Consider the following 283,106-nt stretch of genomic DNA (forward strand, 5'->3'; position numbering starts at 1 on the left):
CTCAGAACAAAATGCAAAACACTCCTTTCCTTCTGAGGAGTTGGCGTGTGCCCATGTGCATGCACACACACACTCTCAACTCTGTTCCCTTCCGCATAGATAGTCCATATAGTCTCTCCACCCTGTGGGAACAGCAGAGTTAATGGTCTGTTTGCAGAGGACTAGCAACTACCAATTCCTTTTAATTACTTGTTAGTTCCTGTGAGTCTTATTCATGCAGAGTAGCATGTTACTCCACACATGGTCCCTATGGAGTAAGGTGCTATTCAGAATTCAAGGAATATGGTCCTGTATTAGACGCTAAGATACGATGAAGGACATATTAAAAGTTCCTAAAATAGATAAGCAGAGAGCACTTCTGGAAACACTAGTGTAATTATCCATGTTATAGTATTTCCTCTTCTTTCAGATGCGATTTGCTGAGCAGTGAAATAGTTAGTTCTGTGGACCTTCGTGGGATCATCACAGGCTTCTGAGTTAAGATCCATTGAAATGACCAGGGCTGTTTACATCGCTGGGCTCTAGTACCAGGTGTTCTGCAAACTAAGGCAGACTTCTCTGCATTGGTCGATCTTGCTTCATATATGGAAGGTTTCCTACACTACCATATCAGCAAGAGACTTTTTAAAAAGAAAGTTGAGAATTTGGAGAACAATAGAAAGCTTTGTCTGGACTAGGCCACTCCTAGTGTGGCGGGGGGAGGGGGAGAAGGGGGGAGGAGCTGCTTCACTTTGAGAAACAGTGTCTTAGATGGTGATTATGGACTATTGAAACTCATTTGAAAAAGGTCTGACCAGAGCTAAACTCCTTTAGTGTAATAAGCAGGCCCAGCCTCTTGACTCTGTGAAATGCCTTCCTGTTGTTAATGTAAGCCCTTCATCTCGTGACAAGTAAATAGTTTTCTAAGGCTTTGGCAATGTCTTTTACGGTCTTTGCTGAGTGAGAAGTAAGTAACCATGAAAAGAGTCTTCTTCCCCTGTTCGTGTGCTCAGTGGAGTAGTTTTATTGTATCTTTATTTATAGGGAGCTCACTTTTGGAGGTTAAAAGGGAGTTTAAATCATAGTTTGCTAAGCTATTTTGGAGGTGGCTGTTATCTGTGTCTCTACAGATTTAGTCTCATGACCCAAGTCTGTCTGTTGAAGAAGACCAGTTTGCTTATTTCTGGTTCTGTGTGTACTGAACTAATGTACATCCCTCTGATATTGGCTTTGAGGGCTTCCCAGGAGAGCTTTTGATGAATTATGAGTCGTCTGAGATGCAATTTGAAATTGTTTGTATGAATGTTGTGTCGTTAAGCGGGGATAAAATTAAATCTTTCAAAGCTGGATTTTGATGGACAACACTGTTTCTACAGAGGTTGTGAAGGGAGTCAGATCCAAGATTGTAATCTAATGTACTGCTGATGCCATTGAGCCAGAGCCTGTGTTGGCATGCACTAATGAAACTCCACGGGCTTGACTTTAGTCACCTCATTTCTCATTCCTAAATGTTTCTCCTGCTCTGTACCCCCGGTGGGAAAGATCTAGGCTGCTGTGACTCTTTGGGAACCTCTCTTCTTGAATTCAGTCTGGAATGTCTATTTCAACACACTTAACATCCTTGTAATTTAAATCTACTCTTTATCAGTCTCTCACATCACATATTCTGAAGTTTGCCCCTCTTATTTCTTGTACTTTCTACACTGAATTATCCTGCACTCAGTCACGATATCTTGCACGTAGTCAAATTGTGGGGAAAACAGATGCAGCTAGGCTTCCAAGAGAGTGGATGAAATGGGATGCTGCTCACTGTAGATTGTGCAGCTGTTCCAAATATTATCTCGCAGCATTGATCTGTACAACCATCAATCTCCTTAAGCTTGGCTTACCCTCACTGGGACTTGAGTATATTCATGGGCTCTGGGGCTTGGCTCCTTCTTGCTTGGGGGAGAAAAAGATAGGTGTTATCTTCCAAATGCCACTCATTTATGGCACTGACAGTAACTTGTGCAGATCCATAAACTTCCCTCTCTTTTCTTACATGAGGAATAACTTGCTTGTCATATGAGTTAACATTGTTCCCAGATTAATGGGGCAGCTTGTGCTTCTCAGAGCTATTGTTCTAGGCTTGCTGCTCAGCTAGACTCCTCCCCATTGATTTGCATTGTTGAGGTTTTCTTTGCAGCCACAACATCTAGTGTCTGAATTTTTAAAAAAATGAAAGCTGAGATTCTGGAGAACAAGATGGCTGCCATATTCCAGACACAGTACTGCCATGTACCAGTGTAATCCAAGCCTTTCCTGCATCTTTCTCTGGCTCAGTGGCTCTCAATCTGAGGTACGTCGGGCTCTTCTGGGGGGAACATAAGCTCCTCTAGATATTAGTCTAGTTTTACAACCGTCTACATGAAAAGCACTAACAAAGTCAGTACAAGCTAAAGTTTCATATAATGACTTTTTAATACTGTTCTATGTACTATACGCTGAAATGTAAGTGCAATACTTATATTCCAATTGATTTATTTTACAATTATATGGTAAAAATGAGGATGTCATAAATTGTTCAGTAATAGTGTGCTGCAACACTTTTGTATTTGTGTTAGGGATATAAATGGTTCACTGGTTAACCAGTTACCCCGTAAGCATTTGCCTTACCAGTATGCATACTGGGGTAAACAGTTAACTGGCACCCAACCAGCCTGGAGCAGCCTGCTGCTGCGGCTCAGTGTGGCAGGCCCTGCCTAGCCCAGTCGAAGCAGCCACCCACCCGTGGTACGTTGCAGCGCGCAGGCCTGGCCTTCGGGCAAGGTGAGCAAGGCGGTTGTCTTGGGCCCTGTGCCTTCAGGGCCCCTTGCTGCTCCGAGCCCCAGGGCCGGCAGCTTCCTTGCAGCAGCAGCTGGGGCTGTGTTCATTTCTTTCCTGGGCTGTGGATGAGCTGAGCAAGCATGTCACTGATCCCAGCCAAAGTGGGGACTGAAACCAACAGCGTCACTACCCACTGGCACCATGGACACTTCCGGCCCAGACAGCATGCTGCTCCAGCTCTGCCTGCCCGGGCTGCTGGGGCTGGTGGCAGGAGCTTGGCAAGCCCTGCAGCGTGGCGGCAGAGGGGCTGTTCAGTGCTGTGTCAGGGTGAGCAGGATGGGATGCTCCTCAGGGCCAACTACTCTGACTGGGTGTTCACAGCGGTGTCCACCAACCTCAGCTTCATCACCCCATACCTGTAAGTGGCTGCTTCCCCCAGGGGGGGGTTGAATGTAGCGGGGGGATGAGCAGCTGGCTCTAGTCCCATACCCGCTGCGAGGGCAGTGAGCCAGACATCCTGAATAGACACCGGATGAAATTTTTCTTAAATCTAGAGGTGCTGTGGAATAAATCCAGTGAGCAACTTGTGCTGCCCAGGCTGGACTCTGTAACCCCTCAAATAGGTTTGACTTAAACTAGATCATCCACTGGCTAGGCCCTGTTGTCAGCCTGTCGCCTTGGGCCTCACAAACTCTTTGGCCACGCCTGGTGGCAGGCGTGGCCAGACCTGGGCAGCACAGTACAGAGTCCAAGTGGGCCTACCACTGCACACTGCTGGCAGGAGGCTGCTCCAGTGGCCCCTGTGGCCTACCACAGCGGGCCAGTTAACCAGTTAAACATATACTTTAACCAACTAACATTTTTAATGGGATTCGACATCCCTAATTTGTATCTGATTTTGTAAGCAAGTGATTTTTAGGTGAGGTGAAGGTTGTGGGTACACAAATCAGACTCTTGAAAGGGGTGCAGAAGTCTGGAAAAGTTGAGAGCCATTTCTCTAGTTTCGTCTTGTGCAAAATTAAATTGAGACAACCCAGTTTGCCTTCTTAATTTCAGTTCCTGAGGGATCTCTCTGAATTTGTCTTTTGGAATGTCAGAGGTTTCTCTAACTCATATTATCCCACAAGGATAAAAATGTAAAAGAAAATTACATGTCCCTGCCCTTCGTACATCATTTACTTTCATTCTGTAAGAAGAGGTCTAGTTGTTCTCATTGGTGAGAATGTTCTATTTAAATACATTCTCATCTGGTCTAATCCAGGTAGATTTACCATCATATGTTTAATTTACTACCCTAATTGTATATAAATAATGACATCTTTCTGGAGACAGTCTCATGAAAATAAGAAGCAGATTGACACATCCACCCCACACAGAGCTCTCTTCTCCCATTCTCCTGCTAGCAGCATTCAACAACTGCACTCTGCCTATCAATTTTAGGAACTTTTAATGTGTCCTTAAACATTGTATCTTAGTGCCTAATACAGGACCAAGTTTTCTTGGAATTCTGAATAGCACCTTAATCCACAGGAACCATGTGTGGAGTAACATGCATAAATAAGACTTACAGGAGTTAAACAATAATTAAAAGGAATTGGTAGTTGCTAGTCTGCAAACACACCACTAACTCTGCTGTTCCCACAGGGTAGAGAGAATATATAGAATATCTACTGCATCTTGTGAGTGTCAGTAACTAGAGTGGGGGAACAAAGCTGAGTTTGTGTGTATGCTGACTCCTCCGGAGAAGGAATGGTATGTCTTGCATTGTGTTCTGGGAGCCTGATATATAGCATATTATAGGCATTGAGAGGGAGGTTTTTTTCAATTATTTCAATGGGCTTTGGACCAGGTGTAACAGAGGAGATACATGGGCTCATCCTGATCTTAAGTGGTAGAGTGTTCCATAAAGGTCATAGAATTTAAGGCCAGAAGGGATCACCAGATCCTCTCGACTGACCTGTATATCCCAGATCAGCTGCGAGATGCACTTTGGTGCCATCTGCTACGGTGTCCTTGGGGATCTAAGTATCCTTGGAGGGTTGTATAGATGGCAAAATACATTTCTGGTCCCCATTAGTCTTTGAGTGCCTTTTTTTAGTGATAGTGGTAGGAATGTAGACGTGTTAGTCTGGTGCAGCTGAAACAAAAAACAGGACTGTGTAGCACTTTAAAGACTAGCAAGATGGTCACTATTTGATCTGAGGTAGTGGGTCTGGCCCACGAAAGCTCATCACCTATTAAACCATCTTGTTAGTCTTTAAAGTGCTACACAGTCCTGTTTTGTTTTTTTTTAGTGATGGCTGAAATACGTATCCAAGGCTGAACACTAGTTTGATGACAGGGGGGGGGGGGGGGGGGGGGGGGGGGGGGGGGGGGATGCCTCTGTCAGTTTTTTTGAATATTTCCCTTTCCCCATAACTCTTATACCCATCTAGTCTGGGTCTACCTTGAGACAGCTGCCTTTATTCATGTGCTTCTTTCTTTTAGACATTGGAGCAGCCATTGATTATTATCATCATGTATATGACTGAAGCTGTCAAAGCCCCAATTAAGATGAGATCCCCCTGGCACTGGGTGTGGTCCAAATACAAGCAAAGGTCCCTGCCCTGAGGAACTAACACTGCAGTTTAAGTCAGGATGCAACAAGTGGCTGTAACAAACAAATACAAAGGAGAGGGCAGGGGCAGGAGAATGAGGGCAGCAGAGGTCAGATCACATGGAATATGCATAGCTTGATTATGATTCAATTAAAGGCTTTGCTTAAAAAATTGAAACATTTATTTTAAGCCTTTAAATCATTTAAGATAAAACTCCACATACAGATTGCATTATCTTTAATGTGAAAGATTATGGGCAAGTTCACTGAACTTGACCCAGGGTAAATTATGCCCAGGGTAAATTATGGTTTACTGTGTTGGAGGGGGTTTTACTCCTGTGGGGTGGGTTGCATCTACACTCAGGATTCCTCCATATTCTCCCTCTGCCGCTCTTGTAACTCCCCGCACCATCAGTGCTAGTGACAATGAAAGCCCTAATGTAGACAGAGTGTAGACAAGTTATCTGCAACATCCCCCTACCCTGCTCAGAGCACCCATACAAAAAAACATTGTCTGAACCTGACAGCAATATCAGCACTCCAACTATCACTGGCATGGATGGAGCTGCCCGGCTGGGAGAATTCCATAATGATATTGACACTGCCTGCTTTCCAGCATGGGCAGCTTTAGAATCTAAAGGGGTATGGAATCAGTCTATTCCCTGGGCCCACCCACTTTCTACTCAGTGCCACCCACTTTTTTGGATCTCTGATGGCCTTTTTCAAGCTCTTCAGCAAAGGGGCAGTTGTAGCTATTTAAACTGCAGCAGCTTCACCCACAGCTAACTTTATTCTACTAGGAACTTCATTCAAATTAGGGAACATGCTGGGTTAAATAGAGCTCCCAAGCTATTTCATGGAGCAGTACATTTTATAATGTGCATTTCCATCCATTTCCTGTTGCATTAAGTTATAAAACTGTCAAAGTTTAAGAAAGCAATTTAAAAACTACCGTCAATATAAAAACAAAACCTGTTTAATGTTTAAGAGTGGAGGGAAAATTCTGAGATTACATTAGCCTGAAAGCAGTAGGCCCCAGCTGTCACCCTAAGATCTGACCCTCCCCACAATTACAGTCTGCTGCTTCTCAAGTAGTTCTGCTGATGCAGCTCAACTCTAACTTCAACGTGCTGTTCAAAGGCCCCTCACCATCTGCACTGGATGCTGCATCTCAAATCTGCTCTGCAGCACTTACTTCTATTCCAGCCTCCCCCCACCTTTGCTAATACACCCCTGTGCAGACTCACTGCACCTTGCTGCATTTTCACTTATGCGCCTTGGTCCTTTCTTGCAGCACACAATGCTATTCCCTTCCTGGACCTGCTGAACAGTTCTATAAATATACCTCGGTCTGACCTTTTAAAACCAGAGCACTGGGCCCTCACACCATTTGGTTTCTGCACCTGAATTCTTACCTACATCACTTCTTGCCATTCCAGTCCTGCTGACTCATGCATTGATAACACGCTCCAATCCGACCTGAAAGACTGTCTGTCAGTCCTGGCACAGCCATATAGCTCTAGCGAGCCCCTCGTCAGACAAGTATTTTGCACAATGTTTTAGTCCAAATGCAAGGGTTAAATGAGTTGCAGAATTCATCTGAGTTGCTATCTTCCTGTTGGTGACAGCGGGTTGGGAGTAGTCAGCAGTAACACAGTACGATGTTATAACATATTCTAGTCTGCAGCTGTATATATAAGTAATTTAGTTGGAGTCTGGGATATAGGCCGTGAACAAAGGTGCAGGAGGTTCTAGGTCAGCGATGGGCAACCTAGAATTGTCGGTTGTCCACGATAGTGGCCCTCCTTCACCTCAATGGGCTGCAGCAGCCTGCATCCCATTGTAATTCCACCTGCAGCCCTGCAATCTCCTGTCTGCCCCCCTTCCCACACACTTCTCATGCACTGGGACACTGGAGCCCTACTCTTACTGGCTCCTTCCCCTCCCTCCCAGCACTTTTAGAGCGCCACAAATTGCCTGATTTGAGCTCCATTCCCACTCCTCCACCGCCCTCTCAGAGCTGGAACACCACAAATCTGCTGATTCACAGCATTCCAGCTATGGGAGGGAGGGTGAGGAGACGGACAGAGTGAGAATCAGGCGATTCGCAACTCTTCTGAAAGTGCTGGGGGGGGGGGGGGGGGGAGCGTAGGAAGTGTAGGGTTCCAGTACCCCATTGTGCCAGAGGCACATGGGAGAAGGGGGCAGCTAGGATGTCTGTGGGCTGCAGGTGGAGCCCCAGTGGGCTGCATGCAGCCCATGAGCCACAAGTTGCCCACCACTGTTCTAAGTGCTGGTAACAGACGCTGCTTTTTATTCTTTAAAATTCCTTGGGAGCATCTCTTGTGTACCATAGAAGTTAGGCCTTGTTAAGAAAATCCATGCAAGTGTTTTACTGGTATTCAGCACACCTCACCCCTCTGCTGCTGCTCTCATGCTCTTCCATTCATTCAACTCTTAGGTAGCTTTGTCAAAGCCCCCATCTACTCATTTGGCTTAATATTTCTGTCCTCAAATCTTATAGTGCCAGCAAAATATCTCAGTCCTTGTCTAGTCCTGCTTCTCCATATCCATCTACTATTGCACTTTAGTCCTTTCCTGTGGTCATATTCCTTGCCATTTTCTTGTCTTAACCAATATTTTTTCTATCTGTGTGTGGAATAAATTTTGTCATATGCCCTGAGACATGTACGCATGTGCACCACCAAAAGAAACACAGGTTGCCGGCTGTGGGTGCTCTGTTAATCAGCTGGGTGGCACCTGAATCTCTCCTAAGCAGCCACTCAAGCGCTCAGCTTATAGGAAAGACTAGTCTTGACCCTCCCCCCCCCACAACTCCTCTCCCAATGCACCTCAAGTCTTACTAGTACAATCCCTTCTATTCTTGCCCTGGAATAGCCTACGCAGTTAGGGTTGCCAGATGGTTTCAACAAAAATACTGGACACACTTGACATTACATCACAATCTACATTGCAACTTATTTAGAAAATACCGGACATTTATATTTTCTCATTTATATTTTCTCAATTTGTTTCCTGAACAGAAAGCTCAAATACTGGACTGTCCAGTTCACAACTGGACACCTGGCAACCCTATACGTAGTACAGGCAGTCCCCGGGTTACGTACAAGATAGGGACTGTAGGTTTGTTCTTAAGTTGAATCTGTATGTAAGTCGGAACTGGCGTCCAGATTCAGCCGCTGCTGAAACTGACCGCCAGTTCTGACTTACATACAGATTCAACTTAAGAACCCCAAGCGTCCCCAAGTCAGCTGCTGCTGAAACTGATCAGCGGCTGATTCCAGGAAGCCCGGGACAGAGCAACTGTGCCTCGGGCTTCCTGTAGTCAGCGCTGGTCAGTTTCAGCAGAGGAAGACTTGGGGACGCCTGGGGCAGAGCAGATGGGGTGCTGCTGGGTTGCTCCAGTAGCGTGGCTCGTCGGCACTACTGGACCAACCCAGCAGCACCCTATTTGCTCTGCCCCAGGCATCCTGATTCAGCCGCTGCTGAAACTGACCAGCAGCGGCTGAATCAGGACGCCTGGGGCAGAGCAGATGGGGTGCTGCTGGGTTGGTCCAGTAGTGCCCAGAACGGCACTGTGGGACCAACCGGCAGCGCCCCAGCTGCTCTGCCCCAGGGTCCACAACAAAAGCCTGGTCTGCTGGGGGGGGGCTACACTAGCTGCGCCCCCCCCAGCAGACCAGGGACACGGGGAGCAAAGCCGCAGTGGCGGGGTGCCGCACCTCTGAGGCTTTGCTCTGGCGCGGGACCCGCCGCCGCTGCGGCTTTGCTCCCGGTGTCCCTGGTCTGCTGGAGACGGTCCCCAGCAGACCAGGGACACCGCGAGCAAAGCCGCAGCCGCGGCGGGGTCCCGCGCTTCTGAGGCTTTGCCATGGCAAAGCCTCAGAAGCGCGGGACCCCGCCGCGGCTGCGGCTTTGCTCCTGGTGCCCCTGGACTGCTGGGGACCGTCTCCAGCAGACCAGGGGCACCGCGAGCAAACCCGCTGCGGCTGCGGCTTTGCTCCCGGTGCCCCTGGTCTGCTGGAGACGGTCCCAAGCAGACCAGGGGCACTGGGAGCAGCTTTTCTCACCCCGGAGGTCGAGGTGGCGGACCGCTGCCTGCGAGCTCCGGGGCGAGAAAGCCCCGTTCATAAGTGCGGATCCGACATAAGTCGGATCCGCGTAAGTCGGGGACTGCCTGTACTGCCATTGCAATTCAGCATCTTCCATTCCTGGGCCCCTATATAGTAGTTCTGCCAAGCCACTTTAGTAGTCTGCTTCTCTAACTTCTGTGATCATAAACCTGAAATTCATGCTCAACTCTTCCAAAACTTCAGAGGGGTAGGCGAGTTAGTCTGTAACCGGAAAAACTTAAAAAACAAAGAATAGTCTAGGAGCACATGATGCCATCTACATGTTTTGTCAGTCTTTAAGGTGCTGCTAGACTACTGGTTGTTTTTTTAAAGCTTTTTCAGCTCTTCCAGGCATTCTTCAATTCTAGCATGCAGCTTCTCCTGGTATTCCTGTCCTACAGCTATCCTCCACCCTTCGCAGAAGACCTCCAGGTTCCCTATTGCAGTAGGAGGAGGTATTTTGGTTGATTTTTGTGATTACAGGGTATGGCTGCCAAGTAAATAAAGTGAAGCAGGAGAGAAAGATTGCATTTGAGTACGTATTGGTTTGTGAAATGTTACTGTGACATCTGTTTGTGGGAATATATTTGTGTGTATTTATATGAGGGCTTTTTGTATGTTTATGGTTAAGAGTAAATATTTGTAACTATCATGAAAATCCATAGCCTGAGCAGGACTTCATGTCACTGCTCTGAATGGTGTGGTGCGTTGGAGCTTTGTTGCAGCAAGAATAGGACTTAGATCCTCTGACTCCAAAAAGCACAGTCTACTACTAGAGTCTTTTTTAGCATCTGTACATGTATGGTTAGTAGAGCTCATATATGCGTTTATTTGTGTACTTGTATTTGGGTTTGTACATATGCTTGTACATACGCTTGTACATTAGGTGAGTGTTAAAAATCTTAGCAGTTACACGTTTACACGCTGCAGGATCTACAGTATAAAACTTATTTATACTGCAGAGTCTGCAGTGCAGCTGGCTCCCTGGGAGCAGGGCTGGCAGCCAGTGCGTGCTGGGAGCCCTCTCCCAGCTGCCGGCTCTGCTTCCAGGGAGCCGGTTGCACTGTGGGCTCTGTTGTATAAGCTTTATATTGCAGAGGCCGCAGTGCAGGGCAGCAGCCAGCTCCTCAGGAGTGGGACTGGGAGTTGGCGTGTAACCGTTACGATACGCAATAAGCTCATGCTTATTGGTTAACCGCTGAACCAGTTACACTGCTATATCCCTATTGTACATATGTATTTATTTGCATTTTTGGGTTAATGATTGTGTAGCTTTGTATGTATTTTGGATTTGTTATGAAAGACAGCCAGTGCAGGGACCAGGATACAGGGAGTCTGTTTCTTCATTACACTGTGTGTTGTGCAGTCATGTACACCAGGACAAGTGCACAGAGTCTGTAAAATGGTGCCATTATATTTGGCAGCTGATTTTCACTGGGGCAAATGACTCCGGTTTCAGAACCATGCAGAATCACTTCTAGGGAGCCTGGAGTCAGCCTCAGGCCCAGCTACGTTATTCACTTCCAAATTGCTGGACTTTGCCGTGCCTTAGTTTCCCTTATGTGCTCAATGGGCCTGATAATGCTGCTTACCCATCCCTGCTGAGCCCTCTGCAAAAGCCAGAACTAAATCATCTTTGTGTGGTCTGTTGGTGTAGATGTGCATATTTATTTGAGTGTGCAGGTCAGTTGTGTTTGTAATAGGGAGCTACAGTATTGTGTGTGCGCTTTTGTCTCTTTGTGTTGACGGTGTGTTTGTGTGTAGAGGAGACTCAGAAACCTAGGCACAGCGGGAAAAACATGATGTTGCCCCTTTAAATCTCGAAGGGCGGGCCGGAGCATCGCAGGATGACATCAGTGGGTTTGGCCCTGAGACTCAATGGAAACTCAATGAGAGAAGCGCTCAGTACACAGAGACTGAAGGGGCAGGCGAGAGGGAGGGAGGCAGCAGGCAGAGCAGAGAGACAAGGAGGGAGCTCAGGGCTTGGAGCTGGGTACAGCCGTGAACACCCTGTCCCAATCCTCCTTCATCCTTCCCATCCCAGCCACCTTCCTCCCTGACAGCCACCGGAGCAGCAGCCGGACACAGACCCCTTCCAGACAGGGTAAATATTGCAAGCATCTGCATTCATCTTGGGGTGCAAATCCGGGGGGAAAGGCATCCCCTCTGGCTCTTTGTTTTTGCTGAGAGAGGAGGAGGCTGGGGGAGGGGAGGGAGAGAGACAGGGCTGGGGGAATGTGACAAGCAAATAAGACAAACTGGAAGAAAGGAAGACAAAAGCTTTTTTGCAGAGACAAAGCGAGGGAGGTCACCCAGCAGAGCCCCCCCTGCTCCCCATTTTTGTAAGGACGTTTTAGGGGTTCTTGTCTACCCCTTTCAGAGCTGTGAGGGTTTTTTTTTTTTTTTTTTTGCTCTCAGCATTTTGAGGTGGCTCTAATTTTTTGTATTTTATTGGATTTTGTTTGTAGGGGGGTTAGATCTTAATATCTTACTAAACTGTTGTATTTGGGGAAGGGGCAATGAAATCTGCTCATTTCTGCTTCTCTTAATAACATCTCTCCATAATTTTAAAACATTTTGCCCTGAGTAACTGATACCCCTTTTTGCTCTCTGGGTGTTGTTTATTTTAGGGGTGGCCATAAACCAGAAAGGCAGCCCTGGCATTATATATTTATAAAGTGTTATGTCTGACAAACAGGGTGTGTGTTTGAGGTGTGTGTGTGTGTGTGTGTGTGTGTGGTGGGGGGGGAGATGGTGTTGAGAATCAGCTGGGAAAATCAGTATTTCCTTTTGTGCATTGAAAAGATTGGTGCGGGAGGGAGGAAAGAGGAACTGTTTATCTGGAATTGTTTCACCTTCTAAAATGAGTATAGCTAGCAATGGATAGAAAATATAACTTCGGTGCCATTTGTAATTGGCTCGTGCTTTTTAAAAAAAATATATCCTGTTAGAATCTGACTTAATTTAGTATTTTGCTTGTGGAGGACCATGGGGTGACATGGAATTTTTCTGCCTTGCTTATTTCCTTCTCTCTTTATTATTTTATTTTAATGCCTGTATTTGTTCTTTCTTCTTCCTGTAACTGTGAAAGGGGGGCAGAGGCCAGAGGGACCTGAATTTATATTTGACATGTTGTATGCAAAGAAAGTATTTTTTTCCTCCTTTAAATTCTATATTCTTTCTGTCTCTCTCTTTAGCCTCCCCCCTTCCCTTTTAATAAAAAGCTATGTAAAGCTTTTATGGTCTGTGTACTAGGCAGCTCTCCCCCCCCTTCACTTTCCCCTTAATGCCAGATTCAGCCTAGCAGCCTCCATTATGTAGCTGGTCAACTCTCACTGTGTATTTAATATTTTCTGGCCTGTGGTATCCCCTGGGTACGTTCTGATCTCCTAGCTATTCAGGTGGGCCAGTGTAGTATCATTTGTATCTGTTTTATTTGTAAATGTGCTTCCTGGTATAGTCTGCCCTGACATGTAAAGGGGGGAGGGGGGAGGTCAATAGCTTGTGTGTGCGTATCATGTGTTTACATAATGTCCTGTGTGTGTGGACATGTGTATTTACATAATATAAAATAGGATTGGAGCCTATCTGTGTGTGTGCAACACTGACAGAAATATAGTATTTCTAGGGTTGTGTAGTATACAGTAGGTGTATGTGTGTAATGAGGATATTAATATATTCTACACATTCACTCATGCAGAGTGCATACTTCAAGATTTCATGGGGATGGGGTTGTGAATCCCTTAAGGAGGACTAATTGGTTGTCCTGTGGTCCCTGAGAATACTGCTTTGACTGGAGAGCACGGGGCAGGGTGGGGGCAACAGGGTCCTTTTTATGACCGATCTGGAGGCCAGACCCTGAAGGAAATGGAAGTGGAAACTGTAGGGGGGTGGTGGTGGTGATGAGCTGGTAAATCTTCTAATCCTTGGAGCAGTTCCAGGGGGTGAGTGTATGTTTTGGCCCTTGGCATGAGTTCATCCTGCTACCGTCTGTGTATCCATCTGCAGTGTACCCTCTATGCAAGGCTCTGTTTCCAGTGCTGCAGTTGGAAGGGGTGGATTTACAGGAAGGAATATCCATCATTCTCCTTTCCCTACATCACCCTTAAGCCCCCCTGGGTGCTTCCACTCTCCTTTTTAGAGACCACTGAGCCTGTTCCTAAGTTAGCCAGCTGGCTGTTGTGCAATTATATGGGATAGTCTCTACACTTTGCCCTTGCCTGTCCCAGGAAGTGGCGGGGCCAGAACTGGGCCTGGGCATGAGCCACTAGCACTAACTCTGTAGCATGCTGAGCTACTGGTGTCTGAGCCTCAGAGTATAACCTGCTCCTACCTAGTAGTGTGGAGCACTACCTAGCTGCTAAGACCTGGGGCCCAGCCTCTACAGTGTTCATAGGCCCTTCTGAGCAGGACTTGCAACAGAACCTGAGCAGAGTACTAATCTTTAGGGCACCATGCCTGGACAAATTCCGTCTCAACCAATACCGAGTATCATTAATGCAGCTTGTGCCTAGAGCTGCAGGCCTTTGCTCCTATACTGGAGCAGGGGGGTGAGTGAGTCAGGTGTACATACATGTGTCTGTAGTCTCAGAATAGCAGGCAGCGGATAAAACAGAGGCTGGTGCTGTGCCCTTATGCAGGCACACCTGCTTCCCAGGTCTGTTCCCAAGGTTGTGCCTATTCCTCGTTCTGCAGAAGTTTTCAGTAGCAAGAGGGCTTTGTAGCTTCTAAGCATAAAGAAGCCCAGATACGTGGGTAAATATCAGGCAAGGGGATTCCACCTCTTGGTGTTTGTCTGGCTTCTAGTGACTGCAGCTCTGCTTTCAGAGTTTGTGATGCCCCCGAATGCCTTGGTGGGATTATTTTTCTGTGTGTCTATGCAGCCCATCCATTCCTCTTTTCTGTAATCCCATCTCCCGGGTGGGAGAAATAGCTCTGGGTTGGGGTTTATGGTGCCCCCAGAACTTTTGTTACTAGCATTATTTTTGTCTCCCCAGACAAGGAGACATTCCGCTTTCCAAGATAACTTCCCATGCACTGCGCCCCAGCAAGGGAAAGTTTCTCTTCCTGTGTTCTGAACATCTGACTCATTTGCTGCTTTTCCAAGGTGCCCATCCCCAGTACACCCCGAGTCTGTGTTCTGTACACTAATAATATGGCATTACATCAACTTAACTGTACAGCAGAATCCTCTAAAAGGAGCCACGTTCTCTCCTCCCCTCCTTTAGACAGAGCCACATTACTTGAACAGGGGGAAGCTCGAGGTGGTGGCCATCCAGGGTGACATTGCCGGGGAGCCTCCAGAACTCCATTTGGCGAAGGCCTGCGCAAAGAGATGGGTCCTGCAGTGCACCCTAAAGGTGGTAAGGCTCAGGCTGGGTCTCTGGTGAGAATGTGGGCCTTCCACCCAGAGCCAAGTATATGAGGAAAGTGCCTAGGCTGAGTCTGGTGTCCTGCTGAGCATTTATAGGGGTTGCAGGTAAGACCTAGACCATGCCAAGATGGGGGGAGGGCAAGGGGAGCAGTCAAGGACACCTGTGGCGTACTGTAGTGCAGCTAGAGGAACCCAGTAGGGCAGTGGAGGCTGCAATCTGTTGTAGAAATATAGTGAATAGGAGAGTAGAAATCAATCTATGTATTAATGGACCGCTTCCTTTTTTTAATCCTCTTTCTCCAGCCCCCTGTGCAGTGTGGAAATGGAACAACTTGCTAGTAACAGAGGGTTGGGCTCTTGGAGCCATAAGTTCCAAAGTACACCTGCCACAGGCGTGCTGGTCCCATTCCTTGCTCAGCTTGGACTCCTTGCTATGGGATTTGTACCTAGCCAGCTTGGTCTCTGATGCTGAAGACGAGAACTCTCCCAGGTTCAGGTTACTGTAGGCTGCCATGTGTGAGGCTGGTCCTGGTGCTAATTCTGCTCCTCTGGGGCATCTCTCCACATCATATAACCCTCCAGTGTATCCCCCCCCCCCTTCATCTCTCTGAAGAAATGGCAGAGCAGGGTTTCACTCTGGTTCTTCCACATAACTGCAGATCATAAAGTGAATGGGTTTGGGTCTTGTCCCTGCAGCATTCCTGGCTCTGCTGGATTTGGATGGCCAGTGGGCTGGGGCAAGAAATGAATCCCAGTTGTCCTACGTGGCAGTTCAGGAGACTAAACCCTAGGACGCCAAGCCTGACTCCCTGCAGAACTTGCAGCCCTGGGGAAAGGGACCGGCTAGTAAACTCCAAGTCTTTTGTGCAATGTTGTGTGGGGTACTGATTAAGTTCCTGTTTCTGTTCTGACTCTGCATTTCCTTTGCTTCCTCCTTCAGTGCGACTGAACCATGGAGCTCCGAGTTGGGAACAAATATCGGCTGGGCCGAAAGATTGGCAGTGGTTCCTTTGGAGACATTTACCTGGGTGAGTCTCTTGCTGTTGGCCCTCCTAACCATTGGGATGTATCTTCTAAACTCTGTGATGCTTCTTTCCTGCTAGTGGGGCAAAGCTAGCTTGTGAGGGGAACTATTCGGAGGGCAATCCTTAGTGATTGTGCTGCTCATGTTGGCTGCATCTCTGGCCTTCCCTGCTGCTGGGGGTTGTCTTAAGTGAGAATACAGAAGTGAGCCAAGAGCCAGCTCAGGCCAGGGCGTGGTGGTAGGAACTGGGTCTCTGACCAAGCTGGTTATGAAGTGGTCTGTATAGATTGTTTTGGTCAGACCCCACTCTTCCTTCCTCCCCCCCCTTGCAAACGTGTGTGTGTGTGAGAGGGACAGAACCTGTGCAGGTTATTGGTTGTGAGAGTGGTGGTTCAATGAAGGATGGCCTGTTACCCCAGGACAGAGAGACTGACCTATTAAAAATCTCTCGTGGAGGTTTGTTGGCTCCATATTGAATCGAAAGTTACTTATAAACCTGATAGCCAGCTGGCGTGTCTGAACTCAGAGCTGTTCAGTGTTGTAGGCAAGGCTTCCAAGCATTGGTATGAATGCCCCCTGTTCTTTGCTCAGGAATGAAGGCAGGAAGGAGTACCAAAAAGCAAGAGACCACCCTCTAATACTGGCATATGTCCTGTACATCTCTTTCCAAAACTTGTGTGCTGCCTCCGGTCCATTTCCATTTTTAATGGCCCAAACGTTAGGACTTTGGAGGTCTATTCTGCAGTCTAATAGAGCCCCTCTGATAAGAAATAGGTTCTTGAGAACTGCCCTAATGTACCCTCTATTTCTAGTTACAAACCCTCAAGAGACCACCCTGAACAATTCCCCTCCCTCTTGATGTTCACACCCTTCAGAGACTTGTAGGTAATGATCATAAGCTCCCTTGATTGTCAGGTGATAACTGTTTAACCCCAGCTTTCCTCATATCAGTCCATTGAGCTACTTGCTGCTGCTGCTGCTGCTGCTCTTCTGTGAATTCCCTCCATTTTGTTGAGCTGCCCAGGCCGGTGTTCTAGATGTGGTGGAGCAAAGGGCTCTCCTCGGTGCTCTGTAATGTGATGCCTCTGCAGAGAGGGCTTCCTTGGCTTCCCCACCACTACCCTATCACATTTCAAGCTCCTTTCTGACTTGGTGTCAGCTATCACCACAGAATCTCTCTCCGCTTTACTGAATATTGCTTTTGGATTCTTTTTCCAAGATTAATCTTTTTCTTTCCATGTTTCTAGTCACTTATGTTCCTTTTATGATTTCTCTTTCCTCATGTGTTTGCAATAATCTGGTGTTGGTCATCTTCCTTTCCAAGTGCAAACTAATGGTTCTTATCGTTACAAGAGGCTGATTTAGTCTTTAAGGTGCTACTAGACTATTTGTTATTTTTTAAGTTTGTCCTGTGAATGTCTCACATGGCTATTTACTGCCTTTGCCCAGGTCACTAATAAAGATGATGGGGTAAAAGCAGAGTGAGGTTCCTTACCGTATCCCCCTAGACACTTCCTCCACTTCAATATATGGTTGTTTATGGTCCTGTAGATAGTTGCCAACTTAGGTGATTGTGTTTGTAACCAAGTGAAGCGGGGAACAAGGGTCAGTAATAACTTGCTAAGTACATTACACAATTTAAACCTTCCTTTTGAGATAGGAAAATATCTCCTGCTTGGTAATGAGACTGATCTTTCACTCCTTAGGAGTTTGTGTAGTCACCTGTACCTGTGTAAAGTGGGTGTAAAACACTCTTGAATTGTTGCACACTCTCTTTGCAAGGTGTAAGTGACTAACATAAGAACAGCCATACTAGGTCAGACTTATGGTCCATCTAGCCCAGTATCCTGCCTTCTGACAGTGACCAGCGCCAGATGCTTCTGAGAGAATAAATAGAACAGGGCAATTACTGAGTGACCCTATCCCAGCTTCTGTCAGTTGGGGCTTAAGGACATCCAGAGCATGGGTTTGCATCTTTGACCATCTTGGCTATTAGCCATTGATGGACTGATCCTCTGTTAACTTATCTAATTCTTTTGAGTCCAGGTTATACTTTAGGCTTCACAGTATTCCTGCAACAAATGCCACTGGCTGACTGTGCATCGTGTGAAGTACCACCTTTTGTTTTAAACCTGCAGCATATTCATTTTATTGGGTGCCTCTTGTGTTATGAAGGGGTAAATAACTCTTACTTTCTTTACACCATTCATGACTTTATAGACCTCTATAGTATTCCTCCCCCCGTGGGTATGTCTTTTGCAAGCTGAACAGTCTCAATCTTTTTTAATCTCTCCACGTATGGAAACTGTTCCATACCCCTAATCATTTCTGTATCCCTTCTATGAATCTTTTCTATTTCTAGTATTTTTTTTCCTGAGATGAGTGGACCAGAACTGCATGTAGTATTCAAGGTATGAGAGTACCATGAATTGAAATATTGGCATTATGATACTTTCTCTTTTACCATCTATCCCTTTCCTGAAGGTTCCTAACATTTTGTGTGTGTGTCTTTGTTTTTTGTTTTGTTTGCTGCTGCTACACAATGAGCAGATGTGGATAATTTGCTGAAAACAATGACTCTTAAGATCTCTGTCCTGAGTGGTAACAGTAGGCAAAGGATGAGGCAGTGGTGGCTGTGATGCCCTGCCTTACTAGGGGTGATGGGAAATGTATAATTTGGTAAACACGTAGCAGACACAAATGTTGTCTGTTACATGATTAACCACTGGGGCTCTGCATTGAAAAGAGTTTGGGAGCTGTTGCGCAGTCAGTCCGGCTCAGTCCTGGCTCACGCCGGGTCCTGGCAGCTACCCTTGCTGCAGCTCTGCATTTAAAGTAGCCTCCAAAATACTTTAAATGCAGAGTCTCAGTGGGGGTAGCACTCAGCATGAGCTGGGACTGAGCCAATGTGCCTGCGCACCAGCTCCCAAAGTACTTCAAATGCAGAGTTGGGGAGGAGGGGCGGTTGTGTAGCCAGTAGTGTTAACTGATAAGCATCCGCTTATCAGGTGATTGTTCAGCTGGTTACACCATTACATCCCTAGTCTTGATATGCAAAAGGTGTATGGTTTTTAAATATTTTCACTCAGTCAAGTTACCTTAATCTGAAGCTGTGCTAGCTGGCTATATTTGAAGCTTAGGTGATTTCACACACCTCCCCCCGCCCCCCTTCCCCAGTTGGGGTCAGATATTGTAGTGTGGGTAGAGGAAGCTTACAGTCCTGTTACCCAGCCCTCCTTCCCTCCCCTCCCCCTATTGAACAAATCTCTCTGTTCAAGGATCTGTCAGTGCTGCACTAGATACGCCTAATTTTTCTCTTGTGGCCTGGGGATACAGAGGGAATGAAGTGAAGCAAATTAACTTGGTCCCAGCGTGAGATGAGGAACGTGGGTTTGTACAGCTAAACTCCTGACCCTCTTCCCTTTACCTGACCACTCCTGCAGCAGTAAGTTTTCTTCTGAGCTATAGGTGCTGTGAGAAATACACTTTGTGGATCATTTTTGGAAGAGGAGGGAATATTACTCTTTCCCCCCCCCCCACCCTACCCCACTTACATATGTTTAAAATTGAGTGATTTTTTTTTTTTTTTTTTTGAATGGTCCCTTCCCCCATCTTAAGGACATAGGGAACAGCACCATATTGACTGGAGATGACCCAATGGTCCAGTGTGTCTTAATTATTTTCCACAATTTTGTAATTCAATAACTGTAAAACCATTTGTGCCGAATGTGCCTTTGCTTTATAATGGGCTTGGTGAGGAAGTGGTTTTGATTGGCTGAGTCAGAGAGGTGAGCTGCCTTAGTAGAACTGCGGGGGGAAGGGTGCCAAGGGCTGGAGTATGGGAGCTATCACAAGTCAGCAGTGAGATGCCGTGTCAGACTAGGGTGGTGAAGGGACTAGATTGCTTCCGAGACAAACCATAGAAAGGAGTATGAGCTGGGCTGACTGGCAAGTAAAGCATGCTGGTGGTGTGATTGGCCACTTCCTGGTTGTATGTCCCTCCCTCACATGGAGGGGAGGGAGTTCCCTTTGTTTCCTGGCCTATTAACTCTCTTGCCCTAGCTGACTTCTCCCATCTGTTCAGTGGCTATTCTTTCTTCCCTCATTAAGCTGGCAAGAGAAAAGGTAGTAGAAGGGGGAGAATGTTGGGAGAAGGAAGAACATGGCTAATAAACACAGTCTCTAGTGTGCATTGTGTGTTTAGTTTTTCTCATCTGTTACTTCTGTAAAAGGACACTTGGAGAATGCCTTCATGTTCTGCAGATGATTTTTCCCCCCCTTTCCTGCCCTGCTTAAAAAGTTCAAGACATATAAATTCTGAATTCAGAATTCATATGGGGGGCTGACTAGTGTTGGATGTTATGTAGGATTGTGGATAATTCCTAAATCTCTCTGGCTGAAGCTAGAAAGCTACATAGCATTTGTGTCTGGAACAGTTTTCTGAGACACTGAGATTGTAAGAGCAACGAATCTTAGAGGTGGTCCCTGTCAGCAACTTCCACAAATCTGTTAGGCTACATCTACACTACAAGGTTTTTGTGCCAAAAAAGCTGTTTTTGCACCAAAAGTGGCAGAGCGTCCACCCCTCAAGTGCATTTTTGTTCAAGTAAATCAGCAGAACAGAGGGCTTTTGCCAGTAGAGTTAATTTCTTTCCCCACGAAGAATAACTTTTTGCACTACAGCTTTCTTGTGCAAGAGTGTCCGTGCAGTGTGGATGCTCTCTTGCACGAAAGCACATTGCTTTTGCGATGTGCTTTGAGGTCTGGACACGCTTTTGCGCAAGATGTTTTTGAGGAAGATCTCTTACGCAAAAGGCTTCTTGCACAAAAAACCCTTCAGTATAGATGAAGCTTTAGTTAGATAGTAAAAGAGGATTGTGTGGTTAATGCATGCATCAGAGGGCCAGGAACTCCTGAATTCTTCCCTTGGGCCTGTCACTGACTCCCTCTCTAGTGGTGGGCTAGTCATGTGGCCTCTCCTTGTCTGGGTCTCTGAAAGGGATATGCACCTACTTACGATATTTGTCTACCTGGCAAATCCAGGTTTTGCAGAATCTAAACTTAAAAATAAAATAAAAGTACGGTTCTGTGTCTTGTGCTTGTGAAAATAATTTTCCACATGTGAACTAGCACATTGGCATCATCCTAACTCTGCAGAAGCCTGAAACAGTGACTCAGAGAACTCATCAGACTAAGGATGTTAAGGGGTGGGTAATGGGCTAATTGTGTAGTCAATTACATGATTAGTCAATAAGGCACTCTGTCCCAGCTCATGCTGGGTCCAGCAGCTACTCCTGCTGCAACTCTGCAGTTTAAATATAGTAGGAGCTGGGTGCAGAGGAAGCCCTGCTCCTATTACATTTCAACTGTAGAGCCTCAGTGAAGGTAGGTCCCAGACCCAGCTCAAGCCAGGACTGAGCAAGCCCAGCTCAGTCCTGGTGCGTGCTGGGTCTGGGAGCTACCCATGCTGTGGCTCTGCTACATTTAAAAGCCTGGTAGCTTAGTACATTTAAAATATAGTGGGGGTAGGTCCTGGACCTGGCTTGAGTCAGGCTTGCTCTGGGTCCAGCAGCCCCTGTCTCCGGGAGGAGGGCTGGAGACCCCTCTCTCTGCAGTGGCCTGGGCTGGCTGCAAACACAGGCTGCCCTGGCAGCAGCCCCTGTCCACAGAGGGTTCCAGCTCCTTTCTGGGACACTCCTTCTCTCTTCCTCCCTCACCCCCCTCCCTCCCACGGACAGGGACTGCTCTACAAGATGCGAAGCAGCCTTTCCTTGTGATGAGCCTGGGCCTGCCGTGAGTAGAGGCTGCTTCATGGCAGCCTCCTCTGCCCTCCCCCCCCCCTCTCCCGTCCCCTGCACTGCTGCCTCTGATAGGGACTGGCTTTTAAATTGGCTTCCTCCCCCCCCCCCCCAGAATTGGCTCGTGTTCCCCCCCCTATTTTTGGCTGCCTCACGTACAGAGGTAGCGGGGGGGGGGGGGCGAGGGGGAATGCTAGTAGTTAACTCAACTACCAAATAAGCCTAGGCTTATCGGGTAGTCAACTACTAAACTAGTTGCTTATATCCCTATCTCAGACCCCATTAACCTTGTTTGGGTTGGACTTGAAAGCCTAATGATGGCACGTTTAAGTTTTAGCATTAATTTTCATGGTGCTGGTGGGTGGAGTTGGGAGGGAACTGGGAGTTGCTTCAGGGAATAAAATGAAGAAGAATGAAAGGAAGTGAAGGAGAGAGAAAAACTGGAAATAGCTGTGGGTGTTTTCCCATTAGGTAGTAAGAATCTACCACTGACTGAATAAACAATAAAAACTAGTAGTACTGTGGCCTCTTAGAACCTAAGAATATATATATATAGTGTCATGAACTTTCATGGGCAACACCTAAGCTTAGGTCTGCACTGCGAAGTTAAGTTAGAAATTAGGACATCACTGAGGGGTGTGCAAAATCCACACTTTCAGCAATACAGCTGAACTCACCTAGCCCCAGGTGTAGACAGTGCTAGGTTGATGGGAGTATTTTCCTGTTGACCTACCTACTGCCTCTTGGGGAGGTGGAGCATCTACCCTTATGAGATGACTCCGTCCAGCAGTGTAGGTTATATCTTTACTGAAACACTGCAGAGGTACTGCTGCAGTGTTTTAAATGTAGACAAACCCTTAGTAACTCTGAAAGGGCTCTACAAGCCACCTCCCCTCTGATATTAGTAGGAGGGGTTCTGTTGTGGAGTGAAGGGAGTATGTGCTCCTAAACTTAGACGTGGCCCACAGACCACAATTTAAAGAGGGAATTTGTTTGTGTCCAAAAATGACTTTGCCAATGAATCTCGAGAAGGCCTCTCTTCCAAGCCTCTAACCCCAGTTACTGAGTAAAAAATATTTCTTAATTTCATCCTGTTGATCCTATTTGTTACTCCCTCAGAGTGCAGTAAATAATTCCTTGCTCTCCTTACTGTTTACAGCCTTCATATTTTTGCAGGCTGTTATGTCTCATGCTTCCTCCCCACCCTGCTTAGTTTTTACTTAGACAAGAGATAGAATATAGCCCTTTTTAATAGATCTGTCCCTCCAGGCTTCTAATAACATTTGTGTGTCTCACAAATTCCTACCAACTTGTCTGTCACGGGCCTGGTACTGTAGTATCTCTGTGAGGCCTCAGCTGCCTCAAACTGATCAGTATTCGCAAAGTCCCAGGCCTTCCTCACAAGGAAATGGACTCTGTAGACATCTGCTTTATCTTGTGGACCTACAATGGGAGAGGAAATCAAGTGGTGCTTTTTTCCCCTCTTTTGACCATTTTTCTCCTCCTTAGTCCCAGTTCTGGATGAGGGGTGGAAGCAGTTGGTGAATAGCGAGAAGGTGCTTTTTTTGGTGTCCCTTCACTAGGTACTCTGTACGCCTGGATTAGAAGGCAGGAATTAATCTTATCTAGTCTTGGTAGGTAAGGTTGTTTTTTGTGTGGGGGGGTCCCCCCCCCCCCCCCCCCCGGGCCAACCTTGATCCACTGTCTCATCCCAATCTCTTTGGCTCTGTCTGCACCATAGTTCAAAATAAGATAAGATACACAATTTGTGGAGCTCAAATTGCGTATCTTATTTCGATCTTATTTTGAAATACCACTATTCCAAAACATTCCTTACTCGTGGAATGAGATTTACAGGGACGTCGGAATAGTGAGCCTGAAATAACAGGTTTGCTGTGAAAATGCAGGATACTGTGGTGTCCTGAAATAGCGTTGCAGTGTAGATGTAGCCTTTTATATCTATAACTTTTAGTTGGCTAAGTAAATCCCCCCACCCCACCCATCCCTTTCCATCCTACCCCATCTTCTGGTTAGTACCTGTGCAACTGTCAGTTTGTGTGATGCTTAGTAGTTCCTAATTCCAGTATGTGCATGGGTTGGGTTTGGAGAAAGGTATGGAATATCATTCTTGTGAGCAATGCACAGTTCTTGCCACTTAAAGGATGGTGTAAAACAAATAGAACCCTTCTCCCCCTTCACCCTGCCATTAATATGTGGAAGGGGTAGAGTGTCCTTCCTCCTCTCTCCTTCTGTCATCCTCCCACAGCCAGCAGAAAATCCATCTTGGCTGATGGCCCTGTGTACTTCGCAGCATGATTACTATATTCTGGGGCAGCTAGTTTTGGTTTAGACATGTAGAATCCTTTTAATCTACTATATATTTGAGACCGTCTGTTTGTCCAAGAACTCCTACTAAACCGTAAGAGCTTGGACCTTTTGGTATGTAGTTTCCTCTTAACATAACCAAACCCTGACCTTGCTTTAAGTTGTGCCAGGACAATGGGATGTGCCTGGAATGGGATTGCTTCTCATAAAACCATACAGAAAAGCGACAGTCACCAAGCAGGTGAAATGGGCTGGTTGGAGGTGTCTCCCCAGACACTCTTTAGGGAGGGTGAAAGCTCCTCCCTCCCCACCCTCATTTTATGTGGGGACGTTGCTGGCTGTTCCCTTCATCAGGGTGAGAGAGGAATGTTCACAGTTTGCTGTATTCCGCGCTCTGGCTGGGGTGTGCAGGGGGGCATATGAGCCTGGACCTGCCCCTGCTGAGGAACCTGCATCCCTCCCCTGGGTGTGCCTCCTGCAGTGGCCATGGAGCGGTGCTTCTCACTTGGCCTCAATCTGCTGCAGCGAGAAAGGGCTGGTCCCTTCTCCCTAGGGCAGCTTGCATACTGAACCCCTCACCCCCAGCCCCACTCCAGATCAATGATTTAAATGAAGCAGGTACATTTTCATTTTATTTTCCCCAAAAAACAAAAATTGAGTTGAGAACCCCAGCAACGCCAGGTAAATCTTTTAGATAATTCCAGAAATATAGAAATACATTCAGTAAAGGATTCCCTGTGCAGTTTATTCTTCTGTTGCATTCCATTTACTTCTACTTACTTATGAAAGTCTTTGGCATATCCAAAATTGGAGTGATGACCCACAGTGACACTGTAGAGTGTGTTTTGTCATCTGGGCTGTTGGGCAATTTGGAATTATTGTACAGGTTGTACCTCCCTTAGCCAGGACTCTGTGGTCCAGCAACATCCATGGCCTGGCAGGACCACAGGTGGTCCTGGGCCACAGAGTGCAGGTATAAGGAACCGCAGGGGAGGAGGGGCGTGACTCAGCCAGAAGCCCTGTGCTGAGGGAGGGGAGCGCAGCAGGGAGTCCTGGCCCCTGCTGCCAGGTGGTAGTGGGGAGCGGCAGTTGCTGCAGAGTCCCAGCAGACACAGAGCTCCAGCCTGGGGAGCTATGGCTGAGCAGGCAGCAGCAGCGCTTGGCTGGAGTCCTAACTGGGGGCAGCATGGCCCATGTTGGGAGGGACCTTCCCTCGTTCGGCAAATCCCCTTGTTTGGGACCAGTCAGATCCCAAGGGTGCCGGATGAAGGAGGTACAACTTGTACCTCCATTATTGGGATGTTTAACTATTTCACTATGTTTTAACCATGTTGACCTCCATGTTGTCACTGAAGACTTAACTTGCTGATCTAGTGAGGTAATTTGCACTTCCCAGAAACTTCTGTTTCAGGCTGTGTTCCGAGTCTGCACTGGCTTCTGTTTATTTTGCTACCTCAAGATTTTCTTTGCAAACGTAAGAGTTAGAAACTGCATCTATGATTTTAAAATGAAATGTGTGGTGCACGATTCTGCGTCAAAGGGTAGATTCCAGGGCAAATTCTGCAGTGGAGGCAGCATGGGATTTGCATAACACTCATCGGAGGTGTCTCACTTAATTCCAGGCATGACTAATCTTCATTTTGCGCATCTCTTCCCCACCCCCCACTTTTCCTGTACAGGTGCCAATATTGCCACTGGAGAAGAAGTCGCCATTAAATTGGAATGTGTCAAAACCAAGCATCCCCAACTCCACATAGAGAGCAAGTTCTACAAGATGATGCAGGGTGGAGGTGAGATCAGTGTGGTTGCCATCCCCAGTGAGAGCAAAGTAGCAATTTTTCCAGGGCATTTTGGGGAGGAAGGGGAGAAATGACTGCTGGGTTACCTAAGTGTCAAATATGCCCTTCTCAGCAAGGGATACTGTTGGTGGTAGGGGATCACTGTGGATGACTCTCTCTACCTCTGACGCTTGGGATCGGTCTCTCTTTCTGCAGTGGGTATTCCCTCCATTAAGTGGTGTGGAGCAGAGGGTGACTATAATGTGATGGTGATGGAACTCCTGGGACCCAGCCTGGAAGATCTCTTCAATTTCTGCTCCCGCAAGTTCAGTCTCAAGACTGTTTTGCTCCTGGCAGACCAGATGGTGAGTTTCTTCTAAAGATGTCTGCACTCCAGCTCCATCCCATACCTTCCTGTTGGCTTTTCCTAACCACTCAAGTGGCTTCCAGGGTGTTTACTCTTGAAGAGGCTGGGGAACAAGGCCACACACTCATAGGAGCTGTCGCGCTGACTCAAACCCAAGGTCCATTTAGCCAAGTATTCTGCCTCTCAGGGTGGCTAGCACCAGAAGTCCTGGAGGAAGGTAAAAGACTCTCAAATAGGCAGATGTGGGACAATCTGTGCCCTTTCCCCCACGCAGTTAAGTCTCATGGTGGTCTTGAATAGCTAGATGCTTAATATCCCTCCCAGGGGCGATAATGGTGGCTTCGCAGCTGAGGAAGAGGGGAGTGGTGGTGGGAATGGATGTTTCATGTTCATCTGCTTCTCTGCTCCCATGAGTTGGCAAAAAGAGTCCTCTCTTGGGCTGTGACTCTTATTGTAGAGCACCAGGATGCTAGCAGTTCAAGCCTACTCCGATGGCTGATGCTTGCCAGGCCATCTGGCCATGCCCTCTTTTTTAAGGGTAAAGGTTGTAACTCATCCCACCATAACAAGCTTCCTTCCCACTTCTGCATTCACCCTCCTCCTCCTCCAGATCAGCCGTATAGAGTATATTCATTCCAAGAACTTCATCCACCGAGATGTGAAGCCAGACAACTTTCTTATGGGGCTTGGCAAGAAGGGCAACCTAGTGTACATCATCGACTTTGGCCTGGCCAAGAAGTACCGAGACGCCCGGACCCACCAGCACATCCCCTATCGGGAAAACAAGAACCTGACCGGCACTGCTCGTTATGCCTCCATCAACACCCACTTGGGAATTGGTGAGCCTGCTTTGCCTTCGTCTGTGGGGATTCTGCGTGTCTGTCCATGTGTACCATCTGGTGTAGAGTGCAATATATTGGGAGGGGCAGCAGCTGCCATAGTGAAGGTTGCATACTAGTTTCTTTCCTGCTTCCTAGATTTCAGCTGCTTTGTAACACTTGAGGCAATGGTGTCCAATGGCTAGAGCACTGGATTGGGAGTTAAAGACCTGGGTCCTGTTCCCAGTTGTGCCACTGACCTGCTCGGTTATCATGGGCAAGTCGGTTCCTCTCTCTTTGCCTCTGTTCCCTCCCTCACTCCCCCTACTTTTCGATTGTCTTTTCTTTTTGTTTTGTAAGTTTCTGGGGGCAGGAACTGTCTCTGCTATGTGTTTATGCAGTGCCTAGCAAGCAGGGCCCTGATCTCATTTGGAGCTGCGAGGCAATATTGTAGCAAACAATACTACCATTAGTAATTCTGAAATGTATGCTTTTTCCAGATGAAATTCATATAAGTAGATACAAGTGGAGGCAGCATTAGGCATGTACGTGCAATGTAAACCTTACACTTTTTGGCTTCTGAGCACGTAATCTTTAAGTTGTAATTACCATGGGTTTTACTGTGTATGAGGATTTGTCCCAGGTGACTGGCCACTTTGGAATGATGGGTCCAGCCCTGCCTGTGATACCTAGCTCACTTCCTCAGGGAAGAAAATAAGCAGAACTGGAGAGCTGAACTGAGAGGAGGAGGATTCCATGCAGCTGGGCTGGGAACCTAGCTACCGATAGGCTGATGAGAACCATTGCTCAGCCCCAGGAAGGACAGCTTTGGAGTGCCTTCTCCATGGAGAAGGATGTGACTTGAGGGGCTGAAAGCAGACTTCATGTTTACAAAGGCTAAGTAATTAACTGGACCCCAGGAAGGAGACTCTGAGGGTGGAGTGCATGCAGGGCCATGCCATGCCATGCCACGAGAGAGCAGGCTCCGGGGAGGTCATCCCATCTCAGGAGTATCTGTTGTAGCATCTCAAATCCCTCCACCAGGATCAGGGCCCCACTGTGCCGTCCCAACACATACACGAGAAGAGGAGGAATCTCTGCCTTGGGGCATCCAGACTTTGTGACTGTGTGAGGATTGGCTTTCACAGGGCTTCAGAAATGCACCTGGCATCTATTAACTGGAAAGCTTACCGGCCAGCCAGAGGGAGATGAAATAAGAGATGGCTGAGGATGTGGGGCTTCACCAGTAAGACCAGTGTTCCATACTCTGGTGACAAGCCCAGCTCCTTCTGCTACCTCAGTTGGAGAAAGGTGCTGGAATTTTCTACCTGGATACTGTACCGTAGCTACTTTGTTGGAGGTCAGTGGACTTCCTACAGGTTTTGAGTCTGTAGCTGGCTAATAAGATACCTAATGCAGTTAAAGCTCTTTCTCCTTCCCTCAGAACCTCCTGATGTATTTTGCTAGTGATGGGGGAGAGGTCCTCTGCCTCTTCCTTCCAGGCCTCTGATTGCTGTCACTAGTGGGGAAGCAGATCTGCTAACCATCCATCTTCTTTCACGGGGTCCCTCTCTTTGATGCAAACTCCTTCTTTCCCTGTCCTCATAACTTTGTCAAGCAATAGCAAAGCAAAACCAATGTGATTGGCAGTTTCACGGCTGCCCATGGAGTTCTGAATGTCTGCAGTAGAAATGATCAGACTCTTGGCACAGCTGTGAGCAATAGGAGCTATCTGTCTGTGGGTTTGGGAAGGCAGTACCATATGCTGTCAGCTACATTTGATTCACATTTGGAAGACTTTTCTCCATATTGATAAGGACTAAGAATTTAAATCCTACAGAGGCTTGGGTCCTACCCTCACAGTCATCCAGGAAAGCTTTCCACTCTTTGCTGACACTGATGACTTTCTAGAAATCGTAAGGTTTGGGCCTATTCTGTAGAGGGGGGCGGGGGGGAAGCTGATTCTGATTGTCTTCATCTTTAATAACATGTAGCTGCAGCCTATGAAGACTGCATCAAAACAAGGCACACTGCATAGTTGGGAGTTGGAGGATCTCTCCTGTGCTCTGCTCTGTATTAAAAATGTACAGTCTGGAAGAATCCGATGGACCTTATTTTTATTACTCCTACTCATGCATATATATCAGTTGAATTTGGTGTGTGTCACCTACTTGCAGGGTTTGCATTTTGGGGATGCTCTGTCAGACATGAGTGAGGTTCCAATGTCTGGTTTTTCATGTTTAATTATCCACCATGGTCTTAAATCTCTAGCTTTTGATCTGGAGTCTAGCTTGCCTAGTGCAATGAATGTTTAGATACTATTTGTTCTTCAAAGGGCCAAATGCATATGCTGTGCACTTGTAACTCTCATACAGCACTTAGAACAAAAATTTGAAGCTGAAAACCTTAATCCTTGCAACATCTCCTAGAATCACTGTCCATTTTACAAGTGCCATCACAGAGCGGTTAAGTGACCTGACCAAGGATAATCAAAACTCTGCAATCCCTGGCTCCCAGAGTTGTGCACAGGCCATAAGACCTCTCCACTGAGCAACTGACCAGTGTGAGTTAACAGTTGTTGCCAGGGTACATGAAAACCTGCACTCTAAATTTTGACTCTTTCAGTTACTAAATACTAGTCTTAACCTCACATTCATGTAGTTGAAAGGCAAGGTGTGGAAAAAGTGAATAAGGAAAAGTTATTTACTTATTCCCACAATATAAGAACTAGGGGTCACCAAATTAATTTAATAGGCAGCAGGTTTAAAACAAACAAAAGGAAGTTTTTCTTCACTCAGCACACAGTCAACCAGTGGAACTTCTTGCCAGAGGAAGTGGTGAAGGCTAGAACTTTAACAGGGTTCAAAAAAGAAAGCTAGATAGATTCATGGAGGTTAGGTCCATCAATGGCTATTAATTAGGATGGGTAGGAATGGTATCCTTAGCCCCTGTTTGTCTGGAGGAGGGTGACGGGGGAGGGATCATGTGAGGATTACCTGTTGTGATCCCTCCCTCTGGGGCATCTGGCATTGGCTACTATTGGCAGACAGGATACTGGGCTAGCTGGACCTTGGTCTGACCCAGTATGACCATTCCAGTGTTTAAGGCAGTGGCCACCAACCAGTAAATTGGGATGATCTGGTAGATCTTGGAGCCTCTGACAGGTGATCCTGACTGGTTTGGCCAAGAGGCTATTAAGTGCCGGCACTTCAGCTGCCCCTTCCCCCACTGCTGCGCATCTTCTGTCCTTTGCCTTGGAGCTGCCCCACCCTGGGAGCCTCCTGCTTTCAGTACAGAGCAGGGAAGGGAGAGATGGGGTACTTATGTCAGGGTGCCCCCTCCTCCAGTATTCTCTCTCCACAGAGCAGAGAGGAGGCACAACTGGGCTTGGAATGGAGGGAGTTTGGTGGCTGCTTCTGAGAGTGGTGCAGGGCCAGGGCAGGAGTGAGCATGACTTAGCCCCATTGCACAACCAACCAAGAGCCACTCTGTGTCCTCCAGCTAGAGCCAGCTCCGATCCCCTGCCCCAGTCATGAACTCCCTCCTGCAGCCCAAGCCCCTGCCCCAGGCTCAGCTCAGAGCCCCTCTTGCACTCCAGATCCCTTAGTCCAAGACCAGCGCCTGTGCCCCACCCCTCTGCCCCTGCCTGGTGAAAGGGAGGGAGAATAGCAGTGGGAGGGAGGACAGAGTGAGCAGGGGCTGGGCAATGGAGAAGGGGCATGGGTATTTGGGTCTGAGGTAGATCTTGGATTGCACTTACATTCAGAAAGTGATCTTGTGCTTAAAAGGGTTGGAGACTACTGGTTTAAGGGGAGGAACCACTGAGGGGAATAGCAGTCAAATGAGAGCCTTTATTTCACAGTGCAAGCTAAGGGCTGTACATTCCAGTGTCTGGAAGGGAGTGCATTTTTTTTCTTCGTCGAGACTAAGGGAAAACGTGGGTGGGGAGATCTGGGAGGTTTTCTGCAGTTACCAGAGTAGTCATTTGCCTGCGCAGCCCCTTGGTTCATGCATTCCAATCAATTTTCACATGCTCTGGGGATGAGACTCCCCTGTGCCAGTCAGAGCGTGTAAAGTCTGAAATAGACACCCAGGGGTGCTCAAGAGGCAGACACAGAAGGGGCCTAACATATTTTGTCTGAAGAGAGAGTATGGGAAGCATGAGGGCAACAACTATCCTTCCCACCCTAAATGTCTTTTTATAAACGACATCAAAATGGGCCCCCTCTTTCTGCTGGTCCTGCCTCCAGCACTGCTTCCAGTTACACAGGCTATAAAAAACCCTCGTCTTCCTGGGCTGTGCAACTTTGGGAGTTCACAGTCTTATATGAATATGTAACTGGAAGAACACACATTGGCGGGGAATCAGCGGGTTGGGGAGAATCTGGCTGCCTTCCCAAGGATTTATCCCAGTCACAAATGCTTGGAAATAGCTTGGGTTTTGGAAGGGTAAGGTGGGCAGCAGTGTGCTGGGAATCCGGGAGCTTCTGCGGTTGCAGAGAAGCAGATTCAGATGCAAGTCCTAAATAGCCCCACTCTGTGCAGGCATCTGGTGCCTATGCAGCTTGTCTCCCCACTCTCATTTCCTGACCCAGGCCTTTTGTCTAGGCACCATCTGGGAGGGGAGGAGGAGTGATGAAGGGTCTGTGTCTGTGAGGGGGCGGGAATTGGCATGGAAGTAGGATACTAATCATAGAAATGGGAAAAGAATACTTCATTGTAAGGTACAGATTGGCTTTGGGGCTTTTCAGAGACATGGGGAAGAGATTATTTTATAGCGAGGAGGATCAGTTGGTTGGAGGATAGGGATGTGCTAGTATACACGATTAAACAGTTAACAGATGAGCCTGCGCACGCGCACACACCCGCCCTGCTGCTTCTGTGTCAGAGGCAGCAGCAGTGGGTGGGGGAGGAGGGAAGGCGGGAGCTGGTACCTGCTGGGAAACTGCTTTTAAGCCAGCTACCCATGCGCACCATCTCCTGTGGAACCTCACTCTTCCCCCTCCCCCTTCGTGTGTAAACATGTAACTATTGTAATTTTCAGCAGTTAAATGTTTACAAAACCCCCACATTTTAGCATCCTTATTGGAGGATGTGTGGATGCTGTTCCAAATGTCAAAGGGAAGACTGAGGAGCTGAAGATGAGTAAAACACAGAGGAAGTATGTTGTAATCGGCTAAACACAGGATTGGGAACTCCTGAGTTACAATCCCAGCTCTGACACACTGATTCACTCTGCAACAATGAATTTAAATCCTTTTCTTCCCCCTATTTCCTGCCTGTAAAATAGAGATGTGATTATTTTTTCCCCTACCTCTCAGGTATGTTAGGCTAAAGTGACTATTGTAAATGCTAAAAATGTGTATGCTAAGAAATGAGTGTACGTGGCCTCAGTTCTTAAGAAGAATGTGACTATTGCTAGGGAGTGAAGATCTTATGGTCTCAGATTGATACATCAATCATTTGTATATATCACTCTTATATTTTATTCTTTAAATATATATTCCCAGGCAGAAACTATTAAAATGGAGTTCACACTGAGAATACTTGTGTGTTTAGGGTCTCGTACGTTATAAGGCTGTTTTGATTACGGGATAATTACGAGTTAAAAACCCAGTAAGTTCACAGTTAAGTTACACTTGATAGAAATCAAGTAAAGTTACTGAAATGCAGTCAGGGCACTCAAACAGCTTTTCGAGCACTGCCTTGTTGGACTCTTCAAACCTTCTCCTGGGTTTAAAACTCACTGAGATATTGTGTCTAGGCTGTGTTTAAAGACATACTGATATAAATGGATTTTTAAGGGTTCCTTCCCTAGTGTTTTTTCGTAATTAGAAAAGGTGTCCTTCTGCTCTCTGGTGACACCATGGAAAAAAAAAATCCTGCTGTGATGATTAAGGTGGTTTTAGCTTGTATTGATCCAAATTAAACTGATTATTAAAGACAAATCCGACTCTCTTTTCATATTCCCCTGCCTCCTCCCCTGATGGTGTCACTTCAGGGCAGGGCGAGAGAGAGAGCATTTTATAATAGATACTACAGGTTTGCATGCTGCCTTGCTTCTGTAGGCCTAGCTCACTGCACTCAGTTGGGAGCTTCTTGCTACTTTCTCCCATCCTCCTCCTATTTCAGGCACTCCCTGTATTCCCTTGCTCCTTCCTCTTATGCTATGGCTTTGTGCCACATTATCTGCCCCCATGCCAGGGGCTCTGAACCCACATTTATCCCTTTCTCATTACTATTAAGTACTTCATGATGTCAACATTTTAAACTGCATGGGCATAACTGAGTTGGTGGAAGGACAATTTACAGAGGTGGTTGAAGCTGCCGGCTCCTCCAACCATATACCAGGGGCTCCATGTGTCCTTCATTTCTCCCTTTTTGTTCTCCCCACCAAAGCCAATAAGATTGTCTAGTGATGCTCAGCACATTTCCTGAAATTTTGGACTTGAATGCTGCATCTGATCAAAAGTAAAAGGCCATTGAGCTGAGCCTAGGTATCACTTTCATGACCAGTTTTAAAGCAAAAACAGGTCAAGCACTCGAAAGTTGAGATCTTCCAGAATTAAGATTATTCGTGGAACTTAAATTCAGTTCCTGGTGTGTCTTCATTATAATTAGGACCCTATCAAATTCGTGGCTGTAAGGTTTCCTTGTCACCCTGTGGCTTTATTTACACCACCACCAGGGCCCCCACCATGTGAGTCCCGAGGTTCATCCCGCGCTGTGTCCTTACAATATTAGTCTCTTTCCTCAGTTTCAATTTGGGGTTAGTTCACCCTGCCTTGGAAGTAGACTGGCAACGCCACTTTGGGTGGTGGGGAAAGGTGGGTGCGGGCCCGCCCTCCCTCACGGACCCCAGGTCAGGGCCCTAAGGACGCAGACCTGGCTTGGTCCGGTCTGGCTGGCGGGGCTTCCTGCTGAAACACACCAGCCCGCATGCAATCTGCGAATGCCCTGCCCTGGGCTGCTTCCTCTCCCCTTACCTAACTCACTGGCCTCTCGTGCCGTGCCTGTCTCTCCGCCCCTGTCTGTTCTCTGACTACCTTTTCAAATCACCCTCGTTCGGGTTTGGCTTCCTGCCTCTTCCCCAGCTCATGTCTCCCTTTCCCATCCTCCACCAGACCCTGCCTTCTTCCTTCCAGTCCCACTCTCTCCACCCGCTTATGATCCTCCCCGGGGCCCTGCCCCGTACCACTGTTTGGTAGCGCAGGGGTGCGCTGCACCCACGCTCACCCCGGCTCTCGGCACCCTTCCTCCCCTACAGAGTTGCTACAGGCGATTTTAAAGCGTGGGGATGTAGCGTCCTGTCATGCCCAGGCATCCTCCCTCCCAGCTGTTTGGCGGCGTTCGAGCACGCTGTGCATGTGCTCGCCCCGGCTTATTGCGACCCATACAAGGCCGGCGCGGGGGGTGGGGGGGTTGTTAGTGTGGGGTCAGGACATAGCGCCCTGTCACAGTGGCCATGAAAAATGCATTGAGGACAATGAAATCTGCTCCCTTCCCTCCATTAAATTTGGATTTTTGTGTGCTTTTTACGCTGTATAGACTTCATGGAGAAGACCAATATTTTTGAAATTGGGGGCTCAAAAGGGAGTTGGAGGGAAGTCGTCGACGCTATTTTAAGTGGTCGCTGTTGGTCAGGTGCCCAGCTCTGAAGGCAGTGCCAGACAGCAGCAGCACAGAAGGGAGGCAGTACTATAGACAGAACTTTTGCCCTGCTGCTTCAGAGCTGGGCTGGTAGAGAGGGGCGGCAGCTGACTGAAGGCACAGCTCTGTAGGCAGCAGTGCAGAAGGGACGCAGTACTGCAACCTGCCTACAATAACCTTGTGACCCCCTCCCAAACTCCTTTTTAGGTCAGGACCCCACAACACTGAAATTTCAGATTTTAAATATCTGAAATCATGAAGATTATTATTATTATTATTATTTTAAATCCAATGACCGTGAAATTGACTAAAATGGACTGTAAATTTGGGTAAGGCTCTTAATTATACTACAGTCTCTCTACTTGTATCATCACATACTCATTGTTCCTGAGGATCTCCCCCATCTCATTCAGTGCACAGGATAGAACTGATCTGAGGAGGAATCAATGAAGAGGGAATACAATAACAAATGTGGAAATGGCAGAGATGCGTTGTGACCCTTTGTTTGTTTGTTTGTTTGTTTGTTTTTGGCTTTCACGAAGAAGGTTGGTAGTGACTGGACGTCTAACATAGCAAATGCCAGTGGGAATGGGGTAGGTTCAGAAGTTAAAATAGGAAAAGAGCAAGTTAAAAATTGCATAGACAAGTTAAATGTCTTCGAGTCACCAGGGCCTGATGAAATGCATCCTAGACTGCTCAAGGAGCTGGCTGAGGAGATATCTGAGCCTTTAGGTATTATGTTTGAAAAGTCATGGAAGACAGGAGGGATTCCAGAAGACTGGAAGGGTACATCTACACAGCAGGGCTAAACTTGAAATAAGCTACACAACTTGAGCTATGCTCTTCCTCCGACTTCCCTTAATCCTCGTAAAATGAGGGTTACAGGAGTCAAAGTAAGACAACCTCCAGCTCGCCATTATTTTGACATGTCAAAATAACTGCTTGTGTGTAGATGCACACTTTACTTCCAAATAATGTCAATTATTCTGAAATAACTGTGCTGTGTAGATGTACTCAAAATGGCCAAATATAGTATCTGTCTATAAAAAGGGGAATAAGGATAGCTCAGGGAATTACACCTTAGCTTTTTTACCAGAAAAGATAATGAAACAAATAATTAAGGTATTCGTATACAAATATCTGGAAGATAAGGTGGGGATAAGTAACAGCCAGCATGAATTTGTCAAAAGCAAGTCCTGTCAAACCAACCTGCTAGCTTTCTCTGACAGGATAACAAGCTTTGTGGATAAGGGGGATTGGTAGCTGTGGTATATCTATACTTCAGTAAGGCATTTGATAGTCTTGTGTGACTTTCTCATTAACAAACTTTTTAGGGTGGGGGGCCGCTGACCCACAGAAAAATTAGTTGGGGGGCCCACAGATAAGCAAGGGGGGGGAACCCTCTACAGACATGGCCCCCACCTGAGAAGCAGGAAAAAGGAGACATTCACCTCCCTCCCCTCTCATAAGAGGAGAGACGGGGGATGCAGAGACTCAGGGCTTCCCCTCTCCCCCTCCGGGCCAGATTAACATTTCTGGGGGCCTGGGGCTAGTAGATTTTTGTGGTGGAGGGGAGGGGCCCTAGGTTCTAGGGTAGGACCAAAAATGAGAAGTTCAGTGTATGGGAAGAGGCTGCCAGAGAACAAGGTGGAGGGTCTGGGTGGGAGAGGGATTGTGAAAGGGGGCAGGGGTTTGAAATGCCTATCTGGCACAGCTCCTTGGGGGGGCACATGTGGCTCTTCACTGCCTTGCAGTTACTGGCCCCCTCACTATTCCCATTGGCCATGATTCCCGGCCTGTGGGAGTGATGGGAATTGAGCCTGCAAGCGAGTGCAGGGACAGAGCAGCCATTCCCCCTGGCTGGAAATGAGTGGGGGAGGAACTGCAACCTGCAGAGCTGCTTCCTTCCCCTTGCCTGGCAGAACCTGGCTGGATGTAGCCCATGGCTTGCCTTGATCCAGCCTGCAAGACTCAGGGCTCCCTCCTCACACAGCAGTGGGGAGCTGGCATTGGTGCTGCAGCCACACGGGAGCATGGCTGAAGCACCAGTGCCAGCTCCCTGTTGCAGAGAGCTGGAGCCCCGAGTCGCATGGGCTGTTTTAAGGCAAGATGCTGTAGGTTCCATGTCTCTTAACTGGTGCAATTATTGTAACCCCATCTAAGTTGTAATAAGGTGGGTGCATAACATGTTGGCTAACTGTTCTCAGAGTAGTTATCAATGGCTCGTAGTCATGCTGAAACGACATAACAAGTAGGGTTCTGCAGGGATCAGTTCTGGGGCCAGTTCTGTTCACTGTCTTCATCAACTATTTTAGATGCTGGCATAGAGAGCACACTTATAAAGTGTGCAGAAGATACCAAGCTGGGAGGGCTTGCAAGTGTATTGGAGGATAAGATTATAATTCAAAATGGTCTTGACAAATTGGAGAAATGGTCTGAGAGAAATAGGATGAAATTCAGCAAGGATAAATGCAAAGTTCTCCACTTAGGAAGGAACTATCTCTTTCACACATACAGAATGGGAAATGACTAGGAAGGAGTACTGCAGAAAGGGATCTTGGGGACATAGTGGAACAAGCGAACGTCATTCTGGGATGTATTAACAGGAGTGTTTGTAAGCAAGACACGAGAAGAAATGCTTCCGCTCTACTCTGCACTGCTTAGGCCTCAATTGGAGTATTGTGTCCAGTTCTGGGCACCACACTTCAGGAAGGATGTGGACAAAATGGAAAAAGTCCAGAGAAAAGCAACAAATGATTAAAGGTTTACAAAATATGACCTATGAGGAAGCATTGAAAAAATTGGATTTGTTTAGAAAAGAGAAGACTGAGCAGGGACATGAACAGCTTTCAAGAACCTAAAAAGGTGTTACAAGGAGGAGGGAGACAAATTATTCTCCTTAAGCTCTGAGGATAGGACAAGAAGCAATGGGCTTATTTCACAGCAAGAGAGGGTTAGGTTGGACATAAGGAAAAATATTTCCTAACTGTCAGGGTGGTTAAACACTGGAATAAATTGTTCACCCTGCTCTTTTAAATCTCTGATGGAAATTCCACAGCTTCCCTAGTAAAACACCTGTCAGGAATTGTCTAGATTAGGGATATTGGAGTTAATCGATTAACTGTTTAACTGATAAGCTTATGCTTTGCTGCAGCAGGGCAGCATACCTGCTTCCATGGAAGCTTTGCTGTGAGCTCTGTAGTATACAGCTAAGTTGTATGCTGCAGAGCCCACGCACGTGTAAATGCTAAGATTTTTAGTGGATGCAGTTACCATTTGTAACCCCCTTAATATAGATGGTACTTGGTCCTGCCATGAGTCCAGGGGTCTGGACTTGATGACCTCTCGTGGTTCCTTCCAGTTCTGTGATTCTATGAATGCAGTGAAGGAGGCTTGGTCAATAGTTCACCTGCTTAATTGGTTGCTGATATTGGAAAGTGGGGTAATTTCAGGAAGAGAGTGGATGGAATCAAGGGTTACACAGTTGAATGCTACCTTGGGAAAATTACACAGTTTCTGTGAGATACTGGATAAGTCATTGTTAAACCTACTTTTTCACAGGTGACCGCAAATTGCGTGTTCCTCATTTTTTGAACACCCAACCCAAGAGAGCTGAGGACTGATTTCACTTGTAGCCACTCCTCCAAATCAATGGCAGCTACGTTTCGAACATGCGAAGTACTCTGAAAAAGTTTTGGCCTTAATTCTTTCTCTGCCTCAGTCTCCCACTAAAAATAGACATCATAATAATACCATATCTCACAGGAATATTTTGAAGATAAATATATGAATGTTTAAGAAATACTTGGGTACTGTTGGAAACAGTGTGCCATACAATAAATACCCATACCGAAATTATGCATGCATCTGACAAAGTAGGTCTTTGCCCACGACAGCTTATTCCCAAACACTTTGATTAGTCTATAAGGTGCCACAGGACTCCTCGCCGCGTTTGCAGATTCAGACTAACACGGCTACCCTTTTGATACTCGATAAGGAAATTAGTAACTTTATAAGGTTTGGGTGGTGGACATTTAAAAAAATTGATACTGAATTAGAACGGGGCCCTGTGCAAAATGTAGTATGTGATCAAGTAATTAAAGATGGTCTCATGATGCATATTCAGAGTGCCAAATTAAATTTGTATAGGCAACCTTCATTCTGAGAGCTTGAATTTGCAACCTTATTGATCTTTTACTTTGGATCTCTTTAACATGGTGTGTTTCTTTTTTTTTTCTTTTTTTAACAAACTGGGAAACTAGGAATTCCATCAAATGGAATTGTATTGACTCCCAGCCTTTGGCTCATCTGCAAGGTTTAGATCCACAACACAAAACTCTACCAATTGAACTGAGAGCAAATGTTAGCAGTAGTAGATTCTTATCCACTGTGCGGGTCACCCACCTGTGGGGGATGAGACATTTTGCCAGTGAGTTTCACAGCTACTTCCTGGCAGCAGATAGGCAAATGTAGAGTCTGAGGATTCTAGGTTTCTGTTTCACGTTCGAAGGGGGAGTGTATTTCAGGTGTGTTAGACTCTCCTGCTGCTAGCATGACTCTGTTCCCCATGTCCCTCTCCACCTGTCCCTCCTTCCCTCACATCTCCATGTTCTAGTTGGCCTTTACCATATCTTCCTCATTGCTCCTGGCGTTGGCGGCCAAGTGTTGAGAGCCTAGGAGAGATGGTCTCTCCATGTTCAGTTCCTGTGCCTGATGCTGCAGTAGTCCCCAGCTGCCAAGAGGAGCCATTGAAGGGAAAGTCCTGCACAGCCCCATGAGCCCAGAGATAGAAGCATGCTGAGTGCATAGAATCTTTGGAGAATGTAGCTGCCAAACTTTACCAGGTCTCTACTGATCATGTATAAAGTGCAGATACTCGGAGGCTTAAATCTTGGGGAAACGTGGACACATTGTCCAAGGGGATGGCAAGAAGCACATCCTTGACACCAGAGTGAACCCTCCCTCCATCACCAAATGTCAAGTTCCTTCTCTGAATTACGGAGGTTTTAGAGTCTCAAAAAAAGTGCTTGGAAGATTTTCCCCCCCCCCCCATTTTTTAAAGTATAAAAATGTGGTGTTTTGATTTAAGCTCCTTCTCTGTAATGACTGAACCATTTTCAGGTAAACCTTCCAGAAAAATTAGGTCTGAGGCTGGTGGCCAATTGGTTGTGTATTAGAAGTGCAAAAAAGGGAGTCTCTCCTGTTTCCTCTTGCTTGCTCCTGACCCCCAGGACCAATTAAGCAACTCCAGTCACGACTCATTCCCTGCCCATGTGTAATTCTGTCCTCCTTCTCCTTCAGAACAAAGTCGCCGTGATGACCTGGAGAGCTTGGGCTACGTGCTCATGTACTTCAATTTGGGTTCGCTGCCCTGGCAGGGCCTCAAGGCTGCCACCAAGCGCCAAAAGTATGAGCGTATCAGTGAGAAGAAGATGTCAACACCCATTGAGGTGCTCTGCAAAGGGTACCCTTGTAAGTGCCGTATGCTCCTAATGAGTACCTTCATAATACACACAAGCATGTACACTCCGTCTCCCCTGCTGGAGTTATACTCCGGGGTGGGCAATAATGTTTTGACGGGGCCACTTCAGAAATCTGGCTGCATCAGAATGGGCGGGGCCTCAAGCAAAAGGGGCAGGGCCAGGATACCTCTTTGTTTCCTCACCCACAGACCGTGATTGGTCTGTGGTGGGGGAGTGCTTTCCCACCCCCGGAGGTTCCTCCTATGCACCCATGCCCCTGGTGGTGGGAGGAGACGTTGTGCGCTTCCCCCTTCTGCCCTCAGGCTAACCAGGGCTTGGGGGTTGGGGAGTGTGCAAAGTTTCCCATCCTGCCAGGAGTGCATGGTGCTTCTATGTGCTGCGCTCTCCTTGCAGGGCGGAGGAAACTTTGTGTGCTCCCCCCACTCCTAGGTCCTGATTGGCCTGGGGGTGGGGGAGCAGTAGGGCCTCTGTGGGCCGGATCAACCTGCTTGGTGGGCTGGATCTGGCCCATGGAGGCCCTTTTGCCCACCCCTGCGCTACAGAGTCTGACCCCAGATTCCAGTGAGAGGAACCTGGCGCATTACTAATAATCGTGATTAGAAGAGCTGAGAGGACCTTGGCACTGCAGTCCTGGCACAGAAGGGGAGCCCTTAAAAGTCCCTAGGGAGCTGCTTTTGGGTTGTCTTGGTATTTTTGAGATGGCCCAGTTTAGCGGCAAGGTGTAACGAGAAGAAGGTTCAGAGCTCATGCTGCTGAGGTGTCTGGTTCTGTGGAGGGTACTAATGCCAGTGTGCAGCCTGTGCTGCTGTGGCCACTTTCTCCTCAGGCAGGACCCTGCTTACCAAATCTCCATTCTGCCTGGTTTGCTAATGGTATGTCCTCCCCTCTGGGATCTCATGCTTGAAAAGCAGCAGAAGAGGTGAGGCAAGCAAGGATTTTTCCCCAGATGAATTGGGTAGCTGTCCTCCATGCCCAAAGCAGAGCAGTCTTTAGCTAAGAAGGCGCCTGTTGTGCATCTCTGCAGTGATGCATCTCTGGCCTGAAGCACTTTTATGGTGGGGTGATGGGGACTAGTCCTGTGGCTATATCTGAGGCTTGCTACAGGGAGAGTGGAATGGGGGTGTCTTATCAGGGCAGAGTTGTGTTTAATGATCAGTCATTGACTCTGCCTCTCTTCAGCTGAGTTCTCCACATACCTCAATTTCTGCCGCTCGCTGCGGTTTGATGACAAACCTGACTACTCGTACCTGCGGCAGCTCTTTCGAAACCTCTTCCACCGCCAGGGCTTCTCCTACGACTACGTCTTCGACTGGAACATGCTGAAATTTGTGAGTAGTGCAGGCCTTTGTGAGGGGTATGGTGCTCTCGGGATAGGGCAGGGAGCAGAAACTGAGAGCACATCAGGTGCTGGTCCCTAGTGAGCCGAAAGAGGGACAGACAGGGCTGCTCTTAAGATGTATGGGGCCCTACGCAGTACTATTAAACTGGTTCCCTACGCCCCATGGCAGCTGGGGGGAGAGGTGATGATTTTTTTAGAGATGTGACTTGTTAATCTTCAGCAACACACTAATGAAATATTTTTAAAACACATTTTAAACTAAGGTCCTATAGAATAACACAATGAATTAAAATTGATATTGTATACCTGGAGTTGGCAAATGTCTGTTAAATGGCTGTGTTGCCACTTGAATGGCCCTTTCGCAGGTTCTGCTAATAGGTCAGGCAGGCTTTTTCCATTTTAAGTTAACTAGCACCTCTCTGGAGGAAGCAGAGCCAGAGAACAGCGAATAGGAAGAGGCAGGTGGGTGGACATTAAGATCCAGTGGTGCCCCAAATTTCCAGGTGCCCTACACTGCTGCGAATATGGGAGAGGACAGTTCTGGGGACAGACATATGTGGCATGAGTAGCCGAAGGAGCACTCAGTGCCTTTAATTGGGAATCACTGGTGCTGTCCTCTACAGCATTGGTCTGACTCTCTCCCATTGCAGCCTTGTATGTTCTTCAGGGCAGGGACTGTGGCTTGGTCTATTTGGCAGGTACCTAGCAGCGACAAGGTGCTACTGCAGTCTAAACAATAATGCATGCTTTCCCCTCTCTCGCCTCCTCCAGAAGGAGACTGAAGCCTCCTCCTCATGGGATGGAAGGTTCTAGAGCGATGGAATCTCCTGTTTCTGTGACTAGTCCCTGAGCAAGGCTTGTTTCTTGGCATGGGGGGGGAGGCGCACAGGGGTTTTTGGCTCGTACTGTTTGGCTGCCAATTGACAGCTAAGCATGTTGGGGTTGGGGACGGTGTCTGCCTTTCAGGGAGCTGCCCGAAACCCTGAGGACATGGATCGGGAGCGGCGAGAGCACGAGCGAGAAGAGAGAATGGGGCAGCTCCGGGGTTCTGCCACGCGGGCGCTGCCACCTGGACCCCCAGCTGGAGCCACAGCCAACCGCCTTCGCAATGTCACTGAGCCCATGGCCTCCACGCCCACTTCCCGAATCCAACAGTCCGGTAAGTGGGACAGGGGCGCTGAGGCGCATGTAAAACTGGGGTGTCTTGGGAGTGACTGGAATCCGAAGGTGCTCAATGTTTCTCTCACTTTCTGCTGCTTTCCCTCGGACAGGAAACACGTCCCCCAGGGCAATCTCACGGGTGGACAGGGAGCGGAAGGTCAGCATGAGGTTACACAGGGGAGCTCCTGCCAACGTCTCGTCCTCCGACCTCACAGGGCGGCAAGAGGTGTCACGGATTTCAGCATCACAGGTGAGTCCCTGCCTGTTGCACGTGGCTGAGTCCTGTCCTGTAGGCCCCTGTAATGCTAAAGTGGCCACAAGAGCTGCTGACTGAACTGTGGAGCTGCCGTTAAGGAGCGTTGTCCTGTTCCCACAAGAATGGCCCTCTTATGCAAGAACCCTGCCCTGCCCTATGCCTGTCCCAGGGCCTAGTATTTCGTGAAATCTTCCTAGCCTAGCTTTCAGGATTCCCTTGCAGCAAGAGTCCTTCAGGCTGGCTCCCTGGTAATGAGGGTTTGGGGGGGGGGGAGGTGAAGGGGACCAACAGACCCATAGAGAGAGAGAAGAATGTATAGAGTGCTTTGTTTTGTCTGCTGCTTTCTCCTCCACCCTCTCTCTGGCTCTGCCCACTCTCACTCTCTCTTGCTCTTTGCCAGACAAGTGTGCCATTTGATCACCTTGGGAAGTGAGAAGAAGCAGCCCCTGGACCAGTGTTTGCTTAGGTGAGTGCTCTCCCTGGTGCCCCTGGTCTTTTCAGGGAGACTGGTGCCAGCTGTCAGCCTGGGTTCACTTCCCTCTCTCGTCACACAGAGATGCCTTTTGGTCTTGGAATGGGATGCGTGAGCTTCTTTGGCTGGGGGTGGAGAGGAGCATGGTGGTGCTTCTGTGGGGGAAAACTATCTATGTGAGTTCTCAGCAGCAGCGCCTGGTGCTGCAGGGGAGGCGGAAGAGTGTTTGGAAGTTCATTCCACTGCTCCTGAGTGACGGGGATGCTGTAGAAGGCAATTCCTTTTTCTGAGGGAGGGGGATGTCGGTCTGGAAAGCCATTCTGTTGCTTGTCAGTTCATGTTCACCTTCCAGTTGGTGTGATAGTGCTGAGGTCAGGGGAGCTGACAGGCTTGCTGGGTCCCTGGGAATGCTGGTGGTGAGGGAGCTCCATTCTTGTGAAAGGGACAGGGCCTTGGGCAGACAGGGCCTTGGGCCCTCAGTGCTTCCTGGGGTGCATGGTGCCACCCAGAGCATGCTACACTAGTGCCCCCTTCTTCCACATCCCGGGCAGCCTTGAGAGCCGCTTGGAGCGTGCTGTGTAGCACTCCACTGAAGATTTAAAGAGCTTGGGCTCCGGCCACCGCTGCTCATGTGGTAGGGAGGCCAGGAACTCCAGGGCAACTGCTCTCTTTGCCCTCCCCTGTCAGTGGGCCTAGCTGAGGAGGAAGTTTTGGGTTTGAGTGGGGATGCGGGAGTACACACTGGAAGAGGAAAGGTGTGTTTGTAGACTTCTTGTTTCCAGTGCATTAATCTTTAAATGGAAATAGTTGCTAACCAGGATAGTTCTCAGTCCAGAGAGAAGCCCTCAGGAGATAGGAAAAAATAAATGGCAAATTTGGGGTACCAAGCTCATATTGTCATGGGAGCCCTCCTTTTTCTAACACACTCTTCCCCTCTTTTTCTTTTAGTGTCTTCACTGTATTTTTCTTTTAAAAAACAAACAGAAAAACCCCACAAACAACAACAAAAACTTTAAAAAAACCTTTTTTTGTTTTTGTTTTTGTTTTGCCAACACTGTGGAGGTGAGCTGCACCCTGTGCTGGCATGAAATGTTTCTGAGCTCGCCACCTGTGTTCTCCAACACGAGCATCTCCGAGAAGCCAACGACGTGGGAGCCCAACAGAAATGCCTCCGCTGCCTTCGTGCGGTGCTCCCCTCTTCCCCCCCCAGCTCCACCCCTGCCCACCATCTTCCCAGCTGGCTGTACCCTGCCCTCCCTTGACTCTGCTCTTTTTTGTTTTATTTTTGAAACAACTTCCTGTCCTTTTTTTTTTTTTTTTTAATTTTGGTTTATTTTTCAGATCAAGCGGTTTATAATACAATTTAATTCACTTTTTTTTTTAAATTGAGGGGGAGTTGCACTTGTTTTGCGGGAATCTCCTGAGCAGGTAGAAAAATCTCTGATTCTAGCCATGACTGGTGGTAGAAATTGGATGTACAAGCATTACAAGGAATGGATTGCAAGCCGTGCAAGGAGTCACAGAGAAGGCCTGCCATGTATTCAAGGCATCCTTTTATCCCAGTGACACCTCTGCACCATGTGGAGAGTAAGCAGAAGCATCAGGCATGTATAAATAAGACTAAAGGTCCTGGCATGCCAAGGGTTTCTTTCCAGAGGAGGCGAGTGGCTGAGTGGAGGAGGTGAAAGTGAAGCTGAAGGACAGGGAGATTGTAACCACTTCCATGCAGGGAGTGGGATCTTTTTCATCAGGCTGCACGTGATATTAGGTTTTCTATCTCTCTCTCTCTCTCTTTTGTTTTTTAATCATGTTTTAATTACTGAGGGGAGAAAATGGGAACCGTGAAGAAAGGGGTGTGCAGAAACATAGAGGGTGGCTTTCCTCTTTCAGGTCCCCACCCCAAATAAGATCTGACATCCCAGTGTGTTTATGCACAATCCTGGAGAGCTCCCTTCCTCCCCCCACTTTAGTTGTTTTAAATGTATTTTAGGAATACTCAAGACACCCCATGATTCTTGGGTTTTAAAATGCGATAATCACCGCTGCGACATGGCCTCTAGCTGGCGCACTGACACTGTAGTGTGGAGCTGGTGGGGGTAGGGGTTGGGGGGGATTCGGTTTTGGTTTTATTCCTTTCTATTTAACACTGGTTTTTTTCCCTAATTTATTTACCCCTCTTACTCTTTTTTTTAATTAAAGAGCAAAACTTTTTATTACTTTGTAATTTAAAAAAACTGAAAAAAAACCTGAAGAACTTTGGGGGTGGGAAGGGATTTTGTACTTTTTTCCTGTGTAAATATTGGACTTTTTTGAGCTTTATCGTGGTTGTTAATTTGAAGTAATAAAGTAGAAAATGATAAAGTGATGCAAGTATCTGTCCTTTCTTCTCTCCTCCCCATGCTGTTCTGGTGATCTGATATATAAGCAGGAAGTGTCATCTTGCTGCTGGTTATGTTCCCAAGTTCCAGGAACAAGTTTGATTAGAATTACTAGGGAGGAAAAGCACATGGTCAGGGCACCTAAAAATAAAGCTGATCTGGTCTTTTGGAGTCATGGTGCAGTCAGCACTGGGGCATTGGTGTGGGGAGGATGGTATGAAATATGATTCGGGGGTCTTTTGATGCTTGGAAGAAGTTGGGGGGGGGGGTTGTTTTTTTAAATATATTTTATATTTATATATAGACAGACAGACACAGACTCACTCACTCCAGGAAAGAATGACTGAGGTTTCCATCTTGTGAATTTCTGTACACATTGTTGTCCCTTACAGCAAACATGATTTGTCTCTGAGGTTGTGATCCATCATAATAAAATCCCTCTGTCAGTTTTGCCCTCCAGCCTCAAAAATGTTGTCATGAATATAACTATACGGGAAAGGGAAAAATACATGTTGTAGTTTCAAGCAACTGAGATCAGATTTGTACCTGGTCAGGCTTAACTGCTGTTGAGAGCGATTCTTCCATATCTGCGTCTGGCTCTTGGGGTGCTCTCACTGTCTCGCCTACATGGTAGTTCATTTTAATATTGAAATATTTCTAATTACAGACTCCTGCAGTTATACCAGTCTAAATAAACAACCAGATGAGAGTTCAGTTTCCTGCTAGTCTCAGCTTTTTAAAGTTGATTTAAAAAAAAAAAAAAGTAAAAAGTAAGCCCTGGGAATAAATGACTGTCAATGCATGAATCCTTCCAACTCCATCTGTTAGCTGTGTGAAGATGGCTGCACTTTCAACTCAGAGCATATAACTTGGGCCATGTGGTAGCTTACTGCCACAGAAAGTGTGCATAGCAGCCATGGAGTGTTAGCACTTGTCCCCCCCATAACAGGAAACTGTCATGTGTGGGGTGTTTTTGGTACCTCTGTAGCTCCCCTCCCTGCGCTTTCCAAGGTAATAAGAGTGAAACTTGACTCTTTCCTTCTAGCTTCTGTTTCCTGTGGAAGGCACACTGGTAACTTAGCACCAAACTGCTGCCTTTCTGCAAGTTCAGGTTATGTGGGGATGATAACTTGCGTGACTCAGTAAAGTCCCCTGATTTATGGATGAAAAGCACTAGTCCTGGGGCACAGCAACACTCCCTAGGGATGGATCAAAATCTGTTTATACTTTATCACTTGGCCTTGGATGGAGGATTCTTTTTTTTTTTTTGTTTGTTTGTTTTTTTTTTTTCTTTTCCCCCCACTGTTCTCCTATAACTTAGTCTTTCAGGTTTGCCTACTCCCATCTGCTCATGGAAGGAATTAATCTGATGAAAATGGAACTTTCTCATTCAGAGGTTGCAGTTCTTAATGTAACTTAAGCTTAGAGCAGTATAATGAATGCTAGGAAACTTCAGATTAATTCAATTAAAATTACCTAGATGTCCGTAGTATTTACCCACTGTACAAAAGAATTGAGTCTGTGACAGCAGGGGGCTGAGGACCAGCTGTCAGAGACCTGCTGCGGCACTGAATAGCATAGCAATTTGCAATTTAAAATAAAAAATAAACACAGCCACCGTATTTGCTTAGGGATTGATCATCCTTGTTAGAGAAATAGGTTAGAAATGGGCTTGTTTGCTTTCACTAGCAATAAAGCAGAGCTAATCAGCTTTGGCTTTTGCTCTGGAGTTTGATGAAAAGGAACAGCTGGGCTGGGTTTGGTTCTGTGGCTCCCTGTTAGTGGAACTCGCAGAAAGTATGAAAGGTGAAGTGCAAAGGAGAAAAACGTTCCTCTTACTGTTTCTGTAAAAATGTAGAAGTCCATTGTGGAGTTATTGTATCCCTCTCTTTGCTCAAAGTACCTTGATTGGATCTTTGGAGGAGTGTAATAGTGGTTTGGCCCAAGACTGGTCTCCGGAATAGTGCTGCCACTCTCTTCCTACATGAGGGAGAAGTGGAGGCTGAGTCTTTGGTTGCAATGCAAGAGAGCATGGCTCTTGATGCAGCTGCCTCGCAATCTCTCTCCTCCAGTAGTATCCCAATGTTCTCCAACAAACAGGAAGACCTGCTATTTCTAACTAAAAATTCCCTGCACATGTGAAATTGGGGTGGGTGAGGAGGGGGGGAGTGGTGTGACAGCCTTGATGCATAATAAAGGAGGCATAAAGGCTAAAAATAATTAAAGAGGCTGGGGAAAGTCTAAGATGAAGAGTCAGGCAGATTGTCTTCCATTTGTGTAACATTTATTAAATATACAGAGAATACCACATGAGGCCAAACCAGTGATCTTTCTGGTCCATTGGCCTGTCTCTGACAATGGCAATGCAGACTGCTTCAGAGGAAAACCTATGTCCAGTCTCAACACACCTAAGGCTAAGTCTACAGTAGGGGGCAATACCAAAATACAGGATGCAATTCCAACTATGTGAATAGCAGAGCTGGAGTCAACGTAACCTTAGTTTGAGTTACTGAAGCATCCCCACTGGTGGGTTACCAGGGTCTGCTAAATCAACCCCCGGCAGGTCAATCCTTGCAGTGGTAAGTGTAGACAATGCCTAAGTGGGCAGTGTAATATTGCTGACGTGGAGGAGGTAAGTTTCTTCCTGTTACACTGATGAGCAGATGTTATGCCATGGAATGGGTAGATTAATAGCCTTTGTCATCGCTATCCTGACTTGTGTCATTGCCAATGTAAAGAAACAACTAACCTTTGTTAGAATCTTACCAAGCTCTTTGCTTCAGTAATTTCATGTGGAGATAAGTTCCACAGGCTACTAAAGAGTTCCATGAAGCAATTCTATTACTTGATTGTATGTGTAAGGAGCATATGAAGATAATTATACACACATGCCACTTGTAGCCTTTCTATAAAGTTACATCATTTGTGTGTAAGTGTCATATCCCACATAGTGAGCGCAGTAAATAAATGTATTATTGTGGAAGTAAACTTTATCAATGGGGTGGGGCAGGAAAAGGGAGAATGTGCTAAGAGCTTGGGTATGAGGCACTGGAAATGCAATCTGGAGAATACTAAAACACTTTAGACACTTCCTGGACGTTAAAACACATACATCTCAAAAGAATGTCATCTTAGGTGATGCTAGATTCAGTTGTACATGCTATAACCACTGCTGATTTCAGATCATAGATCTAAATAATCCCTTCCCAAAATTTGTAGGCCTGGCAATTTGTGATCTGCTTGTTCCCTCTGCCTTTGATGCTGTAATGTTTGGGAGACTGCTGCATTCTTTCTCATGGCTGAGTTATTCTTAAATATTCCTTTCACCAACCAGAGAAGGAATGTACATGTACATAGGTGTGTGCATTGTCTTATTACAGATCAGCTAGTTATATGGGCATGGAATGGGAGGAATTATTTGGTTAGTGGGGAATCTATTGTCTCATGAGAAACAGCTGGTTTTTTATGTATAAAAATTGTGATGTGATGAGTTTCAGAGTATCTCAAAATATGTTGTGTCAAAAGGAGAGAAATGAATAGAAATGGACAAGAGACTAAACATCTTTTCAGCAAGTGGTGAATGGTAGGTATATCTGGACAAGTTCAGATAAAATGGCTCTAGTGGTATTTCATGTTATAGTTCTGGGAAGGGTATACTATTCTTTTAAGAAGCGCCTGTTTGCAGCTCAATGGATAATGAAGGGTGCCTCTTAAAATAGGAAGGAGTGTTTGCTTTTGCAAGGAGAGTGGTACCAAGGTGTAGTCGAATAATAGTTGGGCTGATTGTGGAGAGAGACTTATTGGGGTAGCTTCATTTTATAGTGAAACAGCTGGTGCCATCTGGATGCAGGGTGCCACAGGGTGATGCTATCCTTCTTAAACAGTATCTGTGGTCATCTGAGGAGGCACTTCCTCTTTATAGATAAAACATACACAAATTGGGCTGGTACTTCATAAAATATAGACCCAAGAAGGGTTTGGTGTCTTGTTTTGTTATAAGAAATCCAGGTTCTGTTTAGGCTGGGTGATTTAACTTGACAGAAGTAGTGCAATGATCTCTCAAGAGTTAGAGAGTTAAAACAGCTCTGATGAGAGGCGGGGATTCTTACTCTCACTGCTTGGAATTCTTGGCATTTTGTATAAGCATGCATCTAAATTAATTCAGTATTTATTATCTGGACTGTGGTAGTTCAGAGGGCTAGATTATTGCAGGGCCCCATTGTTCTAGGCACTGTGTAAACATAGCAAATGAATAGGCCCCTGCCTGAAAGAGCTCAGACTATGTGGCAACACATAAAAGGGATGTGGCAAATAAGCAGGCAGTGGGGTGGGTGGGATGGAGGCTCAATGGACACCAGTAATACTGATGTAATGTGTTGCTCTTACCTATAGCTTTTCCTATTTAAATCTTGAGGCATTTAACTGGGCAGGGTAGTATCACAAGCTCTATTTTACAGATGGGGAAAACTGAGGTACAGAGTGGCTAAGTGACTTGGTGCCTGAGTCAGGAACAGAACCTAGGTCTCCTAAACCTAGTCCAGTGCTCTGCCTAGGGGGGTTTAACACAGACTTTTTGCACGGATAGTTTAATGGCATCAGCCACTGGGTAGCAGGAACCAAAGAAAGCCAAAGCAGGGCAAATTGATTCTCAGTTCTAATGTTTCCTCTCTCTGACCACTATACAGCTGGACATGCCAAGGCTGAGGAAGGCCTCTTCCCCTTTACAGGCAGAGCATTACATAGTGAGCGCAGTAACACTTTTAAAAACTAATTTAATAGTAGCTAGTGTGAGGAAAGGAAGCTGTGAAAGGCTCAACCCCCTCTGGAATGTAGTGAGGGACCTATGGTACATCTGGGGGAGCCTACAGGTGCTCCACATAGGTGCTGGGAGTGCTACAGTAGTGTCCATTATATCCTGGCTTCACAGGTTTGTTCAATGCACTGTACAACATGTTCCCCTGCCTCAGGCTGGGTTTTTCTCCTAACTCATGATTTTCTTAAATGTGTCCCAATGCACTTCTCTGCTCACTCTCCACATCATTGTGAACTTTGTACAAAATATGCCTTGTTGAGGTATCATCTGAAGACTAAAACTTGCTGTGCAACACTATGGTGAAATGTATGTAGCAGCCCTCTATGTAATGTTACAGTCACAAACATGCTTCTGTCATGATTTCAGTTTACTAGACAAGTCCCAGGAAGAGGTAAAGCTGCTTCTCAAAGACAAATTACAAGCTGGATGCCTCTAGCCAGCTGTCATCAAAGCTGGTGTGCTATCATCGATCAAACGAACAGTGGTTGGTAAGGAAGGGGGCAGTACCAAACAGTTCTGCATCTTAGCAAACAGCAGCATGGAGTATTCTTCACCACCTGACTCTTGGCCTCTGTCCTCACAGCCGGGATGAACACTTATCGAGGAGTAAGCCTCTGAAAAATGCATTTCAGAGGGGTAGCTGTGTTAGAGTGTAACTTTTAAAAATGAGCAGTCCTGTGGTACCTTAGGGTACGTCTAAACTACATGGCTCCGTCGACGGAGCCATGTAGATTTGTTTTTTTGGCAAAGGCAAATGAAGCCGCTATTTAAATGATCGCAGCTTCATTTAAATTTACATGGCTGCCGCGCTGAGCCGACAAACAGCTGATCAGCTGTTTGTCGGCTCAGCGCGGCAGCCATGTAAATTTAAATGAAGCCGTGATCATTTAAAACGTGGCTTCATTTGCCTTTGCCTATCTGTCTAATCTACATGGCTCCATCGATGGAGCCATGTAGTCAAGACATAGCCTTAGAGACTAACAAAAAGTAGACAGTATCATGAGCATTCCTGCCTAAAACCCACTATGCCAGAAATTTAAAAAATGAGAAGTTAAGCACCCCCCATTTGTGTCTCCCTAGCCATCTTTCCTTTACACAAGATGAAGTGGACTATGTGAGCTGAGTTGGTCAGTAGTGTTGCTTGTAGCTGGTTGTAAAATTTTTACTTTGGAAAAAAATCTAGTTAAGGGTTAGTACTTTTTAGAGGTTAGACCTCCCTCGTCTGGCAGCCTGGGGACCTAACTGGTCTGCCTGAGAGATTTTGATAGACCTGAGAGGTCATTTCTTCCTCCCCCAGTAATATTCTTCCTTCCCCTCTCCTCCCCTCCCCATCAGAGCCTAGCTGCCAGTGTCCTCTGCTGGCCCTTCAATGCAGAGGGCTCCAGGCCCCATCGTAGCAGCCCGCCATCCGCCAGCCCTGCTCCTGGGCACCCAGTCCCAGTGCCACTGTCTCCCAGTACCACCTGGCAGGTGTGCCACTAGGCAGCAGCCCAGCTGTTGGACTCCAGCTGTGTTGCTGGGTGGCAGACCAGCGAGGAGAGAAGTGGAGAGGGATAGTTCAGTGGTTTGAGCATTGGCCTGCTCAACCCAGGGCTGAGTACTCAGTCCTTGAGGAGGCCATTTAGGGATCTGGGGCAAATCTGTCAGGGATGGTACTTAGTCCTGCTGTGAAGGCAGAGGACTGGACTCAATGACCTTTCAAAGTCCCTTCAAGTTCTAGGAGATAAGTATCTCCATTCATTTAGTCATTTAGCCCTGCCAGACAGCTCCACTGCAGCACAGCAGCAGGGCTCCTAGGTTCCTGGTTATACTGCCAGCTGGTTACCCTGCAAAACTCCAGCCCCTGTCACCTGCCAGTCCCACTAGGCACTTGTGCTGCTGAGCTCCAGCTGGCCAGTGTCGCCACCAAGTGGCAGCTCTACTGCTAGGCTCCCAGTTTTGCCACCATAGGGTAGCCCCACTCATGGTCTCCAGCCCTACTGCAAGGCTCCTAGCCACCAGCCCTGCCCTGGGAGACTCTGGTCCTGGACCAACCAGTTGCTGGACCACAGCAACTCAATCCCGGTGGAGAGAGATTCAACCTGTACTATGTTTTTTTTAAAAGCACTAGCTAGTGTTCAGCTTAACTCTCTTTCTTTTGTAGTCATTGCTGACTTTAAGATTCTACATTTATACTCACTGAAGTGTATTTTTCTACAAAAATAGTCTTTAAAAATTATTCCAGTGTGTAAGGGAGCAGGCTGTTTTATAGCGCCCCGCTGCGGGGCGCCAGACCGATATAGCTGGAATCTAGAGGGCTAAATTACTAACTAACCCAGTAGTGGGAATGTATTGCAATAAACCTGTGGCTGGCAGAGAGGCTGCTGGACTGGGGCTGTGACGGGGAGCGCCTAGAGGGCGGCACAACTTGGTGAGCTTCCCCCGGGGGGCAGAGCGGGGATGCCTCAGCCCCGCATGGGTGCGGCTTGCACCCTGGAGTAAATACACTGGGTTCCCTGATTCGTCCTGTGAGCCCCGCCCCCGCCTCCGTTAGGCAGCCAGGCGGGGCACGAGCCCTGTTAAAAGACCTTGGCTGGGCATTCGCAGCCTCACACCGCCTCTGCTGCTGAGTGCTTCGGAGCTGGGGGGAGGGTCACGGGGGAAGGGGAGCACTGCCCCTTTAAGAGCCCCTGGAAGGCGGGGGAAGTAAAGAGGCGCTGCCCTTTTAAGAGCGCGTTGGTGATGTCATCCTTTCGCTCCTCCCTCCTCCCCGGGGCGGGGCCTCGCGCGCTCTCTGCGCCTGCGCAGCGTTGCCTCCCCGAGGCCCGGCTCCTAGCTTCCCCGGGCCGCGGCACAGATACAGACGCCGGCTCGGGCCCGGCCCCAGGAGCGGCTGGGCACCCAGGGAGCCGCCGGGGGGCGCGCGGCCGCGGCATGGGCTCGTGAGGGCCCCTCCCCCGAGCGAGCGGGACAGAGCGGCCCCGGGGGGAGCGCCCGGCCCGGCCGCACGGTGAGACGGGGCGGGACGCGGGCTAGCACTGGGCAGTAGCGCGGGGGGGCCCCGGCGCGGGCTGGTGCAGAGTGGTGCTGGCTGGCCCGGCACCGTGCTGCGGGGCACGGGACAGACAGAGCCCTGGCTGGCGGGGCGCTGATCGGCACGGTGCGGAGTGTGGCACAACGTGATGCTGGCTAGTGAGCTGCGGGCTGGTACAACGTGGTGCTGCTCGCTACAGCGCAGCGCTGCCGGGTGCTGCTGGATGCTACTGGTTGGCATGATGGGCTGGATGGCATGGTACAGGGCAGTCCATGTGGAGTGGTGCTGGGAGGCATGCTCGGGTGTTGGAAACTAGAGTGCACGCTGTAGTGCTGGGATGTACAGAGTGGTACTGGTTGGCATGGTGCTGAGTGGCAAAATGTGATGCTTGGATACTAAAGGTGCTGGTTGGCACAGTGTGTGGTACTGGGTTGATCCTAGCTGGTAGTGATTGACTCATGGGGTGACCTGGCGTGGTGCTGAGTGACACTGAATTATATAGCATGGTGTTGTGTGGTGCAGCTTGGTTCTGAATTGCACTGCATAATGTATAATGGCACAGGGTTCTGTGGCATAACAATGCGGAATGGCCTGTGACATGCCATGTAAACTGTATTAAAAGCATACATCTGACTAATATGATGAGATGTAGATCTAGAAGGCATGTATTTAGAACAAAAGGGGGTTGTGCATATATAGCTTGTTTAATGTACACTGTATATGGTGAATGGTGCTTGTGGCATATGGTGGTAATAAATGCTGTAGACAGCACATACACGGTGAGTTCTGATAGTAGGCACCAAGAGGAACAGTAGTATGAACCTATAGTACTTCTATTGCCTTTAACTTAGCCTATCTAGTGGAGCACTACTGTTCTCTTAGGACTTCAGTTGCTAGGTAAAATGAAATCCAGTCCTGGCAGATACAAAGTGGTGAACGTTAGAATGAATAATTGGAAAATTTATACCACACTGGGTTCTGATTAACTGTAACTCCAGAAAAAGATCTGAACGCTGCAGAGAGCTTCCTTTAAAAACCTTTAGTGCATGTGCTGCATAACAGGTGTTTGTATGGAGCTGGGATAACTAAGGAAAACTATTGAAAATGTAGTGCTGGTATAAATCCATACACATGATCATATGGAATACTTAAAAAAAAAAAAAAAAAAAAAAAGACATAGCAAAAATGGAGGGGACTTGGTGTGTGTGGAGCTGGTTGGAAAAATCAAAATGTTCTGTGGAGATAGGTCAGCTGGCAGAGAATTTGGTGAAACTGAACTGTCTGGCTACCCTGCAACTTGCCTAGCAATCTGGAGAGCTTGGGCTTCCAGGGCCTGTGGCATTGGAGCTACCCATCAGGTGTATTGGTACAGAACCTCTGCTTCATTCCCTTTTGCAGAGAATATTGAGACTTTTGGTTTTGTTTCCTAATGAGAATAAAACCAATTTTCAATCAGCCCTCTGTGAAATGGAATTACTTTTCTCTGCACAGTTCTATTGGGGTGGTTTTAGTAAAGTGCTTTTTCTAGTTATATTAGTCTTAAACTAATAGCCTTTTGAGTCCTATGGTTGGGAATCTATTTTTTTCATGTGGCCTTATTTAAAGTAGGTTATATTCACACTAATAGATATTGAGAGAGGACCCTTTCTTTATCTGCCTGCTCCAAAGAAGAGATGTCTGTTTCTATTCCCAGCAGTTCAGAGGAAGTCGAAAAGCTCTTGCTAATGACAGAAATAGCTTGTAGAATAAATTTTATTTTGGATTTTTATTTAGCACCAGCTTAGTTTAGGACCCAGCTGTGTTTGTGCAGCACCTAGCACATAGCAAAAGAGAGTCCCTGTGCTGAAGAGAATACAGTCTGAATAAACAAGACTGGTGAGAGTGAGTATCCCCATTTTATAGACGAGGCGCTAAACTACAGGAAGTTTAAAGGCTTGTCTACAATATGACCTCTAATTTTTCCATCCATGTGCAGAATAAACTTTATTATGTGCACTGAGATGTGCACATGTGCACCATCAGTAGAAACACATGCTGCTGGCTGTGGGTGCTCTGTTGTTCATCATTTGGATGGCATTTGAATCTCTCCCGAGTGGTTGCCCAAGCTCTCAACTTACAGGGACCACTGCTTGTCTGTACAACCAGTGAATGGCTAGATGTGTTGTGAGTCTCCCTCATGCTAGCTTGCCTTTTTTTGACTGTCCATATGGACCCTGCTGCAACACTAAAAATTCTCTAGTGCACTTTGATCATCTCCAATTTCCATAAGCAGCTTGTGAAAATATTTTTTGGCTGAGGCTTCCTGCTCTGTGCTCACCCACAGCGGCAGCTCTTGTCCCGCAGGATTGGGTTTAGCTCCCCTTTCTGGCCCAAGGGCGCGCTCAAACTTGTGAGTAGTGAAAGCCAAACAGTGTCACTTGACATTAGAGATGTAAGAGTGTAACTAGTTAAATAGTTAACGGATAAGCCTGCGCTTATTGTTTTCCATTCTGGTTAAACTCTTTGCTGGCGTGTGCCAACTCCCGGCTGCCAGTTCACACTGTGGGCTGTGCAGTATAAAGCTTATACTGCAGAGCCCACAGTGCAGCTGGCTCCCTGGGAGTGGGGGCAGCTGTTGGAGTGGGTGTGCCTGGGGTGCCCCACTCCTGGGGAGCCGGCTACACAGTGGGCTGTGCAGTATAAGCCTTATACTGCATAGCCTGCAGTGTGTGATAACTGTATAACTGCTAAGGGTGTAAAATTCCGTTTAATCAGTTAACTGGCTAAATGTTACATTTAACAGGTTAACTTGTTTCATCCGGCTCCTGGCCAAATGTAGGGGGGAAGGGGCGCTGCCAGTTAACTGGTAATCAAGAGTGATGTTTGCCGGGTAACCAGTTAACTATTTACCCATTCATGTACCTATTTACTGCTAGTATTTTAATGGTTACATGGTTATTTTTTAAACCATGTTTTGCATCCCTACTTGACATGCAGCCTTTGTGCAGACAGGACCCTCCCCTCACAGTGTCTCCACCCACCTGCCACCTTCCTGGTCCTAGTGTCATTGGATGTGGGGCATCAGATTTCCTTTCTTCCCCTGGGACTCTTGCTCTGTCCTTGCAAACCTCATCCCAATCCTCAACCAGGGGACTCAACCCTCTGCTCCATGGCAACTCCCAATTTCTTCTCTTTGGAACCCCTCCAGGCTTGATATTTTAATAGGTTTCTCCTGCTCACCTGCTGTGACTCCCTGGACACCACAGTTCCTCTTCCACTTGGTCTGCTCCAGACACTGCACCTGAGCCTCCCTGCTTGGCAAAGCCTTCTGCAAATGGTTCTCTTGAAACATCTAACTTCCTGGGCAGTGCTGCTGAGAGCCAGGAGCCTGCATGCCCTGTTGGGACTGTGGCAGGGCCTTCCTTTCCCACTGCCCCCTTCCTGGCTCTGGCATCACCAGATGTGGGGGCTTGTCTGTCAGAGCTGAGTGGCTAAAAAAATGACAAGGTAGAGCTAGATAGGGGAGGACTGAGCTTCCCTGTAGCCTTAGCCACCTTTTGCCTGTGCAAGTTTCAAAGTGGAGTAGAGCAAAGCATGCTCCTGAGCTTTTAGTGTGCAGCAGCAGGGTCCACACAGACCGTGCACAGCAGACTAGTGAGAGAGATTTATATCTCAGCTTGTCACATGCTAATTCTTCAAGTTATAGAGAAACTACATGACTTGCCTGGATCACACAGGAAGTCTGTAGCAGAACAGAGGTAAACTCAGGTATACTGGGCTGTGCCTTAATCCACAGTGCTATTCTTGTAATGGTAATATTGAAGTCAGGTAAGACCAGCGTTCTCACTTGTCAGTCATGCAGGAGTTTACTGTGGCTGCTTCTCAGATGCCTTTCAAATCACTGAAAGTAGACTGAGCACTGGAGAATGTTCTGCAAGGAACAATCAGGTGTGTGTGTATGGGAGTAAAATATGGCCTACTGACAATACACCTTTTACTACTGCCTGTGATCTTTTTTTTTTTAAAGGGATCTATATCCTTTAAATTAGGACATTTAACTACTGAGTGTGAAGCTGCTGGGATGAGAAATAAGAGGTCTTGCTCTTCTCCTGAAGAAAGTGGGCTGTTCTCTCCAGGTGAGTGGGGAGCAGCTGCCATTAGTGCAAGAGTGTTAAGTATCTAAGGGATCTTGTTCGTGACTGACTGTGAGCAGGAGACTGACTGGTGGATTGGTGCAGTGGCAACAGTGATGCAAGCGCTGTACCCATCTGTGGTGTTGAAGTGGGATCACTCCAATGAAGCTCTCAGTTTACAGGTCAATCTATTTCTCCATCCTCACCTGTGGTCATGAATTTTGGGTAATGACTGAAAGGGCAAGATGACAGGTACAAATGGTGGAAGTGAGTTTTCTCCACAGGATGGTGGAGTTTCTCTCAGGGTGAAGGGCATGGCTTTTTGGGAAGGCTTTGGAGTACAGCCACTACTCCTCTGGATTGAAAGGAGCCAGGTGAGGTGGTTCTGGCACCTCAGGAGGCTTTCTTTAAACCTAGTAGGGATGTCTGTGGTTAACTGGCTAACCAGTAAGCATCACCCTTAACCAGGTGATGCTTACTGGTTATGGTTAATTGGTGGTCCAGCTCAGCTGAACTGCCCCTCACTTGATGCAAGCAGGGTGGAGGAGGACTGCTCCAGCCCAACCAGGCCTGCTGCACCACAGGCTGGGGGCACTCCAGCCCAGCCTGGCTGGAGTAGCCCCTGCCTGTGGTGGGCCTGCTTGCCAGAGAAGCCCACAGCATAGTGGGCCCACCTGGACTAGAGCAGCTCCCTGCTCAGACCACAAACTGGGGCACTCCAGCCTGGCCGGAGCAGCCCCCACTTGCAGCTCCAGCTCAGCTGGACCCCCCTCCCCACCCCTGGATCTTGTTTAAGCAATTAAATGTAATATTTAACCAGTTAACTGATTAAATGCTATTTTACATCCTTAATAGCTGCAGACTTGCAGGGCTCTAGTAATTGCTGCTGTGCTGTAGAAGAGGGGTGGCCAAACTTACTGACTCTGAGTCTCGCACAACAATTTTCAGACATTCAAAAGCCAGTGATCATCTGAGATCTCAGGGCTTCAGCTCTGTGAAAGAGCCCTAAGCCCTGGCAGGTGCCGAGCCCTACTCCTGATGAAGCTCCAAGTCCTGGCAGAAGCTCCTCTCTGGCCACCTCGCTGCAAGGCAAAGTCCCCCCCCCCCCCCCCCCCCCCATATCTGGTAGGTGGAGACTGGAGGAGATATTTGAGGGTGTTTTGTGAGCCACAATAATGATAAAAGAATTGCATGTGGCTTGCAAGCTGCAGTTTGGCCACCCCTGCTATAAAAACTTCCTTATGCATATGAACACCACTGACTGCTCTTGTGCTGAAGCTTCTGTGTGTAATTGTACATGGAGGTTTAGAAATAAAAGCCTCTTTACTTTTTGAGGGCTGTAGTAACTGCACCCTGACATCAGCCCCTTGAAGATCTGGATGTTCTAGAAGTAGTGTTCTACTGTCTTTCCAGCCTGTCTGTTTTACCCTTTCTGTTGCCTTTAGATGCTATCATTTTATCTCTCTTTCTCCTCTTGTGATCCTTTGGTCTCTGCTCTTCTGTGCTGGAAGAGCAGCTTTCTGACATACTTGTGACTCGGTTAAAGTAGTCTGAATCTGATTATAGTCATAAAATAATGTAAACAAAATATTTAACTAAAATAGTCATAAAACTCGACAGCAGCTGTGACCAAACCCCAGCGCTTAGTAAAGCTTTTCTGGTTATAGTCTAAAAATTAAGAGGGAGACGTTGAGGCAGGCATCTAGGTGCTGCATGTTCTGTACCCTGAAAGTCATTGTGGCAGAACTTGCTTACGCAGTGTTTAAGAGGACTTCTGACTAGTGAGCAGTGTTTTCCGAACACCCCTCTATACATGCTGACTTCCCTTCTAGCTGGGGTGTTTCACCCTGCCCCACCCCACCCCCGCTCCCAGCCTGCCTCTTTCTATTCTTTCTTTCCAGTGTGCACCATCTGCCCCCTCCCCACATGTGTCCTGCACGCTACAAAACAGCTTTTCACTGTGGGCAGGAGGCACTGGGAGGGGGAGGAGTTAATCAGCAGGGTCATGGATGGGCGAGAAGTTCAGGAGGGTTGGGGGAACTTGGCTGCTGGTAGGTGCTGATACGTTAGTATCAGTTGGAATGAGGATTGAGAAGATCTACTCTATATATAGGTCTCTTGCTAGTTAAAAAACAGGGTGCTTTTGTTTGTGGTGGTTTTTTGTTCTAGTGCAAGTGGAGTGGCTGAGTAGGCAACCGAGCAACCTGTATCCAGGGACGACGTTTTATGCAGACAAGTCCCTGAGAACCTTGCTGCAGCTGGGCATGACAATGCCTTTATAACCCCTGAGGTGCATAATTTACCGGAAACTTGAAAGGGGGAATAAATAACATTCTGCCTGCAGCATCCAAAGTTCTTTACACCACACAATAGATGGTATTGAATTTTTATCTTCCCACCTATCCTCCCATTCAAGGCAGTCACTGATCAGTGACAGCAGCAATATTTGAGGGATCAGGAGTGTCTTATATAAGACACAGAAGCTAGTTTTCCCACCAGTGAGGCCTCAGAGTACTGGGCCCATTTCTACATGTTACACTTTAGGATAGATGTGAGCAAATTGTAGAGAATGCAGAGGAGAGCAACAAAAATTGAGGTTTAGAAAACCTTACTTACTGGGAAAGATTTAAAAAAGACACATTTAGTCTTGAAAAGAAGACTGGGGGGGGGACCTGTTAAATCAGTGGTTCCCAAACTTTTTGGCATCATGCCCCCTTTTTAAGAACCCCCTTCCCCCCAAAAAAACCAGCAAAACTTGTTGAGGGGGAGAAGGGAAAGGAACTGACCGGGGACAAGAAACAAAAATAGCAGCAAAACTTAGAGGAGGGGGAGATTGACGGGGGGGGGGGGGGGGGGGTTGCCTCGTGCCCCCCTCCCTGCAATTTCTTCACTCTCCCCAGTTTGGGAACCCATGTGATAAATCTTCAACTATGTTAAGGGATATTATAAGGAAGACAGGGATCAGTTGTTCTTCATGTCGACAGAAGGTATTACTAGAAACGATTGGCTTAATATTCGGCAATCTAGTGTGAATACAATTAAATCTTTTTATTTAAAATAGTTTTTTTAATTGTTTAAATGGTAATACTTTTTAAAACAGAAGAAACGTGATTAAAGTGACTAAAATGAGGAGGGAGGGAATGAGAGCTATTAGTTTTAAAAAATTTGAAAGATAGGCTGAATGTAGGAGAAGGTCTTATTTACAAGAGATGTAGGCAGGTAGGAACTTAAATCACAGTTGCTTTTACTTAGGTATATATGAAAATTTTCCCATTGGGACTCGAAATAATCAGTTTTAATTCACTGACTACAGTTAATCCCTATATTCTTTTAACAAATCATTTAGTTGTCAATGTGGAATGTTTTGATAAGAGAAGTTTGCATATTCAAAACATGAAAGGTGGTTTCCTTTAATAAAAATAAACAAATTACATAACATAGAAGATTACCTTCCTAATGCTGGTTGGCATAAATCATGAGCGAAAGTTACCTAGTAAATAAGCAATATGTATCATTCACCATTTTCTAACATACTTAAGAATCTAAAAATATTACGCTATATAATTACTCCAACGTCTAATGTCAGTATCTTCTAGGTAGCAAGAAGGTCTAGCATCTCTTGTGCAAAAGCTGTAGATAACTCTTACATTGATGTGTTTTAATTGTATCCACTAATGACCATGCATCCCGACAATAAGGGAGAATTAGGTTAAATGTTAGGAAAATCTTTTCAACTATAAGGATAGTAAGTACTGGAAGAGATTATCAAGGGAAGCTATGGAATCTTCATCGTTGGAGGATTTTAGAGCCAGGTTAGGCAAATGCCTGTTAGGAATGGTCTAGGGTTTACTTGGTCTTGCCGCCTCATTTGTGGAAGAGGAGAGGGGAAGGTAGAGTAGAAAGGGACCCTGAGAGGTCCTCTATGATCAGCCAGCTGTATAACAGGGGGTGACCAAGAGCAGAAAGTGATTGTCATTGTCTTGCATTCCTGCCTCCTCGCTAAAGAGACTCTTCTTTCTCCTCCGGATGTTGTCCCCAGCTTGATTTGGTGGAAAAAGGCAATCTCTACAGTTTAGAAACAAATGAGTAACTGCAGTGTAGTGCATAGAGAGTGGTAGTAAAGCCTTGAGAATGGGTCTACCTACATCCTAACGACTGATGCTTCCCCATTCTACTCATAGGATTTTAAAAACATGAATTTAGCACTATTAGAAACTGCTGAATTGATTGCTCAAGAGTCTACGGTAGCTGTTGTCAGTTTATCTGCAGTTCAGGTACAGGCAGTCCCCGGGTTACGTACAAGATAGGGACTGAAGGTTTGTTCTTAAGTTGAATCTGTATGTAAGTCGGAACTGGCGTCAGCCGCTGCTGAAACTGATCAGTTTCAACCGTGGCTGAATCTGGACGCCAGTTCTGACTTACATACAGATTCAACTTAAGAAACCCAGGCGTCCCCAAGTCAGCTGCTGCTGAAACTGACCAGCGGCTGATTCCAGGAAGCCTGGGGCAGAGCAACTGTGCATCGGGCTTCCTGTAGTCAGCCGCTGGTCAGTTTCAGCAGCGGCTGACTTGGGGATGCCTGGGGCAGAGCAGCTGGGGTGCTGCTGGGTTGCTCCAGTAGCGTGGCTCCTCGGCGCTACTGGAGCAACCCGGCAGCACCCCAGCTGCTCTGCCCCAGGCATCCTGATTCAGCTGCTGCTGAAACTGACCAGCAGCGGCTGAATCAGGACGCCTGGGGCAGAGCAGCTGGGTTGCTGCCGGGTTGGTCTGGAGCGGCGCTGTGGGACCAACCCGGCAGCCCCCACTGCTCTACCCCAGGGGTAGGCAAGAAAAGCCTGGTCAGCTGGGGGGGGGCACTAGCTGCACCCCCCCCCCCCCCAGCAGACCAGGGAGACGGGGAACAAAGCCGCGGAGCACGCCCGCAGGGGGACAGCTCAAGCGCGCCCGGGCTGTCCCACTGCGGGCATGCTCCAAGGCTTTGCTCCCCGTCTCCCTGCAGACCAGGGAGACGGGGAGCAGCTTTTCTTGCCCCGGAGGACGGGGGTGGTGGACCGCGGCGCATCTGGGCGTCCCGCCGCTCCCGCCCTCCGGGGCGAGAAAAGCCCCGTTCGTAACTGCGGATCCGACATAAGTCGGATCCGCGTAACTCGGGGACTACCTGTACAGTGCTGGCAGCAGCAATGTAAGCTGTGTCCTTGTTGCCTCTAGATGAACCATCTCGTATAACAGATGAGGCAGGTGTTTCTGGCTCCATGGCTCATCAATTCTTTGTTGTCTCTGTGTGTCTTTGTCAACAAGAGTATCAGTTAATGTTAATTGTGATTGTTGTTTAGGCTGTTGTGGCCACCTCCCCTGTTAGAGTGGATTGAGCCTCCCAGCTAGTTTTTTCTCACTGTCAAATGGCAGTAACTTTTATATAGCATTTGAGGCAGAAATTTTCAAATTTGGCTGCCTAAAGTTAGTTGCTTAAATTCCTGTTTAGGTGCACAAGTCAAAGGAGTTACTCGGATAGCCATGTCTGAAAATATTGGGCTTAATATCTGCCACCCTCATCCCCTGTCCCAGCATAAAGTTGCTGTGGCTAGCAAATGCAGTATTATTGCGCAGGTGGGGACCGCAGGATTGCTTCAAGATCTATCGCTATATGCCTTAGTGTCGATCAGCTTGACAAACAATACCTTTTACTTTTTCACAGATCTTCACCCTCTCTAGCCTGCTGTGCTGTTGCTGGTAGAAAAGATTAAACTGATTCCAGCCCCTTGGACAGTGCAAGTAGTCCTGGGAAAGTGGGGGTGGGTCTAAGAGACTTTTGTTGAATGTTTGCCTGAGGTGGGCCCATTGATACTGTCTTTTTCTGTTATCCTTGTTGAGATCTGAGAATAGCTTCCACCTTCAAGCCAATTCTGCTTTTTCAACACCTGAACTTAAGTATTTAAAGGATGTCATCTTAACTAAAGCAATGGCTGATTTTAGCTAGTTTAAAAAAAAGTGTGACATGAACACATTTAGTTTTGTAGTATGTAAAGGGAAAGAACTCTCCCTCCAAGAGCTCATGGAGTCCTGATTCTGCTATTGGAAATTTGTCGTTCATGATACAATTTGATCTTTTACGATGTTCTTGATCTAGTGAGGGAGAGACAGAGGATGGGGGAACAGGACTGAAGAAATAGGTGGGACCCAGTATTCTTGGGAATTACTGAGGCCATGTACTGAGCTCCGTTTTTTCCTTTTCTTGGCATACATGACGACAAATGTTATTACCGATTGTAACAAGAACAAGCATTTGAAGTGGTTGCTCTTGAGGGCTTTTAAGACATTTGACTTTATTTGTAGGCATGTTTCTAGGACATAAGAACGGCCGCACTGGGTCAGACCAAAGGTCCATCTAGTCCAGTATCCTGTCTACCGACAGTGGCCAACACCAGTTGCCCCAGAGGGTGGACCGAAGACAATGATCAAGCGATTTGTCTCCTGCCATCTCTCTCCAGCCTCTGACAAACAGAGGCCAAGGACACCATTTTATCTCCTGGCTAATAGCCTTTTATGGACCTAACCTCCATGAAATTATCTAGCTTCTCTTTAAACTCTATTATAGTCCTAGCCTTCACAGCCTCCTCTGGCAAGGGGTTCCACAGGTTGACTACACGCTGTGTGAAGAAGAACTTTATTTTATTAGTTTTAAACCTGCTCCCCATTAATTTCATTTGGTGTCCTCTAGTTCTTCTATTTAGGGAACTAATAAATAACTTTTCTTTATCGGCCCTCTCAATACCACTCATGATTTTATAGACTTCTATCATATCCCCCTCAGTCTCCTCTTTTCTAAACTGAAAAGTCCCAGTTGCTTTTACCTCTCCTCATATGGGACCCGTTCCAACCCCCTAATCATTTTAGTTGCCCTTTTCTGAACCCTTCCAAGGCCAAAATATCTTTTTTGAGGCAAGGAGACCACATCTGTACACAGTATTCAAGATGCGGGCGTACCATAGTTCTATACAGGGGCAGTAAGATATTCTGTCTTATTTTCTATCCCTTTCCTAATAATTCATCACTGTAGTATGCATATCATCACTGTAGTATTTTAGCACCTTTGCATCAGGGAATCTCATGCCACAGGAATCAGAAGGGGTGGTCTTCCCCCTCCTCTCCTCCATGTACATCACTTCACATTAGACTAAGTGCATAATGAGGTGTCCAGTTTGTTCTGAGGCATTAGAAGCTGTTTGATAAAATGATGGCTTGATCTTGTATGGGAGATCTTGGGTACTAATTGGAGTAAATGCCTGTTTTAATATGAATATATTGCTGCCTTGTGCATCTTAATATGTAGCTGTCACTAGCTGAACAGTTTTCCTTTTGACTTCACACTGGCCTGTTTAAATGCTATTGACAAATTATAGTCAACCCTCTTAGACCTTTCATCTTTTCTCAAAAAAGAATGGGAGCTATGTGGAAAGGGGTATGTTATTAAGTGAAAGAGAATCTGGGTTAAGTTCCTGTCAGATATTTTCTTTGAGAATTTGGAAAATTGAAGGGAAACCTCCTGTTGTGTTTTGTAAATGCTCATTTCAAACACTATTTTTTAATTGTCTTCTCACCTGCTATCATGGAACCTCTGATTTGATGGACAAGGCTGGAGTGTATATGTGGGTTGGGGCTGGCTGCGATGTGAGAACTGGACATGCCCTGCCACACACATGCTTTTATCCAATTTTAAAAGAGGGACTGGAAGGTTGGGGGGGGGGGGGGGAACGACTCCTCCTCCTCTCTCGATTCCTGTCTTTTTCCAAAAAAGACTGGTTGTGGGATGCTCGCCTGTTATTATGTGGGTCAGTCTACTGAAAAAACAGGGCAGGGAAAGGGACAATAGAAATTAATAGAGCAGAAAAAACTCTGGGAGGATGAAACTGCGGCTTCGGGTAAAAGGGATTTATTGCCAATCCTGAATTGAGGGGGAATAGGGAGCTCTCTTTCAGGATGACTGTGTGTATTTGGTTAGTAAGGAGTGGGGAGTAAGTAATAGCAGAAAGGGTAATTGACGTGTGACCAATAGGAAGGGCAAAAGAGGAGGCATGTGGTGTGTTAGGTGGAGGGAGACAGGATTTGCTTGTTCTGAGTTTAAGATTAATTGAAATCAGGAAATTGTGTCACTCTGTACACAATTTAATCTTCCACAATGTACTCTGTTTATGTGCATAGCCAAGGGATCATCCCCTGAATGTGCACTTAGTAGGAATAATCCCACTACCTGAAGTCAGGCTCTCACCATTACAGAAAAAATGTTCATGTTCCAGCTTGATTTTTCTGACTTTTGTTTAACTGCGTGTACTGATAGCTGTTTAGAAAGGAAATGATGAATGGACAGAATCTCATGAGTATTCAGATTGTTATCCCTCTACAGGACTGAACAATGAGAAGCCGCATTTGGACATGTATTTGTTATGCAGCTAGTTGATGTGCAGTCTAGTGGTATCTGATAGGAGCCACAGAATTCTAACATGTTGATACAAGTTATGTAGTTAAGTACATATGCCTGGTGGAGGTCAGTGTGTGCGAATGTTCAGGCACATGTGAATTCCAAAGTATGTGAACTAGGTGATTGGCCTGAGGTTAGGATGACTTTTATTTGTTGTGAGTCGTGAATCCGTGAGTGAGTTACATGGGTCATCCCAATCATACTTTTGTACCACATGATGAGGAAGTCTTCATATGCCACTTTTAACTGACATTAAGACCTTCTAAAACATTATTGAGACTGTCTTGTTTCTCTCCACTTGTAAAGGCAGGTGCCTTTGTTGTGAGTCCAACTATACAGGTTGCAGAGGGAGAAACAGTGAAATTAGTAATAAGTTTAAAACTCTTGATTTCCTTGATGGTTGCTACCTAGCTAATTCTGGGCTTGTCGACATGGCAAGTTACTGTGCCACAAGCCTGGGGGATGGTAGGTTGAGACTGGTTATACAATGGCATTTAGCTGATCAGCAGTTGCCAGCAGCCAACATCACCAATGTGTGGTGATAGGACACTAGCGGTGAACAGCTCTCCATTACTACAGAGAATTCTTTCCCAGGTTTCTGGCTGGTGGGTTTTGCCCATGTGCTCAGTGTTCAACTGCTCTCTATATTTGGGGCTAGAAAGGAATTTTCCCCTGGGTCGATTTGACAGAGAACCTGAGATCTGGTGAGGTTTTTTTGGTTTTGCTTTCCTCAGCAGAATGGGGTATGCGTTAGGGATGTAAGAGAGTACTTGACTACTTGATAAGCTTGCACTTATCGCAGGGGTGGGCAATAATTTTCGACAGGGGGCCACTCCAAGATTTTGGAAAATGGTTGAGGGCTGCACTCTTCAGGATATTAATGGTGGAATTCCTAGGTCTGGGATGGAGGCTAAGTGCAGAATAAGGATGTTAAGGACTAGTTGACTATCCGATAAGCAAATGCATATCAGTCAAATCAAGTTGATTCCGCGTGGCCTCGCCCCCCTTTGCTGCCTCTATTAGATAGAGGCAGCAGAGGGTGGGGGGGGAGGGTACTTCAAAGCGGCAATGCCGCACGGAGCTCATATCTGGGCTCTCTGTGGCACTGCCCCTTGGAATTTTGAGGCAGCATTTCAATCGACTACTTGACTAGTAAATTAGTCATTAGTTAACATGCTTCGTGCAGAAGGGAGCTTGGGATAAGGGATTGGGGTGCAGGAAGGAGAATGGGGTCTGGGAGGGAGTTTGGATGAAGGAGGCAGTTGTGATCTAGGTCAGGGGACAGGGATGCAGGATTTTGGGATGTGATTTGGGGCAGGAGATTGGGGTGCCAGATCTGGGAGGGGTTATGAGTGCAGGAGGGGGCAGAGGGTTTAGGTATGTGAAGGGGGGGCAGAGGGTTAAGGAAGAAAGGGAGGGGCTGGGGTGCCAGAAGCAGGCTTTGGCTGGGAGGCACTTGCCAGCAGAAACCTGAGGCAGACTGCTGCAGGCTGCTCCACATGGCTCCAGTCCAGGCATGAGAGGGAGGGGTACGGGGTTGAGGAGGAAGGGAGAAGGCTTCCTACACTGCCCTTGCACCCAGCAAAAATTCTCAGCTCCTGTTTGCCAGAAACTGAGAGATTGGCTAAGGGGAGCTAAGAGATTTTGCTGGGGGGAGGGGGGGGCGGGAACAGCATGAGAAGTCTCTCCTCCCTCTCCAGCTATCCAGAATGGAGAACAGCTGGGTTTTTAGAGTGTGAGGTGTTCTAAGGGTTCCAGCCAGGTGCCTGTGGGCCAGTTCCAGTGGCAGGGCCAGACTCTGTTCTCTGGCGGCCTCTTGCCCACCCCTGGCTTGTTGAGTACTCAGCTACTGTTCTCGCATTTCTTCCTCCCTGCTCTGTAAGGGCTCAGAGTGAGCCAGCTGGTCTGGGGCTAGCTCAACCGTGGCTCTGCTCTCTGCCCGTTCCATGCACTGGGCTGACCCTGCTCCTCCAGGTGCCCTGCTTGCACCCAGCAGGCAAGGAAGGGGCTGGGGCTGCTCAGTGCTGGGCCAGAAGCCGAGGACCAAAGCCTGGGTGGGCGGAGCGTAGCAGCCGGGTGGGCGGAGCGTAGCAACCAGGCGAGCTCAGCGCTCCAAGGCTGGGCTCGGGGAGATGCCGGCTTGCCTCACTGGCCAGACTGGTGGTGCTCTGCATGCGGGTCTCCCGTGGCGAGCCAGGCCAATGCTTTCGCCGGCGCTGCGCAGAGCCCTGGGCTGGGCAGGCAGGTGCAGTGCCTCAGGCTGGGCTGAGTACTCAGGGAGTCTGGCTATGCCCTGCAGGCACCTGGGAGGAGGCTCTGACAACTCAGCCGGTGTTGGCTGGGCTCGCTGTTCAGCTGGAGCGAGCCCAGGCTGAGCACTGCACACCAGCCTGCTGGGCTTGGGGGCAGGGACTGGAGCTCACTCGTTGCCAGGGCTTCGTCCCCAGCGGACAGGTGCTGTGTGGCTGGGCTTGGGTGTGTGCAGTTGAGCGGGGCTCCTGTGGGTGCGGGCAGCACTCTGGTTGTGGCCCAGCCTCCACTGTCATCCTGCCTTGGCCCTGCAATTCCTGGCCGGGCTTTGCCCACCCCTACCCAGCCTGTGTGGTGCATGGGTGCTGCTGCTTGGCTCTTATTACATTTAAACTGCAGAGCTGTAGTGGGGGGTAGTTCCCAGAGGCTTCCAACCCTTTCGACTGTCAACTGTAGGATTAGCTGATTTACTTGGTTCTTAACATCCCTAGCATGGATCACTTGCAGGTTTAAATTATAGTGGAAGTGACAGATTTTCTGTAACATGAAGTCATCTACATAATAATTTGAGGACTTCAGTAACTCAGCCAGAGGTTACAGTCTAGTTAGGGTGACCAAACAGCAAGTGTGAAAACTTGGAATGGGGTGGTAAGCAGTGTTCCCTCTAATTTTTTTAGGGTCATGTGTGGAATGACTTAGGTGCATCAATATGGAACAAGTCATTCTGCACGTGGACAGGTTGTTTTGGGAGTGAGGGGTCTAAATGGGGGCTCTGGACTGGGCCAGGTAGTTGGAGTGAGGGCTTTGGGGGTGTGGACTCTGGAGTCAGGCTGTGAATGAGGGGCTTGGGGTGCAGAAGGGAGTTCTCAGCTGGGGAGGTAGAGTCAAGGGAGTCAGAGTATAGGAAAGACTGCAGGTTGAGGCAGGGAATTGGGGTGCAGCAGAGGGGTGAGGGCTTTGGGCTGTGGGTTGGGGTACAGGAGGGGGTATAGGTTCTTAACTGGGAGTGAGAGCTTTGTGATAGGTCTGAGGATGAGGGATTTTAGGAGTCAGTGGGGTAGGGAGGTTTGAGGCTTGGGCAACTACCTAGTGCCTGCCTGTCCTGGGGCAACGCACTGTGCCTTGGAAGTGGTCAGCAGGTCTGGCTGGGAGGAGGGGGTGAGGCTCCACAGTGTACTGTGTGTGCTATTCTCACCCACAGGCACTGCCCCCCCCTCCCAGCTTCCTGGGCTGGGAACTGGACAGTGAGAATTCAGAGCCATTGCTCAGCATTGGGTCAGCACTCAGTGCCTGCGGCCTCTCACCTACGACCTGGCCCTGCTGCTGACTGCTTCTCTGCCAGCCCCAGCACAGAGCTGCCCTGGCCGGGCCAGCTTCATACTGGAGCTGGCAGGGAGAGGCCTCTACTGCCATGCCAGTCACTGTAGCTTTGGGGCTTGGGGAGAGCACCTGTATGGGGCTTAATAGTCAGTTTGTGGGGCTTAATAGGAAGTTGCGTGCAGCTTAGAGAACTTTGGTGGGTTACAGACATATGTATGACAAAACCCCAAATATCAGGACTGTCCATATAATAAAATCAGGACTTCTGGTCTAGGTCTATTACAGGAGTGGTGGGCAAGGTTCTGTGACCTTCAGGGTGCTGAAGACCAGACTAGATGAACATGTGGAACTTCTGGCCTTGAAGTCTGTGAAGGTGTGATGTACCAGTTTGGCTTGCAGTAAACCTTCCTTGGGGCACTGCAACAGCACAGTGACAGTCCTGCTATTGTGTGGCAAGCACCTTAGCTAGCAACACAGTAACTGTCCATGTAGACAAGAACCCCACCTGTGAAATGTACACATCCTCATGTTACATTGTTCTCCCTTGGTTCTTGTCTGCTTTTTTGTCTGATCCACTGATTATGTCTTGTCTTTTTAAGAGGGTGAGCTGTTTGGACCAAAGACTGTGTCATTTTGTATGTGTGTATGTACATGTCATTTGTACTATTCCTACCACAGAGAGGCCTTGACCAATAAGTTAATTCTAGGCCAGGGCTTAGCAACCTTTCCAAAGTGGTGTGCCAAGATTTAACCCTCCTACCCTCGGTTGTGTCGCTCTCCCAGGAGGAGGGAGGGGCTCTCTCCAGCACTTGCCCCATGGACCCCCTGGGTTAATGCAAACCTTTCTCCCGACTACCAGTTGCTAATGGAAACTCACTGTTAATTACATAATTACGCCCAGACCATTTTGCAAGTGCTGCAGCTGGGGAGAATGGTTTAATATTAAATTATTAAACAGATTAAGCATTTTAACTTTCTCATGTTAGTTGATCAAACTTCATTTTAAATAAAGTTAAACTTTATGTCCAAAGAAGGTTTCAATGTTTTCTTTAAGGCAGAGGTGGGGAGCCTTTTTTGGGTTGAGGGGTCACTGACCCACAGAAAAATCAGTTAGTGACCACACAAGTGAGCAGCAAAAAAAAAAAAATCCCCCCAAAAAACCCCAACTGTCACTTATGAGGCCCCCAAACTGAGACACCTCACTCTTCGGGCACGCCAGCCACCCACCATGGGGCGAGGGGAAGGGACAGGAGGACTGAAGTTCAGGGCTTCCCATAGGCCAGATTTACTTTTTCTGGGGTTCCGGAGTTAGTGGATTTTGTGAACCCCCTTAGGCTCTGGGATGAGAACAAAAATGAAGGGTTCACTAGGGTTGCCAGGTGGTTTCAACAAAACTACCAGACACACTTGACATTACATCACAATCTACATTACATCTTATTTAGAAAATACCAGACATTTATATTTTCTCAATTTGTTTCCCGAACAGAAAGCTCAAAGACTGGACTGTCTGGTTCAAAACAGGACACCTGGCAACCCTAGAGTTAAATGTGCGGGATAGGGCTGCAGGACAGGGTGAGGAGGGCAGGTTCTGGAAGGGAGTTTGGCAGCAGGAGAGGATCTGGGGTGGGGATACGAGAGGGGGCTGGGCGAGTAATACAGAAAAGATGAGAGGGTGAGAATGCAGCCAAATAGCTAATTGGGGAGGGAGGCAAAGAAGCAGAGAGTAAAAGGAAAGTGCATCTTCTGCAAAGTAAAAGTGTATCTCCCTCATGTCTTCCCTCTTTTCCAGCATCGCTTCCCTCAGCACTGTGATCTCCACCCCCAGACTGATCCCATGTATTGCCCCATCCACCCTCGGTGCAACACCTGCCCCCTCTCATCCTGGCCCTGCATCATTCTTCATCCCCTCTCCTGCCCACACATCCCTGTGCCCCAGCACACTCACTGGCAGGGGTGCACAGTCTCTTTGCCTGTGGGCTGCGGTTCTGGGGCTGGGTCAGGTAGAGCCTGGGGCTGCTCAGGGTTGGCTGCAGCCCAGCCATGGGCAGAGTGGTGCTGGGGAAGGGGCTCCCCGACTCCTCAAACAGTCTGTTGGGAGCAGCCCCGTGCCCTCCTGAAGCAAGAAGCCTGTAGCCAGGTTGGGGGGGGGGGGGGGGAGGTTAACACCTTAGCTGCTGGGAGCTGCACACCCAGGCTGGGCAGGGGCAGCTCCAGGGACACATGCGTGCCTCACCCCGACCTCACCTTCCAGCAGGAAGCTAGAGCTAGTGATCCAGCCTGCAGCTGCGTTGCTGAGGCTGGAGCCAAAGCACGAGCCCTGATTGCATGGGGTGGAGGGAGGGACAGGGAGGGGTGGGACTGAGCTCCCACCCTGTGTGCCATGGGAAATCGGCTCGCATGCCATGGGTTGCTGACCCCCTGTTCTAGGTACTACTATAGGGGTAGGGAACCTTTTTTGGGTCGGGCTGCTGACCCACAGAAAAATCAATCAGGCTGCACATAAGCGAGAAGTAAAGGGGGAAAAAAAACCACCCCAAACAAACCCTCACTGACGAGGCCTCCAACTGAGAAGAAGAGACCCTCCCCACCTTCCCCTTGCACACCAGAGCCTAAGGGGGCCCAGGCTAGTAGACTGTGCTCTAGCCCCACGGAGGGGCAGCAGGACAGGGAGGTAGTAGGGGGTGGGTCTAAATCTCATGGGCTGGCTGCAGGCAAGCCAGGGGCCGCAACCTGCACTGGACCTTACGTTCTTCTCCCCTGCACTACTATAATGAAAATAAAAATGATTTTAAGGAATGTTAGTTTTCTGTATAAAAATATTTTTAAAGTCCAGATTTCTGAGGACCACCCAGAGGTAACTGTATCTGAGACCCATTGGCAGAGTAGATAAAATAATGTTTTTATTTTGTGTTTTCCTTTTTTAGAATAAATCTGTTCAAATGAAATCTGAATTTACTGTAAAAATACATTAAGGCTGAACTTTATAATCTCTTGAAACATAAATAAAAAACAAACACACAGAATGCATAAGCTTATATGAAAAACTCAGTTAAAGGCTTTTTTTCTGTATAAAGAAAGAGTTGCGGGGGTGGAGGGAGAAAGCGAACATCTAACTTTTTAACTTTTCAGGCCAAGCTTTTTAAATTTGGCACAGTATGATGTGTATTAAGGGCTTGTTTTGTTTAATAAACATTTTTTATGCTGCTGAGTGTTTAATTAAATTCTAAGTACTCTCTTAATTTTGCTCATGATTTATGTCAAGTTGTATTAAGTATTTAGAAAATGAGCAATTTATCATTTAACATTTTCTGACCTACTAAAATGTGCAATTAATATCTGAAAACATTAAACTACATAAATACTCAAATGTATGGAGTTTGAGAGGTAGTAGTACTAGTTTGCAGCTGTAAAAACAACATGCAGGTTAACTGGTTAAGTCACTACAGAGGCAATTTCCCTGCCTTTGATATTCGTATCTCCATAGCAAATACTGTGAATGGAACACATCCACTCTGACTTAATTAGCTTTATTAACACTGGTCCTAAAATTGGCAGGTAACTTGTTTTGCTGTTATACCCAAAATTCTGTAACTTTCACCAGGGCTGTAAGTGACTAGTTAGTTCCCCCGCTGCCTCTATCAGGCGCAGCAGGAGGGGGTGGGGAGCAGGAGCCAGTGCTGGGCAGGGGGAGGCAGAGGTGAAGTGGGGAAACACCGTGAGCAGGGACTGAAGCAGTCCCCGCTTGCACTGGGTCCTTACTGCTGTGCCTCTGCCTTTGAAATGTAGCAAGAGCCCTTCAAGGTGCAGTCGAGAGAGCAAATGCCCCACCCCATTCACTAATCGAGTAGTTGATGGAAATTCCATCGACTACTCAATTGGCTGATTAATTGAAATTTAACATCCCTAATTTTCACTCCAATTCATCTGATGAGGGGGGTTTTATCCATGAAAGCTCATGACCTAATAAATGTGTTAACCTTTCAGGTGTCGCAGGATTGCTCATTGTTCAAATGTATGGAGTGAGTCGCTCCTCCTAGGTAACAAGAAGGTATATAATTTCTTGTGGAAAAGCTGATTGTTAATCGACATGTTTAATGGGTCTATCAACTATTGAGAATGTACCTTTTAAGTAGCTGAAGTACAGATGGAAAAGTTGATTTAACATCAATTTATTTAGGTCCAGGTTGTCAACTTGGTAATTTTTAAATCCGTAACTTAAATCGCACTGATGCAAATCCATCAACCCTGCCCGTTGGGAAGCTGTAAAGCGCCCATTTCCAATGCTATAATGCTGTCCGTTTTAGGCTATTTTCAAGAAGTCAGACCTTAGACTGATTCCTGGTGGCAGACTGAGTTTGTTTTTCCACAGAGTAATTGTAGAGAGAAATCCCACCAGCAGGAGTAGAAAGAAGAAAGGAAAGGAAACCTTTATTTTGTGGCAGGTTAATTTAAAGAAAAAAATAAATATATGGTGATGGTTTGAAGTTGCTTAGAATTTGGATTGTTGGAATGGAGGTGGATTAGTAGGCAGGGGATAGGTATGACATATGCATGAGAGGGTCTGTTTGTTCTTTGGATAGCTATGTTTGTGTGTAAACACACGTGCCCCAGTTTATAATATGGATAAGATTGAAATGTGGAATTTAACTCCATATGGGATTCTTTGTGGGTCTTCAGGTTAATACTGATGGCAAAGAATCACACAATTTCCTATTCCCTTTGCTGATTACTTCAGGAGCCAAGATGGTGATCAGGATACAGCTACTTTTGGTTCAGACAGGATAAAATGGGATATAGATACTTCTGAGGACAATTAAGTTCTGTAGGACCTAGGGCTGTCAATTTCCTAATTTCAGAAAACTACCCTTGCCCTGAATGCCCTTGTCCTGCCCCTGCTCACTCCATCCCCCCTCCTTCTGATGCTTGCTTTCCCCCACCCTCTCTCTCCTGTGCCAAGCAGGTGAATGTATTGTTGTGACAGATGTATTATGCTAAGTTCAGGTTTTTTATTACAGGATGCTAGAGCTGGAAGCAAAATAGTCAAAAAGATAATTAAAAAAAAAAGAAATTTCACAAAAATTCTTTCCCTCCTCTGTTCCCATTTTTCATAACCAGCTCCATATTTTAACTAAAACTGTTGTAATTTTGTATGTGGATTTAGGACTACACATTATCACAGCTGCAATGGATCCATTAAAGGCCCACTTCTGAAGCCAAAATACAAATTCATAAAGCACTACTGTAGAGATGCATACCTGTCCAGATTGCTATATAAATAAATCTTCAGAAACTGATTCCCATGCCTACATGCAGATACATGTGTGCATTCATGTCCTTGTTTAGTATGCACTAACACACATAATTCCACATGTATTTAGTACTGCAATTGTTGTTTAGTGCCTAGAGACCCCAATTAAGATCAGGACTTCAGGATGGTAGATTCTGGACACGCACACAGAGAATCTGCAGCAAAGAGTTTAAATTCTAATTAAACAAAGGAGGGGAGTCTACAGCAGTATATGGAGGTGAATAGGGTGTAGGGATGTGGGGTGTTAGAGATATGGGGGTGGCAGCTCTGTGAGGTGGAAAGGATGGGTGGGGGAGAGCTGTAAGGGATACAGGGATGGGTGGGTGTAGTGGGCAGGACAGGATGGGAACAGGGAGGGATGCAGTGAGGGCGATGGGGGTGCAATCCCATTCCCAGCACTCTGAGATGTTGGTATACATACCTCAAATGTCTGGGTGCCAGTGAGGGGACAACAGACAGACCACAGGGCAAGCATCACAGTTCTAGCCCTGCTCTGTGAGGAGAAGAGAGCAGTGCAGCAGCAGGAGAGGCATGCACCATGTGACCCCTCCACAGCCACCTGTTGGGTGGTGAGTGCTCACAAGTTATGCTAGTTCCTCCCCTGCCTTAGCCAATGGGAGCTGCATGTGGGGCAGGGGGAGCATGTGGATCCCCCTGGCTGCCCCTAAGGCATGGTGTGGTGACTACTAAGGAGCTTGTCAACCCTGCTGTGTGGTGCAGCAGTGCTGTCAACTGGACGGTCATCAGCCTGGTCAGCAGTGCTGAGTGGCGCCTCCAGGATCCCATTTTTAATCAGATGTTTCAGTCCAAAACTGGGACCTGGTCACCCTACCTGCTGACTGACTTGAAGTCTGGTTGGCTGCTGCCCCAGGTGTGTGCTTTCTGTAACAAATGCAGTGGGTGTGGAGCGCACATGCATACCATTTTTAGTTTAATTGTTTTGAGTTCTAAATTTGCTTTTGGTGAAAGATGCTGGTTTGATGGTGTGAGAGTGAACATTCCCCTCTTCCCAGCAGTGGTATGGGCTTGACAGCAGCAAAGTGTTACTCATTGACCTGTTCCTAAGCTCTGTAATGTTATCTTGATGTGAAATCCAAGTGGGGCCAGGGACAGGTAGTTTAATCTTTGTATAGCTGGGCAAGCTCAACCCTTGAGCAACAAAAATAAGATTTCAAAAACCAACCCCATGTAAAAAAGCTGGGCATGTTTAGTATTAAGAAAAGATTGAAGGTGGACTGGATAACAACCATCAAATACATGGTTTTTGTTTTTGGGTTGTTATAAAGAGGAAGGGGGCCAATAGTTCTCCATGTTACCTGACGGGAAGACAAGAAATTACAGGTTTAATCTGCAGCAAGGGAGATTTAGGTTAAATATTAGGAAAAACTCCCTAATTATAAATGTACATGAGTTCTGGAGTAGGCTTCCAAAGATGGTTGTGGAATTGCCATCACTGTCCAGTCTCTTCCTAAAAATCTCCAAACACCGAGCACGAATGGGCTGGGTTTACTTGGTTCTACTTCAGAACAGGGAGCTGGATTTGACTCTCTCAAGGTCCCTTCTATCCCTGTATTTCTGTCATTCTGCTTCCCCTCCCCCCACCACACACTCACCTGGAGTTTACTTTTGTTTGCTGCATACAGGTATAACCACACTGCATTGTTTCCAGCAGGATTTTTCAGTAAGATGTTGATGCAAACCAACTTTTTGTTTCTATAGTGAAGGCAAAGCCAAATACTCCTAAATTGACTTTATGCGAATATTGGATGATAACTTCAGTCGCTACCAGTTTGGTTTGTATCTAAATCAGTGCCTGAGAAGTGAAATGGTTCCTATCCTGTTCTAAAGAATAGTTTAGTGTGCAGAGGGCATTGGTGTTCAGGAGAGAGCATAGGCCTTTCCCCTCTCCATCATGCTGCTTTTAAGATTGCTACATAATTGTATTCTGAAATTCTCAGAAGTTGGCTGAAGAATCCTGTATGAAGGCTATGTAGGATGGATTACATCCCTGTCAGACCAGGGAACGCATCTGTAGGCCCCCACACCCACAACACTTATGTAGATAAATTCTTGTTAAAGAAATGGGATTTTTCCATTCACCAAGCAATGTACATATTTTTCTATTGTGTTCTTCACTCATGTTTGCAAAAACACTTTCCAGGGAGAGTGTACAGGTTGAACCTCTCTAGTTCAGCACTCTCTGGTCCAGCAGCATCCATGGTCTGGCATGATTTTTGGTTAGCTAGTTGTCCACTTATGGGTGTGGCCAAGTTTCTCATGGTCCCACAAAGTTTGTTTACAGTCCTGTCTCTCCATGTTCTGTGCTGTTCTTTAGCTCTAATTTACCCCTGAATGTCTTCCAACAGCCGAGTAAGCAGTGACAGTGTGGCTAATGCTGCTAGGCAATATTGACCTCTGATGGCTTGGCAAATTCTCTGGTTCAGCACTGATCAGTTCCCAAGGGTGCTGGACTACAGAGAGTTTCAACCTGTGCTTATGAATTGAAAACGAAGAAGGTTTTATGTAAGATTTAAAGAGGGGAAGTGCCTCAGAGGCAGGAAATATGTGAGAATTCCAGATTGGTGGACCAGAATATGTGAGAGCAGATCTGCACCTCTTCACCCTGGAGTTGTAAAGAGTTCCAGAAAAATGAGCAGAAAAGAGAAGGCAAGAATGGGGGGGTGAAGACTAAGCAGGCTTAGGGATTAGTTCTAAAGTTAAGATTGCATCCTTGTATGTATGCATTACAGTTACATTTTGATAAACAACAAGAAGTCCTGTGGTACCTTATAGACTAACATTTATTGGAGCATAAGCTTTTGTGGGCAAAGACCCACTTCGTCAGGTGCCACAGGACTTCTTGTTGCTTATGCAGATACAGACTAACACGGCTACCCTTCTGATAATTAAATTTTTAATTACTCAGCCAACTCCAATTTGTCAAATAACACACTAAAGGCTGCTCAGCTTTGGAAGCTCCGGGGGCCACAATGATACAGCACATACTGAGGGCTGCAGCTAAAGTGTGGTTACATGCAAATAGCTTCTTTCACACTGATGGGCATGAATACAAAGATTAAGGCAAGACTATACCCAGGTCCTGTTTAAGTCAGTTCTGTTGATATTAATAAAACGCAATATTTCCGATTTACACTCATGACAGCACTTTTAATGTGCAATGACTGTCCAGGAAATTAACTTCTAAAACGCACATCAACAGAAGACCATTATATTGACTTTTTTTATTTTAGCTCCCACCAGGAGCTGCAAACAAACTGGCTGCAGGGTGCATGTGGCCCGTGGGCCACGTGTTGAGTAGCCCTGCACTATAATAAACAATCCACAAGCAAGAGGTGTCTGACAAAGTGGGTTTTTACCCATGAAAACTTATGGCTAAATAAATGTGTTAGTCTAAGGTGCTACAGGACTCCTTGTTTTTACTAAATTAGACAAGATAATTTCTCTTTCTCCCTCCCCTCCCCAAGTTATGTATTCTATTAATTTTGCAGGATGCATATACTGGTTTCTTTTCTGAACCAGCAGCACACCTTTCCTTTGGTGCATTTCAGTAGAGAAAGTCAGCTATCAAGCTAACGTTCCTGAAAATTTTGGTGACCTATATATGCTATCACCATTGCACTTTTTTAGCCTGTAGTTTTTTCTGAAAACTTCCACACAGTGTGCAGCAGCGGTCAAAAAGGCAAATAGGATGTTAGGAGTTATTAAGAAAGGGATAGAAAATAAGACACAGGATATCTTGCTGCCTCTGTATAAAACTATGGTATGCAAACATCTTGAATACTGTGTAAAGATGTGGTCTCCTCACCTCAAAGATATTTTGGCCTTGGAAAGGGTTCCGAAAAGGGGCAACTAAAACGTTTAGGGGTTTGGAATGGATCCCATATGAAGAGAGGCTAAAGCAACTGGGACTTCTCAGTTTAGAAAAGAGGAGACTGAGGGGGAATATGATAGAGGTATATAAAATCATGAATGGTGTGGAGAGGGTAAATAAACTAACAAACACTTATTTATTAGTTCCCACAACAGAAGAACTAGAGGACACCAAATGAAATTAATGGGTAGCAGGTTTAAAACTAATAAAAGAAAGTTCTTCACACAGTGCATAGTCAACCTGTGGAACTCCTTGCCAGAGGAGGCTGTGAAGGCTAAGACTATAATGGGGTTTAAAGAGAAGCTAGATAATTTCATGGAGGTTAGGTCCATAAAAGGCTATTTGCCAGGGGATAGAAATGGTGTCCCTGGCCTCTGTTTGTCAAAGGCTGGAGATAGATGGCAGGAGACAAATCACTTGATCATTGTCTTCGGTCCACCCCCTCTAAGGCACCTGGTGCTGGCCACTATCTGCAGACAGGCTAATAGGCTAGATGGACCTTTGGTCTGACCCAGTACAGCCATTCTTATGTTCTTATGTAGTCAGTTCTCAAACTACCACACACTTTTCTTATAAATGACTTTCCTGGACTCTGGAATTCACAGGAAGCACACACTACTCCAAAATGTTGCATGTGTTTCTAAGCCTGTAGGAAAAAATATTACCAAATACATTTGAAAAATAGTAGGGAATACAATTATAGCACAATCTAATGCATAATCACAAGAGGGCAGTATTAAGGTTACACATACAGCCTCAGTGTGAGCATTTTCCTGACTCTTGAATGCTTAACTCTACATACAACCTTTATAGTCTGTTAGATTTTTTTTTCCTCAAAATTTCCTGTTTAAGTATTTTTTTGTTTTTATAGAAAAAGAATCAAAGGAGAATTTTCACTCTCCAGGCCTTTGAACCTCTGCTGGCTTGCAAAAAATTTAAGAAGTGTGTTTGAAGATCAGTTTTTATACAGTTTGGTTAGGTGACAGTGGAAGTCTTTGCCCCATTCCTGCATGCGTCACATGGACCACAGCCCCTGTGGCATTTTAGGAGTTCTGTAGTTTGGAAAGGTTCTTAGAATCTTCCTCATCTGCAGAGATCTGAGGTACACTGGAGCAAGGTCCCTACTTTGCAGCTTATGAAGTCAACAAACCTTCACTTGACACTTGCATGGCTTTACAAGGTCTGCAGGGGAGGCAGCCTTTCTTATTGTGGGTCTCATTTGTTTTGCTGTAGTTCAGGGGTGGCCAACCCGTTCCAGATGAAGAGCCACAATAGCAGTGGAGACAGGTGCTGTGCTGGGGGAAAATAGGTGCTGGTACATCTGCCCCAGGACATGGCTTTTTTTGGTTAACAACTTTTCCCCGGGTCTTTGCGGCCCTGACCCTTTTTGTTCACCAACTTTGCCCCAGTTCTTCACGCTGTCTCCACTGCGTGGCTCACAAAAAAAGCACTGGGAAGGGGTGAGAGGTGCAAGCTCTGGGAGGGAATTTGGGTGCAGAAAGGAGAAGAGAAGAGGATGCTGGCTCAGGGAGGGAGCTCTAGGCTGGAGAGTGTTGGGGTCGGGGGAGGATTGGGGTGCTGAGCAAGCTGCAGGCTTGTGGCTGTGAGGGTGCAGGAGTTTGGGCTGGGGTGCATGAGGGGCTCAGGGCAGGGAGGCTGGGAGTATGATGGGCTCAGGACATAGATTTGCAGTGTGTGGATGGTGCAGGAGTGTTGTGGCAGAAGACTGGGGATGTGGGGATGCAGGAGTTTGGGGATGTGAGAGGCTCAGGACAGGGGGTTCCAGTGTATGATAAACTCAGATTTGGGGTTGGGGGGTGGTATAGGAGTTATGATTCTGTGGCCAGATGGGGGCTTGGCCCCAATTGTGGGCTTGTTGGCCAGGCTTCATTTTTAAATAAAATATTATGTCGAACACAAAATGCTTCAGTATTGTCTTTATGAGAAGGGCAGGAAACCTGTTTTGAGTCAGGGGTCACTGACCCACAGAAAAGTCAGTCAGGTACACACAAGTGAGATGCAAAAAAACAACCGCTCCAAAACCCCCCGAGCCTCACTAATGTGGCCCCAATGTGCTGATGGGGACAGGGTGTTGGGGCAGGCTGCTGGGGGGGAGGGGGAGGAGGTTCTGGCCAGGAGGAGGGGACAGAGACCGCTGGGGCCAGTACCTGGGGATCCTGGGTCTCAGGCAGCACACTGCCTGCTCTTCTCCCTCCCTCCCCCCACTCCCGGCACCCCTCCCCCGGCTCAAACCCAGTCCTCCTCCTCTTCCCCAGAGCCAGGTGCATACCACCAACCGAATCCCCCGCCCCTTTCCCAGAGCTAGGCACACCCCAGCCCCCAACCCAGTCATCCTCCCTTTCCCCAGAGCCAGGCACCCCCAATCCAATTCCCTCGGCCCCCCCCAACCTAATTCTCGAGTCCCAGAGGTGGAGCTGCCACTACAGCTACATACGTCTCCCTCCAGGTGCTGGGGCGCATGTGCTGAACTCCCGGCCTTGAGATGTGCTGGCTGGGACGCCATGCTCATCTCCCCCAACCGACCCCAATCCCCCTTCCTTCCCTCCCCTTCCCTGCTCTCTCCTCCCCTCCCCTCCCCCAGACTAGAGCCAGGCACCCTCTTCCCCTCCCCCCCATCCCACTCTAACCTAATTCTCGGGTCCCGGAGCCACCGCCACTACAGTTGCGCATCTCCCTCCAGGCGCTGGGGTGTGTGTGCTGAGTGTCCGTCATGCCGTGCGCACCCCTTTCCCCTTCCCCAGAGCCAGACACCTTCCCTTCCTGCTCTAATCCAATCTCTCTTCCCCCACTAACCTTATGCCCAGAGCCGCTGCCGCTGCCTGCACTCAGCAGCCAGCTGCTAGCACGTGCAGGCTGGGACCTGAGTGTGACCTGGCCAGCATGTGCAGGATATGACACAGTGCGCTGGAGGCTGTGAGTGGAATGGCACAGGCCGTGAGCACGCATGTGCCTTACAGCAGCCCGGCCGTGAGAGCGGCTGACCTGAGTGGTTCTGGGTTCTGTCCCGGTTCCGTCAGGAGCCGTAATTTTTTTCTTCACGAGCCGCATACAGCTCGCGAGCCACAGGTTGGCCACCCCTGCTATAGTCCTTTTTACGTGTGGTGAATGTTTGAACTTCCACGCTGCGGCTAACAGAAGTGCAGCTGTGCCAATATTAACAATGTTGGGATCCCTAGTGTGGATGGGGTTAAGGCTGTTGAGGTGACTTTTAACACCATTTTTAGTTGGATCCCCGAAGGAGACATGAGGCTTTTAAAAAACAAAAAGCAATTAAAACTGTATCTGTGCTAGGATTCCCAGTGTTGCTAGTACTAGGGCAGCTAGATCAGTGTTATCTAGGGTAGAATTACTTTGGTACAAATTTGCTAGTGTGTGGACTGTGTGGCGTAGGGTTACTATATTTGAACTTTCAAAAATGAGGACACACCTGAGAGGGAGTGTATCTGTGTCTACCAGCTCATGTTGTATATTATATCAGTGTTTCTCAACCTTTTTATATAAAGTATCCCTTTATATATAATATTTTTTTTAAAGTACCCCCAGTGCCTCCACTTTTCAGACACATTTTTTTCCTACCATTGCAACACATTTGTTTAAACAACTTAATCGTATCTGGGTGGGTGATTAAATTTTTGGGTGTAAAAAGTACAAAAATAATAAAGTGCTGTAAAACTTAAAAATTCAGTTTTCCTCCAAACTTCAGTTGTTGGCATACCCTCCCAGACTTCTCTCGAGTACCCCTAAGGGTACTTGTACCACTGGTTGAGAAACATAGTACTATATAACACATTGATACAACATGAGCTGGTAGGTGTTGATACAGATACACTCCCTCTCAGTTGTGTCCTCTTTTTTGAAAGTTCATATATGGTAACCCTCAGGAGCCCTCTCAGCCCCTTCACATTTTAGAAGAAATGCAGAAGAACTTCTCCTGAGCTTCTCTTGTCCCTACAGATTTGCAGTATGATAGCTGACTGGACTTTTCACTGAGTTAACCATGGATGCATCTCCTATGAATCCTTTCTAGATAAGCACCTTATGAGCTCTGTAGAAATATCTATTGCCTGTGTTAATATGGGCTTATCCAAGGCTTAGAACACTGTCCAATCATAACCAGTTTCATCCATAGTCAGCAAAGGCCCTGCTTCTCAGTGAGGGCAATTTCCATTCAAGTTTGTGTTCAAAGCTTCAGCCATTTTTTTTTCTGCAGGGATGTTTGAATTGAAAGTCACAAGAATTTTTTGTTTTTAGTAAGGGGAAAAGTATAATCTTGTGCTCAAAAATAGTTGAACTGCTTTCCCTCTTTTTTTTTTTTTTTAATCACCCTTGGGCAGACATCAAGCGTAGAAAATTTTAGCCTGAAGGCAGAATGTTTCAGAGAAAGCGCAGCGAACGGAAGAAGAAAAGGGAGTGGAGAACCATAAAAAATTTCCAGTCCTTCTGCAGACCCATGCACTGTTTTCTTCTGTGCCAGTGTTTGGTACACTCACCAGAATGCTTTGTAATTGAAATTCCTGCCAGTTTTGGCAACCATAATTCATGGATAAACTTGTTAGAAATAACCCAGCTATTTCCCCCCAACTTACTTTTTGTTTTCCTTCTCTTTGCAAAGTGAGAAGAAAGTAGGTAGAATTCTTTCCATCGGTAGAATTATTGGTCACACATGCAAGCCTCTCATTTAGAAGCAACATGGCCCCAGCAGAGTGTCCCTAGGAATGTATGCTTTTGGTATGTGTACATCCTCCAAGTGGTGGTGGTAATTAATAAAGGACATTTTCCTTTGGAATTGATGCTGAATCAGTTCTCCTCTGTAATATTACATGTTGGGCTGCTTGTGGTGCTGTTTCAAATGAGCTATAAATCTAAAGTGCTGGCCATTCAGTATAGAAGGACTCTGAGACATGTTTTAAAGGGTAAGGATGTTTACTGGGGTGTCCTGGCCACATTCTAGTTTGGGAAATTTAAATTCTGCAAACCTGAATTCCTATGTAGTGCCAGGTGGATGCAGTATTCTTTATTTCCTGGCTAAACTGTTCTATAGGAAGAGGCTGGTGGTGTTTGTGCTGTTAAATAGCTGTTTCATTTCACCCTAGAGTAAGCCTGTTAAATATCGGTTAATTGACTACTCGAATAATTGATGGAATTTCATCGACAAGTTGACAGGCACTTCTGCATTCCTCAAAGGAGGAATTCAGAACTCCGCGTGTAGCCCAGGGCCAGTGGGAAGTCCTGCTGACTCCAGGCTGCATGCAGTGCACCAGCTTTGAAATATACAAGAGTCCCCAGCAGGGGCTCTTGTGCATTTCAAATCAGCAGCACAACATGGAGCCCAGGGTAGGTGGGGGGGCTCCATGCTGCACTGCCGATTAGAAATGCCACATGGAGCCGGGGTCAGCTCAGGACTCCCCTGCTGACCCTAGGCTCCACAGCGGAGGCGGAATTCAAAGGGCAGTGCAGCACAGCTGAGCCGCCAGGGATCAGCTGTGCGGTGCTGCTCTTTGAATGCTGCCTCAGCATTTCAAAGGGACAGCCCTGCACAACTGAGCCTGGGCTCAGCTGTGTGGTGCTGCCCCTTTGAAGTACCCTCTCCCGCCCTCTTTGCTGCCTCTGTCTGATAGAGGCAGCAGGCGGGGGGGAAGCTTTTGCTTATCGGATAGTCGACTAGTCCTTAACATCCTTTACCCTAGATGTGGCTGTGAGTGATCCTTATGTCTTTACCTAACCATCTCAGAGAGTGCTATGAGTGCTTAGAAAGCATTCTAAGATCACATGTGAAAAACATGGTGTGAATGCAGAAAATTCTTACCTTTGCGTCCATACAGTTGAGATTAATCTCTGCCTTTTTTGTATTTTTCCCCTTTGGGTTTGACAGGGCTCAGTTTGAAGGAGGCTCTTTAGAAACCCTGGTGGAACCACTTTCCCAAAGGCACAATGATAGTGGTGACTGGAGTCATGTCAGCGCCCGAGTTGGGTTCCACTGCCACTACCCCTGTTGCAGCCCCCAACTTCTCCTGGATGCCTGACGATGGCAGCCCCACGGCTATGGAGCAGCCAATATTCCTAATGACCACTGCGGCTCAGGCCATCTCAGGTTTCTTTGTGTGGACAGCTTTGCTCATCACCTGCCATCAGGTAAGACTCTCTTGGTGTTTGATCCCTGTAACACTGTCCACCCAGTTTTTGGGGGGAGAGGGTAAAGATACATGGAGTGAGGGATGTCTCTGCCCTTTTGGCAGGATGGGGGTAGCTCCAGAGTGGTGCCAAATCTCTGTTTTTGGGGTTTGTTAGTGACCAGAGCAGGAATGATTCTGTTTCAGCTTAGCTCTCCCCTTCTACTTTGAGTTACTGTGTGAGATAATCATTCCCCACCTTTCCCCCTACCAAGATGAAAAATATTTTAGCCTATAACTCAATAAATGGAACTAGTGCTTAGTACTGTATTAGGCAAATGTTTAAGCGGAGAGAGAATCTTTAGCTTCAGGTGAAGTGGTAGAAGGGCTGTATGAGAGTTGTGGAGGTGCCTACACCTTGTTGCTTAGCGATCTGCTCGGTTCCCTGAGAACATGCTGATGCATAGGGAGGAAGCAGCAGGAGAAACAGAACTCCATCTTTCTGAAGAGGTGCAATATTTTGTGTGTGTATGGGGAAAAAAAGAAACATGCAAGTTTGAGGTTTGGTGACTATGGCACAATTCTGCATAGTATCGCAGTAGCCAGGGAGCTGCCTACACACGTCTCCTATTTCTCTTTGTCTTCAGGCTTGTAATAATTAAACTTCCTCTAGCTATAAATAGAGCCCTGCATGGATATAACATTTGTATCTGCACCCATATCTGCAAAAACGAGCCACAGATATTCACATCTGCGGATGCGGATACCTGTGGATTTGCAGGGCTCTAGCTATGAGCCCCAGGGCATTGACAGGTGAGGAGAGGGGAGGGTATTATAAAGGATGTGGAGGATCAAGGATCTTTCTGTCAGGCTCTCAGTTGCAGTGGCACAAGCGGATTGTCGTACTGGGTAAGGCCATTGGCCCATTCAGTCTGGTATCTCATAGCTGCAGCTAGTGGCTGTTGTCACAGTTACTGCACTAGCTGAAAATCTGTCGCCCTTTTTGGTCTCTAAGTGCACCCCGTCAGATCTTAGACCTCATGCCTCATCTCTGTCAGGGAGGAATTCTGCAACTCTCCCACTCAGACCAAAGGTTCTCTCTACCATTATTGCCTAGCAGATCTGATTTGAGTTCTGGCATCTGCAGTTCTTCACTTGGGAAGTCTGTGACCAGTCAACTTGTTAAACCAATCATATGGTTTAAACTCTTTTTTTTCTGTTAAAAATAGAGAACACGGATTTATACTGGGGTGGGGAACCTGAGGCCTGGGGGCCAGATATGGCCCCTGGCTTGCTTGCATCTGGCCCCAGAGGCTCAGGGCCCCTCCCAGCATTGGAGAGCCCACATTGGTGCTCTACCCCCCACCGCTGCACCACCAAGGGGCTGGAGTGCATACAGTCTAGCCTGGGCCCCTGTAGGCTCTGGTGTGTGGGAAAAAAATGTGAGGAGTGCCTTTCTCCTCAGTCCAGGCCATATCAGTAAGGGTGGCTTTTTGTGTATGTGTGGCCCCTGGCTAACTTTTTTTTTCCCCCCTGTGGATCAACGGCCCCTGACCCAAAAAGGTTCCCCATCCTTGATTTATACATTAACAGTCTGCAAGTATCTCTTATCTACTGGCCTGTCACCCCCTGAGAGCCACCCAGGCAGGCCTAGCTTCTTCAGACACTAACAGTAGGGTATCAGGCATCTGAGTCTGTTTTCCCTGTACAACTCCCTCCTCTCCCAAGAGTGTTCCTTTTTTAAACCTGCCAGAGTCCTGTTAGTCAGCTGTGTTAGCAGACCTTTGTTAGCCAAAATCTTCAAAGCTAGTAGCCTTGGCATTGCCCCTCAACAGCGCTTGTGGAGAGATGGCTTATCCCAAACTGCTCTTTGCCTGCCTGCCTGATTTTCCTGATCGCTTCTAGTGTGTTAAACCAATATAGTCATACAGGAAACACCCCAATTGCCAGACCAGCGTATAGTATTTGAGTTATGGCAGAGCTGCTCCGAACCCATCACACCTGTTTCAGAGGAATCTGAACTCCCACCTCCCGTTCAGTAGTAATACTCAACTTGGCCTTTTGAGTAGTGCTCTCAGTGGGGGTGGTGACATGTGACAGCACCCTGTTTTGCCTCTGGATGGCGCCACCGCCTGTGAGATCTGATAATTAGGTCGGTCAGGCTGATGCCCCTTTCAGCAGTTACACCCCATCATTTTCTCCTCTGCAGCTCCTTTCTCACTCTCAGAAGCCACTGCTGCCCTCTCCCTGGCGCAGCCCCCTGGCCAGTAGGTCACTGTTGCAGTGCCCCTCCCAGAGAAGAATGAGTCAAGGTTCCTGCTCTCCAGCACCCTTCTGCTTCACTGCCTCTCAGTGCCACAACCCCATCCCGCCCTCTGCTCCCATTTGGGCTCAGAGATCCTTTATGCAGCAGGCAAGGCCCATTCCCTGTCCCTTGCTGCCTTTTTGTGAGCTACTTCCATACCTCCTTGCACCTCCCCACTTCTCTGGGTTTGCCAGTTTCTTCACTCTCCCCCTCCCAGGGAGTAACTGTAGGCAACTTATCTCTGTAGCATCTCAAACAAATCTCCCTGGAGTGACCATATCCTTCTCCCTACTGCCCCATCTTTTTCCATTTGCCTGTCTTTTATAGAAGCCCTTCCTTTCTCTCATATGTGAGCATCTCTCTAATTAGCTTCCTCCAGCCTAAAGCTTCCCCCCTTTGCAGCTTCATTAGCTGATTGGGCTCATCTGATCCAACACTGCTTTTGCAGGGCCATTGTGGGATGCACACCCCATCACTTGGCAGGATATGCAGGTGATTGTGCCAGAAGTTAGGAGGCTTAATTACCCTCTTTTCTTATCTGGCCATTTTGTAGTTATGACAGCTATTAGTTCATTAAACGATCAGCTGTTTGTTTTAAATCATCCAGGCTGCAGTGCCTGCCTTGATGGCCTTCCCTGCCAGTGAATTCCACAAGCTGATTTCCGCTACGGAAAGGAGTAGCAGGAAATGTTTGTTTTGCTTTTTCTCTCTTTCTTCTGGGGCAACGCCTGGCCACCCTATGTCATCCGGATTCTCTGGGTGCCAGAGCAAGTCCAATCCAACATCCCCTTCTCTAGTGTAGTTATCATGTGGACTGTAACACAAAATGGGAAGCACATGCTCTGAAATTTATCAGGCTGTGTTTAGTACTGGTGTGGAGTTTAGATTCCAGAGAACTGAGTTGGAAAATGACAGCATATTGTAAAGGCAAATAGTCTAGGGAGGTCTGAAAAGAGATCCGTCACTGATGAATAAGATAACACTTGTAATGCCTCTAGCTTTGGTAAGAATACGTGCTATCGACCTTCCTGCTTCAGGGTGCACATTGAACAACTGCTGAGAGTAGGAAAAAGTTCTTCCCCTGGTATAGCACTGCAGGTGTTGGAGACAGAGGACTGGATTAAATGTGCCTTTGATCTGTCAGATGGCATTCCCTACCTGATGTGATCTTGTGCACACAGTGAAAGGCTCCAGTGAGATCCCTCTCAGCGTTAGAGGGAAACCTGGAGTCGCTTGACTTGTGATGCTTAGTATGCTTGGGGGTGGGAGGGTATTTTATATTCCCATAGCACCAAGGAGCCTCAGCCACGGAGCAGAATCCTCTTGTGCCAAGCACTGTGCAAGCAGAGAACAAACAGATGGTCCCTGCCCCAAGGAGCTTGCATTCTAAGTATAAGATAAAATCCAGTAGATGGGTAAAGGCAGGGGAATACAAGAAACCATGAGACCAGATTGGCCAGTATGACAGGCAGTTGTCTCAGCATACCAGCTGCCTCGCTGCCAGGATTTTTGTAGACCTCTCAGCCGAGGAGAGGTTTTTTTTGAGGGTGGATTTGAAGATGGATAATGAGGCAGCTTCCTCCCAGTGTGTGGGCCAGCTTGGGAGAAAGCATGAAGATGCTTGTTTCAACACTCAACAAGAGGGAATTGGAGACGAGCAGTATGAGCTGGCGAAATCAGCTATTGCCTCTAGATAGTGAATAAGAGATCAGGTGGTAAAGAGCCTTGAAAGTGACTATAAATAGCGTATGTTTGATAGGAAGGAGGGGGCCAGTAGAGGGATTGAAGGAGAAGGGGCAATGTAGTCCAAGTGACGAGCTAGAAGAATGATCTTTCTAACAGTGTTCTGAATGACTGAACAGGGGAAGAGGGGAACAGGAGAAGGTATTTGTCAGGCCCGAGTAAAGGATGTTGCAGTCATTGAGACAATGAGAACAGGGAAGAGATTTAGCTATGTGGACAGATAGGAAAGTCTGTATCTGAGATGTGATGCAGAAAGAATCTGCAAGATTTAGATACAGCCTGGCTATGAGGATGTTGACAGAGGCCTGAGTCATAGGCAACAGCTACCCATGTTATACAGTGATGGGCAGGATGATGGTGGTGTTCACAGTCATGCAAAAAGGAGGTAGCCAAGAGCTGTCTCCTAGCCATACTGAGTTTGAATTAGCAGTTAGACATCCATGAGGAGAGGTCGGAGAGACAGGTCTAACTTCTAGATTGGACAGGAGAAGACAAGTCTGAGCTAGAAATCTATGAATTGTCATCAGTGATGGGCAACCTGTGACCTGCAGACCCCTCTCTGTCTCCTCCCACCCGCATCACTGGGGCACTGGAGCCCCACACTTCCTACACCTCCTTCTAGCTCCCAGCCTTTTTGGAGCACCATGAATCCACTGATTTGTGCTCTGTCCCCCACTCCTCTCCCTTCCTCCCTGAGCAGATCAGCTGTTCGGGGCTGTTCAAGCTCTGGGAGGGTGTGGGAGGAGCAGGGACAGAGGACAAATCAGTGAGTTCATGGTGCTCCAAAAGTGTTGGGAGGGAGGGGGAGTGGTAGGAAGTGCAGGGCTCTTCCCCAGTGCGCAAAAGGTGCGGAGGAGGGGGGAGGGCACCAGACAGGGACGCTGCAGGTGGAACCCTAGTAGGCCACAGGCTGCTGTGACCCACTAAGATGGAGTGCCACTCACTCTTTTTCGTTGCTCATCACTGAGCTACATGGAGAAGGTTCAGTTTGAGTTTGCAGGGAGAAGATGTGGGAATCAAGGACGAGCTCCTTGAAAACCCCTGCAGAAAGTTGAAAGGGGGATGATGAAGAGGAACCTGTGAACAAGCAGTAAGAGAGGGACAGGACAGTTGCAGGAGCCAGGACAGGACAGTTGCAGGAGCCAGGACAGGACAGTTGCAGGAGCCAATGGAGGGTCAGAATTTCAAGAGAGTGTGGCTGACTGTGTTAAAGCTGCCTGACAGGTCAAGGAGAATAAGGAAGGAATATGGTTCTGAGCTTTGGCTAGGAAGAGTTTATTAAAGACTGTGAGATCAGTTTTAGTTGCATGCAAGGGATGGGAACCAGATTGGAGAGGCTGTAATATGGAATGGGAGAAACGGAATTTGAAGGATTAAAGCTGGATTGTAAGGAAAAACTACATGCAAAAGACCTTGTTCTAGAGCAGGGGTGGGCAATAATTTTTATTGGGGGTTACTTCAGAAATTTTTGAAGTGGTCCTGGGCCATCCTGGAAGAGGCGGGGGGAGGGAGGTCTCAGGCAGAGAGGCAGTGTCAGGACACTTCCTTGCTTCCCTGCCTGCAGACCCTGATTGGTCTGTGGGTGGGGAAGCGCATGAAGTCTTTGCCCCTCCCCCCTGAGAGAATCGCTGTTCTGTACAGCTGGTGGTTCCCTCTAGGCGCCCATGTCCCTGGTGGTGGGAGGAGACTTCATGTGCTCCCCTCACCCCCAAGCCCTGATTAACCTGGGGGCGGGGGAAGCGCCTGAAGTCTTCTCCCACCCTGCAAGGGGCTTGGCACTAGAGTCAACTGCCAGCTGCTGCTCAGCTGGCGGGTGACTAAGTGTGGCACTCTTTTGCAGGGCAGGGGCAGACTTGATTGGCCTGGGGGTGGAGGGAGTGTGAAATCTCTCACTCCCTGCCCTCCAGCGCGCAACACTTACTGTCAACCACCAGGTCCTCCATCACTAGGCCCTGATTGACCGTCAGTATGTGCTGTTAGGCTTTTTTTCTTTACCCAGGCCATGTTTCCCTACTAGGTGTTCATTTTGGTAAAGGTGAACTTGGTTAGAAAACAGAGATGCTGGGGGAGAATTTTTTTAGGTGTGTGACTTAGTTTAATTTTGAAATGACTAATGAACTCCCTGACCGTTGGAGAAAGTGGATGGGATTGTGACATGGTATCTGTCTAAGCCAATTATTCTGAGTGACTAAAAATTTTCAGTTCTATTGGTTATCAACTGCACAAGTTTTATGACTTTATGGTTCTGTGCAAAGTCCAGTTTCAGAGCTATGAAATGCCAGCCTCTTGCCCACCTACCAGAGCAGTACATGTAATGGCTGCGCTGTCAAAATAGTAATACAACTTACCAGCGAGTAGTGGAGTTTGGCACTTATCCATCTACTTACAACATTTGTGAAGGAACTTTCTGGTGTTTTTTCATGACAGTCGTGAGAAAGCGTATAAAACTGCTCAGAGATCAAGATGTCACTTTAACAATAACAACAACCTGATATGCTCATCCTATATGATTGAGGCCTTGAAAACATGAGACCGCACTTGGTGGTAATTAGCAAAAAATAATAAATGAATTTTCAGTCCTGTCTCATTAGAAATTGTACTTTAACCCCCAGCTCACTTCACACAGGCCACTGTGAGTGGCCATATGAAAGTAACCATTTTTTTTCCTGTCATCTTAAGACTGCATTAGATCACCTGCTCCAAAGAGGAATCTGTATTTTGGTCTCAGTCCCCCTTGGCTGTCCCAATCACTGATCCTGTTCTGCTTCTTCTTCCATTCAGATTTACATGCACCTGCGCTGTTACAGCTGCCCCAATGAGCAGCGCTACATTGTCCGGATCCTCTTCATTGTGCCCATTTATGCCTTCGATTCCTGGCTCAGCCTCCTTTTCTTCACCAATGACCAGTACTATGTTTACTTCGGCACTGTGCGGGACTGTTATGAAGGTATGGAGGGGCCATATAGGGGATGGCAAAGCATGGGGGTTTTCTGTTACAGGCTGGAGCGTGGGGAGGGCCTACCTCTGTTCCATGGCTATAATTTGTATTGATATCAAACTAGATCTGTTGTTTGAGGCCTGGCTTAGTAACTAGGGAGCAATGTCTTCTGTCTTCCTGGCTGCTGTGGGAGTAGCAGGGTGTATATACTGGACTTCCCCTAGGATATAACTTAGAAAGACACACAAGCTTCTGAAGAGATTTTCTCACATGACAGGCTTGTGTTCATTCTTTCTAAGGAGGTGTAAAACTGAAGCACTGAATGCTTATCCTTGTTAAAGATCCAAAAGAATAGGGTGTTAGCCCTGGGGACCCGAGCAGACTTCAGGCTGGCCATTTATATTTTGTCCCTAAATCCCAATTGCAGTTTTTGTTAGCAATGTTACTCTCTCTTCCCATCCTGTGACTGTTTGCACGGTGTCCCTGGTAGGGATGTGAACGATTAGTTGACTATCTGATAAGCAAATGCTTATTGGATAGTTGACATGCTAGTTGACTAGTTGCTTCCCTCCCACCTTGCTACCTCTACCTGAAGGAGGCAGCAAGGAGGGGAGAAGGGGCGGTGCTTCAAAGCAGCAGTGCCATGTGGAGCCCGAGTTCTGTCGCTTTGAAACACTGTGTGCAGCCCAGGGCCAGCTGGGGACTCCGCCACTGACCCCTGGCTCCATGCAGCACTGCCGCTTTGAAATGCCACATGGAGCCTGACACTGGGCTCCCTGCAGCGTTTCAAAGCAGCAGCACCACATGGAGCCCAGGGTCAGCTGGGGACTGAGAGCCCCCAGCTGACCCTGGGCTCCACGAGGATTGCCGCTTTGAAATGCCTTAGGGAGCACGGGGCCAGTGGGAGCCTGCTTGAGTCCCTTGCTGGTCCTGTGCTCCTCACAGCACTTTCACCTTTGAAGTGTAGCAACAGCCCTACAGTATTGCTACACTTTGAAGGCGGAAGCACCCTTATCAACTAATCGAATAGTCAATGCAATTTGCATCGACTATTCAATTTAGCCAGTTAATTGAAATTTTACATCCCCAAGTCCCTAGCACCGAAACTGCTACATTGCACTGTGGTAGCCACTAAGATTCAGTGGTGCTTTGGGATTCTATGGTCAGAAAGAATCAATATTGATTATTTATTATACTCTTTTAAGGATGTGACCCATCTATCTAGCAAAGGGAAAGATGCCTTGGGGCACATGAAAGTCTCTAAAATAAAGAGTTCACCTAAAATTTGTCCCTTCACCCTGTTCAGAAAAGAAGCCTTCTCCCCTCACCAACAGCACCCTAAGAGAGGCTGTACTCTCTGGCAGACAGTCCTGTTGGACTATAATTATTGTGCTGTTGGTGTGTGCGTGTGCACAATGACTAACCTGTATCTTATTTGTAGTGTTTGTTGTTAATGAGCTCTGTCTTGCAGGCAGAGAGGCCCGGGGATGAATCAAAAAGAAGTTAATCTGCTCAAGGGACCAGTAACAATGCACTGATGTAAAAACAGATGGCAAACTCTTGTACAATCCAGAAGCCATTTTTTCTCTTTCCACCCCCCCACTCTGGTTGTGTTTGTGTGCAAAGGCCTAGCAGAAAGCCTGCTGCTCTGAGAAACTCTTCTCCTAGCAACGGCTATTATCCCCTTTGCCTTGCCTAGGGAGTTTGCAAACATCAAAACATCTGCTCCAGGGGTCAGCTTGCTGCATTCAAAAGTTCAGTCACTTGACTTGCTGCTTGTGTTGTGTGTTGGGACATCACCTGCCCCCTTGTGTTTTCTGCACACTTTCAGAACTATGCCTAGTTAAAGCAGGAGATTGGAGATTTCAGGAGGGATCTTTCTCACTTTCAGAGGAGAGTTTTACTCTTGTGGAATAGATCCATTTGAAAACAATTAAAATAGTGACACACAAAAAAATCCATCACTAAACTTGAAATCTGTGTTGTACCAATCACGGGTGGCTCTCTGTGCTGTATCTTTTGGCAAGTGGAGTATATTTTGTTTTATCTTTTCTTTTATCCTGATTCCGTGCATACAAATTTGTGTTCTTATGTATGGAAAAGTAAAGCATTTGATACAGTCTCACATGACCTTCTTACTAATAAGCTAGGAAAATACGACCTAGATGGGGCTACTGTAAGGTGGGTGCATAACTGGCTGGATAACCTTTCTCAGAGAGTAGTTATTAATGGTTCACAGTCCTGTTGGAGGGGCATAACAAGTGGGATTCTTCAGGGGTCTGTTTCGGGACCAGTTCTGTTCAATATCTTGATCAATGATTTAGAAATTGGCATAGAGAGTATGCTTATTAAGTTTGCAGATGATACCAAGCTGGGCGGGGTTGCAAGTGCTTTGGAGGATAGAGTCATAATTCAAAATGATCTGGACAAACTGAAGAAATCGTCTGAGGTAAATAGGATGAAGTTTACTAAGGACAAAAATACTCCACTTAGGAAGGAACAATCAGTTTCACACATACAGACTGGGAAGCGACTGCTTAGGAAGGAATACTGCAGAAAGGGATCTAGGCTCATAGTCGACCAGAAGCTAAATATGAGTTAACAGTGTGACACTGTTGCAAAATAAGCAAACATGATTCTGGGATGCATTAACAGGAGTGTGGTGAACAAGATATGAGAAGTCATTCCTCCGCTCTACTCTGCACTGATTAGGTCTCAGTTGGAGTATTGTGTCCAGGCCTGGGCACCACATTTCAGGAAAGATGTGGAGAAATTGGAGAACGTCCAGAGAAGAGAAACAAAAATGATTAAAGGTCTAGAAAACATGTCCTATGCGGGAAGACTGAAAGAACTGGGCTTCTTTAGTTTAGAAAAGAGAAGACTGAGGGGGACATCATAGCTGTTTTTCAAGTATCCAAAAGAGAGTTACAAGAAGGAGGGAGAAAAATTGTTCTCCTTGGCTTCTGATGATAGGACAAGAAGCAATGAGCTTAAATTGCAGCAAAGGAGGTTTAGGTTGGACATTAGGAAAAGCTTCCTCGTGGTCAGGGTGGCTAAACACTGGAATAAATTACCTAGGGAGCTCATGGAATCTCCATCTCTAGAGGTATTTAAGAGCATGTTGGATAGACATCTATCAAGGATGATCTAGATGGTGCTAGGTTCTGCCATGAAGGCAGGGAACTGGTCTCGATGACCTCTTGAGGTCCCTTCCAGTTCTAGTATTCTGTGATTCTATTAATCTTTTGTGGTAATATGATAAACACTCCTACTAACAAAGGCAAATATGGGTTTGGAGGAAAAGTGCTATTCTAGCCCAGCAGTCTTTTGATAATTAACACTTGTTTCTTTTAGGGAATATGGAGGAAAAGTGAAGCTAATGTCCCCATTCTCTCTCCCTCTGATTTTCATCTCCTTTTCAGTGCTTTAGGATGGGCAGCTGGGTGTTTCAGTGAGCACAGTGTGGAGAGAGGGGGAAAGATTCCACTGGAGAACTGTAGGAGACGCTTAGCTTCTCATCTCCTAGCAGCTGAGAGCTGCCTTCATAGACCTGAAGTTAAGGGAGATGCAGGAAGTTTGCAGACCAGCTAATTTACCACAGGGTTTTTAATAAATGGTTTCTGCTGTGCCTTTTTGATGAATTATTTCATTGATACCAATTCTCCACATCATTACAGCAGTATAGTCAATGGGCCTGTTCTATAACCAGGCTTACAGATAGAATGCAAGTTTGCCTTATTGTATACATAGAAGTGGGTAGATCATGGCCATTTATAAACTGTTTTTTCTGCTGTGTTAGCAATGTCTGCAAGTGCCTGTGTTGTCTAATCCTGTTGGGTCTTTGTGTGTGTTTGTGAGAGAGGGCCTCATGGAATGTGTATCCCTTTTTGTAAGAGCATATTTGGGTGATTACAAAGGTCCAGAGGAGGTAAAAGTCCACAAGCTGTTTCCGATGGTGGATGTCTTTCCAAGTGAGAGAACCTCCTGGATATTTGTTATCTAGCTCCTTGGCCTTATAAATTTTGTTTTGTTTCTGCCTTGAAATTCCTGTCCCTCTCCTGAATTTGTTATTTCTTCCAGACATGTTGATGTTACCTTGTATATTCAGGATTTGTGCCCCATTGTGCTTGGTGCTGTACAAACATAGAGTAGAAGAGACCTTGCCTCAGGGAGCTCAGGGTCTAATTTAAATCAGGTTACCAGTGTGACTATAACAGGAGAGAGGTGGGAGAACTAGAATAAAGGAAACTACAGTGAGAACATGTCAACATAAGCTAGCCATGTGCATTGGTAAATGCTTCTCTAGTTAGTTATTAAATTTTATATAACTAATTTAAAGTCCCCATCAGCCGTTCATGGGACATTGTTGAGAGGGCTTACAGGAACTATAGCCACCCCAAAACTTGCCTTAGTCCCCTGTTGCAGCTGCCACTCTCTGGCTGTCCAGTTCTCTGAGCAGAGCAGAGAGATGGGTAGCTACTGGCTGGGCCTCCAGCAGCAGCAGAGAAGTAAGCCCAAATCGGGGACAGATGCCCCAGACCAGATCCTGGACCCTGTCCCTGCCTACTGAGGCATGCCACTCAGAATAGGTGGTGGGTCTGGGGATCCCCACAGCAGCCCAGAATGACCTGCTCTGGCCCTGACTAGGGATCTTAAATTTAGATTAATTGGCTAATCAGTTTGCATTGACTCCAGCTCCAAGGGTGTTGCTGCATTTCAATGGCAAAAGCGCTTCAAAGAACATGAGGCCAGTGGGGGACTCAAGCCATCCCCTGCTGACCCCGGGCTCCCCACAATGCTTCAAAGCAGCAGTGCCACTTGGAGCCCAGAGTCTGGCCCCGGGCTCCACACAGCGCTGCTGCTTTGAAGCACCCCCTCTACTCCATTTTGCTGCCTCTTTCAGATAGAGGCAGCAAGGTGGGGGGACGGGACAACTAGTCAACTAGCGTGTTGACTATCTGATAGTCTTGGATAGTTGACTAGTCGTTCACATCCCTAGCCCCGGCTCTGTGACACTTGGCACCCCCCCCAACACACACACAGTTGCTGCTTCCCCGTGGCCAGGAGGGCTTTGCCGACCCTGAAGCCACCTGGGAGGCTCTTACTGCTTGCAAATAGCCAGCATGCTACCTGGGTCTGTCTTCTGGCCTGCACCTGGGAGGCGGGGAGGAGGTAGGAAGAGGGGGCAAGGTCAGAGAGAGGTGGAGTCTTGTGGTGAGGAAGAGGCAGGTGCTGCCCCAGCCACTTGCTTTGCTGTCAATATGCTGTAGGTGTCAATGGAGGTGAGTCTTGAGCCTTTCTCATAGAATGGGTGGTCTGGAAGAAGGAGCGATTGCCCCTTCAGGTCCTGGTGGGTGATGGAAAGCCTTTACTTTGCTGCCAGCTAGCGAAAATGTAACAACTTTCTGGGGAGAATAATAGACTGCAGGTTCTAAAGATTACCATGAACGATGATCACCGTAAAATGTCAGTCGTCAGACCACCCCTCCATTTCTTTCTGTGTATCGGGGGCAGGTGGGGAGTTGGCACAGTCAGATTGTGTAAGAGAGACTGTTTGCTCATCAGCTGTCCTAAGCTAACCAACGTAGGGCATCATCTGTACTTGGTTTAGAAACATCAAAGGGGAACGGAGAATATGGAAAGAAGAAAGATGGACGATTCATTAGGGATGCACTTCCATCTGAGTGGGTGCTAGGCTAATGGCCCAGAATATTGCTAGGAATTGGTGACACTCCAGGAGTGGCACCTTACTGATGAGATGTAAAGCAGAGGCCTTGACTAGAGTGCTGGTGTTAAAGATCCCTTCTAAAGAGGGCCATGGGTAGGGGCATTAGTCTTGATGCATGGCTGGGTTTCACCATAGATTGTTTTTACAGGGCGCACCCCCCCCACCACCACCACCAACAGTTAAATGACAATCTGGGACTCCTTCGAATGAAAGGTGCTGCACAGATTTTCATTGCTGCTAGTTTTGCTTCTCTCCTGTGCCCCAGCTGCTTGTCCCTGTTCAGTGTGGGGGGGTCATGATTTTAATCAGGTGAATCTGTCTCTGCAGCCTTTGTAATCTACAACTTCCTCAGCCTCTGCTATGAGTACCTTGGTGGGGAGAGCTCTATCATGTCTGAGATCAGAGGGAAATCTATCGAGTGAGTACTCCGTCTTTTTACAGTGCACTCTCTCCCAGCCTTCACTGGGAGCTTCTATATCACAGGATTTATCTTAACCCCTGCCACTGGGAACTGTGTGGTGCAACAAGTGTATCCTGGAACTGGATGATACCACCTCATTCATTGCACAAAGGGCTCAAACTGGATGAGGCCATCCAAATCCTCGCATATGAACTGAGCCTATGTATAGCTTTCATGTTCACTTGGCTTCCCTGTGCTTTCTTCTCTCCTTCCCCCAGTGTATGCTTTCTTTCTCTAGCCCATGCTGTGTGTGACTGCCTGCTCTCCTTTTTTGGTGCCATACCATGCTAGCCAACAACTTCCCTCCCAAAAACCAGTTTTGGAGGGCAGCAATAGAAGTACAAAACCATACCTCTGTTCTTGTCTGCATCTCTGAAGGCTTTTGTCTCTATGACCATGACTAACTGGACCTGGGGAAAGCAAGAATCATATTTTTCATTGAGAGGACGTGGGCAGGCAAGAGCCTTCATCTCACTGCTTGCTATATCCTGAGCTCTGCTCTCTGACTCCTCATTCTCTGACTGTCTTCCTCTGTTGCATTTTCAGATCCAGTTGCATGTATGGGACTTGCTGCCTGTGGGGGAAGACATATTCCATCGGATTCCTGAGGTTCTGCAAACAGGTATGAGTTGAGGAAACCCAGGCTGTGTGCAAGAAGCAGGAGAAGAGGCAGTAATGCTGTGCCCATGGAGTTTGAGATGAAGGCTCCTCTGGACCATCCTTTGGGGCATCCTTTGGTCAATGGGTTTATTAGATTGAGCTGAGAAAGGCAGGAAGGTTGGTGAGAGAGACTAAATCTGTTAGTGTTGTAACAGCGTTGAAGCAGGTATGCCATATTGCTCTGCCCACCCAAAAACTAGAAAGTCTTTTAGCGAGGGGAATGACCTGTCTTCTCTGCAGTATCTATTCGAAACCTTGGGGGTCCCTGAGAACTGATGCTTGTTTCCACTTCCCCTCCCGGATGGGCAGCACCTAGATCCTCTATGAGAACTTCATGCCTTCTTGAGTTCCAGAAACCCCCAATAGTTGTGCAAGTGTCTCTTGAGTTCCCCAGCTTTGCCTGTGTGGTTCAGAGTGGGAGTATGGAGTCTGATCTTTGTGACACAGCACTTTGCAGGAGGAACTTCTCCAGCATATTGCTCACTCCAGGGGTGTGCGTGCTGAAGTGGATATGTCAGGAAGAGAGAGAAATCTGAATGACAACAAATCCGTCGTGTGTTCAGTCATGGAGTCCTGGAGGCTGTCACAGCTGGCTGCCACGAGGTAGCAATAAAGGTGGAGATTTGCTAAGTTGCTGAAATTGACATACAGGATCCCTCTGGTGATAGTGATGGAATCAGATTTGGTTAGGTGGAGTGTTGCTTCCATTCTCTGAAAAAAAGTTAACTATGGTCTTCAGGTCTCCCTATGAGATTAGGCCCATTTGCAGCCCTTACATCTCACCAGAGCACCATCTGATCTGAATGAAAAGTTTGTATTAAGATCGAGTGAAAATAGCCTGATTACTGCATTCAGTATTCTTCCCTGAGCATCAAAGTGACCTTTAAGACCATGGCACTTTCTCCCTTCCCCATCCTCCTTTATTGGTTTCTCTCCCTCTTTCCAGCCTTTTGTGTATCTCCTTTCTTCCATGTGTATTTCCTTCCATAAGCAACTCCTAATTCCTTCCTTACCTGTGCTCCACTCCCACCCCATTCTCCATTCCCTCCATTAACATTCTGAGCAATGAAATAGCTCATGTTGACAGTTAAAGTGTTGTCGATTGGCTTTCAAGTAACGTGAGATTAATGGGGCCTAGGGGTAGTTCACGTGAGATTAATGGGGCCTAGGGGTAGTTCACGCCTTCTTTAGAGCTGTTGTCTGCAGAGTCGTGAGGTGGGTAACACTCAGTTCATAGTGGGAAGGTTTCCTTCTCAGCCATGAGGACTAGAAACTTTTATTTTTGGCAATGAAAGCTGGAATTCTGCAGACTCAGTGTGTTGTGCTGGTCCACAAATCAATCAAGTGAGCTGAGGGTTTGACAACATTGTCTCAAGTATTTTTCTAGACTCTCTTGCTTTCCTGCATTGTGATGACTGTTCTTCCAGATGAGTCTGCCCTTTGCAAACTGCTAGCATTGCTTTCTAGCCTGCCAGAGGGATTTGAGGCACTTTCCTCTCACTCTGTAAAAATTGGGCCGACATTCAACTGCTGTCAGCAATCTTTGGCACCAAGCACAGCCTCTGGGACCTCCTTGGGATTCCAGCACTGATGATCAGGAGAACTTCCAGGGCCACCTGATCTTCATGATGACAGCTGAGAAACCTGCTTAAAGGAACACCTTGCCATCTCAGTCCCACTCTACGCTTATCGGTGGGGGCTGTCACCCTTTCAGTTCTTGTCAGCCTTGTTAGAGCTGAAGGCCTCTTCAGCGCCACAACTGTCCTTCCCTTCTCTGCTCATGTACAGGGCTGTTCTCAAGTAGGCATCTGCTGTATCCGTCTGTATTGGCCATGTATATCTTGGGCAGGCAGAATATGTCTACGCTGCAATAAAAGACTTTGTGGGATAGGTGCAGCAGGCCCAGGTCAGCTGCCTCTAATTGGGGTGGCTAAAAGCTGTGGTTTAGACATTTGGGCTGGATCCCAGGCTCTCGGACCCTTCCCCTCTTGAGGGATTTCAGAGCCTAGGCTCCAGCCTGAGCCCAGATATTTGCACTGTAATTTTTAGTCCTGCAGCCTGAGTCCCATTAGTCCAAGTCATTTGACCTGGCCTCTGCGTCTTGGTGCTGCGGGTTTTCTGTTGTACTGTAGGCACGTCCTCAGAGGCCACGGTCCTGGGTGTGGTCTAAAAGTATGGGCAGACAGTTGTCTCCACAACAGGGCATCATGTAGAGGTTCTTTCCCGACTTGTGACCTTTGTGATGTCTGGGTCATGCGCCCACAGTGCGTTTCCCATATCTCTTCATGCTTGCTTCCCCAGGAAATGCCTAAAAACAAAAGTGTGTGGTTTGTGTTGCAGGGAAATAGTTAAACAATCCCTGGAGTAGTGGGGAGAGGAAGCTGAGAGTTGTTGTTTACCAATTAGCTTGACCTTTTCCAGTTCTCATTTTGATGACTCACCCGCTGGCTTGTGCTGGGGTTTTTTTATCTCCTTGAAGTCTTATGACCACTAGCAAATTGCATGTTATCGAAAGCAACCTTCCCTTTGATTTTTTTGCTTTCCTTCTGTCCCCCCCTCTTCCGCTGAGCATGGGTCAGCACCTTGCAGAACTCTTGCCTGATCTGCTTTAGCGAGACACACAAGAAAGTATTAGGATCTTTGCTTTTCATACCCCCTCTGAGCCTTTGGAGTTCAGCTCTGTCTCTCTCTGGAAGTGAAATGTTTCTTTCTGATGTGGTTTGGGGTGGGAGGGAATTTTATGGGGGCGGAGCTTATGAGGCAGCACTGAGGCACCTGCTGATGGAGCAGACAGAACTGCTGTCAAGTTCCAGAAAGCCTGCTGGGGAATTCTCCCTTCCCAGCTGACTCCAGTGCTCCTGCGAGTGAAAGCAGAGCTGATCTCACCTAGCTAAACATTTAGACAGCACTTGTCATCTTATGCAGTTTCATTGGCCAAGATATCCCTTTCTAAGACGAATCCAGAGTGACTTCCTCCTTTATCCCACCTAAGGTGACCACCTGTATTGCAAGCAGCCCCTTTGCCTCCCCCGTTCCCCAAGACACAACTCCATAATGTTCTGTTCAGCACACAGAAGTGTGTGTACCAGGTCACAGGTCAGATCATGTGCAATTATTACCTGGAAATGTGCTTTTTATCTGATCCAGTGTTTCTCAGGAAATCCTCACTGGACTTGATCATGGAACATTAGGCTCAAGTTAAAGACCTTGATTTAAAGTACAGGGTGGATTGTCTTGTCTCCCTACCTCCGTAGTAACCTAGCTCCTGAACAGACTTTCTGTGCGCAGGCAGGTGAGCTTAGGCTCTTGTGGCAGAGGATGGGAAACCAGATGGCTTCACACAATCTGCATCTCTCTCACCTTCTACTCCGGCAGTACTGCAGGGAAGGAATGGTGGCACCAGTGTCCTTGTTAGGGCTGAAACCACGCTCTGCTGTTGGAACTGCTCTGAGGGTGATGCCTGATATTGGTTGCCTCTGAATCAAAGCCTGGTGTATGTATATTGCACTAGTTCTCTCTCCTTCCCCATCTCTTTCCTCTTCTCTCATTTCCCTTAGGCCACTTTGCAGTTCTGTGTGGTGAAGCCCCTCATGGCGATCAGCACTGTCATCCTCCAGGCCTTTGGCAAGTACCGGGACGGTGACTTCGAGTAAGCAAACTGTTTGTCATGGGTTTTCTCCAGCAAGAAAGTTTTTCACACTCCTGCATTTTGCTTCTGCTACCCCAAACTAACACGGCTACATTTCTATCACTATTTCACACTCCTGATACCCCATTTGCTTGTGAAGGAAAGGGCCTGGCTGCCCTAGGTTCTGAGTAACTGCACGTGTTCCTGGTGGGGAAAGGGCACGTGTGGAGAAAAGCACACTCCATGAGTTTCCTGAGATGAGGGAGGGTGATGTGGAGGGGAAAGAAGACATGTGAGAGCTGTGCCAATGGCTTTCATGTTACCTCAGCTGAGCTGTGGGGATGTTGGAGGGGAGAGAAACATTGTACCCTTGTATCCAAAAGGCGAGGGGTGAAGGATATTTATGAGCTTCATGGGGTTCACATTTCTTCTCACTTCAGTGTCACCAGTGGCTACCTCTACGTGACGATCATCTACAATATTTCAGTCAGCCTGGCGCTCTACGCCCTCTTCCTTTTCTACTTTGCTACACGCGAGCTGCTCAGCCCCTATAGCCCTGTTCTCAAGTTCTTCATGGTGAAGTCTGTCATCTTCCTGTCCTTCTGGCAAGGTGAGGCACCTCCTTTCTCTAGCATGCAGTAGAAGAGCTCTGGGGACGTAAAAGCTGGTGGAACAAGTGTTGAGTACTCATGAGTTTGTTTTGCTTGTCCCGGGAAAAGTGCTCTCCTCAGTCATCTTTGTTCCTCCCCTGGTGTCTTCAACATACACCTGCCTGGCAAACCAGCTGCTTGTTTCATAGGTAGCCATGGGTAGCTCTGCCGATGACAAGATGCAACTGGCAGGAGTTTATTTGCATCCTACGGTTGTATTGCTTAAAGTGACAAACCTGAAATCACGTGTGTCTCTTAAAGATTATCAACAACTCTTCAGTCACAAGTTCATATGCCCTTCTGCTAAGTGGCACATCAGCTAAAACATGTGGCTGCAAAACCCTCACAGGATCAGGGCAAGATGCATAGAAATGCTGCAGAGAAAGTAGAAAACTGAATTCATGGGCTGGTGTAAATATGCTGTGATTAGAAAAAATGTTCATATCTGTGTTCAAATCTGTTGCTATTTAATGTCACAAGTTGCTATTTTCCCTTTGTACAACCAAACAGGGTGGATGGGCGCACCTGGCTAACTTCCTTGTGTAACAGTTGTTTTGTTAAACAAGTTTGCCTGGGTATGTGCACAATTGGCCATGATCGTTCTGTGGGGAATTGAGGGCGGGCTTTGTTTTTCCTCACTTGTGTTTGAATCTGCTGCCCTGCTCAGGGATGCTGCTGGCTATTCTTGAGAAGTGTGGTGCCATTCCCAAGATCCACTCTGCCAATGTGTCTGTGGGTGAAGGTACTGTGGCTGCTGGCTATCAGGACTTCATCATCTGTGTGGAGATGTTCTTCGCAGCCCTCGCCCTGCGCCATGCCTTCACCTATAAGGTCTATGCAGACAAGCGTCTTGATGCACAAGGTACAGGCGCCAGCCATTCTGGGGCGGGTGTGCGTATATTTTTGTTGGCAAGAACCCCCAGTTGGCAAGAAGGGGGACAGTCAGTACCCTAAGCTGGTTTATTGGGTCCTAAACTCCCAATCAGGGTGTACTCAGGAAAGTGTCCTCTCCCCAGTTACAGTTGCACAATTTCAGTGTGCAAAAACCTTACAGGTCAGAGCCTCGTTTGATTTATTTATTTTTTTTCCAGTGTTTCTTTTTCAGTTCCTCAGTACTCCACCCAGGACAGCTGGCTGGAGACTTCAGAGCTGTAAGAATTAGTCTCCCTGTCAGAGAGTGGCATAGTAGCCTCTTTCCTCTGTCTCCATGGGGGAACGCCACATGTTCAGGTTGTGCAGCAGACACAAGGGAGTCAGGGAAGGGGTCTGAAGCAGCCCTGTTTTCCCTAAAACTGAGGGAGATGGAAGTGTGTGTCCTAGGCACGAGGGTGTGGGATCTTCCTGCATTGGCATTCAGAAACAGAGGGATCAGACCAACTCGTGGGAAGATGAAGTGCATCAGCAGAGGGATTTGGAAGCTGGCCAGTGAAGAGAGGATATTCTTGTGCCCACCGCTGTACCAGGGTTTCCTTCCCTTTGGAGATGGGATCTGCATCGTGTGCAGATGGCATGATCATTCCATCCCAGCAAGCCTAGAGGCTCTGGCAGGACAGGTCACTCCAACAATAGGGGACTTTGGGTTGGAAATGAGGAGTCCTGCTCTCCCGCAAACATACAGTCTGCATGCGTTAAATGAATGGTTAAATTGCTACCCAGCATTGTGGGGGTGTTTTGGTGGCGGGTCTGAGAATAACTTGCTTGTTCAGCCTGTTATTTCCCATCTTTCTGTCTCTTTTTTTTCTTTTTTCTCCTTTCTCTCTCTTTTTCTCCCTTGCTTTGGCTACTGGTTTCTGATGCAGCTGTTCCATCGTATGGGCCCTACGGTAGGTGCCGTGCTCGGTGTATTCTTCAGTAGCTCTTAACTTAATTTTTCAGACTAGTTTTCCATCCCTCTCCAGCAATATCCTAATCCTTTCCTGTGAAACACTAACTGGCAAATTCCTGCTGCCATCCTGTGTGTGGAACCTGTGAATTCTGAGAGTTCCTGTATTGTAGAGCCCGTACAGTGTTCAGGCCTGGTGTGCATTTTGTGGGGCTAGCAGGTTGAGGCTTATCTGTAGCAATGACACTTAATTGTTTTTAGGCCTAGCTAAAACCATGGGTCTTGCATGAAGAACACCACACACTCTGTACACTGATTTAAGAGTGGGGGCAGGGCTGTGTATATTGAAGCAGTCAGCATTACGTGTGAGACACTGTCCCCCTTTTTATCACCAAAAATAAGCAGCATGCCTTGGTGGTCTGGGGAGCTCATCCTTGGGGATGGGAGAAAATTCAAAAGCACATGTGGGGACTGATGCCCATGGCAATTCAGAGAGAAATGGGATCTGTATTATTACAGGGTAGGAGGCAGCCATCTCACTCCGTACATGTCTTGCACCTCTAATTTCCCCACATCCTCTAGGCCTGACTGACTCCCATGTGGAGCTGGTATGGCTGCAGCCTCCCTCACTGCTGCTGTGGGAGACATGCACTCATCTCTAGCTCCTCACAGAGGCTCCTTCTCTGATGCTTCCTTCTTCCCTTCCTAGTTTCACATCTGCCCCCTCTTTGTGAATGTTTTCCACTGCCCATCACAGCCGTGAACTCCTTAGTTCTATCTGCTTCCACTGTCCTGCCTAATGAATGTAAGCCCCATAACTCCCCTGAATTGCTACAACCTTCCTCTTGCTCTGTTTTACCTTCTCCAGATTCCTCACAGAAATTCTTTCTGGTCTGTGTCTTGCAATCACGCACCCCTACCAGCTAGGGCGGGATCTTAGCTGTGTGGGTGTGCGGCCCATTCTCCAGTCTGCTGTTTTGAATTGGAATGGTTCAGCCAGTTGTGGCCAATCCTCTTCCAAATGCTGGGGGGAAAGCCGCTGAAAGCTTGTACCACTATTTATGGCACTCCTTTTGAAGCCCGTTGAAGGCATCCATCAAAAGATGTTAGGCTTTGGAGGGGCGGGGGTCACTGTGTGAAAATACCCTTCTCTGATTATCAAGGCTTTTCCCCCTCTCACTGCTCTCTCCCATCTTTCCTGGCAGGTCGCTGTGCCCCCATGAAGAGCATCTCCAGCAGCCTCAAGGAGACCATGAACCCCCATGATATTGTCCAAGATGCCATCCACAACTTCTCCCCTGCCTACCAGCAATACACCCAGCAGTCCACACTAGAGCACGGTCCACCCTGGCGCAATGGCAGCCATATAATCTCACGCTCCCACAGCTGCTCGGGTGCCCGGGACAATGAGAAGACCCTCCTGCTGAGCTCGGACGATGAGTTCTAAAAGAGGCCCCCGCCCCAAAGCTCCTCCCTGAGGCCAGTGGCTGCAACCATCCCAGTGTAGCCTGGAACCTTCCTCTTTATTTATTGAACCAGAAGTCATGTCACTTCCTGAATGGTGCTCAGTGCAGAATTGGGCACTTCCCAGTAGCTTTTGTGGGTGTGACGTCATGACTGGGGGGTATTGGTTGGGACTGTGTTTTCACACATTCTCTAAAGCAAAGATCAACTGGACCATGTTTTTTTCTCACTAATAACTGTTTAAAAAGCATGAAACACACATGGCAATAGAGGAGCCCTAAGAAAAAGTGAACCCTTTTCTTTTTTTCAAGAGTAGGGGGATGAGTATAGGAAAAACTTCAGGAAATGAGGTCATATCCTCCCACCACTTGGGCAAGTTTTGTGGAACATGATTGGCTGGAATGAGAAGTGGCCAAAACTTTTTTTTTCTCGGTGAACAGCTACATTACTTTGTGCTCTGTTTTTGCGTAGTGGTTAACAAGGACACGGCATATCCCCCCCTCTACCCACCCCCACACACGGCATATCCCTTCCTCCCTCCCACACACACATTGTTTCCCTCTTTTTCAGCTCCTCCCTATTAATGTCTCTGTACCCTTTGGGCAGTATGATAGACACACCTGTAAAATTCTTGATGACCATATCAGACCATCAGTCCTCTCTGCTTCTCTGTTCTCTGGCTATTGTTGGAGGCTTTTGTTGAAAAGAAATCCATTTCCCAATACCCCTAATTATGCAATATTGTACTTCCGGGACAGAGAGGGCGACAAATTTCTTCCCAATCCCAGCTGGTAATCATGTAAAGCCCTGCAAGATGGGCATATTTGAGCCATTTTTTCCCTTTTGTGGGTGAGGAGTTTTATGATCACATGGGTGGTTAGACTTCCCATCTTACTCCTGCCTTATAGAAGCAGAATTCCTCCATGAGTGTCTGGCTGTCCCTCCTAGTAAGTCTTCGCACCAGCCATACTCAGTAACTAACGTTAAATACTTGTGGTTAGAGGTTAATAGAATATATTTCTGTGTAGTGGGGACATTTAACTCCAAACTGTCTCTCTTTGAGACTCTCTTCCCCTTCCAGAACTTTATCTTGCAAATAAATTCTAGAACATGCACCATTCCTTCCCCACTCTTCTGACAGCCTCCTGCCAATCTTGTCACCCATTGATTTGCCTTGCAGATTGAAGGCATATTGCAACTAGGATGGGATGTTAAATACTCCCTCCTCATCTTCCTCTTTGGTCAGGGCTTAACTGGGTCTGTTGGAGTTGTTTACACATGGTGGCCAATCTGTCATGCACCTGCGTTGTCCCATGATCGCCCAGGGCTGAGTTGCTACTCTATAATCCCTGTCATGACTAATGTTGTAAAGGCTTGAGCCAAAAGCCACTGAAGTTGGTGAGGTTCTTTCCATTGGCTTCAGTGGGCTGTGAAGGTGGCCTTTGAGGGCCAGCAGAGGGACAATAAAGTCTCCCAGAAGAGCCAAAAATCTTGCCAGGCACAAAAAAATGCCTATTATTGGACTTCCCTGCTGCTGCTCTGTGCCTGTATTAAAACTGCCCACTGAAAGGGAACTGAAACCAGGTGGTTAACATAAAGCTGCTGCTTTTCCTCCCAGCTGGGCTTCTCTTCGTTCCTTCCCCATCATTAGGAACAGTCCTAAGCTGCTACTATGGCTTATGGCCCCTTGGCTAGTTGGAGTCAGTGAGCACCTGTTCTGTCATGGTGTGTCCAGCCCCTCGGCTGCGGGAGGCCTGATGGGAGGAGCTAGGGCCTGACTTCTTTTGCATGTGTCTTCCCCTACTTGTCTGTGCCTTAATTTTCACAAGCAAAGATCCCAGCTGCAGCACCTTTGGAAATTACCTATTCAGAGATGGTCTTGTTGGTGGAGAGTGTATATGGGCTAGAGGCGAGCCTGTTTCTCCTTGGGATGTCAGTGCACGTGTGGTTTGCTTTCCACTTTATGCTTTTGAGAATATTCTCTAGGGAGGTGGGTACATTCAGAACACCTTCCGCTCCCCCTACCTCAAAGCTGCCAAAGGGCCTACAGACAATAGGGAGGGTGGTTTCTCTGAGGGGGGTGGGAGCAGAACATCTAAAAGCACTATTGGTATCCCCTCAGCCTTTAGTCCCAGGCAATATATGGTGCTTCCTTCCCACCCCACCCCTTTAGTCATTCACTGCTTAACTGAAACAAACACTAATTATCAGGCCTTTCTCCACCTGCAGTCCTACCACGATGGAGGACTGAAGTTCACACAGGCCTGCCTTTGCTTCACAACTATCCCTCATCTCTCTCATTACTTATTGACTCTCTCAGGGGGCCACAGAACCCTCCTTTTTTAACAGGGCTGTCCAGTCCCTGTATTTCCAGCTGCCATGTGTCCCCAACCCCCCATCTCACTTTAATTTGTTTGTAGTGAGTCTCCTGATGTCCCTCCCTTGGGTGGAGGGAGGTGGATGAAGTTTGGAGTGGCCTGGGGTGGTGCCCTTGACCCTAAGATATTTAGACTTTTGGGGAGGGTTTTTTTTATTCTATTTTAAAGCGGATGCTGCATGTGCTGTGTGTAGGATCTGGATATTCTTGAAGCTTCCTGTGCTTAGTGGTTTAAAGTATAACCCTTTTGGCACTAGTCGCCTTTGGAAAAACAAAGAAACGTGGTAGACTCTAGAGCCGCATCACAGCCAGCTGCCATATGCTTGGTTTTATCACTACAGAAACCTCTCTGCAAAGCTTGCTGCTTACCTTCAAGATGGGCAAGTGCCAGAACGTGAAACTGACTGGCTGGCTAATAAGAAACAAGTACTCGATACAACTTAGTGCTGGAGGTCTGGGCTAATCAGTCCATTGACGGCATATATCCAGCTAATGGTAGCTCAGAACCCTCGCACCTAGGCCAGTCCCCACAGTAGGCCCTCAGTGCTGCCCACTCCCTCTCCTGCTCTTTCTCCTGTGCCCTTTTTTACCATGTAACTTACCCATGGGATTTGTTTATTTTTTTTCCATATAGAGTAGTTCTTTGTATATAAACGACTGGAAAAAATGTATGATAAATAAGACAGAGTCACCTAGTTTTGTACCTATCGTGTATAACTTGTGAGCTCAGCGACAAGCCGCTCTCTATTTTGGTCTTTGTGATGTTATAATACTCTGCAGATACAAGCAAATAAAATGACAAATAAAAATATATAGATTGTACTTAAACTGCCTCTGCCTCATGGTGTGTGGAGTTCTCCCTGCTCGGATCTTGTGACCTCTTTTGCCTCTTGCAGGGGCCTGAGCCACTCAGGCCCTGTCTGCTTATATGTCATTCAGGGTTTGTGAAAAAAGACCTCGAGCAATGTAACTTATACTGACAGACACCCCAGTGTGAACAGCGCTACAGTGGAAGGAGAGCTTCTCTCACCAAAATCGCTATTGCTGCTAGTGGAGGTGGTTTTATTAGGTATTGCATAGAGCAGCTATGCAAGTGATCTTGCAGCAGCACAGCTGCACCAGTATAGCTGTAAGCTCTCCAGTGTAGATGTGGCTTCCATCAAGTTTCTATCCTGTGGCTTTCCTTTACAAAACAAAAGCTCTTCCTTACAGTCTGTATCCGTCCATCTCCACCTCCTGGCAGCGCTCAGATTTGATGGGGATGTGTGTATGTCTAAATAAAAGTGCTGAAGAGGAACAGGACCTAAGCAAACTGAGGACAGGGCCAGATGGTAGAAGACCTGCTTTCTATTCCTGGTCTGCCACTGAGACTGTTCCAAACAATTTGCCCAAGAAAACCGAAATGGACTGTTGTATGACGTATGGAATCTGATTTTTCAGAGATCCTGAGCATTACAAGTCCAATTTAAGGCATGAGGGGGTGCAGGAGGTCAGCCTTTTTGAGAATCATGCTGCCAGGGCCTGGCACCCAAAATGAGTGGACATGTTCTTTACAAATCCATGCTGACAAGCTGTGTCAAACCAATCTAATAGCTTTCTTTTACAGGGTAACCAGCCTTGTGGAAGGGGGGAGGCGGTAGATGTGCTATATCTTGACTTTAGAATGGCTTTTGGTGCTGTTTTGCATAATGTCATAAACAATCTAGGAAAATAAAACCTAGATAATTACACTTGTGGACTGGTTTTATCAGTGGTTCACAATCAAGCTGGAGGGATATATATCAAGTGAGGTCCTGCAGGGATCCATTCTGGATCTGGTTCTGTTCAATATCTTGATCAAAAATTTAGATAATGACATAGGAAGTTCACTTAAGGAGTCTGTGGATGATATCAAGATGGAATGGGTGTGGTTGATAAATCATTTGAGAATAAGATTAACATTCAAAATGGGCTGGACAAACTGAGAAAGCGGTTGGAAGCGAACAGGATGAAGTTCAGTAAGGAAAAATGCAAATTAGTGCACTTAGAAGGGAACAATCAGTTATACACATACAAAATATGTATGTGCCTAGGAAGGCGTACTGTGGAAAGAGATCTAGGGCTCATAGTGGATCTCACACACACACACTCACACTCACACACAAAAAGTGGTCAGTATAACACTGCAAAAAAAAGCAAACATTCTGGGATGTTGTGTTGTAAGCAAGATGTGAGAAGTAATTGTTCTGCTCTACTCCAAGCTGAGTGTGCTTCACCTAGTGTATTGTGTCCAGTTCTGGGTGCCACATTTCAGAAAGGATGTGGACATTTTAGAGAAAGTCCAAGAGAACAGCAACAAAAATGATTAAAGGTCTAGAAAACGTGATTAAAATTATAGGAAGATTGGAAAATGTTGGATTTCTTTAGTCTGGAGAAGAGAAGAATGAGGAGATATAACACTTTCAAGTACATAAAAAGGTTGTTACGAGGATGAGGGAGAAATATTGTTCTGGTTAATCTCTGAGGTTAGAACAAGATGGGCTTACGGTACAGCAAGAGCAATCTAAGCTGGATATTTTAAAAACTTCCTGCAGTAAAGTACTGGAATAAATTAAGTAGGGAGTTTGATGAATCACCGTTTTTGGATATTTTTTTAAGAACAGGTTATACCAGTATCTATCAGAGATGGTCTAGATCAGGGGTGGGCGATAATGTTTGATTGTGGGGAGCACTCTAGGAATTTGGTAAGTGGTCAAGGGCTGGACTGTTCTGTGATATTAATGGAGAGAGAGTGTGGGTCTGGGATGGATGCTGGGTACAAATGGGAGCTCGCAGTTGGGTATTGGGGTGCAGGAGAGCGTCTGGGAGGGAGTTTAGGTGAAGGAGGGGGTTGTGACCTGGAGCAGGAGATGGGGGCACAGAGTCTGGGAGGCAATTTGAATGCAGGAGAGGATTCTGACCTGGGGGAGAGATGTGGGAGGGGGTGCAGGGTCTGAGAGGGAATTGTGACCAGGGGCACAAAGTTGGGGTGTGGAAGGGAGGGGGCTGCCAGGTGCAGGCTCTGGCCTCTAAGCTGATCCTAGCCAGGAGCCCAGTAAGACCTCCAGGCTCCCTACTGCTGTGCCCCACATGCTGCTCAATGGGGCCACCTGTTGGGGCCAGCGTATTCATCTCTGTACAGCACACCCTTTGGGGGAAATCTGTGTGTGCTGAATGTGTCCACAAGCAGGCACCAGGTAGCTCTCATTGGCTGGTTTCCAGCCAATAGGAGCTGCAAGGATTGTGCTGGGGTGGGGGAGCCTGTCCGAGGATCTTGCTGGGCTGCAGGACATTGGCAGCCTAGATTACTGTGATGGGCCAAATCCGAATGTTTGGTGAGCCAGATTTGGCCTGTGGACTATATATTGCCTTCCCTTGGTCTAGATAATACTTCTAGTTTTGCCATGAGTGCAGAGGGCTGGACTAGATGACCTCTTGAGATCCCTTCCAGTTCTACACTGCTATAAACTTTAATCTCGCTGTGCCTCCATTTCTCTGTTCATACACTGGGATGATAATGGTAAGTGCTTTGAGATTTATCTGTTTGTGGGAAATAATATAAATGCAAAGAATTACAATAGGGTAACTGAGTTTATTTTAAAAGAACAGCCCACGCTGATTCTAGGCTTACTAATATATTTTTGCCATGTACTTCCGGCCAGTATAAAAGTGGTGAGAAATGTGGTAGCTGTGTTGCAAGGGCTTCATTTCTAAGTCATAAGGCTGCCTCCCCAAATAAAGGAGGTCTCATCAAGTAGTGAGCCTACACTTTCTTTTCCCTGGGCATGGGGCCAGGGCCATAGCAGAGGAGGAACACTGGTGTGCTGGTAGCCTAGCTGGGGGAAGGCAAAGAGCCAGGCATGGCCCCACCCACATTCCACCTGCCCCCAGTGCCCACCCTCCTGGTACTCCAGTCTGGGGCTGCGCGGTGCACCCTCATCCTTCCCCCTGATGCTCCAGGGCTGGAGAGGTTGGGCTGCATGGTGCACCCTTCTCCCTCCCTGGGGCTGGGGCAAGCATGTGCCAGCCTGCTCAGCTGCTCTCCCAGTGGTGGTGGGGGGGGGCTTGCCTCCTCCAGCCTTACCTTCACCTGTCACCCATGGCTGTGCTGGTGGAGGCTGAGAACATGAATTCTAGGGACAGTGCACTAGAGGCTGCTGCAATGGGGCGCACTGACGGGGGATGTCAGTTGCAGAACGGATGTGTGGCTGCAACATTGCTAGAGGCTGGGAACATACCTGTGCACATTACAAAGTGCTGTAAATAATCCCTCCCACCTGGGCTCTGGAGAGCAGAAGTCATCACATGTTTTTCCATATAGGTTAAGAGGATCCTTGTTTTTCTGTGGTGATGGCAGCGCTGTGGAATGTGGAGCTGGTGGAACAGCAGTGGCTGACCTCTAGGTAGCATTCCTGGAGTTCCATCCTGCACCTGCTTCCCCTGCTGCAGCCTGCATTCCTTCCACTGGGGCCTCCTAGCTTGTAGTTTCCCCAGTGGGAAGGATCTCAGCTTAATGAGGCAGTGTGGTCTCCTGGCTGAAAAGCTCCTATGTAGGCAGCAGAATGGACCCACAATGTGTCTCTCCCTGCAGCCCCTGTGACTCTATACAAGCCTGCCAAGTATCTTGGTATCAGGCTCCTTCTACCTTCTGACCCCATATCACTAGTTGCTGAAAGCTCTTACCACCAGACTGCATTTTGGGGAGGCCTGGCCACTTATCATCAAGCAGACTCCAGCCTATTCCCAGCAGGATGAGAACCCTGGTAGTCACCGGGCACTCGTTGCCTCTTTCACTGCCAACATTTCTATCACTAGGCAGGCAAGGGGACTGAATGGGCAAGGCTGAGTCAGATTACCACCTCTCCAATGCAAAAAACCCAAGCCTGCCCCAGTCCCCAACAAAACTACATGGGCACACGTGTTTCAATAGCCACTGGCAATATCTAGAGAGTGATTCCATCATGCAGCTCCTCACTCCCACGACTCAACCCCTCTTGCACACACAGGCGGCTTGCATGTTGGTGAGCAGCAAGATTCCCTTTAAATTGCACAGCAGTGCAGACTCACAGCTGCTTAATCAACCCCGCCCAGTCAGGCAGCCCCTTGCATGGAGCCCTTTGGTGGGTAGGGTTGCCAAGTGTCCAGTTTTGAACCGGACAGTCCAGTATTTGAGCATTCTGTTCTGGAAACAAATTGAGAAAATGAGACAATATAAATGTCTGGTATTTTCTAAATAAGATGTAAGGTAGATTGTGATGTAATGTCAAGTGTGTCCGGTATTTTTGTTGAAACCATGTGGCAGCCCTATTGGTGGGCAGACATTTGCTGTATTTTTACCCTTTTTGAGCTGTTATCCCTGTGGAAGTAGGAACACTGCAGCATCTTTAGCTGGACCCAAACTTTGAACATTGGTTATCCCAGTGTGTTGTGATGATAATGCAACTCTTTAGACCTGTGTTTAAAAAAAGGAAAGAGTTTGTGGAAACTGGCAAATTCATCAAAAATAAAATCAACCAGGCCTGTCTCAAGTGTTAACCCCAAGGCTGAGGCATTGTCTCTTGGCACTGTGTGTTTGTGTTGCTGCCTCTCATGTTGGATCTGCCCTGTGTATAAAAGTGTAATCCACCCTCAGGCCTGCCGCTCTGACTCCCTGCCACTAGGAGCCAGAGTCACTCGTATCTGACAAGGCCTCAGATCCTCTTGTCAGAGCTGGTCCCCACTCTGGGACTCCGAGCACAGAAGATGGGGGCCTGCAAGAAAGCTTACATACCTTGCCTCTATAGGCTCTGCTTACGAAAACTCCCCCAAGTCACAGATTTATTGACTTTGGGGGATTGCTGCTACCACCAAGTGAAACAAACCCCTTTCTTCTTGAATCCAGGAGGGTACCCAAGCTCCTCTGCCACAAGAGAGCTTGAAAAAAGAAACAAAAAGCACAGAAAAACAAACTGTATCTCTCCAAGGTTAGGCAAGACACACACCGCCCTCCTGTTACCTTCCAGGACACAAGAAATCAAATCATCACCTTAAAAAAGATGATTTTATTAACAAAACAAAAAGATATACTTGATAATGCATACTAAGTTGCTAGGTGTTACAGATCAACTGAGTAAAACAAAGAGAACATCGTTAATATTCTCTTAGTGAATGGGAGAGGGAAGGCATAGATTCACACAGAGAAGTTTAACCAAATAACGAAAACAAAGAAGAATGCTCTGATGGTAACTAAATAAACATTTTCCCTTTATTTACTCATGATCACTTCCTGGTTCTGTCCACTTCCATGCCCCAAATTCCTTGGAGGCATTGTAGTCCTGCCTGGATTTAAATCATTCTGTCTCTCTCAACTCCGGGCTTAACTTTCCCACACAAAGAAAGCAGGCAGGATAACTTATACAATTCAGATTTCAGCACTGTATCCCATTGGTTCTTCTGGCTCCCTGCTAGCTACCTGAGTTTAACCCTTTAATCACTGGGAGCTGGCCAGTACTACTCCTATCCATCACACCCCCAAATCATGATTTCACAGAACAACCCATTCTTTTTATTTACTTCCCAGCTTCTGAAGGCTTCGGGTACAGCTGGTTCATGTGCTGAACCTTTTCTGACCGACTAGGAGGGTTAGTAACTTACTTTTTTAATGAAAATGATATTTTCCATGCAAGTTCTTCATGCCATCAAGTGGGGTTTTGAGAAAAACAGCCAACTGAGAGCACCACAAGCACTGGCAATACTGATTCAGAGCTCTCTTTTACAGCTTATTAAACCCACCACGCTCACTCTGTGGAAAATAATTGCTTTATTTGTAAAGTTACAAAATACAGAAGAGTCAGGTAGATCACTTACTGTACATCAGAAAATAAATACCTTTTTTTTGCTCTATATAAGATAAAATGTGATTTGCATATATAAAATATAATGTACGGCTCTGTACCAACATCCTGGCTGTGCCGAGAGGCGGAATGGCAAAGAGGACGTGACAATAACTTACATTCGTGCAATAAATAAACCAAAGGTGGGGGGAAAGGAGAGGCGAACCATGGAACCTCCCACAAAGTACATGGGGGAAAGCGGAGATGGAGGAGTTTGGCCACCCCTCTCAACAGCTGGCTGCAGCTCTGTGATGAGTGGCCAGACAAGCTGCGGGGAACAACCAATCAGGTTTGGGGGAACTGAAGTGGCTAATTATCTAATCTAGCACATGGGCAAAAGGTGACTGCCCAGTATTTTTACTGATCCCTATGCAGGCTGTATTTATTTGTGGGTCTGAACCCACCCTCCCATCCCTGCCTGAGCTCCTGTTTGAATGATATTGCGCCTTTGAGACCAATGGAACTAGTAGGGAACAGGGAACTATCCTGGGCTCTCCAGCTTCTCACTTTCCCTCACCAGCCTCATTCAGGGCCAAGGGCACTGAACTGGGAGTCAAGAGATCTGGCTTGTCAGTTCCTACCTGTGCCTCCAACCTGCTGGGCTGTGTGCCTCTGTTCCCCCCCCCCCCCCCCCCAGTAGAATGTAAGCTCCTGGGGAGAGGTGCTTGCTCTCCATTAGTTGGTGCAGTGCCTAGTGCAATGGGATGCCATTCTTGGGGAGAGGAGGAAGGGAGTGGAAGTCCAGGCGCTACTGTCATGTAACTAATAATTTTATCTCCACTACAGCTGTGTTTATTTCCTTCCTGCTGGCCTTTTAGAGAGTCCCACCATTCCATGGAGGAAACGTCACTATTGGAAGGAAAGGGTGTGAGTCTGTGTGTAAACAGAGATAAAAGGACTTGCTCTCTTCCCCCTGCTCCTCCTCCAAATAAAATCCCATCTTTAAAGGCAATGAATCAAATGTGAGCATGTCCAGCCCATTTGCGCTGGTTCCTGGCTCCATCTGCCTTTTCAGGCTGTACTGGTTTTTGTACGGATGGATCCAGACCAGCAAAACCAGATTGATACAACTTCCTTCTGCATGGCTTATCTCTGCAGTTCGTTTGGCAATTGTGCCAGCTTGCAGTTACGCAATCAGAGACGCACTGAGACGTGCTGTGCCTGCTTTGTTCTTCCCAGAGCTTCTCAATGTTGTGGTCACAAAATGTGATTTGAAAGAGGCTCTCTCCCTTCCAGCACTTCAAACATAGTCCTGCTGCTACTTCTCTAGCCAACTACTCACTTGCTCTGTTCCTCTTTCCAGTGTCTCTGCTCTCGCACTCTTTCCTTTTCTCTCTCTCTCTCTCTCTCTCTCTCTCTCTCCTTTTTACCCCATCCTGGTCTCTTTCTCAAACCCCAAGTCCCTTCCTTGCAGGGGATGTTGGAAATTTAGCTAAGCTGCTAAATGTACATTCACCCCTACAACTGAGTCTTTGTATTTCCAGTGTGCTTATCACCCTGATGTCAAGCAGAGATGTGCACTGGAATGGCCAGGCTACACGTGCTACAGTCAGTCTGTCTTCTCTCCATCACTCACATGCTTGTCCTCTTGCTTTCCTCCTTCTCTCCATTAAACTGAAACCTCTCTTTCCCCAGCACTACCCTTGTTCTCCCAATCCCTGAAAGACAGGCTTAAGTCAGCTAGATGAGTCTCTGCCATTTGCTCTCAAGATCAGTTGTTTCAGGGCCTTTCTGAAAAGGTGTGGGGAGGAGATCCAGGGATTTCTCTGACCCCTGGGATGCAACTGACAAGGAGGCAGGAAAGGTTGTTGTTTATCTCCCTGCTGAGAGGACACAACAGAAAATCTGGACTAGCAGGGCCCGAGTTAAGGAAGAGAGGGCAGCAGCTTTTTTGCAATTCCTGAACAGGTATCCCACCCCCTGCTCTGTGCTCGACAAAGGCAAACAGGTCCTTGGCCTGGCCCTCTCCACCTCCATCTCACAGATCTTGGCACCAGACAGCTCTGGGAGCTGCACCCCTACCAATAACAAATGGGAAGGGTCTCTGAGCCCCTTGTCTAAATACTGGGGGAGAAGGCCCTGATCTGAGCCCCTGGTGTAGAGACCGAGGGAGGGGCACTGATAGGAAGGAAAAGCTAAGAGGAGACTTCTCAACAGTACAGAATTGGTCAGAGGGAGGGAATATTTCAGCTAGGAGATTCCGACTGGCACGTTTTCACCCGGCTTGACAAGCTGGTGGGGAGGGATCCGTGGACGGAGGGCTGAGTCACTGCTTGGTTCTAGGAAGGTGGGAGCGGTGGAGAGAAATCGAGGGACCACTTGTTTTAGGGTCTTCAAGTCAATTCTGTCTTGCAGGGATTGTGGGAGGAGCCAAGGCAGCGGCTGTCCATTCTGGGTAAAGAGCTGGGCCCAGCAGGACGCAGTTCATGGGGAGCAGACAAGCACTAGGAGCATGTGGCCTGGTTGGTGCCAGATTTGACGATGGTGATGACGCTTGCGGTGGCCACCTTGGCGGCAGAGCCATGGGCAGCAACTGTGCGGGCAAAACCCTGCAGCGCCTCGTACTTGCCCCGCAGGGCGTCCAGCTCCAGGCGCATGGCAGCGTTCTCGCGGGCCAGCTTGTCCACCTCCCGCTCCAGCTCCGTCTTCTGCTTCTGCAGCTCCTCCTTCTGGCACACCCGCTTGACCCGGCAGCTGGCCGCGTAGCCGCGGTTCTTCAGCGTGCGCCGGCGCTGCTTCAGCCGTGCCACCTCCTCCTTGGAGAGACCCCGCAGGTGGTGATTCAGTTCCCGCACCGACAGCCCCATCAGCTCCTCGTCTGATAGCTGGGGCACGTTTTCCCCCAGCTCCTGCTTGATCTGGCCGAGAAAGCACCGGGGGAGAGTAATGAGTGTGTGAGAGAGGCAAGGAGGGGCAGAGGAATACGTACAGGGGGAGGGGAATGGAAGACAGAAGACAGTACAAAGTGGGCAGGAATACTGGAAGGGAGAGACCAGTGGGCCATAGAATCATAGAATCATAGAATAATAGGACTGGAAGGGACCTCGAGAGGTCATCGAGTCCAGCCCCCCGCCCTCAAGGCAGGATCAAGCTCCGTCTACACCATCCCTGACAGATGTCTATCTAACCTGTTCTTAAATATCTCCAGAGAGGGAGATTCCACCACCTCCCTTAGCAATTTATTCCAATAATTGACCACCCTGACAGTTAGGAATTTTTTCCTAATGTCCAATCTAAACCTCCCCTGCTGCACTTTAAGCCCATTACTCCTTGTCCTGTCCTCAGAAACCAAGAGGAACAAATTTTTGCCTTCCTCCTTGTGACACCCTTTTAGATATTTGAAAAGAATAGGACTGAAGTAGGACTGCTATGTCCTCCCCTTTTTTACTGGCTGTGCGATGGGGGAGGGATGAAGAGGAACAAGCAGGGGGCGGGGTTTTGGGGGAAAGACAGGCAGTGCAGGAGCGAGGCCTTGGGGGAAGTGGCAATTTGTGGGGCAGGGCTTGGGGAGAAGGGTCTGTGCAGGGACAAGGTCGTGGGGAGGTGTGACATGAGGGCAGGGTTTCAGGGAAGCAGTGGTCTGGTGGGTGGGGTCATGTTGGGTGACCAGGTGTCTGTTTTGTTTAATTGGAGTCCCTGGTTGAAAAGGGACACTGCTGGCTTCAGTTGGTACTGCTGACCAGGCTGTTAAAACTCCGGTCAGCAGTGATGCGCGGCTAAGGCAAGCCAGTCCCTACCGGTCTTGCACTGCACTGGAAGCAGCCAGCAGGTCTGGCTCCTAAGCGAGGAGGCTCCAGCTCCACGCGCTGCCCTTGCTCTGAACACCAGCTCTGTCACCCCTTGGATGGCACCCAGGGAATGGGAGCGGTGCCTGCCCACCCAAAGTTATGGCCCACTCACTTGCCCCATCCTGGCTATGCCACTGGGAGGAGCCATAGGTGGCAAGAGCAGCATGTGGCCCCGCTCTCCCCTCCCCAGCCTGGACACTGGGACTTGTGGGCTGTTTCCGGGGTGCAGTGCGGTTACGGATTAGGGAGAGGCAATGGGCCTGCTGTAACCTCACTGCGCTGTTGACTAGAGAGCTGCCTGGGGTAAGCCCATGCTCAAACCCCAGCCCTGAGCTCCCTCCAACCTGCACCCCTCCTGCACGTCAAACCCTCCTTCCTGGCCCCACCCTGAGCCAGCACCCCAAAAGTTCACAACTCTAGGCCATGGTTCATGTGCCAGTATGAGGGGGGGCACTTTTACCACTCATGAGGTGGGCAAGAGGAATGGAGGGAACGCAGAGGGGTGAGACAGAGGGTCAGGGAGAGCGGAGATAATGCTCTTTCGTACCTTCAGGGCCTTGCTCGATAAGCTGTCTGCGGACATTGTCTCCTGCAGTCGTGCTCCCCACACGAGGACCCTGCAAACAAGCCAGAGGCGACATGTCACTCCCTTCCGTCCTTGTTCATTTCGTGCACGAGGCTCCCTCAGTGCGGGTATGTCTACACCAGCTCGTTAGTTCGAGCTAGGTAGGCAAATGAGGGCAACCGGAGTTGCAAATGAAGCCCGGGATTTAAATATCCTGGGCTTCATTTGCATGTTCCCGGGCGCCGCCATTTTTAAATCCCCCTTAGTCCGAACTGCATGCCCGCGGCTACATGCGGCACGGAGTAGGTAGTTCAAATTAGAGATCCTAATTCGAACTACCTACTCCGTGCCACGTGTAGCCGCGGGCACGGAGTTCAGACTAAGGGGGATTTAAAAATGGCGGCGCCCAGGAACATGCAAACGAAGCCCAGGATATTTAAATCCCGGGCTTCATTTGCAACTCCGGTTGCCCTCATTTGCCTACCTAGCTTGAACTAACGACCTACTGTAGACATACCCTATGTATGGGGCAGAGGGCAGAAAAGACAGCCTGGACCATAGCCTTTCTTTGCTCCCCAGCATTTTTTGCCCCCGTTAGAGTTGCCAGATGGTTTCACCAAAAATACCAGAACCCTTCTCCCCTCCTCCGAAATCTTCGGGAAAATTTTGTTGAGGAAAAAAAAAAAAAAAAAAGCACCAGGCTGCCAAAATGCAGTTGTGGCCCCTTTAATTGCTGGGCCGCTCCCCTGCCACTCCACTGACCGCTGCTGCGTGTCTGTTAGGAGCCAAGCCAGGAAAAGCAGAAAATACTGGACATTTTATATATCCGGTATATTCTCAATCAAACAGAAGGTGCAAATACCAGCCTGTCCAGTTCAATACCGGACACCCTACTGGCGCAACCCTAGCCCCAGCCCCAGATACCATGGACATGTGGGTGCATCCCCTGTCCTGGTAAAGAGATGAGTCTCAAGGGACACAGAGATCCAGCACTGAATGATTCAGCTATTTTGTTTTAAAACAAAACTTTCCAATATTCCTTCCTCTCCCTTACTTCCTCCAAATAGCAAGCAGCAGCCAGAACCTACGGCTCCTTCCCAGTGTCATAGCCAGGATGGGGCAAGTGGGTGGGCGGGCAATGATGGGGGGGTAGCAGCAACAGGGCCATCTCTCTCCAGCTCCAGCTGGCCTTGCGGGAGGGTGGGAGGGATAGACACACTGGCCAGGTACTCCATAGAAATGTGTACCCCTCACCTGGCAATCAGGGTTTGCTCCCACTGCCTGCGGGCCACTCCAGCTGGGGGGCGGGGAATCAGGGGCTTGCCCTGCTCCCACCCAGTGCTCTGAGCAGGTTGTGGGATCAGGGCACTGAGAGCTTGGCCCACTCTGCCCGCCCAATGGCCTGTGCGGCACTGGGGCTTGCCCGCTCCTGTGCTCCAGCTGTGAAGCAAGATCGGGGGCTTCCCCGCTGCCCTTGGTCGCCTGGCACTCACATCTCCGCTCCCTGGCAGGAACGTTGGGTGAGTGGAGCAGGACTAGCCCCCCCACCCCACTCCCCAGGCCTGGCTGGAGCACTGGACAGAAAGAAGCATGCCCCTGCACCCAGGTGGGAGCAGAATCAGGACTGGGGGTGGCTAGGCCTGGATCCTAAGTCGGTGGGTCACAACCCACTCAGGCCCATCCATAGCTATGCCCCTGCCTGCCCCCCAATGCAGGTTACAGCTGGATTCCCCTCTGCCCTGCATTGTCCGCCCCTGAAATAGATGCCCCCCCCCCCCATCCTTTACCAGGAACTGCACAAGGGCAAGAGCTTTCCTGACTGAGAGGAACCAGGGTGGGGCTACAGCTGGTGGGTGTGTGGCTGAAAGTCTGTGCCTGGAAAGGCTGGCTAAGCCTAAAGGGAAAGCAAAAGCAACACAGGTAGCAGGACCAAGCTGGCCATTCGAACCTTCCCAAACTTGTCCAAAATACCCCAACCCCGTGCCCTAGAGTTAGAGGATTTGGGAGGCAGCCCTGTTGCAAGCAATGCAAAGGGTCCTTTCGGCCTCCCTGGTCCCCCTTAAGAGCTGTGTCTTTCTGAGACATCTTCTCTCCCCAGGGGCTGCGCTGGGAGAGCTGAGCCACATGTCCTCCCCTCAGGGCAGGGGAAGGATGGGCCAGCAACAAGGGGAAGGAGTCACTTGCTTTGCTCTGCTGAAATGTGCCCAGAAATGACACTAGACTGAGCCCATGAGCTGAGGAAAGCCAGGCTCATAGAGAACTCTCTCCCGGAGGGCCAGCTCTGGAGGTGGGAGGGGACTCGGGCACATTCCTTTCGCCCCCGAATCCCAACTGGAGCCCTGGCCACAAGTAGGACGTCTCTCCTGGGGTCATGACTCCTCCTCGGGGAGGAGACAGGGCTGAGTTAAGAGTAACCCCCAAAGCAAATGGGGCAGCTGCCTCATGGGCTGATCCAACTGCCCTATGGCAGGGAGGGACCTCTCCTGGGGATCCTGTGACCCTCTCACTCCACTGTGTCCTCCGTGGGGATACAATAGAGGCAATTCCTGCCAATGCACGCAGGCAGGCCTGCACACAGAAACACCGCCCAACCTTCCACCTAGCTGACGGGTATCAGTCTCACTCCTTGCCCCAAACTGCCACAGAGCAGCCTCCTTCCTTCTCGGGGTGGCAGCGCAATCCCAGTCTAGAAAGCCCTTTGCATCATCTAGGATAGAAGGTACTAGGAATGTGGATGCTTTCTTTTTTTGTCCCACCTGTATGCATGTAGGTTTGATACACAATAAGCATATGCCCAGATGTACCTGCACGATCATGCACAAGGTTGCTCCCTGCCCTGCTTGTGAAACATGAGCACAGCCATGAAGCCTCGAGCTCTGACAAAGCCCGACCTCAACACACACCACAAAGAACACAACAGTGTCAGAGCCAGGAGCCACTCATTTCACAGACACGCCAGCCCCTTCCCTCCCCGTCTTCCCTTCCCGGGGGCTGGCGCAAAAGAGGCTTGTGGCTGAGTGAATCAAACGTCTGGAGCGTTCCAGTGGAGGAGGAACAGGAGTGAGGGAGGCAGCCAGGGTGTGGGAGGGATAAAAGCCATCTCACTGTGATTCAGCATAGCGCGCGGGAAGGTCACCAAGGCTATGCATACCCCCTTCCTCGTAATTCTCCCACTGCCACAGCGTGGCAGGGAGGGAAAGGGTTGCAAGGTTGATGTGACCATGATTACCCTGAACTAACAGCCATATAGCACCATGAATTGGTCCAGCAAGACAAGTTCTCTGGTCCAGTGAGCTTCCAGTGAATGGGAGAAAGGTGACAGGGCAGGTAAGGGATGGTGAAAGGACCAGTAATAAGAGAAAGAGAAGGCAGTATTGGGAGAGGTTGGCTGGAAGGCAGAGAGAGAGGCTGCCTGATGGTTGAGAAGCAGACTGGGAGCGGAACAAGGGAAGGTGGAGAGCCAAGAGCATGAGGAGGAGACCTAAGGAGCGAGGGCTGGGAGAAGCAGAAGGAGTGGAAGACGAGAAAATGAGAGCAGAGTTGGAAGTAGAGGAATATGGACTGCACAGGGCCCTGGATGTGCAGGTGTCAGGTGAGGAGCTGGAATCTGATACAGTAAGAGATAAAACATTAAGAGATAAGACAGTAAAGAATGTGGGTCAAGGATGCAATCACGTGACCAGAGCAATAGGCAAAGGTAGATGAGTGGAATATTTGATCGGCTGAAGGAGGCGGGGACTGTTAGGGTACGTCTAGTTCACATGCCGCTGCTGACAGAGGCATGTAAAATAGGCTACCCGACATAGTCAATGAAGCGGGGATTTAAATATCCCCGGCTTCATTAAAATAAAAATGGCTGCTGTGTTATGCCAGCTCAGCTGATCGTCGGCAAAGTATGTGAGTCAAGACGCGATCGGTCGACAGGAAGCCTTTGTCGACTGCTCCCTTATGCCTCGTGAAACAAGGTTTAAAGGAGCGGTCGACAAAGGCTTCCCTTGTTGACCAAGCCGTATCTTGACTTGTGCACTGTGCTGACGATCAGCTGAGCCAGCACAGTGCGGCGGCCATTTTTATTTTAATGAAGCTGGGGATATTTAAATCCCCGCTTCACTGGCTATGTCGGGTAGCCTATTTTACATGCCTCTGTCGGCAGAGGCATATAATCTAGATGTACCCCTAAAGGCAGAGAGGCCAAACTGTAAGAGGTTTCAGTGATGAGATAATCAACATGTGGAAAAATCAGATCTTCGTGTAACCTGTGTTATTGCCGCTGAATCCAGAAATGCTAGCCAGGCTCAGTCTGCCATTGTCACAGGAGAAAGAAAATTCACTGGAATAGCCACTTGAGACCGGCTTCTTGAAATGCCCACTCTCAGAGACAGGAAGGAGACGTCCCCATGTTGGAGGCTAGAATAGGACTTTCATGACCTGGGGATGATGGAATCAGAGACAGGGAGCAGGTTCCCCACATGTGGGTACCAGAGTCTATGCAGTGTCACGGTCTTCTGCTACTTGAAAAACTTGGGTGAGATGTTCAAGCTAAGATTCCTCGTACACAGGAAATTCAATTATTAAAGCCCCTCAATGGCATTAACTCAACTACATTATGCCTCAAAAGCTAAAACAGAGTACTAGCCACCATGTTTAGCGGATAGTTTTTTCAGATCTTGGTTTGCCCACATATTGGAATGACTATAAACTATCTCCAGTTCACCCTGCTTTAGGGCTATGATTTAACACACACAAGGGACAGGGTATTCAGGCCTTCTCCTCCAAGGCATTTAGTGCCAAACTCCCATACAGTACTTCAGTCCTCACTTAGCAGGACACTGGTCCCATTGAACTCAGGGGCAAAAAACTTCCATTGACTCCATTGGGAACAGGTTTGGGCTCCCTGTACTGATTTATGCCCAGCACTGCAGCAAGTAGCTCCATTGGACAAGACTTGGATTAAGGAGGGAAAAAAGAGCTTCCCTCATACAACAAAGGAAAAAGTTTCCTAGGTAGCGTCTTCTCTTCCTATACCATCATTTGGAGGTGGCGCCACATAATTTGTTGTGAGAAAAGAGAGCTGACCTGGTAGTTAAAGATGCCTCAAAGTCATCATGATGGGTGTGTTAGAAACAGGCAGGGAGGCTGATTGACACTGAGTGGGAGGAGTTGGCTTTGGTGACAAGCCCATGGAGGTGGGGTAAAACTATTGCTAGTAGCATCTACAGTAACTCCCATTGGGATTGTCATTCGGCAGTCCAAGGAAAGGAAAACTGGACCTTTTCCTCTCACTCTGCACCAGGTTTTGAAGGGTGGGGAGTAGCTCTCCCTGAAGAGAGGCATCTGCCTGGAGAAATCTTCAACCAGACTATGTCTACACTTGCATTTGATCAACAAAGCTTTTGTTGTTCACAGCTGATACAATGCCCCTTCTCCCTCCCCCACCCCCCTGCCCACACACACACTAGGGATGTTAAATTTAGATTAATTCACTAATTGAATAGTCAATGGGATTTCCATCAACTATTCAGTAAGTCTATAGGGGCATCTCCGCCTTTGAACCGTAGCAAGAGCCCTGCCGGTGGGTGCCTCAGCCTTTGAAATGTCCAAGAGTCTGGGTGGGGCTCTTGTACATTTCAAAAGGAATCCCCCCTCCCCCCCCAGGGAAGGGGATCAGCAGGGAATCCCCCAGGGCTTCTGCTTTTGAAATGGACAAGAGCCCTGCTGGGGCTCTTGTGCATTTCAAAAGCAGAATCACAGAAGAAGTGGTGCAAGCAGAGACAACTTCAGTCCCCGCTTGCGCTGTTTCCACTGTTCCTCTATCTCCCCTGTCCCCCGCAGACTTGGTGCTGGGGGAAACTGGTTTTTAAGCCAGCCCCCCAGCACTGGCTCCTGTTCCCCCTGCCGCTGTCTCTCTCTGACTGAGGCAACAAGGGGACGGGTGAAGTAACTAGTTATATCACTAGTCAACTATCTGATAAACTTCTGTTTATTGGATAGTTGATTAGTCTCTTACATCCCTACCACACACAACAAAAATTTTGCCATGGCAAGTGCAAATGGGAACACTCTCCTGCCTAAAAGCTGCCTAATGTAGACATATCCTCAGTGTTTGGGCAGAGGGATAATCAGCAGAGGCAGATCCCAGCAATGTTGGGTGCTAAGCAGCATCCCAAGCACTGAAGGAAGATGGAATCAATGTTCCCTCTAATTTTTTCCATCCATGTGCAGATTAAATTTTGGTATATGAACTGAGGCATGTGCAGATGTGCACTACCAATAGAAACACATGCTGCCAACTGTGGGTGCTCTGGTAAATCAGCAGAGCAGCACCTGAATCTCTCCTGGGTGTCCAGCCAATCACTCATTTTACAGGGAACTTTGGTGGAGATACTAGTGTATGACCTAGGGGTGGTAAAAGGATTATCTGAGGGTCAGAAGAGGAACAGATGAGTGTTGTATTAGTGGGAGGACACTGACTGTCTCCACAACTGTTGCTTTCCTTTCTTTTTATGGCTTGCTTTAGCAGGAGTCACAGCCTAGCAACCTTACCTCTGAAAATTTGTGTGGGATCTGATATAATAGTTGTCATGTGATAATGAGTCGCTTAATTCTAAACACTGAACATGAAGAAAGTATTAACCCTAAGCTATTTTCTCTAGTTTCCTATAGAACTTCTGTCTCCAACTTTCCCCTGCCCTTCCTGCCTGGCTTTCGGCTACAGATTTAAAGAAACAGTAAACATATTTTCACAAATATGACCGATACTTAATACTCAGTGGTAGTCATTAAAAATTCAACATTTGCCCACAAATCCTCATATGTTGGTATGTATACCAGTGTCACACCTTCCCCCATGCCCTCAGAATAAGAAATAAGTCTGATATTTCCATGGCATCTGCTGGCAAATATTTATCACTGTATTTAGCACATTTTTCCCTAGAACTAAGTACTTTGTAAATTCATTCCCAAGCTATGCAGTTTACATAGGGATCACTTTGCCTGCCACTAAAATGCAATCACTTCTGGGCTGAAACACAGCAGCTGCTCAACAGTGCACAGAAGTACTACACAAAAATTAAGGACAGAAAGTAAAGAAAAAAGAATATTTATCCAACCAAAACCTCAAAAGGAATTTAGGGGCTCAATTTTGCAACTGTCACATAGCTAATACTACCACTGAAGCTAATGGGAGCTCAAGATGAAGCAGAGAACACAAGATGGAGTCTTTGTAGTTTACCCTGGATGGGATTTGGCTATGATTGCCACCTCTGAGGTACCAAAAATTGGGTATCTGGGATGATCCTGAGCCTATAAAACTAAGCAGCACGCAGTGTGTACTAAGCACCCTTACATATTTCCCAGGACAACTATCTTAAAAAGGGACCATCCTGAAAAATCCGAGGCAGAGGGTAATCCTAGATTTTCTCAGGATTGGTCTAACATCTCTAGGATTATTAAATGTGCTGGAGGAGTCTCAATGGATCAGGGCCTCAGCTGTACCTCTCTTTCACTCACATATATACATGCCCCACGCATCGTTAATTTGCACCATGAGTAACTTCTCTGTTATTGAGAGATTTCCTGCCCGCACAGCTGTCTAAGCTCAGCAATGGGTGTGTGAAAAACAGACATGAATGCACACTCACGGAGACACTCTGTGCTTTTGAACACTTTGATCCTCTGCATTGCTCTTCTCCCCACATGCTTCTCTGAAGATACACCCCTTATGTCCAGAACTTAAGTCCAGACAACCATGTCTTTTGCCAGACACACTCTCGCCCATCTTCATTTCAGCTGACATCAACCCTCCTTCTAGCTGGACACACGCAGTCCTAAAATAAAAGCACCACAGAGCTGTATCATTCAGGCGTTTTATCCTTCTCTGGTTAGGGAGGGCACAAGAAAAACAAAAAGCTCACACTGGTGAAACACACACATACACAGCCAGCGACATAAACACACCACCCCGAGCTCTCTGAAGTCTGTAAACATCTCTCCTAAGGAGGGGTGGGAGACAGCTGAACAGAGACTTCTCACTTACTGTGCTGTGTTCATTGCTTTGAGTCTTTGTTGCTCTTCTCCCTTCTTTATCCCTTTAGAGATCCTTTTCCCTAATGGTTTCGTTTTAGCCTCCTTGTTTGAAGTTGTTGTTTGGAGAGGAGCTGGACTCTGGGCTGAGATCTGCTGAGTTGTAATATGAGTTTCCTGGAATTACTCACTCACAGGATTCTTTTCATTCATAAAAACACAGTCATGCGATGACATCATTGTTTCCCCTCCCTCTTTCTCCATCTTAGGGAAGGGCACAGCACAGGCATTCGAAACAAGAGGAAGCTGCCATCTTGGTGCTGGGCATCAATCTTAAAGGGCCACCATGCATGTTTGTTCTCCTTGTACATAGTAATAACCATTCTGACTGCTGCCCTTTATAATTAGTAATGTTGTGTACTTTTATAGTGAGAGATGATTTTATTGTTTTGCACGGCACTGGGAAATGGAGGGTGTAGGTTGTAGTCCTGAGTTTGTCACCTGGGCAATATTACCTCCCAGGCTTTGTCTCTAATATCCCGGGATCAACAGAGCTACAACTGCACTGCATCCAACAACGGAAGGTATCAAATTCTATCATCCAAAATGGAAAGTCCACAACAAAAAAGGCAAAACTTAAGAGCATTACCTCACTCACCTTGTCTCACTTAGGAAAATCATTTAGTATCGCATGTTTCCCCTTGGTGACCTGGGGATATCGACCATTCCCTTGTCACCCAGACTTCTTGTAAGGCTAAATTAACTCTCTCTGCAAAGTGCATTGATTTCCTTGGGTAGAAGGCATTGTAGCAGTGGAGAGTATTATTTTTGTGTTCTTAATAATGCCTTGCATCTGAAGCAGGGCCCTCCTTAGTACGTATGGGGCCCTATACAGTACTGTTAAACTGGTACTTCTATACCTGATGGCAGCTGGTGGGGGGCAATATTTTAGAGATGTGATTTTATAGTCTTCAGCAACACACTAATTAAATATTTTAAAGCAAATTTTAAACGAAAGTCCTTGTAGACTTAACACAGTAAATTCAGAAACTGATAGTACATACCTCCAGTTGGCAAATGCCTGTTAAATGGCTTCATTACCACTTGAATGGCTCTTTCCCAGGTTCAATATTCTGCTAATAAGTCTGGCAGGCTTTTTTACTTTTAAGTTAACTAGATGCTCTCGGGAGAAAGCAGAGCCACAGACTGGGGATGAGAAGAGGTGGATGGGAGGACATTAAGACCCAGTGGTGCCCCAAATTTTCAGGTGTCCTACACAACTGCATATTCCACATATGTATGGATGAGGACAGCATTGCTCTGAGGACTTCAAAGCACTCATGATTAGGAATGGATTTTACATAGTTTCTTTTAAAATGTTGGATAAGTATATGTAAAAATGGGGAGAAAGAGGAAGCAGTGGTGGGTTGGGTTTTTTTTGAAGTAAGTATTTTTAAATAGTGGAAGGTTTCACCTGTCCTCTTATGGAATGGTTGTATCAATATGTTGTGTGTGGTGAGACGCATCATATAGGAATGACATGTCTAAGATTATCTATAAAAAGGAGTTTTTTTACTGTCTGTAACATACGATGTACCTTTATCATTTAGAGTACCAATCATAGGATACTAAGATTATCTGGTCACACAACTCTCCTGAATGCACCGAGCAGTTGCAATTTTCCAGTATCTGGCCTGCTGCCTTCAAGGTCAGAGAAAAATGAAGGAATCTCCTTGCATTATTTAGGGTCTTGTAATTGGGAGGAGATAAACATTTTAGCACACCATTTAGTTCTGCATGGAGGAATACAGAAAGAAAGGAACTGTAACGGGGGTGATTCCTGGCTAGTGTCAGCCATCAGAACATCATGGTTTAGTTTTACTCTCCTTTATAAAATGAACCTGCAGTAATGGCATTGATGTTACTGAAGTGTTAGACCAGTACTGCACTGTAATATAGTGGGATTTAAAAAAAAAAGTTAGCGCCTCCTATCATCTCTTCGAGAAACTCAGTCATATGAGTTACTTAGTAGGGATGTTAATGGGTACACAGTTAAATGGTTATCCAGTGAGCATCACCCTTAATGGTATCTGGGAGCATCCATCCACTCGTGGCCCAGTCCTGCCAGGCCCCTCGCACAGGACTGCCAGGAGCCACAGCGGTAGCCCCCGTGGGAGAGTTGAGAGCTGCAGCGGCAGCCCCTGTGGCGAGCCGGGAGCAGCTGGGCTGAAGCAGTCCCTGCCTGCGGTGAGGGCTGCTCTAGCCTGACCCCAGTGGGTAGGACACCTCCTCACGGGACCAGCCCCTTTAATTGGTTGAATGGGATTTGACATCCCTGTTACATAGCTAGTGATTTCTGTGCCACAGGCCATAGCATTTACATTTATGCAGGTGTCAGTCCTTGGGAAAAAAAGAGGGACTAAATTTGCCATCCTTCCAATCATTTTAGGATAGTCCTGTATTTCATGGGCCCAGTTTTGCCCACTCCAAATGTTCAATAATCATGAGACAGGCTCATCAAAAAGCCTTGAGAGTGGCTTTAAAATAATAAGATTATGTAAAATAATAGATTTTGTGTTCTTTTTATTTTCCTTCTGCTTTTTGAGCCTTTAGGACCTAAAGTTTAAGGGACACTGGGAGCACTTTTTGAAGCTTTCTCCATAGTTTTGAAGGCTATAAATTTACTATTTATTTAAGAATGGAGGCTGAAATCATCACACATTCACTTGACTCATGATCTTCAGACATTAAGGAAAGCATTATCTATTATGAGACTTGTGACAAAATCATGAGAGTTGGCAGCATAATAGCATCTTATTTACTTTCGGCCAGAGCATCATGTTGTTACACAATGGCTAGAGCTCTTCATCTCTTGTCATCTCCAAATCAAGACTGGATGCCTGTCTGGAAGATATACAGTAGTCCAACACCTCTTCCTAGGCTCAGCACAGGAGTAATTGCGTGAAGTTGTATGGGCTGTGATCTTTTGGGCCCTGACATCCTCCGCCAGGTCCTCACTATTTTAAAGCCTTTTTGGGTGGGTAGGGGCGTTGGGCTCAGGACTTCCACTGTGGTTGACATGCAGTGGAAAGATCCGGTTTGGTTTTCATGTTCTGGGGGTTTTAGGGTGGAAACATTTCCTGACACGTGTTTTACCCCGCAGGGAACCTGTGTGGAGGGGAAGAAGAGCAGATTTGCAAAACTTCCCAGGCAGAGTTAATGGCCCTTTCCCGCCTCGCCCCAAGCAGGAGCCTGGCTGCAGGGCTGGGGCGCTCTGCAGAGCCGTGCAATGGCTCTTGGCCCCTCGCCACAGAGACTGCCTCGCGCAGAATCTACTGAACGGGAGAATCCAGGCTCCGGCTTCGTGGAACTGGGGGAACGTTTTCAGGTCACTGTCTCTTTAATGCGGGCGGGTCTTTTGCCCCTCACAAAGATGGCTGTCATGCTACCGCCGTCCTTTGCCCTTACTTCCGCCCTCGCTCAAACATGGCCGCCGCCGGAACTACACTACTCCGACTGGGCGTTCAAAAGGAAAAATCATCCGGGCCCCCGCACAGGCCCACTCCCTCGCCCACATGGGACGGCACCTGTGATTGGCCAGGGGGCGGCGCGAGGCGGGAGAGTGAAGGAACGAGCGCTGTGGTTGGCGAAGAGTGGGGTCATGTGACGACGCCGTCCTTTGTGGGGACGGCTGGCAGCCGTGAGCGGAAGGTGAGTGACTCAGGAGCTGGAGCGAGTCTGGGAGGAGGGGCACGGGTTTGAGCCGCCCGCTAAGGATTGTGGGGGCCCGAGGTGGGTGGCAGCCCCACGAGCTCTGGCACGTGGGAAGTCTGGGTTCGAGGCCCATTGGCTGAGCCGGCGGGGGCGCGTTCCCCTCAACCCAGCTGGGGAGGGTGCGCAGCGCTGCTAGGCAACGAGCTGGGCTCAGCCTCCCCCCCCCCCCCCGTTGCCAGGTGGGCAGCTCCCCACCCCCGCCAATGACACTGCGCCACAGCGCCTGCTTGGGTCCCCTCCCTGCCAGGGGCTCAGGAACAAAGTGCTGCCCTTGCTCTGGCTGGGGCAGAGGCGGGGGCCTGGGGCCCTGCTAGGAGGGAATTTCCAGCCTCAGCCGGAAGGATGGCTCAGCTGCTGTGCAGGGCCTGGACACAAGGTTTCCAATTGCAGCCAGGCCCCTGGAGGTCTGGGGGACAGCGAAACCCCCACGCGCCTTCCTGGAATGACAGAGACTAGAGGGAAGTCAGCTCGTAATAAAGGAACAGAAGAGCTGCAGCTTGGTGCTTGCTTTCCTCTTTGGTGTGTATGTGTGTTTAGTGTTTATCGGGTTCTCTGTTCCTCTTTTTGCGTATGGTTCACTTCCTGTATCTTTTCATTGGATGGGTGGAGATAAAAGACCCGTTGTTTATCTTGTGCATATGCTTCCTGTGTTTCCTTCTTTCCCTTAATAGGTAGCAGGTTTCAAACAAACAAATGGACATATTTCTTCACACAGCGCACGGTCAACCTGTGGAACTCCTTGCCAGAGGTTGTTGTGAAGGCCAGGACTTTAACAGGGTTCAAAAAAGAGTTAGATAAATTGATGGAGGTTAGGTCCATCAATGGTTCTAGGCAGGGCTCACCAAGTGGCAGCGAGCTCTGCTCACCAGCTGCTTGGTTTCGTGCGGTTCTGTGCATGTGCAGATCGCTCTGCGCCTGCTCTTCCGGCTTGTAATCTACTCACCACGGGTGAATAGATTACATTATTTGTCAAGCCCTGGTTATAGGCCAGGATTGGTCCATCAATGGTTATTAACATGTTGGGCAGGAATGGTGTTCTTAGCCTCTGTTTGTCAGAAGCTGGGAATGGGCAACAGAGGATGGATCATTTGATGATTACCTGGTCTGTTTATCCCTTCTGGGGCACCTGGCATTGGCCACTGTTGGAAGATAGGATACTGGGCAAGGATTTGAAAGGTTACCAATTCTGGTTCACTGGAGGGGGCTGAAACAGCTCCTTGCCTGCCATGGGGATGGGGGAGGCCCCTCCAGCCCACCGGTGGGCTGTAGGCCCCCCCCTTTAATTGGTTAACCCGTTAACCAATTCAATGGGATGTTTTACATCCCTAATACTGGGCTAGATAGACCTTTGATCTCATCCAGTATGGCCATTCTTATGTTCAGTCAGCATTTTTCCCCTTTCCTAGAAGTGAGTCCATAAACAGAAATCTCTGATTAACAGAAATTATCCCTCCTCTCCCTGCAGATTTGTTGTACTATCTCTAATTTTTCCCTTGGAAGTAAAGATGTGCATGCTTAACCAGTTAAGCAGTATGCCTCAGCCTTAACAGATGAGCAGGGCTCGACAAATCAGTGTATCTACTCGCCTGTGGTGAGTAGATTTCAGCCAGTCGCCGTGTTCACTGGTGGCGCGTGCATGTGCAATGCGGGTCTGGTGCATGCACGGTACAGGGCTGGCGAGTGGATTTCGTTGTGGTTTGTCATCCCCTGTAGATGAGGGTTACTGGTTAAGGTTAATCAGTGGGGACTGGAGCTGGTCTCCTCCTGCCACAGACAGTGGCTGCTCTGGCTGTGCTAGAGCAACCCCTGTCCTGCCACGGGCAGGGGCTTCTCTGGTATCCTAGCAGAGAAGCCTCTGTCTGCAGTGGGCCCAGCTACCCCACAGGCAGGGGTGCTCAGACAGATTAACTAGTTAATCATGGGTGTCTGTTAACCTAGGTGGGGGAAGGCTTTGCCTTTGCAGGTGTGGCCCCACCCACACGTCACCCCCAGAACACCTGGGCTACGTCTAGACTGGCATGATTTTCCGGAAATGCTTCTAACGGAAAAATTTTCCGTTAAAAGCATTTTCAGAAAAGAGCGCCTAAATTGGCACGGACGCTTTTCCGCAAAAGCACTTTTTGCGGAAAAGCGTCCGTGCCAATCTAGACGCGCTTTTCCGCAAAAAAGCCTCAATTGCCATTTTTGCAATCGGGGCTTTTTTGCGGTAAACAAATCTGGGCTGTCTACACTGGCCCTTTTGCGCAAAAGTTTTGTGCAAAAGGACTTTTGCCCGAACGGGAGCAGCATAGTATTTCCGCAAAAACACTGACAATCTTACATGAGATCGTCAGTGCTTTTGCAGAAATTCAAGCGGCCAGTGTAGACAGATGATTTTCCGGAAAAACTGGCCAGTCTAGACACAGCCCTGCAGTAGATGTACTGGAGGCAGAGTGTTGCTGCCTCCAGTACCTGCCCTCCCTGTCCTATGGGGCAGGCAGGCTGGATCCATGCATCCTCCTCCCTCCCCGGTGTTCCAGGGTAGGTGAGGTTCGGACTGCATGGCCTCCTCCCTCTCGGGGACTGGGGAGGCTCAAGCTGTGCTGCCTCCTCCCTCCGTGGTGCTCTGGGGCTAGGAGGGCGGGGCCTCAGCAGAGGGGGTGGGGCTGCGGTCCTGCCTCCCCCAGCCCTAGCTGCTCTGACTGCCCATGTGGTTAATCAATTAAATGGGAATTTACATCCCAACTTGGGAGTGTCTGGAGTTTGAGATTTATTTTGGGAATGTGGTGAAGTGCTTTTCCAATCTGCAGTAAAGAACACATCTTTGTGCTCTTAAAGTGGATGTGTGAGAATGCAGATTCAGAAAAGGAAAAAATAAAGTGTGGTCTTCATCTACACAACGGTGGTGCAACTGCAGTGCTTCCGTGCTTTTGGGAGAGCTCTTGGTGCAGTTAATCCACCTCCCTGAGATGCAGTAGCTATCTTGGTGGTGCTGGAAGGGGCGGGGCCAGGAGACTTCTCATGGTCCTTCGCTCACAGACCCTGATTAGCCTGGGGATGGAGGAATGCATGGAGTCTTTACCCCTAGCTCCAGGTGCCTAGAGAGAATCAATCACCAGCTGTTTTAAAACAGCTGGTGGTTCCCTCTAGGCACCATGGCAGGAGGAGACTTCACACGGTCTCCCCACCCCCAGGCCACCCCACCCCCAGGCCAATCAGGGCCTGGGGGTGGGGTGGAGCGCGCAAAGTCCCTTGCCCCTGCCCTGCCAGGTGCACAGAGAGAGCCACTAGCAGTTCCCTCTGGTGCCACGTGCCCCTGGTGGGGGAGAATACTGCCTGCTCCCTGCTCGCCAGGTCTCGATTGGCCTGGGGGTGGGGGAGTGGCAAGGTGACCTCGGGCTGGATCCAACCTGTGGAGGCTGGCTTGCTCACCCCTGGATTAGTGTAATGTCATTCTGGGGTGTGGATTTCTTGCACCCCTGAGCAAGGTCATGTGTAGTGTAGACCTGGCCTCAGTTTACTTACAGATGAAACTTTTGCCCATGTGACATCCATGTAACACCCATGCTGACCCCCTCCCTCTACTTCAGAGATTTAATGTACAGATTTAAAAGGTGTTATGTGCCCATGTCAATACATAACCATTTTTCAAAGCAGTATGTGATGGAAGAGTAAGGGGCTTGGTAGGGACCAAGGATGTTTCATAATCAGGATTGTGGATAGAGGAACAGTGTGTGGCAGGGAGAGTAGCTGGGCCATGAATGGAGAGAATGGGGAACATGGTTATGATGAACTGCAGCTATGGGGCCCACCGTGACAACTAACTCAAGACAGCGTGGGGGCATCTGAGCTCTGGGAGAGGGAGGTATGATAATGGATAACTGTCTGTCAGCACTGATCTACACTTTTTAAGGAATTTGCCATGCTTTTAAACTCGGTAAGGGTTTTCAAATGATTTCCACAAATGTAACCATAAAATCACCAGCAAATCCCTAGTTAAATCCTCAGTATTCCATGTGACCTACAGTCATGATTTCACCTTGTCCCCTCTGCCTCCCCCACAATATCATACATCTGCCTCTTCCTGTTTCTTCCTCTGCACAAAACATGCAACTTTTAACTCCATCCACAAATAGCTGTTACAACACATGAGCGGACAATCTTCCTCATTTCATCATCCAAATTAAGTTGACTACAGATATTAGGAACTTCCCAGAACGATGAATACTATATAAGACTTACAATTAAAAACCAAAGATTTCTCTTAATCAACAGTCATACAACAAACAGTACGCACTTCATAACCATCAACTTCAAATCCAGCCATGCGCATAATTATGAACTATCACACAACACTAATTTTATACTCCAAACATCTGTTTCATACCACTCCGTGCAGTCCTAGTTAAAAGTTACATGTTTAGGCCCTGATAGTAAACACTTTATTGCCATGAATGTTCATACTGGTAGTACAGTTAGGGCCTTATGTTTGCAGGATTGGGATCTTAGTGGGGAGATGGAAGGAGGTGACAAATGATGTCCGTGAAATAATGTGAAAAATTCACATTGGGCAAAATCATGGCCATAGTTGAGACCTTAGCTAAGGGCTTCCCGACTTCTTTTATGATCGTATTTTGTCTAGAGCACTGGATGGGGACACAGGAGATCTGGGTTCAATTCCTGACTCTGCCGCAGATGTCCTGTGTGAACCTGGGCAAGTCACTTGTCCAGAGCTCAGTTTCCCATCTGTAAAATGGGGGTAATAGGCCCAGCCTTTCTCCTACTCCTCGTCTGCCCTGTCTGTTTAAATGGTAAGCTCTTTGGGGCAGGGCCTACTTCATAGTACAGCACCCAACACAATGGGACCCTGACACTAACTGAGGCTAAAGATTCAGGGGCAGACAATGCCTACTAGAAATCTCTTTAACTGATATGTGGGAACCAATTTTTCATTCCTCTTTTCCTGTTGCACACCTTTCTGAAGCAGGTTAGGGTTGACACATCTGGTTTCATAAAATACATGAAGAGTCACTGGACCTGTAGTGAGGTAATGCTTTGGTGTGTACAAAATGAGGAGCAGGGATTAAGGTCACTGAATGGAAGTCTTGGTGATTTGCTGGGTAGGGGCAGAGGGAAGGTACTGACCTAGGCTGAATTTGGACTCTGATTTCTTCCAGAGTGAGGGGGAGAGGACAATTGATTTCCCCAAAACATGCAGTTCTTTGGCCGACTTGTAGACACCATCAACAATGTCACCAACCTGTTTTCAAACCCGTACCGAGTGAAGGAGGTGCCTCTGGCAGAGTATGTAGCTCGCACACGCTTGAGAGAGGAAGACAGGCTGGTTCTGTACAAAACCAAAAATGCTCGTTCCTGGGACTGCTTGCTGGTGAACCCCCAGAGTCAGCTAGTCGCCTTCCGGTAAGTGACAGACAGCCCTTTCCTCTTCTGGTCACGTTTTGGAGTGAGAGTGGAGATTTTCTGAGAACAGGGAGAAGGGGGAGTATAGAGATTGGGAGCATTTTCCTGGCTGCAGGTCTGTCACTGGGGACTGTATTCTTAAGAATGAACGCAAGAATGTGTCAATGGGGGTGCACACTGTGCAAGCGGGAGGAGGAATGCCTAGTGCAAGGGTGTGGAGAATCACTATTTCTCCCTGGTGCCAGGAGGGTTGGCTTTTGGCCTATTTAGATGGTCATTGGACTGCATTTTCATTCCCTTTTCTCTTTTCCAGGCTCTTCCAGTTAGACAATGAGATGGAAGCCATTGAGCGTTTTGAGCAGTATGCAAGACGACTGCGCCCCTTCTACGAGAGTTCACCACAGTCCTTGGAGCTGAATGTCCTCCAGCAACTGAGCGACTGTTTCCGTAACCACCCCAACTGGTCCTTGGCGCATGTGGCAGTGGAGACGGAGCTTCGGGGGAGTTTCCGACACAATCATATCATAAGGCAAGGGCTGAGGCATAATCCAGAAGGAATTCTGCTAGGAGTTAGCTTAGAGCAGGAGTGCACTTTGGGCCCATGCTTTCAAGGTCAAGCACTAAATCAGTGTTTTAGCTTCTAAATAAGTAAAAGAGGGCTTCCTTTTGGAAGAGCTTGGCTCCTGCAAGTTCCACTGACCTCACATTGGCAAATAGTGGCCTAAAATACCTACCTTGTTTTGCTTACGGAAGAGCAGACCTACTGGGTCAGATGGAACATCCAAATAGCCCAGTGTCCTATCTTCTGACAGTGGCCAATGCCAGGTACCCCCAGAGGGGATGAACAGAACAGGTAACTATCAGGTGATCCATCTCTTGCTGCCCCTTCCTAGCTTCTGGCCAACAGAGGCTAGGGCAGTGGTCACCAACCAGTCGATCAGGATCTACTGGTAGATCTTGGAGCCTCTGACAGGTGACCTTGACTGGTTTGGCCAACAGGCTATCAAGTGCCGGCACTTCAGCTGCCCCTCCCCACCACTGCTGTGCATCTCCTGCCCTTTGCCTTAGAGCTGCCTCCACTTTCCCCACTTGCTGGGCAGGGAAGCAAGAGGAGCGGGTGCTGATGTCAGGGTGCCTCCCCTCCCACTCTGTAGCTTATCTCCACAGAATGGAGGGGGGCACAACAGGGCCAGGGATGGAGGGAGTTTGTTGGCTGCTTTTGAGAGTGGTGCAGGGGCAGGGCAGGGGTGAGCCTGCCTTAGCCTCACTGCACCACCTGTGGTAAGCAGTGTCCAGCTGCAACCTGCATCTTGAACCCCTGCTCCAGTCATAAACCCCTCCTGCACCCCAAGCCCCTGGCCTAGCCCTGATCCACCCCAGACCCAAACTCCCTTACAGAGCCTGTACCCTGAACTTCCTCCTTCACCCCAACTCCCTGCCCCAGGCTCAGATCAGAGCAACTGCTAATCCCTTAACCCAAGACCAGAGTCTGAACTCCAACCCTCTCCCTTTCATCAAGCAGGGGCAGGAAGGATGGGGGAGTGAGGGAGGACAGAGTGAGCAGGGGTGGGGCCTCTGAGAAGGGGCACAAAGGGGGCAGGACAAGGGTAATCGGGTGTGAGGTAGATCCTGGATTGCACTTATTCAAAAAAATGATCTTGTACTTAAAAAGGTTGGAGATCACTGGGCTAGGGACACTGTCCTTGCCCATCCTGGGCCATAGCCACTGATGGACCTATCTTCTATGAATGCATCTTGTTCTTTTTTGAACCCGGTTATAGTCTTGGCCTTCACAACACCCTCTGGCAAAGAGTTTCATGGGTTGGCTGTGTGTTGTGTGAAGAAATACTTCCCTTTGTTGTTAACCCTGCCTCTTACCCATTATTGAAGGGTATAAATCTAACACTCACCATAGGAGTTGCTAGTGGGTTGTGAACTCATTACCTTCAGCACCAAGCTTCTGCATGTGAGCTGAAGACATGTAATCTGTATGGACTGGCCACTAACAGGGGTTGTGGTACACGGTGAAACCATGTTACATAAACAAGGGAGAGGAATTGTCATCCTGGATCATCAAATGCTGGAAACCACTTTCAAGTAGATGCCCCATTGCCTTTCAGCATTGATCTGGTGAAACATTTGGTGTGGGCAAGGGAATTAGGAACTGGATAGCTCGGGGACTGAGGCGCTAATGCAGGAGCTTTCTCAGGCTCTGCTCTAGGCTTTCATAGATACCAACTAGTAAAACAATTAGTTCTAACACAGCAATTTAGGGATTTTGATGCAAACCTCTGGGAGGGTGTTGTACTGAATGTCGTCTCTTAAGGCAGGGGCCTCCTGTTTGCTGTCTTGTGTTGCAGCTGTGTGAACAGCACAGAGTGCGAGGATGGCTGTACCCCACTGCAGCTTGCCTGCCGGAAGGGAAACATGGAGTGTCTATGTGAGCTGGTGGAGTGCCATGCCCGGCTGGATGTCACGGACAAAAACGGGGAGACGGTTTTCCACTATGCTGTCCGAGGGAGTAACCCTGAGATCATAAAGGTGAGGGGGAAGCAGGGGGCTTTAGAGCTGGCTGCTGGGTACTCTTCCTGCTGCGGGTAGGGGATGAAAGAAAGGAACCCAGTGCTCTGCATCTGGAGGAGAGATAAACAAGGCTTTCCACGCTTGGAGAAGAAGAAGTCAGCTAGATTTGCTGCTGCAGGAGGACAGGCATTTGCAAGTCTTTGGCTTAATCTCAGGCCTCCCACTTCCTCCCTCTTCAGGGACTTTGCCCTCTGTGTGACTGCAGAGCCCAGAGTGCATGGGGAGAAAACAAGACAAGGTGCAAAACAATTGCATCAGAAAACCTTATTTATTTGCATCTACTTCTGGCTGAAGGTCGACAGTTCCGGGTCTTGCTCTTATGGCACCTATAGCAAGGGAAGACCAAACCAAGTCTCTTATAGCATAGTGACCGAGGGCCAAAGGCTAGCTTGAACAATTCCTCTCATCCGTCATAATCTGCAGAGTCTGTCCTTAAACCTGCCTCCCCTCGATTCAGGTGACATGACAGAGCCATGTGTTGATAGAGTCTGACCAAAGCCATAATTCCTCTGTGTCCTTGTTTGATTACTGTGGAGTGTTGGCCAGAATGGCTTGACAATCCAGATCCTTATGGACTGAATCCAGGTAGTTCCTTCCTGTCTGAAGAGTTAATGAATCTGATGCATTAACACAGGCTAAGACTAAGGATTGTGGACCTGAGGTTTTGGTGGTGCTCATAATTACCCTCTGGATTTGGTCTGAGTATAAACCTGAGTGATACAGATACGCTTCCATTGTTGCTCTGCGGGATGACTGCCTGCAATCTATAAACAAGTTCTGTTTTTGTAGTGTGGGGGGCCTGAATCTTGATGGAGATGGTGACCGGACACTTACAGGTGGCATTGGAGACTTCTTTTAGCAGCCTGTTCTCCACTCTTATACCATCGAGAAGGGCAGGGTCACAGTTACATGTGGCCAAGCTCTTGGATGGAGGAGTGTATATCTCTGGTCTGTGGTTATTGGTGGCCAGTCAGGTTACCTTGCAGGTGTGTTCTGGGAGAAAAGGCTGATTCTTTGTGAAGAAAGGGTTGGGGTTGAGTGGAGGCAGGCTGAGTCCTTTGTGTAATTTGCTATCTAGACATCCACAGACCACTAGTCGTCCACGAGCACCCTTCAGATGGTCCATGGATAGTTCCCTCTAAGGCACATGCCTGGGCAGCAGCACACAAGAAAATGAAAGGCTGTCTACCTAATTAATGGAGCCATGTAGGTGTGGTTCCATTAATTCGAGGCCTAAACCTGGGAGAAGATGCACATGTAAGGTAGGTGGTGGCCTTAGCAGGAAATAAAAGGTTGGTGGGAGAGGACAGTGGGGTGAGGTGGGGGGAATAGAAGATAGGAGGGGGGGAGTAGGATGAGAAGAGAGGGTGGGGGGGAATTTGTGCAGGGCTGCAGTAGTCAGAGAAAGAGATGACTTCCCCAACTCCAGGCTGTGGCAATTGGATAGAACCCCCTCCTTCCCAGCCCTAGCTTGGGGGCTGCCGCAGTGGGGCTGAAAAGGAGAAACTTCCCTCCTTCCCAGCGCAGCTCTGGGGTTGCTGCAGTGGAGCAGAGAAGGAAAGACCCCTCTTCCTTCCCAGCCCAGGTCAGGGACTGCCTTGGAGGGAGAGAGACACCCCCTTCTTCCCAGCCCCAGTAGAAGGGGCAAGACATTTGGAAAGACCATCAAGTGGTCTGGCAAGACCCTCAGCCATTTTCAAGTAGACTGTGGGGAAAGAAAATTGAGACTTATAGGTCTAGAAACAATTATTCAGGGCTTGACTCTGCTGTCCCAGTCACAGAGGAGAGGGAGGAGCTGAGCCTCCTTCACAGCTCTGACGTAGGTTTGTAAAAATTCCTCAGGTCCCAGTTTGCCTCTGTCTGATCCCATTTTGTGCTAGCACCGCTTGAGTCTCCTTCCTCCTTGCTCTTTTTCTGTGGCAGGTTATGGTAATCTGTGTGGTGGGTGGGGTGAGAGAACATGTTACAGTGCTGGGATTTCTATGGTCGTAGGCTGCAAGCCTTGCAGCTCTTCACCATTTCTCCTTTTTCTTGGCCTTCAGATTGGGTAGTTTTCTAGGGGTCAGTCTTGAACTTTAAAAGAGTCTGAGAGAGTTTTGGGACAGACCATGGGCATTTCCTTGGCTTATGATGAGAACTGTAGGATGAGAAAGAGGAGGGCTCCCCACATTTAGGGTGTCTGGATTTTTTTAAGGCACCCTAAAAGCAATTCTGATTTAACACAGCAGCTTCTCCCTGAGTTAGTATAATAACAGCAACTTAGTGGCTTTGCCCTGAGATTTTAAACTGGATTAACCTTCCCCCAGAATGCTGTTTGCCCTTTGTCTTTCGTTCAGCAAGAAGAGGGAAATTCAACTCTCCAGATTCACTTCCTGCTTCTCTGGTGGGTTTGAGTTTCCTGCCATATGTGTGTGGAAGGGGGTGGGGTGTTACCCAGAGTTCTTTCAACCCAAACCTCTTTTTCACATGAACTGAATCCCTTCTCTATCTTACTCAGGATCTTGGAGGCATAAGACACAGGTTGGAGACCTGGCCCATGGTTCTGGCTTATCACAGCTCCCATCCCTTTGTCTGCAGTTGCCAGCTGTAATACAAATGGTTCTCCGACCCTAGGGTATGGCGGGGATGGGGCTTGGGCTGAAGTTTGTTTTAGCTGAACCATGGTCTCCTGCTGCTGAGGGCCCCAAATCCACTCTGCTCCTTTCTTTAACAGTTCATGCGGTGGAGCTGTCTTTTCCGAAAACCCTTCAATAAAATCTCGGGAGGAGTTAACCATACCCAGGAAGGTTCTAAGAGCAGTTACATCTGTGGGGGCTGGGAGCGTAAGGATCAGCTCAACCCTCTTTTGGTCAGGGGAATGCCCTTCTTGTCCCAGGGTTACTCTGAGAGAGTTTCCCTGCTGGGAGCACAGTTGGGCCGTCTTTGGGCTGATCTTTAACCCTGTTTCCTGAGTCTTTTGCAGCACTTTGTCCAGCACCCTTACATTTTCCTCTTGGGTCTGTGCGCTGACCAGGATATCATCCACCTAAGAAATCATGGTGTTCCTTTCAGGCATCCCCCCTCACATTTTTGCTACATGTGCAGGGCGGATGACAGGGGCATTATTCCAGCCCGTGGGGACTCGGGCAAGGCAGTTATTTTTCCTGAAAGATGAAAGTGAATTTATAGTAGCTGTCCTACTGTTAGAGCACGGGTTCCCAAACTGGGGGGGGGTGCCTCCCTGGATGGGGGGCAGTGAAGAAATTCCAGGGGGGGGGTGCGCAAGGCGACCCAGCCTCCTCTCCTCCCCCCATCAAGTTTTGCTGCCCCGGTCAGTTCCTCCTCCTTCTTCTTCTTCCTTTTTTCTCAACAAGTTTTGTTGCTGTTTTTTGGGGTGTGGGGGGTGTGGGGGGGCGTGAGGGTTTTTCAAAAATCAAAAAGGGGGCGTGATGCCAAAAAGTTTGGGAACAACTGCGTTAGAGGATAGCAAAGAACTCATTAGCCAAATCTAAAACTGAAAACCTTTGGGCCCCTCCTACAATGGAAGCCATTACCTCCTGATACTCAGCCACTCTCGGGGGCCATAGGAGGAATCACCCAGTTAAGGGGATGAAAATCCACCACAAGCCTCCAAGTTTTGCCATTACTCTTAAGGATGGGCCAGAGTGCTACACTGTTAGGGCTGGGCTGTTCCACTAAAACTTCCTGATTTAACAGTCCATCACTTGTTTCCTTTAGTCTGTTTTTTGCCTCCTTTGGATAGCAATACTGTTTCTGGGATGGAGGATCATGGCTTTTTTCTAAGATTTCTGCCTCAATTTTACCACATTCTATTTTATTTTTGGCCCACACTTCCTGGTATTTTTCTGCAATTTCTAAAACTTCTGGGGGCCAAGCAGGCCACTCCAATTCCTCTGATGCCTTAAGGGCTGCTATTCAGTAGCTCACTGAAATCTCCATGGAGTTCCAGGAGACATTTCCCACAAAACCCTGTTAGCAAAATCAACTGGCACTCTCAATTCCCTCAAAATATCTATTCCTAGAACACCTTCTTTTCCTAGATCCATCAAGCCAAATTGCCCTGGACTTTTCTTTGTTCCTACACTGCAGGGGATTCTTTTGCAAAAGGGAACACTCCTTTGTGCCTCATTAAAGCCATGCAAGATTTTGATATCAGCTGGAGGTCCAAACAGGTTTTTGTTTTGGGTACTAATCAAGGAATAATATGTGGCACATGTGTCTACTGGTAAATTTTGTTCGAACCCTGCTCCTGCAAACTTTGCATAAATTGTGAACTTCCCCCACTCATCGCTATTTAATTGTGCCACAATTGGGAGTTCCTGGGATGCCTGGCCTCCCTATGTGGATAAAACTGGTGCAGCAGTAGGGCCTTTTCCTCTATGCTCAGCCATCTCCTAGTCTGCCAGTTTTACTAGGAGTTCAGGGTTGGCAACCAGTCTGTTGTTTCCTTTGGCTCATATTTTAAGAGCCGCTTCCAAGTGTCCCCACGCCATGGGTCAGGGGTTCTGCCTCGATCCTTATGGGGTCTTCTCCCCTTTCTTTTCCCTGAGTGTTATTTGGAGGAGTTATGGAAGCCACCTTATTGGGTTTCCTTTTAGGAAGGTGGATGTCTTTTTGAACTCCTAGGCCTGCTTTGCTACATCTGCCGTGTCTTTTATCTGAATGGCTGCCAGATCCATACTCACAAAGGCCGTATGAATCAAAGGGAGAAATCTGTGGGTTAAAGCTTGTTTGAAAGGGAGGGCTGCAAGGTCTGGATTAACAGCATGTGTCAGCCCAGAATGTGTCTACGCTATTTTCTTTCTGGCTATATAACTTTCTGCTCTCGCCCTGTCTTGTTGTTTCTCCTGATAAAATATAACTGTGGGGCTCTCTCCCGGGAAGAAAGCATGTATTACTTCCTCTGCATGGTTGAGTTAGGGATGTAAGTGACTAGTTGTCAAGTAGGAACTCGACTAGTCGCTCCCCCTCCCCCTTGCTTTCTCTATCAAAGGGGGGAGCACAAGCCAGTGCTGGCTTATAAGCCATTTCTTCCTCCCTCCTCCCCCCACACTGTCTCTGCAGGGGGTAGGGGAGGCAGGGGGCAGAAGGGAAACGTCAGGAGCATTTGAAACAGTCCCGCTTGCACCCATCCCACAGCTGTTCCTCTCCTTTGGAATGTACAAGAGCCACCTGCAGCTCTTGTACATTTCAAAGGAAGAGGCACAGAGGGGAACCCTGCCAGCAGGGACTGCCTCTCTCCCTTTGAAATGTACAAGAGCCACAGGCAGCTTTTGTACATTTCAAAGGGAGAAGCGCAGTGGGATAGCGAGCGCCCCGCCCCCCTTATTGACTAATTGGGAAGTCAATGGAAATTCCATCCACTACTCAATTAGCTGATTAATCAAAATTTAACATCCCTTATGTGTGTGCTTCTCTGTATCATTTGCTCCAAGGGGCCCCCCATTTGGATATCATAAGGGAGTCCTGCAAAAATCCTTGGGGGTCATACACTCCCTGCACATAGCGGCTACATCAGCTGGAGTGAATCCAGCCCTGTCAGATACTCTTACCAACCACCTCAAGGCTGCATTTCTGTTCAGCGGGTCAACTGATTTCCCTGCTGTCCTAATCTGGTCAGGGGTAAAGGGGCTAGTTTCCACCCATTCTTCTGTTCCTGAATCCCCTTCCCTGGGTCCTTTCCTTGTGACAGAGCTATTGATATAGAGACTTTTGGAGGAGGTCTTTCTAGTTCTTCCAGTGACCTCCGTAGGGGACTGTATGGAGACTGCCAGATAGGATCCAGGGGGAACTCATCAGAGTCCTTCCTTTCCCAATTGCAACAAGGGGGGTATGGATCAGGATCTTCCTCTGCTTCTGTGTCTTCCTCCCAGCTGCAATTCCCTCCCATCGCTGCCACGATCCCCTTTTGTTCACCTAAGTGAACCTTAAGGCAATGGTTCCCAACCTTTTTAATAGATGTTTGCACATTCATTATGCATAATGAATATGCAAAGCTGCAAATAAAATGTTACCTGCCTGCCTAGCCCCAAACCAGCCCCCTGCTCCCCAGTGCCTAACACACTTTGACCCTCCGACCGCTACACCCAGTGTCCTTTAACATCTGACCCCTACAGCCCATGCCAATACCCTCTTGCCCTGTTGTTATGCTTATAAGAAGCACATGGGATCTTTTTCAGGGGAGAAGGCAATACACAGTGTTTATTAAGAAGACAGCAGAGAAGTCGTTAGCATATGCTTTATAAAGACAAACACATACATACATACACACACACACACAGAGTCCTACAGATGTTGCATAGTTACCAGTCCGTCGTGGCTCCAGTCAGTCTTACTGGCCAGGCAAGGCTGACTGAGTGAGGAGTCAGGGTCTCTTGATCGCGATTCGAGGCTCCTCCAAGGCTTGGCTTGCAGGACTGAACCCAGAGTCCCATGGCAAGAGCTTCCCTTCTTATCCGTGTCAGTTCCCATTGGAGTCTATGGGTTTTGCAGTGTCCTGCTGCACCCTTAGGAGGTGTTCATTTGTGTTCCTTTGATGGTGATTGTTTTTCACTCTTGGTGGGGTCTCTGCCTGTCTCCAGGGTTAGTCAATGCTGCCAATTCAATTCAGCCTCAAGACACAATGGATAGTTCAAAGTTTCCAGTTCTTCTTCTTCACCTGGGCATCTGTGATGGCTTTCACTCATACACATGCTCCATTCACACCAAACAATTGTACAGAGTTCAAACAAGATCAGTAGTTCAAGGAGTACAACTTAATTTGCAATATTTAACAGGGAGCAAGGCCTTGCAGTGAACATTATCTAATCACAAGAGACAGAGAGAGCGAAGCTAGAGAACTTATGAGCAAGTCATTACATCAAATCATTATGTATCATACTTATAATCTTATAATCAATATAAAAATATGCATTTTTTCTACACTGTGACCCCTCCCCCACACACACACCCTCACCCAACACCCCTTTGCCCCCACCCCACCCCTACACTCCCCAGAGTGAGGCTGCCCCCCCTAGGTATCATGTCTATTAGTGCTGCAGGCAGGGGGCACGGCCGTTGGTGATGTGCACGCCCCCTCCCTCCCCAAGTGCGTCTTGCACCCTCATCGGTAGAAGGCAGAGGAGCACAGAGCTCTGGCTGGCTATCATTATCGAGGGGGGTGAGGTGCCTCCTGCTTCGCCTTCTCCTGCTGCCATCTCAGTCACCATGGCTGCCAGAGCTGAACCACTGTGAACAGACGGCTTGAGCTCTGACAGCCACCACGGCCCGGCAGCCAGCAGTTCGTGGACTGGCACCAGTCCGTGACCCAGCAGTTGGGAACCACTGTTTTAAGGGCGCAAATTTGTCTCTGGCATTCCCTGCGATTTGCCTGAGTTCTGCCTTGGGAGTCTTTTAAAAGGGCTCTCACTGCTGCTTCATTCTTGGTCACCTGCTGTTGTAACACAGACGCCTCCTTCTGCCATTTGTCTCTGACTCTCTCACAGTCATACCCCCCCTCTGCATTCCAACAATCTGTGCTGCTTGTGTGTTAGAGCCGTGCTCTGAGAGTGTCAGATTTTGCCTTCAGATTAATCACTTCAGTTTCCTTTTCTGCTCTGGTTCTCTCCAATTCCTGCACTCTGTCTTTTAGCCGATCTAGCTCCTGATCCAGTGTTGTAGCAACTATCCACAAGCCCTGCAAATCAGCTCTCTTCTTTTCCCTAACTTTTGGGTCTCCCCACTTTTCTCCACCAACCCAGATATCCCATCACTGGTGGAGCTGCAGGAAGGCTCAGGGGCCAATAAAGGCACTGGGCTTTCAGGGTCCATTTTCCCCATGCTCCTGAACAAAATCTGCCAAGCTGTTTCCCAACGTCACTTGCGACTGTTCTTTCTTTCCAGATGTTTCCCTGTCTCTGGACATAATTCTTCACTTGAGCAGGCAATCAGCCTGAGTCCAAGTAATGGAATGTATCCATAAATTAATTTGTGAACTGCGACACGGGAACTTGTAGGGAGGGACCTCACCCCGTTGTCTTTTACCTTCTATTGCAATGGACAAACTACGAACTGTTTGTACCAACCGTTTGTCTCCTTGCTCTCGACCAGTCCTCGCTGGAGCCTCCAAAATTTGTTACTCAGGGTTCTTTCAACCAAACCTCTTAGTCATCTTACTCTCTGCGAAATGGTTTCAGGAAATAACTCAATGGAGACCGACCGACCGATAGCTGGATGGATGTTACAAACAGAACAAGACAAGAGTGCTTTCTCATAAAGCTAAACTTTACTTACTTTCAAGCACTTACACACGTTCACAACAGATTAGTAAAACACCCCCACTATTGGTAACTACTGAAGCTGAGTGTGGCTCTTGAGTGTCACAGTGATGGCTTCCAATGGCCAATCTTCCATTTGCTGGTGGGGACCAAAGATGTGTCCAGATGTAGAGCAGTGTTTCTCAACCTTTTTTTATAAAGTACCCCTTTAAAAAAAATTATAAATACCCCCCAGTACCTACAGTTTTCAGACACACACAAATTTTTTCTACTATTGCAACTCATTTGTTTAAACAACTTAATCGCAGCCAGGTGGGCAATGAAATTTTTGGGTGTAAAAAGTACAAAAAGAATAACGCGCTGTAAAACTTAAAACAAAAATTTAGTTTTCTCCAAATTTCAGTTGTGTTGACACCCCCCCAGACTTCTCTCGACTACCCCTAAGGGTACTCATACCACTGGTTGAGAAACACTGATGTAGAGTACTTAAAAGGGTCCCCAAAAAGTCCATGAAGAGTCCAACTATCTCAAACTTTCCTTCCCTATTTATCTGTTAGTATTACATGTCATTCAAAAAAACTTGCTAGGCAAGCATATTTTAAAGGCTAGGCGAGAAGTTTTCTTCTGATCATCAATTAGCCAGATGTGTTTTTTCAGCATCTGCATGCCCTCAGGCTGTGACAGATATCCCTTAGGGCACATCTAGATAAGCTTCCTGTTTTCTAAATGCATAGCTCAGCAGTCTCAACTGAGATCTGGCCCTCAGGAAGGACACAGGGTCAGGCTTCCCTCTCTGTGGCACCCAAGCCCCCTTCTTCCCCCGACTTGGTCATGCTAAGGCTGCCGCCTAGGCCTATTTAGGCCTGCTAGCTTGGTTGCTATTAGCAGTAAGCAATAGTGGTTCAGGCACTTTACTGGCTTTGCCGAAATCTCCCTTTATGGGGGGAGAGTGTCAATTTTCAACCAACCAACCATACTAGTTTGTTTGAAATTTCTGAAACCAAAGTCTTGAAGCCATTTCTATTTTGTTTATGCTTTAAGCAGGATCTGCATTCAGGCTCTAAGCTAAGCTTGAGCCAAAGGGGAGAACACAAAGTACAGTAATAGACTTCCCAGTTGGACGCACAAGGAGAGTTTAAATAACCACCAGGATGGTCCTAGGGTAGGTGATGGGGGGAGAACAGGCTATGCCATTTATGAGGAGTCAGCTACTATTCCCAGCAGCATTTCTCAGAGCCTGAAGAGAGATTTTGCTGTTTATTTCTTTTCAGCTCCTGGGCAAAAAGCCATCTGTTGGCTTGAACCACCTGAGCAATCGGGGGCAGACACCTCTGCACCTAGCCTGCCAGCTGGGGAAGGAGGACGTGGTTCTGGCTCTACTGAAATGTCATGCCAAGTGTAACATCATGGGCACACTGGGCTACCCCATTCACACAGCTGTGAAGTACTCCCAGAAGGGGTAAGTGTCCACCTGTCTTGTCGGAAAAGATGCACTGGAAGGGTCCTGCCTATAGGTCTGATGCCCATGTGCTTCTCCCTGGATGTCTGCTCACCCTGCTGAGAACAATATCAGGGCATCTCTGACTGACACATATTCACTGCCCTTTCCCAGTGCCTTCCCCTCCGGAATAGGAGTGACAGCAGGATAGTCTACATGCATCTGACAAAGTGGGTATTTGCCCATGAAAGTTTATGCTCCAACACTTTGGTTAGTCTATAAGGTGCCACAGGACTCCTCGCCGCTTTTGCAGATTCAGACTAACACGGCTACCCCTCTGATACTCAGCAGGATAGTGCTTGCTGGCTGAGACCCCACTTAGGACCTGTTCGCCTGGCTTGGAAAGAACTCCTTTGTTGATACCTGGCTAGTATGCCCCTTCCTAGTGCTCACTTGCCTCCCCGAGCATGGACGCTCCTCAGACACCTCACACCTGCTCAGATCCTGCGTGCCCACTTCCATTGTGGCTTTGCCTTTGAGGATGGGCCAGCCCCAGGATGTCGCCTGCTAGCACTCTTACTAGTACAGTGTTCATTTGCCTTACCAGCACGGTAGGACCCAGTGGCACAGATTCCCAGGTGTCCATTCCCAGCGCCTGCTATCCTCTCTGCTAGTGGGGCCCTGGTAGCCTGATAGCACCTTGACTGTTAGCTCCTCTTCAGTATAAGAGCAAGGAACGCTGGATGCTTTGCTGTTGAGGGTGCTGCCCAGGTCTCAGAGTATCCTAGGTGGGATGGAAGGAGAGAGGGCTATTAACCACAGTTCCCCAGCAGGCGCGCTCCAGGATGTGACGACACCTGTGTGTTCTTGGTAGGCTGGGATCTTTGTCCCTTTCCATGCCAGTTCTGTTTCCATGCCTCTATCTCATTTCCTCCCAAAGGTGTGTGCAGGCCCTTCTTGAAGTGGATGTCAATCAAGTTCAGTTCATTGACCCCCGCTACGGAGCAGCTCCGCTCCACTGGGCCAAAAACGCTGAGGTAAGCAGAGATGATGCCAGGCAGAGGGGCAGACGGACAGGCACATAAGCCCATCCAGTCATGCTGAACCACTTCTTCTCATTTGAAATTCTGCTTCCCTCTCTCCTTTCCTGGGTAATTCCTCCAGCTGGAAACCTTCCCCTTCCTGCATATTGCAGGTGTGTGTGTCCGTCCATTTAGAGCACAGTAACCAGCAAGCCACCCAAAAGACAGTCACTGGTCACCCTGGATGGGGAGGTGGTAGCCTGTATGTATCAGGCCCACAGATTCTCAGGTAGAGCAGCCTCTTTCCCTAGGGCTCTTCCCACTGCACTGGCTGAGAGAATCAGTGTCATGCAGTGTGCAGGGAGAAGGCTGTGGACTCTCACAGTGAAGTGGGCAGATAATGGTATTGGGTACCCAAGGTCAGCAGATTGCCAGCTTGATCTCCTCCTCTCTCTTTCTACTGGTGTAATAGTGCTTCCTCTAAAACAAGGCCATGTCTGGGGTTGAACACAGCAGCCATTCTGTGCTGCTAACATATATAGCAGTTTCTAAGGCAGGAAACTGAAGAATAACTTGTTACTGCAAGGGAATTTTAGCTAGGTACATTATAATCACCCAGAATGGAAATTGGCCTGACCCCTGGACCTCAAATCCCAGATTCTTGTGGAAAAATATCAGGGGAGTGGCATCATACCCCCAGTACTGTACCAGAGCACTAGTTTAGAGAGGAAAGTGCCTCTTGTTGAATTGGCAGCACTCTTTCCTCCAGCATCTGTTCCCCTTGGATGTCTCCCAGTGAAATACTGAAAAGGCTTGAAACTGTCTAGCTCATCAAGTGGAACAGTGGAAACTAACAGGAGGATTTGGCAAAATTACGCAGAATCTTCCCTCAAATGTGCAGGATTTTGCCAAGGATTTAAGCCCAAATGGGAGTGTGGTTTTCATTTAGGTCTGGCACTGCGTGGTCCTATTCTTGTATTTTGTTGTAAGACACAAGAGAGACATTCAGAAGCATAGGTAAGATCATTAAAGTGAAAGTCTGTGGTATCAAGCGTTAGAGAAACCTCACAAGATTTTCCTTAGCACAACACAGGTGCCCAGGGCTTTGTAGCTGATGCTCAAGTGCCTTTTGTTTCTTCCCTCCCATTGCTATCACTAGCTGCACCAGCACTCACTGCTTTGCATGTCCTACCTAAGGGAGAACAGGATAGTTTGCCCACCCATGCTGCTGTTCTGAAGCTGTCATGCTTCCTTGTTGCCTTCTCTCCCTCTGCCTGCGGGACTCAGATGACGCGGTTGCTGATTGAGTACGGCTGTGACGTGAATTCTGTCAGCAGGACAGCAGACATGGCTTTACACATCATGGTCAAGCGGGGGCGCTTTGACAGTGCCATGGTGCTGCTGACACACGGGGCTCTCACTAACGCCAAGGGGCAGGATGGCAACACCCCACTGCACCTGGCCATGAAGGTGAGTTTTTTGTAGGCTGCAGGTTCTGCACTTCCCAGGGGACTGTTTCTTCAGGACCAGGGCATGAGAAGGTGGCCATGGAGGAGGCCTGCCATGCCTTTTGGTGAGAGACGGGTTAGTAGGCACAACCATTCGCTTCCATACTTTGAGCTGGGTTCACTTGGTCCAGTTGGGCTGGGGCCCACACCAGGAACTTCACAGGTCCTGGTCTGCAAGTGGTGGGAAGGATGCTTTTGATTAGCTGGCACACTCTAGGATGAGAGCAGGGAGGAGAGTGACGACTCACTAAAGTAGGTAGTGGCAGGCAGAAGAAGAAAGTGTTGCCTGTGACCAGAGCTTTCATCCTCCTTACAGCAAGACCACCTGGAGATGATCAAGGCTCTCATTGTGTTTGGAGCAGACGTTGAGATCCCCAATGACCTTGGGGAGACTCCAGGGCTGGTGGCAGCCAGAACCAGCAAAGGTGAGAGAGAGCCCAGAGCAGAAGAGAGGAAGAAGGGAGCAGGAGGTAGAAGTGGAAAACCAGACGCTGCCCCTCTCCAAGCCGTGTTCTCAAATGCTGTCAGAGCATGTTGGGGAAAGGAAGGGCAACTGTACTGCCAAGTGCAGGCCCCCCTCCTCCCTGCTCTCCTTGGCCATAGTGAGTGTGCAGCATGTATCCCATAAAGCAGCTGTGAAATGCAGGATCAGAGATCCCAAGAGAACACAAGCCTTAAAATCTATGTGGAAGGGTGCACAGAGTCTGATTCCTACCTCACTCCCCATCTCTCTTGGTTACTGTGCACACAAAGGACTGGCTTGTTAGGGCGTTCGGAATGACCTCGTGATCTGTGTATTGATTTTCTCTTTAACATGTGCAATTCCCCCACCTCGCAAGGTCCTAACCGGAAGGTGCTCTTAGGCCTGCTGCAGAAGGTAGGGACAGAGCGCTGCCACCCACCTAACCCTGAATCCCCCCACATGGCATCTGGGTCGTCACCACCACTCTCCCCGGAAAGACCACCGCTCCCACGGAACAACAGCCACAGTTTAGGTAACACCTTGCCTGGCCCTGTGTCTCACTCTCTCCTTCTCTTCACAGTCCTCTCTGAGAGCATCTCTCTGGATTGTTCTGCACTTCTGGGGCTCCATCCCCGCTCCCAGCTTTTATTGCCTTTAGTAGTTGTCAGCCTGCTCCCATTCTTCTGAGGATCAGGTCTACCCTTTTCTTATTTTCCTCTCCTCAGGAAAGTTCTATGGATCTATTTGGATTCTGGATACACCTGTGTAGTGCAACAGTCAGAGGAGGAGTAGTTTGGGTGGCTGGCTCCATCCCTTTGAATAAATCTGCCCCTTATGCTCCCATATGCTGTTACACTCACCCCCATCCAGCTGGAGAGACAGAAATGGAAGGGCTCATCTGAAATCTCTCTTGAGTTTTCCTATCTCTGTTGGTGATGGGGCATCCTGGGTTTGTGGGGGGAGTGGGGAGGAATGAGATGTGGAGGTAGCTGAGGCCCAGGTATACAGGGCTGAAAACTTGTGGAGAGAAAGGTTAAGATGATGTGGAAAATGAATTCCCTTCTCACTAGAGAGGTCTACATGTAGAATCCTAGAATACTAGAACTGGAAGGGGCCTCGAGAGGTCATCGAGTCCAGTCCTCTGCCCTTATGACAGGACCCAGTACCGTCTAGACTATCCCTGATAGATGTCTATCTAACCTGCTCTTAAAGTAGTCGACTATACACTTAGCCTAGGTTTATTGTTTAATCTTCTCAACTGCATACATCCCCCCCCCCCCCCACTTGCTGCCTCGGTACCAGAGGCAGCAAGGGGGGGAGCAGGAGCCGGTGCTGGGGGAGCCGGCTTAAAAGCTCATTCCCCCAGCACTGGCTCCACAGTAATGCCTGTGTGCCCCTTCCTCCCCCCTCCCCCCACACTGAGTTCTCTATTAGAGGCAACAGTGCAGGGGACGGTGGAGGGGCTGCCGCAAAGTAGCCTCTGTTCGTGACGAGCCTGGACCTGCCACCCTGTGGGGTGCAGAGCAGCCTCTGCCCATGGGAAGCTCGGACTCTCCATGGACGGGGCTGCTACCACCCTCCGCTTCTGCCTCTGTATCAGAGACAGCAGTGCGGGTGGCAGGCAGCTGGTCTGTGTGGGGAGCTGGTTTTTAAACTGGCTCCCCTTGCAGACCAGCTCCCACCTGGCATCCCGCCCTACTGCCTGTAATAAAGAGGCAGCAGCGCAGGATGGCAGGGGGCTCCCTGGGAGTGGGGCCAGAACGCACTGGCTGCTGGCCCTGCCCCAAGAGACTATAGAATAGTCGAGTAACCAATAAGAATTAATGCAGTTACTGTGGTTAGGGTCTTGGTAAGATGGATGGTGTGGCAGACAGACAGAAAAGGAGGAATTGCTGACCTGTAATTCTGCTGCTCTGAAGAAATGGCCAACCAGGATTCTCACTCCAACCTTCGCACTTTCTAATGCAAAAATACCATTCCTGTAGGGTGTGTCTAGAGAAAATGATTCATCTCACCCCAGCAGGTGAGCGTCTGTACCTCCAGGAATTCCATTGGTGGAGTAGTACAAGGAGGGAAATCCAGGGCTGAATTTCCTTCTTTTCTCAGAAGTAGTGGGGGCTACGGGTGTTCTTTCAGGATTAGGTTTCTGATGTATTGACAGAACAGGGCTGTTTTGATCAGGGACCTGAGTGTGCTGAGAAACCTCGTCTGATGCTGAGATTCCTCCAAAGATCCACTCCTTTCTCCTAGCCACTGTTTTTCTTTTGGTTTCACAGGCTGGCACCTCATCTGTGCCAGATTGCCTCCCTACTCCTAGGGTGTGGCCTGGGATACAGCTACAGATGGGTAATGAGGAGTCTCCCAGATCTCCATGTCTGATTATCTCCCAGGATTAGATCTAGGGTTCTTTCTCATTTCCTGCGGCTGCCCAGATCTGCCTTCTCTGTTTTACTCTGGCTGTCATCTGCTCCTCTGCATCTTTTATTTGAAAGTGCTCTAGGTTTCGGTGTTTGCTTTCCGGGATTTGATTTCTGGTCGTCATATTTGATGTGGAGTCGAAGAACGGGGTGAATTGGTGGTGCTGCTTGCAGTGGCTTTTCTCTTCCAAGCAGCAGGGCAAAGACCTTGTTTGATGGGGTGGGAATTTTGAAGATATTTGTGCTGATATAACAGGGTGCGAGTCCTTTGGAGGGGTAGAATGTGTACATGTTAGTAACCAGCTACTGGGAGACAGAAGAGAGAAGGCAGAAGTTCTGGTTAAGGACTTCCCTTATAGCAGATAACTTTGCAAACTAGTGAATATAGGAGATGTGATGAGTATCTGTCCCCCTCAAGAGTGCTAGAAGGGGCTAAATAGCAAGGAGACGTCGCTAGGCTAAAACAGCAGAACTGTGGCTGGCTGCTATGAAGTATTTCTTGGTGGTGATGTCAGTGTAAGTGTCTCCCAAGGGAAGCAGGGGAAGCCTCATTGCTTGGGATGTTGAAGAGCTGGGAATTGTACTACAGGGAGCAGTTCTGCACTGGCAGGGAAGGGAAGACATGACCCAAAAGGTCTTTTCCACCACTGAGCTTTTTAAGATGAGGGACAGAAGGGTGGGAAAGGAAACTAGAGGCATGGGATGGAAGACTAGAGAGCAGTGAGGGAACTCTAGGATCCCGGGAGACCCCTTAGGGACTATTCTCACTCTGGGGGAAGCAAAGGCCCTGTTTATGCATAACCCTCTCCTCTCGTTATGACATGTCTCTCTCTTCCACTGTGTCTGTGCCTCTCTAGGGTACGAGAGCATCATCCATATTTCCACAGCACTTGGCCACTTGCTGAAGGCGCCGGATGTTGTGGACACTACCAGTGATGCGAAGAGAACGTAAGTGAGGAGTGGAGCAGATGAGACAGCTGCACGGCTTGATTATGGGGATGTGGGAATGATTGTCTCCTTCCCTCCATGATGCACGGGCCTCTTTCCTAGAATGAGCCAGCATGCCAGGCGGGGGAGAGCGCATGCATGTGGATGTCTGAAGTTCTCCGCTGTCATTATCATTGACCAATATCCCATGTGTGGCATGCCCAGGAGTGATCCCTCTCCTCCTGCTAGTGTGCAGAGTCATGCATTGGCCGACACCAGGGGTGGGCAGTAAGCAGCCCGCAGACTGCCAGTGTTTTATGTACCTGCGCGACTGCAGGTATGGCTGCTTGCGGCTCCCGTTGGTCACTGATTGCAGTTCCTGGTCAAGGGGAGCTGCAGGAAGCAGCACAGGCAGGGACACTACTTCCCATTGGCTGGGAACAACCATCTGCAGCCAAAGGGAGCTGCAAGCAGCCGTATCTGTGGGCATGCAGGAAAATAAAGCACCAGCAGCCCCCCGGGAGCTAACTCTGGTGCTCTGCGTCTGGCCCACAGGCTGCTCGCTGCCACCCCTGGCCAATCCCCTAATGGAACCCAACCTGCATGATTAAAATCTGCCACCTCTACCACCACCACCCATTTAACGCTGTGGAGCAGCAAGTGTGGGCTTTAGCCCTGTTAATTTTTTCCCTGCCTGACACACTGAGCTGATGGCTACAAAACTCTGTGCCAATTTTCACACCACTTTGGCAGCATCTTTGTGCATGTGATGCATCCATTTTGTGTGGGGCAGGGAGAGGATGCACAAAAGTGGCAGGAAGTACAGGGGGGAGTATTGGTGGAACAAATTCTTGCTGTGATTGCTGGGGGCTGGAGGAAGGTCTGTGATTAGAGGGCAAGCAGCAGGGTCCTGAGCAGGTGAGTGGAATAAGGAAACTGTCCTCAGCGGCTCAAAGGGGTGGCCAGCGCTGAGTATGCTTTGTGGTTTAGAAAGGAATATGCTGTTCAAACAAGCTGTGTTGGGGAGAAGGAATCTGAAAGGCTGGCGACGGTCACAGCTGTGGTGGGGCCTGGTGGAAGGGCAGTGGAAGGATTGAGAGCTATAGCCATTTGTTCCGAAAGCGCTGCTACAGCGTAGACAGGAAGGATGTCGTCAATCAACCCCAGTCTTCAAGGGAAATAGCTCCCAGCAAGGGGATGGGTTGTACTAGAGCTGTAGGAGCCGTAGCTCAGGGCACTGAGAGGAATCGTACTGCGTGCCCAGCCCTCTCAGCAGCCAGAGCAGAGGTGCAGATCCCTGTCTGTCTCAGAGGGCTGAAGGCCTTCTCCTTGAGCTGTGTGTGGATCTGGTCTCGCCAAGACCCAAGGACTCTGGCATTGAGCTGGCCTTAAATTCTGTCACAGGACCCCTGGTTTCCATGGCAGTAGATTGGGAATTGTGCGGTAGCTTCCGGCGAGTGTGTGAGAAGGGAGGGATTGTTGAATTAAATAGAAACGTGATTAACATGTTGGGACCCCAGTGTAATTTATTTGAAGATTAAATTCCCTCTATTTTATATGCATCTAAATGTAAAGGGCCAGCTGGTGTAAATCAGCATAGCTCCATTGAGAAGAATGACATCCTGGGCCCTAAAGAATGCATTGTTGTTTCTGGCAACACATAACTGCTGATCAGTGAAGCGACACCAATTATCACCATCTGGAAATTTGTCCATTTTCTAGCAAGGTGCTGCCGACTTTTGTTGTTTGTGGCAATGTGTAACTGCACTGCGGGGGATGTTGCAGGGGGAAGGTAGAGGTTTTGATAGCTGGGACGGGGAGAGATGGACCTTTAATGCCTGGGAGATGTGTTTGGGATTGTGGGCCGTGAAATAGTTCATGATATTGAGAGGGCAGTGATGCGTTCTCGTGGGGCTTTGGATGGTGCTACACCTGGAGACAGCTCTGCACAGAGTAATTTATTTTGTCTGTGAGGCTGCTGATCTTTCCACAGCTCATGGAAAGACCTTGTTTATCCTGGGCAAATGCCCCTCATTTCCCCATAGGTGGGGTCTGGGAGCTGGTTGAGGTGATGGGTGGCTGCTTTGGCACCTGAAAGGGCCAGGAATATGTTTGGCAGTTAGAGATCAGTTGAGTGCTTATGGAGTTACAGGAGGGTTTGGCAATTGAGCTGGGACACTTGAGGGGCATCAGGGAGGTGCAGAGGAGGTCAGTTTATAGAGGAACGTCTGCTGAGCTAAGCATCCAGTATGTTCTAATGCAGGGGTGTCCAAACTTTTTTCAAAGAGGGCCAGATTTGATGAAGTGAACATGCGTGAGGGCCGACCATTTTGCCTGACATTCTTTGAACCATTAAAATTAAATGCAAATTAACTATTTTATGCAAAGTTTATTGCAAATGGCATACTTTTCATTTCATCACATGGATGACAAATCTAAACAGGTGTTAAATCACTCTGCCTTTCATATCTGAAGACCAGATGGAAAAAAAATCCAGGAAGCTGAAATATATGTCAGGAACATTGTAAAGTACATTACATATTATTGGTAATAAAGGTTGTCTGTCAACTTTTAAGTTCAAAAAATATGAACAGGAACATAACACCAAGTATACATGTTGTGTCCAAATATATTTATAACTGATTTAGACCAACTGACATTAACTGAGATTTTACAATGTATTCATCTCAATACATATGGATTCGTTGGGGGCCATAAAAGATAGATATTGCCAAATTACCTGGGGGGCCGTATTAAACCGGAACACGGGCCGCAATTGGCCCGCGGGCCAGACTTTGGACATGCCTGTTCTAATGCATAAGGGGGCCCCTATCTTCTTGTTCTCCTGTTCCCTCTGTAGGTACGATCGCCTCCTATGTCTGGATGGAGGGGGCATCCGGGGCCTGGTGCTCATCCAGCTTCTCATCGCCATTGAGAAGGCTGCCGGCCAGCCAATCAGGGAGCTCTTTGACTGGATTGCAGGGACCAGCACAGGGGGGATCCTGGCGCTGGCTATTGTGCACGGTAAGGCGCCACCGGGGAGGCAGCACCCACACATAGGCACTGCAATTACTAAGCCTCTCAGTCTGTGGAGAGCAGAAGGCAGGCAGGAGAGGTGCAGGGGCTGCAACTCTGTGAGCCTGTGGCTCTGAGAGGCTGCTACCAGCTAACAGGGAGTGGGATTTATTAATGAAGAGATGTCAGCGCTCTGATTGGTGTTTGCTCCTCCTAGGAAATGGACTGGCCTGCAATCTGGAATTTGGGAAGTCACACAGCAAATAGGGAGAGGTTTTAGCAACCAGGCATTCCTGGTCTTCTCCCCTCAAGGGACTGTGACCTGGTTTATTAGCTCTTTCTAAGTGCCTGGAGAACTCGGAGGAGTCAGCTTTGGACTTGCCCTCCTTCTGCGAAGGCTTTCTGAAACAACCAGCCTGCTGGAGGAGATTGGGCTCCTGATGCCTGCTCTGGGTACACACTGCAGAGGCTGAGTGTGATGCTGCCACACCACCCCCAATCCTGGGGAGTTGGAGATCTGATTCCCAGGGTTTGGCTGGTTCTGGTTTTCGGTCTGCTTCCCTATGCTGGCTGGTTACAGCTAGTCCCTTTCTGTGTCTCAGGGAAACCTGTGGACTACATGCGCTGCCTGTACTTCCGCATGAAGGATGAGGTGTTCCGAGGGTCGCGACCCTATGAGTCGGAGCCCCTGGATGAATTCCTGAAGAAGGAATTTGGAGAGCACACCAAAATGACAGATGTCCAGAAACCCAAGTGGGTCACAGTGCGGGGCTGCGCTCTGCTGGGAATCTCTGCTGTGGTTGTTCACTCCCCTCCTTTCGGCAGGCTCCATGGTGATATGTTCAGCCAGGCCATGGACCAGATCAGGAGGAGGAGGTCGCTGATGTGTTTGTTTTAACATTAACCTGTTGTTTCCCACAGGGTCATGGTAACAGGGACCCTGTGTGACCGGCAACCTGCTGAGCTCCACCTCTTTCGGAATTACAAGGCGCCAGTGACAAAAAACAAACCTGATGTCAAGACAGCAGATGCCTTCAAACCACTGACCAAGCCAGAAGGTAGATGCTTTCATTGGTTCAAGTGACTGGCATAGAAGAGTACCTTATCAGAGAGAAATTCTTGCCCCTCCTCCTCTCTCTCTGAAGAACGGTACATCCCAGTAGTGGATTACCCATCGTAAGAGCAGAATGGTGTATCCTGGCAGTGGGTTATTCTCCAGTTAACAATCCTTAGAGCTTGGTCCTAGTGGAAGTTTCTTAGTCTCCCCTCTCCCCTGTCCTTCTTTGCCTGTTCCTGCTCTCCTGCAGCAATCAGCTGTGACACGCTAGCCTAGCCACAAGGGGATATGTTCTGCCACGCCGTGGAGCCACAAAATCAGCAGCCACTCTGTGGGAGAAGAGTGGTACGGAAGATCCACCAGGTTTTTAGAAAGGAGTCAGGATGTATGTGCAGAGCCAATGTGTGGGAGGTGGGGCACATGAAGTCATGTGCCCCCCCCCCCCTCCATATTTCTGCCTTCCATGTAGCAACATCCTGTGGGGCTGCTGCAGACTCTTCCCCACAAGGCAGTGGGGGTGGGCAAGGCCTTGGAGCTGTCTCTCACTGGGACACCCAGCAGGAAGGAGGCAGAGGCTCCCCTTGGGGTGACACTCACTACAGGCAGTCCCCGGGTTACGTACAAGATAGGGACTGTAGGTTTGTTCTTAAGTTGAATCTGTATGTAAGTCGGAACTGGCGTCCAGATTCAGCCGCTGCTGAAACTGACTGCCAGTTCTGACTTACATACAGATTCAACTTAAGAACCCCAAGTCAGCTGCTGCTGAAACTGATCAGCCGCTGATTCCAGGAAGCCCGGGGCAGAGCAACTGTGCCTCGGGCTTCCTGTAGTCAGCGCTGGTCAGTTTCAGCAACGGCTGACTTGGGGACGCCTGGGGCAGAGCAGATGGGGTGCTGCTGGGTTGCTCCAGTAGCGCGGCTCCTTGGCACTACTGGACCAACCCAGCAGCACCCCAGCTGCTCTGCCCCAGGCGTCCTGATTCAGCCGCTGCTGAAACTGAGCAGCAGCAGCTGAATCAGGACGCCTGGGGCAGAGGGCTGGGGTGCTGCCGGGTTGATCCAGTAGTGCCCAGAGCGGCGCTGCGGGACCAACCGGCAGTGCCCCAGCTGCTCTGCCCCAGGGTCCACAACAAAAGCCTGGTCTGCTGGGGGGGGGGGCACACTAGCTGCACCCCCCGCTCCTCCCAGCAGACCAGGGACACAGGGAGCAAAGCCGCAGCGGCGGGGTGCCTCGCCTCTGAGGCTTTGCTCTGGCGCGGGACCCGCTTTGCTCGCGGTGCCCCTGGTCTGCTGGAGATGGTCCCCAGCAGACCAGGGGCACTGCGAGCAAACCCGCAGCCGTGGCGGGGTCCCGCGCTTCTGAGGCTTTGCTCTGGCAAAGCCTCAGAAGCGCGGGACCCCGCCACGGCTGCGGGTTTGCTCGCAGTGCCCCTGGTCTGCTGGGGACCATCTCCAGCAGACCAGGGGCACCGCGAGCAAACCCGCCGGGGCTGCTGCTTTGCTCCCGATGCCCCTGGTCTGCTGGAGATGGTCCCCAGCAGACCAGGGGCACCGGGAGCAGCTTTTCTCGCCCCGGAGGTCAAGGTGGCTGACCGCTGCCTGTGAGGTCCGGGGCAAGAGAGCCCCGTTCGTAAGTCGGATCCGCCTAAGTCAGGGACTGCCTGTATATGTCTGTGCAGTGCAGAAAGGGGAGAAGCAGCAAGATGTGTGACTGCTGGCTGAGACCCTCCCTCTTCCTCACACCCTCCCCACCACTACATGGGGCTGCTTCTCCTTCCTTGCTGCTGGAGTCCCATTGCTTCCCCCACCTGCTTTACAGGCCAACGCCCTAGGCCTGTTCCCTGGGCAGAATCCACTCCTATAGCACGGACTCTGTCAAGGGGAAAACTGCTCCCCCTACACTGCAGCAGGGTCTGCCTTCCATTTAGCAACAGCTTCAAAATCCAGAGGTGATGTGTGGGGTGGCCATGTCCCTCCCCCCTCAGAACCTTTCAATTGTGCCCCACCCCACTTTCGGGAGTTGTCGCTTCTGTCTATAGGTGACAGGTTCCAAAGGGACAGCTCCATTCCTCCTGGGCTAGTGAATGGATCTATTACATACATTGGGCAAATTCATTCTAGGGATGTAAGCAACTAGTCGACTGTCCGATAAGCAGAAGCTTATCAGTCAACTAGTGACATGACTAGTCGTTCCCTCCCTCCCCCCGCTACTTCTATCAGAGAGGGTGGAGCAGGAGTCAGTGTTGGCGGGGAGCCAGCTTAAAAGCTGGTTCCCCCCAGCACCGTCTCTGCGGGGAGGCAGGAGAGGTAGAGGCACAGTGGGAGACAGCACAAACAGGGACTGAAGCAGTTTCTGCTCACGCTGCATCTGCTGTGATTCTGCTTTTGAAATGTACAAGATCCCCAGTGGCCCCGTGCTCCCTGCGGGGCTTCTGCTTTTGAACTGTAGCAGGAGCCCGGCAGAAAATCCCATTGACTATTCGATTAGTTAATTAATCTGAATTTAACATCCTTAATTTATTCCCAGCATAACTCCGCTGGCTCTAGTGGAGTCCCAGGAGGGATGAATGTGGCCCAGTAGTTTTAAAGAAGGTGATGGTGGTTGGGAGATGGGTGGGAGGATATTGTGAGGCCATCATTTACACCATTATTTCCCAGTGAATCCAAGCAAAGCCCACAGTGCTATGAAGAAAGAGGGTAGAGCTAATTGATGAGTGGGACCTCTGGAGTTTCAGATCTCTTCCCCCCCATCTACTCTATCTTGCCTCACCAGTCAGCAGTGTGTCTGTCTGTACGTGGGGACACGGGAAGTCAGCCCATCAGTCCCAAGCTCTCTCATCTTCTCACAGATCAGCTTGTGTGGCGGGCTGCCCGCTGCAGTGGGGCTGCTCCCACGTACTTCCGACCCATCGGGCGGTTTTTGGATGGTGGCCTACTGGCCAATAACCCCACCCTGGATGCCATGACAGAGATCCATGAATACAACAAGTCCCTAACCCAGAAGGTGAGGATAAATCCTAGGGCTTTAATCACTACTTGATGGATTTCTTTGGTGTGATGTTACCAGTGGGGTTTGGTTTGAAAATGTCTCCTCACTGGGAAGGAGGCTTTAACTGCAGGGGTCTCTGAGACCAGAGTCCCATATTTAGTCACTGAGCATGTAGTGCAGCCTAGACAACAGCACTGCCAGCTCCCTGCCTCTCCCCAGTACAGTGCTCCAACCTGGCTGCTGTAGGAGGATCAGCTCATTCTGGGTCTGAGACTCTTTCAGTTCTTGGCCTCTCTGGGGAGGCACCAGATAGGTGTTAATTGTGGTGATGGCTTTGTGTGTGCTGGCCACTTTGCTTGAGGCTCGAGGCTGAGAATCCTCCCCCCCCCCCCCCCAGTTATTTCCACATGGGATATTGAGCAGAGGTTGATGACTGGCAGTCACATCTGACATGGGGCTGGATTCGCACTGAAGATTTAGAGGGGAGGAATGGAGAGCATTGTGGTTCAGGATGGGAGAGGCAGGTGTCTCTGAGAGATTGTGCAGGAGGAGTGCGGGCTGTGGGGAGATTTTACGTAACCCTCAGTCTCCTCAGTCCGACAGTCCCCCAGTATTATCATCAGCTCAAGGATCTGGGCAATTGGGGTAATTGATTAATCTGGATTTTACATCCCGACTCCCCACCCCCACAAAAATCTTGTTTGTGTATTTATGGGGAGGGTAACATTGTGATTCATGCTAACAAATATTTGTTTCTCCACTCTCCAAAGGGGCAGAGCCAGAAAGTGAGGAAATTGGGAGTGGTGGTCTCCTTGGGGACAGGTATGCCACCGAAGATCCCAGTGAGTTCTGTGGATATCTTCCGCCCCTCCAACCCCTGGGAGTTTGCCAAGACTGTCTTTGGGGTCAAAGAGCTGGGCAAGATGGTGGTGGATTGTGTGAGTAATGGGGATGGCTGTATGGGATGAAGCTGTGGAGTGGTGTTCACTGTTTGAGGTGGGGAGCACCTGAGGCAGTTTCTGATGTGAGTCATGCCATTTTTAAAATGAAAATGATGCTCAGTTGGGACTTACTGGGCTATTAGCCTTTAAATTCCCGTGAGGCTGTGGGGATCACTTGTGACATCTATTCAGAGCTCCATGGACCACTCCATGGACCACTCCGCTCCTCATTATACATAACTCAATAACAAGGGTTTTATTCCCTAGCACAGTCTCAATAATCACTTCCCGTCTCGACGGCCGATATTCCTCCTGTTGGAACCTCCTTATATTCCCTCATTTTTTAAACTTTTGAGTGTCCAAATTGCTGCAGCAAAAACCTCTCCCACACTTTAGAAAGTGGGTTGAGTAGTAAGACAGAAATCGTGATGCTGTGCTCATGACATTTAGAACCGTGAGCCACTGTGTTACCCCCCTGCTTCAGCAAGAGCGAGAGCTTTGCTGCTGCCAAGCCATGTGTGTCATCTCCCTGACACGCCAGCTTATCTGTCTGGTTAGCAAACTCTTCTGGACTCTACCAGTCAAAGCTTGGCCTTGCAGGTAACATCCAGTGAACCTGTTCTATAGAGCCTTCTCTCAGTAGCACCTGGTCCTTCTCACTGGACAACTACCACGGAGATAGACCACATGCCAGCCTGTACGGGTAACTGGAGACTCACACTTTTCTTTAGTCCACACAGCATTGAGATGTCTTATTAATAAAACGTGCATAGATTTATTAACAAAGAACATAGATTCAAATGCTGTTAAGCGAAAGAAGGAAAGATTGGTGGTTCCAAACAAAACAAAATGCACACTTTGCAATCTGTTTCTATGCCGTTTTCCTTCATATATCAAGTTACGGCATCCCTAGCCCTGCACACTATGGGATCCAACTTTCACAGCCTGGAAGGGTACTGTACCCTGGATCCCCTCAGTGATGGATCACCGAAAAGGTCTCTGTGCCCCCCTTATATTACAGAGTCCATTGTCTCAGACTTGAGAGCTAGGAAGGCTTCCTGGGGTTTCTGTTCCCTGCCTGATTGTTAAATGATTTTCTCCTCACCTTGATGGTTTTGTTTACTTTATATGTAAATACACTTGCATTGTTTTCTGCTGGTAACTAAGCTTGTCACATGGGCAAATGCTCATTCCATTATCTAAGGAAGGCTGAATTTACCCACTGCCTCTCAAATACATTTCCAAGCATCCACTGATAACTCTTTGTGCATCCCTGGACATACATTCCTCATGTGGTGACCTTTGGGACCAGCCTGTCACCAGTTTACATACGTTACCTTCCATGACACGTTTTAGATGCAAAGAAGGACGCAGTATGTTGGGGCAATGAGTATGTCAGGCCAAAGTCACAGGAAAGCCAGGACAGTAGGAGTGAGATGGTCTGAGGTGTCTTCTTTGGCACTTACCCTTCAAATACATGTCTATTTTGCAAAGGGTTCAGATAGATAACACAGTCTATCTGGGAGTGAATGAGAAGGCGAAATGACCAGCAGGGGGCAGAGTGATATAAGTATCGAATACAGCATGTCAGTCCCGAGGAGTGTTTGTGGAAAGGTTATGAAGCTGTGTTAATGACACCATAGCTGAGAGGATAACATATTCCCCATGTTGCCATCATGATAATTAACATTCAAGAAATAAAGGAAATTCCTAAACAAAAACTGTTCCAGTAAAGAAAAGATTGGCTCGCTCTCTCTCTCTCTCTCATATCCTTTATACAAAAAGAAGCTTGTTGTATTTTTATTCACAAAAGCTGAATATTCAAAAGAAAAATTTAGAGTGAAGGTTCCACAAATAACCTTAACTTTGACCCCTCCTTAGCTCACCTCAGTCTTATACCTACCGCCTGGAAAATTTCCATGGAGCTTGCATTTGCCATGAGTTCTGCATTTCAGGTCTCGTTTGAAAGACGCCCCAGCAAAACTCAGAGGGTGTGTCTAAACTACATGGCTCCGTCGATGGAGCCATGTAGATTAGGCTGATCGGCAGAGGGAAATGAAGCCGCGATTTAAATAATCGCGGCTTCATTTAAATTTAAATGGCTGCCACGCTCTGCCGACCAGCTGATGATCATCAGCTGGTCGGCAGAGCGTGGCAGCCATTTAAATTTAAATGAAGCCGCGATTATTTAAATCGCGGCTTCATTTCCCTCTGCCGATCAGCCTAATCTACATGGCTCCATTGACGGAGCCATGTAGTTTAGACACACCTAGAGTGACTGCAGCCCTTGCTGGCATCATGCTCCTGGGGCAGAAGCCAGGATGCAGAATCTGAGACACTTCACAGAACCCAGAGCCCCTTACCAGAGTCAGTGACAAGACCCCTTTTTGCACTTCCCTGCACACAAAACAGTGGAGGCCTTGGAGACCAATAGGATTAGAAGAGAGTGTGGGACCTCATAGGGGAGCTGCAGCAAGGCCTATGGGAAGGTCCCTCTAGGCCATTTCGTGGGTAAGTTTCCAAAAGGCAGTTACCATTTTTCTGTCCCTTGGAGGCCTGCATAGTTGGACTCAGGGGACCCCTTAGTTCACAGGCAGAAGAATGCAAGTACTTAGGCTGATTCCAGAGACCTAAAAGAGGGCATGTTTCCCCCTGCAGTGCACTGACGCAGATGGCCCAGCTGTGGACCGTGCCAGGGCTTGGTGTGAGATGACAGATGTACACTATTTCCGGTATGAGCTCTTGTGCCCTTCCCCTCTCTTTCTGTGCAAAGCCATCTATTTGGCTCTTCCTTCCCATCGTTCTTACCCCTCTCAAGACTTGAGCATGGCATGTGTCCCCATCTCCAGGCACTGTACAGTGCTGCATTTAATGCCAGTATTCCCATCGCTGCCTGTCTCTTGTGTTGCTGTAATGCTTTTCGGATAGTCGACAGGATAGTCAACTAGTCGCTTTTCCTCCCCCCCTCTCCTCCTTGCTGCCTCTGCGGCACTGCTGCTTTGAATGCCATGGGGAGCCCAGCATCAGGCTTCCTGCAGCCTTTCAAAGCAGCAGCGCCACTTGGAGCTTGGGATCAGCTGGGGACTCCACTGCTGACCCCGGGCTCCAAGTGGTGCTGCTGCTTTGAAATGCCGCGGGGAGCCCAGCGTCGGGCTCCTTGTGGCATTTCAAAGTGGCAGCGCCCCATGGAGCCTGGGGTCAGCGGGGGAGTCCCCAGCTGACTCCAGGCTTCAGCGCTTTCGCCTCTGAAGTGTAGCAACAACAAAAATGTGTCAACTATTTGATTAGTCGATTACCCGATACTTAATACCCTTAGTCCTCGTGTCTTCCCCAGTCCCACCGGGTGACATCTCCATCTCCACAGGCTCAGCCCACAGCTGCACTCCGACGTGATGCTGGATGAGGTGAAAGACACGATCCTAGTGAACGCACTCTGGGATACTCAGCTCTACATCTACCAACAGCAGGAGCAGTTCAAGCAGCTGGTGCAGGAGCTCCTCACCCAGTGACTCTCTGGAAGACTCAAAAGCACCAGAGACTTAGGAAGTGGGCAAGGGACAGCAGCCTTTGTAAAAGGCCTGGACCAGGGCTTGTCCTTGCCCTCAGACCAAGACATTGGTGGGAAGAATTAAGGACTCAGAGATATTAAATGAGAAGCAGCTCCCCTCCTCCTCCATGCACACATGCAGTGGCAATAGGAATTTACAACTGAAATGGAGCCCTGAGTCCCTGGACCTCCGAGTGCAGTCTCTGGGTTACCCCCCTCCTGCCCTGTATGGGCATGTTCCCTAAATCTGTGAATCTGACAGAGCAAGGGCAGACCTCACACTGCTTCCCAGTGCCTCAGTAGACCTCCTGTATGGTAACCTTGAGAACACATCTCCCCCTAGAATATCTGTGGCGCTGGCCCTTCCCACTGAACACACTGAAAGTAGGACAAAGACAGACTTTTGAGGACTAGTTTACCCACTTTGCGCGCGTGTGTGTGTGTGTGTTGTGAAGAGAACTGGAATTGCTACCCCATGTGGTCTGGGTGGAGAAAGGGGCAAGAGAGTAAAGTCCCTGCAATAGTTTTAGATCAAAAGTATTGTGATCCATTATTAGCCTAGGGATGGGGGAGGTGTGATATTTTCCCTTGATCTATTATAGCCTGTGGCTGCTACTGCTACCCTTTCCCTTTCTGTGGCTTCATTGCCCCCTCCCCAACTTCAGTCCTATCTCTTCTGCCAGTGTCCCACCTAGTTCCCTAGTGCCCATAAGCTGCTGGGTAGTGTGAGTAGGTCTGGGAGAGGGAGAGGAAGATGATGAGCCTTTGGGGTTTTTCCATGAATGTTTCTAGTTGCCTGGCCTGAGCTGATAGTCCTCAGTCGTGTGCTGTGGAAACTGCCCCTCCCCCTTCCCTTCCAGGGGTCACATGATGCGGAACAATATTCTTGCTTCAGCCATGGAACAAAGATTTATTGGCTGATAACACTTAATAAAAAGATAACTGTGATTTAAATGCTGTATTTGCTGTGATCATTTCTCCCCTGAGGAATCTGACCCCTGATAATAGCTGGATTTCTGCTATTTTATTGCTTCCCCCCTACCCCAGCTCTTCCTCCTTTGTTGCACACTGGAATTCCCTTTTAAAGGGCACTCACTGTTTCTGAATTTGGTTTAGTTTTTTATAAGAGATGAATTTAATAACTGGTAGGAACTGGTAGGAGTTCACAGTTTGTCAGATCATCTCCAACTGTCCAGGAATTGGATCACAAGAATAGAGGATACACCAAAGTGTGTTGGAATCTAATGATCATGAGGCATCAGGGTGTTTAGTTCTGCATCTCGTCCCAAAGATTGTTGTCAGCATCTGGTAAGAGAGAAGCTTTCTGCACCTGGGTGAAAGCCGTGTTCGGCCTGGGTCTATTTGATGTGCGTTGTGCAGAGCTGTAGGTGTCCTGGAGTAGAGATACCAGCCGCATCAGGCTGCATGCATGATGGCATTAAAGGAAGCCTGCTTGTTGGGTTTGGTGGGGCAAGCTCCACAAATTCTCTTTTCCTCGAGTTGGAAAGGGATGTGGTTGTGACTGTTCTTGGAATATGTAGGGCTGTGGGCCACCTTGTTGTCGGCAGCCTCTAGTATGAGAGCATCTTGTTTGTGCCAGCCGGGTGTTAGCTCCCTAATACAACCAGCCTGTTATACACCCATGCACTCTTCTCTGGGCTGTCCGGGTTCTGCCTTTGCCCTGCAGGTTGACTATGAAATGCACCCCAGCCTCTGAGCCTTCAAAGTGTCCCCCTGTGGTGTCCAGCCCCTTATCACTGGATACCCATGGAAATCCCAGGTCCTCCATAATGTGGCAGGGTGGACATGGCACCAGTGCTGGGCGAGAGCTCTCCCAGCACTCTAGGTAAATCACCTCCATGAGGGGACTAGTTCAGGTCCATCCTTAGGCATAAGCAGCTGCATAGGCCACCACTGAATTTGGGGTACCTACTGGTAGTGCCCCAAATTTAGTGGTTCCCTATGCTGTGTATGCCTAGGAACAGGATGTTAAGCAGCCATGGGCAGCATCCGCTCCAGAGCCCCATTCCCTGCCACCCTCACTCAATGCTGGCTCCAGGAGACAGCCCTTCCCCCCCCATCTCCCAGGTCTCAGCGCTAGTTCCAGCCCCATCCACTGTCTGCCCACCCCCTCTTGTGGGCTCTGCACCCAGAACCTGCTCACCACATGGCAGTGAACAGCATGAGCATGGGCCAGAGGACTCCAGAGTAGCAGGAGGCAGCTAATGGCTGGAAAGCAGCATTGTTTTCCTCTTCAAAGCACCCCTTCTCTCCAGCCAACAGCGCAGCTGGCCTCTGCTCCTCTGGTCTGCCCTCGCATCGCCCATTGCCATCCCGGACTTCTGCTCTGAGGCTGCAGGTGAGCCTTCCTCTCTGCTCTGCTCCAAGGTTGCCAACTCTCTGACCGGATGCACTGGACAGCACTGCAGCAAATGGGCATCTGGTCTAGGAGAATTGCTGACCCCTTGTCCTCCACAGCTTCTGCCCCCCCGTAGCACCCACTACAGAGCAGCTGGTTGCTCCTCCCCCCATGTGGTGGAGGTGCTGGTGCTGGGCTGCATAGGGCATAGGCCCTGCCCTGGGCTAGCTAACACTGCCAGAAACCTGCTTACACCCATGCTGCTTTACAGCGCTGTAACTTGATGTACTTGGGGGGGGGGGGATGTTTTTCACACCCGTAAATGAGGAGTCACAGTGCAGCAAAGTGGCAGTGTAGATAAACCCTTAGATGTTTCCAGCAGTCATCTTGGGTAGGGTAGCTAAGGAGAACTGACTACCAGAATTACCTCACTCCCCATCCTTAAACAGGTTTTGCATAAGGCAGGAATCCTTTGTGTTCCGTTTAAACTTTTTCTCACTTTCATTGAAAAAATACAGAGTCCAAAATGGGTCCCAGCATCAGGTGATATGGCCACGTCTTTGTAGGATCCACCATAACCCCTCCTCCCAGGCTCATAGGAAAAAACAGTCTTTTCGCAGATCATTGTCCTGAGTATTGGGCCATTAAGGGCCAGAGCCCTCAGCATCACTACATTAGTAACAAAACAGGTTCATATTTCATATTTCTAATTCCTAACACAGCAATGATGCATGCATACAAGTAGGATAAACACATTCAGCAGATTATAACCTTTCCAATGAGATGTCACATGAACTATCTTGTATAAAGCATATTCCAGTTATTTCATATTGTCATAAAGCACATGGGATGTCCTGTCTTAGTGAGTTTGTAAGATCTGAGGCAGGACAATGAACCTTTTCCCAGTAGCACCAATGTGCCTCTGTGGTGAGGCACAATCCAGATGGCTTGACCAGCACATGATGGTACAGAGGGGTGAGCTGTATGCTGAAACCTGCAATAAATAATTCAAAGTGATGGTCACATGACCCTCATGGCTGTCATAGGATTCCTCTCTCCTAGGTGTCTGGTTACATTCAAGGATCAAGTTCTAACATCCTGACTGGTGAATTATTAAACCAAACCTCCTTGTGGTGTTCTCATCCCTTCTCACTGGACATGTTTCTTCCTGGTGCCCTGCTGTGCTAGGCAGAGAGAGTCTCAACCCATCTAGGTCCTTGGAATTGGAGTCTCAGGAGAGTTTGAGGACAACTTGTCTTCTCCCCACCAACTTCTCAGTCTTTGAGAGCTCCTTGCCTCTCTGCTAAAGGCTGACGAGATGGAGCAGTCCTACAGATCCACAATCTCCATCTACAAGGTGAGCTGTGGCTGCCAGACAGGCTGTGGAGTGAAAGGGCTGTTCTCAATTGGTTGAGATTCTCATGGGTTGGGGGCGTCTTTCATAAAGGATTTAAAAGCACAAGAGAAATGAAGTATTCTATGGGGGGATTAAATTAAGATTGATTGATTGATTTAATGTGCTTTGAAAAATCTGTGGGCCAGATCTGATGTAGTTCTGGCTCTGTGAATCTGGTGTGAGAGCAGACAGATGGCCGAAGGGATGTGTGGTGTAGTTCATACCAGAACCCAGCAGCGCTGGGGTTAACCCCTTCTAGGTATGCTGCTGTATTAAGGCACAGCACTTTTCTCAGTGAATCCCTGCCATGGGAGAGCTAGAGAGGCTCATCTTTGGAAGGGGGGGAGGGGGGGGGAGATTGGAGTGATGCAAGAGGGTAAAGCAGGAAAGTTACAAACTGAAACTGAATAGCATTTTGGCTGATCTTAGGAATCCTTTCTGGACAGTCAGGATCCACAGGACTGTGGAATATTCGCTCTGTCGAGTCAGACGTGCCCAGACACTAATGTTTCTAATGGCGAGTGGAGGGTAGATTAGTGTATGGGCAGCTCCTTGCCCGAGTGACCAGACCGATTTCACTGGTCTCTGAGGTCCAGATCAAACGATACAATGCACTTTTTGGTAAAGACGCTGCCAGGATCGGAGCTCTTGCTAAAGAAATCCTGGACACGCCCATGCTCAGTTAGGCTGGAGTGTGCAAGTGAGGGCACTTCCTCTGTGTGATAGGCTCTTCTCCTTAATTTTGTGCAGCACTTAGATCCCACACCTGAATTTGCACACTGCTGCCCCAGCATGGGGTGCAATAAGGGGTGCTGTGCACCTTCAGTTAATAGGGTAAGTAGACCTATGAGGCTGGGTTAAAACTGCCGCATGCCTCGACTCTTATCAAGCGATGGAGCCCTGATGCTCATGATATGGTTGCCAAGAAGTGATGCCCACCCCGGAGGGCAGAAAGAAACTCACTAGATTCCGGGTGAGGATAGTAGCCCTTGGGGCGTTCAGAGGGAAGCATGCCATGCTCTCCCGATCACCCAACCCCACGGTTTGCTCTCAGCTGGAAGAGAAAATGCAAGGGCTGTGCCCCCGCAATGTGAAGGGTGCCTGAGCCCTGACACCAGCCAGCGGGGTGATGGATAGGCCACAGCTCTGTCAGACAAATCACATACAGACGGCACAGGGCACGGGCCTGTTTCATTCCAGGCCTTGGGGCCCGGTGGAGAGCATTAACCTGTTGTGTTCTTTCACCCCTCTCTCCAACATGCATGGATAACAGAGCATCCTGGAGCACTTCAACCCTGCCCTGGAGAACCTGGTCTACCTGGGCAACAACTACATACGTGCTTTCCACGGTGAGTGCAGCCTCTTCTCCCACCCGACTGTAGTGGGGGGACAAAAGCTGGGACTGTGTGCGCTGGCAAGTGGGGTGGGGGGGATCAGTCTGGGCTGGGGCTGTTCTGAGGTTGTGGGAAGGCAGGAGAAGAGATGGTGAGGCCGGGAAGTGGCAAAGAAGGGGCAAGTTGAAGAAAAAGGGGATGAGGATGGAGCAGGGTAATTTGGGGAAGCTTTAATCCAGCTGCTCTCTCTCCTTGTATTTCCACAGCACTGTCTGAGGCAGCTGACATCTATTTTAAGGCGATACAGAAGATTGGGGAACAAGCCCTGCAGAGCTCCACCTCACAAATTCTGGGTAAGGTTTCTTCTACTGACCCTAGTTTGGTTTTAAATGCCCCCCGTGCTCCCATCGCACCGAGCAGCATGAGGGACTGTGCTCAGAAAGGAACCAGAGTCTCCAGCATGGCAATGCCCGTCACTAACCCCTCCATGCATGGGTGTCTGGTATGTAAGGCAGGGGTAGGCATTGCCTTCCCAAACCACCAGGCGTAGCCCCGCCCACCGTGTGCCCCCAGAATGCCTGCAGTAGGGTGTGCTCCAGGGCAGGAGAGGCAGGGCTGGGCCAGGCCACGTGGCGTGCCCTTCTCCATGGCTGGGGAGGCTGGAGCCATGCCGCGCAGCACGCGCCCCCTGATTTCCTCCAGGGTGGGAAGGCTGGGGTCATGCCGTGTGCCCTCTGCCCTCCTCCCTCCCTGGGACTGGAGAGGCCATGTGGCGCCCCCTTTTTCCTCCCCTGGTGCTCTGGGGCTCGAGAGGCTGGGTTGTGCAGTGCACTGCACCCTCCTTCGGGACTGGGGAGACTAGGACAAGTGCCCGCCTCCTTCCTTCCTCTCCCCATGGTTGGGAGGGGGAGCTTGTGTACGGCATGCTGCCCTGTGAGGGTGGGGAAGGGGCAGGGCTGGGGGCTTGCTTCCCCCAGCCATGCCTTCACCAGCCACCCATGCCTATATGCACTACGCCTGGACTGTGCAGCAATCCCAGCCTCTATTAGGCTTGTCAGGTGTCCGAACGGGACCCTGGAGGCTCCGGTCAGCAGTGCTGATTGGGCTATTAGAAGTCTAGCTGGTGAGGCAGGCAGGCTCCCTACCTGGCTCTGTGCAGCTCCCGCAAGTGGCAACATGTCTCTCTGCTCCGAGGTGGAGGGACAGCCAGGAGGGCCCCGAGCTTTGACCCCATCACACGCACCAGCTCCACAGCTCCCGTTGGCCAGGAAGAGTGGGCAGTGGAAGCTGTGAGGGTGGTGTCTGGGGGTGGAGACAGCGCACACGCTATAGAACTGCCTGGCTGGGCCTCCGCCTAAGAACTGGAGGGACGTGTTGCCACTTCCCGGGAGCTATCTGAGGTGAGCGTCACCCAGAACCCACACCTGTGCCTGAGCCCCCTCCCATGTTCAAACTCCCTTCCAGAGCCTGCACCTTGCCCCAACTCTGTACCCTACCCCAATCTGGAGTCTCCTGCTGAACCCCAAACTCCTCATCCCCTGTCCCACCCTGGAGCCCATAACCCCAGCCCAGAGCCTGTATCCCTTCTCATACCCCAAATCCCTGCCTCTGCCCAGAGCGTCCTTCCACAATCCATACCCTTCAGCCCTACTCCCCAGCCCAGAACCCCTTCTGCATCCCAAACCCTTCACCTCTGGCCCCACCCCAGAGCCCACACCCCAGCGGGTGCCCTTACCCCTCTGCCCCAGCCCGGCATTCCCTCTTGAACCCCAAATTCATCCCCACCTCCAGCCCAGAGCCTGTATACCATCCTGTACTCCACCCCTTACCCCAACCCAGCTGTCAACTAAGGCTGTAGAGCAGACTTATTATTCTCTCTGGGTAGTGGTCTCACTAGAAGGTGTGTGGATTACAATGCTGATCTCACAATCCCCAACTGCCTCCCATGACTTCCCCAGATTCCCTGTCACGTCTTACTCAAAACCCCATCAGCGTAACTACCTTCATTGCAACTTACGCATATCAAAAGCTGTGCAACATCTCAGACCAAATACATGGGCACCATCTAAACTAAATATCCGTATAAGCCAGGCAGGGCGGACAAGACTACGTGTGCTGGCGTATTTCAGTTTGGATTCTTTACACATGGGCTATTTAACATATGAAGCTGAACCCAAATTTTCAGCCTGCTGCTGCCGTGCCACGCAGAATCCAGAGTCCCTGGAGTAGAATGTGGATGTGGCTTGCTGTGAAGTTCACTATGGCTTGCGATGGGGAACAGCCTTTCAACCCCTTGCTAATTCCATTAGCGAGGAAGTGGGTCTGGCCCACGAAAGCTCATCATCTAATAAACCATCTTGTTAGTCTTTAAAGTGCTACATTGTCCTGCATTTTCCCTCAAGTGTGGTTTCCTGTAGAGCGCTAAGCCATTAGCGCTCAAGTGTGGTTTATTATAACATGCATAATCTGTGAAACTATAGAAAAGGAATGAGCAGCTGTTACCTGAGTAGTAGAATGAAACGGATTGGCCGGAACTCTTTCCTCATGCATTAGACCCCGCCCCAGCAGACAGCGAACACACAGCAAAAGTAGTTGGACCTTTGCACTAAGATAACACTACCCCCACTTTCGTGATTAGTGCTAATGGCCCCTTTGTTCTAACACCCTGGGAGAGAATGCTGCACACATGGGAGGAAGATCTGACTGTGATACTTTGATCTCTTTTCTTGAAGGTCAGATTTTGATACAGATGTCTGACACCCACAGGCACATGAACGTTGACCTGGAAGCAGTGGTGAGTTTCTCTACTGGGAGTGGCCCACAGCTGTATGCTGGGCCCAAAGCGCCTGTGTTTTATGGAGCTGGGGGAGCCGGAAGCCATCTGGTGTTTCCATACCAAGAATTTGGGGTGGGTTGCTCCCAGTTTGTGGTGGGCAGAACTGGGGACGGGGTGTGTGATCTAAGCAGCATTCAGTTCTGAGGTGCCAATATTTCCATCCCCTGCCCCCAGTAGTGCTGCTGGGGATGGGGATTGGGAGGGGGAGGACTAGTGGAAAACGTGGATGTTAACTCTTTCCCGGCTGTGCGGTTGCTACTGATATCACAGCAGTGTCTAGAGGGCCCATCTGGCATTGTGAGACAGTCTGCTCCCCAAAGAGCTTTCAGTCTGGCTAGACAAGACAAAGGGTGGGAGGAAAGATGGTGTTAGCTCTGACTGCAGTCAGCTGGCCAAGCATGTTCATCAGGAGGCGGGGGGGCTGGTACTCTCCTGTTTCGTGACACCCCCCCTCCCAAGCTGCCAGCGATACCCTGTAACACCTGCTGCTCTGAAAAGTGTTTGGTTAGAACAGCGCAATGGAACTGAGGTGCAGTTTCTAACGACTTCTCTGCCTCGTCTAGGCTCAGACCTTCCATGGAGACCTGCTGCAGCACATGGAGAAAAACACCACACTGGACATGAAGTTCATCAATGTGAGCCCAGCCCTTCCCTGTCTCTCCCATCCCTAAGAAGGGTGCTGGACCTCACTCCCCACACCGTCACTGTGCCCCTCCCTCTCTTGAGCCCCTTAGAGCAGCTCAGACTTTCAGCCCCTCACCTATTTAGATCATTGTTTCATCCCTGAGGCGTTTCTGAGGATATTCCAGGCTGTCCCTGGGGCAGAGGCTGGAGAGCTTCTCATACCCACTGGAGAAGGAGGGTATGTCTACACTACAAAGTTAATTCGAACTAACGGACGTTAGTTCGAATTAACTTTGATAGGCGCTACACTAGCGCTCCGCTAGTTCGAACTTAATTCGAACTAGCGGAGCGCTTAGTTCAAACTAGGGAAAGCACATTGTACGAGGACTAAGTCTAGTTCGAACTTATTAGTTTGAATTAAGGGGTGTGTAGCCCCTTAATTTGAACTAGTGGGAGGCTAGCCCTCCCCAGCTTTCCCTGGTGGCCACTCTGGCCAACACCAGGGAAACTCTATTGCCCCCCTCCCGGCCCTGAACCTCTTAAAGGGGCACGGGCTGGCTACGGTGCCCGTGCCAGGTGCAAGCCTGCCAGCACCCAGCCAGCAGACCCTGCACCTGGCACGGCTAGAGCCAGCCACCCGATGCCCCCCAGCCCTTCCCCTCTTCCCGGGACCAGGCTGGCGGCTCCCGGGAGCTTGCCCAGGACCGCAAGAGGCGGGCACCCGCCTGGTCTAGTGCGGACATCGTGGACCTTGTCCACGACCTCCGCACTAGGCACAGGAAAGTGGCCGTCTAGGGCAGGAGAGCTGCCAGCCTGGCCACCCAGGAGCAGGTTTGCATGAAAATCAAGGTGGTCCACTGAGACCCCCGACTCTGAGCCCTGAGCTTACAATGGCCGTCCTGGGTCAGACCAAAGGTCCATCTAGCCCAGTAGCCTGTCTGCCGACAGCGGCCAACCCTAGGGACCCTGGAGGGGATGGACCGAAGACAGTGACCAAGCCATTTGTCTCGTGCCATCCCTCTCCAGCCTTCCACAAACTTTGGGCAGGGACACCACTCCTACCCCCTGGCTAATACCACTCTATGGACCCAACCTCCATCACTTTATCTCACTTCTCTTTAAACTCTGTTCTAGTTGTAGCCTTCACAGCCTCCTGCAGCAAGGAGTTCCACAGGTTGACTCTTTGCTTTGTGAAGAACAACTTTCTGTTACTAGTTTGAATCCTGCTACCCATTCCTTTCCTTTGGTGTCCTCTAGTCCTTCTATTATGGGAACTAATGAAGAACTTTTCTTGATGCACCCTCTCCACCCCACTCATGCTTTTAGAGACCTCTATCCGATCTCCCCTCAGTGTCCTCTTTTCTAAACTGAAAAGTCCCAGTCTCTTTAGCCTCTCTTCATATGGGACCTGTTCCAAACCTCTGATCATTTTAGTTGCCTTCCCTTCTCCCACCCTCTCTCTTCCCCTCTCCCACCTCCTTTTCCCAGTCTCCCCGAGTTTTGTTCAATAAAGAGAGATTCTATTTTTGACCACACGTTTTCTTTATTTTGTACATCAGGAAGGGGGGCTAGGGAAGGGTAAGTGGAAGGAGGTGAGGGAGGAATGGGGTACGAGCCCCCGATGGGGAGGACTGGGCTGGCTCTGCGGGCTTCTGGGGGTGGAAGCTCTCCTGCAGCCCCCCAATTGCCCCCTCTCCCCAGATGGCAGCCTGCGGCAAGTGCAGCCGGTCTGATGGCCGAGTGCTGTGATGTGCCCAGTGTGGGCACTCAGGGCACTCCAAGCCAGGACTGCTTTGCAAGCGGGGCACCCCTGAGAACTGTCTGTCCGGGGTGGGGGTCGGGACCCTTTAAGCACAGCCCTCGGCTAGCCTGAGACAGCAGCTCCATGCTCTAAGTCCTCCTCTGATGCCCTGCCAGCACTGCTTCCGGCCAGCCTTAACCCCGGTTCAGGGTCCACTTAATGTGGACATGCTAGTTCGAATTAGCAAAACGCTAATTTGAACTAGTTTTTTAGTCTGGATCCGTTAGTTCGAATTAGCTTAGTTCGAATTAACTAATTCGAACTAAGTTAGTTCGAATTAGCGCTGTAGTGTAGACATACCCGGAGAGACTAAGGACTTTCCTTCTGCCTATCTGATCACGTCCTCCATTCATTGGGCTCTTAAGTCCCATTTTCAAAAGGGATTAAGGCCCATTGACTTTCAATGAGATTTAGGCTCCTAAGTCCCCTCTGTGCTTTAGAAAATGTTCCTCATCGTCTCTGTTCTCCTTCTGTGCTCCTGGCAGAACAGCCGTCAGCAGTACGAACTGGAGTACCGGCACAGGGCTGCCAACCTGGAGAAGTGCATGTCGGAGCTGTGGAGGATGGAGAGGACTCGAGACAAGAATGCCTGGGAAATGAAGGTGGGAAATGAAGGGGAAGCAAGGATAGTGCTGAGTTGCAGGGGATTCTGGAATGAGGCGAGTGGTCATCACAAGATGATGTTGATGATACCTCCAGAGCCCAAGATGATTTCTAAGTCTCTCCGGGTATATGTACACTATAAAGTTAATTCGAACTAACAACCGTTAGTTCGAATTAACTTTCATAGCGTCTATACATACAAACCGCTACTTCGAATTTAATTCGAACTAGGTAAACCTCATTCTACGAGGACTAACGCCTAGTTCGAATTCAGTAGTTCGAATTAAGGGCATTGTAGCCACTTAATTCGAACTAGTGGGAGGCTAGCTCTCCCCAGCTTGCCCTGGTGGTCACTCTGGGCCAAACCAAGGAAACTTTTCTGCCCCCCTCTCGGCCCCGGAACCCTTAAAGGGGCACGGTCTGGCTACACTGCTTGTGCCAGCAGACCCTGCACCTGGCACGGCATGAGCCAGCCACCCGCTGCCACCCAGCCCTCTGCCTCTTCCCAGGACCAGGCTGGCGGCTCCCAGGAGCCTGCCCGGGGCTGGAAGAGAAGGGCGCCCGCTTGGTCTAGTGTAGAGATCGTGGACAACAATCTCCACACTAGGCACAGGAATGCAGCCGTCTAGGGCAGGATAGCTGCCAGCCTGGCTACCAGAGGCCACATGCGAACCCAGGAGCAGGTTTGCATGAAAATCAAGTTGGTCCAGTGAGAACCCCGACCCTGAGCTTAGAACATAAGACCGGCCATACTGGGTCAGACCAAAGGTCCATCTAGCCCAGTAGCCTGTCTGCCGACAGCGGCCAACACCAGGTACCCCGGAGGAGATGGACTGAAGACAATGACCAAGCGATTTGTCTTGTGCCATCCATCTCCAGCCTTCCACAAACAGAGGCCGGGGACACTGTTCCTACTCCCTAGCTAATAGCACTCCATGGACCCAACCTCCATGAATTTATCTAGCTTCTCTTTAAACTCTGTTATAATTCTAGCCTTCACAGCCTCCTGTGGCAAGGAGTTCCACAGGTTGACCATGTGCTGTGTGAAGAAGAACTTTCGCTTATTAGTTTTAAACCTGCTGTCCATTCATTTCATTTGGTGTCCTCTAGTCCTTCTATTATGGGAACTAATGAAGAACTTTTCTTTATTCACCCTCTCCACACCACTTCTCCTTTTATAGACCTCTGTCATATCCCCCCTCAGTTTCCTCTTTTCTAAGCTGAAAAATCCCAGTCTCTTTAGCCTCTCTTCATATGGGACCTGTTCCAAATCCCTAAGCATTGTAGTTGCCCTTTTCTGAACCCTTTCCAAGGCCAAAATATCTTTTTTTGAGGTGAGGAGACCACATCTGTACACAATACTGAAGATATGGCGTATCATAGTTTTATACTTCCCCTCCTCCTTCTTCCCCTGGCTTCCCCCTTCCAGCTCCCTCCTCCCAGATTTCCCCCTACCCTCTCTCTTCCCCCTTTCCCACCTCCTTTTCCCAGTGTCCCCAGAGGTTAATTCCCCCCCCCCTCCCCCCAAGTATTGTTAAATAAAGAGAGTTTCTAATTTTGAACACATGTCCTTTACTTTTTACATCAGGAAGGGGGGCTAAGGAAGGGTAAGTGGAAGGAGGTGAGGGAGGAATGGGGCACGAGCCCCCGATGTGGAGGACTGGGGTGGCTCTGTGGGCTCCTCAGGGTGGAAGCTCTCCTGCAGGGCCTCCTGGATCCTGACTGCTCCCCGATTGACCCCCCCAGATGGCAGCCTGCAGCAAATGCAGCCGGGCTGATGGCTGAGTGCTGTGACGTGCCGAGTGTAGGCACTCGGGGCACTCCAAGACAGGACTGGTTTGCTGTCCCTCATCAAGGTAGACAACCAAGTGGGGAACCCTGAGAACTGTCTGTCCGGGGTGGGGGTTGGGTCCCTTTAAGCACAGACCTCAGCTAGCCTGAGGCAGCAGCTCCACGCTCTAAGTTCTAACCTGATGCCCTGCCGGCACTGCTTCCGGCCAGCCTTAACTTCGGTTCAGGGTCTACTCAATGTGGACATGCTATTTCAAATTAGCAAAATGCTAATTCGAATTAGTTTTTAGGTTAGAATTAACTAATTTGAATTAAGTTAGTTTGAATTAGTGCTGTAGTGTAGACATACCCTTCCTTCCTTAGAAAACAAAGCGGCACTCCATGAGATGAAAAAGGCAGCAAGTTGACACACAGATAGGACATATCTTTTCATAGAGGATACTGTTATTCTTTGGAACTCCTTCCTGCCTGAAGTGTCTGAGGCAATGGAAAAACTAAAATAAGATTAGGGGCCTGATCCCTGCTCCTCCTAGAAACACTGTGTGCTGCTTCAACACAGCAAAGGGGTTGTAAAGGTGTATGACCCAGCCAGCTAAGAGGAACCCCAGGTATTTTCTTCCAAATACTGCTCTGTATAGACTCAGGGTGCTGGATTGACATCAGTCCCTTCTTTTCTCTTCCCCCCAGGAGAAAGTGAAGCGCTTGCAGTCAGAGATGCAAGCATTTGTCTCTGAGAGCCAGAGGGCTGCCGAACTGGAGGAGAAGCGCCGCTACCGCTTCCTGGCTGAAAAGCACCAGCTACTCTCCAGCACCTTCCTCCAGGTCTACAGCAGGGTAAGGAAGGGATGTGGCCTGAATTTAGGAGGAGGACAGCATCAGTACCAGGCCCACCTCACTTGGGTGCTGCAACACTGAGGTGGATTTACAATAAAGCAAGAAGAAGCTTAGTAATTAAGAAGAGAGATTGAAGTGATGCTAAGCAGAGATCATAGAAGCAGAACAGAATTTACATAAAAGAAAAGTCTAATCACATTTTCTAGTGACTAAAGCTTAGTTAAAAAGCCTGAGGGGTATCAGTGTTAATCTGTAACTTTAAAAATGAGTAGTCCTGTGGCACCTTAGAGACTAACAAAAATATACATGTAATATACTTTCGTGGGCACAACCCACTTCCTCAAATGAAGCTTAGTTACAAAGCTTGTCTAAGAAAAGTTTCTTACCTAAAGCAGCTTTTCTGAATCACCTACCCACATGGATGGGGATCCACTGTTGGAAGATAAGAGAGTTCTGCCTCTTTGTTCATGAAGTGATGAGGGTGCCCTTTTGCCCAAGTCGTAACTAGCTAATTTGGCACCTGAGGCAAGACCATCTTCGGCGTGGGCGGGGGTGCTGATGTGGCGCGAGGCACGATCAAAGAAGCTGTCTTTTCTGCGCCGCCTCAGCTATGTGCTCGAGGCAAGTGCCTCATTCACCTCGCCCTTGTTACGGACCTGCCTTTTGCTTCTCTTTATATTTCCCAAAGTTCATTCGTTGTCTTTTTTTCAAGAGCTTCAGAGGGGTGGCCGAGTTAGTCTGTAACTGGAAAAACTTAAACAACAACAGATAGTCTTGCAGCACCTTAAAGACCAACAAAACATGTAGATGGTATCATGAGCTTTTGTGCGCACGAAAGCTCATGAAAACATCTACAAAAGCTCATGATACCATCTACATGTTTTATCTACATGTTTTTTAGTCTTTAAGGTGCTGCAAGACTATTTGTTGTTCAAGTTTTTTTCTCAAGAGTCAGGATGACCCACCAGGGTCCTGTAGTGTGCTGATGCTGTGCTATTTCCTTACACTCCTGACAACTGGTGTTTAGAGGCAAGTGAACAGTCTGTTGTCTGTGGTATCACCATGCTCAATGACATGGTAGGCCCAGGCAAACAGACAAATCAACATTCCTTTGTCTGGGACAAACTCATTCGTGAGGTCTGCTCCCAACACGTAACATCTCTGACATACATACCTAGTTCATTACACACTGTCCATCCACTCATCACACAGTGCTACTAATGATCAGTGTGTCCCCAGCCTTCAGGTGATACTTCACACAGCGTTTGTCACTGATAAATACCGTGGCAGCCATCTGTTAGGCTTACTGAGTGTGTCAGGCCTGATTCGTGCTCCAGAACAGTCGGCCCTCTGCCAATAGGCATTGAGGGGCTCTCAGGGTATGTCTACACTACCCTGCTAGTTCGAACTAGCGGGGGTAATATCGTCATCCGCAGTTGCAAATGAAGCCTGGGATTTGAATTTCCCGGGCTTCATTTGCATGAAGCCAGCCGGCGCCATTTTTAAATGCCGGCTAGTTTGGACCCTGTGCCGCGCGGCTACACGCGGCACGGACTAGCTAGTTCGGATTAGGCTTACAGCTAGTTCCTTACAGCTAGAAGCCTAATCCGAACTAGCTAGTCCGTGCCACGTGTAGCCCCGCGGCACGGGGTCCGAACTAGCCGGCATTTAAAAATGGTGCCGGCCGGCTTCATGCAAATGAAGCCCGGGAAATTCAAATCCCAGGCTTCATTTGCAACTGCGTATGCCTACATTACCCCCGCTAGTTCGAACTAGCAGGGTAGTGTAGACATACCCACAGAGTGGTGGGCCTCCCTCATACTGGAAGCAGCGTGGGCAATGTACTTGGGTACAGATTATAGCTTCTTTTGGGTCCCTACTCTCTAATTCCCTCTTTCTCCCTCATAATTGGTCTGCTCCTGTTCTCCCCCTGATCTCCCCTCTCTATGTTTTCCTCAGGCTTGGGGTATCATCCAGAGCAAGGTGCCAAAATGGAAGGAGCAGTTGGAAGCCAGCCGTAATCCAAGCAGCAGCCACTCCTCGAGCCTGCTCAGTACCTCCCATGGCCAGGGGTACGTGTCAGGCCGCCTGACCCCCAGCCAGCTCGACAAGGTGAGGAAAATGCCAACAAATGATCTCTCCAGTAACATGGGGTGCCTGCGATAACCCCTGTACCCCATTAATCTGTATCTCCAGGGCCTCACTTGGCTGTCCTCCCTTGGTGGCATTAGCTACTGAAGATGGGGTGTCGGGGAGGGAGAGAGGCTGTGTGTGTGTGTGTGTGTGTGTGTGTGTGTATGTGTACGTTGAGGTTTTAGAGGGATACGATCCTCTAGGGACCAGGCTTCTCTTGAAGAATTTCTGCTGTGGGGCCTCTTGTGTGTGGTGCTCATGCTCATTTTAATTTCCTTCCAACAGCCCCAGAGGCCTCTGCGAGATTTTGGCTCGGCCATGACTGGACGTAGTTCAAGCCCCTTCCGCCAGGAGCCTGCAGAACTTCTTAGATCCTCTCCTCAGCCAGAGCCAACCAGGAGCAGCCTGCAGAAGACTTCATCAGCTGGTAAGACTAGGTAGAGGGGGCAGTGATGCGGGGCTGGTTGTACCTCATGTGAGCAGGCACAGGCTGGATTTTGGAGGGACTCAACTACCCACAATGCATTTGTCCCAGGGTGCACTAAGGCACCTGTTCTATGCCAGGATGAGAGGACAGGGTACATGGAGGGTGAGGGGGAAGCACATGAGTGGATGAACAGGGAACCACACAGGCAGGATCAGGGCCTCATTAGGGAAATAATATGAGTGACAGGGGGAAGGGCTGAAGGGGGAATGGAGCCTTCTCACTCCATCAGTGGTGGCTCTGTCCCAGCCATACTCTGAGGGGAGTCTAGGGTTGAAAGAAGCCCTCTGAATCCTCTCTCGCCTTGGCTACCCCTGCCAGGCTCGCTCTCAACTGGCCAGCTCTCGCGCGCCAGCTCCTTCGGGGAGCGGGCTGGAAGAGAAGCAGGAGGAGGAGGCAGCACGTTGAGAGTCCAGGCAATCGTGCCCCACTCTGCCGGCGCCAACCGCACCCTGCTAGGGTTCAGCATCCAGGACGTCATCACGGTGCTGATTCCAGAGGCACAGAATGGCTGGCTGTACGGCAAGCTAGAGGGATCCTCCGCGTAAGTGGGCTCAGCTTGTCTCTGCAGCGCCGGGCCAGAAGGCAGCAGGCTAGCTCTGAAATGCCATGTCCCAAGGTTATTGCCCTCCCCTCCAACCTTCTTTCTTAAAGCAACTCCAGTCAGGACCATCCTTAGGATGTATGGGGCCCTATATTGTACTATTAAACCCATGCCCCAGTGCCTGATGACAGCTGGGGGGAAGGATTTTTTTAGAGATGTGACTTGATAATCTTCAGCAACACTAATGAAATATTTGTAGGCAAATTTTAAATTAAGGTACCGTAGATTAAATTCAGAAACTGACAGGATATACCTGGGGATGGCAAATGCCTGTTAAATGGCTTTGTTACCACTTGGATGGCTCTTTCGCAGGTTCGATGTTCTGTTAATAGGTCTGGCAGGCTTTTCCACTTTTAAGTTAACTAGCTCCTCTCTGGAGGAAGCAGAGCCACAGAACAGGGAATAGGAAGAGGCAGGTGGGTGGACATTAAAACCCAGGGGTGCCCCAAATTTTCAGGTGCCCTACACATCTGCGTATATCGCACACAGGTAAGGACAGCCCCAATGCCAGTCTGTCTAGCTGTAGAGGTTTTTTTACGCAGGCAGCAGCAGCTGCTGTGGTGCAGTGCCTGGCCCCCTACGGCCCCCTATCACTGACCTGGTATCCAATATGTGGCATGGCTCACTGGCAGTGGCAGGCAGGTTGTGGGTTGGAATTTGTGGAATGCTGCTCACCATAGGATTCTTACCCAGATGCTGCCTTTCTCTTTGAAGTCCATTAGTCCCAGTTGTGCTAGCTTTGGAGGAGGGGAGTTTCCAGGAGAGAATCCCACGGGATTCCCCACAACTGTCTTTACTTCCTGGAGTCAGCCATATCTGTGTCCAATATGAGCCCGTTCCCAATACCCTGGGGGAGCTCTCCCAGGAAAACCCAGGTGCTGCAGCATGGCAGTGCAGGTGGCTTAGTAAATGGTGCTCTTTCCTCTAAGTTGTCCCTAAATGTAGGCCCTGACCTGGTGCTAGTGGGGTCCACGTGTTGCTGGGAGTGTTGACTTTCTGCAGGACAAAGGGCTTGGTGATTGGTGGCCTTTTAAAGAGCTCCCCATGGCTCTCCGTGCAATGGGCGTGTTTGCCCCAGTGGCCTGGCCAGACTCCATGGCTGGGAATGGAATGCTAAGAAGTGTGTTGCTACAAAGGCTCATTGTCCTCCCTGTCTCTGGCGATTTAGGAGCGGCTGGTTCCCCGAAGCTTTTGTAAAGCCCCTGGGAGAAGTAAGAGACCCAGAGGAACCACCCACCAGGTAATGGGAACAGCTGCCATGCATGTTTATGTGTGCATGCCTGTATGAAGCAGTGTTTCCTGTGAGCTATGTGCTCAAGAACTTGTCTGATGGCCATTGATGCTCTCGGACATGGCCTCTCTTGACAAAACTGAGACATGCTTCTCTCATTATGGCTCTCCCAATATGGGCACAATATTTAAGTCTACCTAGGTAAATCCTAGGGATATATATTCCTTATGGAAACCTCTTGGAAGGGATTTCCAGGAGACATATTCCCTCTGGAGTGGTCCTGGGAGGGGGAGGTCTCAGACCATGTGTGTTGTATGGAGAGACCCCAGAGCAGTCTTCCTAAGATCTGGATTCTAGCCTTTTCTTATTCCTTTTCTTCTTATCGCTCTGTTCCTCTCTTGCTCAGGTCCTTCCCATTACGAAGCAGTCATAGCATGGATGGCCTCCTGGATCGCCCCAGTGTCATGTCATCAGGAAATTACCGACACAGTGCTGCCCTGCCCCAGCCATCAACTCCTTCTCCAGCCTCCCTTGGCGCTGGCAGCCGCCGGAGTAGCACGGCTAGCTCTTCTGCTCCTGCGGATTCCAAGGTGTGTGCACCCAGTGATATTCTAACCTCAGCTAAAGCGGTGAGAGAGGCTCTGTGGGTTAAGGTTGTCCCTCAACTAACAGACTGCCCTTTGCTTTCACTTGCTTTCGAATTATGAGGATAGTTAACAGGTTACCAAGGGAGGTTGTGGAATCTCTGTTGTTGGAGGTTTCTAAGAGCAGGCTGGACAAACATCTGTCAGGGATGGTTTAGGTGTAGTTGGTCCTGCCTCTGCCCTAGGAGATGGACTTGGTGACCTCTCCAGCTTCATTTCATCCCTACGTATGTGTGAGGCTATGCTCCTCATCCATTCCATCCCCACTTCCTGGGAAGGGACGTGTCCATCCACACCTCACTGCATCACAGATTTCATCCGTCTCACCCATGCTTCTGCGCCTCTTTAGTGCTGCTCCAGTCCATCCATGAATCCACCCTCACTGATCTCCGCTACCTTGCTGGGCACAAGCTGCTTTACAGATGTTCCCATCCCTCTATTTCAGAACCTAAGGCCAGGGGGCCGGGTGCGGCCCCTGGCTTGCCTGGATCTGGCTCCCAAGGCTAAGGGCTTCCCCCCCCCAGCATTGGGGAGCATGCACTGACACTCCAGCCCCTTGCTATCCCAGCATGGGGCTGGAGCACACAAGATCTACTAGCCTGGGCCCCCCTAGGCTCTGGTGTGCGAGGGGAATGTGGGGAGTGTCTGTCTCCTTCTCAGTCGGGGGCCACATCAGTGAGAGTTTGGGTTTTTTTTGCTTCTCACTTGTGTGCAGCCCCCAACTGATTTTTCTGTGGGTCAGCGGCCCCCAACCCAAAAAAGATTCTCCCCCCTGCTCTGTTTGCACCTCCCAGCTGAATGAAGTCTTCTTCCACACAGCTGTTGTCCATCCATCCCTCACACACTCTGTGCCCTATCCCATGGCAGAGCCCCCCTCACTTCTTCCCTTTATTACTCAGCAGGGGCCCTTCAGTTCACTCCTCTTCTCCATGACATCCCAGCCTGATTTCTGGTGGCTCCGGGGCAGCAGCTCTTTCTGCTAACAGTAGGACCCTGAGTGCGGGGAGCTGGGCTGGGGACCAGCTGACAGAGATGCCGTCCTGCCAAGGCTAGGGATGGCTCTTCTGGGTGCCTTGTCTAAAGACAGTCGAGGACGGGGAAGCCATGGCGTGGGGCACAGAACACAGAGGCTTTCACTGGAGATCATAAGTTCCAATTTGGAGGCAGGGTGAAGGGCAGAAGCATGTTTGGATGCCACCGGGGACTGGGGGATGGGATATGGAGACTGTCCTCTCCAGGTCATTGGTTCCAGTCCCAGGCTGGAGGGACCTGGATGCTTGAAGGGATTGAGAAATGGAATTTTGTAGCTTTTCACCTGGGTCTGTGGTTGCAGTGAGGCCCCAGTCTGCCTAGCTCAGGGGACTGGGCTGGGGAGAGGTAACAGGCCTGTATGCAGGAATTTCTGTGGGGAGGTGCTTTTTTTGTAAATGAGGAGCACAAGAGTACAAACGTACCTCCTCATGGTCCCCCAAGTAAGCGTGCTCCGGCCAGGCTGGGGAAGGCAAGAGTGGTGCACTTGCCTGAGCCTCTCTCCCACATGCTGTGGCCAGCTGGGGGAAGGTTGGAGCTGATTTCCCTCTGCCCTCCCCTAGGACCAAGGGAATCAGCCCCAGCCTTTCCCTGGCTGGCTGGAGCATGAGGAAGGGAGGCTGGGGCAACACAAAGCCCCAGCCTTCCCCAGCCTGGCTAGAATCAGCCCCATGGAGAACCATGGGGGGGAGGGAGGGTGCATTCACACCTTTCACGCACACACCCCACATGTGGGCCTGGGTAGCCTGTCCCCTCTGGTGACTAATTCCAATCCTGCCCTATGCTAGGAAACTTAAGAACTCAGGGGATTGAGGAATGGGAGCTGCTCTCTTCCAGCACTGGCCCAGCCACAGCTCAGCAGTCAGTGAAAGCCATCCCCAGCCGATGGTGTGGAGCGAATGCGAGGCTTAGCCCAGTACCTAGCATGTGTTACAAGCCCCGCCATCACCAGTGCTATTTTGTGCTCCCTTCTGAGGCTTGGCAGAGACTGGGATGAAATGTGCTGTAGCGACTGAGCTCTTCTCTCCTCCCTAGGGTTGATCCATCCAGGGCAGCCCAGAGGCACAATTTAAGGCCGTGTATGTTGGGATCTTGCCGTAAAGCTATATTTATATACCATACAAGGCTGTAGAAAGCATGCAGGAGGCAGGGGATGGTATCCCAGGCCCTCCTATGATCAGAGGTGGCATCTCTGGCCATGCTGGCAGGGGAATTCTAGTTCCAATTTGTTTGCTCTTTGCTGTGCTCTGCAGATCCTAAATCCCCATGATCAGAAATATACCCGCCTCCCTGAGAAAGAGATGGGGGGGCCTGGGAGCCTGTGGGGGGGGGGGGACAAAATCCCCTCTTTCCCCTGCACAGTAAGGGAAATATTTGTTCTCTGCAATTCTGCTTTAGTGGGTTTTCTCAAAAAGCACCTAAGCTATTTAGAAGCTCAAGTCCAATTAATGGGAATTGGAGGATGGGATATGGAGTCTGTCATCCCTTTAGTGGGACTTGGGCTCTTTCATTGTTTAGGTGTTTTTGAAATGCCCACTGTGTGTTTGGGTGTGTGTGTATTTCTTTCCCTCCCCCCTCTTTGTGCCCCTCTCTCTCTCCTGCACAATGTGCTTGCTCTCAGCTTTTGCCCCTGTGTCTTGTTTCCTTGCAGAAGTCAGCTGTGCGGGAGCAGCAGCCAGAACTCTTCCCCCGGTAAGTGAAGTCTGCGATCACTGTGGTTTTCTTATTGCTTGGGAAGGCCTGGAGAACTGGGGAGGCAAGTGTGGTGCTGGTCTTCCAAAAAAGGAAACAAGGGTGATCCTGACAATTACTGCCCTGACCACTGACTCCTCTCACTGGTAAAATAATAGATCAAATGAATGAAAGGTGGGAAAACCACTCAGCCCCTCACAAGGCCCCCAGACCCTCCTCTGTTCTGTCCTGGAGGAACTGGAGCAAGTGCTCCCAGAGTGAGGAGATGATGAATTGGATCCCTTGGAGTTGCCCGTTTGTAAGGGAGGATCTGAATGTAAACAAAGAGCAATGGGAAGAAATTGAGACAGGAAATCAGGCTAGTGAGAGCTGCTGGATTGTCAGTCTCCCAAGGGAAGCGGGACATCATGTGGGACATCTGAAATATTGTGGACTAGCACAGCAAATCTGTCTTAATGGCCAAGCTATACCAGCCCCAGGGAGATGACAGGGAGGATCTGACAGAGTCTCCCCATCTCTTCTCTCTCCTCTTTCTGAGAGTACAAAGTGGGGCAAGTTCTCTAGTGGGTGATGGGACAGGCTGCTGGCAGGGCAGGGGGTGACTCAGAAATGCTGCACAGTGATCAGGGCAGATTGAAACAGAAGGGGGAGCTCTTGCTGCCCTAGCCAAAGGGTGGAAGGGAGGGAGAGGAGGTGCCATGCTGTGCTCTGTTATTTGAACCTTTGCTGCTGCTCCTCCCCCACAACTCCTCCTTCATTGGCCGACTGCTCCTCTTATGAACTGTGCCAAGGCTAGGGAGGAAGGGTCCCTCTGGCAGGAGAGTGTGGAAGGAAGCAGGGCTTCCTGGCCTGGGAGAGTGCATGGAAGTGGCTTTACCAAGAGGAAGGACCCACCCAGAGAGAGGGAGGAGAAATTCTGTTAGGAAAAGGTGTGTGGGGGGGAAGGGTCTCCTGCAGGGAGAGGAGGAGTTGCTCTGTCAGGAGGAGGTGGGGGGGATGTGTGCTGGGGAGTGGCCCAGTCTGGAGGAGGGGGGAGAAGAGGGTCCCATCCAGGGAGAGGGCATGAGCCTTACCAGGAGAGCCAAGGATGTATTAGCTGCATTGATAACTTGCACACTGTGGGCACCATCTGAATGAGAACGTGTCCCCAAAGCATTCTCCGTACTGCACCTTTCCAAAGCCGCTTTCCTTTCTCCTTCCAGCGGCACCAACCCGTTTGCCACAGTGAAGCTGCGCCCCACCATCACCAACGACCGGTCGGCACCCATCATCCGGTGAAAGGGGGCCGTGGAGAGCAGTGGATTCTGGGGGGGTTGACAGAAGCAGAGGTGGTAGAAATGCACAGTCCTTTCCCATTCCCGGGCTGCTGTGACCTCAGGTTGGCACTAACCTAGTGCAATTTCTCAGGGCACGCCCTCTGTCTTACTCCCTGTGTCTGGCGAGCTCCAGCAGTAAAGAGCTTCCCTGGTTTTCTGTGGCATTCTCTTTGGATTAAACTGTGTGATGCTGGTCCCACGGAGTGGGAGGCATCCCCAGGATACGGATGCTGGTGGCATGGAAAGGAAGTTGCCTAATTCAAGCACTGAGAGCTAAAGGAGGGTACATCTCTCCTGGTCTGTGCGCCTGCGCTGCATGGAGTAATTTTGGCAGGGGAAAAGAATAACTCTAACCCCTACTCTCTTTGTTGTAAGGCACTGAAGGTGGTTTGGCCCCTGACCAGAATCCTGACCAATATGTGGGGTTAGGCACCTGCATGATGGATCAGCAGAGCCCTGTTGTGATTACCTGCACAGCAGGGGTCTTCTCCTTCCAGCTCCTCACCCCAGGGCCTTGGGCAACTGGCCACTGAGTTTCAAAGAACTTTGTGGGGAGGATGTCTGCCTCTCCTCCACTTTCTTGCTTGGTAACCCCAGGGCTGGATAAAAGGATGGGAGGGGAAACCCAGTAGCACAGCCTTGTGTTTGATTCTGTACATAATAACAGTAATATATTTTTAAAATAAAATGGAAAACACACCCTCCCTGTGTGTCCCAGGTCTTCTGACCGTCCATCTTGTCTGCTTCTTGGGGGGATGTGAGGGGCAGGGTCCACCAGGGAAACTAAGACATGGGAAACCTTAGCCTTGGGTAGGCCTACACAGCAAGAGGGGGCCTGCGGCAGCGTCTCAGGATACATCGAGACTGCGTTGCTATTTCGGGATATCGGAAGTATCCCAAAGTAGCAACGCCGCGTCTTTAAAAGCACCTGCTATTACCCGAAATAGTGGGTGCGCTATTCTGGTGTCCTTGTAACCCTCGTTCCACGAGGCTTAAGGGATTTGTCGGAATGGTGCTTCATTTTGAAATTTGGCGCTGTCTACACAGCACTACATTTCAAACTAAACTCTTTCGACCTAGACTCGGAGTAAGCTACGCAATTTGTGCGAATTGCGTAGCTTATTCCAACACAGAAGGGTGCTGTCTAGAGGCACCCTCAGAGCCTGCATCTACAGATTTGGGCTGACGGGGCTGGCTCTCCCCTCATACAGCAAGCCTGTAATTTCCTGCCACTAGGGAGCAGCAAAGTCCCATGTCCCCTTTCCCTAGCTGAATGCAGGGTGCTGCCCTGCTGTGGGAAGGTGGTGGCAGGGGGTGCGTGTCTCCTGGATACAGGGTGATGGGTGTTCCTAGAGAAGCCAGTCACATGCACTGAGGCGGGTGATGTGGCTGGAGGCTGTAGCGAGTGGTGCCCAGAGAATGGCACGGAGCAGGGGGAGGGGTGAGCTCTCCCTTCCCGCTCCCCATCCAGACCGTTGGGTTAGCTCCATCTGAAGGAGCCAGGCTCCATCCACCTCTTTACATTGGAATGTGGTGCCACCCTCACGGCGCCGTTACACCTGCACAGAGTTTGGTTCCTCTGGGGGAATCGGTGGCGCCAGCCCCTTGCTCAGGTGTTGAGTCTGAAAGTCACCTTTTAAACCTGCTTTAATGAGAATGTGCCTGGCCTCCCTGTCCCCAGCTGGATCACTGTAGTGGGGGGGGGGGGAAGAGAGGGGAGGGGGGGCGTTTTCTTCCGTGCAGTCTGTGCTTCACGAGGCCTCCACACAAACACGGCATTGTTGTGTCAAGCTCTCCCGGGGGCGGGGGAGACCTGCTGTGGCTGCTTTAGCCAATTAGCATTATTAATAGACATTAACTCCCCTTCTGCAGCTCCCCAAAGCCCTTCACGTTCCCCCCATTCCTGCTCTGTTACCCCTTCCCCTTGCAGGAATTTAGAGATGGAGGGAGGGGGAGGAAGCTAAGAAGCTTTAGTGGATTAAATCTCAGGCCTTTCACTTCTAGGGACCCGGGGGTGTGTATCTTAAATCTTCTGGCCACACCTGGAATGAGTCTTGCTGGTCTCAGTGCTGATTTCAGGTAGAAAACAGATGCCTGGTTTTATCGTGAAAAACTTAAAATACAACAAATAGTCTGGTAGCACCTTAAAGACTAACAAAACATGTAGATGGTATCATGAGCTTTCATGGGCACAGCCCTCTTCAGATGACCAGACTACTGGTGTTACTAGACTATTTGTTGTTTTTTAAGTTTTTCCTGTTACAGACTAACTCAGCTACCTCTCTGATGATTTTATGTTGGCTTACCCCTCCCTCTTGCCCATTCAGGAACTCCCACCACCCCTCCAATCAGCTGCCAGAATTATGCCCCCTGTTGTGTTTTTTAAAATTATTGGTGCCTGTAGCATTCTTCCTGGCTCTCGAAACATACGGATCTCCCCAGAGCAACACTGCATGCTACCAGCAGAGGCTCTGCCTGCTCTGGGGGAGAGAAGAGTGGAGTGTCCTAAACTGCCAACCCTGCCCTGCATTCACCTGGCTTGTGTGTGGAGCCTGCAGAGGAAGGGGAAGTCCTGGCAAATCCATCCTGAACTCTCACCAGCCAGCTGTCCTTATGCCTTGAGAGCAAGGGAGTAACTCATGAGATTGTGCACACTCCTTAAAAGGAAAACTTACCCCAGGCAAGTTGAAAGGAGGCTGTTCAGGAAGGCCTGCATGGTCCTCGCTTGGCTATTTATGTAGCTACTACCATATGAGGACCCCATGAGCATTGCTTCAGAAAGTTCCCTGCACAACCCATTGGCTCTTGTTTCCTTTGCTCCATCATTGTACCCTGCCTGTCTCCACTGCAGCACCTCCCTAGTCCAGCACTGCATCCTTGTCCTGTCACTGCACCCCCACTGCAATGCCCAACTCTATCACTGCACCCTTGTCCTGTCACTCCATCCTCACTGCAATGCTCTCTTCCAGCCCTGCACCCTTGTCCTGTCACTTCACCCCCACTGCTCTCCTCCCGCACTCCATTTGTGTCCTGTCACTGCACCCCCACTGCAATGATCTCCTCCAGCCCTGCATCCTTTGTACAAGTCCCTGCTACCCCCGTCTGCATCCTATCCCTGCATCCCCTGCTCTGTCACCACACCCTATCTCCCCACTTCACCACTGCCCCCTTTGCCTCTCCCCCCACTCCAGAACAGCATTGTGTGCTCACGCTCCAGCTTTGGAAAGCTCCTTGGTGTTGTTGCCTTGGCTGCTCCATCCTGATGAGCCAAGAGACAAATGTTAAGAGCTTCCCTGCTACAGAGGCAAGTGCGGAGGGGAAGCTGTAAGGGATCTTTGGGCAGGCTTCCAGCCACCTCTTTGTGCTGATCTGAGGGATTATTGGGGTATTCTGGCCCAGGCATGCAGGCTACTCCTTCCCATTGGCTGAGAAAGCTTCTTAAAAATGGAGAGGTGGTTTCTGCTAGATCAGCACCTCTGATGCTTTGCCAACTTTAAAACATAAGCAGCTGCTGACCCACATCCACTGTGTAAACACCTTGAGGCTTAGGCTGCAAGCTGCACTGCACCCATGGGCTCCCAGGGGTGAGGACTTGGGGGGTGTCTTTGCAGCAGCTGGAGAGCACTGCCTGACCCCACCGGCAGCCAGTGGTTCAGGAGAAGTCAGGAAGCAGGGCAGGATTTTCCGCAATCCAAGTTGAAGGGGCGACGTTGCTCTCCAGGACAAGGAAGCCGGCATCTGCCATGGAGCTAACCCCAAAAGACACCATCTAAGTTAACACACCCCTCCAGGTGCCAAGAAGTGCCACGCAGACCGGCCCCTGGAAATCAAAGGGCGAACAGGCCGCTACCGACCATCCTGCAAGGTTTGTATCCAGATGCACTTTGCACAGTGATTCGTCTGGCAGGTTAGTGGTGTGTGCGGGATGTTCTCCGGGTTGTCACTCAGATTAATGCTGGTCTTGGGGCATAGCTTGTTAATAGGTTCGCCTGTGCCTGGGCAAGTTAATTTCATTCTCTTCTGGATGCTGTCTCCACGCACCCTCTCTCCCTCTGTGATGTGGATCCACTGCTCTTGAAGGTGGTGAGGGTTAAGTCCTGGCGTAGGGACTCTAGAGGAAAATGCTGGCTCTAGTGTGTGGCTCCTATTGACTCCTGGCGTGCCCGAGCTGCGGATCCCATTCTGATCAGAGGCTGGGTGTGTGACCGCTCCCTAGTGGGGAGATCCTGCTGTGCGCGGAGGATGATTCACAGTGCTAGCCCTTGGGGGTGTTACCCACTCTGCACTCAGAGACTGAGGGTGCGATTCTCATCATTAGTGCGCTGCCTGGGCACGTTGGTTCCCTGACACTGGTGGCGAATCTCACCTTGGTGTAATTGAGGTGTCAGCACTGAGCTGCAAAGGTGACAGGTGCTATGGAGAAACCTGAGGATCCATGTGTGCTGTGCTGGGTGTTAGCTTTCGGGAGGAGTCTCTGCCAACCATCCTTCTACAGTAGTGTCTGTTCACTGGGATTGTTTCTTAACAGCCAGGCAAACCTCTCCAGCACTGGAGAAAATAGTAGTGAGCGGTGGTGTGCAAGGACCAGACACAGTGTACGTCAGTGCATACAACCCACATAGCAAGGATCAGATCAGCCACCTGTATACCTTATCTGGTGCCAGTGGTCCTTATCCAAGACTGATCTGGGGTATCTTTGTCCCAGGAAAGCACACCTGCTTTAGTGCAATAGTAACTTGCTTACCAGTACGCTAGAGGGCTTTTTGGGAGGCGTGGAGAGTGGGGTATCACTAAACCAACCTGCCATGGTGCAGCCGTTTGAAATAATCATTTGAAGCTGTGAAAGCTTAGCACTGTTGGTAGCTGGCTGCAGAAACTGGGTTTACTGTAAACCCAGACGGTGAATACCTAGCGTGGAAATGGGTTTCTACCAGCCAGTTCCTGCTGCTGTCCCTCATTCCTTTGCACTGAGTCAGGGATACGTGGTTGTAAGGCTCTGATTTGCTTCATTTTGGCAGGATAGTCTAGATCAGTGGTTCCCAACCCAGTGGTTCTGTAGGGGGTCCACGCTGAGCCTCTCGCAGCCAGCACATCCTTCCACCGCATTGCTTCCCCAGAGGGCTGAGGGACACGGCTCAGGAAGCAGCGTGGGCCGAGGGATGTGCAGGGCTGCAGGCACAGCTCTATCGTTTGGGGAGGGTCAGTAAAATGTTAATAGATTGAAAAGGGGTCTGTATGATCAAGAAGGTTGGGAACCATTGGTCTAGATTAGTGGTGGGCAACCTGCGGCCCATCAGGGCTCTATGTGTGGCCCACGCGAGGCTTTGTTTACCACCACCCAGGCACGGGACTGTCAGATTCCCCTGGTTCCCATCCGCATAGGTATTTTCCTACTGACAGTACTAAAGTGTCATGCGCGTAAAGCAAGGGCACGTGAATTGAGGAGCTAGCTGCCCCCTCATACACCCCAATCCCAAGCCCCCTCCCCAAACCTAGCGCCCCCTCCTGCACCCAAACCCCTTAACTCCAGCCCCACCTCAGTGCCTTCACCCTCAGCCAGAGCCCTTAAACACCCAACCCGCTGTCCCAGCTTGAAACCCACAGTCCCAGACCAATCCTAGAGCTTGCCCCTCTAGCTGGAGTCCTCACACTCCTTCTTCCCAATCCTCTGCCCCAGCCCTGAGCTCTTTCACACACTCAGAACCCCTTGGCCCCACTCCCACCACATTCATTTTGTTATGTGCACCAATATGAAGATAGCGCGTCGCACATCACATCCACGGTGCACGTAAGAAAATTCATTCCTCTCAGGGATGGAAAAATTAGAGGGAACACAGCTCCTGACCCAAAAGGGAGTTGTGTGTGTGGGGGGAATCATGCAATTATTTTAGGGGGTGAGTCACGGTATTGCCACCCTTACTTCTATGCTGATTTCAAAGCTGGGCAGCCAGAGAATAATACCATGTCATGCCACCCTTACTGCTGCCGTCAGAGCATGGCAGCTGGACAGTGTGGGCAGCTGACTGAAGGCACCTGGGGTCACTCACTAGCCCTGCTTCTACCTGGGCTAGTAGATACAGATACAGAGCCAGGGTGGCTGGACAGTGGCAGCTGCTGACTGAGGACCCAGCTCTGAATGCTGCAGCACAGAAGTAAGCGTGGCAATACCATCCCATGCCATCCTTTGTTCTGCGGCAGCGGCTTTGCCTTCTGAGCTGAGCTCCTAGCCAGCAGCTGCTGCTCTCCAGCTTCTTAGCACACTACAACTTTCAACCCCCACACTACAACTTTCGGGGTCAGGACTCCTACAATTACTTCACGGTGCATCTTTAGATTTAAATAGCTGAAATAATGAAATGTATTATTTTTAAAATCCTAAGTCTGTGAAATTGACCAAAACAGACCACAAATTTGGTAGGGCCTTACTTATAGCCAAAGCATAGAGCGTGTTTCTCCAGCAACAGGGGGAAGCTATGTGGCAAAGAGAGAGGCTATGTCCTCTCCATGCTGATGCTTTGCGCTCACGGGGTCCACCACGTTCAGCATTGGGAAGGGCCTGACGGGTGCCTTGGCACAGGCTGCAGAAGTGAGGAAAAACAAACCTAGATTGGCCAATTGGAGCAAAATTCTTGGCCAGCTTAAGGCTCCCGACAGAAATTCACAAGACACCCCCCCCCCCAGCCCCCTGCCTTTGTTCTGGCCCTGCCATATGAGTACGGAGCCCTAATCTCTCTGGCACGCAGATACCCTGCAGCTCCAGCTTGCACTAGAAAGAAGGGGTGTGTGGCGGAGAGGGGGGCGGACTGTCTGCAGCATGCTTGGGGGAGAGCGAGTGGTGTTATATAAAGTGTCCAGTAGGGGAGCAGCTAGAGGCCCCAGCCCAAACCAGAGCCCTGCTGGGCTAAGCAGTGCGCAAACTCCGCGGGAGAGGGAGTCCTTGAAGAGCCTGCAGGCTAACTAGAGCCGGCAGATGAAACGTGAGAGGGGAACCGGGCCCAGCGAGGTGACGTGACTTGCCCAAAGTCTCCTTGCAGGTCAGTGGCAAAGAGCTTGGGACTAGAGCCCAGGTCTCCTCCTCTTGTGCCCTAGCCACTAGCCCTCACTGCAGCTCCAAGGGGACAGAGGTGAGCGGAGGTGGGAGCAGATACTGGCACAAGGGAACCTGGCCACGTCAGCAGGTAGTGGTGGAATTCTGGGGGGAAGGATGGTGATGCCATGTGATACATGTGCCCCGTGTGTTCTCTTCCTGCAGCTCGCTCTCCCCCTGGTCCCGGTCCCTGCTTGGCATTGGGCCCCTCCCCCAATTTAGGAAATGGGGAGGTCTGACCCAGAGGAGATCCCGCCGCCAGCTTCGGTGAAGCCCCCAGATGGTGGCTGGGGCTGGATAGTGCTGCTGGGCTGCTTTGTGATCACCGGCTTCTCCTATGCCTTCCCTAAGGCAGTGAGTGTCTACTTCAAGGAGCTGATGCGTGACTTCCATGTGGGCTACAGCGACACAGCCTGGATCTCGTCCATCATGCTGGCCATGCTGTATGGTACCGGTGAGCATGGCCGCATGAGTCCCAACCCCCTTCCAGCCCTCCTCCAGCCCCTGCCTCAGCCCTCCCACACTCCAACACATGCATGGCACAGAGCTGCCTTCTCCTTTGGGCCTTTAGTCTTCTCTTTATGCGTCCCAGCCCTCCTCTCCACGCAAATCGAATGGGAGAAGGGGCAGGAAACCTCTGTCCCCAGCACCCCTCCCAGCAGCGGGATGAACATGCTGCATTGCTGGTTTTTGCCCATACACCTCAGGTATCCCCTGTGTCTCCACTGGTACCCTGGAGATCAATACCTGCTCCTCAGTTCTCTTTCTTGGTCTCCACGGGGCAAGGGGGGGGAGAGAGGGGAAGGCTCATCCCTTTTGCGCCCCTTTCTGAAGCAGAGTGTAGCTGTCCCCATGTTACACTCACGGAGACTCTTCTTGCTGAGGAAAGAGGGAATCGGAGCCAGGTTTCCCTTGGGGCAGTGTGGAACTGGGGCTGATGGGGAGGGAGGGAGTGGAGAAGTCGCTCTCTCTGTCCTGACTGTTGTAACTCCTTGTTTCCTCTGCCTGATCTGCTTCTATTCAGGGCCTGTGAGCAGCATCATGGTGAACCAATTTGGGTGCCGGCCTGTGATGCTTGTCGGAGGACTCCTGGCATCTGCTGGTATGATCCTAGCCTCTTTCACCACCAACATTATTGAGCTGTACCTGACGGCTGGCATGTTGACAGGTGAGAGCCCTACTGCGGGTGTGGGGGGTGCTGCACCTGTCATATCCAGTGAGCTTGAGCATAGGGGTGAGAGGATGAGACAGAAGGGACACAGATGATGTCTAACCAGCATGACTGGAGATGTTTGACTATGTGAGGGCAGAGAGAGAAAGGGTGATGGAGAGGCCCTGTCTGTGCTTTCACTGGATCTGTGTGAGCAAGACACATGAGTTCAGGCAGGCACACTGCTTCCAGAGTTGAGGGAGACAAGGAATAGGAGGGAGAGACAGGAGTTGTGGGACTGATGGAGAAATAAAGGGGTCTAGGTCCATGGAAGGGTTCTAAGCCATAGGGAAGAGAAGTGGAGACTGAGCGAGAAATGCACAGCTTCGTGGTGTGGTTTGTTTCTCCTCCGGAGGACCAGAGTGTTTTCTCCTTACTGGGCATGTGCTCAGGGAGCTGAGGTGACATTTTGTGGCGATGGCACTTGAGGCTGGAGGAGGGCAAGAGGAGGAGGCTGAGCTGTGGACTCCTTCCTGCCTCCAACTGGAGGTGCATAGATGGAATCAGAGCTGGCCCAGGAACCCCAGTGTCCAGGACCCCAGTTCTCTGGCTGACAAAGGCTGAGAGCGTTGTGCACACGACCAGCTCAGCACTCAGGGGCTGGCGGGAGAAACCCCTCAAGTTTGGTGCATCAAGTGAGTTAGCAAGATTGGATGCGCTAGAAAGGGAACTTCACACAGCCTTCTTCACACACAAGCAAAGTCATAGTGGGGTGGGAGGGAAACCACTGAGACACCGAGGGGGAGTGTGGGATGAGACACACACCAGGAAGAAGAACCCACGTAATAGAAAACATCCCGCTGGTCCATTAGCATTTTCTCCTCTGGATGCAGTCTGACAAGGGAACAGCCTGAGGTGGGCGTAGGGGGAGAATCACAGTGGGACTTACAAAGAGTTTAAAGGATAATAGCACAAGTGAAGTGATGGTGGAGAAGTCCTCAGCCAGGCACTCAAGGTAAGGCCCACCCGTGAGAACTGGGTAGCCAAAGGTGGCTGACAGTAGGCAGGTCCCAGGACAATATAAGCTCTCTGGCCCCCAGTCCTACCTCTGCCTGTGTGCGCCATACAGTACATCATGTGTGAGAGGACTTGGGAAGAGGAAGTGAACCACGCGACTGGGTCTTTGGGCGAGGTGTGTGCACACAGCGTCCGAGAGGTTTGTCTTTGTTGCGCATTGTCCCCATTGGTGTCTCACCCATTACTCTCTCCGTCTCCTCCCTGCACACAGGCCTCGGTATGGCTCTGAACTTCCAGCCCTCCCTGATCATGCTGGGCACCTACTTTGACAAACGTCGACCTCTGGCCAATGGGCTTGCTGCAGCTGGGAGCCCTGTCTTCCTGTCAGCCCTCTCTCCACTGGGGCAGGTCTTGCTGGAGAAGTTTGGCTGGCGAGGAGGGTTCCTCATCATGGGAGGGTTGCTGCTCAATTGCTGCACCTGCGGAGCCGTCATGAGACCCCTCGAGGCTGGCATGAAGCGGAAGATGGAGAGAGTTCAGGACAAATATGAAGCCAAGGAGATGCTGCCCATTGGGGACAAAGCAGAGGAAGCCATAAGCACCACTGATGGAGCCAAGTCAAAGAAAACCAAAAAGAAGCAGCCCCGGAAAGGGAAGAAGCTCTTGGATTTTTCTATCTTTTCCAACCGGGGGTTTGTCATTTACTCCATTGCTAAGTTCATCCTGGTCCTGGGCCTCTTTGTGCCTCCTATTTTGCTGGTCAACTATGCCAAAGACATAGGCGTGCCAGACACAGAAGCTGCCTTCCTGCTGTCCATCATTGGCTTCATCGACATCTTTGCTCGCCCATCATGTGGAATGCTGGCTGGGACAAAGTGGATGCGTCCCCATATAGCCTACTTATTCAGCTTTGCTATGCTCTTCAATGGCCTGACAGACATCTTCAGTGCCAGGGCTAACAATTACACGGCCCTGGTCATCTTCTGCGTCTTCTTTGGCATCTCCTACGGCATGGTAGGCGCACTTCAGTTTGAGGTGCTCATGGCCATTGTTGGATCCCAGAAGTTCTCCAGTGCCATTGGGCTAGTCCTACTCATCGAAGCATGTGCTGTGCTCATTGGACCACCCTCTGCAGGTATGTATGTGTTCTAGCGAGCAGTCAGCACCCAGCTGCCCTCTCCGTCTGACACTGGGACTCTTGACCAACAGGATAACACCAGTGGCTAGGTTCTTGCCTCCAGACATTTTAGCTGCACGTTTCTAACTCTCATTTGTGATTGGTGGAATGGTATCCGTAATCATCCAATGGCATCCTCACTATCAGGGTAGGATGGCTTCAGCACCTGGCATCTGTAGGGTCCATGGGGCTGCACCTCTTTAATTCCTTGAGGGAGAGGACATGTAAGCAGATTACTGAAGAACCGAAAAGAGTTGAACAGGTCAACTCCTATTTTTAGAAAGGAATGATTTTTCACAAAGTATACTTTAGCAGTAAAATACTGAGCTCATTTTTCATTTCAATTGTCCCTATACAAAAAGATGATCTGAAATGAAGAATGTGAGTCCAACCCAATGCACAACAAACCTGGCCCAACCAGTGTCCTGAGACTCTTTTTCGAGAGAGACTCTTTCTAGCTTTGCCCATAAAACATTAGGGCTGTGTCTAGACTAGCAAGTTTTTCCGCAAAAGCAGCTGCTTTTGCAGAAAAACTTTTCAGCTGTCTACACTGGCTGCTTGAATTTCCGCAAAGCACTGACTTCCTACTGTCTGAAATCAGTGCTTCTTGCGGAAATACTCTGCTGCTCCCGTTCGGGCAAAAGTCCTTTTTGCGCAAAGCTTTTGCGCAAAAGGGCCAGTGTAGACAGCTCAGATTTGTTTTGCGCAAAAAAGCCCCAATCGCGAAAATGGTGATCGGGGCTTTTTTGCGGAAAAGTGCGTCTAGGTTGGCATGGACGCTTTTCCGCAAAAAGTGCTTTTGCGGAAAAGTGTCCGTGCCAATCTAGACACGCTTTTCTGAAAATGCTTTTAACGGAAAACTTTTCCGTTAAAAGCATTTGTGGAAAATCATGCCAGTCTTGACGTAGCCTAGTAGTTATGAGTAGGGATGTGAGTGGTTAACCAGTTAACTGGATAATTGATGGTCCGGCTGGACTGGAACAGCTCCCTGCTCACCCACAATGTGGGGCAGTGGGCCTGGCCTGGCCAAAGCAGCCCCCACCCACCGCGGAGGGCTGCTGCTGCCTGGCTGGGCGACCCACCTGCCCCTGCTTAAGTGGTTAATTGATGAAACATAACATTTAACTTGCGTAGTTCAGAAGAGAAGATTATGGTGGTGGTGGTGCTGATGGTGGTGTCGTTGTTAAAACCCGGCAAATACTGCAAAAAGCTTTTGTGAACATTTATGTGACAAAAACCAGTAGATTCTCATTGGTATTCACAGCCCTTGTGCTTTGTGGCTGTGCATATTTATGACTGTGACTATTTTTGTTAGCAGAAAGCACAAGTCTCATGAATGTCCGCAGCGAGCATCATGCACTGCACCATCTCAAAATCGTTGGTTTTTTAAAGAAATGATTCCAAGTCTGTCATTCAATAAGGGAGGGGGGTGGGAGTGCTGGACTAATGTGTTGGAATAATGAGGGTGTCTTCTCTGTCTGACACTAGGACTCTTGACCAACAGGGTAACACGAGTGGCAGGCCCGTACGCAGGAATTTCTGGGGAGAGGGGTGCGAGCTGTGGGAGGGACTGGTGGCTGCCCTGCCCCCATGGCCCAGCCCTGCCCCGCCCCTGCAGCCCAGCCCCACCCCCTGCCTCACTTCTGGAGGAGGAAGGGAGGAAACAGCCCCAGGCCAGCCAGAGCAAAGGGGAAGGAGGCTGGGGCAGTGTGACGCCTATGCTTTCCCCTAGCTGGCCAGAGCACGGGGCGGGAGGGTGGGGCGGACCATGAAGGACCATGGGGGAGTGCATTTGCACCCTTTGCATCCCCCCACCGCACCTGCGTATGGGCGTGAGTGGTTAGGTCCTCACCTCCAGACCTTTCAGCTATGCATTTCTAACCCTCATTTTTGAGTGGTGGAGCCAGGCTCAGGATGTGCCAGAACAGCACTCCTGCATTTTTGTTGCCTGGAGGACACCATTTTATTTTCAAAATGGTACCCTCTGCACAGCTTGACTTCTCACGCACCGTGCATGAGAGTTCTTGCTGGTGGGGCTGTTCCAGTAGTACCAGAAATGCTAGGGGTCCGGGACACTTAGGACTCATCTACACTACGGCAGGAAGTCAACTGAAGCTATGCCACGTCAGCTGCAAGAATAAGATAGCTGGTGTTGATGTACTTTACGTCAAGTTACCGTGGGCTCTACACCGTGGAAGGAAACTCTCCTGTCGACTTCCCTGAGGCTATGTCTACACTCACAGCTCCTTGCACAAGTACGGCCGTTCTTGCGCAAGAATCTGCAGAGCGTCCACAGAACTCGCCTGCTCTTGCACAAGGAAATTTACAGTACGGTGCGGTAAGAGAGGGCTCCTTACGCAAGAGTTATGCTCTTTTTTTATCAGGTGTAAGCCCTCTTGTGCAGGAGCTCTTGCGCAAGATGGCAGTGTGGACGCTGGGCAGGGATTTCTTGCGCAAGAAAGCCCTATGGCTAAAATGGCCGTCGGAGCTTTCTTGCTCAAGAGAGCATCCACACTGCCAAGGAAGCTCTTGCGCAAAAGCACAGCTGGCACATGGCAGTGTGGATGATTTTCTTGCGCAAGACTTCTTGCAGAAGAACCCTTGCACAAGATGCTGCCAGTGTAGACATAGCCTTACTGTTTTCACCCAGGGTAGAGTAACAGGTTGACAAGAGAGTAATTTAGCAGGTCTTCACTAGAACTGTTAAACTGACTGCCAATACATGGATCTCAGAGAGTGGATCCAGGCTGTAGGGTAGATGTAGCCTTAGTAAGATGCCATAGGGGTCATTTGGGAACCATGGCACTACAGCTTCTGAAAGCAAATGATTGCAGCAAGGGAGGTTTAGGGTTAGCCATTAGGAAAACCTTTTCTCAGTGTCATTAAAAACTAGATCAGATTACCTAGATTGTGGCATCTCTCACATTGAAGAGGTTTTTTTTTAAGAATAGGTTAGAGAAACCTGTCAGGGATGGGCTAAATAATACTCAGTCCTGTCTCAGAGTAGGGGACAGGACTAGAAACTCTCCTGCTGTGAGTGGCAGATATCCAAAGCAGGGAAAAACGAAGCTGCCTCAAACAGCCTTGTATGATCAGCCCCTGGCCTCTTCTTATTTCCCAGCAGTGCTTTGCTGCCGGGCCGGGGGCTTGTTCCCCATGGCTGGGGCCCAAGGCTGGGGCTAGCGGGGATGTTTGGTGCTGGAGGATACACCCTGCTGAAGTGCCAGCTGCTTGGCCCTGTAATTGCAAGGCTGGGGAGAGCACACTGCCTGGCAAGCTGGCGGGTAGGGGGGGGCATGCCGCCTGCCTGGTGCTCTGGGGGGTCAGGAGGCTGGTGGCTTCATGATGGGAGGCTTCTTGGCTTTGGCAGGAGGGGTGAGCCCTCGGGCAGGGGCTAGCCTCCCAAGCCCTGGGTTCACCCACTGCCCATGCCTCTTGTGGTTCCTTCCATGCATCTATTGTATCTCTGATTGTAGAGCGGAAAGGACCAGACCTGGCCCTTCTTCTCTGAGCCAAAAAGGAAGAAGCTTAGTTCCCAGGGCCGTGCAGGAGGATGCTGACCCACTGCAGGGAGATTGCTGAGAGAGAGAATGATTCATGGGGCTTAGTAAAGGAGCTCTGGTGGCAGGGGAAGGGGACAGTAGCTCAGCATTGCTGGTGGGCCTGTCAGTATCCAGCGCTTGATCACACGACAGCCAAAAATGCATAGGCTGGAGAAACAGGCCATTATTGTGTATTGTGTGCAGCTCGGGAAGGCGTGTGGGCGAAATGGCAATAGAAGGGGAAGAGAAGGGGGAGAGCATGGGGAGATCTGAGCTGCCTCGCGAGGGAGAGATGCTTTGTCTCCTCTCCACTTATGCACAGAGTTTAAGGGTAGAGGGGACAGGTCTAGCCTGACCTGTACTACACAGGCCACAGAGCTCAACCAGTTACCCCTGCCCTGAGCGCAGGAATGCATGGCTTAGTCAAACACATCACAGGCGGGATTCAAAGAGGATCGAGATTATTTGGGCAAGTCAATACGTCATGGTGGAAAGGGAATGAGTGTGCTGCAGCAAAGGAGCTGGGACCATCATTGTACAGTGAGAGTGGTTTATTTGTAACACAGGACAACCAGGGAGTAGCTGTCACAATAACTTTGGCTGTATAGAACTGTGACTAAGCTTGTGTGTTCAGCCTACGCCACGCAGAACATGGTGCCTGACAGCTGTAGGGGCCTGATGGTGGGGGAAACTTGAATCTGTTGGTAAATGCCGTGGGTCTGACTCAAGGGAGCAGAAACTGAGTGCAGGCCTGGCCTTAGGGCAAGGTGAGCAAGGCGGTTGCCTTGGGCCCCGCGTGTTTAGCGCCCCGCGCCCGCCCACCTGGCTGCTCGCTCGCTGCCCTGGCTGGGAACCACCCAGACTTGCGGTGCAGCCAACCACAACATGCCACAAACTCTTTGGCCAGGCCCGAGTGGGAAGAAATAAGGGGTTTAACTGTGTCCCTTTGCTTGGCATAACCCTACTTAGGCATATCCTGCTTAGTCTGCAGGGTGGAGGGGATGACAGGGCTTGCTGCAGGATAAGATTTGTCCCCAGTATTCCCTGTTGTCTCAGCCTGTCGTCAGCTATAGGGTCCCACCACACGCACTGGACAATCCTGACTTTCACAGAGTTCTCCCATGAGTCCTATCCCCTGGGGCAGTTCAAAAAGCTCCTAATGGTGGTTTTCAGGCAGCATTGCATGCAAGCCCCATTGCTTCGTCTGAGTCGTCATACCATGGTGTTGAGAAGTGGGACTGGAGCGTGGTGTCGGACCACATTTGCACCATGGCCCAGTGACTTAACCCATACAGAACAAAGGGAAATTCATAGCTACAAGCAGTGCCACAGACTCGCCTCTTGGATCACATCCCTGCTGCTTTTCTCAGCCAACACAGACTGGCTTTCTCATGTAGATGGGCCAGGGCTTTGTCAAGTATAATGCTGAATATCCCAGTGAATAAGGCTTCAGTCTTTTTCCTTAGGAAATTATCCCCCAGCTGAAGAGAGCTCATTGAGGGACTGATCTCCACTACTTCCATATCACTGGAAAAGAGTCGGCGACTAACCCTAATTATTTCTCTTTTGACTATCAGGACGCTTGGTGGATGCATTCAAGAACTACGCCGTCATCTTCTACATGGCTGGTTCAGAGGTTGTTGTCTCTTCCCTCTTCCTGGGCATGGCCACCTTCTGCTGCCTGAATCAGGGGAAAAAACCACCCCAGCCAGAAAAGACCCCTTCGGCCGGGGGTGGCAGTGACACCGAAGAGGCAGAGTCAGATGTGCAGGAAGTGGAAGATCATGCCGGTGACAACCACCACCTGTCCCACAGCACCAGTACTGCTGTCATCATCGACAGCGATGCGGCGAACCATGTAGCAGAGGATCGTAGTGCCGATGGGGTCGAGCAGCCTGCGGGTGAGGGGGCAATGCCAGCCCCAGGGGAAGGCGACTCTGGCCAGACAGTGGAGAGAGAGAGTTTTTAGCAAGCAAAAAGCCAGGAGGAAGAGACAATGCTAGACTGTGTGTCTGGCCTGGTCTGGAGACAAGTCTATGGGGGAGGGAATATGGGTCGGAGGGGGCGACTGTACAGGGGAAGAAGTTGTGTGGGAAGAGCTGCAAGGAACAAGCGCCAGATTCCAAGACTAGCAGAATTTGTATATATAGGCATGTATGTGTCTTTGTACTGGTATACTGCAAATACACTGATGTGTTCAGCCCAGGCACAAAGGGACTGAAAACCATCCTCCTCTACAAACTGTGTCTGGGGGAAAAAGGCAGCAGAGGCAGCCAACATATGTTCATTTTCCTTTGGCCCTGACACACTAAAACAGAATTAGGGGCACTTCATGACCACATCTGCTACCAAGCACTCAGCCATCAATGCCTCTCCTAATCTGCCTCTGCTAGCTGGACAGACCCAGCTTCATAGAGCACAGAAGGGTAGACGAGGCCACTATGAACTTGCCTGTACTAAAAGGATACAGGGTGATTAGGCTCTCATGGGGTAGGGACATAGCCAGAGAGTAGCTGCAGCGATGGCCATGCTTCTGGTGAATAATCTCTCTGACCTTGCCTCCTGCCATAGCCCTTGCTCAGAGAATGTATTGTCCAAGAAGGGGAAGGCCATGCCTAGCAGTGATGCAGCAGGACTTTGGTTTGACCCCAGCTCCAAATTATCTGATACCAAAAGCAACTGGGTTGTCATGCTTCATGGGCAAGGAGGGGGGACCAGGAAGAAAAGCTCCAGTTAAAGGCACAAGGCAAGGAAACACAGGCATGGGAAATAAGGGTGTGGGTGGGTTCGTGGGTGGAGGGGGAAGGGGAGTGATGCAGCATTCCAAGTTTTGCAGCTGGTATTTCCACCACTGGCTCCATGCCACAGGGCCCTGCTGCTACCTAGGGTCCCGGCCCCTCACCCACGGGCTCTGCTGCTGGCCCCTTGCTCAGGGGATTTGCTGCTAGTCTCAGGGTCCTAGCAGTCATCCCCTTGTTCAGGGTTTCAGCCATAAGCCCTGCTGCCACTTGGGGTCCCAGTGGCTGGCCCTTGGTCTCCTCTCTTGCTTTGCAGTTGCCCTCAGCAATAGCCCAAGCTTGTGGGTGTGGACAGGGATTGGGGGGGAATCACAGCTCAGCACCCCCAACCTAAAAGTGGTTCCAGCATCGCTGTAAGGACCAAAGTAAATGCCATTAGGTAACAGCTACCCTCACACTGAGTCTTACAGGCAGGAATACTACTGGGTCCCTTTCCCCACAGGCTGAAGCTGCAAGGAGAGAGCAGATGACATGCAAAGGGGAGCAAGGCTGAGCAGGGAGAGTTTCTTTTCAGGGCCCAAGTAAAAACATGTCCTGTCTTGAGGGATAAGCCAAGCGGCAGCCATGCTACAAAAGGGTTTGGGATGTGTGTGTGTTTTTTTTTAACTAAAAGAAAACCCCTTATGTAAAGGAATCAATGTTTAGGCAGACGAACAAGCAGCAGGCGCAATGAATGAGAGTGTTTGAGCAAGTAGTAAATCAGGCTTAAGAGGTGGATTTCTGGATTCTAAGAGAACAACCTTCCCTCGCATGCTTAAACCACAATTAATCAGCTTTAGCACTGGGTCTACTATGACACTCCTAGCCAAAGCCCTTCCTTCCAGTTTCCTGAATTACTTCACCTCAAACACCCCACAGCAGCACCTCAAGGGACCTATTACACCACCAAGGGATCAGAAGCCAGGGGGCTGTACAGCAGGGATTGCAAGAGCTGCAGAAAGAAGGGGCATGTCACTTCAGATCAGCAGCTCAAATATGAATGAGGGGGCTAGTGATGGGGGGGGGGGAATAGGGCAGCTTGTTGTATGGGCAACTTATGGCAGCCCTCAGGCTATTCTAACTTCCAGAAGCAGACTGGTTTCCCCCATCAGTGAGACGCCAGGGGCTATCAGGCTACTAGAGCACCACCTTTGCTGCTCTCCCTTCCAAATTACACTGAACACAGCCTATTGTAGCTTAGGACTGGCCTGCGCTCCATACTGCGTCTCCCGCAGAATTTTCGTACATACGTTTTCCCCCTCCAATACCTTATTGTGGATGCTCTTGTCCAACTCCTATACAAACAGCGACCATCTGGACTCCAGCCCCCCTCAGCAGGACAAAGCGGGAGGAGCGCTTGTTAAAAGAAGAGTTGGTGCCATCACATTGCACTATAACTGGAGTTTCACCTGCCCCTCCTCCATGCACCTCTCAAGCACTGGCGCCCCACACTTCCTCCCCCTCCTTCCCAGCACTTTCGGAGCACCGTGAAGCTGCTGATTTGGGCTCTGTCCCTCCTCCTCCCCAGCCCTCCCAGAGCTGGAACACTGCAAGTCAGCTGGCTGTGGCTGTTCGAACACTGGGAGGGCGGGACAGAGCGCAAATCAGCAGATTCATGGCACTCAGCATGCCAGGAGGGAGAGGAAGGAAGTGCAGGGCCCCAGTGCCCCAGTGCACAAGAGGTGTGAGGGAAGGCGGCAGCAAGCGGGTGTATGGGCAGCAGGTGGAACCCCAGTGGGCAACAGGTTGCCCACCACTGCTCATGCAGCCCATTGAGACAAAGGCAGGTGACTCGTGTGGCTCACTCCCTAGTCTTGGTTGCCCATCGCATTCCCCCAGGATGCCCTCTGATCTCTGCCATTCGAGGAATGCTTCAGGCCCAGATTTATCATATTCTACAGGGACATGTTTGCCCTCTAAGCCAAACCACAGCGCACCTGGGAACCTAGGACACCCCTATGTCAATAGCCTTATCTAGCATGCACATCACACTTTAATTTGCAAAGCAAGTTGCAGCGCTGGCTGTCATATTTCCATTCCAGGCGTTACTATCCACTTTAAGACAAAAGGAATGCAGCTTAGGCACACCTTTCATGTCCCTCGCTGCATCCAAAACAGACAGATGTGGAGTTTACAGATCACGAAAAAGGAAAATAGAAATGTTCTGTTTTTCTTTATTAGAGGCATCCATTAGTGTCTTAAAAGTCCATTCAAGTCATCCAGAGGAGCCTAGCCCCAGCTAGCCTTGTGGCACCCATGGAGAAGACGACAGCAGACGCCAGAAACAAATAGAAAACATATAAATCATAAATTAAGGCCCTTCATCACCTCTCTCACTTGCAACTGGTACATGCCCTCCTTAAGGAGTGGGGAGAAGTTAGAACCTTCATTCGCCACCAGCTTACTGCCACAAACAGGATACCACTATATAGAACCAGAACTCTGAGGCTACGTCTACACTGCAGGCTTCTTGCGCAAGAACTGTTTTGTGCAAGAGTTCTTGTGCAAAAGGTCTTCCACAAGAGAGCGTCCACACTGCCATGTGCTTTTGTGCAAGAGCGTCCATGGCAGTGTGGATGCTCTCTGGCGCAAGAAAGCTCTGATGGCCATTTTAGCCATAGGGGTTTCTTGCGCAAGAAATTCATGTTGCCTATCCACACTGCCTTCTTGTGGAAGAGCTCTAGCGCAAGAGGGCTTATTCCTGGTGGGGAGAGGAATAACTCTGCCGGAAGAAGCCGTTTTCCGACGCTGTACTGTAAATTTACTTGCACAAGAACACGCGTGCAGTGTAGACGCTCTGCAAGTTTTTGTGCAAGAACACATGTTCTTGCGCAAAAAGCCTGCAGTATAGATATAGCCTGAGAGAAGAGAGAAAGAGGAGGGGAGTCAGGAGGAACCATTACTTCTGCTGATTCTTCCCTTTCCCCTTGCCTGGTGTTGGGGCTGACAGTTCCAGCTGGGCTTTCTGCCCCAAGGCAACATGAAATGGGAAACTGACTAGTCATGTAGCAACAAGGAGAGCTGTAGGGTGAGAGTAATAGTCCATGCTCCTTATATAATCTGCCTAAAATATTTCCAGCTGCAGGCAGTTTTCCCCACCCCATAAGACTCTGGGTCCAGCATGTTCTCTGCTATAAGGTTATAGCATCCCCTCCCTGGTTTTATAATGATCACTCCTCTTGGCATCTGTACACAGGGAGGGGTACTCACTCTGCACATCATCAAGGAGCAAATCTGATGAAGGTCAACCAGGAGCAAAACACGAGAGAAGAAATGACCATGGACACATGTGGACCAGAGTCCCTGAACCAGTGTCAATTTCACAAACCTCCTCCCTTTGGCCTTTTGCCCCTGTACAGTTGAAGAAGGTTCCTTTCTGATAAAGGTCAGTTCCCCTCTTTTTCTTAGGGGAGGCTGATGCAACACATGGAAAGGGCTTCCGGCTGCCCTTTCCTTAAAGGATCTCATCAGGCCCTTGATGGTGAATGAGATGTAAATAGGTCGCTAGTTCTACACATCAGGTTGCCTCGTTTCCTTTTCTCTTCCACAGGACACAGTAGCCAAAGGAGGTGAGAGGGGGCAGATTCCTCTTCCATCCCGACACCTACCTAGAGCCAGCAGGGGCAACAGAATTGTAAACAACATATGAAATGGGAGAGTAGAGAGGTGAAACCCCCTAGTCCCAGGGTGATCAGCAGTGGAGCGAGAGGTCCTGCTGACTTCAGCATTTTTCCATCCAGCGAGGGCAGATGGGGAGGAGCTGCTCTTGCCGTCCATAGTCCTGCCTCTTCAGGGGCTTTTTTTAGCTGACCCAGGCATCAGAAAAGGAGGGATGTATCCTTCACACTCAGAAGGGTCCCCTCTGCAGGTGGAATCATATGGGGGGAGGCGGAGGAAGGGAATTCCTCACATGGTTCCCCACAGTAACCCTCTATACCTCAGTCTCTGAGCTGGGCAATAGAACGCTGGGGAAAGCCATCCAAGCAAAGAGGAAGGAAGGAGAAAGTGGAGGTTGGAAAGAAAGCAGACTTTGGGCCCAAGTCATACCAACTGCCCCCCTCTGAAGCAGAGGAGGAATCCCTGGCTGTACCTATACAGAAAATCACTGAGGACGAGTCACCATGTGAAACAGATTTTATCAGTCTCTAATGTCTTTCCCGCCCGCCGCGGCATCATATTCAGGCATCATCAATGAGCTTTTCGCCATTTGCCTCCTCCTTCCTCCTGGCCTCCTGCTCTCCTACTTCCTCCTCCTCCTCTGCCCCATCTGAGAAGACATCCTTCTGCCCGTAGCTCAGGGTGGTGCGTGCTAGATCCACCTCGATGGGAAAGACGTCTGCGTCCCGGAGTACGGCGTAGCAGTCGTCATAGTACTTGGACATGGTGGAGACAAAGCGCTGGAGCTGGAATACTATGTCCTGCACTGCAGAGGGGAAGGGATGGGAATAGATCAGGGGAGGACAGAGCAGGTGGTGTTCTTCCTCTCACATGCACTTTTGCTTGTTCAGAGACCAGCCACCATGTCCACACCCAATGCGACTCGATTTCAGAGGCATGTGCACCTCAGAATGTGATCGAGCTAATTGCAACTAATCCGTTACCCAGGGTTTTCAGAACCCACAGCAGAGGTCACTCTCCCCTCACCCACCCACCCACCCTCAGGCTGTGAGTGAGCCTCTCGCCTAAAGATTAGCCAAATGCAGCACATTCATGGTCTGAGCACAGCTGCCCCTCGTGCACCATGACAGAAGGGTCCATGAGGACAAGGGAACCACCAGACTGCATGAGGTCAGTAAGATACCGGCACCAAGGGTTTTGGGGATGAGATTAGGGACCAAAAGGGCTAAATGAATGAGCTGCCTGGATGAAGCTCTTAGGGCCCTTGAAGGAGGGCAGTGACACTCACCATGCTTCTGGTCCAGCAGTTCAATCTTCTCCAGTACATCCTTCCTCATCCTGGCAAAGCGTGTGCGTGCTTCCTGGCGGCAACGGAGGACCAGGCGGTACTCGTAGTTCCCGGTGCTGACCCTGTAAAGGGGCTCGCCCAGTGCCTGCCAAGAACACCACACCCTTGTAGAGACTCCCAGAAAGCCCACAGTGCCAGAGGCTTCACACTCAGCTTCTTTACTGACGTATCTAACACACGGGTTAGACACATTTTTACAAACCGCCCCTCCCTGCCCCCAGGGTATAAAAGTTTATTTTTACTCATAAACAGCGCTGCCCTATTAGAATTGGGTCAGCTCTGCTCCGCCGCAGGGAGGGCCTGATGAGCTTCTAGCGCACCTGCGCTGTGCTCTCTTCCCCCAGCCCAGAGGAGGGTGGGTTGCGCCTGGCTGCAGCTGCGTGGGGCCTGGGTGTGAGTGTGGCTCTCCTCCCACAGGCCGGCCAGCTTGCCTGCGCTGCGCTCTCTGTTCCCCCCGCTGGCAGCAGGATGGCTACCTAACAAAAGATGGGTGGAATGCAGGATGCTGGCAGTTTATCCTGGTATGTGCAATTACCATGAATTAGCCTATAGAACCCGCGGCTTATACATGTCCGCAGGTAATCTAAGGTTTGTTTGTTTGTTTGTTTGTTTTTTTAAACACAGCAAAGAAAAACTGCAGGTTATACACGAGTGCAGGTTATATACGCTAAAACACGGTAATTTAATGGGGTTTTACATCCCTAGCCTGTGTGTGACAACTACCTTCCTGCAAGCTTCACCTCTTGCATGTTGCCTAACAAGCAAGCATGAAGATTTCTTTTCTAATACATAACACTTTTGAATTATATAGGGCAAGTCTACCCAGATGTGTTGCCTCCATCTAGTCATGGCACAGGAAGTCAGTGAGGATGGAACTGATTGTCTGACAGCAGGCTTTAGAGGCAAGAGATGGTGTCTGTCAGCACAGAGCACCGCAGATAGTGCTCCCCCCATATACACACAGTCGTTTGGGCCTGTGGGTCTAGCTTGTATTTTTCACTCACATGTGTTAAAGCCCAACAATGTCATCCTACTGGGTGGGGGGAGATTTTCCTCTGCCATTTATCAGGGTGCATATCACCCTCATTTCTCGATGGCTTCCGGGATTAGCCGAGTTACTCTGTACAGGATAAACTTAAAAAAACAAATAATGGCTGTGTCTAGACTGGCCAGTTTTTCCAGAAAATCAGCTGCTTTTCCGGAAAAACTTGCCAGCTGTCTACACTGGCCGCTTGAATTTCCGCAAAAGCACTGACTTCCTACTGTAAGAAATCTGTGCTTCTTGCGGAAATACTATGCTGCTCCCGTTCGGGCAAAAATCCCTTTTGCGCAAAAGGGCCAGTGTAGTCAGCTCAGATTTGTTTTGCGCAAAAAAGCCCCGATCGCAAAAATGGCGATCGGGGCTTTTTTTGCACAAAACGCATCTAGATTGGCCACAGATGCTTTTCCGCAAAAAGTGCTTTTGTGGAAAAGCGTCTGTGCCATTCTAGATGCTCTTTTCCGAAAATGCTTTTAACGGAAAACTTTTCCGTTAAAAGCATTTCTGGAAAATCATGCAAGTCTAGACGTAGCCCTAGTCTGGTAGCACTTTAAAAACTATGTGCCCATGAAAGCTCATGATACCATCTACATGTTTTCTTAGTCTTTAAACTGCTACCAGACTATGTTGTTGTTTTTTAAGTTATTTCTTGATGGGTTATTCAATTTTACTAGTTCCTAAGGAGGCAGCATTGTCTGGTCCTCTCAGCGCCAAGGAATCCAGAGTTCTAATCTCAGCTTTGATACTGACTCCGTCTCTGACCTTGGACATTCGCATCACCCTTTTATAGTTAGGAAAACAGAGGCATACCCAGCGTATCTTTATTTACCTTATAAAGTGTTGGTAAGGGTTAAGATTTGAACTTTAAAGATTCACAAGACTCTACTCGATGCTAAGAATTATTTTCTATGCCAGTTTGAGGATTACACTGGATTTTTAGAAGTCTTCCAAATACAATTATGTATAGTTTATAAACAAGTAGTCCTGTGGCACCTGAGAGACTAACAAAAATATATAGTATCATGAGCTGTCGTGGGTAAAACCCACTTCATCGGTATATTTTATGTACACTGTCACTAGGAGAGCTTCTCCTGAAATCCATTTTCCTGAAACAACTACAAATGCAACTTACAAACAAATTTCCATTAGTGTGGGATGCAAAGTATCTAATACCGGATGTATGATAAACTGAACTTCATACTCAAGTGGAATCCATTAGGACAGGGATGGGGAGCCATCCGGCCCCCCGAAGGCTCAGGGCTCCCCCCAGCTTTGGGAAGCCTGTGCTAGTGCTCTAATCCCATCCCCCCTTTGCCTCCCTACCGTGGGGCTGGAGCACACAAAATCTACTAGCCTGGGCCTCCCTAGGCTCTGGCATGTGAGGGGAATATGGGGAGTGTCTTTCTCCTCAGTCAGGGGTCAGGTCAGTAAGATTTTTTTTTCTTCTCACTTGTGTGCCCTGACTGATTTTTCTGTGTGTCAGCAATCCCCGACCCACAAAAGGTTCCCCACCCCTGCATTAGGAGAACACCGTATAATAATCCTTATCATATACTAGTATTACTAGAAGAGCAGGACATAAGACAATTCAGTGAGCATGCAACTGAGATGATGACTGGTCCCAAAGGTTAGTGATGGGATGTGTTTCATCAAAGGGATCAGTTACATTTTCTGCATAGCACTGAAAGACCTTCAAGGTTTGAAAATGTTAACAATTAGAATGTATGAGCCTAGGAACATACATGTGCCTACGCACAGCCATGTGTTTCTGTGGTCACATGTGAGAGAGGACAAAATGCTACAGAAATACAACCTTAAATCATTATGGATGAAACTCAGTACTCACAATGCAGCTGTATTCCTCATCATCCATCTCCTTCACTTTTAGGCAGTAAGACTAACAAAGGAAAGATTAAAAACCGAAATATCAAGGGTTAAAAAAATGTCATCACCATACAGAGTAGAAGCTTTTGATTGCTTGGAAGCTATCAAAGTGCTGGGGGTTGTCCCAGTTTCAAAAATGCTGTGGCTATATACAGTGGGAAAAGTGCAGCTGGACCAGATGTGATATCTTAGTTGGAGAAAGGACCCCCATTTGGGGAAAGGGGTAAGGAGGGTAAGCATGCTGTTCTTAGGAAGCAGGCAGGGAGGAAGGGGAAGAGGTTTGTATTTATGTTACAATAGCATTCAAAAAGATTTGGACCCTGGATAGACATACAGGAAGTTTCTGTTCCTCCCTAAAGAACTTACAGGCTATTAAAAAGCCCTGTGCTGTGTACAGTTTGGGGTACTACCATAGCAAAAAGACACCAAGAGAGAATAAATAAGGCAGCCAAGAAATGATTAGAATCATTGATTTAAGAGTGTAGCCCAGTGGGCATACCTCTATTATCATAGGCATGTGCACGGGGTGTGCCGGGTGTGCCCAGGCACACCTTAATGTCTCAGGCCGGCTAACAGCTGCTGGAGGAAGAGGGGGATTTGTGACGGGGCACCGCAGCCCCTCACTTTACATTCCCCTCGGACATCTACAGGGCACTGTGGGGCAGAGGGAGCACATGCGCGGCTTCCTCAAACACTGAGTAACAGGTGAGAGGGGAGACACCTGGGTGTGGCGTGACATCACAGCCCGGGACTTTAAAACTGCGCGGCCCAGCTCCAGAAGCAGCTGAGGGCCGACTACAGACGCCAGCCCGAGCCATTTTTGCGGCCCAGCCTCACCCATCCCGGCAACACCACGCGGCGCCCCAGGGGCGCCCTAAGCTAGGGCCTGGCCAGACTATAGCTTGGGCCAGCTCTGAGTCCAGCCCCGCAAGCTGTAAGGTAGAAGCCAAAGGTAAGGGAGGGGAGAAGAGGGGAAGGGGGAAAATAAGAGGAAGGGTTGGGAGAGGAAGGGGCTTGTGCTGAGGGGAGGAAGGCAGGTCAGGAGAAGAAAGGGGAAGGCACCAAGGGACAGGGTAGAGGAGACACAAATGCCCGGGGGCCAAGTGGAGACAATAAGGAAAAGGGCAGGAGGGAAGGGGTCAGTGTGAGACGGGACAGGGTGATGCTGGGAGGGGAGAGGGTAAGGGCATTGTGGGCTAGAGGGGGAGGTGCTGGGAGAAGGCTTGAAAGAAGAGTTGGGCATGAGGAAGGCAGGGATGGAGCAAGTCGTGTGAGAACACAGGGGCATGAGGGTGGTGAGGGGGTGGGCATCAGAGAAAAAGAGGGCAAAGGGGGCAGGGGCAGTGAGGGAAGGGGAAGGCACCAGGAGGGTGCAGGGGTAAGGGAAGGTGCAGGTGCCAGGGGATTCTGGGGGTGAAGCAGAAGGGCAGACACCTGCAGGGGAGGGACCAGCACCAGAGGAGAGAGGCAGGGCAGGTTTGTAGAGGGAGGTGTTAGGAGAGGGGATGAGGAGGGGTAGCTCACATGATCAGAGTTGGGCTACTGGAGGAGTGGGTACAGGGGGGAGAGAAGGGCTGGTAGAGGGGGGCAGGTCTCAGGAAGGCTAAGGGCAGTGAGAAGGGCAGGAGTCAGGACAGCAGAGGAGGGTGAGGGGTTGGAGGGCAGCAGGCAGCAGGGGAGTTGATGGAGCAAGGGGAGGAGATATGGCAGCAGAGGGAAAAGGTAGAGGTTTATGAGATATTTATTAATATCTTGGGTGCCACAGTGGTACATCCAAACAAGCCACATGAACTCAGTACTGGTGCACTACACAAAATTAATTCTGCTCATGGGAGGAAACTCTTAGAAGGAACACTTTGCCCAGCCTCTCCGCCCCCGAGTTAATGTCACACACATTGGGTTAATGCAATTGCAGGATAGTTGCATGAGGGCGGTTTGGTGGGGGTCAAACTAATCCCTATTGGTAGGAGGATGGTGGGAAAAATCCTTAGAGGAGGGGGTCACATGACACCTTTTACTTCTGGTCAGGTGTCCGTCTTGGCCAGAGAGTGTTACCTCCAGAAGTGTGGCCAATGGGGGTCAGGGGTGTGGCTAATAGTGTCAAAGTACATTTTAAAAAAATTCTTTGGGTGCACACCCTAATGAAATGTGCTGTGCATGCCTATGTCTATTATATTCACCGCTTTACATTACATTCTGCTTTATTATATTCAACAGCAATGCAAGGAACCTACAGGTTTGAAACTTATAAGACATTGGCTTCAGGAATTAGCATGAGGCAACCCATAAGTTTTGGGGAACTGGAAATAGAATATAAAGGGGAATTCTGTCCATAAAGATACCAGCCAGCCATAGAAATATAAACTAGAACTAACATCTTTTGAACAGAACATCTGATCACAAGAGGGCCATGGCAATGAACTGACGTATATGATAATGGGGGGGTGAAATCATAAATATTCTACCCTATAAAAAAAGGGCACCTTAATATTGGTAAGGGGAAAAGTACAACTAAGAGAGAGAGGAGAAACCCTACTGCATTTGCATTAGGCATGGTAACATATTATAAGAAGTGGCATCCCGGCGCAGTAGAAAAGAGAAAGAGCTATGGCTCTTGGGAGAGGCCACAATGATGGTCACTGGGGAAGATGAGGAAAGTGACAGTGATGAGGAAGATAATGACTAACATTTCATGGTGTAAGTATGAATATTCAAAAGCACTTTCTGAGGTATTTCTGTCTGCCTTACAGAGTTTAGTGTGACTTTGCTAAATGTATCAATCAATTATTTGATTGTAAATATAAAAAAAGTTTCTATTGTGCAATTGTTGCACCTGTGCACATTAGAGTTCCCAACAATATATTTGAATAATACTGGACCTGAGCTAAGGACAAAACCCTGTCTACCCTTCCAGTAATAACTGGACATTCTTATTCATATTCTATAAATCAGGCTACAAGAGGAAAGATGGTCAGTTGTCTAGCTGAAATTATTCAAGTTATCTGAAGGGTATTAATGCTGGGCAGAGGACATTTTCAGGAGATTCCAAGAGAGTAAACTGTGTTGGAGACCCCCTTACAAATAAGGGTGTTAAATACAATGAAGCAATATGTCATGTGGATACCAGGAAATGCATCTTAGGGTGTGTCTACACAGCAGGGCTTCATTTGAAATAAGCTATGCAAATTGAGCTTCGTCAATTGTGTAGCTTATTTTGAAATTGGGAGCATCTACACAGCACTTATTTCAATATACAGCACTCTTCCTCTGACTTCCCTTACTCCTCGTACAATGAGGGTTACAGGAGTCGGCGTAAGAAGTCCTCCAGCTTGACATTATTTTGAACTATTCCGTGTCCGCACAGCAGGAAGTTAAGTTATTTTGAAATAATGTTGCTGTGTAGACGTACCCTTACTTGTGAGGTCTATTAGGCTACGGAATAATCTTTCGAGGGAAGAAGCTGAAGCATGTTTCTTGGGTCCTGGAGACCAGAGAAAATGCTAGGGAAGATAAGGTATGAAATACTCTTGACCAGGAAACAAAGACCATGTAAATGAATAGGTCTTTTCTTTGTTCAAGTGCTCTTACTCTATGAAACCTCACCTCTACCAGGTGTTTAAACTGAAAAAAGGGAGGGAGAGGGGGAAAGAACAGCTTACCAAGTACTCAAACTTGACATCCAAGTATTTTTTGATGGTTAGTCTTGTGTCAGGAATGGCTTTGTTCAGATACGTGTTGAGATCAGTCAGCATCTGCAGAGAAAACATGTTAATTAAGTGACAGAACTCAGAAAAATAAGGAGCATTAAAAGGACTTGATGGCTACATGCAATGAGCTAACTTAATCTTCCTTGTTCACAAAAGGGCGGGTGTCCATGTCACAGAACCACGATTGGTACTATACGTTCTCTTTTGCTGATAGTCTTATCAGAGAGCTCAAGCACAGAAGCAACTGTGTAGATGAAGTACATTATCAACAGATGTGGAGCCTCCCAGAGGAGGACAGGCATACTGGAGAGTGTACGTGTGAAAGTGACAGTCTAGTTGTGGGGGGAAATCAGTCAGAGAAGTTTGAACAACTATGTTCAAATAACTCTGCAAACTATTGATACATTTACAACTTCCACTTTGTCTTAATTGTCCAGACAGTTCCTTTAAAGAAAGTTTTATAAGAATGGCCATACTGGGTCAGAGCAAAGGTCCATCTAGTCCAGTATCCTGTCTGCTGACTGTGGCCAATGCCAGATACCCCAGAGGTAGGGAATACAACAGGTAATCATCACATGATCCCTCTCCTGTCTCTATAATGTTATTTCTAACTCTTCCCAACACAATTTTTGAGAGCCACAAAGACAGACTCCTCCATTTCTGGTCTCACTCCCCCACTTTCCCCAGTATGCTGACACCAACCTCCCCTCTTGTACTTTGATTCTTTACCGGTTTGATAGTTTTCAATAGGCGGATCCCAAATTTCTCAATGCTGCGATGGGCATCTGCAAATTTCACAAAGGCTTCACTTGCAGCTGGCTGTGGTTCTCGTACACCAATGACTGAGAAAACATCTCCAAATGCTGAGCAAAGAAAAAAATCCATATAAATGGAGAAAGGGGTTATTTGGAGAGATGTTTCCATGTCTGATTTTAAAAATCATTTCCACAAGCTATAATTTGGCCAGTAACAGTGTTACAATCCTATTCTTGAAGGATGCCATGGGTTCCTTAAAGACTACAAATAGTCAAGGACCCACATATATCCCATCTGAAAGATGGTACCTATGGCAGCACAATGCCCATTAACACCATGCTAGGGAACTGTTTATGAACCGACTCAGAAGGAAGTGCAGCACTTCCTCACTCGTTCCAACAGTAGCTAGTTTTTGTTGTGGGTCAGGGTTCAAGTACTGATGCTTCTGAGATCTGATAATACCATAGACATCCACTCCCCCACGCTAGGGTAGCCAGTCTGCTACAAATTTGAAGACTGAGTTTCTTCCAATCTATTTACCTCTGTGTGTCTGTGACAGTTCAAAGAAAGCTCTAAGGAGACTCTTGGTGTGCTCTGTCATGCCTGTGGTGGGGAAAAAGGGAGAGAATATATAAATCACCCCACCGACACAGAGTATATCCTCTCTCCTCCAATCCCAACCCACATGTCTGACAGAAGAGGGCAATTGACCTTTGTACAGCTCTGCAGTCCTCTCCAGCTCCTCCAGCCTCTTCACCAATCCATCTAGAGGGGAACAAAGAACCGGAGAACAGGTGGTTATGATGCTGAAGTCCAAGGGTACGTCTACACTACCCTCCTAATTCGAACTAGGAGGGTAATGTAGGCATACTGCACTTGCAAATGAAGCCCGGGATTTGAATTTCCCGGGCTTCATTTGCATAAACTGGGCGCCGCCATTTTTAAATCCCTGCTCGTTCGAACCCCGTGCCGCGCGCCTACACATGGCACGAACTAGGTAGTTCGGACTAGGCTTCCTAGTCCAAACTACCGTTACTCCTCGTGGAATGAGGAGTAACGGTAGTTCGGACTAGGAAACCTAGTCCGAACTACCTAGTTCGTGCCGCGTGTAGCCGCGCGGCACGGGGTTCGAACGAGCAGGGATTTAAAAATGGCGGCGCCCAGTTTATGCAAATGAAGCCCGGGAAATTCAAATCCCGGGCTTCATTTGCAAGTGCGGTATGCCTACGTTACCCCGCTAGTTCGAACTAGCGGGGTAGTGTAGACATACCCCAAGGGAACACAGGGATGTGACTGGCTGAAAGGAGCAGGCATGTATTTTATATGAACAGTTGAAAATACTCTCTCCCCCCTCCTCAAAAGTCTGGCTCCTTACCCCACCAGGAAAACACTTTAAAAATAAATGCAACCTGGATTCAGAGATTCATAACTGGGCTCACTCCCTACTTGAAATTCATTGGGTGGGTCCCTGATTTTCAGCACTCTGTTGTGTCTTATGCACCCAACTACTAGTTAAAGGGCCCCAGCAACGTTATGTCGTTGGTTGTGGATGGAGTCATGTTATACAGTGACACAGCACATTTCCCTCAGAAGGGGGCAGCCCTATTTACAAGAGTTACAAATGCTAAGGCAGAATCCTAAGGGAATGAAGCAGAACTTGTGTTTAAGTAACTGTGACAAATTAGGAGGCAAGGGGCAACGGCTAGTTAATTAGTGCACCACTCAGATGAGAAAGCTGATGACTATCACAAGAAATGCCCAGTTCACCCCTCCCACAACACTGAGACAGACATCTCACAGTGCCTGACATATTCATTTATTATTTGGGGATTGAGATTGAACATATGGACAGTCTCGAACTCCTTGACTATTAGAAGCTGAAGTCCAGGCCATACGTAACCGGAAAAGTTGTTTTCCCTGCACTTGTAACCAGGTTTAAAATTTGACCTACCGCCTCAATCGCACAATAATTTAGCCATTCTTAAAACATATGAAAGGGTTAATGGAGAATCACTTCATTCACCACTCAAATGAAACAACATGCAGAGTGGAAGGTGGCAGCTGTGTAACAGCACATTATGCTGCAGTTTAATACGGGAAGTACAGAATAGGGAGGTTAACACTCCACTGGAGTGGCCTAGTGTAGCATTTCCCAAACTATGGGCTGCGACCCAGTACTGGTCCATGGGAAAAAAATACCAGGTCTCAGCATGGCTGCCACAGTGTTCTAGGCTTCCGAAGTGCCCGTGCGGCGCCGGGTCCCCCAGACCCTGGGCCAGGCTGAGCTGAGAATGCAGCCGGATATTCCGGGCTCCCGGCAGAGGCATAGCAAGGGCGGGAGCAGGGGGGGCCATAGACCCTGGGTGCCATGCTGGGGGGGGCGCAAGGCTGGGAGGGTGGGCGCTGGGCTCACCTAGGGTGCAGGAGGAGGGAGGTGCTGGGAACCCGGCGCTGGACTCAAGAGGAGGGAGGGAGGGGCAGGGAATCAGTGCTGGGCTCAACATGTCTATGGGGTTTGGAGGGAGGTGCAGGGAAACAGAGCTCAGCTGGGCTGCAAGAGTGAAAAGGTGTGGGGTGCTGGGCTGAGCTGGGCAGGGCTGCAGGGGGTGGGGGGAGGTGCAGAGCTCAGAGCTCAGTTTGGCTGCAGGAGGAGGGACGTGCCAGGGACCCAGGGCTAGACTCAAGGGGAAGGAGGGAGAGGCAGGAAATCAGAGCTGGGCTCAGCAGTTCTGCAGGGTTTGGGGGGAGGTGCAGGGAAACAGGGCTCAGCTGTGTTGTGGGGGAACCAGTGCGGGGCTTAACTAAGCTGAGGTGGATGGGGGAAGGCATAGGGAACAGAAGGGCAGCACTCAGCTGGGCTGTGAGGGGCTGCAGGGAACTGGTGCTGCACTCCCTTGGATTGTGGGGGACGGTTTTGGGGAAGGTGCAGGGAACCAGCGGGGGTGGGCAGCTCAGTTGGGTTGCCGGGGAGGGAGGTGCAAAGAAGCCTAGTGGGGAGGGGAGGTCCTGAAATGACCTCTCCTGGTCCAAAAAAATCCCTCATCTGGAATCAGTCAGTTCCGGAAGATGCCAGACCAGGGAAGTCCAACTTCTACCCTAGACCCCTCCTTGCATCCTCCCTCCTAGCCAGACACCCTGCCCCCAATCTGCTCCTGCTCCCGCCTCCCGGAGTGCCCGTACAGCTCCAGGTCCCCCAAGCCCTGGCCCGGCCTGGGTGGAGGATGCAGCTGGATGTTCCAGGCTCCTGGAGTGCTCGTGCAGCGCTGGGTCCCCCAAGCCCTGGCCTAGGCTGGGCAGAGGATGCAGCCAGGTGAAACAGTGAAAATTTATTCATTTTTCATTCTTTTTTTTAAATATGCATTTATATTTTTGGGTTGCAAAAAACAGTACTGAAAAAAAACAGGTTCCAATTAAAGTAAAAAGTTTGGGAAACCCTAGTCTAGCCAACTTTCTATCCATCTTACAGCCCATTAATCCAATCCATATTCCCTTAACTTGCTGGCAAGAATATTGTGGGTGACTGTATCAAAAGCTTTGCTAAAGCTGGCACTGGGGACTTTGAGGGGACCAGAAACAACTTATTTGCATATTCATCAGTTGCTTAATGAATACGCAAATATGCAAATGAATGTTACCCATCCTCCAAAAGCTCGTGAATGGATTTACTGGTCCCCGTGGCAAAAATTTGGGAAACCCTGGCCTGGTGGATAAGGTAAGCCATTAACTGGTGGTCTGGTCGGGCTGAAGCAGCTCCTGGCACATCTCAGGCTGTTCCAGCCCGGCCAGGCCCGTGGGATCCTGGTTAACCGGAATATTTAACATTCCATTTAACCAGTAAACTTTTTAACCAGGATTTTACATCCCTCGCTACAAAACTGCCGTATCTATTTGGGACTGCAGAGGAGACTTCCAGTTTGCATTCTCTGGGTGTGACTGACATCACTTTGAGGGACAACCATTCAGCCACTGAGACTGTTTTGAATCCAGGTTTATTATGCACATGGGACACTTACAGGCAGGGTATTTCAGACAGGGTTACTAAAAGGTATGACATGACACAAAACTGAAACAAATGCATGAAGTCAGAATGCAGTCAAAGAAATGAGACGAAGGACACCAACACAGGCCTGCACAGCATATGGCCTGATGGCCGCATGCGGCCCGCAGGGGCTCACTGTGCGGCCCGTGCTATCTACGGGCAGCGTAGCCCCATCCGATCCGTTGGACGGGCGGAAGAGCGGAGCGCCGCCGGGGAGGGGGAAGTGCGGCAATTCTTGCCGCCGGGCTGCCTGCGTGCAGCTCCATTGCGAGGAGGCGGGGCGCGAGCCAAAGGGCGGGATGCCGGCAGACGCCAGGATGCTGGTGTGACGTTGTGACGTCACAGCCAGCGACCGATGGATTCAAAAAGGCAGAAGCAAAGTAGGGGAGGGGAAGGGACTTGTGCTGAGGGGAGGGGGACAGGTCAGGAGAAAGGGGAAGGCACCAAGGGGCAGGGTGCAGGAGACACAAATGCCAGGGGGCCAAGTGGAGACACGCAGTGGGTTTTTTTTTTTCCTCCTCAACAAAAATGTTTAGATGTGTGTTTGGTATTTTTGGGGAGAGCATCCCTACTTGCGGCCCGCAGCTGTTTTCTTTAGAGTAATATGGCTCTCGCCGCTTTCCGAGTTGTGCAGGCTTGCACTAACAGATATGAGGGCTGTTGCTTGTTGGTATAACTATTTTGACTTTGCATGGCAATGTAACCTTGTATTGCATTTTGATTCAGTAACACAACAATCATTGTGCAGTCAAAACATTCAGGAATCTCTCACTGTACTGTGAGCTAAGTACGAAAGACAGTGACTCTTGCAAGGACTAGGAGAGGTGCCTATCCTAGTCAGACCCCTTGTCCCCACAGCACTACTGGGCACCAGCTTAACAAACACTCCCTCTCATAGGGCACCAGCTTACTGACACCGACAATAAGGAAACAGGAAGATGCCTTTCTATATAGCTGCTTACCATTGCAGAGGATGGCTCGGCTCAGTCCCAAGGCATCTGCTGTCCCCGAGCTCATGTTCTCCACTAATCGGTGCTTCACTTTCTTCAAAACTACACCCCCCCAAAGAGTCAAACTTGGGATCAGAGCAATTTCCATAGTCACAAAGAATACAATTAACAAAACTCTCAAATGTCAGGTACCAAAATGGCTAGATTGAGCCTAACTCAGAGTGCAAAGGAGACTGAGCAGAGAACAGAAAGAGAATACTACAGAAATTAGATGCAGGGAAGATCTGAACTTGGGCCAATGCAGGCATATTCTGAACAATATGTGTTCTATTCAAGTCCTATATACCCCAGGCAACAGGGGTTTCACAACTTCCTTTGGAAGACACAGCCTAAAGACACATAAGAAATATGTTCTGACATTCAAGGCCACATCTTGCTTACTTTATTCAACTGATTAAATCCAACGAAGTTAGCAGAACAGTGTGAGAGTAAGCATGTAAGGTTTATTGCTCAGCCAAAAATTTCCCTGTGGTTAAATTTTAATCTCATGACTCTTAGTTAAAAGTCTCTGAACAGTCCCTCTCCCTGTTTGGGGACCATACCCTTTGGATTCTTGAAGATAATTATACACTTTTTGGAATCCTATGACTACTCTACATGCATTTAGAGCTTGATTTTCAGAGGTGTTGAGTGTCTGCAGCTTCCAGAGATGTCAGTTGAAGTCGTGGATACTTGGCACCTCTGATAAATCACAGGCCCTTTACTCTTATTTTTTCCCAAAAATCCACTTCTCAGCCCCTGTGCATTTTCATTTGCTCTTGTTTGAGTTTCCTTTGTCAGCATCTTCACCAACAGCGAAGAATGAAAAGAAAAGCAAATCCAAAGAAATAAATACCCTTTTCAGCTTTTCCAGAATGCTGGGAACGTGGTCATGTTTTAAGGGGACACTCAAGTAGATTAAATTTAAAAGATAAAGTTTTGTTTTTTAAAAAGTTATACAAAATCCACTATGGAGAGAAATATAATGATTTTCTAAAATAGATTAACATGGATTTTGGACTGACATCTTTCCATGTACTCTCAAAAATCCAAATACAGCAGTAAGGGCCAACTGAATAAAAGACAATAAGTGAAACTGATTAGTTAAGTTTCACTATCCAAACTGCACACAATACAGAAAGCAAGCAAGAGCAAAAAGGATAACGGTAATTTAATTTGAAATAATCAGGTATTATTAGTGACACAGGGAAGGACTGCTTTAAAAAAAACCCAAACACACCCAAGTTTTAGCTTATGTTCATTTAAAGGAGACAAAATAGAAACAAATACTGAAACAAAATTTGATTTTGGCCGGGATCTTCTCACTACCTGCCCGCATATCGAAGGAGAGAAACCAACATGACTTACCAATATCCAAGGACTTGCCCTGCTTTGGGTCGGCTTGGAGTTTGTTGTAGTGAATTGTCACTTCTCCCTGGGTGAAATAGCAAAGCCAGAGCTGTGGTTCTGGAACTGAACAGCAGGGGCCTTCTCTACTAAGGACAACAGTTTATATATAATCTGTGACCCAACCTTACCACCGAACCTTTCCTACTTCTTACCTTTACCACCTGTATCATTTTGGCCACCTCCACTTTGGTTTTCCCTTTGACTGACTTCCCATTCACTCCTGTGATTTCATCGCCAGCCGCCACAGTTCCATCTAGGGCTGCTGGAGTGTTATCAAACACCTAAAAAAGAAGAGAAAGAGCAGAGGAAATACAGAGCCAGAGAGGAGTGCAATTAGTCTTATTTATGGGGCAGCCTCTATTTCTCTTCTCTTCCTGACCCAAAACCCTTAGACATCCCATAGGGATCTGAAATCTAAGTACTCAGTTCCTTCTGGGGCCTTTCACCCCTACTTTGTGCATCATCTAGGGAAGGATTTCTTGAAATCTAGTACAGGTTGTACCTCCCTGGTCCGGCACCCTCAGGACCTGACTGGTCCCAAATTAGGGAATTGCCGGACCAGGGGAGGTCAATTCCATCCCTCTGCTGACAGGACTCTGGGCTCTCCCAGGGTCTGTCAGCAGACCTAGTGGAGCTCCCTTGACCCCAGCTCCCAGTTCCTCTGAACAGTCCCCACCACTGCAGCTCTGCTGTCCCAGAGTTATCTGGCTCTGCTCACCCTAGGGCTGCCACAGCTCCAAGCCCAAAGACTGCTGGGACTCCACTGTCCCAGGGCCACCATGGCTAGGCCGCCACTGCTCTTAGACACCGAAACTGCCACACCTCTGAGATGCCAGGGCTGCTATGTCTCTCGAGCTGCCGGGGTGCCGCTACCTGGGGCTATTGGACTCCATTATTCCGGGGCTTCCCAGCTCCAGCGCTGCCAAGGCTCAGAGCATCAGCAGGAGAGATTTGGGGCTGCTGTGGCAGCCAAGACTCTGCTCCTCAGACCTGCCAGGGCTCCGCTCCTTGGGGTCACCAGGGCTTCTGCAGCTTTGCTATCCCAGGGACGCCAGAGCTGCCACAGATCCACTGCTGTAGAGCCACTAGAGCTCCACTCCTCGGGGCTGCAAGGGCTGCCACGGCTCTTCTGTCCCAGGGTTGTCGGGGCCAACCCCATGGCCACCCAGCCTGCAGGTCCAGGGGCTCTCTGGTCCAGCAATATCCGTGATCCTGCCAGACCATGGATGTTGCCAGGCCAGAGAGTCCCAGACAAGAGAGGTTCAACCTGTACAGGTGTTCTCAGCTTTTCAAGACTACTATACCCCTTTCAAGAGTTTGATTTATCTGGTATCCCCAAGTTTCACTTCATTTAAAAACTACCTGCTTACAAAATCAGACATAAAAATAAAAAAGTGCAGACACGTTATTACTGAAAAATTGTTTATAATCTCATTTTTATCGCATAATTAAAAAATAAATCAACCAGAAAATAAATATTGTATTTACATTACAGTGTATACCATATAGAGACACACAGACAAGTACTTGTCTATATGAAATGTTAGTTTGTGCCAACTTTACTATGTAGCCTGTTGTAAACCTAGGCAAACATGTAGATGAGTTAATATACCCCCAGAAGACCTGTAAAATAGATGTACCCCTGGTTGAGAACCACTGATCTAGTATATCACATGTGACATTCCCCTCTCTGACCCCTTTGAATTTTAATATGCTCCCAGGACTCTGCTGATTCTCAGGTGGGTGGGTGAATTCAGGGGCTTTAACCCTATCCTTCCAGAACTATTCACAGCTAGTGTGAGAAACTTCTATTTGCTGGAAACGAAAGAAGATACATTTTCCCCTTTTGTCAGAGTATGAAGTAAGATTCTCCATCTTCCCCTCAGTTTCCATCTGTCAAGCTTAGCATGGCTTTACAAGGACAAATCATAATAGTCTCTTCTTCCATGAGTGCCCACCTGAACAATATAGAGACAGGGACAGTACTGTGCTCCTCCCCCAATACTGATCCCAATCAGATTCTGCGAGTCCTTCTTCAAGGTTATTGTTCCAGGAACGGTGGGGATCCCACTAGAACAATATAGAGAGGAAAATGATAACTGACACAAGTTGAAATAGCTGTATCTTCACGCCAGAGCTAAAATGTATAATGTGACAGTATGCTAGATATGTCTCCTCTGAATTAATTACATTACCGCTGCTGTTCTGCCTTCCAGCTCAGAGTGGCAGGACTTTATTTAAACATAATTTCAATAGGTTTATTTGAAATCACTAAGTTGAACAAGAGGCTAATGATTAAACGTGATGAAAGTAGACTAGTGAGCAGATCCAATGCTGTGATCAAAACTGTCTTCTGTTACTGGGAATAGAGAAAGAGAACTCCCAAGGCATCTTTTTCAGAGTTTATATGAGGAATAGAGATATCCTATCATACAATGTTTAAATATTGTCTAAATATTGTAGAGGCTATTTTTTCACATCTCTGTGCAAAAGTTAAGTAAATAAATACACAACACAAATATGTAGGGATGAGATATGACTGACAGTGAGAACTTCTTGCAAAACAAAGAATCCCCCCCTCCCCACACACACACCTTTTATTTCCATAAAAATTCTAGTGCTGTCATGCGGGGGGAACTCCATGTGCTTGTCATGGGCCTAAGGATTATACACACTCCCACCATTTCTTTCGACTTCATACTTCCCTCCTAGCAGAGTGCACCCCTTTAGAACACATCAGCAGTGCTGTGCAATCAGTAAAATAGGAAGAATCATTTTGAGCAACAGAAAGATTTCCCTTCTGCTCACCGCCACTGCAAGGCTCCACCCCACTAGCTATAGGGAGCAAGACCTCAAGACTGAACAATGAACCTAGATCTCCAATACACATCACTAGGAGTGAGCAACTCTACCTGCTTTGATCAGGTCCTTGTTGCAGCTCCTTAGGCATTGTCTACACTTAAAATTTAGGTTTACCTAGCTATATTGCTTACAGCTATGAAAAATTTCAAGTCCTGTGGAATAGTTAGGTTGAACTACTCCCCAAAGTACAGGCAGTCCCCGACTTACGCGGATCCGACTTATGTCGGATCCGCACTTACGAACGGGGCTTTTCTCGCCCTGGAGCTCACGGGCGGTGTGTTGCCACCCGTGTCCTCCGGGGCGAGAAAAGCTTCTCCCGGTCTCCCTGGTCTGCTGCGGGGGGGGGGGGTCCAGCAAAGCCACTGGACCCCCCCAGCAGACCAGGGACACCCAGGCAGCGGCTTTGCTCGGGTGTCCCTGGTCTGCTGGGGGGGTCCAGCGGCTTTGCTGGACACCCCCAGCAGACCAGGGAGACGCAGAGCAAAGCCGCGGAGCATGCCCGCAGCGGGACAGCCTGGGCGCGCCTGGGCTGTCCCGCTGTGAGCGTGCTCCAGGGCTTTGCTCCCCGTCTCCCTGGTCAGAAGACCAGGGAGACGGAGCAAAGCCGTGGAGGACGCGGGCGGTCCCGCCACCCACGTCTCCCTGGTCTGCTGGGGGGGGGGGTGTAGCTAGTGCCCCCGCCCCAGCAGACCAGGCTTTTCTTGCCTATGCCTGGGGTAGAGCAGCTGGGGCGCTGCCGGGTTGGTCCCGCAGCGCCGCTCCTCGGCGCTACTGTACCAACCCGGCAGCACCCCAGCTGCTCTGCCCCAGGCGTCCTGATTCAGCCGCTGCTGGTCAGTTTCAGCAGCGGCTGAATCAGGACGCCTGGGGCAGAGCAGCTGGGGTGTTGCTGGGTTGCTCCAGTAGCGCCGCTCCTCGGCGCTACTGGAGCAACCCAGCAGCACCCCAGCTGCTCTGCCCCAGGCGTCCCCAAGTCAGCCGCTGCTGAAACTGACCAGGGGCTGACTACAGGAAGCCCGAGGCAGAGTTGCTCTGCCCCGGGCTTCCTGGAATCAGCCGCTGATCAGTTTCAGCAGCAGCTGACTTGGGGACGCCTGGGTTTCTTAAGTTGAATCCGTATGTAAGTCAGAACTGGCATCCAGATTCAGCCGCTGTTGAAACTGATCAGTTTCAGCAGCAGCTGACGCCAGTTCCGACTTACATACAGATCCAACTTAAGAACAAACCTCCAGTCCCTATCTTGTACGTAACCCGGGGACTGCCTGTAAATGGAGTTAGGCTGATAGATGAATTCTTCCATCAAACTTAGCTACTGCTTCTTTAAGAGGTGGATTTACTACAGTGATACAAAACCTTTCAGTCACTATAAAAGGTATCCATAGAACCACAGCAGAGCTGCAGCTGTCCCTTTGTAGTGTAAACATGTTCTTTGATATTTAATTGTCAAGAAAGGGAAATAAAGTACTCACAGCTTATCCTCCTCAATGTCATAGTCCAAGTCTCCAAACATCGCTCTGGCAGTCTGGAGCCTTTTGACTTGAAACTCTGTTTACACCAAAGTGCCTGGAAAGAGGAAAAAAGACTTGTAAATTTAATTCTCTCAATTCATCAATGCTCAGCAGCTAAAGCTGAAGAATCAACCTGTGCCCTCTGTCAGGCCCCTTCTCTCTGCTAACTGGGGATGGAGCTGTTTGGGAAGGAGATATTTCAGACTCTTCTGATTCACTGCTCAGGGTTGGAGATGGGGTAATGGTGCTTTTTATTGTTTCACAAGGTATACAAGTACTCTAATACTTAGAAAAGGACACAGCCCATCATTCAATCTGCTTAGCACAATACTTTCCAGAGCTATCTGGGGTCTTATTCCCTTCACCCATTTACTATTTCAGTTTCTTCTGGATTCTGCAGCAAGTCGATATGCATCTCACGGGCCTCTGCCTCCTTCCTCTGAGGGCTAAACACAGTTTTCCCTCACTGCTTTTTCATGGAAAGTATTCTCATGTCTGACAATTTGAGGAAGCATCTTTCTCCCGCACCCTCATGTTTCAGAGAAGAGCGCAGCAAACACCTCTCTGCATCACCACCACCATCACAGTAGCTGCACAGCGGTTCATCTCTGGATTCGTGCTCTGCTCTGAGTCTCCCAGCTTCTGTCGCTCCACTGGGGTGGCTGGTGCTGGAAGTGGGGAGACTGCGTGTGCCTGCGTGAGAAGGTGCCGGTGCCCTGCGGTGACTTGTCAGGGTCAGTGCTGCCAGGGGCTAAGCAGGTTAGTGGCTGCTTGGCATGGAGTGGAGGGTTGTCAGGATCTGGGGGATCCCGCGCTGCTGCGCGAGGTGAGGAGCAGGGGTCAGGCTGGCACGGGGGGGGGGCAGCTCTGAAGGGAGCAAGTGAGGGGAGGGGCGGAGACCGGCCCAGACTTTGCCCCGCGGCGCTCAGGGCAGTATGGGGTTAAGGGGGCCCCTCAGCTGCCCCCCCCCCCAGGAACGTGCCCCCCCAGGGCTGGGAAAGCTGGCACAGGGGAGGCGTTAGTCACTCACCGGAAACAGCTGTCCAGAGCTGGGTACCTGCATCCACCTGCCGCCTCTACCTGTCAGAACACCGCGCCTCCACGTCACTTCCGGGCCGGAAGCCGCCTACCTATCCCAACTCCCTCTCCCCCACTCGCACCCGGGCTTCGCCCACCGGTCCGAGCAGCTGTCTCGGGGCCCGCCCACCGCTCCGCGCTCTCTTCTCGCGATAAGACAGGCCCACCCCTGAGAACGGAGAGCGGGTCGCTATGGAGACGTAGAGCGCTCGGGCGGCTCTCGGGACAGCCAATAGAGGAAGGGGCGGGGCCCAGCTGTGGGCTCGCGCCCTGCCGCCGCCATGTTGGGGCGGCCGTTGGCCGGGCGCGCGGCTCTGGCGCAGTCCCGCATCCCGTGGGAGGCGCCCGCGCCACTTCCCTGCTTGGGCCTCTGCCCCGCAGCCGCCGGGCTAACGCGCCTGCGTGGCCTCTGCCAGGCCGGGCCCATAGCAGGTGACAGGAGCCGGCAGCGCTCAGGGGCGGCACTACCTGCCTGCGCCCCCCCGCCAGTGCGCGTCACCCCCGTCGGGGCTCATTTCCCGTGCCTAGGCTGGTCATTGCCAACCCTCCAGGAGCCTCCTGGAGTCTCCAGGACTTAACGGGCGATGGGATGGGATGAAATCTCCAGGACTACGTCTGATCAAAATTGGCAACCCTGCGACCAGGGGCAAAGTCACTCAGCCCACGCTGGGCTGCCCCTGGGACTGGGGGGAAGTTACCTTGAACTTGCAACTAGGGTCGTGAATGGGAAACCAGTTAGCTCTGAGCAGCCCCCTGCTGCCCATGACACCCAGAACAGTCACTTGCGGTTCTGTTCCAAGTTAGATGTGGGGTGAAGAGGGGTTCGGGACAGGGGGCTGGTGTGTGTGAGAGGAGGGAGGGAGTGTTTAGGGGTGAGGAAGGACCGCTCCCCCCGGGCAGCCCTGGCTGCTCTACACATGGCCAGGAAGGATCTGGTTGGGGCTTGCCTTCCCCAGCTGGGCTTTTGCCCACTGTCCCTGGGCTCAGAGCAGAGGATGGAGGTGCAGGACAGAGGATGGAGGTGCAGGAGATAGGGCAGGGAGGCAGGAGGGTGACTTACCAGGGCCAATCATGGTGGCAATGGTGACAGTGTTCCAGAGGCAGCTCCTCCCCGGGGCCCAGGATTGTGCTTTCTGGATGGCAGCTTGTTCAATGGGGGGAAAGCTGTATGGTTTGACCCCAGCCTCCAGTTCAGGGTTGGGGGTGGGGGCTCTGTGGGCTGCCCTGGCCTCCAGCTCCCCTGCCAAGCCTCCAGCTTGTCCAGGAGGGTTGGACCTGTCCTCCAACTGCCCCACCATCCTCCAGTTGGTCCAAGGGGAGCTATGATTTCCAGCCTCGGAGTCTCCCCAGTGAGTCTCCTCTGGGGCTGTGTGGAGGAGCAGGTCACAGTTCCCAACCCTGGCCTGTCTTTGGGGGTGCAGTTTCCTCTGTGGGGGGTGAGCTGCAGTTCCCGGCCTCTCCTCTGGGGGTGTCTTCTGGGGAGTGGGTGGGCTGCAGTTCACTGTACCACTGTCTTCTGGAGGAGTTGGATAGCGCTGCCTAACCCCAGGGGTTGTCCTGGGGAGACCACAACAGCTGGACATTGTTTTGCTGTGGCAGCTACCCCAGTGATCACTCTGTCTCTCTGATAGCTGTCTCCAATCAGTTTACCAAAGCCTGACCTTACTTTAAGTTAGGAGAAGAGGAAGCTGCATACCAAATTTGGTGGTCTTAGTTCTTATCCTTTAGGAGGAGTTCTTGAACAGATTTGCAGATGAATATACTCACAGAGATGCACAAACTCTCTAACACGTATATAGAGAGAGCGAGAGGTGGACTGCACCATAAAGCTGGCTCCAAAGCATCTCTGGAATCCAAAATCTAAGGAAATTCATTGGGAATTTCACGGTCATGCAAAATGTATCACGAACTGTGAAATCTGCTGTCCTTCCATGAAATCTGGTCTTTTGTGTGCTTTTACCAATAGATTTTAAAGTGTGGGTCATGACCCAGCACTGCACTGCACCCTGGAAGTGAACAACAGCAAGTACAGCTCCTAGGCAGGTGGGCTATAGGGCTTCTGCACACTGCCCCTGCCCCAGTCATCAGCTTCATACTTCCACTGAATAGGAACTGGCCAATGGGAGCAAGGGAAGCGGTGTCTGTGGGCAGGAGTCGCCTGGAGCTGTTTGCGTGCCTCAACCTATGAGTAAGATCTGATGCTTGCCTTTCTGGGGTACAGCATAGTCTGCGATGCTAGGAGAGGCAGGAAGCACCTCAGCCCAGAGGCCCCTCCTACACCCCAAGCTCCTCATCCCTGACCCCAGCCCAGAGTCTGAACTCCCAGCCCAGAGCTCTGGCCCCTCCCACACCTCAATCCCATGCCCTAACCCAGAGCCCCCTTCTACACTCTGGCTGTGTCTAGACTGGCCGGTTTTTCCGGAAAATCAGCTGCTTTGCCGAAAAAACTTGCCAGCTGTCTACACTGTCCGCTTGAATTTCCGCAAAAGCACTGACTTCCTACTGTAAGAAATCAGTGCTTCTTGCGGAAATACTATGCTGCTCCCAATCAGGCAAAAGTCCTTTTGCGCAAAACTTTTGTGCAAAAGGGCCAGCGTAGACAGCGCAGATTTGTTTTGCGCAAAAAAGCCCCAATCATGAAAATGGCGATCGGTGCTTTTTTGCGGAAAAGCGCGTCTAGATTGGCACGGATGCTTTTCCGCAAAAAGTGGTTTTGCGGAAAAGCGTCCGTGCCAATCTAGACAGGCTTTTCTGAAAATGCTTTTAACGGAAAACTTTTCCGTTAAAAGCATTTCCGGAAAATCATGGCAGTCTAGACACAGCCCCTGAGTGCCCCATCCTGCAGCCCTCACTCCTGCAAACCCAACCCTCTGCCTCTGTTCCCTCCCAGCTCCCACACCCCAAACTCCTCATCCTTTGGATCACAAGCATCAACAATTTTCTTCAGTTGGGTCACCAGAAAAAAAGTTTGAATACAGCTCTGAAGGCAGCACCCCACCAGCAGCAGTGCAGAAGTAAGGGTAGCAATACCACAACCCCCATACAATAACCTTGTGATCCCCACACAACTTTTTGGCTATGTCTAGACTACAAGCCTCTTTCGAAAGAGGCTTTTTCAAAAGAATCTTTCGAAAAAGCCTCTTTCAAAAGAGAGCGTCTAGACTGCAACCACTTCTTTCGAAAAAGTGAGCCGCCTTTTTGAAAGAGAGCACCCAGGCAGTCTGGATGCTCTCTTTCGAAAAAGCCCTGTTTGCATTCAAGAACGCCTTTTTTCGAAAGAGCACTTTCAAAAAAAGGTGTTCTTCCTCGTAAAATGAGGTTTACCACAGTCGAAAAAACCACTGCATTCTTTCTATTTAATTTCAAAAGAACATGGCAGTCTAGACACAGGAAGTTTTTTCGAAAAAGTCACTTTTTTCAAAAAGACCCTGTAGCCTAGACACACAATTTGTGTCAAGGCTTCTACAATACAATACCAGGACATTTCAGATTTAAATATCTGAAACAATGAAATTTACCATATTTAAAATTATATGACCATGAAATTGACCAAACCGGACTGAATTTGGTAGGACCCTAGGGGTACGCAATGTGTAAGAACATTCTGGCAAATGATTTCCATGATACTTCTGATGTGGTCTTTAACAGCTAGGCTACATCTAGAAGCGGGGCTATTTCGGGATACCAGAAGTATCCTGACAGCAATTCCGTGTCTCTAGACGCGCCCGTTATTTCAAAATAATGGGCATGCTATTCTGGCATTTCTGTAACCCTCATTCCACGAGGGATAAGGGATTTGTCGGAATAGCACTTTATTTTGAAATTTGGCACTGTGTAGACAATTACCTTGAAATAAGCTACACAATTTGCGTAGTGTAAATTGCGTAGCTTATTTTGAGGGAAGGGTGCTGTGTAGACACGCTCCTAGAGAGCAAGCCTTTTTCACTTGCGAGACGTGACAAATAAAAGTAATTTAAATGGTTCCCTTTAACAGGGAAGTACTTTTCAAAGATGATAATGTGATTATGAAAAAACATCTGGATTGACAATGCAGATGAAAGTGCAGATGCAGTCTCTCCACAGAGTCAGTGAAAACAGAGAGAGGTCTTTGAAACTGATTAATACATCTCTGTCTGCTGCTGACAGTGCAGCACTGACCTATGGAGAGAAATGTTTTGAAAGCCAGTCAGCACAGCTGTGTGCAAAATCACTGCAACTGTCATTCATAGAATGGCAATTGTCAAGCTTTCATGTAAGCTTCTTGTCTAGGATGCAGCAGGATTTAAAAGTCAAATATTTCAATGAGTTATCTACCTCTGCAGAGAGAGTTCACTAATTGAAAGACTGCTTTGATTTTGTTGCATCATTTATTCCAGCCATTGTTCAACTTCTGAAACACTTGAAGACTCTGACACCAAATGTGACTTTGTGACACAAAGCAAAAAAAGAAACAGTCTTTGATCTGGAAACTCTGACCAGCAACAAAGACTTCATAACAGTTACTTCTCTCTCCTTGAGTTTTTCTTGAAGTTACTTGAGCCTAGTAACCAAACTGATCAAAATACTTGAAGGAAACCATCCACACTGCTGCAGTAAATGTGTGACACTAGGTGAAGGTTAAGAATGAGTTTGCTGTCCTGGGCGTAAGAGAAGTGATTTAATGTCCAAGTTAACCAGTATGAGCATACTCAACACTTTTGAACAGAACCTCCTCTCCTCTCAGAAATTACAGGGCAGGGTGAAATCTTGATCCTACTGAAATCAATGGGAGGTTTATCTGTGACTTAAATGCGTCCAAAATTGTACCCCTTGAGCAGGGAGTCTCAAACTTCACTGCATTGCAACGCCCTTCTGACAACAAAAAATACTGCACAACCCCATGAGGGGGACCGAAGCCTGAGCCCACCTGAGTCCTACTGCCCGAGGAGAAGGGGCCAAACCCCAAGACCCAACTCCCTGGGCACAGAACCAAAGCTGAAGCCCAAGGGCTTCAGCTCCAGACAAGGGGCCTGTAACCTGAGCCCTGCCACCCAGGTTTGAAGACCACCGACTCCAGCTTTGGTCCCAGGCAGTAAGGATCAGGTTCTGGCCCCAAATCCCAGCAAGTCTGAGCCAGCTCTGGCAACCCCATTAAAAGAGTCGTGACCCACTTTGGAGTCCTGACTCACAGTTTGAGAACCGCTGACCTAGGCTATGTCTAACCTACGATCTTCTTGGGGAAGAGCAAATGCAAATGGAGTGCTTATTTGCATATGTTGGGCTCTCATTTGTATTTCCTCTTCCTCTCCATTTTGTGCAAGGTTTTTGTGCAAAAAAGCGCTGTGTAGACGGTGCTGTTTTGCACAAAAAAACCCTTTTGCGCAAGAGCCATTTTTTCTCATTTTTTGAAGACATTATCCCAGAAAAACTCTTCTGCATCCAGGGACATGGTTGTTCTTCTGATTTTTTTAGCGGAAGAGCAAACACTATCTTTCGGTAATTCCTGTATTCCCCATTCCATGAGAAATAAGGGGGCTTCCAAAAGAAAGGGTTTTTCTGACATTTGGCCCAGTCTAGACAGGTCAAATGTTGGAAAAACCTCTTCCTACAGAAGAATTGGGGAAAAAAGCAGCAGTGTAGCCATACCCTGAGGCTGTGTCTAGACTGGCAAGTTTTTCCGCAAAATCATCTGCTTTTGCGGAAAAACCTGCCAGCTGTCTACACTGGCCGCTTGAATTTCCGCAAAAGCACTGATGATCTCATGTAAGATTGTCAGTGCTTTTGCGGAAATACTATGCTGCCCCCGTTCGGGCAAAAGTCTTTTTCCGAAAAGCTTTTGCACAAAAGGGCCAGTGTAGACAGCAGAAATTTGTTTTCCGCAAAAATGGCGATTGGGACTTTTTTGCGGAAAAGCGCATCTAGATTGGCCACAGATGCTTGTCCGCAAAAAGTGCTTTTGCGGAAAAGCGTCCTGCCAATCTAGACGCGCTTTTCTGAAAATGCTTTTAACGGAAAACTTTCCATTAAAAGCATTTCCGGAAAATCATGCCAGTGTAGACGTAGCCCAAGAGTGTATAAGGGCCACAGATAGCAAGTGATGGAGAGGAGGAGAACAGAGAGGGCGGGCCTTCAAGGAAGGGATGGAGTCTTGGGGGGAGGATGGGTAGATCTTGGCTTGTTCTGACATTTAAAAGGTTATCTTAGGCGTAAAAAGGTTGGAGACCACTGAGTTAAAATAAACTCGATGGCCTTCTGAGGAGAGGGCTCTATTCTGTTGGGGAAAGTGTTTCTTTTTAAAATTTCATCACTTCAAATTCCTTTCAGTTCTTGAGTTAAAATAACTAATCATGTTTAATTACATTTAACTGTGTACTTGATTTTTTTTAATTCCAGAGAAACCCCGGTAAAGACGAGTGGGGTTAATTGTATTATTCTAGTTATTTATACAGGCAGTCCCCGGGTTACGTACAAGATAGGGACTGTAGGTTTGTTCTTAAGTTGAATCTGTATGTAAGTCGGAACTGGCGTCCAGATTCAGCCGCTGCTGAAACTGACCGCCAGTTCCGACTTACATACAGATTCAACTTAAGAATCCCAGGCGTCCCCAAGTCAGCCGCTGCTGAAACTGATCAGCGGCTGATTCCAGGAAACCCGGGGCAGAGCAACTCTGCCTCGGGCTTCCTGTAGTCAGCGCTGGTCAGTTTCAGCAGCGGCTGACTTGGGGACGCCTGGGGCAGAGCAGCTGGGATGCTGCCGGGTTGGTCCAGTAGCGCCCAGAGCGGCGCTGCGGGACCAGCCGGCAGCATCCCAGCTGCTCTACCACAGGCGTCTGGAGAAAAGCCTGGTCTGCTGGGAGAGGGGGCGTACTAGCTGCTTCCCCCCCCCTCCCAGCAGACCAGGGAGACGCGGGCGGCAGACCGAGACGCACCGCGGTCCCGCCGCCCGGGTCCTCCGCGGCTTTGCTGCCCATCTCCCTGGTCTGCTGGTCTTCAGCAGACCAGGGAGACGGGGAGCAAAGCCTCTGAGGACACTGGCAGCGGGACAGCCGCGGCGCATCTGGGCTGTCTCGCTGCCCGCGTGCTCCGCGGCTTTGCTCCCCGTCTCCCTGGTCTGCTGGGCTGTGTCTAAACTACATGGCTCCGTCGACGGAGCCATGTAGATTAGGGTTATAGGCAAAGGGAAATGAAGCGGCGATTTAAATAATCGCCGCTTCATTTAAATTTACATGGCTGCTGCGCTGAGCTGACAAACAGCTGATCAGCTGTTTGTCCGCTCAGCGCGCTAGTCTGGACGCTCCCCTGCCGACATCAAAGTCCTTTGTCAGCAGCCCCGTTATTCCTCGTGGGATGAGGTTTACCGGGGCTGCCGACAAAGGGCTTTGATGTCGGCAGGGGAGCGTCCAGACTAGCGCGCTGAGCGGACAAACAGCTGATCAGCTGTTTGTCGGCTCAGCGCGGCAGCCATGTAAATTTAAATGAAGCGATGATTATTTAAATCGCTGCTTCATTTCCCTTTGCCAAAACAACAAATCTACATGGCTCCGTCGACGGAGCCATGTAGTTTAGACATACCCCTGGAGACCAGCAGACCAGGGAGACGCGGAGCAAAGCCGTGGAGCACGCTGGCAGCGGGACAGCCCAGATGCGCCGCGGCTGTCCCGCTGCCGGCGTCCTCAGAGGCTTTGCTCCCCATCTCCCTGGTCTGCTCGTCTCCAGCAGACCAGGGAGACGCGGAGCAAACCCCGTTCGTAACTGCGGATCTGACGTAAGTCGGATCCGCGTAACTCGGGGACTGCCTGTATTGCAGAAACAAGGAGAGATTCTATCTGAGACTGGGCTTTCGCTGGCTGGGCACTACAGAAATGCATAAGAAGAAGTACCACCTAACCCCAAGGAGTTTACAGTCAAATGAGAAATGGGTGAAATGACTTGTGCAATGTCACACAGCAAGCCATTGGCAGAGACAGGAAGAGAAGTCTAATCATGGACCATACTGTTTTTCATGAGCTCATTAGAACCATGCAGTTCCTAGCTGCCCTTGGGAACACCGAATCAGACCTCTCCCAGGGGAGTGCCTGCTTAGTAGCAGCAAAATGCAGGACAATGTAGCACTTTAAAGACTAACAAGATGGTTTATTAGATGATGAGCTTTCGTGGGCCAGACCCACTTCCTCAGATCAAATAGTGGAAGAAAGTAGTCACAACCATATATACCAAAGGATACAATTAAAAAAATGAACAAATATGAAAAGGACAAATCACATTGCAGAACAGGAGGAGGATGCGGGGGGTGGGGGGGGGGGGAGGAAGGAAGGTAAGTGTCTGTGAATTGATGATATTAGAGGTAGGGAGAGTGGGATGTTTGTGAGTTAATGGTATTAGAGGTGATAATTGGGGAAACTATCTTGGTAATGGGTGAGATAGTTCAAGTGTTTGTTGAGTCCTTTTTGGAAAGTGTCAAATTTTAACATGAATGACAGTTCAGAGGATTCCCTTTCAAGTGCAGATGTAAAAGGTCTTTGTAGCAGAATACAGGTGGTTAAGTCATTGAGAGAGTGTCCTTTCTGGTTAAAATGGCAAGAAACTTTTTTTCTTTGTGATCTTGTCTGATATCTGTTTTGTGGGCATTAATCCTTTGGCAAAGTGTCTGAGATGTTTGTCCAATGTACATAGCAGACGGACACTTTCGGCACATGATAGCATAGATTATATTTCTGGATGCGCAGGAATATGTGTTCTTGATCTTATAACTCACTTGGTTAGGTCCAATAATGGTATCAGCAGAATGAATATGTGGACAAAGCTGGCAACGGGGTTTGTTGCAAGGGAAGGTACCAGGGTTGGTATTAGTGTGGTATGTCCTGTGGTGGTTGGTAAGAATCATCTTGAGGTTAGGTGGTTGTCTATAGGAGACTATGGGTCTGTCTCCCAGAGCCTCTTTGAGTATGGTATCCTGTTCCAGTATAGGCTGTAGTTTATTGATAATGTGTTGGACAGGTTTAAGTTGGGGGTTGTAGGTGATGACAAGTGCTACATTGTCCTGCATTTTGCTTCAGCTACCCCAGACTAACACGGCTACATTTCTATCACTATTCTGCTTAGTAGCAGGTATGACCGCACCTGTTACAGCATAGTCCAGAGATGTGGGTACTGTTCCTAGCTCTGCCATCAAATTGCTGGCCAATCTTAGATCAATACCCTGGGTTAAGCAAGTCACTTTACCTCTTTGTTTCTTTTCACTTGTATACAGTGGGGCAAACAGTACTTCATGACCTCACAGGGGTAATGGCAGGGTTCATTGAATCCTGTTTGTAAAGTGCTTACACACAAGGAGAGAAGAAGCAACAGAAATGCAAAGTTGAATTTTTCTTAATAATAAAATAATAGAGCAGGCGGCTTGCAAGGGTGTGGGATTAGTTTCTAGAAATATAAGCCTGTTTTCAAACAGCCATTTTCCTTAGTGTGAATAGGTTCACTGCAAGGAACTTCTTTTGGTATTTGAAGGCTAGAAGTAAATTTAGGGCTGCAAGGAAGGCTGGAGCAGATGTGAAGTGCAGTTGTTGAAAAAGGAAAAAAAAGTACATAAAAAAGTCATTCCAGAACTTTACTTGATACTTCCTGACTTACAGAGAAGTGAACTGGGAAGCTATTATAGACACAAGATTCTTGTTGCTTCTTGCTCCATGAAACAGTGCCAAATAGCAGAGAGGAAAAGTCAACTGACTGACAGGCCAACTCCCTTAGGAGTTTGCATTTTTGGTGGAACAGTGCCACCTTGTGGACACGGTTGAGAACTTCCCTTGCCAACAAAGGTAAACGTGTGTAAATACAGTATCAAAGAAATATGGTTTGTTGATCGTAGGTTTATGACTGTCATTGCAAGAAGAAAAATATTTCTTGCACGACACATTAGTTAAAATCAGTTTGTGAAGCATTATTGGATATTTAGCACAGCAGGGTTTATGACTGGAGGCCTTATGGCTGTGTAGCATTCCCTCTTCCTCTGTCCTGCTACTAAGAGGGAAGACAAGTTGCATAACTTGCATGGGGTAATGATTCCCAAGTGACCATTTGCTTTGATTGTGCTTAAGGCTGGGCCCGATTATTAACTGTAAGGACAGAGACTTAAAATGCTGCTCTGCTGTGTTTTTATCCTCTCTCAGTAACTTCCAGATCAAATGGCCTCAGGTTAGGTAACATGTAAAAGAATTTCCACACACCACCAACCTATCAGTCTGGAAAACTCACGCTGGGTTCTGAGAGTCAAGCTGGCTTCTTCTTCGCTTGCATTAATAATAAAAGGATCTGCAAGCTAATCATGTCCTTAGATTAGTTATCCTGATGCCCCCACAAATCTCTCTCTCTCTCTGCAATGGACCCATTCCTCTCTTTTGGGTGTCACATTTCTTTCTGCCTTAGAAGTCTAGAGAGACTGCTTTTCTATCTTAGATGGATGGCTGTCAGCTCAAAGTCATGGCCAAAGCAGCTCATTTATGCACCTAAATTCTCAGCTCTGAGGCTGTATTATCCTCTTAGCAGATTTTCCCTGGGGCTAGAAAGAGCACAATACGCATCCGCTCTGGCCCTAACCCATCCACTCTCCCTGCTAGCCTGCCCAGTCTCTGCATCTCCCTACCAGTGTACCCCAGATGCATGGAAAAGCCTCTGAAAGGGGTAGAGAAGAGTCAGCCAGTAATAAGGTGGTGTTGACCCATTCAGTGTGGACTATGGCACATGGAGGGGACCTCTCATAGGTGTGCACTGTAGGTTTATGAGTCTACCTCTACCAACTCAAAAAGAAGAAAAATAAATCAAACCAATACATTTAAATCACCCCTAAATTAATCTAACCAATCTCTCCTAAACATATACATCATTGAAAATATAAAGAAACTAGTAGGTCAAGACCTCCCAAAGTTAGAAGCAAATTCAGTGTGTTCCACTGGCAAACTAGGCATTCCCCCTTTCCAACAGCTTGGCTCTCCCATTTCTGGACTGACACAGTCACAAGATCAATCAGAACTTCACATTACTGTTCTGCATTTCAAACTAATTGGGATGGGGGGGGGAGAAATTTCACAGTGGTGGCAGGAAAGTGAGTGTTTGGGTGGCAGTATCATCTTTTGTGGTTTAAAGTTTCATCTCTCTGAAGCTGCCCAGGGTTTCAACTGTCACAAGCTTTTCCAGAGGAGATGGATAAATGGGCAGAGTGCAGGTGAAGTGAACAAGGTGCATGCGAGATGTATTTTTATCCACATAGCTGCAATGTATCACATGGATAGCACATCCACATGAAGAGTGTAGATAGATACAGATGTATACACACGCACCTACCAACAAGGAAGCTACCTAACTGATCAACCAACCACTGGAGTTTTCCTTCCTGTCTAGAGCACTTGTCTCTGTCTTGAATGGCAAAGGATTTGGCAAGGGCTAGGGCAAGGAATTACTCCTCAAAACTTAAACCCCCACCAGGGAGGAAATCCCTGAGCCTCCCTCTCCAGTCATTATTAAGGGAATTCATTACACTGCAGCCTCCCCCTCTTCCCTCCCCCCCCCCACACACCGTGCAGCAACTAATAGGTGACCCACTGACAGTCTCTGTCCATCACTCAACTCTGTGCACAATGGGATAATTAAACCCTGACCCTTTGCTCTTTTTATCCACTTCCTCTGTTCGGAGGAGGAGAAGGGCAGGAGGCTCATGCTAAAGCTTCCACCTATAATGAGGATCTAAAGCCCAGGAAGGAATTGCTTTAAAACAAAAGAGGAGGAGAGTAAAGAGAAGGGCCTGAGAGCACTGACTGGAATGGAGCAGAGCACATAGCTCCACGGGGGCACCCCAAGCCTAGCCCTTAACACTCCCTGCTATCCCAGCCCTGGGCTGCCCACCTGCCGATGTTCCTCGCTCCTGGGCCATCCGCCCCCTTGATCTAATCTTAGTGCTCTCCCCCCCCCCCCCGCCCTTGCAGTTCTGCCAATGTAGATCATTCTTGACCTGGCACATTTCACAGCTCTGTCAATGCACCTCAATGCTGACCTCAAGGACCCCTTGTTCTTCCTCAGGAAACCTGGAAAGAGGCGGAGAAGCAAGGAGGGATGAGAATTCCCCAGAAGGAGGCTGGCGGGTGTCTCCTCTGGGAAGCCTGAGGAGGTTGGGGTGGGCGAGAGGGAGGTTCTCATTTTGAAGCCCAGAGGGGTGAGGATGTAATCCCAGTCATAGCTGATGCTTGAGACAGCCAGAAGTGAGGTTCTGGGCTATCCCCCTGAAATTTACTAGAAATGAGCTCGAAACCACCACAGCTTGACAAATGGGATGAAATGCCATGGGAAAAAAAAGAGACTGATTTCTTTCCTACCCTGAGTGGAGAAGTCATCTCCCTCCCATGCACGAGCCAGAGGGGCTGGGGCCACCAGGGGAAGGGCATGATGGGTAGAGCTGTGCCCCTGAACAATTGAGCACTGTCCCCAAGCGCTGCACACCCCAGCCCTCTGAACAAAAGGCTACACACAAGAGACCTGACTGTGAAGCTTCCATCCGCTTTCATCACTGACCCCTGGGGCAGCCGGGTCATGGGGTCAACCCACTTAAACGCCAAACTCAGCCAGAAATAGAGGCGGGAAGTGGGCAGGGGTGGCCAAGTGCAGGGGTCCCAAGCATTTGAGGGGTTCTTTGACTGAGCCATTTAATTTGCTTTTTGTCAAAGACACATTTCCTCTGTAATAAAAATGGAGAGGGGGTTGCCGTGAATTACGACCCATGCTCAACAAGAGTCTTTTACATTCTGGAGGTGAAAAAGGGCTGGAGTAATCAGACAAGTTAGAACCAGCCATGAGGGCAAGCACCCACCCACCATGGGACAATGTTAACCCACTAAGGTAAGTCCTGGTCTCCATAATGGAAAAAGGGGTAAACAGCGATGTGGCAAAATTTGCAGATGATACAAAACTGCTCAAGATAAGTAAGTCCCAAGCAGACTGTGGACTGCTACAAAAGGATCTCAGAAGACTGGGTGTCTGGGCAACAAAGTGGCAGATGAAATTCAGTGTTGATAAATGCAAAGTAAATACACATTGAAAAGTGCAAAGTAAATACACATTGAAAAACCTAATCCCAACTATGCATATAAAATGATGAGATCTAAATTAGCTGTTACCACTCAAGACAGTTCTCTGAAAACATCTACTCAGCGGCAATCAAAAAAGTGAACAGCATATTGGGAATCATTAAGAAGGAAATAGATAATAAAACAGAAAATATCATATTGTCTCTATTTAAATTCATGATACGCCCACAGCTTGAATAGTATGTGCAGATGTGGTCACCCCATCTAAAAACAATGGAATTGGAAAAGGTTCAGGAAAGGGCAACAAATATTGTTAGGTATATGGAATGGCTTCCATATGAAGAGAGATTAATAAGACTTGGACTTTTCAGCTTGGAAAAGAGCTCTTTAAGGTGGGCTATGATAGGTCTATAAAATCACGATAGATGTGGAAAAAGTATATAAGAAAGTGTTATTTACTTCTGATAACACAAGAACTAGGGGGGTCATTAAATGAAATTAATAGGCAGCAGGTTTAAAACAGACAAAAGGAAGTGCTTTTTCACACAATGTACAGTCAAGCTGTGGAATTCTGCCAGAAGATGTGGTGAAGATCAAGACTATAACAGGATTCAAAAAAGAACTGGATTAGTCGATGGAGGATTATGTCCATCAGTGGTTATTAGCCAAGATGGACAGAGAAGACTAGACCCTAGACTCTGTTTGATAGATGCTGGGAATGGGTGATGGGGTGGATCACTTGATGATTACCTGGTCTATTCATTCCCACTAGGGCACCTGGCATTGGCTACTGTTGGAAGACAGTATCAGAGGGGTAGCCATGTTAGTCTGAATCTGCAAAAGCGACGAGGAGTCCTGTGGCACCTTATAGAAGAACTGAAGTGTAGGAGCATAAGCTTTCGTGGGCAAAGACCCACTTCGTCAGATGCATCTGACGAAGTGGGTCTTTGCCCACGAAAGCTTATGCTCCTACACTTCAGTTCGTCTATAAGGTGCCACAGGGCTCCTCGTCGCTTTTGTTGGAAGACAGTATACTGGACTAGATGGTCCCAGGAAGGCCATTCTTATGTTCTATGTTCCCAGGTTTCACCAGACAGTGGGTATGTCTACACTACAAAGTTAGTTCTAACTAACGGACGTTAGTTCGAACTAACTTTCATAGGCGCTACACTAGCGCTCCGTTAGTTCGAATTTAATTCGAACTAATGGTGCTCTTAGTTCGAACTAGGTAATCCTCATTCCACGAGGATTAAGCCTAGTTCGAATTTACTAGTTTGAATTAAGGGCTGTGTAGGCCCTTAATTCGAACTAGTGGGAGGCTAGCCCTCCCCAGGTTTCCCTGGTGGCCACTCTGGCCAACACCAGGGAAACTCGTCTGCCCCCCTCCCGGCCCTGGACCTCTTAAAGGGGCACGGGCTGGCTACCGTGCCCGTGCCAGGTGCAAGCCTGCCAGCACCCAGCCAGCAGACCCTGCACCTGGCACGGATCGAGCCACCCACCCGATGCCCCCCAGCCCTCCCCCTCTTCCCGGGACCAGGCTGGCGGCTCCCGGGAGCTTGCCCGGGACCGCAAGAGGCGGGCACCCGCCTGGGCTAGTGCGGACATCGTGGACCTCGTCCATGATCTCCACACTAGGCACAGGAAAGTGGCCGGCTAGGGCAGGAGAGCTGCCAGCCTGGCCACCCAGGAGCAGGTGTGCATGAAAATCAAGGGGGTCCACTGAGACCCCCGACCCTGAGCCCTGAGCTTACAATGGCCGTCCTGGGTCAGACCAAAGGTCCATCTAGCCCAGTAGCCTGTCTGCCGACAGTGGCCAACCCTAGGGACCCTGGAGGGGATGGACCAAAGACAGTGACCAAGCCATTTGTCTCGTGCCATCCCTCTCCAGCCTTCCACAAATCTTGGGCAGGGACACCACTCCTACTCCCTGGCTAATAGCACTCCATGGACCCAACCTCCATGACTTGATCTCACTTCCCTTTAAACTCTGTTCTAGTTGTAGCCTTCACAGCCTCCTGCAGCAAGGAGTTCCACAGGTTGACTACTTGCTTTGTGAAGAACAACTTTCTGTTACTAGTTTGAAGCCTGCTACCCATTCCTTTCCTTTGGTGTCCTCTAGTCCTTCTTTATGGGAACTAATGAAGAACTCTTCTGTATGCACCCTCTCCACCCAACTCCTGCTTTTAGAGACCTCTATCCTGTCCCCCCCTCTGTCTCCTCTTTTCTAAGCTGAAAAGTCACAGTCTCTTTAGCCTCTCTTCATATGGGATCTGTTCCCAACCCCTGATCAATGTAGTTGCCCTCCCCTCTCCCAGCCTCTCTCTTCCCCTCTCCCACCTCCTTTTCCCAGTCTACCCCAGTTTTGTTCAATAAAGACAGATTCCATTTTTGAAAACAATTGTCCTTTATTTTGTACATCAAGAAAAGGGGCTAGGGAAGGGTAAGTGGAAGGAGGTGAGGGAGGAATGGGGCATGAGCCCCCGATGGGGAGGACTGGGCTGGCTCTGCGGGCTTTTGGGGTGGAAGCTCTCCTGCAGCCCCCCAATTGCCCCCTCTCCCCAGATGGCAGCCTGCGGCAAGTGCAGCCGGGCTGATGGCCGAGTGCTGTGATGTGCCCAGTGTGGGTACTCAGGGCACTCCAAGCCAGGACTGCTTTGCAAGCTGGGCACCCCTGAGAACTGTCTGTCCGCGGTGGGGGTTGGGACCCTTTAAGCACAGCCCTCGGCTAGCCTGAGACAGCAGCTCCACGCTCTAAGTCCTCCTCTGATGCCCTGCCGGCACTGCTTCCGGCCATCCTTAAGCCCGGTTCAGGGTCCACTTAATGTGGACATGCTAGTTCGAATTAGCAAAACGCTAATTCGAACTAGTTTTTTAGTCTAGATCCGTTAGTTCGAATTAGCTTAGTTCGAATTAACTAATTCGAACTAAGTTAGTTCGAATTAACGTTGTAGTGTAGACATACCCTGAGGGAGTGAGGCAAAATTGTTCTCTTGCAGATTTTAATTACATGATGTAGTGCTAATGGAAAGAAAGAGAGAAAGAACAGCTTCACATTCAACCCCTTCTGCTCCTTTCTGCGCAGTTCTACATGCTTCTTAACCTGACTCCACCCAGGCCTCGTCCCTATACCTTGGCTATCTCCTCTGCCTTTTGTTTCTATGCTTCTCACTTCCCTGTGCTTTTGTTCCTCCATCCTTAACCACTTCAGTTTCTTGTTATCCTTGTGCCTGCCCTCAACTCCTCCATCTGACACACTTTCTAACCCTGTGCCCCCAGTCCTTCTGCCCTGTCTGTCCGGCCTCCGTCTTCCCATCTCTTCCAGCTTATCCTATCCCCACAGTCCTTCCATAGCTCCTCCCTTGCCCTTTGGCCCCCTGTCTCTAACCACATCCTCTCCAGTCCTCCCAGACCCTTCTTCCCATCTCTCCTTCTCCATTCCATCTCTTTCCAGTCTTTCTGCCTCTCTCCCCCAGCACCTCTGCCCTTTCCTTTCCCCATCCCTCTCACCTCTATGCATTTGTACCCTTTGCCCCTTTGGCAGCACACTCATCCTCCTAATCCCAAGCCCCATGATGCGTTTTTCCTGTCTCCTTCGTCCCATCCCCCCGTGTTGTTTGCATGAGTCACTTTTGGAATCATGAGATCACTGTTTTCTCTTTCTCGCCAACAGTGGGAACATCACATTAAGGAGCGTGGAGAAGTGACCGGGGGCCATTGGGGTGACTGTGACACCCCCTCTCCCTACCCTCCCTACCCCCTTCCCGGTCTGTATCAAAGGAGGCCTTGTTATCTGAAAGCGGAATAAGAACAGCAGATATAAAGGCGGAACATGTGATCTCATTGGCTTTATTTAGCTGTCTCCACCCATCCCCCTTTCCTTTCTTGGTTCATCTAAAATTATCTAAGCAGGAATCAATAATCCACCTCCTCTGGAAATGAAATGGTGGTAGATCCTCTTTTGAAAGTGACTTGAACAGTCCTATCTAATGGCCTCCATGAGAAGCAGAGAGCAGCATCCCAGAGCACAGCTCTGGCACTCCAGTGTACTTCTGCCAACAGCAGGCCTAATTAGCCTTCAAATGTTGCAGGATGAACCCTTTTGCCTTCATGGGCATCACCCCTGGTTTACACTGGTGTAAGTGAGAGAAGAATTAGAGCTGAGACTCGCTTTGCTTCAGCATCCATAGACAGAGGGAGAGCTAAGAAGATTCAATGAAGAGTCAAGCAATGTAGGAGATAAAAGGCATTGAGAGGTCTTACAGTTAAGGCATTGGGCTGGGGCTCAGGAGATCTGGGTCTGCCGCAGGCTCCCTGTGCAAATGACGTCATCTTTGTGTGCCTCTGTTCCCCATCTATGAAATGGAGAGAATAGGCCTTTATCTGATCTGCTTCTGCAAAGACTGTCTCTCACTTTGCATTTGTATAGTGTCTAGCACAACCGCCCTGGGTTGAATTCTCTCTCTCTCTCTCTCTCTCTCTCTCACTCTCTCTCTCTCTCTCTCTCTCTCTCGGGGATACCAGTCACTCAAATACCCGCAAGATGGGAGACAGGAAGAGGATTATCAGTTATTCATTATTCATGATTTGTATAGATGGGCACAGTGTTTACAATAAGGGCTGTGATATTCAGTTTTTGGACTGATTTAATTACCTGATAGAAGGCACAGGGGAGGACATGAGAGGAGAGGAAGTCAAATGAGTGAAAAGGATGACTGGAGAGAGAAAGGTGAGAAGAGCAGCATGGTAGGAAGGAACATGGTAGTTTAGGGTGAGAATAAATTTCATGTGGAAGACAGTAACAGTGAGGGGGGGGAAAACCACATTCCCTGACCAATGTAACTATGCCAGCAAAACACTCAGTGTAGACACAGCTGTAGCTGGTTTACACTAGCAACTTACGCTGCTATATATCTGTCACTCAAGGAGTGTGGAAAATCCACTCCCCCGTTTTCTACTCCCTCAAAGGTTGCACTCATAGGGCTCGTCTACATTGGCCCCTTTTCCGGAAGGGGCATGGTAATTTTTGAAATCGCAATAGGGAAATGCGCGGGGGATTTAAATATCCCCCGCAGAATTTAAATAAAAATGTCCGCCGCTTTTTTCCGGCTTTTAGAAAAGCCGGAAAAGAGCGTCTACACTGGCCCCGATCCTCCGGAAAAAGCGCCCTTTGAAGTAGGAATAAGGAATAACCTACTTTGAAGTAGGAATAAGATCCTACGGAAAAGGGCGCTTTTTCCGGAGGATCGGGGCCAGTGTAGACGCTCTTTTCCGGCTTTTCTAAAAGCCGGAAAAAAGCGGCGGACATTTTTATTTAAATGCCGCGGGGGATATTTAAATCCCCCGCGCATTTCCCTATTGCGATTTCAAAAATTACCATGCCCCTTCCGGAAAAGGGGCCAATGTAGACGTAGCCATAGGGTATGTCTACACAGCAAAGTTATTTCAAAATAACAGCCCTTATTTCGAAATAACTTTACTAGCATCTACACAGCCAAACTGCTATTTCAAAATTAATTTGAAATAGCGGAGCTCTTATTTCAAATTTGGTAAACCTCATTCCACGAGGAATAACGCCAAATTCAAAATAGCTATTTCAAAATAATTGCTGTGTTGACACTTATTTCAAAATAGGGGGCCTCCAGCCTTCCCAGGGTGCCCTGGTGGCCACTTCAGCCTCAACCAAGAACACTCCTCTCCCTCCCCTCTCCCTGGAGCCCTTAAAGGGGTTGACTCTGGCCACAGTGCCTGTGCCAGCTCGAAGCCTGCCAGCCCAGAGCCAGCAGTCACTGCCCCTGACCCAGTGGCTCCAAAACATAAGCTTGCAAGCCACTGGCAGCCAGCCCTCCACCACTCCCCAGGAGCAGTGTGCCAGCTCCCGGGAGCCTGCCAGGGCCCAGAGAAGGCAGGCGCCTTCCTGGTCCAGGGTTGAGATCATGGACCTTTTTCAGGTTTGGGGGGGATGCCCCCAATGTCCATGATCTCCACACTAGACGGAGGAAAGCGGTCATCTATGGCAGGATAGCTGCCAGCCTGGCCACCAAAGGACACATGTGAACCCAGGAGCAGGTTTGCATGACAATCAGGTTGGTCCAGCGAGACCCCTGAGTCCTGAGCTTCCCCTCCCCCTTCTTCCCCTTTCTTCCCCCTTCCAACTTCCTCCTCCCAGGTTTCCCCCTCCCCTCTCCCACCCTCTCTTCTCCCCTCTCTCACCTCCTTTCCCCAGTCTCATCAGAGTTTCATTCCTCCCCCCAGTTTTGTTAAATAAAGAGAGTTTGTGTTCATGAAAATACGTGTATTTTATTAGACATCGGGAAGGGGGGTTAGGGAGAGGTAAGTGGAAGGATGTGAGGGAGGATTGAGGCACAAGCCCTCAGTGGGGCAGAGCAGGGAATCTCTTAGTGCTCCTCATGGCGGAAGCTCTCCCACAGGGCCTCCTGGATACTGACAGCCCCCGGATCTACTTCCTGGATGGCAGCCTGCAGAAAGTGCAGGCTCACAACAACATGTCCAAGAGAAGCACCAGAGTGCCCAGGGGCAGCTCCGGCTCCATGTTGCAGAGTGCTGTGGTGTCCTGAGTGAGGGCAACCAGATCACACAGAGACAAAATGCTTTTCTGTCCCTCATTGAGGTAGACAAGCAAGCAGGGAAACCTGAGAACTGGCTGTCCAGGGGTGTCCCTTTAAGCACAGACCTCAGATAGCCTCAGGCAGCAGCCCCACACAGTAAGTCCTGACCTGGTGCCCTGCCAGAACTGGTTCCAACCAGCCTTAAATGCAATTGAGCGTCCACTCAGTGTGGACGCGCTATTTCTAAATAGCAAAAAGCTATTTCCAAATGCATTTTGAAATAACGCTGTAGTGTAGACATACCCATAGGCTGTGTCTACACTGGACCACTTATTCCGGAAAATCAGCCGCTTTTCTGGAATAAGCTGCGAGCTGTCTACACTGGCCCTTGAATTTCCGGAAAAGCAACGATGCTCTATTGTACAAAATCAGCCGCTATTCCGGAAAAACTATTCTGCTCCCGCTCGGGCATAAGTCCTTATTCCGGAACACTGTTCCGGAAAAGGGCCAGTGTAGACAGCCCAGTAGTCTTTTCCGGAAAAAAGCCCCGATCGCGAAAATGGCAATCGGGGCTCTTTTCCGGAAAAGCGCGTCTACATTGGCCACAGACGCTTTTCCGGAAAAAGGGCTTTTCCGGAAAAGCAGCCTGCCAATGTAGACGCTCCTTTTCCGGAAAAACTGAAAACGGAATAGTATTCCATTTTAAGCAGTTCCGGAAATTCATGCCAGTGTAGACACAGCCACAGTGACCTAACTGCCAGTGTAGACAACTCTTTTTGTTGATTGGAGGGCTTCACTCACGGATGTAGCTGCCACCTCTTGGGGGGGAGGGTTACCTATCTGTTGATTCTTCATTGAGGCACTACAGTGACACCACCTTTTAAGTGTGACAACAGAAGAGTGCTTCCATTTGCATAGTTAATGTCATTCAGGGAGGTGGTGTTTCTACACAGAGAAAAATGACTTCTGTCCGTGTAGGCTGTGCCTATACTAAGCAGCTTAGCTAGCATAGACTCCTAAGTGTGTGGACCTCCCCTAAGGTATTATCACTGTGGGAGGCAGATGGATGTCTGTGTGGTGTGACAAGGATATGATCACAATTTGAGATGGAGCAGTATACATGCAGAGTCACTATGGCACTATATCCAAGGGAAGGGTATCACTAAGGGGTGACTGAGGGTTTATCACTGTGGAAAATGGATCTATGTGGAATCACTGAGATTGCCATGGGACATGGAGGGATATATCTTGGGAGTCACTGAGCTGTTAGAATCATAGAATCCTAGGGCTGAAAGAGACCTCAGGAGGTTGCCAAGTCCAGCCTCCTGCCCAAAGCAGGACCAACCCCAAATAATTCATCCCAGCCAGGGCTTTGTCAAGCCAAGACTTAAATACCTCTAGGGATGGAGACTCCACTACTTCCCTAGGTAACCCATTCCAGTGCTCCACCACCCTCCTAGTGAAACAGTTTTTCCTAATATCCAAACTAGACCTCCCGCACTGCAACTTGAGACCATTGCTCCTTGTTCTGCCATCTGTCACTACTGAGAACAGCCTCTCCATCCTCTCTGGAACATTTCTTCAGGTAGTTGAAGGCTGCTATCAAATCCCCCCTCACTTGTCTCTTCTGCAGACTAAACAAGCCCAAATCCCTCAGCCTCTCCTCATAAGTCATGTGCTCCAGACCCCTAATCATTTTTATTGCCCTCTGCTGGACCATCTTCAATGCGTCCATATCCTTTCTGTAGTGGAGGCCCCAGAATTGGATGCAATTGATGTGGCCTCTTATAAAGGGGAATAATCACTTCTCTAGATCTGCTGGCAATGTTCCTCCTAATGCACCCTAATATGCCATTAGCCTTCTTGGCTACAAGAGCACACAGTTGACTCATATCCAGTTTCTCATCCATGGTAATCCCCAGGTCCTTTCTGCCAAACTGCTGCTTAGTCAGTCGGTCCCCAGTCTGTAACAATGCTTGGGATTCTTCCATCCCAAGTGCAGGACTCTGCACTTGTCCTTGTTGAACCTCATCAGATTTCTTTTGGCCCAATCCTCCAGTTTGTCTAGGTCACTCTGGACCCTATCTCTGCCCTCCAACATATCTACCTCTCCCTCTAGCTTAGTGTCATCTGCAAACTTGCTGAGGGTGCAATCCATCCCCTCATCCAGGTCCTTAATAAAGATGTTGAACAAAAGAACTGATCCTCGGGGCACTCAGTTTGAAACCAACTGCCAACCAAACATCGAGCTGTTGATCACTCCCCTCTGAGCCCAACAATCTAGCCAGCTTTCTATCCACCTTACAGTCCATTTATCCAATCCATACTTCCTTAACTTGCTGGCAAGAATACTGTGGAAGACAATATCAAAAGCTTTGCTAAAATCAAGGTATATCACATCCACTGATTTCCCCATGTCCACAGAACCAGTTACCTCGTCATAGAAGGCAATCAGGTTGGTCAGGAATGACTTTATCTTGGTAAATCCATATTGACTATTACTGATCACTTTCCTCTCTTCCAAGTACTGTTAGCGTGGTGGGAGGCAGAGAGCAATCTGTGGGGAGTCACTGAGGCATTATCACTGTGGGAGTCGGAGAGATTTCCGTAAGGAGTTACTGAGGTGGGAGCAGAAGGATATCTTAGGGAAGTCTGAGTTAACTTTGGAAGGGGTGTTGTAAATGTATCCCTTAGGCAGGAGTAGGAGATATCTGGGGAAGTCAAGGTAGGAAGTTCTTGTACAGAACAGCTTTGCAACAGGGGAATCAAAGACACCAATAGGAGTTCTGAGGGAAATATTTGACATTTCAATCCATTTTAACAAAGAGTGGTAGTGGCTGTTTCCAAACAGCTGAACAATAAGAAAAGAGCAAAGAAAGTGAGTTTTCTTTGCATTCAGTGTGTTTTAATAAATGCAAAGTTCCTATAAAAATCTAGACTCTATGTGGCCACTACTGGACTCCAGCCAGTTCTGCGTCCCTGTTGTTTGATGATTCTTCTGAGACGGGAACCATGACTCTGTCTTTATATATGAAATTCCTGTAAGCATGTGGGACTGACTCAACCTATCTTCCACCTTGGCGTGTCTGACATCCTTTTCCCCCTCCCTCTACCCTCAGCATTGCTGGAAGAAGCTTATTGGAAGGTGTAGGACCATTCAAGAGATACTTATGATCCCAATCAAATAATAACTAGAGAAACATTCTCCATGACCGCGCTATGGTCATTTTTTGCCATTCCTTAGTCACTTAGCAGCCAATGGAGAAAAAGGCGGGAGCAGGATGGGGGGAGTAAGAGAGACTGGAAGGGAACAAAAGATTCCTTTGTGATTTAGAAAGAAAAAAGGGAAAGCATCACCAAATGCCCAGAAGCCATGTTTGTAACAAGAGAACTATTATCTCAGCCTCTTGGAAAACAACTGGGAGTGAAAGACCCAGGCTGAATTAACCCTTCACAGAAGTGACTCTCAGAGGGTGCAGGACAGATATTGTAGTGGGAGGAGAATTTTAAGGGTGGCAGGAGTTTAAAGACATGATTGGTTATTTCAGAAAGGGAGGTGGGGAAGATGTTGGGTGACTTGACTGCAACAAGATTAAAAATGTGAGGTATCTATGCTCTTTAGGAAAATTTCCATCTGAAGTTTTAGCAAGGTGACTGGCAACATCTTGGCAGTGTGGGGAGTGTCTCTGTTTTCCCTCCTTGGGATATTCTTTCTGAGATGATGGAGTCCTGACCTTCTCAGAGAAAAACAGTTCTGCCAAGAAGACATAAAAGATATGGACAAATTGGAGAAAGTCCACAGGAGAGCAACAAAAAATGATTAAAGGTCTAAAAAATATGACCTCTGAGGAAACAATGACAAATTGGATTGTTTTAGTCCAGAGAAGAGAAAAGTGTAGGTGTTATAATAAAGAGGAGTGTGATAAGTTATGCTCCATAACCACTGAGGACAGGAAAGAAGTAATGGACTTAAATTGCCGCAAGGATGTTTTAGGTTAGATATTACGAAAAACTCCTAATAATAAGGATATTTAAACCTAGAACAATTTACTGAAGAAGATTATGGAAATTTTTAAGAACAGGTTAGATAAATACCTATCGATGTTGGTGCAGATCAGTGTTTCTCAACCTTTTTTTATAAAGTACCAATTTTTCACAAAAAAAATTATAATTACCCCCAGTACCTACAGTTTTCAGACACACAATTTCTTTTTCTACCATTGCAAGACATTTGTTTAAACAACTTTGGGCTCGTCTACATTGGCCCCTTTTCCGGAAGGGGCATGTTAATTCCAGAGATCGCAATAGGGAAATGCGCGGGGGATTTAAATATCCCCCGCGGCATTTAAATAAAAATGTCCGCCGCTTTTTTCCGGCTTTTAGAAAAGCCGGAAAAGAGCGTCTACACTGGCCCCGATCCTCCGGAAAAAGCGCCCTTTTCCGGAAGATCTTATTCCTACTTCAAAGTTTGAAGTAGGAATAAGATCCTCCGGAAAAGGGCGCTTTTTCCGGAGGATCGGGGCCAGTGTAGACGCTCTTTTCCGGCTTTTCTAAAAGCCGGAAAAAAGCGGCGGACATTTTTATTTAAATGCCGCGGGGGATATTTAAATCCCCCGCGCATTTCCCTATTGCGATCTCTGAAATTAACATGCCCCTTCCGGAAAAGGGGCCAGTGTAGACGTAGCCCTTAAGCATAGCTGGGTGGGCAATTAATTTTCGGGTGTAAAAAGTACAATAATAATAATAAAGCGCTGTAAAACTTAAAACACAAATTCGGTTTTCTCCAAATTTCAGTTGTATTGACATACCCCCCAGACTTCTCTCGAGTACCCCTAAGGTTACCCGTACCACTGGTTGAGAAACACTGGCCTAGATAACATTTAGTCCTGCCTTAGTACAGGGGACTGAGCTAGATGACCTATCAAGGTCCCTCCTAATTCTACATTTCTGTGATAATCTGTCCCACTCCAGTCTCCATTTTTCCAGTCCTGGTCTCCCACGCAGATCTGCTAACCATAGGTGCTAGGACTATGGGTGTGGGCAGTGCTGCAGCACCCCCTGGCTTGAAGTGGTTTCCATAACATACAGGGCTTACAGTTTGGTTCAACAGCTCTTAGCATTCCCCCCCCTCCGAACTATAAAAATTGTTCCAGTGCCCCTGTTGCTAACGCAGCTCAGTTCTGACCCACAGCACCCCGTTGGGGGTACAACAAAATTGCTGGGCACTGGTGGGCCTGCTTCTGCGCTCCTGGAAGAGACAGGGACTTAGGTGGAAGCGGTGGAGCTGAGAGCTAGCCTCCCCCTGCCAGCCCTTCAGTGCTGCCTGCCACTCCGACTGCAAGAGAGAGGAACCTGCTGAGCACTAAGCCCTAGGAAAGCAGGACAAGCCTGACTCCTGGCTCTCTGCCCCTTATAGGAAGTGAGACAACCAGACAGGAAATAAAGCCTAATTTCCCACACAACAGTGCAGAGCAATAACTCCCTGTATAACTAGGCCCAGCTCCTGAAGCACCTCTATGGCCTGCCAGTCCTAGGGAGCAACAGGCTAGGCAGGGAAATGAATATGGGTCCCAGCATATGACAGTACAGACAAGGGGCACTGGAACAATTAGTGTAGTGGGGGCGCTGAGCGCCATTGAATCAAACTGAAAACCCTGGATATAATGGAAACCACTTCGTGCCAGGGAGCAGCGGCACCTCCAGCACTCCTAGCTCCAGCACCTAGGGTGTGTCTAGACTACATGGCTCTGACGATGGAGCTATGTAGATGAGGCAGGACGACAAAGGGAAATGAAGCGGCGATTTATATAATCGCCGCTTCATTTAAATCAAAATGGCTGCCGTGCTGTGCCGATCAGCTGTTTGTCGGCTCAGCGCGGCAGTCTAGACAGGGATCTGCCCAACCCAGAACCCTTTGTCGGCAGATCCTTTATGTCTCGTGAAATGAGGCTTACAGGATCTGCTGACAAAGGGTTCTGAGTTCAGCAGATCCCTGTCTAGACTGCCGCGCTGAGCTGACAAACAGCTGATCGGCACAGCGCGGCGGCCATTTTGATTTAAACGAAGCAGCAATTATTTAAATCGCCGCTTCATTTCCCTTTGTTGAGTAAACTAATCTACATGGCTCAGTCGATGGAGCCATGTAGTCTAGACGTACCCCTATAGTACAGACAGTTCACCGCAGGGACACCCATACCTCAGCAGCACCGAGTGCTGCAATGTGTCCTGAAACGTAGTTCGGGTGGGATGATGAGAGGATTCAGGTTGCGCACTATATTACGACTTTGCTTTCGTAAATGAGAGATCACATGGGACTTGTGTGTGTGTGTGTGTGTGTGTGTGCAAGCGCGTGTTATAGCAGCACTTTGAAAACAGCCAAGGAAATCATGTGGAAACATAAATATGCAGGCTCTGGCTCTCTCTTCCTGCCCCAGCCTCTGCCCTACCCTTGTTCTGCTTTATCTCACTCTTTTTTTCTGTGACTCTAACCACAAATGCTGAAACCGCATTCTGCTCTTACTAACTTAGTGCTAGGCCTTGAGGCGTTTTTGCTGGCACATCTCAGTTGGCATCATCCCTACCCGTGACACTCTGACCACCTGTGCTATGTAGCTTCCCTCTCAACTCCCACCTTGGAAATGTTGTTGAACCCTGAAGAAATCCCATCCTACAATTTTACATTACACCTTCTGGCTGCTGGCCCTAGGAGGAGGATGCAGAATTTCCCTCTCATGAACCTGTCAACACCCACAGCCAAAGAAAGGCCATTGTTCAATGGCTCTCCAGAGTCCATGATGTTTCGATGAGTAAGAAAGTGATGTGAGGTGTTCGTGTCTATAGTACCCCACCTTGGATGCTGAATTTGATAAATCTATTGTTTGACAGGGATTGTCCCAAGACCTTTGTAGAGATCAGCCTTCTCTTGAGTACTGCTTGTTTATACCTGACTGGCATTTAGTTGAATTACTGACAGGGTCACTAAATTCTACACTTTGTGCCACCAGTCTTCTAGAATGCAGGCTGGATATTAAAAAATGTCATGGTCCAATGCATCTCCATTCCAGAAATCCCTAATCAAACTCATTCATAGGGGCATATTAAGACAAGATCCTTAGATCACTAAAATCCAACTCCCATGTTCCAGGCCAAGCCCATAATGATGCTCCTACACCTACCGAAGTCATCCAGAAAACTTAAAAAATTACACCATACTTTAAGCCCTGTTTCCACTGAGGTAACACCCAGAAATGGGGTCCCTGGGGTCACAAAGTTTTTAGATGCCTTCATCCAGACAGCCCCAGTGATTTCAAAAGTGTTGGAATTGAGAACTACACAAAACTTTGGAATCAGGATCTGCTACCGGCATCATAATACAAACATGGGAATGTCTGTGTCAGTGAGAGAGTGTGTCAGCATTCGGCTTTCTCTGCCAAAAATTAGGGAGAGGAGAGAAGAAGGAGCTCTTGATACCCGGTGGGAAAGAGAAGATGAAGAACAGAAGGCACTCTAGAGATGAAGGAAGGGTCTGACACCCAGGAGGTGGGAGCTGCTAAGCTTTATTTGCTGGTCCTACTGACATGACTTGGGTCACAGTTACAAAGGTTATATAACAGGGATCCAGTTTACTATTCCAATCACCTCTCCAGCTACCAGAAAAAGGAGAGGTGTATTCAACTGCCACTTCCAACAAACAGACCAGGGTGGAGAGATCCAAATGGAACAGGGGTGCCTGGTAGGAGTCTGATGAGGCTGGAATTGGGATGAGTCATGACTCTGGTGAAACAAAGTCTCATAGGCTATGTCTACACTGCACTGTAGTTCGAAATAAGATATGCAATTTGAACTACACAAATTGAGTAACTTATTTCGATATTACTTTGAAATAGCTTATTCAATAATTTGGCGCTGTCTACACAGCACCACATTTCGAAATAACCTGCTATTCCGAAACATCCCTTACTCCTAGTGGAATGAGGTTTACAGGGATGTCAGAATAGCAAGCCTGAAATAACGGGCTTGCTGTTAAGACACGGGATAGCTATTTCAAGATACTCTGGTATCCCGAAATAGCGCTGCAGTGTAGACGTAGCCATAGCATATGTCTACACTAGCCCCCTAGTTCGAACTAGGGAGGCTAATGTAGGCATTCGAAGTTGCAAATCAAGCCCGGGATTTAAATATCCCGCACTTGATTTGCATCTTCCCGGTCGGTCGCCATTTTTGAAATTTACAAGTCCGTACTAACTGCCCGCGTCTACATGCGGCAGGGACCTGGTATTTTGAATTAAAGCCCTAAATCGAACTACCTGTTATTCCTCCTGCAAAGAGGTTTAACAGGTAGTTCGATTTAGGGCTTTGATTCGAAATACCGGGTCCCTGCCACGTGTAGACGCGGGCAGTTAGTCCGGACTTGTAAATTTCAAAAATGGTGACCGGCCGGGAAGATGCAAATCAAGCGCGGGATATTTAAATCCCGGGCTTGATTTGCAACTTCGAATGCCTACATTAGCTGCCCTAGTTCGAACTGGGGGCTAGTGTAGACATACCCATACATGCTTAATTCAGTGCTGACTGCCCAGAAACAGCCAGCCAATGAGTTAGTGGGAAATTAACACAAATGAACCTTCTAGGTTGCAACCCAGTGATAATTCCTCTATAAGATCCCCCAGATTCAGACACTACACCCTCAGTCCACACTACACCCTTAGTCTCTCAGCAAGGCCACGTGTTCTGTAAAACCAGAATTAACTAACAATACCAAGTGGGGTGGATTGGTGGGCTTTGTGGCTCTGTATCACAAATGATAGAGGAGAAGTTGATGGGCTCTGTGCTAAAGACTATCAGAGAGGAAGTGACAAATCCTTTGCACTGTGCCAAGATTAATAGAAGGGGAACAGGAATGCTCTGTAATTCTGCACCAGAGCAGTCAAGGAGAACATGGTGGAAATCAGTGGTCCCTGTAAGCTGAGCGCTCAGGTAGCTATGGATTGAAATGCCACCCAGCTGATTAGCAGAGTGGTCACAGCCGGCAGTGACATCCACACATGCCTCCGTACACATAACAAAATTTATTTCATACATAAATAAAAAAATTATTTCACACATATGGAAAAAAATTAGAAGGAACATTGATGGAGACCATGATATTATACCAGAAATAATCAGGAAGATGGTGAGGCCTCCCATTGCTGTGCCAGTAGTGAGGGAGGAGGGGTTGGTAAACTCCATTATACCAGTCAGGGAGAGCACCTCAAGTTCCCTCTCCCCATTCCTGGAGCTGGTCAGAAGGATTATCAAGGTCTGTAGCATTATGACAGAGATGACCACAGAGAAATTGTCAAATGCCATGGTTCTGATCCAGAGTAATGAGAGTACGAGCAGTGGGTTTTGGGCACTATTGATGGCTAGGAAGGCTCTGTGGGACTATGTGAGACATGATATGAGAGAGATTGGTGAGCACTGTGACACTGTGACAAAGCTGGTTGGGAAGTCCTTGGTAGTCTGCAAGGTACTCTGCCCATGACAATCACAGAGGGCTTGACACAATTCATTGTCTTCTTGTCTCTTAATCCTGCACCCTTGTTCCTCTGCTACTGATGCTAATCTTTGTTGTCCATTTTTCCAGCTGTCTCTCTGCTTTCTACACTGCTGCACCTAACTCATGGCACATTCTTTCTAAACTAGTCCATAAGGGCACTACCCATTCCAATACCAAATACCCCCTCAACAAGTCATGTCAAACCGACCTGATAGCTTTCTTTGATAGGATAACAAGCCTTGTGTAAGGGGAAAGCAGTCGATGTGATATAACTAGACTTTAGTAAAGCATTTGATACAGTCTCACATGACCTTCTCATTAATAAACTGGGAAATACAACCTAGATGGGGCTACTATAAGGTGAGTGCATAACAGGTTGAATTACTATTCCCAGAGAGTAGTTATCAATGGCTCACAGTCATGCTGGAAGGGCATAATAAATGGAGTTCTGCAGGGATCAATTCTGGGACTGGTTCTGTTCAATATCTTCATCAGTGATTTAGATAATGACACAGAGAGTACATGTATAAACTTTGTAGATGATATCAAGCTGGGATGGCTTGCAAGTGCTTTGGAAGACAGAATTATACTTCATAATGATCTGGACAAACTGGAGAAATGGCCTTCGGTAAATAGGATGAAATTCAACAAGGACAAATGCAAAGTACTACATTTAGGAAGGCACAATCAGTTTCACACATACAAAATGGAAGATGACTGCCTAGGAAGGAGTACTGCAGAAAGACATAATAGAGGATCACAAACTAAATATGTGTCAACAGTGTGACACTGTTGCAAAAAAAAAAAAGCAAACATCATTCTGGGATGTATTAGCAGAAGTAATTCTTCCCCTCTACTTTGCACTGATTCGGTTCATCTGATGTACTGTGTTCAGTTCTGGATTCCACATTTCAAGAAAGATGTTGACAAATTAAAGAAAGTCCAGAGAAGAGCAATAAAAATTATTAAAGGTCTAGAAAACATGAGCTATGAGGGAAGATTGAAAGAACTGGGTTTGTTTAGTCTGAAAAAGAGAAGACCAAGAGGGGACATGAGAACAATTTATCTAAAAGATTGTTGAAGGAGGAGGGAGAACATTCTCCTTAACCTCTGAGGATAGGACAAGAAGCAATAGGCTCAAATTGCAGCAAGGGAGGTTTAGGTTGGACATTAGGAAAAACTTCTTAACTGTCAAGGTGGTTAAGCACTGGAATAAATTGCCTAGGGAGGCTGTGGAATTTCTGTTATTGGAGATTCTTAAGAGCAAGTTAAACAAACACCTGTCAGGGAAGGTCTAGATAGTGCTTGGCCCTGCATGATGGCAGGGGACTGGACTTGATGCCCTCTTGAGCAGTGTTCCCTGTAATCTGAGTGCCTGGGCAGCAACCTAGGAGAGATTCAAATGCTGCTCAGATGATTAGCAAAGTACACACAATATCCACAACTAGCAGCATGTGTTTCTACTGGTGGTGCACATCTGCACATACCAAAATGTATTCCATACATGTATGGAAGAAATTAGAGGGAATGTTGCTCTTGAGGTTCCTTCCAGTTCTATGAGTCTATGATTCTGCTGTACTGCCAACTTGAAACTTTTCAATTAATGATGGCTTAACAGTGACAAAATACAACCAATCATCAACTTCCCTCTCATCCTTCTCCCTCAAAAGCCCCAATCCTTTTAAATAATTTTAAAAACAACAAGTTGTGCAGATTGCTAGCCTGTATATTCTGTGATTGTATTGCTGTTTCTTTTGTCATCCATCCGTTCCATTTGTTTCTTTCACTCATTGCTTGCCTTTCCTCTTAAGTTAGTTTGTAGACTTTCTGGAGCAAGGGACACATTTTCTTATGTGTTTTTATGGTGCCCAGCACAGTGTGACCCCATCTTCATTTCAGTCTATGGGCTCTTCTGCAAGCCTCAAAATGTAATAGTGCCAATGTATCAGAGAAAATTCCAGATGGACCGGTAGGCACTGTATCTGCACAGCAACTAAGGGGAGTTGGAGGATTGCTGTGTTCGAACATATCAGGGACCCGAGAAAGCTTCTACATCTTGTATGTTGTCCTAATTTGGACGTTGTAACAGTTGTGTTGATCCAGTCCTGCAAGACAGCTCCTGGTTCTGATGTAAGGGGTTACTTTAATAAATAAACATACATTAAAGAGTCTCAGAGTTTTAACCTGTCTTGGCTTAGTCCTTCAACCAGGGCAATCACCCTAGTTCATCTTTTTATTGGATTAGATTTTTGAGCTTGACTTGTTTTGATAAAATGGGGTTGGAATTAGTTGAATGGATCAATGAACTGGGTTAAAATACTTCGAGCACATTTGCTTTGGACTGGATTAGATTGTGTTTGATCCAGTTGAACTGGGTATATTATCATTTCAGTGGGCTTTGGAGGAGGCCCTTAGTCTGGACCAGGGCAGATTGCATTGGGCATAGTTTAGTCAGAATGGATTAAACTGCATTGCACTGGGTCATCTTGGATTGAATTGAAATTAGCACTGGCTTGGGTTGGATTGAGTATATGTAGGTTGGACTGGCTGGATCACAGTTGTACTGGGGACAGTGGGATTGAACTGGATTGCGTTAGATTGGTCGTATCTGGTATAAAGTGAGGTTTGTTCGGCTCATATCTAACTAGCCAAGTTAGGTCAGAGAAGATTTGTCAGAAGCTGCTCTCTATGGATATAAAGTTCTGAAATGAACCTCCAAACTACTGACAACAGGTCTGGGTCTAGAATTTGGTCCTTCAGATTCCAATGAATCCACACTTTCTGCCTCTCCCCCCACCCCGCCTGTGGGCTGAGCCCTTCAGGAGGCACTCAGACCAAAACCTGTTCTTCCTTTTCCTGTGCCAACCTGCTGGATCAATTCCTATCACTACTCAGCACCTTAACATGAAGAAGAAAATCTGCTCCCCCTCTCCCCCCATGCAGACTACCCAGGTGGGGGTAGAGTGACAGCCTTCATATTAAGGAAATAAGGGACAATGCTGATAAATAAAGAACTAAGTTTATTTTTAATAGTATCTCACCACAACACACTGATGATACAAAATTATACACAGCATAATATCATCCATTTGTATGAACTACATATGATCCTTTTGCATGGTTGTTATTGACCTATATGAGGCATAATGCATTTAATATTAACCACGTACAGGATGTGGGACATTAGATGCCGTGCAGGGATATGCCTTCAAATAAAGGATATCTCTTATAATAAGGGATTTCACATGGAAATAAAGGCTTATGTGGTCACCCTAGGCAGGGAGATGATGCTCTCACATTCCTTCCTTCCCCACCTGCTCTGTTTGGCTTTCCAAACAAAAATAAATACATAACAGCGGGTAGGAGATGGCATGGGTTTTGGTGGGACTGGTAAAAGCAGTGCCCCGTCTCCTTACAAAGCTAGCAGAGAATGGAGCAGGAGAGCGGAGGGTAGCACAGCGCTGTACAGCTGCAGGGCTGCTCACAACAGGGCAGAGCGCTCAGAGAATGTGCTCTTTGTTCCCTGCCTTTAAAGGGTAAGAGAAACACTTATGCATGGCAAATTAGCCCAAAAATGTATTTCTCTAAAACACCCGATTGTCTGGCCAGCTCTGCAGCTGCAGGGAAGTTCCAGAGAGAGAAGAGGGGGAGGGAGGGAGATTTTGCTTGGACGGGGGGGAGGAAGGGAGAGTGGATTGTGTGAAAGAAGGATATGTTAATGGAAGTGTCCATTCAAACTGAAAGTGAAGAGATGATGAAAAGGGGGAGTGGGTGATAGGACCCCTGTCTTTGGGCCTGTGGGGGTGACCATATAATTGTGAATGCATGATGGTCCCTGTAGGAGAGATGATGAGGAGCACAAATTTAATACTGAGATAATCTTCTTATAGACCTAGAAGGAATGAAGCTCAATAGCAGAAGCTCAGGGCAAGGCAGCCAATTGCCTCCTATGTTTGGAATCCTGTACTGCAATGTCTTGGTCCAGTTGTACTACTCAAGCTGAGTTTCTCAAGTGAGTGGTACCCACTAAGCAAAATCCTTGAGCTAATTCTCTTTGGTCTCTAGCCACTGTGCATAACAAGCACGAGGTGCAAGTGTCTTTGTGAGCGATGATGGATGACTCCCCTCAAAACTTCCTCAAGTTAAACAGCTTTATGAGTTAATTCCCATCAGTCACGTCACATGTTCTCTGGATGCCAGTGTTGTCTCCAGTAAAGAGCTTTAAAGACCATGCTTTCTTTGATTTAAAATGTCCAGGATGGTGTGATCAATATCTAGGAATTCTCAGGCCGGTGCAATCTCTGGTTAAGTATTTACAGCCTGGTGCCAATATTGATTTAAGGACTCCCAGATCAATGCTGGCAACCAAGTGAACTTCCCTTAGATTTGGAGAGCAGAAGCTAGTAGTAGGAATGAGACATTTGAAAGCTGTCAAGATGTTGCCAGTGCCATAGACTCAGGAAGAATTTAGACCTGTCAGGGCTCCACAAAGCATTCCCCAGGCAGCACTTACCATGATGACTCACTTTACCTGTTAGCCTGGTTGTGTTTGGTGCTCCTGAGGTGGTTCCCGATCACTGAAAGGAACTTTCTGTTGATTTTCTCTTTTGTGAGCAACAGTAACCACGTGGTGAGACAAACACTTTGAAAAGCAGAGGGAACATCCTCTAGAGACAGAAGAAACTAGACCAAACAGAGAGGTTACTTTTCTCTCTACCAGGAAGTCTTGGTCAACCTTGCATCTATTCCTCCTCCAAAAGACAACAGCAGAAGAGGCCCAGGTTGAACCCACTCCAAATAATCTTGTGAGCCAGGGAAATGAGAGACTCTTAGACATTTTATCTGGGCAGAGGGAGGTGTTCTGCCTTCATGTGCATATGGAACATTAGTTGTCCTCTTTGGTTATTGACTGATTTGTAATAAGGGATGCTCATTGGTTCCAGTTTATTCAGCCACAAAACCAGATGCTTCCTTGGAAAACACCATAAGTCCCCAGGATCAGAACTCTGAAGTCCCAATAACCTTCTGTCACTGAGTTGGAGAGAGTTTCCATGGGATGTCTATATGAGAAAGGAGCATAGGGACAGCAGACATAATTAGTTTGCTTTCTGTGCATCCTAACCTCCCTTGTGTCTGTGAGGTCAAGCTACTGGGAGAGGACCAGCTGAACATACAGGATTCACTGCAGGAGGAAGCCAGTGTCATAGTGGAGAGAAGCAGAACAGACAAATATTGTGACAAAAGCAACCAGTAGGGGGTTGGAGAGGTGTGGCACAGGGCTGACCTCACTGTTCCAAACCCACAATCGAGGGAAGCTGCCTCTGGTTACAGAGCTAATCTCTACTGCACTTGTCCACTGTCACCATTTGGATCATCTCATTGTTGTCCCCTGGACTATTCATTGTTCCACGTTAAAATTATACTGGGGAGAAGAAACTGTTTAATTTTAATCAAGTAAGCAACATTTATTAGCTATGACATTTCATATTCCAAAGCTTTATAACAACATATATATGAAGGCCCCCCCTATAATATAGGAGAGTCCCCCAATCCTTATTCCCCCGCTGCATCACAATGGTGCAGCCCCAATACCACAATTCTTCACATGTTCCCTGAGAAACAGCCTCAGAAATGCATGAGGCAGAGTTAAATGAATTTTATTCAAAATTCTTCTGTGCCAGGTCTATTGTTATTTCAGGGTGAAGCTTCACTCCCAAAAGTTTTGGGATGTGAGTGGGCCATGCTGATCAAAGAGCTGCCAGTAGTTTGACAAAGAACCTCTGACACCATTCATGGAGAGATGGGATTGAGGGGGACTCAGTCTCCAGATACGAGACTCTAGTATTTTGTATATATCCCAATAAGGTGCAGGAGAGCAAGCAATGAGAGATGGATTAGTCTGGGTGCAAGAATACCTGGAAATCTTCACTAGCAATAAGTGATATGGCAGAGAGACCTCAGGCAGAATTGCAGAAAGAGATCTTTATAAAGTAAGGTAAGACTGAGCGGCCAGTGTTAGGTTCAGGGGCTCTAGAGTCTGAGGGCTAGAAGTTGGACTCGTCTTGCATTCCTGAATCCCCAGTTACCACGCTGAATGAGGTAGCTCCTGCAAGCTGACCTTCTTTCTCCGTTCTACTCTTTATTTTACACTGACTCTCATGATTCAAAAGGTGCTTGTGAGAGGTTTCAGATTAGGTAGCAGTGCCCTGCTAATCTGAGAAGAAACTCCTCAGTACTTTGCTAAGGCTGTGTCTACACCAGGTTTTTGGCAGAAAATTTCTTATCATTGCTTCTTCTGGTTCAGCTGCAGTGGTGGTAGTAGAGGTGGGAAAACTAATGTATACAAGGCTCTTATGGCCACTGGAGTTTCTACCACGCTGTTGTCTAATCCTGCACACACCGCAGGTCTAGCTAAAAAGGTGGTAAAAATGCCAGGAGCTACCAGCACTTTACCTACATTAACACATCCACTGGTGGAACTGCACCAGTGTGAGAAATGGTGGTAAATTTAGGAACAAAAATCCCAGCATACACATGGCTTGGGTGCAAAAGGGCCTTTGAGAAGGAACCTCCAACACTGCTCGTGATGGGATTTGGGGAGAATTAAAGAGCCCCTAGTGTTTTGAGTCATTATAGAGAACCACTGCCCCCTCTACTAAGCATGTGCACAAATCTACGCACCCACCCATGAGTAGCTCTAACACCTGTGGATTCCAGCCTCTGTAACTGGGCTAACAGATGAGAACCTGAATGAGCAGCATAAAGGCGCATTGCAGCCCCGTCGCGGCTCCGTCCTAGCCTATCCTCCCCAGCTGCAGCAGCATCCGCTTTGGGCCCGGAGAACAATTCTTACCAAGTCCTCTGCGCAGTTTTCTTTTTCTCTCGCTCTCTTTTTTAATCCCCCTTTTTGAACGTATCATTACAGGAGAAACAAAAAAGAGGGGACAATAAAGCCATTGATGCACTCCTCTCATCCCCCGTCCCCCACCCCTCTTTGGTGCGTGCCAGCACTCTTTCCACCCGCCCAGGGCTGGAACCAGTGCCAAACAACCTCTGCTAATAAACAAGAGGAACCAGATAAACCAGGAACACAATAGAGGGATTTGTTGCACTTAGAGATGGTGGGAACAATGTCAACGTCGCGCGCAGCTGCATGTAGCCCCCACACACTCACAACCCAGCCAGTGTGATTTATGAAAGGTCAAAGTTCATCATGTCTTAATGGGCTCCTGACTTGCATCATTTATTAACCCTTTCTTGACAATGGCCTCTGATCGTGCTGGCAGTGTTGGGTTTATACAGTATTTCCTTTGAGGAGATGGAGTATACACATTGTACTGTAGACTTCTCTCGAACACATGTTGATAGTCAATATTAACTGGTAATAAGCGGTATTGTTAAGTGAATTTGGTGGTGGTGAAGGAGTCAGATTAATAGCTCTGGAAACTACAGTTTGGCCATCAAAGCAGTGCACCACCAGCAAAGGCAATGAATGAGTTTTGTCTAACACTGTCCTGCCAATATGCTTTTAGGGATACTTTAGTGGAGCTCCTCTAAGGGTGAGAATGAAATATAGTCTTCATCCTTCAACCAAGTCTTGCCCTTTTTACTGAGATTGCCAATAAGGAGGCCAATTAGTAGCTATTTTGATGGTATTTGTATCATGTGGACATCTGCTAGGAACTGAGTTGGTGCCCAGATACTAAATTATGATGATTGCTTTATATACTGCAGTTTTGAGGCTCACCACAAGGTCTGAAATGCAATGCAGGAATTACTGGGTAAAATTCTGTGGCCTATGTTATGCAGGAGATTAGATTAGATTATCATAATGGTCCCTTCTGGCCTTGAAATCTATGAATCGGGAATACCTAGATAGTAGATAGATTAAATAATTTCACTTGACACAGGCCAATGATTATTAGATTCACCAACTACTAGATGGATTTTTTGCTCACTACCAGCGTGGGATAGAAGAGTATAACTAATGAGCTAGAAGTGAAGGAAGAAAATAATACCTAGCTTTAAAAAGGGGAATAAAGAGAACCTTGGGTATTATAGACCAGTCATCTTAACTTTGATACCTGGAAAGACATTGGAACAAATTATTGAACAATCAGTGTGTAAACACCTAGGGTTATTAGTAATAGCCAACAGGGATTTGTCAAGAACAAATTATGCCAAACCAAACTAATCTCCTTCTTTGACAGGGTAACTTGCCTACTGGAGAGGTGGGAAGACGTGGACATGATATATCTTGATTTTAATAAGGCTTGTGACACAATCCAACACGAAATTTTCATAAAAAAGGAAACATGGTCTAGATGAAACTACTATAAGGTCAGGGGAAAGTGGTTTAAAGGACAGACGGGGCACTGCTTTTACCAGTCCCACCAAAGCCCATGCCATCTCCTACCCGTTGTTATGTATTTATTTTTGTTTGGAAATCCAAACAGAGCAGGTGGCGAAAGAAGGAATGTGAGTAGTTATCAATGGTTTGTTGTCAAACTAGAATGACATTTCTAGAGGGTCTGTTCTGGGTTCAGTAATATTCACTGTTTTCATTAATGACTTGGATAATGGAATGGAGAGTGCACTTATAACATTTGCAGATGACACCAAGCTTGGAAAAGTTGCCAGCATTTTAGAGGACAGGATTTGAATCCAAAACAACCTTGACAAATTGGAAAATTGGTCTGAAACCAATAACATGAAATTCAATAAAGACAAATATAAAATACTAAACTTACGAAGGACAAATAAAAAGCACAACTCCAAAATGGGAAATAACTGGCGAGGTGGTCACACTGTTGAAAAGGATTGAGGGGTTATAGTGGATTACAAATTGAATGTGTGATGATCAACAACATGATGCAGTTGAAAAAAAAAAAGCTAAAATAATTCTGGTGTGTATTAAGAGGAAGGTTGTATATAAGACACCTGAAGTTTTTGTCCCTGTCTACTTAGCACTGGTGAGGCCTCAGCTGGAGTAATGTGTCCAGTTCTGGACACTATACTTTAAGAAAGATGTGGACAAACTGGAGAGAATCCAGAGGAGAGTAACACAAATGATAAGACCTTATGAGGAAGGGTTAAAAAACACTGGGTATATTTGGTCTTGAGAAAAGATGATTGAGGGGAGACCTGATAACATCTACAAATATGTTAAACGTTGCTATAAAGAGGATGGTGATCGGTATATTCCATGTCCACTGAAGGTAGGAGAAAGAGTAATTAACATCATCTGAAGCAAGAGAGATTTAGATTACATTTTAAGAAAAACTTTCTAACTTTAAGGGTAGTTAAGCTCTGGAACAGGCTTCCAAGAGGTATTGTGGACTTTCCATCACTGGAAGCTTTTAAGAGCATGTTGGACTAACACCTGTCAGGTTTATTTGGTTCTGCCACAGCATAAAAGGCTGGTCTTGATCACCTCTCAAAGTCCTTTCCAGCTCTACCATGCTATGATTCTCTGATTCAGTGTCTCTTTCACTCTCTTATCAGTTATGGTTACCACTTCAGCCAAAGCTTGTTATATTCCAGGCTATGTCTACACTACAATGTTTTATCGGAAAAAGGTATGCAAATTTTGCTCCACATCTACACTGGGCCCTTTCAGAAGAGACCTTAGGAGGAGAAAGATAGGGCTTTCGAAAGAGCATGTCTGCTCTTCCTCTGAAAAAAAGTGGAAGAGCAGACACATTCCCTGGACGTGGTAGAGTTTTTCCAGGATATCCTGGAAAAACCCCATAGCATATACATAGCCCCAATACAACAGAACAATGTCATCTTGTGATGTCCTGGTGCAATGTTGTAAAGCCCTGAAACATTGATTTGCTGGCCTGAATTTTGTTCTTGACCTTTTGATCATCTTTTAAGAGGATCCTGTGGGACATGGAATAGTTGCTTCAAAACTGAGATCATCCTGAAAAAATCAGATGGGTAACAAGCCTGCCCCTGGCCTGACATCAGTTTGGAACCACTGCCCAAGAAGTGAAAGACTTTGTACTCCAGTCTCAGCTCCTATAGCTATCTCATGTCCCAGAATGGACATATTGCTGATGAATATCATTGAGGGCTGAATTCTAGAGGATTTTCTCCATTAACAGCCTTGAATTTAAATCTCTCTTCAGTCTCCTACTTGGGTCTGGAGCAAAGGAAACTCGATGCTTGGGTTTGGGGTGAAAAGGCATCATTTGTATATGTGATCCCCTTTGGCATCATATTCTGGTTCAAGTAAAGAGAAGGGACAGAAGGGATTCCGGTGTGTATTAAAATCCCCTTTAGTATGGCACTGCTGGTACAAGACAGAGAGACACTGCTCCTCCCAGTCTAAGACAAAGGAAGGTCTGGATTCATGACATGGAGGCATCCCCCTCCTTGCATGAAACAGAAAACTGAGGACTGTATGTAAACAGCCTGCTTCTGATGTGATGACTCTTTGGGCAAAAGGACTGGAAATGGTCCCCTTTGCCATGGGGCAGAGGGGACTCTGGAGGTTGGGGGTTAAAAGGAGGAATGTCTCACTGTCTGAATGCCAGTTGGTAGCTCTGGTTACCAGCAGAACTGTTTCTGCCCTTGCTTTGACGTTTCAGCCTCAGGCCTTGCGAGCTTTCTCTCTCTCTCTCTCGCTCTATCTCTCGCTCTCTCTCTCTCTCTCACATTCCTCTGGGAGCTGATCAGGGCTTGAATGACACCCCAGATGACTCTTCGCTATTAATTCCTGCGTACAGAATGGGCTCCTTGTTCTCCCAGTCCTACTCTCCTTGAGGAATTACAGGGGCCAAGGCAGCAGACTGAAGAGTTCCTGACTTAACCCTTCCCCTGACTTCCCAGGAGTCTCCCTGCAGTTAGAGGGCCAGCAGAGAAATCAGAGAGTGGGAGAGAGATCATCCCAGCCCCACTCTTCAATAGCGCTCAGTGTGCTCACCAAAAGACACTGCAACAAGGGGTTCAGACGGAGGGTCCCGCTGTCTATTTGTTATGTCCATTGCCAGATAACCCCCTTCTTCACCTGTCCAAGAATTCCCTGTGTTGCACAGATATATCACCTCTAAGAACCCCAAAGTTGTCTCTGGTACATCAGACTGGATGTGAAAAACCTAACCACAGCTAGTGCCGCAGCACCACCAGGTAGTCTGCCCCCAGCTCCCGCTCTTGTATTGCTTTGTTTTGACCAATACATTGAAAGCACATCTCTGTTTTAGGACATGAGGGGGTTAATAGCAAGGGAATGAAAGGCGGAGAGCCACCTGTCAAAGCAGGTAGCAGACAGACATGCTCTCCCCCCCCCCCCAACTCCCTCTTTGATCTTCCCAGACCCCAATATTGCAGGAAAATTGTTCTATTTAGCAATTGTAAAACCTCCATCAACCCACAGAACAATGATAGAATAACCAAGGCAATAGATATAGAACTTGGGGGCTTTATGGTGATCCCTAGACTGATTTTTGTTTCCTTTTCTAGCAGGCTACTGTAGGCTTTGTTTACACTAAAAAGTTTAAAGTGCAGCAATGAAAGGGCTTTAAATTGAAAGTGTGGCCACAGCACAAGTGCTGGGAGAGAGCTCTCCTTGTGCTTGATGTAAACCACCTCCATGAGGGGAGTAGCTAACAGCACACTGGTGCTTTACAGTGCTGTAACTTCCTGTGCTCGGGGGTGGTTTTTTCACACGCCTGAGCCCAAAAGTTACAGCGCTGTGCTCTGAAGCATTTAACTCAGCAACCCACCCCATCAGTTTGCAACCACTGGAGAGTCAAGTCCTCTGTTTATCTGAAAACAGCAGGTACAGGCCTGGCAGCAGCCGTTTCAACTTCCTGCACATCCTGCCCCATCAGTGTCCCTCAGCCCTGCCTTGGAGGGCAGTGTGTATTTGTGGCCGTTTCTGTTTTTGTCTGGTCTGGTGGGGCTTCTAACAAAGAGAACTAGTGTCACTGGACATGATGCTATTGTATGAGCACACCTGTCCTGGCAGTGACTGAGCTGACACACACATCCACCCTATTTCCTCCACTATTCATTCCACATGGCTAAGTGAACAATCCGAAACGACAAACATTTTCAGTCTTTAATAACCCAGGGCTAGATGGGAATCAATAACCTAAAGGTAAAAGGCTTCATGTCCTACCCTCAATCCTCATGAGTCCTTCAGTCTTGGGGAACAGACTCTATAGAATTCCCAATGCCAGCCCAGGGTAGTGAGAGAATGGGACTGGGGCCCGCATCTCATTGGTCAGTGGGGCAGTGCCCACTGCTAATGCAGCCCAGGCACCACCGGCGTCCCAAACCAAGTGATGCTTTAGGAAGTGAGAGACCTAAATGGGGAATGCAAGCAGGTTCTCCCATGCTCAGGTATTGCAGGACTTAGCCCCTGGGCCTGCCCCCCAAAGCAGACTCTTTTTAATAGAAGGAAATAGCTAGCCCCTGGCATGGTAAACAACCTCCATGCCTAATGTGCCTTTTGCTTTCTCCTGATTCCCCATGACAACAGTTACTGCAAGTCCCATGAGGGAATGCCACCGACAGCTGCAGTTCAGCCACATGAAGCCAATAACCAGAAACTGTTACAGAGTGAGTGGTTGTGGCCAGGTCAAGGATTTTGTTTTTTCCCTGCCCTGTTGCTTGCTTGGGTGACTTTCCTGTGGTGACTCCTCGGAGACTACTGATGCTTGGCCAGTGGCTGAGGGAGAACTGAATGGGGCCTTTAAGAAGCTCTGGGACTGGCACCAGTGGGTTCTGCTGAAAGTTATGTGGAATGAAACAAACCAGAATCTGTCTGTCAATTTTACAGCTGCCTTGCATCTACAGGGACCCCAGAGGCAGGTAAAAAATATCCCTGATTCTGTCACAAACTGTGGTTGATCAGACTCCAGACTGGCTACCACACTGGAACTGTCCATTGGAACAGAAGAGTCACCTCACAACATGGCAATGTTTGCATCATCTGCGAGCCCAACATAAACATGAGGACTCTATACATTCTGCTGTGACTGGGAAAGACTTCTGAAAATCAGAATCCATGGGTGAATGTTGTGGGGTTGTGGGCTTTACTCAGGGAGGGAAAAGGTGGGGGACAGGGGCAAGAGGCTGTTTTTAGATACTGTGGTGATGGAATCTATAAACGAAAAGGCCCTGATTAAAACTCACACGGACGTAAATCAGGAGTGATGTCACTGAAATCAATAGAGCTACACTGGTGTCAAACTGGCGTGAGAGCAGAATCAAATCCATGGATTTTATAGTGTCATTATACAAGAATCATAAAGAAGAGATTCTATTCCCCCTCTCCCTCCTTCTCCCCTAGTGTCACACTCAGACCAGCTTTAAACAAAGAGCATATTTTGCTGAGACTCTGTTAATCTGTCGGGTTCCTTCCTGATATTCCCCTTTGACTGCCTTCATGCTTATGCAGCTATTTGTGTCTCTCTGAAACCTTCCTGGCTCTTTCTCTACACTCCACTCCCTGGCCTCCTTTTCCTCTCATGATGTCACAGAGCAGTGTAGCTGACTTCACAGTCATTTCTTTAATGATGAGTTCTGATGTCACGGCACTGCCCCGTGACATCTTCACATCCAAAGGAAGACACATTTCTTACTGTGTATATTGGCTGCTCTGTTTCTACCTGATGATGTCCCCTCTTTCTAGGATCTTCCCTCTAGCCATCAGGTCCTTGCTATCTCCCCAGTGGGGCACAAGACAGAAGAAATACATCTCTCAGTCCTCCTCTCACCTATGATCACTGGGCTCACATTCCCTCTGCCCTCCCCTTCTTCCAGTGAGAATGATTCCTCCTCCCTTCCCCCTCCCTCCCCCCATTTTCCTGGCACTTTGGAAGAGGTGGAATTCTCCACACCCGCTTCTATCGTGCCATAAGATGACACATGTTGCACCTGCGCAGGTAGAAGCCATGTGTGCGGTGACATGTGCGGCAGGTCATGAGCATTGCTGGAGCTTGGATAGGCAAAGAGGGGAACAGGAGGGAGGCATTGCTGCCCCGTGAGAGGGAAGGGAGGGTGGCCCCTCTACTTACCACCTTCATTTCCCCAGGTCCCCCTCACCCAAATTAGCAACATAAGCAAAAGACAAACCTTCAGCTGTCTCTGCTATCCCCCCCAATACGGCACTGGAAAGGTCCCTCATTTTAGTTCCACCGAGGCTTCCTGATATCACTGGAGAGAGAGGCAAGCAGCCAAAATCCATGCCAATCCACCGGCCTGCCAAATGGATGTGGGGTAGGGTAGCATGAGGGAAGGAGAAAAATAATAAGACGAGAGGGACCCAGCAAGATGCCCCCTCCAAAATAAAAATAAAGCCCACCCTACGTACTCCAACTCTTCTTCCTGCTTCCCCACCTCTGAGGCTATAGTTTCGCATGAAAGAAGCATGTGTCCTACTCAGTCCCAGAGGGAATGCACCAACGAAGGCTGCAGGATCGGGTCTGGCCATTTCAAAGAGGAGTCGGTTCCCAGCAAGACAGCCCTGCCCTGCCTTGCAGTCTGGCAGTTGCTCTCTCTGCTCCGCCTGGCCCTGTCTCCTCTCTCCTGTTTGGGTCTGTGGCAAGCTGGACGCTTTTAAAAAGCTTTGTGTGTGTGTGTGTGTGTGTGTGTGTGTGTGTGTGTTAATCACATGATTGTCATTCACCTGTATCTCAAACAAAGACAGCGCACTGTTAAAAGCCCAAACAAGAAAGCAGGCAAGGGAAGGAGGGGGGTGTAGAGGGAAACTGAAGGGGTTGTTGAGAGAGAGAGAGAACCCTTATCAAACTCCCAATTCATGGGTCTCCCTTTCCCTCAGCACACTGGCGTTATTGTTTGGCTATTGTGTGTGTGTGTTTTCCAGTGTCTGTTCCCCCCACTCTGACGCTGTTTTATTGTATGGAAAGATTTCACTGTGAGCTCCTCCCATTTTCCCATGCAGTCCCAGGACAATACCAGTCCTGTGCCCCTGAGAAGGGATATGGCTCAAAAACAGCCGCTGTCATACTTACCCGGATTGCTGCTGGAGTGAAGCAGCTCAGGTATTTGTGGTGCATATATGATCACACGCACAAGCTTTCTCTGGAACTTGAAGGAGAGGTTGGTTAAGAAGAAGTGCAGCACCCAGAGCTTTCTTTGAAACAGCATCCCCAGACTTCTCGCTCTTCTTTCCCTCACCTCCTTGCTGCAAGGAGACTTCTTTTCCATCCCCCTACTTCAGACACACTCTTCCTCCTTCATGGGTCACATCCCAATAGAACTCTTATTCTTCCTGTCCTAGTCACCCACCAGATAGACACTTCAACTACCATGGAGTTGTCCCAGGGATGAATTTGTCTCTTGGTATCTCATCCATTTACTACTGCATTGTAACTACTCAGACCACTGAGCCTGGAGCCTGCCTTCAGACCTTCCTTTTGGACTTGTAGATGGCTCACCTATTCTTCTAGTCTTGATCCTTAATGCTTGGCTAAAAACAACAATATGGCCCCTATTACTATAGTATCCGAGTGCATCAGTCTTAATATATTCATCCACACAATACTTCTGTGAGGCATGGAAGTGCCATAATCCTCATTTGCAGATGGGAAATTGAGGCATGGAGCAACTTAGTCACTTACCCAAGGTTACACTGGAAGTCTGTGACACAGCAGGGTTCCCTGAGTCCCAGGCCAGTGGACTAACGGCTGGGCTACGATCCCTAGACTAAAACAAGTTTGAGACCCAGAAATCTTAGCTTTACAGAGATAATGAAAAAACATCATTTAACTTGGAAACGGGGATGGAAACCTTAAAGAGATTGCTGCCCGGGTACCTATTGGCTATGGTACTCTATGCAGAACCCAGGGGATCCTTATCCTTACAAAGATCAGTGCTGAAATTTACCAGATGTGATAGGAGATGTCTTGGCCATACACTATGTCCACACAGGAGCTCAAAAGTGTCATTTCCATCCTGAACAGAAAACCACGCTAGCTCTGATCAAGCTAGAGTGCTAAAACTAGAAGCGTTGCTGCAGCAGTGTAAGAAGTCAGAGGGACTAGTCAATCAAATAGGTATGTATGGTCTCGGAAGGTATCATATATGGGGCTGACAGCCCATCCTGCTACTCACACTGTATCAGCTATGCTTCTATTCTTTGTACGATAGCTTAATGAGAGTTAGAGTGGCTATCTCTGCTCCAGTTGGAAATTACACCTTGCAGCTGCCAAACCCGTTCATCTGAAGATAAAAAAGTGTCACCCACAATGATTCCTTGCAGAGAGATGGGTGCTGGTCTTCTCCCACTCTGCATCCTCTCATCTCAGTTAGAGAAATGATGCCACACCTTCAGCCACCCTGATACTTCCCACCATGCTGCCTTGATGCAATAGGAAAAGTTGGCAGGGCAGGAAATTAGGCTGAAATACTTGTGCTGCTCTCCAGTCTTTGAGGTACTTTGGGGGAGGGGAGAGGGAATCTGAAACGCAGAAGTGAAGGAAAACCAAAACACAAAAGATTTGGTCTCTTTGTCCCAGCACTGGGAAGGGTCAGTGTGTGCTCCCCACCCGCAAGTCCCTAGGGACACATAAGCATTGAAGAGGTGGGATCTCCAATCCCATCATCTCCCCTAGATTTAAGTGGGGTTCTCTTAGAGCAGGAGCTTCAATCCTCGAGTGCCTTATTCCCTACAGCTTTGCTACCAGGTCCTTGTAATCCCATTCTTGGGGGGAAAAAAAATCTCTTCCCCATTCTCTCTGTCTCCTGGGGTCAGCAGGATCCTGCACCTGGAGGGATGGGAAACAAATGCCCCATCTTATTGTATCCTGCTTTGCCCTTCCCCCATCCCAGGTTGGTATTAACTGCAGACAGGGGAACAATTAGGCCAGTGTTTCTCAGCCGTGGCTACCTCCCCATGGGACCAGGAGACAATCCCCTCCTCCTCCCTCAGGCTGTTCCTCTTCTCCATGGAGATTCCTGGATCCCTCACACAGGCTCTTGTCAGCCTAATGATGAACCATACTGACTAAAGAAGAGGTGCTCAGTTCAGCAAAGTCTGTGTGATACAGCAACACTGCACCTAGTGTGCCTTGATGATTATTATTGCTCTTGGGAAGAGGCCACCTGCCCCGGTTCTTTTTCCTTTAGTGGGGCACTTTTTGCAGGTCATGAAAATCCCAATGAAGAGAAGATAAAAATGCCAAAAAATTCTTGTAAGACCAATGGGACTTCTCCTCACAGCCCACCAGAATGTCTGCAGGGAATACACATGTAGAGTGTCTTGCCAATAGGGGAGCGCACCCGTGTGAAAATGCCCGGGTCTCGCCTCACCAGCACCTGCACCATTTTAATCTAGGAATCAGGGCCTGAGATTTCTCCCCTGGGATCTCAACTGGGAAGTGTGTATATGAGGAGAAGGGGGGCTTACACACCTCACCTTCCCAGAGAAGATGGGACAGTACTAGGGAAGGTGCCATAAGTCCTCGTGTTACTTAGGTAGGAGAGAACCACCAGATTCTTGGCTTGGGCTTTTTTCACACAGACAGACAAACAGTAGTGGAGGAGAAAGAAAGAGTTAAAATCAGCCTCCTGGTGGGGAGTTATTTGGTGCCACACCCCGCCCAGAGAGCTGCCCATTGGAGTATCTGAATACTACACACATGCCAAGTACTTGCTGTCAGTGAACCTGGCTTCATTAAGCTTTCAACATAGACTTCTTCTTTGGGCTCTAAAGCAGCTGTCCTTGGTGCCACTCTGGTTCTGGCCCTCACCACGTTGGATATTGTAGCTCAAATGCTCACCACCTGTCAGTGGTATTATTTCCCTGTCTCTTCGTGTGGCCATTATTTACTCAGTCATTCCATCACTGGGTCTTCTAGTGAGTCAAGCTCTGCTCCTGAGGTTCATAATGTCCTTAGAACTCCTTTGATGGAATTCTGTCCATGTCTCACCACAACTCGGCCTTTCTTCACACTGTAATTCCTGGCCCAGCACTGAAACACGTCCACGCTGACACACTATTCAGACTCCATGCCTAGCGTTCTGGACTGGGCTGGTTGGTACCACCAGACGGTATGGAAAGGCTGGTTCCAAGTCTTGAAATCTTTGCAGAGGGAATCCTGAATGGATACGTCACTGGGTTTTCAGCCACATGGGTGAGACAGAAAGTGATATTAGGAATCCAAAGAACAAAGTATTCTGGGAGGTTAATATGAGAGAAAACAAAATGTGTAATGGAAAATATACTAATCCACGCTACCATGTATATCTTATGTGATCCAATGCACACGTGGGGGAGGGGAGAGGGGGGAGAGTCAGATAATGAGAGTCAGAGAGTTCTTTCTGCAACTCCTGAGAATCCCCCTTCCTCACCACCATCCTTGTGTTGACAAGTCATAGAAGTGGTCCAGTCCTGCTTCCTATGTGACCAGAACCTGGGGTGTCTGCCACAAAACACTCCTAACACCGTATTGGCATGTAAGTGCTGGGTCAGTCCCATCTTAGGGGCAAAGGAGCACAAGTGAGGGAGTCAAACCCATGTCTTCTGCATGGTCACAAAGTATTAATCCCCCAAACCTTGTCATGTATCTAGAATACATCACCCCCAGGAAGCTCCTGGGTTATTCCCAGCCCTCACTAGCCTTATAGAATAAAAAACCAGGAGTGAGCATTTTGAATCTGGGCCTCCTTTATAGGACAGCATTAACCCACATTATACCAGACCTGTCCTCTGCAGTGCACACAGGTCCTGCTGGTCCTTGGGCAGCTGTGACTAGAACCCACCAGTCCATGCTAACTCCTAGGTCACCAGGCCTGGCCCCTAGAAAAAAACCTGTTGGCTGAGGGCAAGAGAGACCAGGCAAGGAACTTAAACCCAGTCTTCTTAGATAACAGAGCAGACCCCCTCACTATCCATGGCATAAACCACATCCTATTTTAATTCCCCAGGAGGGGGAAAAAATAAAATAAAAGTAGACTGCAGCGTTCCTGGAGAAGCCTGCACTCAAGAAAGCGAGGAGCATGCATATGCTGAGTTGGAGATGGGGGGGGGGGGCTGTTAAGGTTCCCTCCCTGCCTGCATCAAATCAATGTATTCCAGTTATAAAGAGTGCTTAGCTCCACCTTCTGCCCTTCCCTCCCCCAGTGCTAAGCAGCAAGCCAGTCAGAGAGACATCCAGCCAGAGGATTAGTAAAAACCAAGTCTCCCTCTAGGAATGGCACTCGTCTGAGAGTCTCCTCCACGCAGGGCTCCTGTTCACTGCCAGCACTCTGAGAGAACAGAGGGGCTATTGGGATACAAATTACAGCCCTCTCAGGATTTGCCAGGCAGACCAGCCAACGTAAGTTTTCCTACCTGAACTCACTCACATGCTCACTCTCTTTTTCTACCTTCTATTACTTTTTCAGTTTTTTCTACAGGAAAAATCCTTGCCTGCCTCACTAGGGGAGCGGGCAGCTAATAACCCTACTCCCTATTGGATCCATTTGCTACTAAAGCAGGGGAGACAAATTTTTCTATCCACTTTTTTTTGGGGGGGGGACTTTATTTTTTGAGCATTTCCTTCATAAGGTGGAGAGACTGGTGCATGGTGGCAGAGATGTTTGGTGGTGGCCGCAGAGAGCAAGAGAGAGAGATGGGGTGGGAGAGATGTGTGAAACTGGCAAATTAAAGACTTGGCTTTGCCAGAGAGGCTTAAAAAGAAATATATACCTGTATATAAAGTGTTAGCGTTTCCACTCACAGACTTTCTCAGTCCGCATCAGCTACCTAACCCGGTAATTCAGGGGTGCGCTTGGGATTTGCCTCTAACTCAGCCATTCTCACTAAACTTTCTCCTGCCATTCTGAGACCTCTTCATTTTGATTTATTAATACAGAAGCCACTGGTTTCCCCTCCCTCCCCCCCATCTCTGTTCCTGGTCAGACTTTCAATATAGGTTTTAAATAGAAAGTGTCATCACCAAGGGCCAAATTTTGGGGGGCCCTATGGAGGATTATTCTTAGAGAATGGGGTGTATTTTGCCTTGATCTTTCCTTTTCCACTCTATGCCACCAATGTGCTCAGCTAGCAGCAGGCACCTCCATATGCCCACATTAAACTCCAGAAAAGAGCACAGATCGGGAGCTTCCAATTAATCAGGATCCCCGCCCCCACTCGATCATGGGTTTCATGGGTCCTGTGAGCTGCACGTATGGCAGCGCCTTTGATTTGCTTGTATCAAGTGGTTCCCATCCTGTGGCCAGTACTGTGAGAGGTTCAAATCTTTTTAGTTTGGGTGTTTGGTTTTTCTTTTTTTTTTCCTTTTTCTTTTTTTTTCCTTTCCAGTGGGAAGACGGGATATTGAGACAGGAGAGAGAGCAAGGGCAAAAGACATAATGACAGATGACCAAGACCTTTCAGAGGTAGAAATGAGCCCAGTGGGTTCTGAAGAACATCACTGCCTCTCACCGGGACCTTCCATGACATCAGATACCACCTCTCATCTTACCAGCTCTGGGAGCGGAGAGATGGGAAAGGTCAAGAAGGAGCAGCAAGACTCAGAGACGGACGACGATAAGTTCCCCGTGTGCATCCGGGAGGCAGTGAGCCAGGTGCTGAGTGGTTACGACTGGACCCTGGTGCCCATGCCTGTGCGGGTCAATGGGAGCAACAAAAGCAAACCCCACGTCAAACGGCCCATGAATGCCTTCATGGTGTGGGCACAGGCTGCCCGCCGGAAACTGGCTGACCAGTATCCTCACCTCCACAATGCAGAGCTCAGTAAGACTCTCGGGAAGCTCTGGAGGTAAGGAGGGCAGAAGGGTGAGGGCAAATGCAATCAGAGAGAGGCTGCATGTCAAGGTGAATGCTGGGAACAGAATGAGATTAAAAGGGCATCTATTAAATTCCCAACACGGGGGAAGATCACAGGGGTAAGGGAAAGTTACAGGGAAGCAAAGAACCAGCAATGGTTTTTAGCATCAGCTATTTGGCGAGCTTCCTCTGCAAAGCTCTGCCCATGCTGCTCAGTCTTGACCTGCAGCCCCCACCTGGCTATACCACTCTCCCCCAGCATACCTCATTCTGGCCTGTCGAACCCCTTGTGACTCCAGTCCTAGGCCTCTCCTGAGGCTCAGGTACCTGATTGTGTGAGTGTGTGTGTGTGTGTGTGTGTGAGAGAGAGAGAGAGAGAGAGAGAGAGAGAGAGAGGGAGAAATCACCGTCTACAAGGATTGACTAGGCTGACTCCCTCCAACCTCTTTACACTCATGATTTCCTAAGGGCAATTGGAACAAGGTCTGGGAGGGCATGTCTACACAGCAGGGTTATTTCGGAATAATGGATGTTATTCTGAAATAACGTAGTGTGCGTCTACTCAGCAAGCCCGTTATTTCAAAATAAATTCAAAATAACGGGCTTCTTACTCCGACTTCTGTAAACCTCATGGTAGGAGTAAGAGAAGTCGGTGGAAGAGTGTTCTATTTCGAAATAAGCGCTATGTAGACACGCCCAAATTCAAAATAAGCTATTTTGACTTACGCTACCTGGAGATAACAGACTGGAAGGTCTTAACACCCAGAGCGCTATCTAGTGGGTTGGACTCTTGTTTATGACAAAGTCAAGAGAGAGCAAAGTAGCCAGGCAGTGATACCCAACCACACATCCCACCCAAAGAATGCTTTCTCTGATAGCCACTCACAGACTCAGCTAGCTGCTGGTTCTAGATTCCACCAAGATGTCAATTTAAAATTAGCAACACATGGATTGCACAAGAGGGGCAGGAATGGGCTATCCCAGCAGAAAGTGGTGAAAACTAGAGAACAGTGAGGGATGGTGGAGAGAAGGGGCAGTTAGAAAAAGACTCCCACCGATGTACTGAGTATGCCTTGCCATTCACAGCTTTTTATGGCTGAACATTACTGTTTGTGTCTTATCAGACTGAAGGGGCTGCAACTCTGCCCCTGTGTGCAGGCCTGTGGCATGCAGTAAATAAGGAATAACAGTAACTCAGTAGCCATTCCTGTAGCGAGTTGGCACAGGCTGACACAAGCTTCCCACTCGCACTTTACACACTTACATGCTCATCCCTTGTACCCACACTACCCTTCAGTTTGTGAAAGCCATTTTAATTGTGGGTCCTTTCCCTGTCCTCCCTGCCCCCAGGATCCTTACTTAAGTCATCCCCTCTGGGACTGATAGGTTCTGCCAAGAGATGAGGCTGGAGGGACCACATATCACTCATGTGACACAAGGCATGATGGTTTCCATGAATGACTCCAGCAAATGATTATAAACACCCCACTCTCACCACGATTGTCCAAGATACATCCCGTCCCTCACCATCATTTCTCTGCCTGGTGCCTCCCATCCCAAATCAAGACCCCATCAGCTTCATGTGAATGGCCCTGGAATTCCACAGAGATAGAATAGGCCCCCTTTCATACCCTGCCCTTCCCTGGCACTGCCCTTGACAGGAGATGCTCACCTGCTGAATGGGGCAGGAGATGTCTCCTGAGAACAGCAGCAGCGAGACCAGACATTTCTCCAGAATAGAAGCAAACTCATGACCATCCCATTGCCACTTGTGGCTCAATTCTCACACTGATGTCCATCAGCTCCACCTGTGTGGGAGCATTAAGCCCCTGGGCATTGGCTTCTCCCTTGAGCACATCAAGAAGTTTATCCAAACCCCTCTGCCTTTCATGGAACTCAAGCAATATGATTCCCTTGGAGAATGACAGCAGGGAATTGTGGTGGGCCTCAAATCTGATTCCCATGCCTGGGTGTTTTTAACCCTTCCCATTTCCATCTCCCTCTGCCTTTTCCATGATTTCTCCAATCTCATGCTCATCTTTGGATACCATGCAGAATGATGATCCCAGTTAATTTGCATT

The 283,106-nt window shown here is 48.6% G+C and overlaps 8 protein-coding genes across 17 annotated transcripts in view; 6 read left to right on the forward strand and 2 right to left on the reverse strand.

Moving 5' to 3' along the window:
* Window positions 1-11,410: 11,410 nt before the first annotated feature.
* On the forward strand, window positions 11,411-45,723 carry CSNK1E (casein kinase 1 epsilon). Of its 2 annotated transcripts, XM_075936965.2 has the most exons (12): window positions 11,411-11,617; window positions 14,742-14,876; window positions 15,828-15,915; window positions 25,714-25,824; window positions 26,029-26,177; window positions 26,790-27,018; window positions 39,949-40,119; window positions 41,310-41,458; window positions 42,436-42,628; window positions 42,741-42,880; window positions 43,287-43,352; window positions 44,307-45,723. In XM_075936965.2, exons 3-11 carry the CDS (start codon window positions 15,840-15,842, stop codon window positions 43,317-43,319), a joined length of 1,251 nt encoding a protein of 416 aa, XP_075793080.1. In that variant the 5' UTR covers window positions 11,411-11,617; window positions 14,742-14,876; window positions 15,828-15,839; the 3' UTR covers window positions 43,320-43,352; window positions 44,307-45,723. The 2 variants fall into 2 exon arrangements, with proteins under 2 accessions (XP_075793080.1, XP_075793071.1); XM_075936956.2 differs by lacking the exon at window positions 14,742-14,876.
* Window positions 45,724-53,294: 7,571 nt separating this feature from the next.
* On the forward strand, window positions 53,295-109,651 carry TMEM184B (transmembrane protein 184B). 6 transcript variants are annotated; one of them, XM_075936997.2, is made up of 12 exons: window positions 53,295-53,538; window positions 57,569-57,677; window positions 73,708-73,771; window positions 84,817-85,076; window positions 91,884-92,049; window positions 98,096-98,186; window positions 98,775-98,850; window positions 102,446-102,537; window positions 102,957-103,126; window positions 103,834-104,028; window positions 104,966-104,989; window positions 106,194-109,651. In XM_075936997.2, the coding sequence occupies exons 4-12, from the start codon at window positions 84,876-84,878 to the stop codon at window positions 106,433-106,435; spliced, it is 1,257 nt and encodes a 418-aa protein (XP_075793112.1). In that variant the 5' UTR covers window positions 53,295-53,538; window positions 57,569-57,677; window positions 73,708-73,771; window positions 84,817-84,875; the 3' UTR covers window positions 106,436-109,651. The 6 variants fall into 6 exon arrangements, with proteins under 6 accessions (XP_075793112.1, XP_075793095.1, XP_075793088.1 ...); XM_075936980.2 differs by lacking the exon at window positions 73,708-73,771; XM_089781227.1 differs by lacking the exons at window positions 53,295-53,538; window positions 73,708-73,771 and adding an exon at window positions 56,257-57,489.
* On the reverse strand, window positions 109,466-128,314 carry MAFF (MAF bZIP transcription factor F). Of its 2 annotated transcripts, XM_006118945.5 has the most exons (4): window positions 128,108-128,314; window positions 127,713-127,898; window positions 120,055-120,124; window positions 109,466-118,577 (listed from the first exon to the last, which is right to left on the reverse strand). In XM_006118945.5, exons 1-4 carry the CDS (start codon window positions 128,119-128,121, stop codon window positions 118,164-118,166), a joined length of 684 nt encoding a protein of 227 aa, XP_006119007.2. In that variant the 5' UTR covers window positions 128,122-128,314; the 3' UTR covers window positions 109,466-118,163. The 2 variants fall into 2 exon arrangements, with proteins under 2 accessions (XP_006119007.2, XP_075793163.1); XM_075937048.2 differs by lacking the exon at window positions 127,713-127,898 and having other exon boundaries at window positions 128,108-128,307.
* A 3,327-nt stretch (window positions 128,315-131,641) lies between these two features.
* PLA2G6 (phospholipase A2 group VI) lies at window positions 131,642-168,383 on the forward strand. 3 transcript variants are annotated; one of them, XM_006118944.4, is made up of 17 exons: window positions 131,642-131,805; window positions 137,025-137,268; window positions 137,582-137,797; window positions 139,629-139,809; window positions 149,378-149,565; window positions 150,485-150,581; window positions 151,854-152,036; window positions 152,391-152,499; window positions 152,914-153,069; window positions 155,812-155,902; window positions 158,742-158,905; window positions 159,499-159,649; window positions 159,818-159,954; window positions 162,802-162,956; window positions 163,712-163,879; window positions 166,541-166,614; window positions 167,247-168,383. In XM_006118944.4, exons 2-17 carry the CDS (start codon window positions 137,060-137,062, stop codon window positions 167,389-167,391), a joined length of 2,424 nt encoding a protein of 807 aa, XP_006119006.3. In that variant the 5' UTR covers window positions 131,642-131,805; window positions 137,025-137,059; the 3' UTR covers window positions 167,392-168,383. The 3 variants fall into 3 exon arrangements, with proteins under 3 accessions (XP_006119006.3, XP_006119005.3, XP_075793188.2); XM_006118943.5 differs by lacking the exon at window positions 131,642-131,805 and adding an exon at window positions 131,899-132,387; XM_075937073.2 differs by lacking the exon at window positions 131,642-131,805 and adding an exon at window positions 133,179-133,459.
* A 135-nt stretch (window positions 168,384-168,518) lies between these two features.
* BAIAP2L2 (BAR/IMD domain containing adaptor protein 2 like 2) lies at window positions 168,519-190,838 on the forward strand. The gene is made up of 14 exons (XM_006118942.5): window positions 168,519-171,145; window positions 172,458-172,533; window positions 172,785-172,871; window positions 175,251-175,312; window positions 175,918-175,989; window positions 178,265-178,381; window positions 180,861-181,007; window positions 182,967-183,119; window positions 183,426-183,567; window positions 183,946-184,168; window positions 185,397-185,468; window positions 185,866-186,049; window positions 188,784-188,824; window positions 190,027-190,838. The coding sequence occupies exons 1-14, from the start codon at window positions 171,107-171,109 to the stop codon at window positions 190,100-190,102; spliced, it is 1,491 nt and encodes a 496-aa protein (XP_006119004.3). The 5' UTR covers window positions 168,519-171,106; the 3' UTR covers window positions 190,103-190,838.
* A 2,678-nt stretch (window positions 190,839-193,516) lies between these two features.
* SLC16A8 (solute carrier family 16 member 8) lies at window positions 193,517-206,469 on the forward strand. The gene is made up of 5 exons (XM_006118941.5): window positions 193,517-194,005; window positions 197,393-197,681; window positions 198,252-198,395; window positions 199,666-200,529; window positions 205,691-206,469. Exons 2-5 carry the CDS (start codon window positions 197,453-197,455, stop codon window positions 206,080-206,082), a joined length of 1,629 nt encoding a protein of 542 aa, XP_006119003.3. The 5' UTR covers window positions 193,517-194,005; window positions 197,393-197,452; the 3' UTR covers window positions 206,083-206,469.
* A 4,540-nt stretch (window positions 206,470-211,009) lies between these two features.
* On the reverse strand, window positions 211,010-231,290 carry PICK1 (protein interacting with PRKCA 1). The gene is made up of 13 exons (XM_075937108.2): window positions 231,081-231,290; window positions 230,012-230,105; window positions 227,639-227,750; window positions 225,833-225,961; window positions 225,639-225,705; window positions 224,244-224,333; window positions 219,954-220,007; window positions 219,783-219,845; window positions 219,216-219,349; window positions 218,439-218,531; window positions 214,742-214,792; window positions 211,797-211,941; window positions 211,010-211,313 (listed from the first exon to the last, which is right to left on the reverse strand). Exons 2-13 carry the CDS (start codon window positions 230,050-230,052, stop codon window positions 211,069-211,071), a joined length of 1,224 nt encoding a protein of 407 aa, XP_075793223.1. The 5' UTR covers window positions 230,053-230,105; window positions 231,081-231,290; the 3' UTR covers window positions 211,010-211,068.
* Window positions 231,291-279,381: 48,091 nt separating this feature from the next.
* SOX10 (SRY-box transcription factor 10) overlaps window positions 279,382-283,106 on the forward strand; it is a 13,061-nt gene continuing 9,336 nt past the window's right edge. Inside the window, exons 1-2 of the mRNA XM_006118939.5 lie at window positions 279,382-279,571; window positions 280,558-281,017. Coding sequence (XP_006119001.1) covers window positions 280,608-281,017 — 410 coding nt within the window. The 5' untranslated portion in view covers window positions 279,382-279,571; window positions 280,558-280,607. The remainder of the gene's footprint in view (window positions 279,572-280,557; window positions 281,018-283,106) is intronic.

Source organism: Pelodiscus sinensis, chromosome 1 (assembly GCF_052426305.1).
Source record: "Pelodiscus sinensis isolate ZL-2025 chromosome 1, ASM5242630v1, whole genome shotgun sequence".
Classification (NCBI taxonomy): Eukaryota; Metazoa; Chordata; order Testudines; family Trionychidae; genus Pelodiscus; species Pelodiscus sinensis.

Excerpts from the sequence above, each read along its gene's own strand:
- PLA2G6 (XM_006118944.4), top strand. The coding sequence starts at position 137,060 with ATGCAGTTCTTTGGCCGACTTGTAGACACCATCAACAATGTCACCAAC. Across the intron at positions 137,798-139,628 it reads CGACACAATCATATCATAAG|CTGTGTGAACAGCACAGAGT; the intron begins GCAAGGGCTGAG and ends CTTGTGTTGCAG. Across the intron at positions 159,955-162,801 it reads ACCACTGACCAAGCCAGAAG|ATCAGCTTGTGTGGCGGGCT; the intron begins GTAGATGCTTTC and ends ATCTTCTCACAG.
- TMEM184B (XM_075936997.2), top strand. The coding sequence starts at position 84,876 with ATGATAGTGGTGACTGGAGTCATGTCAGCGCCCGAGTTGGGTTCCACT. Across the intron at positions 103,127-103,833 it reads CTTCCTGTCCTTCTGGCAAG|GGATGCTGCTGGCTATTCTT; the intron begins GTGAGGCACCTC and ends TGCCCTGCTCAG. Across the intron at positions 104,990-106,193 it reads TCCATCGTATGGGCCCTACG|GTCGCTGTGCCCCCATGAAG; the intron begins GTAGGTGCCGTG and ends CTTTCCTGGCAG.
- PICK1 (XM_075937108.2), bottom strand. The coding sequence starts at position 230,052 with ATGTTTGGAGACTTGGACTATGACATTGAGGAGGATAAGCT. Across the intron at positions 225,962-227,638 it reads CCTGTCTCTATATTGTTCAG|GTGTTTGATAACACTCCAGC; the intron begins GTGGGCACTCAT and ends CTTCTTTTTTAG. Across the intron at positions 219,350-219,782 it reads ACTGTCACAGACACACAGAG|CATTTGGAGATGTTTTCTCA; the intron begins GTAAATAGATTG and ends TTCTTTGCTCAG.
- CSNK1E (XM_075936965.2), top strand. The coding sequence starts at position 15,840 with ATGGAGCTCCGAGTTGGGAACAAATATCGGCTGGGCCGAAAGATTGGC. Across the intron at positions 27,019-39,948 it reads CAACACCCACTTGGGAATTG|AACAAAGTCGCCGTGATGAC; the intron begins GTGAGCCTGCTT and ends CTTCTCCTTCAG. Across the intron at positions 40,120-41,309 it reads GCTCTGCAAAGGGTACCCTT|CTGAGTTCTCCACATACCTC; the intron begins GTAAGTGCCGTA and ends GCCTCTCTTCAG.
- MAFF (XM_006118945.5), bottom strand. Across the intron at positions 120,125-127,712 it reads CAAAAGCACAGAGTGTCTCC|GGTCCTCGTGTGGGGAGCAC; the intron begins GTGAGTGTGCAT and ends GCTTGTTTGCAG. Across the intron at positions 118,578-120,054 it reads TATCGAGCAAGGCCCTGAAG|ATCAAGCAGGAGCTGGGGGA; the intron begins GTACGAAAGAGC and ends TTTCTCGGCCAG.
- SLC16A8 (XM_006118941.5), top strand. The coding sequence starts at position 197,453 with ATGGGGAGGTCTGACCCAGAGGAGATCCCGCCGCCAGCTTCGGTGAAG. Across the intron at positions 197,682-198,251 it reads GGCCATGCTGTATGGTACCG|GGCCTGTGAGCAGCATCATG; the intron begins GTGAGCATGGCC and ends GCTTCTATTCAG. Across the intron at positions 198,396-199,665 it reads GACGGCTGGCATGTTGACAG|GCCTCGGTATGGCTCTGAAC; the intron begins GTGAGAGCCCTA and ends CCCTGCACACAG.
- BAIAP2L2 (XM_006118942.5), top strand. The coding sequence starts at position 171,107 with ATGGAGCAGTCCTACAGATCCACAATCTCCATCTACAAG. Across the intron at positions 184,169-185,396 it reads AAGCTAGAGGGATCCTCCGC|GAGCGGCTGGTTCCCCGAAG; the intron begins GTAAGTGGGCTC and ends CTGGCGATTTAG. Across the intron at positions 185,469-185,865 it reads CCAGAGGAACCACCCACCAG|GTCCTTCCCATTACGAAGCA; the intron begins GTAATGGGAACA and ends TCTCTTGCTCAG.